Consider the following 246,191-nt stretch of genomic DNA (forward strand, 5'->3'; position numbering starts at 1 on the left):
CTTTTACGTGTCTCTCTCATCCCTCTCTTCCTTGTCTTTTCAACAGCCAGAGCCTTACTTCTTGCATGTCTTCCTGGCTCTCTGTCTTTTGCCAATTGTCTGCTGGAGAGGTCAAGGAGAACAAAACCATGCGCACGTAACATTAACCTTTTTACCAAACGTAACAGAGAACTTGCCATCCGGCATATGATATCTGACGGTTGGCGGATTGTTGGCTCAGAAGTCTCGATACTGTTGTGTGTTGTGACAAGACTAGCAGTCATTGGAGGAACAATAGAGAAAGAAGGAAATTCTTAGATTTTTGCAATGCTTAACCTACCCGCGTAACACAGAAGTGTACAAATATTTTAGCTCTCTTATTACCCAGTAACACGGGCAGCGGTCAGCCCGTTACATACCTACCTGAAATAAGCGACCACAAAGTAATACAGGTTGCCTTTGTCCTTACTCCAAACCGGCGCCGCCAATACCATAAAACCATCCATCTTTACGACAAAGGGAATTATAACGGCATAAATAATGAACTTAATGCGTTCTTTCAAGTCTTAATTCTCGTCACGTTTTCACTCCCGCAGTGTTCCACAAAACAGGTTACTGTTCAAATCCAAACTAGAAAGCCTAACGAGCAGATTCATCGCTGTAGTAGGATGGAAAGTTGGGCTGGTTGGGGTACGTTCAGCAGAGATGACGAAAGAAGACGACAGACGACGATGACTGTGGTGAAGAACATTACACGCTGCGTTACCGAGGAAGACCGTCATCGCTGTGCGGTGGAATGCGTCGACGCATTGATCAGAACTGCAGGTAGGCCATGGAACTCTATGAACCTGCGACCTTTGGCTACATTTCTCAGTTAGTATGATTTGCGCCTTATGGTGTCGGATAATTAAGGAAGGATTTTTCGTTGTGCACCTCGAGGCTTCATACTCGCAGGAAGCTAGCGCGGCAATTGATAAGGACATTAAACAGGTTAAGATGAAGTGTGAACGAGTAAGGGACCGTGCAGTCGAAATGCTAACGGTGTATAACCTCCTCTCGCTTGCTTCTAGTGTAAAAAAAGCTCCATATTCGTGTCTTGAAATGTTTTTTGCCGCAAAAACACACAAACCGAGCATCCCTTTCCACACACTTGTGTACAGACGCTACACTTTGCAACACACAGTATCCGGATATCTACAAAAGCACCTCAGCGCCTTAGCAGTAGTTGACCCCTATGCAGTTCTTGACTCACAGGCGGTCATTCAGTACCTCCAAATAGTAACCCAGGAACCTTTCTTGGATTCAGCATTGATGTTGAAGATTATGCCCTACCACATGACAAGTTCTTGACCACCGTGAAGGAATGCATCACACTGAAGTCGCATTTACTGGTCGCAGCGGTATCAGAGTAGAAGCCTTTTTAGAGCTGCTTTTTACCTGCGTTCAACTTTTCTAGAATGGCGCGGGACAATTTTCTTGCAAAATCATGGTGTGTGTATCGGTTCTCGTGTAGCCCAGATATTCAGTAGTATTTTTGTAGCAAATGTCGACGTGGCGATCAGTGAAAATCTTGGCGGTCTTGCTTTTAAAATCTGGAGGTATGTAGATCACTTTCTGGTATAGAAATAGGGGAGGGCATGCTAGGCGTGCGGTAGATGGTTTGAAAGTGTTTAAAGAAAACGCTATGGGTCTGAATTTCCCATTCGAAATGTCGGAAAAAGGTGAACTTCAGTTCCTAGATCGAAGACTAATGTTCAAGGAGGGCCACACTTGTTGGACCAATAAACCACGCTCCAAAAAAACAATATTGAACTTTTGTTCAGGGCACTCAAAACTGCCAAAAAACGGCAGAGCGTTCTCGTGCCTAAAGTCCCCACTATAAAATCTTGTGTGCACTCCATAGCAGATGGCATTTATTTGCACTTGCAGCGACCAACTACGGCAGGTTTCTCGCTGTCAGTTATACTACATTCATGCGAAAAACAAATTGCCAACTTGAGGGGTCTTCAAACCATGAACGGAGCTGAAGAAACGGGAGCCAAAAAGAAAGCAGTGGCCATTCTCTACGTGCGTCGCATGGCGCCCGATCTGACGAATTTTGCTCGCCGTTTTATTGTTGACGTGGTTTGCTTAGCACCCCTAAAGGTTGAACGCCTCTGTCCGATGCAGAGGCAGATGTCCAAAAATGGAAGAAAAAAATTCACCCCTTTACGTGTTCGGTGCGGTACAGATCAAAATTCGCGGATTATATGCATTCTTTGTGACGGAACAGCGCAAAACACCGGGACAAGAGACAAGCGCTGTGGTGTACCAGATTCCTTTCACTTGCCAAAAGGTGTACATCGGACAAACCGGGAGATACTTGATTATCCGCCTAAAAGAACACGAAAAAGCATCGTCAGATATATCTAAACATTGCGCTCAGTGCAGAGATAAAAAGAATTGTAAGGCGATATTTGAGAGAACCGAGATATTCTACCGGGACCGCGACCAGCGTACCACAGAGATTATGGAAGCGTTTTTCATAAAGAAAAAAATAAGAGCGTGCATCAGTCAACCCTCTGTCATATTATATGATGCAGAGATACGGTTCTTGGACAACACCTGATGTGCCATGGGTCATAGAAAAGGGCGCCCCACGCAATTTTTCACATTTTTGATTCTGACAGTGAAAGCGCTCAAAAAGACAAGGACGACCGGAAAGGAGCGAAATACAAAGCGCTTACTTTCAACAGATTTTATTTCAAGCGAAAAACAATTTCATACTCATGGTAATTACCTGCGCATGCTTACAAGACCATTACCAACGAGTGATAGCTGGCACGTCATTTCAGACAACCCACGTGCCCGATGTAAGATAGGACATATCTTTTTCGGACAACAAAATTGATCGAGCGCTTACGCAATCGTCGCCCGCTCGTGCTATCTCAAGAGCCTCCACAATCTCTCGCGTTATTTGACATTTACTTTTAAAAAGTTCTTTGAAACTGTGAAAAATGGGACGGCAGCCTTCCTTTCTTTTCTTGCTTTTGTCCTATCACTTCAGACAATGGATACTCAAGTGCCCCCCTCTTTTGTTTTCCACGTTGTAATTATGCTCTCCTAACCTATCATCTAGGCATATTCCTGTCTGCCCTATATAATATTAGCCACGTACATGTCAAGGTGACCTTGTACACGACGCTTATGCATCCTACAAACGGCTCTTGGTGCCTGTTGTGCCAGAGACCTTTCCCTGGTTTCCGGAAGTGCTATTCCGGCACAGGGCCTTCAACTTATTCGGGGCTGAAAACAAAGCGTTTATGTTTACCCTGTTGCCAATTTTTCACAAGTTGTGAGATAGCCTATCCTTATACGAAATAACAGCGAATTTTCTTTTCTCAGTTGTCTTATCCTGCTCTTGCTCGGTCGAAGTTTTCCTTTTTTTTTTCGTCTGACAAGTCCTTCGACCACTGATACCAGCAAGTGAAGCGGATAACCCGCGTCTTGCAACCTTTTTGACTACAGAAACGAGTTCTCCTAAGTCACATGAGGGCACGACTTTTTTAAACAGTTGAGAAACCAAAAACGAGCTATGTTTAGTTTTATGAGCTTAGAAAGCGCAGAAGGTAAAGGCAAAGGCATTTTTACTTCCCTAGGATGATAAATCCAGCATGTGTGATCTAAAAACTTTAACTTGATGTCAAGAAAACGTATCCTATTGTTTTCAGGGAGCTCATGTGTGACGACCAGTGGAGATAATCAGCCTGTAAAATGATCTAAAATTTCTGTCGTTTTTTGTCTTTTTGAGCGCTTTCACTGTCACAATGGAAAACCAACTCGCTCACTCACTTCCATTATACGTTCTTCAATTTGTTAAATGTGTTGATTGAATCATGTGATTACTGACTTCGCTGTTTTTTCGGTCGCTTTTCTATGTTTTCCTCCTGAATAAAATTTTAGTAGCGAGACAGCGCTTGTGTTGTGCGCCTCTTCTTCGGCCGTCCTCTCTGTTTGCGCTGCATCTTTCCTTTAAAATAAATGGATCCATCCCCCAAATTAGTTTTCGCTCTAATTCACAGAAGCCATGGTTTACTAAAATATTGAAACGTTTAGAGAACAAAAAGAAGCGCCTTTACCGTTCAGTCACCTCTCAGAGGACACATAGCGCATCGGTAAAATATCACGAAGCTGAAAAATCATATCTCACCGCTAATTCTAATGATAAGCATACCTTTTTTCACTCGGACTTGCCGAACATGCTCATAAGTATCCGCAGAAAGTTCCGGCAAGTTATCAATCGGCATCACGCGCCAGCAATCACCCTGACAGATGAGTCAGCGCAGTTTTCATTGACGCGCCTCCATTCGCTACTATGTGTAACTCTGCCTTCTCACCTGTATTTACGAAAGAAACTGAAATATCATCATCTTTTTTAGCACCATCCTAATGATATATCGTGCTATGCCCCTGGTTGTCTTCTTGTTATCTGGCATTTCGTCCCTAATTGAAACCATAAAACTTTCATCTTCATCCGGTATTGACAATATTAACTCAAAGCTTTTACAAAAATACCAAAGATATTTGTGCACAATTTTTATGCTTCCTTTTTTTTCACAGTCACTGTTATCAGGTCAACTACCACACGATTGGAAATGCGGTAAGGTTGTCCCAGTCTTCAAATCGGGTAAAAAAATTCACCGCTTAACTACCGTCCGATTTCCCTTACCAGTGTGCCCTGCACACTGATTGAACACGTCATCTACTCCAATGTCATGAGATTCCTTGACTGTCACATCTTTTTTCATCCTGCGCAACATGGTTTTCGAAAAGGCTTCTCAGGCGAAACACACCTGGCCATTTTTTTTCTATGATTTGCATGCTAATCTTGACTCCAACCTACAGACCAATGCTATTTTTCTATACTATTCGAAAGCGTTTAACAAGGTTCCTCACGAACGCTTACTACTGAAACTTTCATATTTGAACCTCCCATCTAATATCTTTAAATGGATAGAAGAATTCTTGACTAATCGCTCACATTACGTCACCGTTAACAGCCACCACTCCGATCCTATTCCAGTAACGTAAGATGTCCCGCAAGGGTCTGTCCCCGGTTCGCTTATGTTTTTAAATTTATATTAACGATTTACCATGTATGTAATAATATTCGAATGTTCACCGATGATTGTGTAATTTATCGCCAAGGTATTAACGCATCTGACCAAACGTATCTTCAAGACGACCTTAACCGCCTTCAGGAATGGTGTGCCAATTGATTAATGGGACTTAACCCTCATAAATGTAAAATCTTGTCGTTCGCGCGTTGCCGCAAGCCGCTTCATTTCCCATACGTAATAGCTAACGTCCCTGTACACCCGGTTCCATCATACAAGCACTTAGGCATTACCTTGTGTAGCGACCTGTCCTGGAGCACACACGTTACGAACATCATTTCAACTGCTAATAAAACACTTCGATTTTTAAGACGTCATCTCCCCCAAGCCCCTAAACATGTAAAGTTATTACCATACAAATCCCTTGTCAGACCAAAATTAAAATATGCCTCACCCGTTTGGAACCCGTACCAAGTTTACCTTATCAATGCGCTTGAATCAGTCCAAGACAGAGCAGCCAAATTCATCCATTCATCATATTCTTACGACATCACTGTATCAGCGTTTAAAGCTGAATCCAACTTATTGCCCTTATCACTTCTTCGCCGCACTGCCAGCCTTTGCTTGTTTCATAAATTTTTCTATAGTTCACTAGGCCGCGCACCCTACATCGTCCCTCCAGCCCGCATATATCATCGCACCCGTCATCCTTTTCAAGTTTGCCGACCTCGTGCCCATACTACCACCTTTGCCGTATCATTTTTTTCCTGTAATGCAGCAGACTGGAACGACCCACCCAACGACTTTGCAGCCATCATGTGCTCATCCAACTTTGCCAATAATGTTATCAGTCATGTTTCGTTGTGTTAACACTTGCTCACTAGAATATATTTACCCACCCCTTATGTAATACTCCTCGTGGGCCTTGAAGGTAATAAACTAAAATGAAATGAAATTTCCATTCACGAAAAAAATAAAAAACAAATGAAGAAATGCGTTGCATACACGAAGCCAGTTTTTAAAAAGGCTTGCGAGGACTGAACAGCGATGTTACCAAACTTTATTCATAATCACAATAGCTGCAAGGAAGCTTTCTTCTGCAGTGCGATGACAGCTCAGCATTGTGTTTGAATTTCACAACGCGCTGCATAAGCCTCCACAATTAAAATGAACACAGCATTTTTTTTTTCAGTTTTGTGCATACAAAATTAGTCATTCCAATGTGTGCCAGCACAATGTTTGTTCGGCTGCTGACCCGAAAGACGCGGGTTTGATCCCGGCCGCGGCGGCTGACTTTTGATGAGGGCGAAATTCTAGAGGCCCGTGTACTGTGCGATGTCAGTGCACGTTAAGGAACCCCAAGTGGTCGAAATTTCCGGACGCCTTCACTACGGCGCCCCTCATAGCCTGAGTCGCTTTGGAACGTTAAACCCCAAAAACCATAAACCACAATGCGTTTGTTGGTTGGAAAGCAGTGTGTGACATCGGCATAATTTAATACTAATCAAAAAGTAACTAGTGCAGTTATCCCCGTAATCATCGAGATCAGAGAAACTTCGAACCGCACCTTCATGCCCACTCTGCAGAAATAAAGCTTTTGTTTTAAATCAACTCCATGTTGATTGCTGTTCGAAATAGTCGTGCTTGCTTGTGATAAATAAAGCCTACGTGCTGTAGGACGAGTTACAAACTCTAGCTTTCTGGGTCTGTCGAGTCTTAGACAATTGGACAGACGTGAATGTAGAAAGCAGCTTGCTTCTATTGTGTCGTCTTCATTCAAAATAATCAGCTTTCAATCGAACATTTGTTTAAGCGTCTCTTTTCTTAATTCTTTTGCTCCAAAGCCTCCCCTCTCCATGAGGCTTTCCGTTCGTGCGCGTTGACCATGTAATCGCACCTTTAAATGAAACGACAGTCCTGTGTCTCGTTGGTAAAGAAGATTTATCCTTCGCTTAATCTTGGCAAACACGCATGAACAGTGCGAATGTCTTGTGTCCCAAAACGGTGCAAGCCAGCAGGACCGGTGAGCACGTGGGGTCACTTCGTTGGTACATACGCCGCCCAGGCCTCATGGATAATGGCGATTTGTTTACCTGCTAATTTGCCATTATTTGCAGAAGTAGAGTTCTGTTTACTTGGAAATGTTACTTTCTCGAGAATAACGCACAGTGGTAAAACTTAGCTCTATAGTTAAGCGACAGTAAGTGCTTATGTACCTGATCGATACAGTTTTAAGCCCCAAAAAACAAAAAAAACTCCGTCAACACCGCCTGAGGACCCGACTTAAGGGCTTAGCGACGGGAACTTCAAGTGCTTACATCGGTGTGCTCAGCAAACGTGGAGAAGACCAAATCCAAAACGCCCGGGTCGCACACTTCTCTCCACCCTTAAGCTCTCCCGCCTTATCCCCCTTCCCACCTCACTGCCGATCCCTTCCCACGTCTCCTCCCTCTTAACCGTTCAGCCCCTCCCTAAGAATATGCATCCTGAACACCAGCCCTCCTGCAGAGCAGCGAGAGCCTGCGCGCACTGGCAGGAGTACAGACGGAAACATGCCGTGGTTTTTGTGGGTGCCGCCCCGTACTGCCGCTACCCAGCCCACACCCTTGCAGTCACTGACAACTCCCTTAAACCCCTTCTTACTGCCTCAATCTACACTTCGACCTCTGTAGATGCCGAGGAGGCAGCTATTGTCCTTGCCATCACGCAGACCTCCGCGGAATGCATTTTCAGTGACTCCAAGCCTGCGGTCTACAACTACGCGGTTGGGCGGGTGCCACCCCCGGACATCGGCATCTTACGTTCAGACACCATCCCATCTCGCCCCATCAAAATCATCTGGGTGCCCGCTCACGCGGCCCATCCTGGTAACAGGGCGGCTAATTATATCGCTAGCGACTCGGCCGACCGTGGGAAAGGATACGTGCGACGCGCTCCTCACATACCATGATATTACTTTACAACCGCCTCTCTCGTCTCACTTTCACCCCTCCGCACATACCTTTCCCAGCACCACCAAAGCTTGTGGCGCCACCTTCAGCCCCACACCTTTCTCACCCCCGCACGTCTTGCCCTTTTCCATCCCGGAGCGTACTCGCCGGCCTGCCGCTTATGTGACAGCCCAAGAGCCGACCATGCTCATATCCTATCCTCCTGCTCTAGCACACTTGCCCCCTGCCTCTTGGCACCTAAACAGTGCGCAACAATGGGAGGCTGCTCTGTTCAGCACCGAGTCGAATCTCCAACTTCAGCTGGTGGCTTAGGCAGAGGACGTCGCTACTAGGCACGGCCTGGACGCCACAACCTGCAGCCTGAAGGCCGCCCACAATTCTGCTGCATAATTTTCATTTCTTTTTTGTCCTTCAAATAAATAAAAAAATTGGCAGAGGCTCAGCTTGGTTAAGCCCGGAAATTGCGAAAGCAACTTCATCCGTTTCTTCAGCCCGCATCCGCCGTGTCTACCGCCGCTCTGCGCACGAGCTGGAGCTCTGTTTATACAACTGGTATGACGTCACTCCAACCGCAGCGCTCCTAGCGGGAGAAGCGAGAGGCTCACCGCCCGCCGTGTCTACCGCCGCTCTCCGCCGACGGCACGAGTTGGGGCCCTTCTCTTCCACAGATGGTGTCACGTCACTCCTACCGCAGCGCCTCTAGTGGGAGAAGCGAGAGGCTCACCGCCCGCCGTGTCTACCGCCGCTTTACACTGACGAGCCGAGCTGGGGCCCTGGTTTTTAGCAGCTAGTATGAGTCACGTCTAAGGTCACGCTAAAGGTCAAACGTGTCCACCGCCGCGCTACGCTGAAGGGCTGAAACTGTGAGCAGTATTGCTTTCGTAATAAAAGTTTTTCACCACCACCTGCGAGCCCATGTTGCGCGGGAGTGGAAGGACCCAGAGCCATCAGCGACAGTCGCGTATACTGGTTCACGAGGTGGCCCTCTCGTAAACCCTGGTAGCAGTTGAGCGTCCCCAACGCCGACAGCTTAGCGTTGGACGCGGCCACCGGGAAGTCCAGTGCTCGCTTTGCAGCCTTCCTAATGGTGGCGCCGACTGGTGTCTCGTCTTGTTTCGTACTGCAGAGATATGGAACGGAGTAGAGGATCCTGCTGGTCACGACGGCATGGGCAAGCCGAAGCGCGTCCCTGCCTCGCATCCCGCCGCGTTTACTTGAAAGGCGATGAGTTTTATAGGGGTTTCATAGGGGGTTTAACGTCCCAAATTGACTAAGGCTATGAGGGCCACCGTAGGGCCGCTGCGTCTTTGGGTCAGCAGCCGAGATCCACAACCACTGAGCCACCGCGGCTGTCTTGGAAGGAATGTTTCCGGAAAGGAAACATCCGCGGATGTTTGGATTTGGTCTGCTCCACGTTTGCTGAGCACACTGATGTACACACTTGAAGCTCCCGTGGCTAAGGTTCTTTAGTCGGACACTGAGGCAGTGTTGGCGAGAATTTTTTTAATGTATTTCACTCTATTACTCTTTTCGGTTTAATTTATTTTTATTTCGCGCTCCACTGCCTCTCAAGGTTGTTTTGCATACCGACATGACTATGAAGAACGGGAGCAGTAGATATTTCGCTGTAAAACTTGGTGCGAGAACACACGTGAAGGAACGAGAAGACCAACGCCCTTCCGGTTTTTCTTCCCTCACCCAATGTTCACGCGCTATGCCTTTCTTTCAAGTGCATTGGAAATGAGCCCAAAGCTGCATTGCCTGCAGCCCACCTTCTTTTCTGTCGCCTACAATGCGTAAATGTGGAAAAACACTGTACTTCAGATTTGAGAAATAAATTAGCTAACCATGAGGCATTCTCAAGGCTCGATCAGTGAAGCCTTGCTCGTATTCTCTTCGACTTCGTAAGCAACAGCCCCTTTCCATCCTTTTTCCTACCGGCTTACCAGAGTATCCGTTCATTTTCTACATAAATTAGTCATTTCAAAACGCAAAAATTCTACCTCGGTGCCGGTATAAATACTGGATGTTACCGCCTTAAGAAACGTCTCTAGACAACTGTATGTTTGCGAGCGCGAATGCCACAATTGTGTCTTTTTTTCCCCCAGTTTTTTCTTTCATTTTGATCATAAAAACAAGAAGTGTTCACGCCTGGATGACAAACTGGCCACTGTTGAAATTTTGCCCTCGGGACTGTCGCAAAAGTGGGACGCGTGCGACGCAGACCGGCCGTTTCGTAGAGCAGCACGCATGCATGGAGCAGGGAAATGAGGCGCCAGCGCGGAGAAGGGCGAAGACAGCGTTGCAAAAAAAGCGGTTGAGGGGAGTGAGCGAATGACAAGCTGCATTGACGCCGAGGGACTCTTCCGGCGAAGGTGGGGCCCACAGTCCGGGCAGCAGTGGCGTAGCCAGAAATTTTGTTTGGAGGGGCTCATGTTGCAGCGCGGCCTCCTCATAGAATTTGTAAAGGGATCAAACGCAAAAATAATAACTGCGTTGCCGTTGACAATGCCATTGTGTATTAGATGACGCTACGCAGTGTCTAGACAAGTGAAATATTTATTTTTTAAATAAAAGAATGTATTAGTATGTCTTAAAAATCGTGGCAGACCGTGATACTAATGCTTCCATGTTTTTGCGTATTTAAGAAATATCACACGAAGTCTAGAACTATATCAATTCGAAACCAGCAAAGCAGTGCAAGCCGCTGATATGAAAAACGTAATGGCCATGAAATGAGCAGGTAGAGGACAAATATTTTAAGGAATCTTTGTCGTTTAAGAATCTTTACATTTTTGTACACATGCAACGGCCGGGGAAAAATCTCAATGACGCTGTCCTTCGTTCCAGTGTACTCCGCAGCAGCAGCTTTCACCGGTCATGTATTGCGAGTAATTGCACCGAAATTTTACTCGCAAAAGCGAGCGCATGTAAAAACAAGGAGTTCTGCAAAATATACATTAGAAGTGCGAAGATAAAATGTAGTATTTGAAATGCGAAGATACAACTCGATAAAGGACAAAAAAGTGTCACTGGAAACAAAGTCACTGTATGTATACACAAAACCTCACAACAAGATATTTAAATACACGCATGTCTCCATTAAACCTACGTATCTAAGCAAAAGTCACTCTGTATAATGCGTCAAACAAGGCAAATAAGCATCTTGCGCAATCACAGATAGTAAACTTTACGCACGGAAAGACAGACGATCGGGCCAAGGAGAAAACTATGATAGCAGAACTCGCGATATGTACTTGTGCCATGCTGCGGTCGGTGACAGTTCGAAAAAACTCCGGGGGGGGGGGGGGGGGGGGGGGGGGGGAGGGGGGGGAAGACCCAAACCCCTACGTAAAGTGTTCCACGTGAGTGGTCTACGAGATTCATCTGGCAACGTATTCGTCGGTCAAACTGGAGGTTTCGTCAACAAACGTGCTAGGACGATCGTTAGGAAATGCATCAGATTCGTTCGAAAACCGGCCCGCTCATTGCAGCACTTGCATCGATAAAAATGAAAAAAAAAATGGGAACCATGACTTGGGGAGATCAAAATTTTAGTTAGCAGTAGAGATAGATTACCTCGCGAACTTGCAGAATGCTTTTTTAACAAATAGAGAGGTGACACGCGCGTCAGCACCACTTCTCCCTCTCAGAAAGTGAACATAGATTGTAAATAAATACGCGATCATGAGTAGTTTTCGTCTGTGTGGTGTTTATTTTCTGTTTTTTTTTTGTTTTTTTTGGGGGGGGGAGGGGGGATATCAGACGCGCATGCGTTCACCTTCTTCGGGCTAGATGCAATATGTGGCCTTCAATAAACACAGTTGGAGTAAGCGCCCATCCTGTCCGTCTTTCTGTGTCGTTTGTGTTAAATTTAGCGCTGTTTTTACCTTTTTTAGACAATCCACGCACTGCCTGTGGGTTTTCTTCTTGAGGCTTAACTTCTTCTTTCTTATCAACAGATAAATGCTACATTATACGCCCATATCCTCTCATCCCATTGCGATCTTATGTGTTTTGTTTTTTACATTGATTTCCGACACTTTGACGCGTTAGTTTCTTCGTGCACCTCTTCTTTCCCCGTGTCATTTTCTTTTTTTCGTACTGTTTCGATGCTCGCTGTTTGCACGTGTCCTGTTAAGTTCTAGCGCCGGGCGTGATCTCGCACGTCCGATGCACAGCGGGCTTTGAGAGCGAAGCCGTGTTCTCCCTGTCGCCGTCGTCTTCCTAATTTATGGAACAGCCGTGAACCCCAGTATGTTTTGTTACGAGTGGTGCCTGCCGCTCGGGGTGCTTTAATAGACTGCGTACACACTGGAGAGAGCAGGGCGAAGCGCCGGTGCAGCCCGCGCTGATGCTTTTCCGCTGCTTTTAAAGCCGCTTTGCCGTCTCGAACGTCGTCATTCACAGGGGATCGTCGCGGGGTTCACTTTACGCGGCGGCTCGAGGCTAATCGCTCTCGCCAGCGCGCCGCATCGCACTCTCTCGCGACGTCCGATGGCGCAGCAGCACGACCCGTGGACAGCAAGCGAGCCAAGCTGCAGGCAGGCGCCCCCCTGTCCTTCTTTCGCCGCGCGTGCTCTGCTTTCACTTCCGGGCAGTACGTTTGCTTCCACAAAAACTTGGTTTAGGTCTTAGTGCCCTGCCGCTTTGAGGATCCTTTCCCAGTTCCAGTGGGGCTGTGACATCCTGCTACTGGAGGAGGTAGCGAGCTTGGTGCCGGGCATGGCTTAGGAGTTTCGCTGGAAGAGAAATAAAAGGCAGTCATGTGATGAAATTTTGATGGCAGTACCACAAGCTGTCGACATTAACCCCAAACTATCCACTGACGACACTATGCTGCGCCTCATCGTCCCCTTCCCCCTCCCCCCTTTTTGCCCTAACGGCTTTGGCACGCATGCAAAGATGCGTATTAATGAGGCCCTTGATACTTGTCGCGAACCACGAAACAGGTTGTGCGACCTTTTGTGCGAAAGCACTCCTTCACGACGTCAAGCCAGCTCAGTCACCACCCTATGTGATGATTGACCTAAAGGGTCAAGCGCACCGGAAGCTTCGAAGAAGGCTAACATCATCTTAATCAATAAGGAGGGGGAAATTACACACCGATCCGCCTACTGTCCGCTGTCTATAAAGCATTTACTATGGTAATCGCTAACAGAGTGAGGACAATCTTAGATTTCAACCAGCCAAATGATCAGGCAGGTTTTTATAAGGGGTACTCGACAATAATCATATTCACACTACACGCTGAAAGTTAGGTGCGCTGGAACTTAGGTGCGCGGATAAAATTAAGAAGTTTGCCAGCATTATGTGGCCGCAGCTGGCACTGGAAAGGGTAATTGGAGAGATACGGGAGAGGCCTTTGTCCTGAAGTGGGCTTATTCAGGCTCACTAGATGACCTCAAAGATCTTGGGCAACCCATAAGTAAATAAATATTGCGGCGACTTGAATTCGACTCGGCGGCGGCGTGAACAGATAAGCTTTGCTGGTCACTGCGCGAGAGCATTAGACTATAGCCGCAGCCTATCACGCCTCGTGTTAAACTGGAACACCCTTTAGCCCTGTGCATTGCACAACGTCTTCTTCATTAACTAATACTACTATCAAACTAATATTCGCGCTTTCAACTATGTAGCCGTAGTGACAGAAAGATATGCTGCATGCGTTGACATGGACATCGTTGTGGCAGAAATATGGCACTAGGGAAATGCGTGTTCATATTGACAACACTGCTGCAGAAGCGCAGCACTGGAGCATAGGCCGCCAGCCTTACATTGGGTAAATTGCCGTTGACGATAGAAACGTTGAAAACGCGCCTAACTTGGTCCCTGGGTCAGTGGACACTCAATCACGCTTTCAGATACGTGGCGGTGGTGGCCACCTAAAAATATTGCGCTTTCGCCCAATACTTTTGTGCTTAGCAATGCTAAATCACCAGCCATTTTTTTTTTCAACAAACAAGAGAAAAGTACTGAACGCCCGAAAACTGACCCTGGCCTTTTTACGTATCTTGGAAGAAAGCGCCGACGGCACCTCTCGATTTTACTTGCCCCACTGCCAAGTGCGGGTTTAGCAAGCGGCTCTGGAAAGGTCAGCCGCCAAATGTAATCGGAGCTCTTCAGTTTCTGATCGAAGTTTTGCGGCGCCCTCCTCTGCAGAGCGTCGGCGAGAGATCGATTTTATTTCCCGACCTACCTGCTAGGCCTCTGTCCTTGACCTCGCCGCTCTCATACTTGACTGTCCCCGCACGGCGAACACCTCTCCATTTTGACCGCGTTTTCATACACCAGCTTAACCCACAACACTATCGCTTGATGGATGCGACGCTTGGCTATAGCGAATAGGTACAGCCGGAGCTTTTTTGTGACAAAATTGTAGCGCCGGTAATTGTAGAGACCTTGGAGAAATGGCTAATTATATCTGACCTGCTTGCTTTCAATGTTAAAAATTGAAAGGTCTATGCACACGCTTTCTCAAAGCGCATATGCATTGCTGTTTAAACCGGTGGCTGTACAAGATGATGAGGAAAGAGGTGCAGAAATGCAAAGCAAAAGCACAGATGTTTGGGCCCATTGGGGTCCATCCATGTTTGAAAAGTTTACAGCGTCTCCGTTTATTTCGCACTTCGAAGTTTTCGAAGTACAAAGTGACACCTGTACACCACGACAGTCTGCTCCCTTAGCGGATGGGTGCTGTCATGAAATATTTACCGGGGCAGTGCTGGTAATGCGAAAGCAATGAGGGCTCACCCGTACTTGCGTTGAAGTTTTGTGCGGAATCTTATTACGTTGTCTATGTCTACGTTACAGCTCTACGTCGACCGCCAAGTCGGAACCTTTCGGAACACCAAGTTGCGCTCAAAGATGCGGTCCTTATGGTTGGTTCTGGTTGTGCCTAGGCACACGCTTGAAGTGTCCTTGGTGGCAAAATGTAAAGACTAGTAATCTGACCTAATTCACCCACTAATTAACCTTAATTCGAAAGAATCCCGTTTTATTCGACTTAACCTGCCTTCTATTACATCTCAATACAACTTAATCCACTTCTGTCTCAACACGACTTAATCCACCTCCAATTCGTCATAAGCATACTTAATTCACCCAGTAATTCATATAAGGTTGGGTGACGGAAGGCTTCGTGGTGAAAGAGCGATCTATTGTTCTCGCATTAATAAAAGCAGTTATTTGCGAAACTATAAAGCTTTAAAACCATTTGCATGAGACGCAAATGAAGCACAGAATATTTCACTGCAGGCTTTCCGACGCTCCGGTATACATTTTCGCTTCGCGGAGTTCTCACTACACTGGTTCTTGCATAACCACGTCGACGAGATTTTACGAGAAATGGCTTTCACCATAAATGGCCAGAACAGTCTTATATGTTGCGGTTCTACTGCCAGGGGTTACGGCATATGACCAAGAAACACATGGTAGCGCAGCAGAAGACGGGGACACAGAACAGAGACGAACGAGAGCAACGCAAACTTGCAACAAATTTTGTTCATCTAAAGACGCAGATTTATATGCCAGAACATGACATGTTATCAAAAGTGCAGACAGGATCAATGTCTGAGATATGCGTTATCAGAAAGGAGTATGGATGGAGTGGTTACACATGCGTCTCCTGGTCTACCTAACTTTCCAGCTTCGATTATTTCTTTGTTATCGCATTTTTGCTTTTTCCTATAATACCACTTATGAGAAATATGTTGTTGCTGCACTTGGCACATAATACAGGCGTTGCTGGTAATCTTGAAAAAAGGCGCAATTTCTGATATGCGGGCTGGAATAACGCGATGCCTGTGTGATTCTCTCGATGAGGCTGAACGTGTCCCGATTTGACGTGACATGAGGTGTAGGGCCGATTAATTCCATATTTTCGCGCCACTGACGCTCTACCAGGGTGTCCAGGCTAACTTTAGCCAAGGGTTAAAAAATAAGATATTTGAGGTAGGCCAGGGAAACCACTTACATACATCTGCCAGCCGGCTTGCGCATCTAGGCAATTTTTTGTATTACTATTAATTAAGGAGTAATTAAGATAATTTTTCTAAATGCGTCAATATTGCGTAATAAATGCGTAAAAACTGGGGTCCTTCCGGACTCCAGTTTTGCTCCGCCACTCACGCAATCTGCTTCTTTCTTGGCTTCGACCAGCTAGTTGCGGTCGCGTTTCTTTATGGGCTTCACGAAATTCCGTTCTTTACTCATCCGCACGTACAGCCTTTGTCAAAAGTAACCAGGCTCCATGGTTTGCTTCTCATTTGTATAACAGAGCCCTCACGGCCTCCCTAAAGATCAAAAAGTTCTTTGAAGGTGAAAACAGGGGTTCTCCTTACCATACAGATATTTAGAGCTTGAGAGCTGACATAATAACTTTAATATACGACTATCAAGAAAAACGTGCAGTCTGGTTACTTTTGACAAAGACTGTACGTCGCACGTGCTTCGCGACGGTCACCGCACCGCGCGACAGCCGGAAGAACGCGGGAACTCCTCTCGAGAATGGCCGTGGCTTGGCATGCTTGTGGCTGCGGCCCGAAAAGCCCCATGCCGCCCTTGAGAGGCATTTGCCTATGCAAGCTCTCCACCAGGCTCTACGTCGTCCTCGTGGTCAGCAAGGTGTTTCCTAGGCGACCTCGTGAAAGCAGGTAGCACTTGCGAGCCTCATTCAAGACAACGGCTCTTCGTTGTTGCACCCATCACGCCAAACCTGTTGCCACCATTTGCCCGCCCAAGACGAGCATAAACATAGGCTTCTTCATTGATAATTGTGGGCTTCTGCGTGCCCTAAACATGCCACGACCAAGGAAGCGACGTGAAGTTCATTAAAACACTGGTGGAATAACGCCCAGAAGTTTCCCAAGGTAGCGAGACGTCTCGCACGATAAACCTCCCAAGCAAGTGATTCGGGTTGTTAGACTGCACACATACTTAGTAACACTGCGGCATATCTGCCCCTTTTTATAACTGGCGCAACAGACGATGTCTATTTTTTCACATCCCTTTGTTTCATCGCTCGCTCATTTCTGATGCCATGCACCAAAGAAAGTATCCCAAACTTGCGACCTGCTATTAATGGCTAGTTAGTCGACCACGATTAACGACAAAGAGCGGCTGACCTGCCGGGTTTTCTATCTCGAAAATGAGCGTGCGCCCTTTTTGTCAAGTCACTGCGCATGAAGCTCGTAAAGAAATTCACAGGAAGAGAAAATTCTACCAGTGTTACAATTGGACACACGAAAGAAGTGCAGAACAACGACTTTCAGCGGGGTGCCCTGGTGGTTATTACTGAAACGACGGCGGCGGTGATTACGCCGCAGCGGATGTGAGTAAATGAGACGAAGTTTGCAGTAAACGGCATTTAATGGCAACCTGCGACGCATGAAAAACCCTTTGTATATGAAGGTATACAGTCGAGCCCATGTGCTTAAAACAAACCTGATGGTTACGCGGATGGCATTCATTGTATTCGAAGTTCGTAGGAATGGACTTCCGATATTATTGCAAAAAATACTATGTACGACAAAGGTGGCGTTTATTTTCATACAGAAAGTGATTTTGCCCGTCTATTTCGTCAAATCAGACCTTTCGCGGGCGCTTTCCACGCTACCGACGCATTCATATTCTCGCGCCGAGGCCTTTGCTGCCATATGTTTTAGGGACGCTATATAACTAATTACAGATGAAGCGCTAACGGCAGCTGGCGGCAAAGTCGGTCTTTTTAATCAGACTCCAAAAGGTCTTAGAGTGATTTTGCTCTTGCGTAGACTGGCTTCTTTAAAGCACTTCTGTCAGACAGCGAAGTCCACACCGACGAGGTAATCCAAGTAAAGCATTCGACCAGCCGTGCACCAACGACGCATGGCGGCAAATCAACGTGATTCTAATCACGTGGTTTTTGGACGATCATCTGTTGTTCGTGGGCCCGCGAACCGACAGCCCTGCGAACGTGCGCGCAGACCGTATTAATAACATTGCATGCGGTCTGTGCGTCGTCTGCACACGGTAGCAGCAAAAAGTGGAGAGACAAACAAAGGCATTCAAACTTCTCAAGCCACTCCTGTTTGTTGATTCCCATTCGTGCGCAGTATAGCATCACCCTCGACCCTCCCCTTTTCTCGACGCTTTGTTGACGCTTCGCCCAGTCGGCACACATGCATATAATGAGCGACGTTGAAGGCCATCGCCGCGCGCTTGGCCGGCGTCCACGTACGGTTTCAATACCGCCTTCAAGATTTTTATTGCTTTTTCGGGTCACCATGTTCTTTCTGGAGCGGTGTCAAAGGATCTGAAAGGAACTCTTTGGTCTCGGTGCTTGTTGCAAGCCGTTTTTTGAATACAGGCGTGTATTCTCGGCGCTGTCTCGTTCGCTATAACCGAATGGTTTCGGGCGAAGTTTATTTATTTATTTATTTATTTATTTATTTATTTATTTATTTATTTATTTATTTATTTATTTATTTATTTATTTATTTATTTATTTATTTATTTATTTATTTATTTATTTATTTATTTATTTATTTATTTATTTATTTATTTCAAGATACACCTACCTAAAGGCCCTCTTCACGAGGGTATTACATACGGGGTGATAAAATTCGAACATGAATATATAGAAGGAACATCTAACATGAGTAACAGAGGAAAAAAAAACAAAAGAGCAATAACTGGCACTCAGCTAGTATCCAAATGTGGCGGATCAACAAACCGCAAAATGAACAAAATGAAAAAAAAAACAAAGAAAAACAAAGATAAAACAACGTAGTAAACAAAACTCGAAAGTCGCCTTGTTCGTAACAAACGAGCGTTCATTATACCTGCCGTGATTATAAGTGGACTCGACTGTATTAAACATCCCAGTGAAAATGTGCGTATTAGATTGTTTCAAGCGCAGCTGCTCTCTCAGCAACGAGTCAAGACATATTGTTTCGGAAACTTGGTCATACCTTGTTAATAGACAACACAAAAAACTAAAGCCTCACGGGATAGCTTCCGGAGTAATCCCAAATAAGTCACTGCTCCCTTGAAGACGATAGTTTACTTACCTGGATCCTCTGTGTACAAATCATGTGCTTTGTTTGCAGTCCATTCGTTTGTTTGTTTTGTTTTTTTTTGCATCGAAAAGCCGATTGATCGTATGAGCACGTAATAGGAGCAGAGAAGATCACAATATGGAAGCGCAAATGTATGGTGCCTTCGTTCCCATTTAAAAAGAAATGGGGCCCCGAGAGAGCAGCGGCCCAAAAGGAAAAAGAAGCGAGAAAACGAAGCACAAAAAACATGATAACAGAGAAAACGCACTATTTTCGATTGAAAAAAGAGCCAGGGGAGAAATCTGGCGCTGAACTACCGCGATATAAAGTGGACGCTGAGAAACAAAGCAATGAAAAAATAAAGAAGGGGTGCCGGATCGGGCAGACATATGAGCATCGATTGCTGCCCTGGGCCTGAGCTTTTTGGCCGAGAGAAATTGGTATAAAAAAAAAAAAGAAGCTGTTCGCCTCTAGAGACACGCGTGGGCAGAAGCCAAAACCACCAACCGTACGTGTAGCCAGTCACAAAAATAGGGTTGGGTTGGGGAAATCAAAGGAGGGAAGAGAGAGCGGAGTGGACTAAATGAGAGATGCAGGAAAAAGCAGCGCTTTTCGCCAGCGTCTTCAATCACTGAAGTAACAGGTGGCGTGGCAGCGAAGGACGTATTGAGCACCTCACCGGCTCAGCACAACGCAAAACAACGCGAGGAGGACGGTGCCAGCTGCTCTTTTGTAAGTCTCTTCCGGAAGTGGGAACTTGAGCCATTTGGCGCAGGAAATAATGGCGAGCAGTATGTCCCATTAAGCTGCTGCTGGTCTGGCCCGCGGGGGATACCACAGTCCGAGGTGGACTTCTGACATACGAACACCTTTGTCGCTAAGCTTCTTGGAAGGAAGACAGATACGAAATGTCGCTAGATTTTTTCCCGCTTCCTAATGATACGCAAGACATCACAGTGTATCACCAGATGGTGTTCGCCTGCGACCAGTACATAATGTGTAATTGAACTTCTTGGATCACGCTGTTTAGATTTCAGTTTAGCCAGTCGGACGACGGCTGTTACGTCTATGTTCAGCATAGGCTTGAAAAAACTCCAATACAATCGCCGCTTCATCATTCCTTGTCATTTCGGATTACGAAACAATGCTGTGTTAAGCGTCGACGTGAAATAAAATGAAAACTGAACGATTATATCACAGTTATTTTGCACCTCAAGTGAGAACATTGGTGTAATAGATATCCTTCAGCTGTTTAGATCGAACCAAAAACAGCATGGCAGGAGAATTTCAATTAGGAATTTCTTTCTGGTAGCAAGCAACTACCGCGTGGTGATTCATGTATAATAATTTCACGTTTCTTTATAGAGGAGAAAAGACGCAACGAAAAATTTAGTATCTGCATAAATTTTCAATTTTGAATCCAATTTTCTCTCTCTCACTGAGCTCCATCATGAGCATAAAGAACGCCACAAGTCCAGGAACATAAATGTAGACTTAAGTTTATGTCTTAACGCTTTCCTCTTCTCAGAAATCATTGCGCCTTCCTTTAGGCGTAACAGTGAAAAACAGTGCCTGAAGCTTTAACCCTTTTCGTGCCTTGGGAGACAAGGCACATGTCATGCGTTAGCGGAATACTCACAGTTACTGCACCTAATAAATACTTCCATTAGATTTATCAAAAAGCTAGATGTAAAATTCATAACCTTTTCTGGCTTTTTACGTTCGGGTACAAAAGAGGAGGAATAAATATGAAATGGCGCTGTACGATGAGCCGTCAGCCATACGTTAACCGAAACATGGCCGCACGTTGTTTGGCATAGCATTGAACCCGGATGTTTTCTATCGTGTACAGTACGGACTCTCAACTGAGGAGTGTGCCTTAAGAATGTCGTAGCTCTTTCCCTTCATGCCACATAATGGTCCCATCGGAAGGTCCGACGGAGGCGCCCATTTCTTTTCATCCTATGAGGCTGCCTTTGATTCCAGCACGGATCGAGCAGCAGCTGAAGCGCACCCGGCGGAAACGACATCTTCGTCGCCGAGGAAAAGGCAGGCGCACGTCCTGCAAGAATAGCGAAAATCAGACGTCATTCTTGTTTCTAGTTTCCGCTGGTTGGCGCGCGCGTCTCTAGCTCATCTTCGAAAATCATTGGCTGCGGTCTTTTTTTTCGATTCGTGCACCTTGTCTTTTCCATGCACTTCCACGTGGCGCTGTGTATAAGCTACGCAGCTCAATCTCGTCCAATGACATATGTTCGGCGACCGTAAGCCCCGATCACTGGGGAGGAGATGGTGGAAGATGTCTCTTTTGAGGCCGACCGGTCAAAAATAGGCGGCATTGTCATCGATTTATGGCCCATGCTAGGGTCCTCTATGCCAATTCGCCTAGCTTGCTGTCTCTTGGCGTCATACGCCTCAGCGACGATGTTCAAGGAGAGAAAAAAAAATGAAAGGAACTAATGTTCACGAGTTCTTCGATTCATCGGCGGGGCTTGGACGGCACCTAACGTGCATCCGCATTTTACGTAGCGGGAAGGGAAGGAAAAGCATTGAGCAAACATTCTGATTTTCTTTTTTTTCCATTTTTGTTTTTGTAATTGTGGAAGGAGGCATAATGATAATGACAATAAAAGCTGCTTTACACTTTGCCTTCTGTAATGTCTCTTGATTGCTTGATCTCCTTCACGTTGTCGTTTCGGCACTGAATGTATGGTTCAACTGATGTACGTTTCGTTAATTACAAAAGCATGAAGCCTGCTATGACATTCTTGACCATTTCGAACATGCTCCGAACAATCAGATGCAATATAAGAATTGCCATTGGGATCGCACAACGTGACTTGTATTTAGACAACAAAGAATCAGATAGCGAGCGCAGGCTATGCTTGTATTCAGGACGATATCCACATTATCCACTCTGTATCTATAACCTATCTGCCCTTCAGTGGGGCGGGGGAGGCACGGATGCGAAAGGAATATTAGAAAAAGAGAAGAACCGGAGACACAGAGATCACATCATCATGGACACGAGCAAACACGCAGGCAGGGCAAAAAAAGTAAAACTTGCCAGAAGATTCTAATAAAGCATCGATCAACACTATAAGAGCTCCAACGTAATAGTAACTACAAAAAAGTACCGCATCAGCAAGGAAAAGGCCTACTCCGACTAGTTTGAGAAAAAAAAAGAAGAAGTTTAAATCTCCAATATATAGAGCACAGCCACAGTATTATTTAATTATTAGAATATAGCAATGGAAACTAATGTTTGATGGAACTTCAGTTAACTTTGTTGCATGGAATAGCCCAGGTCTTTAACCGCTGCGTTGCTCTAATTCCCCGTTTTTATGGTGATGTGGAAATGTAATTAAAACCTGCAGGCAGAGGAAACATAAAAGGATGCAGCTGTCCGCCGGCAATCACAGAGGCCGTCAACATGAATGACTTTGTTTTGCGTGAATAACCCTTGCGTGTGGTCACTAACAGACGGGGACATATATTAGGCAGTTTTAGTTTGCCGTACAGCAGCAGCTTCACGTACGTAAGGCTCTTATGGGCGACCAGTGCGCATGCGCAGAACGCAAATGGTCTGCTTGACTCTCACAGACGTATACGTGTGATTCGGACGTCGCGGTCTTTGCGTTGCTTGCGCACGTAGCGTTGACAACATGACGGCGCCCTGCCCTCCCGCTTCACAGCGATAACAGCTTCGTCGCTATTCCCTCGACGCTATGTCGTGTCCTTAATTCTTGTATTCCCCTTCAATTTTCCCATTCTTACCCTCGCATAAAGCTTCAAGTGACAAATAGCTTTCGCTTTTCTGACGAAAGGGTGGTGCTTCAGCTGTTAAGCATGACGGAGTGGCGTTTGTTGTCGTCATAGCAATGCTCCGACGCAGTTCGACTGGTTTGGTTTTCACTCGTCTTGTACTAGAGTGGCTACAGGAGTATCTGTATCTGTTAGTAGATGGCGCTAGGAAAAACGCGCGGCCTGATTCACGTATGTGTAAATTTAATGGCTTTAAATGGCATGCGCGTAGGATATGTAGACTTGTCACATTGGCGTAGGGGAACTTTGTAAGTGTGTGAAACTAAAATTGTATATTATCTTTACGTTGTTTAGGCGGTCCCACTATAGCACTTTTGCGTAGTCAGTATTGTCGGCGCCAAAAAGAATGCAGATTGCTTAATTGTGAATAAATAATACTCGACAAGCAAATTCTAGATGTTGTTGTGCCCATTTTAATATACCGCAGATAGCCGCATATTGAATATTGACAGATCGCAGCGTAAAGTAGCATCAATTGTCGAGGTAAAACATTGATAATTCCTTGAAGATGGTTCCATCTTACGCACACGTCGACGTGACTTTGAGGGCCTTAAAGCTCTCTAATAAAGGCTGAAAATACGTCAGCTGGCTTTTAACACTTGCCGGTGGAATAGGCGTACAGCCTTCACACTTCCTGAGTGGTGCCCATAGCAAGGATAGTGCGCTTAGCATGGAAAACTATGCTTCCTGGTGTTTCGCGAACAAAGCGACACATGGGCTGGGAGGTACGTGGGATTGACTTAGACCACCTGGCTTCTTTAACGCGCGCTTACTTCGTGCAGCACAAGGATTTTTTATGTTGATATTCGAAGTAAACCTGCCGCGGCGGTCGGGATCGAGCACGTGCTCGTGGAATATGTCAAAAATCATAAGCCTTGGAATACGTATGCCTAAAATTACTCTCACGAAGTTTTTTCTTTCGCCGGCAGTCTTTACCATTGTTTAGTTGTGACGGTTCATGCGGGTTTCACGTCCCAAAGCGACTCAGGTTATGACAGACGCCATAGTGAAGGGCTCCGGAAATTTCTATCACTTGAGGTTCTTTAACGTGCACTGACACTGCGCAGTACACGGGCCTCTAGAATTTTCCCTCCATCGAAATTCAGCCGCTTCGGTCGGGATCGAGCGCACGCCTTTCGGTGCAGCAGCCGAATACCATAATTCAATGTGGGTGGTACAGCGCGAACTAGACAAAGGACAAAAGCATGAAGACAACACTGACGAGAGCTGCGTCGCAACAAAATTTTTCATTGAAATCAAACATTTATACATGAAAACCACGTGATACGACAGAGCATCGATCAGTTCGACAAGCAATATCGAGAAAGCACAACTATCGCCACTCATCTGACGTGTGGCGAAGTCCTATCAAAAGCCTACCCCTTTCCCCCGCCCCCTCCCACCCCACCTGATTACTCATAGGCAAAAGAATTTCATGAATTATTTAGAAAACAGACCTCTTATCAACCAACAACAAGGAAGACTGGCTGACACGCTGCGACTGCTTCTTTCTGAAGAAATAATCTTCCATTATTTCCCTGGTCGCCTTATCCCGGTGGCGAAACAAAATCTTCGTTTTTGTGACCAAGGGGCGGCACTTTTTCTTTTCTTCTTTCCCGCAATCGCGACAGTGATCTTTTAGGTGAGAATGTGTGGAATCTGAGAGTGAACTGAGGTGTTCACGCAAGGAATGTTAATGCATCGACTGGTTTGACCTATGTAGACTTTATTGCATGATAGTGGAAGTTCATAAACTACTGAGCAGGCGCAGTCCACCAACCTTGACCTGCGTTAAATCAGGAATTTAAATAGACTAACTTCTATCAGCTTTTCATGGCGGTTACTAATGGCATGGCAGAGCCCACTCAACTTATTTGGCGCCAAAAAAATGGCGTCAACATCAAACTTTCCCGCCACATCCCGTCTGTATTGTCTTCTTGATTTTTTCCGTCGTCTAGTTCGCGCTGTACCATTCACAATGAATTATTACCAACTCGCCCAGCCATCCATCCTTCTTCGGGTACCATAACCGCCGAGCCACCGCGGCGGGTGTTTAGTTCTGAACCCGCCCTGGTGACTCGGTGGCTGAGTCTCGGCTGCTGATATTAGCGAAAAGTGTGCGGCGCGGGGGTCTCTCAGATTCGCCGGCGGAGGTGGATATTCTCCATTCTGACGGGAATGCCGAAAGCGTGTTGATATCTGAGCTTAAATTGCAAGACCGAGCCGCTAGCGCCGGTGCTGGCTCATAAAGCGACGAAGCGCAGTGGCGACACGAGTACGAAACACACAGGTTGAACCAAGTAGCTAAACTTGCTCGAAGAGAGGAGGAGCCAGGAATAGTGAGCCACCGTCGTTGCCGAGGGTGTCATCGTCATTGCGCCCGTGACCCGGACGTTGAGCCGCACAGTTTTACCCAATGCTCCCGTCGAAAAGGCATGCCCTGAAAGGCGACATCCCCACTGATGAAAGACAGGAGACCCTAACTGCAGCGCGTGGCGGCAATGCTTTGGGAGCTACGTTTATCTACGGTACAGGTCGAATGAAGAGGCCTGGATAAAGCTTGACTTTTTGGTTTCATGCGACAAGCGTAGAGGAAGAAGTTTCAATGGCGCGATGGGTACTGCGGACGACTTGCTCGATCAGTGGCTTGTTGAGTTCGACCATGATATGGCGAAACAAATACGAATTCCAACTCGTGCTTGATACATTTGCAAAGCACCATGTGTCGACTTTTCTGGCGTTGGTGACAACGTTATTCTCGCCACGAAATGTCGAGTGCAAGCTCCAGCCACAGGATATGGGCGTCATTCGCGCGCTCATGACGTCCTATCGTCGGTGCATCAACCAACTCACAGACCAGATGGTGATAATCCGCTTCGGATATCTTTGCTCACTGCACTGGAAATGACCTGTTAACACTATGTGGATAAGTTAATTGCGCAACAACTTAGACAGGACACAGAAAGAAACACATACAACAGTTCACGAGCGCACGAGTGCGCTCGTGAACTGTTGTATGTGTTTCTTTCTGTGTCCTGTCTAAGTTGTTGCGCAATTCACTTATCTACTATGCAGAACCATCTAGCCCGACAACACGCTCTTCTGAACACAATGTGGATGGGACTGATTGCGGAGTGCACCAGGAATTGCTTCCGCAAGGCATGCTTTATGGGCCACGGAACGACTGAGAACACTTTTGAACATCCGCGTGATTAAGCATGTGCACTTGTAGCAGCGCGTTGTTGGTGCACAAATGACCGTGCATGATTTCGCCTGAGATGACTGCGATGGTGAGGATTTTGACGCGGGCATCGCAATGTCATAGTCCTAGAAAGCCACTGCACGCCAAGTACGAGCGCCGCGCGACTGCCAAGAATCTGATGATGACGAAGACGCCGACCTCTCACTGGTTGCCATGAACGGTTTGGTTTGGTTTGATTTGTGGGGTTTAACGTCCCAAAGTGGCTTAGGCCATGAGGGACGCTGTAGTAAAGGGCTCCAGAAATTTACACCACCTGAGGTTTTTTAACGTGCACTGGCATCGCACAGTACACGGGCCTCTAGTATTTCGCCTCCATCGAAATGCGACCGCCGCGGCCGGGATCAAACCCGCGGCCTTTCGGTCAGCAGCCGAGCACCATAACCACTAAGCCACCGCAACGCTTTAACCACGATTAGTTATGTCCTCTTTTTAAAGCAGCTCAACTGTTGGTACTCACTACCTCGGAGAGGAACATTAAGTATATATGACCGCTCTTGAAGGCTAGGAAAGCGCCGTGAAGTGGTTTGCGTTGAAAAGGCCGGCGCGCTTAACGAACGTTTGTAAGAAATAAACGCCAGTTTCGTTGGACTTGGCATTTCTGGCTGTAAAATGGGAAGTCCACTTGCAACGAACCTCGGATACAACGAACGCGATCTGCGCGACCGCCAGGTTCATTAGACGTGGTCTCAACTGTATTGCTATTGCGGCTGTTTCCATCACTACTACTACCGTTCCTACACTGTTATTGTGCTACTATTACTCCTGCTGGCACTAATACTTCTGATACTACTGCTTATACTACTATTCCTTCCCCTGCTACGAGTGCCACTGTTGCTATTACTCCTCCTTCTATTCTCAAGAAGTTTTCAAAATGTCTACTTTCAGTGTTGGGCCGTTTGTGTGCAGGTGGTGCTGGGAGTTCTCCAATAATTCCAGGCATGGTCTGCGCCCTCTTCAGAACAACGGCTAAGGCACATTTCAAAACCAGAGCAGTGGCATCCTATTGGACCCACGTGAGTGCCTAGCTTACTTGGGTCGACACTTTCTATGAGCCGATGCAGAGCATCCGTCGCATGAGTAGAACGAATAATTCTGCTTGCGGACAAGATAGGATATTATTGCACTCCATCATTGGGACACACATATGAATAAAGACAACAATCACTGGAGCCGAGGAGAGCATGGGAGAATTCTTTTTCTTTCAATTCGTGGTGTTGATCAATAGGGAATCAGAAATGTATTTTTTTAAACCTGAAAAAGCATTAATTAGACAGTAGAAGAAAAACCAACCACATGCCACCGCTGAAATCCGAAACCATGACATCCGCGTGTCATACGTGCGGTCTATACCAACTTAACTACGATGGAGGCTGTCTAGTCTTCCACATTCGAGAGCATTTATGTTGTACGTAATCTTATATAGATCTAGAGTGTTCTCTAGCAACTCCCTTTAGGTTAAAAAGAGGTTACAGTGCTAATTTCCTAGTGATAACCGCAACAAATAAAAGCTTTCCTTTATGCGCTCCTCGGTTTCAGTGAATGTTGGCTTTTTTTTCATAAATAATGCTGCTGCCCGGCAGGCCCCGCTTTCGCTCTTTCATTGCGAGCATGAAGCTCTGAACTGCCCCGAAATCAGACCAGGGCAGAAGAGAAACACGCAAGACACACTCATTTTTTAACATTTCAGAAGTGGCGGTGTGCTTGACTGAGATGATTGCATTTAGGGGAGAAAAAAATGGACACCGCCAGTGCGCGCCGGTAGCCGGCTGGAGCGCGATAGCGGGGGACGCCCGACCATTAGTCTGCGAGGTTCGGCAGGCGCGTAGAAGCGGAAGCGTAAACACCCAAAACGCAAGATGATTCGAGAAGTAGTCAACATGGCTGCATATTTAATGGCAAAATCGATGCCGCTAACCGTTAAATCGTTGGCGACCATCCTTCAACGCGAACGTCGCCTTACGTCTCGAGTCCTGCCCTCTAGCGGCCCGCAACCGGTACGTGCAAAAATAAGCGCTCGTTTTTCCTGCCGGCTTACGTTTCGCGTCCTGGTCGTTCTTCTTGAGCCTTATAAATGATTATTTGCTAAGCACAGCGCCGTGATTTTCGGTGAACTTTATAGGCTAAATTTTCGCGAATATTTACCGCTAGCCTTTCGTGCTCCCGTCTATCTCGGAGGAAAAACGAAAGAGCTCATTTTTAACGTTTCGTTTTCGCACTGAGCAAAAATGCGTTCTGTGCCGCCGCCGAGAGGAGAGGCAGGCCGGAAACGCTGTTCAGCAGCGACGAAGCAACTATCGCGGGTCATAGGTGCTGCCAACCGTAATCAATCTCGGAATCGGCGACACTATGTAGCTTTTAGCGCCGCTAAGGTCTACCTTTCCTTTAATGCTAAAGCGTTACTAGTCCTATTACAAGAAAAGCCGGCGGCTAGTGTTAGCGTACTTGCTGATGGCACAAGCAAAATCCCAGGAATGGTACGAAAAATAGGGTAACGTCATCAGGCAGCCGTAGGACTTACACAGCAACACAGCACAGCCATTTCAGAAAACCATAGACATTCGTTCGTTCGTCTACGTATACTCCCCACTGTTATTTGAGACTCAAAAACAATAGCACTATAGGAAGACACACATAAGAAAGACCGACGCAGGACATACACCGACGCAAAACATGTGCATGTCTTGCATCGGTCTTTCTTGTTTGTGTCTTCTCATAGCGCTACTGTTTTTCAGTCTCATATAATATGCCCCTCCTAGCCCAAACTAACGTTCTTTTAAACTCCCCACAGGCCGTCTTTAACATGACGCCAGCATTCGCGACTACATTCGTACAAAATTTGACGCTGCCGTTTGCCAGCACGGATGATGTCGTACGATTTCTCGTTGCATGTGCTAGTCAACATGTGCTAGTCAAATTGGAGGCCAGTTTGCGACAGCTTTTCGACCGGCGACATATGCACCTTCAATTGCATGCCTTCCCAGACTTTTTACCTCTCCCCTTAAGGCGCGGTTGAGGTGTCCACTGACATATGATAGAGTTACTGCGCCAAATCCTAAACACCAATCTTCATATCAAAATTGTAACGCCAACGTTCGTGGTGGTGGTGGCGAAAAACTTTATTGCTGGCGGAGCCCTTATAGTGAAAATTTCAGAGGTGGGTGGTACCTGGGCTGGCAGCCCGTGCCTGACGGCGACCTTCTCCGTCCATTGCACCAGCCTCAGTTGCGAGGCCAGGCCGGAGATAGAGACCACGACCTCCCATCCCCCCGAGCCCGCGAGGGCCCATTGGGCTGGTGGTTGCAGTTGTTGAATGTGGCTCTCGGGGCTCCACAGAGGGAACATTCGAGGGTGAGAGTAGAAGGGAAGAAAATCACAAGTAGCGCTAAGGAGGGAAAGATGCGAGCCTGGAGTTGTCGCCAGGTCGTCTGCTATTGTTTTGTTAGCGATGTTGCTTGGTTTACTGAGGCTTAACATCCCAAAGAGACTCAGGCTATGAGAGACGCCGTAGTGAAGGGCCCCCTCAAATTTCGACTGCCTGGCGTTCTTTAACGTGCCCTGGCATCGCACAGTACACGGGCCTTTAGAATTTCGCCTCCATCGAAATTTGTCAGCCGCGGCCGGGATCGAAACCACGTCTTTCGGGTGAGCAGCCGAGCACCACAACAACTGAGCCACCGCAGCGGCGCATTTTGTGTGTGGCGGGGGATAAAGTAGACGTTTTTCGCCGTAGTGTAGCGCGATGTCGTGATATGTGATCAGCCGGTCTCTCGCGCTGCCTGCGTCTTCAGTAGGCGCTGCTCGAGCAGCGGAATGGGCCGCTTCGTTACCAGGAATGACCGAAATGGCCGGTACTCATGCTATTTAGATGGAACGAGGCTTGGACAGGGCGTGTAATGCAAAGGCAAGATAACCGGTGGTCCTTAAGGGTAACGGGGGGGATTCCAAGAGAAGTCAAACGTAGCACGGGGTGGCAGAAAGTTAGGTTGGCGGATGAGGTTAAGAAGTTTGCGGGGATACGGTGGCCGCAATTGGCGAATGACAGGGTTAATCGGAGTGACGTGGGAGAGGCATTTGTCTTGCAGTGGGCGTAGTCAGGCTAATGATGATGATTATGATGATGAGGTGGCTGGTGGTTGGAGGTGAGACTTTTATAGACGGCAGCATGTATCCGCCCACGGGAAAAATTTTGAATGGCGGTTTTGGAATCACTCAAGATAAGAGAGGCAGTGGAAGACGATACTGCAAGCGCGTAGGCTGCTTCTTTGGCTTCTATCAAGGTGTTTGCCCAGATCGAGCCTGATTTCGTGTGTTAATGGTGGTTGCAGAGTACACAGAGGGCGTAAGCTGAGGTGTGGAAGTACTCCATGGCATCTACGTAGACTACGTCAGGTTGGTATTCATGTGGTTTAGGCAAGGTGCTGGCGTGGGCTGCCCGCCGAGACTGGTGGTCGTCTGCATGCTTGTTTTTAGGTAGGGGGTGAATAGTGAGGTGGTCCCTGACGCATTGCAGAACCTTGTGGGAGTTAATGGGAGGTGGACCGATCTGTCGGAGCTGGAGTGAGGCTAGAATGCGGCGTCCAGTGGTAGCGGAAGACAGTCTGTCTATCTGGGCTATGAGGTTTGCTTCTGTCAGCTCACTCAGTGTGTCGTGGACTCCCATGCGTAAGAGCCAAAAGGTGCGGTGCGGGTGCGTTGGGGCAGACTTAAGGCCGCCTCGTAGTCTTCTCTGATTAGTGTGTATACCTTTTCTGCCTTCGTTTTTAGTGTGTACAGGTAAGGCTGAAGGTATAGCATGCGGCTTGTCACGAATGAATGTAGCAATCTTCAAATGCGATGTTCGAGCATGCCGCGGTGTTTATCAAGCGCTTTTGATCAAACGAATGATCTGGTGCGTGGTGGCAGTGAGTTTGGAGATAGTCTCTGTATTAAGCCTCTTGCCTTGCAAGAACATGTCTAGCACGCGAAGGTTGTGAACTTGTGGAACCGGCTGCCCATTTATAGTGATGAGCATGGAGGGGTTGTCCTATTTACATGGGGTTGCATGGTGCAGGAGGAGTTCGGACTTGGCAAGAGAGCAAGCGAAGCCTATGAAGGCCGAGCTTTCCGCCGCCAGGTTCGCTCCTGCCAGTAGAGTTTCTTCCATGCTTCCGAAAGTATGCAACTGCCATCCTTTCCTAGCGAAAGGAGAAGCCTGCTTTAACTGCCGCCGTGCTGGCCATCGCTGCGACGACTGCATAAAACCCAAGAGAGACCTGTTCAAGCATTGTGGCGAAGCTCATGCTCCAGCTGAACCCCCCAAGTGCTTGCACAGGTGGACCATGTGCGGTGAACCGCATTATACGGGGACCCGAAAGAACGTTTCTTTCGCCCAGGCAACAAAATGTCAACACTCCCCGCCATTGCCGCAGCCGAAGAACAAACAGCTTCCCGGCAATCCCGCAGCAAGCAACGGTCCCACTCGCACGACCGCAATCACTTCCGCCCCAGGTCACAGTCGGTGGCACCCAAGGAATCCACATCGACCAATGATATGAACCGCTCGCCATCCTTCGCGCCCCTGGCCGACCAGCCTCCGCCAGAAAATAAGGTGAGCAGTGGTCCACGATCTCCCTCCATTGCATGAAAACGGACAACTTAAATAAAGACTAGGAAGACAAGAGAAACAGATCCAACAAAAAAACGACCAAATAAGGCAACTAAACGACCAACTTAAGAAACAGCACGATAAGTAACGGAACGATCAATTCAACGAACAACTCAAGCAACAAAGGGAACACATCGCCACCTTAAGCCAGTAAATGCAGATGATCATATACAAGCTCTCCCCCACAAAGGGAAGCAAACCTCCCACCTCAAACTCTCAACACTACACATCATCCGCCTGCATCGGCACCCCCCACCACCCTAAACACACCAAACATCCTGATCTGAACACCTCCATCGACCTACTGGAGCGAAGCCGAATTCTTTCAGACTATACCGCAGAGCACGAACACATGGGCTAACAGCATGAACGTCTAGATCACGACGCTCGAGAAGGAGATGCAGCAGCAGCAGATCCAAATTAAGCTCGACAAATTAATCTCTATAACAGCACCCCAACTCTCCCCACCAGCCCCCAAACCGATGATGGCAGGACATCGCAAGGATACTAAGGTGTGGCAGTTCCACTGCCACACCTTAATGTCTAGGTCCAGATCTTGTTCTGGATCTTGTTCTTGTTCCAGATCTTGTTCGCTGCTCCTTGCGCTTCTCTCGAACGCGGATACATAGCGCCATACGATACGGGATTGTCTAGTCGACGATCTGCGGCGACCCCAGTGCAGATGCTGCGTGAGAGTTCGGTGCCGCAGCGTGTAATACGTGCGCTCTGTTAAGTGTGGCAAGGCAGAGAAGGATTGAAATTGCTGTCGACCCCGAATAAATTTTGGCGCCTTCGTGGTTTACTTGCTGCGACTTCATGGATGGGTGGAACAGCAGCGAAGACACTACCCTGCGATCCTTCCGAGCTCGTTATTCAACTGCGTTAACTGCGAAGTTTTTTTCATTCATCCGCACGAATGCTGCGAGCATAGTTTACTATACCGACTCTTAAATATAATATGTCGGCCGCAACGCGCATACTCCCACATTTGGGCCAAAGAGTCTATACGTACATTCAGACGTTGCTTGAGCAATGTATTGCGCCGACGCTGTGAGGTGATACCCGCCGTGTAGAGAATATGGTTAACTTCGGCCTACTGCGGTTCTTTAATGTGCCAAGAAACCTCAAAGGCGTTTCCGCATTTCGCCTGCAGCAGAAATATTGCCTCCGCAGCCAGGAACAGAACCCGCGCTTTTGTGCTGTGTTGCGGAACGTCTCCACAGCTATACGAACGAGCACAGGGACCGAAAAGAAACCAAGAGTGTATTTGCGACGCTTTAATGGCTAGTGCAATGAACTTTTAGCGACGCGACGCGAAAATGGTTACTGGAAATTCGCCTGGCATTCCTCGTGCCAAGCTCAGCTTTTACCACGACACCGACGATACTGAGCTGTTGTCTGCCTCAAGGAAAGAGTGGCGTCCACGCAGAGGTAAAATACTTACGCGACTCTAAGCTGGGATCGGCGGGTGTTAGTAGACAGCAATTGCAGTTGGCACGGTAAAGCGATTTGTTGACCTCAATACTGATGGGCCACGAAATTATCCATCGAGCGTTCTATGGTCCGGCAAATTATGCACCTGCATATTTGTCATAAATGTTACCGGCGTATGTCTTACTATGTTTTTTTGGCATCAAAATGTACAGCGGGTGGAAACTGGCCACGAGATCACCGACCGAAATTAATTTCTCCGCTGCCATAGCATGTGCACGGAACGCTGAGCACCTAGAATGTTAAGTACCCGGACCAGTGCACAAAAGAACTAATCTGAGCGCCATGATTTCCGATGACGATGGAGCTTGCACTTTAGTGAGGAGGCGTCTCCAAGTTTCACGGTGGAAGAAGGGCATGTTCCTTGGTCAGCTGGCACGCATAATGTACTCCAGCCGCCTGTGCGCAGTTTCTTTTGAGGCCTCCATGATGGATCGACGTCTTATCGTTTTTCACAGGTCGTCCCCGAGGGCAGTGCGGCAGCGGCGGGTGTGGACCGCTTGCTTGCCTGCTTGGCACATGTGGCTGCAGACTGTCGTTTTCTAGCAGGCTTTCTTGAGCTTGCTTGTTTTGTCAGGTATTTGGGACATCCGGGAAAAATACTGGGTACACCATTCGCCAAGAGCGCAGGTTTATTGGGTGCATTTAAAAGTGACTTGCCATTGAACTCGACGTAATACAATTTTATATCGTATGTTCAAGAAAGTGCCTCAAGAAGACGTGGTCGCTCGGTTGGAGCATCCTATCTGCTCTGGGGATTGCCTAACACCAAAGTTCTAGGCAAGCAGGCATCGACGCAGCATTAAAAAGTGACACTTGGTCTGCACAACTCCCGTAACCTGATCTTCAGTAGGGTACGAAGCATGATCGCGTGTAATTGGCTTCTGGACCCGGCTAGACCCCTGAGGTGTGCCACAGCAACAATAAACGCAGCACAGCCACTATGTACACTCGCCGTCAAAAGTAAATGGAAGGCGCCTTTGTCGAAAACAATTCAATTTTTTTATATCTACAGCATAATGGTCAATGTTTTTTGGTGCACATTGCAATTCGCACAATCACGTATTCAAGTAAAAGGGGTACTGCGCACAAAAAGACACGGACAAGAAGATAACACAACAAGCACATTTACTATGATTGACCGACTAGCCCAAGAACGTACGTATTCAAGGATTCATGAATTGGAAGGGGGAGTGGGCAGTAATTAAATTTTTTGGTTAATATTGCCTTCCGTTTACTTATTACGGCACCTGTACATAGGCCGCGACGACCGTCCAGGGTCGTCGTGGCTGTCCTTTATTTTCCATCCCTATATGATGGAAACTAAAGATAATAAAGGTTTATACAGCAAGGAGAGACAGCAGAAGGGCCATACGACCAACGTGCAAACGGCCCAGCGCCAGAACACGCACCTCGAGCTCGCAGTCGTTCACGCCAAAGGCCTTGACAATAGCCTTCGGTCGAAACATGTTACCAAATAGTGGGTGCGATTAGCACGAGAAACAGAAACATTTTTCGTTGCACGCCAAGATGTGCGACGACAATTTCACTCAGAAAGGTTAATGAGCAGGTGGTGTCTGCGATTTGATAAGGAAGGTCGCTCCAGTGAATTGCTGCTTGGAAGAAAAATGATTTGGATAAGTACTCGTGCGTACACACTGGCGTGAAACTCTCAGCGGATGACCCAAGCTGTGATGCGTGTGTAATGGAGGCGTTCAGAAGCACGGTTCACGTCTGAGCTGGGAAAAGAAGGAGGAGGAACAGGAATAAGAAGAAAGGCAGGGAGGTTAACCGAAGAATAATCGGTTTGGGAAAGAAAACTTTTGAAAAAGACACAGGCTAGAAATGCGGCGACAGTGAGAAAGACAGTATAATCGAGAGTAAAGCTTGAGAGACGAAACGCCGATATCATATAAGTATCAGCGATGCATGATAATAACGGCTGTGTTCTGCACGGCTTCGAATAAATCAAAGAGGTATGCTTGCTGTGGATTCCAAATGGCGGATTTATACTGCAGTTGTGACGTGATCAATAATTTATAAGCAAGAAACTATATATTTTGAGGGGCATCTCGAAGATAACGTTTAATAAAGCTAATTTTTTTATTGGAATATAACATCACCTAATTACATGCTTGCACCATCAGTGGCCATTGCTGATAGTGATGTCCAGGTAATCATAGGTGTGAACAGTTTCAACAGGCAAGTAACAAACTGAGTATGTAAATAGATACGACTTCCACCGGCGATGCAAAGACATGAGTTTGCTTTTAGTGGGATTAACGCTCATCAATCAGATTACACAAAACTTGAATGCAGTAAGGGTTGTCCAGGAGGAATTCTTGATAAGCACTGTTAGCAATTGGAATATATACACGCAATCGCAAGCGAACTGACAGGCACAACATGATACATTCAGTGGCAAATCATTAATACAAATTAGGAATACGAGGGGAAAAGGGCACCTCCTTGTGGAAAAGCTGATATTACCTGTAGACGGTTAGAGGAGTAGTTAACGACAGTGGACTATGAGTGATGACGATGTGTGCAGGATTTCTTTACGCAATAATGTTTGGATGCAGGTTAAGCCGGGATAGCTCGCTGTTGCTATTATTTATGAAGGCTCTCAGCAAGGCTAAGTCAGGCGTGACAGTGTGGTCCATTGGCCGACAAGGCGACCGAAAATGTTCCGTGTCAGACTGAGAGAGATGTGGCCACGACCCCAGCAGCACTGCACACAATTACAGATGGACGCATCGAATGAAACACTCCAAATGCGGTCGTTGCAACCATGCCTCGGCGCTGTCGGCGCTTCCGGGGCTGGGAAACGCAGCGAGCCGGAAACGCGCTTCATATTGGAGATCAAAGGAGAGGAAACGAGCGGAGGCTTCGGCCCGTAGGCCGGGCAACACAAAGGAGGCTGTACCCTGTTTACTCTCGCAATTCCCACCGTATGGGGCGCTGAGCTGCGAATGAGCAATACAACGGCGCCGTAACCGAGGCCTTTTCCGCTTCTTCACCCAGAGTTGGTGTTCGTCGTTAGTTGCCCTGACGTCTCTTCGTCTTGCCACTTTTCTCATTTCCCGGCCTTTTCCCGGACTCTGTATAGGTCGTCTCTGCAAAGGACGTGAATTGTGGATTTTTGCTGGCAACTGCGCAGTACCTAAGCACTGCTGGGCAATGACACAAAGTTCTCGATTACTTTTAATATACTTGGTCAGCTCAGTTTACGTTACAATCGTGCCCTTAAATATGGTGTGCATAACAACGCAGATAGAGAATTTTCCGGACAATCAGAGGCACTACGCTCACGTTCTGTGTTATCCGTGCGAGTCTATGTTTGCCTGCTTGGGTTGCCTTGTACTACACAATGCAACACAAAGTCGTCCCATATTCAGTGCTAATTAAATGCAGTACCAATTAATGTGTACTGAAAGCGACCAGTCTTGCACTCACAACCGTCCACTTGCAGCGACCGATGTTCCGTGTGCCACTGATTAAAAGGTCACACGAGCTTATTTCCTTCCTGGGACAGCGCAAGAGAACGGTGGGTACAGAAAAGTCCATTGACGCCCAGCTTTCAAAGTTTCCCCAACCCTGCTTTCAGTGCCATCCGGCGCGGATTTCAGGCGCCACTATTTTGTCGAGATGAGTAGGTGGAGGTGGAAGCCCGTGTCTTTTCACGACGCAGCAGTGGCTCCACCTGGGAAATCCCCGTTCGCTTCCTCACTCCTTTGCGGGGCCTCTATGAAACCGGTTCACGGCGATTATTTTCAAAGGCGCATGGCTTTATTGCTGGTAAACTGCGCAAGGAAAAAGGAGAGAGATGTGTATATAGTGAAGTTGCAGGGATGCCGATTTGAAAATATATGAATAATTCAGCTCGGCCGTGATACATGCAATATCTGTACCCCTAGTACTACCCTTAGCACAAGTTAAAACGCCGTTACAGCGATTGTTTCTATTTTTCATGAGGAAATGTCTGCACCATCATGTAACCCTATGACATATGTATATTAACACAGCGTATGCTTAGTGCATGATGAACAGGCATCTCGAGAATCGCAAGTATGATGGATCGATAGAACAGGAGGTTAGGTTGAAAAACAATAGTCTAAGCCAAGCGAATGAGTAAATGGCCAAAGTAAAACAAATCACGGACGTAGGAGTGTTTACCATCACTTATACAGAAATAACCGACATACGTGTCCATGCATTCAAGCGCGCGCGTCTCACCGAGAGGCTTCTTTCTTTCCGCTTTAATTCCGCAGCGTTTTTTTTCTTTCAGGTAGGGGTGGCTTCACTATGAATTAAATGGAGGCTTGCGATTGACTGAAGCTTGCTGACGCGACTCGTTAGCTGATCTCCTGCTGCTCACATCCGATCGCATCGCACCTTGAGCCTCGGGAAAGAGCTAGGCGAGGTCATGCAAACTCGCCAATGCTTTGTTAGACCAACCGAGCGAGCATATGTGCCAGCAATCGCGAAACTGTCCAAACCAGCCGGTAAGAATAGGAGGCTTTGCATGTTCACGCAGGCTGGCCTGTAGCCGCAGCTAGAGGGGAACGGGAGCGGCGGCCCCAAAAAACGCTTGCAGTCCCGTTTGCACGTACAAACTTAGTTTGATAGCTCAAACGCTTTACCTTCAGTAAAAAATGTGTAGTGCCGTTCGATGAACTGCTCCTCGAAGTGACATTCATGTCATGCAAGGCGGAGTGCTGTACCTTCTTGTTAGCCCGATGGCGGGCAACTCGCATTGCCTAAACAATTCGGGATACCGCGACACAAACGAAATGGAAATTTAGGTCTCTTCTTCGCCGTCTTTTCTTCATTTTTACCATAAAGCACACGGTCTGTTGCGAACTGCTCTGCTCTGGTGCTGACGGAAATAGACGAAAATAAAGTAGCGGCTGTCTGCTACAGTTAATCTTTCATGCCAAATAGCCAATATTTGCAAGTCAGTGATAGTCAACATAAAGAAAAGTGCAGTGAGTCAAAACTGCGGTGAGCGAAAAATCAAATGCAGCCTAGCAGCGCCAATCTCGTTGTCATAAGGCGGAGGCGTGTGAAACTACGTTCTCTACCTTGACAGTCAGCCCACCTACACATCTACCGTTGCGCCACTAGGAGTTTCAGAGCACACGCGCTCACCGGCTTTGCAGTTTAAGAGCGACACATCGCCTCACCAGGTGTAACCGGCTCACCAAGTTTGTATAAAGCTTGACCTTGAGGGTGACCTTGACTCATGCAGAAATATATATATATATATATATATATATATATATATATATATATATATATATATATATATATATATATATATATATATATATATATATATATATATATATATATATCCGCGACTGGTTTCAGAATCCGCGGCGGCGCGAAAAGATGAGCTTCGCTATCCGCTGCACGCATGAGCCAACGCATGAGCCAAGCAGGCTCAATAACTGCTTATTTAACTACGATAAAATCCTAGTACTTTTTTTTTTTTTGCTCAGTCGACAAAGTAGCCAACGAGGTGCGTCACGACGCAGTGAAGAAAGAAAGAGCGCTTAACAGCTTCCTGTCAGCGGAGATCTGACGCGGACACCAAAGGCCACGCAAGAGCATGATACCGGCTCATTAATATTGACTAACTAATACAAAACAAAAGTACGCGCACATTAGATCGTGCATGTGAAAACAAGGAATACTAACCGTCCCGCTCTAATTTCCACCTGTCAGGCGTCTTAGCACTTGTAGTCTTCGGGGCAATGAAATGATGTAGTCCGCAACCCTCTTTTGGGACGGAGGCCCGTAAAGGCCGCGCCTCATTAAGGCCTCCTTAGTTTGTTCTTTTTAAATACTCCAGCTTGAGGTTACTGTGCGCCTCCTGTCTATGCGGAGAGTCCTCAGAGCTTGCCGCCCGCGCGTCCTCCAAAAACGTACACAAAAGTGCGAAGGCATTGTCGGCTTAACAGCGTCGCTACGTCGGCCGAAGACTCGTAGCTGTGCTAATGGCATGTAGGAAAGGTAGCAGTGGACAGGAGGCGCCGCTCGTTCCGGTATGGCGTTTACTCGCCAGCGGATCCGGTCGCCTCTACCGCGGAAACATGCGGGCGGCCTGCGAAGAGTTCTGCGAAGGGCCCTTTCGTTTGCAGGCATTTATGCCAGCACCGAAGCGTCGCGGGGCTCGTTCCCTGCCTTGAGCGTTGCCATCCGACACTTCCGCGATTAGCCAGGAAATTGGTCGCCCCGTAAATTAGCGAAAAGTCATCCCTCAAGAAGTGGCACACAAGTGCGGCGGCGACATACCGGACGCGAGGATGCAAGTGCAAAGGGGAAAGAGAGAGAGAACATCCCACGAAGAAGGCAAGGACTCCCGCGTGGAGGGGGTGTCGTGAATGCTTTCTTGTTGTGTTTCTTTTACTTTTAAGACAAGCCCTGTGTTCGAGGTTATGCCCTTTTTTTAGGGGCTGTGGCTACTACGTATTAGAACATTGAAACATTTGTTAAGCGAGGTCTAGGACGCGCCACGGAACATGACCGCTCCAACTTCTTTATTTGCAGAACCCTCAAAATGGGGCGCAAAAGCATTGGGCATCAGTCTATGGAGAGGCTCCGTGTTGAGCACGTAAATTGCACAGCACCTCGGCTTTAATCAATGTGTTGAGTCGATAGTATGGTACTGGAGGGCTGTGTCTCTGTATGAGGTTGTTTTTCTTTAAGTCACAGTTTGTATTATCTGTGCGTCTTTGCTTGCGTAACTTACAGTTTGTCTTTGTATATTTCTGTAACTATATGTGTACGTTTCATCATCTGTGATGGGCGATCGTCTCCTCCTTCATCACCGCCAAATCACAACGTCCGGAAAGGTCTCAACCCCTTCGAAGAAAGGGAACGAACTTATGCGCGGACGTGGTTCAGTGTCCAGCACAATAGTTCCTCGAAGCCAATCTTGGGGTCACATGACTCACAGTTTTCCACCATCGCGCTCCGTTCTCTGTTCATTTGTTTGACATCCGCTTTTTACTGCTACAGTCTTTCGGCGAAGTGGTTGGTTTTGCCAATGTACGACGCAGAGCACTTCGAGCAGGAGATATTGTATACTTGTGTAGAGTTTGTTCTGTTTCTGTCGCTGGCTTCGCGGCATCGGAAGTTTGAACCGGAATGCTTGCCTCCACGATTGTTTCACATAAAACTAAGGTGTTCGTAAATTGGAAGCGAAGAGGAAACTGCCTCTTTTCATATTTTTCAAATGCGAAGAGTTTACAAGTAAGGACATTTCGGAACCAGCTGCCTAACAGAACGGAAAGGCAGCGCTCAGCATTGTTGCCATCTCATGTCTGTGGCCCCCAGGCATTCTCCTTGGACGCTACGGCATCACCATGTCCTATGCTATGACTACAAAGAACAAAATCGCTTGCATTGCTTGCATCACAAGGTGCCGTTCAAACAGAGGAAATGAAGCAACCGATTAGGGCAGGAGAGGTTTTATTCTAATCGCTGCTCGTAATAACGTCACAAATATTCACGAACCATAACGGCCGTGCATTTTATCCCTGCTGACTGCCTCTAGAGCTCTCCAGTATTCATAGGGCGCAAATACGGGACGGCAAATTCGGTCCCTAGGAAAACTGGCCATACTTCCAGTCGTACATATTATCGTAAAGAGCCACGACTGTACTGCCCCACACTTTTTTCAGCCGAATGCAACAATAAATTTCTCAGATACCTAGTTGTATGAGTAGGCTCTTCGGGGCAACGCTGAAGCCTTTCGTCCCAGCGCACACGGGGTTTACAGCAAGTCGTCGCCCACTGAAGCAGGAGCGGTGTTAAGTGCATGCGTGTCAGTGGCATTGAAGGAGAGTTAAATAATGCTTACCCCTGTAAACCACGATGATAATCCCGGCTTTTTTTGTCGCTGCAGGCCCACGTGAAGATAGAGAACGAACGCAGCAACGTTTTTATGCAGCGTATAGACAATGAATGGCCGGTCGTTGCTTCCGCAGGTATTGCCGGCTTGTGTGAGACAGCATGTTTCTGGCAAGGTCGATGATGCCCAGTCTCTTATATCACGGCAAGCGCGCCTAAAGGAGCGGTCGGAAAGCTGGTGGCTGCGGGGAGGCCTACGCGCCACACGCTGCCCTGTTACCTAGACTAAGCTGGGCCGGCTAGGCCCCTCGTGGACTGTCGGCGTAGGCGAAGCAACACCAAGCGTTCTGCGAACCCGCTTGGGGTTTCAGACACAGCGTCTGTAGGCTATCGATGTCTTGCATCACGACAGCGTGCGTGCAGCAGCAAAAACAGAGGCGAGGAGCGCGCAGAGACGAGGGAGCCGGCGTGGCCACAAGCAAGTGCGCCGTATACCGGCAGCTGCCACTAGGCGGCGCGCAGACGCTAAGGAGTTTTTAAAGCGCCTGAAGGAGTATTCAAGCCGACGTACTCCTGCTCCGAAAAGCAGTAAAATCATGTGAATGTTATTATTTCATGGTGGTAGTAAAAAGGTAAAAATTGGTAAATTGCTTTATAAATCGTATAGTATCTGTTTTGCATATCTCGATGGACACTTGAACCGCGCCGTAAGGCAAGGGAGGAAGGTGGGAGTGAAAGAAGAAAGAGAAAGAGATGCCATTGTGGAGGGCTGCGGAATAAATTCGACCATCTGGGGATCTTTAACGTGCACTGACATCGCACAGCACACGGGCGCCTTTTGCGTTTCGCTATAGTGTACTAGAATATTCTAGTACACTATAGTTTCGCCTCCATCGAAACGTGGCCGCCGCGGTCGGGTTCGAACCCGAGTACTGCGGCTCGGTTAAAGAGCGCCTTAACCATTGAGCCACCGCAGCAGGTGAAAAAGGGGGATTTCTTCATTTCCGCCACTTACTGCCCGTCTTTAAAAGCGGAGGGTAGCTATTTATTCTCGTGTTCGGGCTAATTTATTTGTGTATTGTAGGGACATCACTGGGCCTTTCGGACCACTGCTGCTGGACTCCGATGAACCAAATAAAGTTTTCACATTAAGGAGTCAAGCAAGAGAATGGCGGTGCATCTCCGACAGCACAAGAGGTCTGCCCATGTGCCCGTCCCAATATCTTATTTGACTCAAAAGAGGCCTATCAAAAGAGGCCTATTTATCACATCAAACCCAAAGCGCCCCGCCGCGGTGGCTCAGTGGTTATGGTGCTCGGCTGCTGACCCGAAAGACGCGGGTTCGATCCCGGCCGCGGCGGCTGAATTTCGATGAAGGCGAAATTCTGGAGGCCCGTGTACTGTGCGATGTCAGTGCACGCTAAAGAACCCCAGGTGGTCGAAATTTCCGGAGCCCTTCACTACGGCGTCCCTCATAGCCTAAGTTGCTTCGGGATGTTAAACCGCAACAAACCAATAAACCAATAAACCCAAAGGCGGAGGCCGCGTTTCGATGGAGGCGAAAAAGGCGCCTGCTGTTCATTATCAGTGCGCGTTAAATATGCCAAGGTGGTGGAAGTTATTTCATAGCCCTCCACTGCGGCATCTCTTCTTTAAATTCCACCGTCCTCCCTTCACTTACGATGGGGTTGAGGCGTTCACCGAAGAGTGAGACTGTTAATGCACCGTTTCCTTTCCTCAGAAACCACTAATTTATGACATCGGGCTCACGTACAACACAGCCAGGAATCCGAAAGCTCTCAAACATACATGAATAATTCTATCGTCGCAAGTGAAGCTCATATTATGGAGTGGCGTCAGGGCTTTTCCCACATTACGGCAAATTCTGCATCCCACTCGGAAGTCATCGCACATGAAGTAAGGCCCAAAAGCGACTAGCGCCAGCAAGTAAAAAAAAAAAAAACGCGCAGCCAGTGCAGCGCACGAAGCGCACAAGACTATTTCGGTCACACAAATCGCGGCCGGGGAGGCTGGCGTACGTCACGTACGTTTCTACGTTGGATTCTGCGCATCAGCCTTCGCCGAATTTTTCTCTCTGCGTCGCTTCCCTCGGGCGAGCAACAAACTAACAAGCACGTTCTTCTGAGCCGACGGCAACAAACGATGCAAAAACGGAAACACTGCCCAGAGGGCGCCCTGCGAAATACCGCAACGACGAGGTAAGAAGAAACAGCGGCATGAAGCGACCAAAAAGCCGAAGCGTGCGCACAAGCTCCATAGGCGGAACCAAGCGCGCAGCACTCGAGAGACCGGTTCCCTTTCGATCCTGCCAGCGTCGATACAGTTCCGCCCTCTCTCCGGATTGAGGCAGTGTAGGATATAGAAGATGGAGCAACAGGATGGTGAGCAGGATCGGCGCGGCTTTTTCGTGAGATGAGGTGACGCTGCGGCAAACGCGGCTTCCCGACACTCGCTGTCGCAAAGAGGCCCTGGCGAAGCGTAAAACACAGTCCATACACGTGCTGCATTGTCATTTAGTAGCAGACGGTGCTCAGTACTTGTTGTGAGCTCTTCCATGGGCAAAATATTTTCACGGCTGTACGCCCTGTGGTGAATTGCCGCGCCACTTATTAGTACAATTTAAAAACAAAATTCTCTAGTTGACCAAGCCCCTCCCTGCATTTTCTTTTTCGTGCAGTTGTCCAGTTTGTAGCAAACTCAGGCTCTATATACCGGTTTTTTTCAGGAAACACGACACTAATTCCTAAAAAAAGGGTGTCCAAGAGAGGCTTCGGTCGATGACAATGCCGACGAATCGTTGGTTCCGTATGTAGGGTAGCAGCTTCCCACCAAGAAGGAGCGGATATTGGTCATTTTTTTCCTGGTGAATGCCATGGTAACATGTCACGCAGCGACGTCTTAAGAAGGCATTATTAAACATCTCCACGTTCTTGGCTCACCGAGGGCTGCATCTTTCAAATACAAAAGCTGCTCCAGAAGAAGGCGTGCATTGCACAACGGCACATTGCAGCACGGATCATCATCACGGCACTCCAGTCAGCATTTGTAACCAGAATGCTAAAATTGGTCAAACTTGCATCATCAATCTCCCAACAGGCCCTGACTTCATCTTTTTGGTCTTTGTATTTCACTTGTTGTTATATCAGGCAATAAAAATGCACGTGCTCACTAAGCCCAACTGTTATGACACCAGAAATAACACCAGCAACCCCAAAGCTACACTGGCATACGTCAATGAGTGTTTCGGAAGAATCAGTCACGCTAGTAGCAGATTCAATTTTGTTCTCAAAGCCATGGCTATGTAACAGGTGAAGGAAATGTTTAGAGGTTGGTTGTTTACAAAGCACGTTTATATTTACATCTCCTACAATCACTGCATTCATATTGCTGAGTTAACGAAATGGAAAATTTTTTCAAGACATTTGCAAAGTCTGTATTCAGACCACGATGGCGGTCGATAAGCTGCTATCACAACAATGTTTCACAATATAGTACTAAAATCTTTGTAGCTTCATTATTTTCAGAAAACTCTGTCAACATGTCGCAAGATTTTCCTTTTTTATTTATGCAGTGAGACCCCCTCCTCTCCTGTTACTACGTGTTTGAGACATACTACTGTGAGATTCAAAGAAAAAAGTCTTTGATTCACTTTTCAACGAGATTTCCGAGAAAACTGCAACATCGAATTGCAAGGAATGTTCATTCAAAAACGTAACCAGTTCATCTTCTTTATGAAATAAGCTTCGAACATTTAAATGAAAAACTTATAAATAGTTCTGATCAGGTTTCCTCAGGTGTGACACTTGATTATTGAAACAGACTATGTCAATGTGGGGCACACTGCCAGGAAACGAAACCAGGTTATTGGAACTTCTCCAGATGCAGTGTAAATTTATAGTAGAATTCATAGTATAATTATGGTAGTAAATTTATAGTAGAACTCTTTTGCCTTTGTACGAGCCAGAGCAGCTTCCTAATAGAGGCTGTCAGGTTTTCATGAAATCGGAGTGCGGGGCTCTTCGTTCTCAGTCCGTGACATTTAGACTGCTAATGCTCCTTTGTTTTTCACCTCATAAAACGCATGAAAATTGGAGGCGGGTTCTCTTTGTGTTTTTTCAGCAGGAAGCCTATGTATCCCATCAATATCGGCTTCACTGACACAACCAACGGCAATCAACTCATTCACTTCTGACAGTAGATGTTCATCGTCCTCTCATTTAAGACCGTGCAGCTCAAGACATAGTCGCCACCCATACTGTTCAAATTCCTTTACCCAAGTTTTAGGCTACTAGCATTCTCAATTTCCTGACCGACAACTTCCATGCTGCCGTCTTTTTTTGAGGGCAAGAATATCAGAGTCTAGTTAGTTTGTTTGTTTGTTTGTTTTGTTTTTTTTTTTTGTGGCAAAATTTTCACCATAATTCCGAGGCATCAACTCCACCAATGCTCTAAGGCTTTGAATCGTTTTGTATATTCCCATCAGGTCATCAACTTGAAATTTCAGCTCAACCAGTGCAGCCAAATTTGACCTGACGTTGTCCAGTACGCCACTGTGATCGCAATCATGTTCATTCATCTGGTTATCTGATGATTCGTGCCCTCTCTGACGAGAAGCTTCAGAAGTTTGTCATTTCCAGGAGATGTTCCCTCCCAGCTTTCCCGAAGCCATCAGAACAGCTGCCGTAATGGCAACTGTAGGAGCATTCTACACTTGTGACCTACAGTCGCGATCGATTTGAAGGTGATCGCGCGAGCATCGACCGGCGGGCCTTTCAAGCTGCATTGCGGCCGATATCGGAACTGCGATGATAAAGATTGCGTTGCCTTCTTTCCCTCGTAGGCTCTTCCGGGCTACAACCGTCACCCCTATGACTACCGCGCCAACTTTTTTCTGCGCTTGTTCTCTTTTATGGAAATCATGTATCCGCGCCGTTGCCTCATATCGTGGCCGATAATATCATCGGAATGAATTTGAAGGTTATCTCATGAAGGGTGACGAATATTTACGACAGCGTCTTCGCGTGGCACATCTTTACCAAATAAATACAGAATTATGATAGCTTCCTTCTCCCTTTGGCTGTTCAATGAAGCGCTGAAGCACGGCAGTGAAAATGCCACGCAAGGCAGCTTTTTCTAGCGTAGGCTGACGCTCGCACGATTCACTTCCAATTGATTGCGTCCGGTCTAACAGTATACACAAGATTACGACACGTGCGTTTCTGTCTGCTGACGCGTAAAAAAGAAAAAAACAACGCAATTTGGGACTTGCTTGAAGGGAGTGACAGCAGCTCAAGGAACAGATGTTAGGTTGGGCTTATCTAAAAGGAAAGTAAAATAATAGAGCCCGGCCCGCACCGCTTAGAGCACAACGGGCTTAGCTCAAGGAACAGCGAAAAGAGAGAGGGAAGCTAATCTAATGTTCCCCTCGCCACGGAAGGTGATGGCGTAACGTGGCGCTGCTCCTTGCCTCGGTCGCCGCTCGAGCGATCACCTTCATATTGATCGCCACTGTACTGGTCATTGATCAGCGCAAGTTTTTTTAGCATCATAAACACGTTCCCGGCAAAACAGCGAGCGCGGTGAGTGTCAAAACACAAGTCAAGGTACAGGGTTGTCAGCAAATGACAATGGCAGCAGTGGCTACGGACACAATGGTAAACGAAGAGAGAAAATACGGTAGCACCAACCTGTGGATCACGAGTACGAAGGAAAAGCTGTCACAGGAGACAGCGACGAAAAAACAGTCCACTGCCGCTGCTGCCAAGCACTACAGCACTCTTCAACCCGACCTATCTGCCCGGACCCATCTTTTCATCCTCAATCGCTTTTTCCCTCTATTTTTCCTATTTATGTTCAATTTACCTTTACTTATGCCTTGCACCTCTTGCTATCATTTCTCAAGCACCCTTGGCTTCCTCATTTTTTAACCCTCTCCTATCTGTAGTGCTCTGAAGTCCCCTCATGTTCTCCTTTTCCTTCATTTTTCCTTTTCCTTCACCGCAACGTTTTACGGCATGGTGCTATGCCCTACGAAATCGCCGGTCGAGGAACGGCTTTCACAGCGCAGCTTATGCGCGAGCTATTCCAGTTGAATCACACGAGCCATCGCAAGACTACTACTGTCTACCACCCGCAGTCAAATGGGCTCACCGGGCGACTCAACGAAACTATAGCGGATATGCTCGCAATGTAAGTACGTAGACGTCAAACATAACACTTGAGACGGGATCCTTCCATACGTGACTTTCGCGTACAATACGGCCGTACAGGAAACAACTCACGTTACGCCATTTCACCTTGTTTAAGGGTGTGATGTGCACACAATGCTGGGTGCCACGTTTCCGTGACTGCCAACGACCGGGCGCTGACGCGTATACGCCGAGGAATTTGCCAAAACGCGGAGGAAGGACGCCAACTCGCCCGCATGCACATCAGGCGGCAACAGGGGACAGATGCACGCCGCTACAACCAACCACGCCGACACGCCGAGTGCCAACCCGGCGACCAAGTGTGGGTGTGGTTCCCTGTCCGTCGCCCAGGCTTGTCGGAGAAACTCCTATGCCGCTTCTTTGGCCCTATACAGAGTTTTGCGTCGCCTCATGGATGTGACTAATGAAGTTCTGCCCGACGGTTCTGTGCAGAGTGCGCTCCGTCGACCCTAGCCTGAAGCAGTGCACATACTGCGTATGAAGACCTATTTAACCCATTAAATGACGGCTTTCCAGCAGTTGTCTGTGTTTTCGCTTCTCGCACGGGGCCGTTCGCCTCCTGTCAATTTGCTCCTTCGCTTGTTGTTCCGTTACGCACCTCCACCTAGCTCGTAGCTCCCTAATGGTCTTCATTTCTCTTCGGAAGGGACGGGAGGGGGGGGGGGGGGGGATAATGCCGCCAGGTGGCCCCAGGCAGCACCAAAAGACAAGGAAGCGAAGGTTGCCGCACGTGCCCTGAGGGTATTTGTGGAAACGCTGCTGGTGAACGGTGTCTCGATCCTTGGTTCCGTGATATATAATGTCAAAATTATACTATTTTACATAAAATATCAACCTCCTCTCGAAAATTACGAAATGGCCATCTTGGTTTTTAAGATATCTATTGCCTATAAAAAAATCTTACAGCTGATGAAACTGAATATGTCGAATTGAAATGAAACACTGAAGTTGGAGAAAAGTGGACTTTGAGCTATAAACGCCAATTGGTTTCACCCTTATATGGTCCAAGTAAACACACAAACGATGGCGGGTTTAGTAGAACAGTTTATTTTCTTTAATTTCTGAACTTTTAATCGAGGTGATTTTTGTTTAAAGCGAGAAAAAACAACATTTCTTGAAGCTGAGTTCTTGGGCCGTAGCAAAGCCGGTAAAGCAGATTCATAGTCACAAAGGAAGGTACAGAAACATATTATATAGTATAAAATAACACAAACTTTTAGGGAACAAAAAACATGAACTATTCTTCTCTTTATTCTATACTCATGGTTGGTTGCTTGAGAGTGGAAAGAACAGGAGCAACAAAAAATAACAACAGTAAAAAAGGCATCGTGAATTGTTTACAGCATTCGTGTTGGGTTTTCGTGTGGCGGTTCTTTGCAGGTGGCCTTAGAAAAAAGAAGGAGTGGCATCAAGTTCCGACTCATGAAGACATTGCTGCGCCGTTGCTGTCCGGTTCTCGCGCGCGCGTGTCGTTGAAAAGCCAGAGCAGCGGACGCAGAAGTACGCAAGCTGCTCAGAATTTCAGATGGCGAGAACAATCGATGTGAGGGGACAGCGTGTGCCCAGAGATACTCAAAGCGAGAAGAAGCGGTGCTTCTTCCGAATTCATAAAGGAGCCGCGTTGGCGCTGCCCCAGGCAAATGCGCGCCCGTTTGTAGGTGAAAATTTCGTCCACTGCTTTCTTTGCTGGTATGTGGCGAAACTGCACCCGCCAGAAAGCGCCCGTGAGTGCATGGTGTCGGATCTGTCTTTAAAAAAGTAGCAACATGCGGTGCGGGTTGCACAAAAAAAAACGAGCCTGATGCCGCCGAACAGAGAACGAATAAAGAATTGCTACCCAGCTTTTACACCTGTTCCGACACCAAATGGCAAGCAAAGCTATTGCAGGGGCCAGTTGGTTCTGCACCTTGGTTTACTGCGCGCTACTACGCAATGCTAGAAACGATAAGACAAAGAAACAGACAACTACATACGAGGCGTATGTACTTGTCTGTTTCTTCGTCTCAGCGTTTGTAGCGTTGTCTAGTAGCCCATAATAAACTAAGACACCAACTGGATTCCGCTTTAGATAGGCTTCAGTTTTTTAAGCTCACTTAGGCTTGTCCAGTTGTCACCGCTACTGTCTCAACTAGGACGTCAAGCGCAAACTAATACAAGCTTCAGTACTAATTAATACCAAACTGCAGCACAGAAAACACGACGCCAACAAAGGAACACACAGAAAAGGAAGATGCTGCACAGATCACTGAATTTTGTTTAGTACGACCGCGTACTTATACCATAATTTTGTTCTCTTTCTTCAATCAATTTCATTTATCTGTCTCCATTGTCGTGAAGGAAATTCACTTCTTTCTTCGATAGGATTAGAGATGGTGTGCTGACACATTCCTCAGCAGAATCCTGGATGGTTCACGCTTCTAAGATCTCTGGAGTCAGCTTTTTTGTTTTTAAACATTTGTGTAAATTCTAACCAAAAAGCAAAGAAGTAATATATTTTCAGAATCAGAATTATAAGATCAAATTATGAAAAAAAAAACCTATACGGCGATTTCTCTATGATTTTTAGTAACTAATTTGGCAGTTAAAGGGTTTCCCGCAGCTGATACCGTACAGAAAGCAGAATTTTCGCACCTAACCTCTATCGAACTACCGCCACCACAGCCTAATCAAACACGCGAGCTTGGGATCAGCAAGTGGACGCCGGCTGCGTAGAATTAGTTATAAAGAAATCAAGAAGGAAATGATCTTCAGTTTCGGCTCTGGTCAGAGAAGTAAATAGGTTAGCAAGCCTATTGGACGTGAGTTATATTAAAATACCTGGCAGGTTGATACGCACATAGACATTACAGTCACCACTAACTGTAAATGGTTTCTGAGCATGACATCAATCAACAATGCTAGCAACAGGTCCTAAAAGGCCAAATACCACGCAGCATTCCCCCAAACACTAGGGGGCCGTAACCTTTTGGATTATTTTCGAGGTACCTTCACGCACTTAGAAAATTTGTGTGTCTGTCTCAGTCTCCGCTGATTCTGGGCAGTCGAGAAACGTAGAGTAAGAGCACCAGCAGAAGCAGAAGCCTCCCGCTCACCCCATTCGCTTGGCGGCAGCGGTGATTTGCGCTATGGCGCTAGATGCGGCGTGAGGTGCCCGTCCAGATCTCGACGGTGGCAACAAAATCGCGCGGGCTGAGATTCCCGCCTAACCGATACGAGCCCGAAGGCCTGCCGTCCAGCTTTCCTTAGATCACAGCGCGCGTCTTTTTGGCGCAATAATCTAACGACCTTTGAACCAGGGTGGCGAACCGGAATTTTTTTCGGGTACGGTTAGGGTTCAGGTTCACGCCTTTCGGGTTCAGTTCCGAGTTCGGCTCCGGAGCTACATTCCGTTCCGGTGCGAACCGGTTCGGATCGCATCGAACTGGTTCAGACCATAAAAAATTCTGAACGTAAATGGCTTTTAGTAAAAATTATTATGCTGTTTACTTTCCTGAGGGATAAAAGTATATCAAATAAAAACTGCAAAATTTGCTCCATGCAAGATGTTTTGTCATTACCCACTTTAATATACTGTCCGCTGCAGAAAGATATAAATTTACGGCAAGAGCCGCGAAATCAAATGAACTCAAAATTGTTTGTTGGTTTTTTGAGGTTTAACGTCCCAAAGCAACTCTTATGAGTGACGCCGTAGTGAAGGGCTCCGGAAATTTCGACCACGTACATCAACTATTTGCCGCTATAGAATCTATCTGATGAGGTACATAAGGATAAAAGCTGATGGATTTTGCACTTGCCAAACCCTTCTTCAGGATTTTCAGAGACCCCATCGCGCGAGTAATAAATAACTCTCTCCTGAAGCTCGTGTCAGCCGGGAATTCCTCCTGCGCAGATATTGTGCTCTTCTATAGCGCAGAGTACTTAAGCGGGCGCCGGTAGGACCGCCGCATGCGGTCACTATGACCGGAAGAGGTCCTGTATCGGCAGGCGTATACAGACAAGACATCTTTTCGTCACCCCAAACTCAACTTGCCAGTCCTTTCACCTTTCAACCTTACCCCCGCCACACCTCCAACATCTATCTCAAGAGCTTTCCAAACATATTTTTTTATATCACCTGTTCTACGTCGCCTTTGTAACTCGAGCTATATACCTCGACCGCCTATAGCTCAGTTTCTTCGAAAACACAGCATATTGTAGCTTCTCGCTAGTACAGTGCAAAATTAAGATTTTGGCCTATGCTGTGTAGTCGCCAAAGATATGATAAAAAGAAACAGGCTTGGATTGGTTGGAAGCACTTCGTGTCTCTACGAATACAAATTTGTGACATCTTCTTTGCGATGCTGCTTTGACACTGTTGCAAGTGCTGCATTGTGCGAAGAAAAAATGTAAATGAGCTACATAGAATTTCTGACTTTTCTGGGGTGCTGTCAAAGGCAGGCTATGCGTGGGAGGAATTTCTTGCTACTTTGATAGAGACTGGTTAATCTGTCGTGCACTTTGTGCCCACGGATTTTTCTGGATTCAGGATTTTTATTTTTCAAACCCGCAAACCACCTGTTCCTGGCAGCGGTGCTCATTAGACGATTAAATACTCATTTCTCTTTTCTCCGCATAGTCGCGAGATAATTTTGGGTTGATACATTTCATTTCCTCAGTCTTCGATTTTCTTTAGAATGCCTGTACGGCCTCTTCAGAAGGCAGCTGACAAAGGTTCTGATAAGCCGTTACTTCCTCTAACCGTAAACCTGCAGCCTTACCTAGCCTCTCTTGACGCCGGTGCGTTAAGGCGAGTTCAGCGGAAGTAGTTTCAATAGGCCACAAATCAAACGTGGACCTTACGTGTTAGGACGGGCCTTCGAGCCAAGGGGTTGTTTGTGCCGTGATCATTGAATTTCTACATAAGCATGCAACCAGGAACTACTGAACAACGCAGTTGTTTCTGTTCTGTTGGGACAAGCTATGTTTGTTTGTGACATAGCCTACTTGAGCAATCCCTTAAAAATGACATTTAGGTCACGCCTGACACTGCAAATTTCCGCCTGCGATAAAAAAACCTCGGAGTTCCATGTGAAATTATCCTGTTCGACGTTTTTAGCGTACTGGAGACGGGTTAGCGTAGGCGTATACCGGTTCAACCGGACGCCTGCTGAGCACTCGCAGTGATGTTGGGTGGGGCCAGGCGAGGCCACTGAGTATCGCTGCTGAAAAAGTTGTATGATGCAACAAACTCATACAGTTTGTCATACAAATATCATAGACTTCTAATACAAATCATGAAAAATTATCATACAAATGTCATTCATTTCTGCAAAATCATTCAGTCATCATAGAGATATCATAGAATATCATACAAATTGTATGATATATTATATAAATTGTATGATATTCTATGATGAAGCCTCTATGAGGTTATTGCATCATATAACTTTTTTTTCAGCAGGGAAACGCTGGAGGCGTCCGGTTGAATCGGTATACGTCTACGCTAACCCGTCTCCGGTACGCTAAAAACGTCTGATAAGGATGTGTAGCGCGCGGGTATGCCAGACGATGGATAAACACGCAAGATTGCCGTGTTCAGCGAGGACAATCTTTAGAGATCAGTGCTTTTAAGCTCAGAACGCCTATGCTGCGCAAGTTCAACCTCCTGGCTGATTGCCCTTTCTTGACGTATGTGCCTTCCAGAATTTTCATGTGCGGGTGCAGTAAGGGAGTGACGGAGGCTCCTGATATTCCATGCGACAACAATAAAAAGAATTTTCGAAAATGGCCGAGTAGGCTGTTGCCGATCTAATTAGCTTGCCCTTGCAGCATATATGTAACAACGCGTTAGTTCAAGGTATTTTTCCTGATGGTATGACAATTGCCAGAGTGGTTGTTTTACACAAAGGTGGCCCTTATGACAATATAAACAACTAAAGACCTATATCTGCACTCCCTTTGTTTTCTAAACTGCTGGAATATTTGATCAAAATCAGACTGTGTAAGTTCTTTGACCACACACAAATTTTTTGTTAACGAACAGTTCGGATTTCGTGAGAAGAAGTCAACAGAAATGGCATTGCTTAGTATAAAGGAAAAAATATTTTCTAATATGGATGACAAACAATTTACAGTTGGACTTTTTTTAGATTTTAGGAAGGCATTTGATTCAGTTAAACATGATATTTTATTTTATAAGCTACCGTTTTATGGCATTCGAGGAGTTGCCTTAAATCTGATCCGTACTTATCTTTCCGGTCGCGTGCAGTATACATGTTTGAATGGTCATCAATCACAACCTGGACAATTAATATACGGTGTTCCACAAGGGTCTATTTTGGGTACAATATTTTTCATTCTTTATATCAATGATATAATAGCCATCCCTCGAACTCCCACAATAATTTTATATGCAGATGATACCAGTGTATTTTTTTCTGGCATGCATCTTAGTAGTATTCAGGCTGAGGGAGGCAAATGCATGGTTACAAGAATTGTTTTTATGGTTGAATATAAATAAACTAGAGTTAAATGTTAATAAAACAAAGCTTATTGTATTTAAGGCACGTAACAAGCCTGATAACAGTGAAATCAAGCTTACATTCAAAAATAGCGTAATTGAGCGTGTTTCTTCCTACAAATTTTTAGGCATAATCTTTGAAGAACACTTGAGTTGGACCCTGCATATTAATAAGATTCATGCCAGCATATCAAGGTCATTATGTGTATTATATAAACTTCGAGACCTTGTTCCGAAATGGCTGAAGTGGCAATTATATTATACCCTAATTCAATCACATCTTCATTATTGTTTACTTGTTTGGGGATCTACAACGAAAACTAACCTCACGAGGCTGATAACATTACAGAAAAAAGCAATACGATATGTCGAAAACCTTGCATACAATGATCATACAGGTTTGTACTTCTCTAAGCATTCTATTCTAAAAGTCAATGAATTGTTTGAGTTGAAACTGCTTTCTTATGTGTTTAACGATTTCAAACATCATCCCACTAAATATGTTCAATTAAACTCTAGTAGTGACGCGCCTTATAAATTAAGACACGTCAGTTACAGAGTACCATTCGTAAGGACTAACTATGGAACCGAAATGCTTTCATATTTAATTCCCAGTCTTCTAAATAAACATACACAGGCCATAGAAATTATTCAGAAATCTGTTTCCCAAAAGTCTTTCAATAGAAATGCTAAAGATTACCTCCTTTCTCGCCGGAATGATTAAAGGGTTGTTCACGCAGATATTCTTGATGTCCCTGTGTTTTCGTCAACTCTGTGAATACTCGTGTTTTTCTTGTTGTGACGTGCCTTGTAATTATTTACTTTAATTATGTCATTGCAAAAGTATGCACCTTCCTCCTACTTTTACTTTGTATAATTATGTGTTGTTTTTTGTAATGTTCTTGCTTCTTGTAATGTTCTTGCTTGTAATGTAAGTTCTTGCTTCTTTTGCCGCTTGTCCTGAGCATTGTGTCGGGTGCTTGAGCCCCGTCAGGCAGAGTGCATCTGCCTTTTGCCCCTGTATCTGAGACCTTGTTGTCTGAAATAAAGATCTATATCCATATCCATCAGTCAACGAAGCTTCTCTGTTGCGCTGCCACTGGCTCGTATCCTACTCGGGGTTAGAGTATGGCAGTTGTTTTCGTTACTGCTTGCGCCTGTTCATGTGCACACGCGTGCACAGTCTGGTGGGCAAACGTCCGGTCACTTACGGTTAAATTTTAAATTAAGGGAGGCGCTGGTGAACACTCTCACGGTTCGGTTACAATACACATAAGTACCCCCCAAAGCTGAAGATTGGACACCCGTCGCCGCAGCTTAATTGGTAGAGGACGGGACGCTAAATGCGGAGGTTGTGGTTTCGGATCCCACAGGCGGTTGTTCTAATGAATTATCTTTAAAAATAGTTAGGTTTGGTTTGGTTTATGGGGTTTAACGTCCCAAAGCGACTAAGGCTATGAGAGACGCCGTATTGAAGGGCTCCGGAAATTTCGACCACCTGGGGTTCTTTAACGTGCACTGACATCGCACAGTACACGGGCCTCTAGAATTTCTCCTCCAAAGAAATTCTAGCCGCCGCGGCCGGGATCGAACCCGCGTCTTTTGGGTCAGCCGAGCACCATAGCCGCTGAGCCACCGCGGCGGCTAAAAATAGTTACCTCATTAAGCTGCCATAGATGAACACCACTTTTTTTTTAAGAATACATCCCCTAAGCTCCTTGGTTTCGATGACTGCTGGCTTCCGCCATGTGCGGCAGCGAGAGGCAGATATAAGCCGCCGGTCAGATAATTCAAAATCCAGCAGTCCGAGAACAGCGTGACGAACCAGCCCGCTAGCGAGTGGCATCTTTAATGCGAAAGCATTACTTCGCTATGTTCGAGGTTTCGTGTCAGATGAAAGTGGACGTCAAACATGTCCGCAGGCCTTACATCGCTCGATAAAGAGTTAGGGTGCAAAAGAAAGATTGTTTGAGGTACAGGATGACAAAATGTCGCTGCGCGCTGAATTTGGTTGATGTGGAGTAATTGGTTAATTGATTAGATTTAGAAAAGTTAATTAGCTGTCGAAATAGCAATGGACATTGATATAGTGGGAGTACGCCGAAACAGCGTTGAAAGTCGATATAGTAAAAACAAAAAAAAACATTAAAAAAGCGTAAACCAGGTCAAAAAGGTGTTAATTGATGTAAATGTAAAAAGAAAATGATAAAATTCACGAGGGAAGCAAGAGAGGCAGAAAGTACTAAGTGAAGTAAAGAGAAGCAAACAGTCCCAAGTGAAGCAAAAAGAGGCGACAAGTGTGGAACAGGCGTCAGTGCTTTCGCATGCCCCCAATGCCGGTCGCCGCAATGATTTCTAACGTTATATATATATAAGATGCGAAATTGAGAAACGCTTCGTTTATTGGGAGTCGACGTTTCGGACAGAGCCTGTCCTTTTTCAAGTATATATATATATATATATATACTTGATATATATATATATATATATATATATATATAAGAGCAGAACAGTTGCAGTGCATCGGCATAACACAAAATCATTTCATCGCAGTTACATTGCATTGAAGTGACATCTTTTTTGGCGTAATCGTTATCGCATGCCAGCGAGAGCATGTATTTCCGCATGGCAGCTTTGTGTAACCACTATTTATTTTCTTCTAAGTATCTCTACCGCTGCTATAAGCCAATATTCCCTTGCTTATTTCCGTCGCGTGCAACAAAGAATATTCGAATTCTTAAAAAAAAACGGTTTATACTTCCTTTACTTTGCAATAATAGTATTGAAATCTGAGGTATAATGAGTCAAAGCGACGCGGAGTCTATGAGGAAAGCTGTAGTGGAGTACTCCATATTAACGTAGACCAGCCGGGATTCCTCAAAATGCGCTCACATCGCACAGCACACGAGCATTATTGCATTTCGCCGCCATCGAAATGCGGCCTTGCCACCGCTATCGAACCCACGACCTTGGCATCAGCAGCCGAGCACCACAGCCACTGAGCTATCTTGAGGGTCTTATTCAATATATGCGGTCTAAGACAAGGAATGCTTCCGAAAGTAAATCTTGCACAGCGTTGTTGGGTCGTTGCACCTACGTTTAACATATGTATAGTACGCAACACAAGGAAAGCGAAGTCGTTCTCACGCGGTGGTTTGTGAGTTAGAGCACCGCCAGCTATTCGTATAAAGCTGTACAGGGGCGATGGAAAGAAACGCGACCAGAGCGATGCCCAGGCGCTCCGCTGTTCTCATTTCTTTTCACCACACTTTTACTTCGGTGGTAGCAAAAAGATGCTAGAGTTGTGCGTGATGCATTCTAGGACGACTCTAACGTCTTTTTCTTGGCACCCTAGTTAAAGCGCCATCAAAAGAAATTCGAACAGCGGAGCGCGTAGGCGCCGCATTGTTCGCGTTTCTTTCCATCGCGATAGCACGTAAGCATGGGAATAGGGGATACTGTTAAACCCAATATTCCCCATCAATCTGGCGCAGAATGCATTAGAATTACCGAAAGCATATTGCTGAAGCGCCAGTTAGCTTTCTTCCCAGACTCCAGACTTCCTTCAGTCAGTTTTGTTGTCGCATAAAGACTCGATGCAAGTTTCGCTCTGCCTAGCGCAGACAGCTTTCGGTCGGTAAATCTACGCGCTGGCACATGTCATTCTGTCTGAAAAAAAAATGCCATGTGGCAAAAAAGTGCGGCTAAACCGAGTGCTGAACCGGTTCGGAACGGTTCCTTTTGATCGTTCCGGTTCGGGTTCAGCCCCAAGATGGCGAAAAAATTTGGGCTCGGTTCGGTTGAGGTTCTGGGCAGAAGTTCGGGTTCGGTTCCGGTTTCAAGTTCAGGTTCAGTTCCGGTTCGACACCCTGCTTTGAACGCACTTAACAGATGGCCCTCGACAGTCGACTATTTTCTCACGCAACTATGAAAGCGGAGCAGGGCATCTTCAGTAGCCGAGAGCTCTCGATTTTCAGCTCCAGATTGCGGACAGGAAACTTTCAGTAGCGTCCCCAACATGTTTGGCGATTGATAGCTGTGCGAGCAGGGATTACTGCGCCGCTATTTGCAGTTTCCCGCTGGTCATGTTTACGTTTGGTGTCCGTCACTTTCCGCATGCATTGCCTCGCCATCCGCTCGTTATATATTCACGTGCACGTAACGCCCAGGCTTGTCGCTGGCGCTGGCGCATTTCCCTGGTGTTTGCTTGCCGCAGCGCGACGTAGAGGGCTGCTCTGCCGCGATTGATGGGCTACGCACTTACCGCGGGCGGAGCAGGGAATAAATTACGGAGTCTCGATGCCCCAGCAGAGTGCGCTGGGGCAGTGCCTACTCTCTGCGGCTTTTCGGCTTTCGCGGAAGAAGCGAACTGCACAGTGATTACTTTCGCTTCACACGCACAGACCAAAGATTATTGCACGGTTCCACAAGCGCTGCTCGCAACACCGAGCTTGCTGAAGGTCTGCAGGTCTTTCATCAATGACGAATTAGTGCAGGACAAGACGACGTCAACGAAAGTTTCTAATGATTTTAATGGTTTCTAATGGGCCAGGTTGCTGGTTTAGGTACAGCATTATGACAAACGCGGCTGTTCCTTTGCAAGGCTATTTTGCCAACAATTTCGGGAAAGGTATTCCCTTTTCCAGGTCAGGGCAGCCAGCTCTAACGAAGGAATACTATATATATATATATATATATATATATATATATATATAAGATGCGAAATTGAGAAACGCTTCGTTTATTGGGAGTCGACGTTTCGGACAGAGCCTGTCCTTGAAAAAGGACAGGCTCTGTCCGAAACGTCGACTCCCAATAAACGAAGCGTTTCTCAATTTCGCATCTTATTTTAAACTAGCAACCAAGTACGTTTACCTTATTGTGCTATATATATATATATATATATATATATATATATATATATATATATATATATATATATATATATATATATATATATATATATATATATATATATATATATATATATATATATATATATATATATAGTATTCCTTCCTCGGCTGCTGGCCCGAAAGACGCGGGTTCGATCCCGGCCGCGGCGGCTGAATTTCTTTGGAGGAGAAATTCGAGGCCCGTGTACTGTGCGATGTCAGTGCACGTTAAAGAACCCCAGGTGGTCGAAATTTCCGGAGCCCTCCACTACGGCGTCTCTCATAGCCTTAGTCGCTTTGGGACGTTAAACCCCATTAACCAACCAACCTTCGTTAGAGCTGGCTGCCCTGACCTGAAAAAGGGAATACCTTTCCCGAAATTGTTGGCAAAATAGCCTTGCAAAGGAACAGCTCAGGGCAGCCAGCTCTAACGAAGGAATACTATATATATATATATATATATATATATATATATATATATATATATATATATATATATATATATATATATATATATATATGAAAGAAGCTAACAGCCACAGAAACAAAGGAGCGCAGAGGATTTTTTAATTTATTTTTTTTGTGGTGTTGATCAAGTAAGAATATTACTGAATATGTTGTCGCTTAAAGCTAATTGATTAGAAAAGCAGAAGAAAAAACAACCACATGCCGCCGGTGGGATCCGAACCCACGACCTCCGAATTACGCGTCCGGTGCTCTACCTCTGAGCTACGGCGACGGCTGTCAAACCTTCTGCTTTCGGGGGTATTTATGTTTACAAATAACCTAACCTTGAGAGTGTTCATCAGCGCCACCCACGTTCGTAAGCGGCGGACGTGGAACGTCCTGAGTTACCGCTGGGGTGACCGCTATATATATATATATATATATATATATATATATATATATATATATATATATGAGAGAAGCCAACAGCCACAGAAACCAAGGAGCACAGGGGATTTTTATTTATTTATTTATTTATTTATTTATTTATTTATTTATTTATTTATTTATTTTGCGGTGTTGACCAAGTAAGAATATTACTGAATATGTTGTCGCTTAAAGCTAATTGATTAGAAAAGCAGAAGAAAAAACAACCACATGCCACCGGTGGGATCCGAACCAACGACCTCCGAATTACGCGTCCGGTGCTCTACCTCTGATCTACGGCGACGGCTGTCAAATCTTCTGCTTTCGGGGGTATTTATGTTTACAAGTAACCTAGCCTTGAGAGTGTTTATCAGCGCCACCCACGTTCATAAGCGGCAGACGTGGAACGTCCTGAGTTACCGCAGGTGTGACGTAGAACGTCATCGAACGAAGAGGGTGGAAGCTGTGTGAGAACCCTCTTATGCTTCCTATGGCGTCAAGGCTGCCAGAACCGAGGCCCTCGCTAAGCAGTTAAGCAAACAAGGGAAGGGGAATGAGGGGCTCGTTATAAATATGACAGAAGCCAACAGCCACAGAAACCAAAAGGCACAGGGGATTTTTTTTTAATTTATTTATTTAATTTGTGGTTTTGATCAATTTAGAATATTACTGAATATGTTATCGCTTAATGCTAATTGATTAGAAAAGCAGAAGAAAAAACAACCACATGCCGCCGGTGGGAAAGTGCAACGCCGCAAAACTTGCCGCTGCAAGGGCCATTAAAACGGCTCAGGAGGCATTCGGGGTGTTTAGGCGCATGGACGACAGCCTCTCCAATAGGCGCGCCCGGGCGGCGGCTACCGCCACTGGGGTCCCAAACTAGGGACCTCTACCTAGTGCTTGTTAGTATCGGTCCCTTACAGGCTGATCCAAACATACCACCTGTCCCTTCCTAATGTGTGTTTTCACCACAACCGTGTCCAATGGTCCTCCAGGTAGGAAGGAAAACAAAACAAGGCGACCCGATGTATTGCTAGGGTGCCGCTTAGTGACCGCGACACAGCCCGCCCTCCTGCGTCCACTTACACCCTAATTGGATGGCTTCCTCTTGGGCCAGCAGATGAACGTGTGCGTGTTTGTAACGGAAAGTGGCGATGCCAGTGAAAAAGATGACGCGCCTTATGGAAATACTAATCCTAAATTATTAACGTCAAATTAGAGTGCAGATATTAATCTGAAAATAGCTATCGCAGAACGGCCAAGGATAGCTCAGTATAAAGGAGGAGTCTTTGTAACAAAGCTCTGCATGCGATAAGCGTGAGGGTAACGCAAAGTCACGCACCAGGATTCATTAGTTACGAAGAGATAAAAACGTCTAGTGACGGTGGGCAGTCTGTGGTAGGCAAAAAAGGGCGGAGCAGAATGAGCGTTGTATGATGTAGACGCAAAAGTACAGAAAAATGCCGGAAATAGACAGCGGGCAAAAAAAGGCCACTACCGTCTGGAAGGCATTGAAGTAACGAGCGTTAGCTGTTTGGTTTACTAGAACTGATATGAATGAGATGCTAGATGTGCCCTTTTCTAGTTGCTGCCACAGATGGCGCTGTGATCTCAGGGTGGTAGCAGACCCCACGAAATCTCGACACGTGATGAGTAAGACCTCACGTTCTTAAAAACTGCAAACGCACAAGGAACGCAGGTCAAAGGTAATGTCAAAATATGCTCGCATAGGATAAAAATTAACAAACCTTTACGCTGTACTGCGTAATTCGAGAACCCTGCGCTAGCTATCACGCTGTGCTGCATAACACGCTTTCCCGCGCCCCCTCATTCCATACCGCGCTTAGGGTGCTTTGATGCCTGCACCACTGCAGTGCGCTCTTGTCTCATGATGCGGTGAGTAATTTTTTACACCCGAGATGGGTTGCAGTTGCGAATCCTGGTGCTCTGCGCCGCTCTTGTTCAATGCAACGTTTCTGTGACCAGCGGCGCGGCGCACAGGCTCCTGCTATGTGTCAAACCCGTCCCCTCCGGCCTGCCTTTCTTTCCTCCAACTTTTCTACCTTCCTCTTTGCGTGAACGTCTAGCCAGCACCGGGCATCTGAGGGTACGCGTCTTTAAAGCTATCACTTTAGAAACGTGACAGCTGCTTATGGTCAGTCCGCGGTTGAGCAGCCCTAACTAGTTGAAGAAATTGTCAGCGCAGCGGCGAAGCGTCGCACTAGTGCCGCTGTAACTGGGCTTGTTTGATATTGCCACTGAGCGGACAAATAAGCGTAGTGGCCTGTCAATGGCTGAGTGCATTCGAGGCTGAGGGGAAGGTTACTCTTCCTGCATCACGGTCCGGGTTAGGACCTCAGGTTCGAATCAGCTTGCCCAGGATAGCCTTCGGCCAAATGTAAAGTTAAAAGCAGAGTGGCCGTAGTGTGGCCATGCCTCAGCCGGTACCGTTGGATGGCGCATAAACAAGAGATCCTTGGGCGAGTTGGTATGCCATATCGGAACAGAACAGCCCGTACTTTAAACAAGGCCGAAAAGAGAGACACACGAGGACAGCGCCGCTGTTTTTGTTTTTGATTATTTTTTTTTTTGCAATGGCGCATGTAGACGTCTGTGCGTTTTGTTCTGGTTGCCGAGACGACGGCAACGCAAAACCCGGATAACGTGTGCAACGAAAATATTCCTACTGCTGGCCTTCCCTGAGGGCTGAGAAATGGTGGTTAATGGTGATTTTGACGACCTAGAGGGGGTTCCTGAATTAAGTCAACATGACGGCGTTACGGAAGGCTGCTGCCGCGTAGGCAGTATGGCTCTAGTTTTTATATTCCACGATGCCCTGACGTTTCTTTGTCGATGACGGCAGCCCCGTGCGAGCCATACAGACTCTCGTCTCGAAGGGAGGAAAATAGCACTATGGTGTTTTAAAGCGGCTGGTATGAAAACGAACTGGTTGGCGGTTGACGCGTGTGGCTTGAAGAGAATTTAAAATCTCTTACATTAATGATGAATGCTTGCACAAGTACTGAGTGACAAAACCAAAACGTCAAGAAAGCAGGTCCAAGCTACTGTAATTCGCCACACTGCTTCCCAGAAAGCAAGCTATAAAAGTTTCCCAGTCACCCTCTCCTGAGATTTAACTTGTAAAGGCGCGTCAATTTGAGCTTTTCTGCGCTCGTAAATTTTATGAACTATCTGCTCCTTTATATCTGTATATAGAATTATAATCGTCTAAGCAAGTGAAAAACCAACGACAATCCAGTGGCCTTCTTTCGCACAACGTCTTCCCGGAGGAAATAACCACGCCTAGTGTTCCGTTGTTCCTTAGAAATGGATGCAGGGCGTACAGTTATTGTTAGGCCACTACGAAACAATTCTTTGCATCTCGTCAGGGTCTATCCTGCAATGAAATCTCTCTAAAACCATTTATCGAGGAAAACTCTGACACAAACGTGTGAATATGCTGGTGAGGGAACGGAGCGAATGACGTGGATCCACGGGTGCTGAGACACTGCCGACCCTTCTTGTTCCTGACGCTGCCGCAGTGTGGTGTCGGTTTCGTGACATAACCGCTGGTTTCACCGCACTACGGCGTCCACACGTGACACTCTCTTGAGTGCTCCTGCTAATAGGCCAACATACCAGCTGAGGACAACCTGAGCGCTCTTGGTTGCAACAAACACATCGCCAATCCCGCTCGATGAACTACAGCTGTCGCTGTCGTGACAAAAAAACATCCTTCTCAAATGGCGCGAGGCCGAGCTAAGGAAGCCTGGGTGCAAACGCAGGATTTAAATACATTGCTCGCTGCACAGCCTGGCATCGTGCACGGCGCAGAAGTGAAACGTTAGGTGAGTATACAAAGCCTACGATCAACCTAAACTTGAAAAGAAAGTATGGGATGAAAAAGTTCTTAGAAACAATGGGGGTGTCATTTGGCGGATACAAAAATGTGCAACAGTTCAAATCTCATACTGAAATATAAGTTATGCGTTTCTGCACAGGCAACGCGGATAGTGCATAAGCTACCCATAAAAACATAACATTCTGAGAATCTACCATTAAAGCAATAAGTAACTACACAAAAAAAAGCTTGACACGCCATGCCATGAATCTGCTGATCATCTAAGACTAGCTACACCTGGGAGGACCAGCTGAAGTGGGTAAGGCACCCTAATTACTCTCGCGTGTAATATAAGGCTCGCAGCATCTCGCTGGCACCTTTGATCGCGTGCCACAAGGGGCAGAAACTGCGCTGGAGCGACAGGGATGGCTAGATCTGTACAGCCAGTTCAGCTGAATGGCTGAATAGCACATCCACTGCTTTGAAAATCGCTGTTTCATTAAAACACTGGAACAAGCCCGTTTCGCGGCTCGAGTGCTCTGAACAAGGGCGTTTCTTTTTCTAATCAATGGATAATTAGGGGACATCTCCAGAGGAGCGTGGATTTACAAGTATGGATTCATTAAGGAAAAAAAAAGTCTGCCTTGTACCCCATCTAACATCAGCGTGCAGCTGGTGTAACGAGTGCGACAGAAGCATCGAAAGTGCTCCCCACTTGTTCCCGAAAATGCATTTCCGCTGTAATTAGAAGCGGAATCGTCCCCGGTGCGCAGGGTAGGTGGCAAGAGCTTGACTCTAGGTGGCTGGACAGGCTTTCCATTTCAAGCAAGAACACGAACGGGACGGGAATGAATTCGAGCAAAACGATCTACTTTTGTTCTTTACCTCGACCTGTTCAGTGGCCTGAATAACGTTTGGCAGTTCCAGAAAAAAATAAAGAGAGTAAAAAAATGAAGCATGCATGGAAATGAATTGTTCCCTGTAATAAGAAATACAGACAAATAAATATGCGTCGAGAAAGCTGGCAGCATCCTTACGGAGCATACTTCGCATCCTTCAAATAAACTTATACTTGTTCCATATTGCGAAGTGATCTTACATACTCTCCCGGTGCCTCTATCCCGTTCCCCTCAGGTAGTTGTTGTTGTTGTTGTAGCCTACGACAGAATGGCACACACCCACTCTGGGGGATCGGCCAAGAATCGGGTGGAAAAGGTTGGTATTCACCTGTACGTAGTAAAGGCAAAAGGAAAGCACACGGGAGAGGAACACCGGGGGAGTCTACCACAAGAAGGGCACGGAGAGGATGAAAAAAAAATCAACAAAACTGAAAACAAATAATAATAATAATAATAACCATAATATATATATAAAGGAGATTGGATTGAAGAGAGAAAGAAAGAGAGAAAAGAGAATAATTCGAAAAAAAAGTGAAGCTTAAAAAGAAAATACTGAAAGCTTTAGCAAGGTAGTCGATGAGATTCCAGCAAGAAATTTTGAACAGCGTCACAAACAGACCTGTGGCTGAACCCAAGTGTGGTGGCACCAAATGATAGCAAGTGTGGGCTGCTCAAACTGAGGCCAAGTTGCTGTAAGGGCAACTCCAGCAGTCTTCTTCTCAAAGAGGTGAAACGACGACAATGGAGCCAAAAATGATCGATAGATTCAGGCTCACGGCAAAATGCACAGAGGGGAGATAGCGCCAAACCAGATCTGTGCAGATAGAAATTTAGAGGGGGGATGCGGCAGCGCAACCTCGTCAGAGATACTTCTAGCTGCCGAGATGGACAACTTTTCCTGCTCCATGAATATTTCAGATGCTGATATTCCACCGATGTTAAAAGTGTTGTGTCTTGCACACTTAATAACGCTCGACGCCGGAACCTAGATGCTGTGATATACGCTGTAGCCGGGATGATGGGCAACACAGGGCCGCCTAGGGAAGCCTTTGCAAGGTTATCCGCGATCTCATTGACAGTCACGCTGCTGTGGCCGGGTACCCATATCAAGTGAACAAGGCTCAAATGCGAAGGAAGAAGCGATAAAAAAGTGCTTAAAGTGGGACAGTCAACATGCGACGCGAGGGACGAACACAAAGATAAAGAATCGGTAATGACTGCCACTGCAGAAATAGAAGGATCAAGCTTGCGCAGAGCAAGAACTACTGCCAGAAACTCAGCTTGAAAAATAGGGGTGTAATCCGGAAGGCACAGCGAAAAGGACCAGTCTAAACTCGGACAGTAAATTCCCACCCCTGCCTTTTCGTTGCACTGAGAGGCATCGGTTGCTATTGCAATTTTTGTAGGTAGAGACCTTAAATGATCCTCTAATAGACCATTTAAAATACGGGGTGGTAAAAGTTTCGCGTTTTGAGGAAAAATGTTGTCGAAAACAATGTGGACAGAGGACCCACTGCTTAATGCTGGAAGGATGTTGTAAATCTGCACGTTTAAAGGCTCAAGCAGCCTTTGCACGAACACAACCTGTGGGGTATGAAAACGAGGCCAGTGGACACCAAAAAAGGAGGTCGGCTGGCAACAGAAAATGCTTTGCGAACGGTGAAAATGGGATTCAAAGATTTTGAGGAAAGTCTGCACAGTTAGAAAGTGAAATCGGGTTAACAGAGGAGGAATGCGGGCCTCAAGGTACAGCACATTGGTAGCCACGAATTTGGGGACGCCAAGGCACATCCGAAGCACCTCCCTCTCCAAAAGGATGAGAGGACGAAGTTTGTATGAAGCCGAGCCTGAAAACAACACAGAGCCAAATTCTAAAATTGGCCTAACATACAATACGTAAATCATTAGGAGCGTATCCCTGCGCATGCCGTACCTGTGACTACATAACCTCCGTAACATGCCTGCGGCACGAGTCCCTTTTACAGCAACATGGTCAATGTGAGGCCGCCAGGTGAGTTTGTCATCATAAATGACGCCCAGGTATTTTAGGGATTGAACTTGAGGAATTGGTTGAAATTTGCATGAAAGAGAGAGCACGACAGGATCCTGTAGAGGAAAAACAAGGACGGCACACTTGTTAACATTTAATGAGAGGTGTAAACTGCTCAACCAGAGCTCAAGAGAACTCAAATATGACTGCAACTGATCATAGAGGGAATGTATATCAGGCGCAGCCGCAAAAAATGCTATGTCGTCCGCATAGACGTAAGTGCGAACATGGTGGTGGAGAGGAATGGAACTCATGAGAATATTGAACAGCACAGGCGAAAGGACAGCTCCCTGCGGAACACCTCTCGTCTGTTTGTACCTCTCGGATTTTACCCCATTATGGACGCAGAAGAATTCCCTGTTATAGAGAAACGCAGATATCCAGGCAACTAGATATTCCGGAAACTGGAGGGACTGTAGCCTGTGGATTAGGATGGAATGCTCTACACTGTCCTAAGCTTTAGAGACGTCGAGCGTAACCAATGCAGCATACAGGCGTTGACGACGAGCTAGAAGAATACGACTCTCAAGATCTACACGTGCATGCCATATCGAACATCGCGGCCGGAAGCCGAGTTGACACGGGCTGAGAATAGTTCTGCGGTCCACAAAAGCAGAAACCCGCATAAGTAACACCCTTTCTATTAATTTTACCACGTTTGATGTTAGAGAAATAGGCCTAATATTTTCCAAATCATAGCCTCCGCCCTGGTTTTTAAGTAAAGGGATCACCTTGGCCAGCTTCCACTCAGAAGGGATCCAAGCGAGTTTGATAGAATAGTTGACCAGGTGTAACAAAGAGTTCGGAGACGCCTCAAATAGAATCTTGAGCATCTTTGAAGTAACACCATCAGGACCGGGAGCAGAAGCTGGTAATCTTTGAACAACTTGAGAAAGCTCCGAAAGAGTGACTTTAGTGAAATAATTATCTGGCGTCCTGAGCGCAAACAACACGGGACGCAAAGGAAATAGAGACGAGAACCGCTTATGCAAGCCCGCGGCAATTGATTCAATCACCTCGATAGCTTCCTTTGGAGACATAACTAATGACTGTAAATCACGAGAAGGCAGGACCTGTTTCCTGGACCGTAAAAAGCCAAATAATGCCCGTCGGTTGCCTGACTTTGAAAGAAAATCAAAATGGTCAGAGTCATATTTCTCTTTCGCACGAGAAACTGTGCGTTTAAAGGTGGCTGCTATGAATTTATAATCTTTCCAGTTATTTGGGCATTGGTTATAAAGAAGCTTTTTCCATGCTGCCTTCCTCCGCCTGTAATCCCTCGTACAGTCCGCGTTCCACCAATGATTAGAGGAATTCCCATTTGAGGGCCGCACCAGGAACTCCGACTTTTTCAGGCAATCCTCTAAAGCCAGGCATATGCTTGTTGTCTGGTGATCTTCGGCGATGTTAGAAACTGATGCGAGGGCAGAGCGCAACATCGTCTCAAATTTGTCATAATTTACATGCGTCCGCAACGGACGAGCCGCAGGAGTTACACGACATAAGATATCAAAACGAACAGGTATATGGTCACTTGAGGAGCCGCAATCAACAGTCGACCAATTCATTATGCCAATTCCAGGACTGGTGAATGTAAGATCTAAAACAGATTTAGACTGAGCGCAAAGGTAAGTGGCTGATCCAGAATTTGAACACGTAAGGCTGTTATCAGAAACCCAGTCCCAAAGGCGCTTCCCACATAGATTTGTGCGGTAGCCCCAGGACACATGGTGTGAATTGAAATCGCCAGCCATGATAATTGGGTTTCCACAGCTAGCGAGAAGCGAATCTAGAGGTCTAGTATCCTGGACTCCATAGGGGAAATAAAAATTTACTAAGGAAAATGGGGAGCACCCAGGAAGAAGAAAGTCTAATGCCAAAATCTCACAGTCAGGGGACATTAGCTGAAAAGATACCTTAGCCTTGTGGCAAAGTTTTGAAGAAACTAACGTAAGCAAACCCCCTCCTCGTGACTGGCGATCTAGACGAAATGAACGATAATTTTTAAAGTGAAAAAGTTTGTCGGCTGAAAGCCACGTTTCTTGAAGAATAATGATATCCGGATTAACCTGGGAAGAAATACAGTGTAAATCTGTTGAAGCTGTAAGAATAGAGCGACAGTTCCACTGTAAAACTCGCAACGACGCTATGGTTTCGAAAGCAGAGCAGCAGCAACTGCCTGCTCTAAAATGGTGTCCTTCGGCATATTGCCAAGCTGCTTCTTCTGTGATTTGGATTGTGAACGAGAAGAAGATGAAGGAGATATCGGGGACCCGCTACGCTTTAGGACCCGCACGTCAGGCTCCATCATCTCGGAATCAGAGATGACTCCAGCGTCACTGGAAGTACCCGAGGTAAGAACAATGTTGGGTGCAGAAGTTTGTTCCTGGGGCTGAGATGTTGCAGATAGAGAAGAACGTACAAGAGCAGGGGTAATTACATTCGATAGAGAAGCCAAACTGGTCTGCATAGCATTAGTGAGCTGGGAAGCGAGGACGTTGGTGAGGCATTCCGAAACACTTGCTGCAATTTTCTCTACCATTTTTGTCATGGACGCTTCCACAGCAGACGCAATTGCCTGAGTCAGCGTTGAGTCTAAAGTCATGCCCTGACGAGCGGTCACCCCTGCATACCCGTAGGCCCGTTCCTTAATTTCCTGTATAGCTTCTCGGCGCGAACATCGTTTCCGGTCTATAACCTCCAGGATCTGAATTTCCTGCGCACGAGAGGGGCAGTTGGAAGAATTAGCAGCGTGGGCGCCACCGCAAAGGCAGCACTTCTCGTTGTGCTCAGAGCAAGTGCTCGTAGCATGATCTTCTCCACAGTGACAGCAGCGCAAGGAGGATTTACAACCGCCGGCGCTATGGCCATAGCGCCAGCAGTTGGAGCACTGCAGAGGCCTAGACGACAACTGGTCAACCCGAAAAATTAGAGGCCAGGCCTTTATTTCACTGGGGCAAGACGTGCCGGCAAAGGTGGCAATTACCGACTCAGTGGGCACCCGCATGTTGCCAACATCACGGTTACAGCGGTGCACAGCAACAACACCTGCGGCGGACAGCAGATCAAGGGTCTCAACTGGAGACAGCGAAGAGTCGACGCCTCGGACAATGCCCTTCGTGCAAGCCAGATGGGGCGGAATAAAAGAGCTTACCCGGAGAGATCCGAAAGACGAGGTAGCTAGAAGATCTCTGATGCAGGCAAGGTCTGAGGACCTGCAGAGAATACCGCCGCGTCCAAACTGGCGGACCTCACTGATGGCTTCATAATGAGAAGTGGCTGACTGGAGCGCAGCCCGAACAATTCCAGGATTAGTCATCTTGATGGCGCCACCATCCTTAGGCACCAGCGCAACCGGGATGCTGCCGACGCCACTGCGCAAAAAAGCCTCCAAGGGCAAGACATCAGGGGAAAGGGATGCCGACCAGGAGGAGCTCCCCTGGCCGGGAGACTGGGTAGACATACCCCGGGCTTACGGCCTCACCGTGTGCTTGATGCCCACAAAACGACAAAGGCAAAGGCTCAGGGAGAAAAACAAAACCTCAACCAACCACCCGAAACTCAACCGATCGTTCCCCAGGCGAGGCTTCGAACGGACACTCAAACCCCTCAGGTAGGGTGCAGCCACTGTTTAAACTTCTCTTCCTTTTTTCTCTCGCTTTCCTTCCTGCACGTCAAAAACTCAGCCTATTAAAGCATACGCCACGCAGTAACTGTGATAAGAGGCGCAGAAAACCGCACAAGAGAACGTGCTGAAACCCCTGCACTGTTCTTCAAATAATAACCACTTGCCTTTTCACTAAACCTCAAAATATGTAGTCAGATAATCTTGCACTCATAGACCCAAGCACGGAATGCGATAGACAGGAATGCCAACAGTGCTGATATGAGCGGCTGAATTTCGCTCCATCATAGAAAGTTTGGAGGGGCATCAGACAGGTGGCGCTGGAATTTCGTTTTAGCAGGCTAGACGTCTGTGAGCGGCACAACCTAGTTGTCAATAGAGAAACTAAATGTCAGGGACAAATCACATGGGAATTCCGTAACAGGACGACGACCATTGCCTAACGTCGCAGGGCATCTATAGCAAGCTCGCAGTAATGAAAATAGACGAAGAGCTGGCCTAGGTAGTGATCATAAACGTATTAGTCTACAATTGGGAGCCCTGATGTAAATATTAATGCACAGAAGTCAAAAAGAGAACGTAAAATTAAACGACGAACAAATAGCGCGAATAGCAGCCTACATAGACGAAGCAATCGACAACGCCCCATGGAAAAGTGGCATTATACTGAGTTAGAACTGCTCATAAGTGCAAAATTGAAACAAGTAAAAGGAGCAAACCACTGGAGAGGAAAGAGGAAGCCATGAAGCTGGTGGAATATGGAAACTATTGAGGCCATCGAACAAAGACGGGTGGCTTCAAGAGAACACGGAGAAGCAAAGAGGGCGCAGTTATCTGAAGAGGGAATAGGCCAAAAATGGGAATCTTATCCACAAAATAAACAGCAAGTTCAAGTCCTAGTTGAGGCTGAAATAAAGCAGTCCTCTGATAACTGGCTGGCTGAAGTTCGCGATGTAAATAGAGGGGGACCAAGAAAATTCTGGAAGCATATAAGCTGGCAGGGTAAAACGAATCAAAGAAAGCAGGAACAGATTCAAGATGCCGAAGGAAAATGTTTAGAGAGAGACGACGCTGCGAACTACATTACTTCAGTTATAGCTGCGTCATTTAGGAACTAGGATAGGGTAATCTCCCCACGTGAAGGAGCAACACAGGGCATCCCAATAGAAAACAGCTTAGAACTGACGGGCCGCAAGCCAAGAACTAGGCTTAGGGTGAGATTACCTGGGCATACTCCACGGGTACTCCACAACATCGACGGTTTTTGCGTTCGGTCGTACTACGACCTCCTTCCTCGGCATCCCGCAACCTCCTTTACGGCCGTAGTCTGCCTAAGACCGCTTCTCCGAGGCGTCGGTTTAGAGCCCGGCTACTATAAACCTCCGCGCGGACCTGAGTTCTTCGGAACCAGAAACAGGCGCGTCGGCAGCCAGACGTACACGCCCCCGCGTGCGAAGGGAGGTAGCATGTATTTGAAAACCTTATGCCATTTGTACATGCCTTTCGTGCCGGATTACGTGGGTCCAGCCAGAGTATAAACCAAGGCCCGCCTCCGCTCAGGCATCGGACCTCACGGGTGCGACTGGCACTCACAGTCGCGTGGAAGTCGCTGCCACTCCCATGGGGTTCGCATCCCCAGAGGGTGGGTTCCGACCACACCCGTCCCCACCGCTGGCGTTGCACCAGAACAGTGTCTAGTAATTGCCGAAACTGGTGGCGTAAGGGGGCATGGGCAGGCACACAGTCGGATCGAAGGGTTGCCAGCACGCGCTAGAGAATGCCCAGGGGCCTTGGCCAGTGATGGACATCGCTATCTTGTCGAGAAGCCCACTAGTAAATGTAGCCGCGGTTGCCTCTGAGGCGAGCTCCAAAATTTAATATACGGATTTACTATCAGCTCTACAACTATGCCTGCGGTTACAGTTTTGGCAGTATTGACGCAGCTAACACTTCTTGCACAAATGAAAGCAGAAATGCCTATCAGCGGAAAGTTATTTTTCTTGCTTTTACTTTAATGTCTGCTTTTAACCTTCTCAATATCTTTTTTACGGAAGGTACGCTACTTGGGGGGTATAGTTCGTTCGTTCTAGCGACGTTAAGATGGTGAATATCAACGAGTAAATAAGGTTGACGCTGACGTGCGCTCAGATAGACAAAATATCAGAGGTGAAGGAGGGCTGCTTTTCTAGGAACCGTGCACCGGAGAGCTAAGCTTGCATGAGACACTCTGACAGCAACCTATTCCCGCAGTTAAGTTTTGAAGCTAAAAGCTACACTACGAGGGTCGGAGCCGAGCTTCGCGTATGCCGTATGCTGCGACTGAGTGACGTCACACGCAGCGCAGGTGGCGACGCAGCCGGGCGCTACTGCGCATGTGCGCCGCCTTCTCAGCGCCGCTACTACTGCGCGCGCTCCTCTCCTCCCTGCGTTTGACCTTTCGTTGCAGCCGCGTGTTGCCCGCGTCGCAGCCGGCAACCCTCCTCTCCACATTCCTGCGGGCAGTTTTAACCGCGCCGATTTCCGCCTCCTCCGCCTCCGTACAGGCAGTGTGTGGACGGCCGAACGCCTGTACCGTTATCGTGGTGCTCCCAGTGCATTGTGCGCGAACTGCGACAGCCACGACGTCAAACCAAGCATAACTGAAGCTTTCGCTTGTATAACCAGAGCTAAGCCAGTGCCTAATTTTTTGCCTTGTGTTTTCCAACTGATGGAGACGTTAAAAATTCAGCGGAAGGAGTTTTGGCTGTTTTAAAAAGAAAGCTATGCTGGTTTTCCCTGTGGTATTTTGTTCTGTGTCGAAAGTCGGCCATCTGCGAACATTGCAGACACTCGAAGAAAAAGCTCTTTGAAGACGTGCCTCTTGAAGTGTTATTAAAGCGTGCGCACGAGTTTTTGACAGACCCTGTGGAATTGGTCGTGCACGGCTTGTTCTGAGAGAGCTTTGCTGTTCCCCGGCTGTCCTCCAATTTTGCGTGGACCGTATCAGCATGCTTAAGCTGCTTTTTTTCGACTTCGCAATACCTAATGACATTGGGCAACACAACTTCCCGTGCGTTATTCGCGAGACGGCCATTATTAAGAGCCGAGAAAAGCGAAACTCACATGTATGCCTTTCAAAGAAGCTTCACTAAATCCCCGAACATTAATCCTTTTTTTTTTGTCTATATAAAGTGAAATAATTATTATCTACTGTCTAAAGATTCCGTAATTGGGAGCCCGACGAAGACACAGGAAGACGCAATGTAGGCAGAAACGGTCTGTTCAGCGCAGCAACAGGTCTGTTGCCGCACGCATTCCAAGGTGTGTTGGAGGAAGGTGCTGCTGAGAAAATTGTGGTTCTTCACGAAATACCATAGAACTTAGTTTACCACCCCGTAGTTGTTTTTTTAAGTCCACCATTCAGTCAACCAATTTAAAGCCATATTTGCCTCGGACTTCCGTTTGTGCTCGTCCTGTCCATTCCTATTCCTGTGTCCCAATATAATGCACTAGTCTCTTTAATCAATCACGTATAACCAACCTAGCTGTCCAGTTTTCTGTCTTGGCAGTGCAAGTAAAACTTTAGTTAGTTTCTTCTGCATGTTCGCCAATATTCGAGTGGACAGGTAAAGTGCCTCCTCGCATATGTCAGCCTTCTTTAGGCTACAACTGGCAGCTGGCTAAACGTGTCATGTTTGTCCTCAGCATAATGCCATTGCTGAGTTTCTTCGGCGTCTTTGTGGATACCAGCGCACATGTCCTGTACTGGTGTCCGCATCACTATGTGGGACACGTTCCGGCATTGCCAGCCTAAAGTCATCGAGGAATAAGTCGCGACACGAGCCTCCTTTGTGCACAGCGCCCGGACAGCGGATCAGGCAGAGGTCTGAGGGGAAGACACGCCTCTCCTTCCGGTCTCTTCTTACTGCCGTGCAGTAGCTGCTGTTACGCGCGACACCGCATCAATTAATAGACGCTTTTAGCATACCGGAGACGTATACCGGTTCAACCGGACGCCTCCTGCGCACGCGCAGAGATGTGGGGAGGGTCCAGGCGAGGCCACTGTGTATGCACTGGAGGCGTCCGGTTGAACCGGTTTACGTCTCCGCTAATACGTCTCCGGTGCGCTAAACACGTCCAATGTCTACAGCAGCACGTCGCGTATAAGACGCTGTTCGACGCTCCATTGCCAACAGTGATCTTACATATCGGCTCATATAGCCTGCTTGTTTTTCAATTCACAACACGTGCCCGCTTTGTATTCCGAGACTAATGAAAAAAAAAAAAAAAGATTAGGGGGCTGAGTCGAACTTCATGAGGCTTAACTTAACGAGGAACCTAAATTGGGCGGCCAGCACAAGGCATGCAGAGTTCCTCGTGCGTTGTGAAGAACATTCCTTAATCCTAGCGAAAGACCTCGGTCGGTATTAGGGTCTCTGCTCCTGCGGAAAAAAAGCGATTGCGCGCCAAGCACGGCTCTGAAATGGAGGAGGGAGGTGTGCTTATCAAACCGTGGCCTCGCGATCTCGTTTCATGTTCTCCCTGTGCTTTTGCCTTCGCCGTTTTTAACTTTAGCGAGCTCACCATCGCCTCTAATTGCGACAAAGGGAAGCAGAGCGTCGCGACGTTTTGATCGATGTTTGCGCTCGAAGCTTGAGCGCGTGAAAAATGAGCTTAAGGGGACAAATTGTCCCAGCTTTACTGGCGCCAACTTAATAAGCCGGTGATTGAGCATTCAGAGTTTATTTATTCTCCATTTTGTTTCTTATTCGCCAAATTTTCTTAAGAGCAGAGGTGATTTATTCACCGCTTCTTTGGCGTCATCATCGGAGCCTAGTTTCTAAATGGCTACCTGAAGTGGTGGAGTATATATACCGTGGGTTTAAGCGCAAGCTCGGAAGGAAATGGGGGGGGGGGGGGGGGGGGAGTTTATGATTAATAGATGGCTTCATGTTGTTTTTTTCATATCCAAAACATTCTTCGCCGCATCGGATATGCTCCTTCCCACCACTTCCATGCTTCATGACACACTCGCGTTTAGATCTGACTCATAATCAGCTCTTGCACGAAAACCACAAGGTAGAGCCATAGAGCTCAAAGCGATCTTTCATTTGCTGCTCTTAGTTTTGTTCCAGAAATGATTTCTGATTCTCACTCTAACGCAAAGCTCAGTTATCGTCTTGAGAAACAACCGATGAATTTCGTTCTTCAGATTAGTAAATAAGAATTCATACCTCGTAACCCGAAAATTACTTTTCAAATAAATTGCGTAATTCATTCAGGGGATAAAATACGCTACTACTTCCGGCTGCTCACTAAACGCACAGTGAGCTGGGCGGTTTGTTAGTATATTAGCGCGGCTCGCAAAAAAAAAGTAATAAATACCTCCGTGCGCCACCTCTGCGATATGCTTCAGAGCACAGTAAATCAGAGAGGACTGCCCTGTGAGAATACGTCTATACCATGTCTATACGGGCGAGGGTCCTGACGTCAAAAGACTGTGACAGGACCATCTGCAGATTAATTACGAGGGCAAATTACAAAATGTCAGCCCGCGTATAACGCACGCGTCTTAAATAAGGGCGAAACATCAGCTTGGTCTCGGGGCTAACCACATTTAAGAGCAAATTTATGAGCACAGTTTAGATTAGGCCCACAGACTTAAGACCGAGCACACGGCGAGGAACGTCTCTGAGAAAAGAGAACTGGTTTTCAAAGCCCTGTCAACATACGTATCGTTTCTTCCGTACTGTGCATCTTTGCCTTGCTGTTCGAGCCTTCACATTGGGGCTAGCGAAATAAACATTCTGATTGGTAATGCTGTTTTCCGTGTCTGCCCCAGCATTTCACTACCCTATTCTTTACTACGATTCCGGACTAAACCTATAGAGATCGATTAGACGAAACCAATCAAGCTATTGTGTTCGAGGTATTCAGGTAACGTCGATGTTTTTATTTTCTGTGTTAAAAAAGTAAAACATGCAGAAACAAATTATAACAACCAGCAGCATATGAGATTCTTTGAAAGCATATGAAAAACCAGAGTAAAAAGATGCCGTCTTGATACGGCAGATACTCATTACTCTTTCAAAGGCAGAGCGAGTAGTCCCATGACTGCAATTTCTATAGAGCGCGGAGGAAGGAGAGAGACAGAAGGGCCAAGTCAAAAGGGTTGGAAAGTGCAGGTTGCATCCTGCCGGGCAGCGAGTCCCGAGAAGGAGGGAAGCAGTATACGCTACGTGCGTCAGCCTCCGGCGTCGTCGAGTCTTCCAACGAAGCGACTTCTGTCACTTGGACGCACTGGTTCCAAACCGAAGCAATACCACAGCAGGCTGACATATGCATAGAATTTTCATATTTCAGGGATTGCGACACTTTCCTGGCACAATGCGGAGTACCGCCAGCACAAAGCAGATATATACCACTTCGCGCACTTTTACCCCAAGTTTTAAACAAATAGATACTTGTTCAAAATGTGCCGAAACTTTGAGCTAAACACTTTACAAGCCTGATCCCGAGCCAAAGTACCAGGAAACACCCTTGCAGTGCAGCAAAGTTCTGGCTCGCATTAGCCAAACCTCTAAAAGACATAAGAAGAAGCAATTTCATTACTACATTTTACTAAATTTTACTAAATTTTACTAAATTTTACGTTTTACTAAATTTCATTCATGTTTTGACTTAGCAAATTGAGAAGCAAAAAGATGCTTCCAAGGCGTTTTCGTTTTCTGAGGTTGTGTCATTGTGCCAACTAAAAAGCAACCACAGCGCTTAGTTGAATGTCTAATTAGTGACCGTTACTCTCGTTAACAGACAGTATCAGTAAATCTAACTGAACGAAGTATGGTGTACATTAGGCATTTCATTTTACAGTTTAAAACAACATAATGGAACACATTAGTGATGGCCTAGAATTAGAAGGTAATAATGGTCTTCAACAGAATCTTTAAGGAAAATTGTTGTTGTTGGTTTTTTTGTAAATCCGTGCCAAAGTTGGCGATTTTTCGCGATTTTTTAGTTTTATTACTGAACACCTAACTAAATTGACCCGTCTAGAAGCGTGAATTTTTTTCTGGCCGTAGTAGGAGGCACCCATAAATGCTGAGAAGAAATACCATACAATTCCTTTGCTTACGCGCATACTTTGTGCATGAGAACAGTTTGTCCTCAGTCTGCTTCTCTCTCCGCATTCTTCCTTCGCTCAGTTCTCTCAATCGGGAATTATTCTCGTTTATTAACGCGAAAGCCTTTAATGTCTTATACTGTCGTGACCAAGACGTGTTAACAACCAAGTGGCTGATATGTTTTAATAACAACTGCTTCGCCATGGTTGTTCCAGGATCAGCGCAATCGTGAAAGCCTCGTGCTTAATTGCACACACGTTCTCAACGGGCCAATTAATTATTCAGTAACATCTACCTTGAGACAGAGCATCTAGGATAATTGTAAGCGCTTCTTTCTGAAACGTTAATTTACATCTGCCATTTCTCACACCAGAACACTATCCTAACGTGGTCCGACTGCAAGTTGTTAGTATCGTCAAAGTGGAAAATTTGTCAAGAAATAAAAGCCATTATTGAATTGTCTAGTAATAGAAGTCGGTCTGTTAATTATGTCGATAATATAAACCAATGAAAAATAATCCTAGTTCTAAGACTTGAGACAGGCGAAAATTTCACAGGATTAAGGAGAAACTTTACGCATTTGCGTTCTTGAATTCATGACGTTTGGCTGTAAACTTATCCCCTTTATAACCTTCTGGTTAGTGTTTACACTGTTCAATATCTGTTCAAAACGAAAAGAAGAACCCAAAACTATGGTTCTTTTTAGGTTTCCAGAGAGGAAAGGAGCTTATTTTAAACAAATGAATTAGGTGACAAGATTTAATAATAAGATTCCTTTTATTACGGGCGATTCTTTTCACTTAGAACAGAAGCACGCAGCTGCTGCTTCGCTGCAATGAGGATTATCCTGCACCTGTGTTCTTTCTGGTGAGCTACACTAATGGCCCAGTAATGCGTCGCTCGTGTACTGGACGCATGGAACAGCCGTACGTGCTCGCTCCAATCGTGTTAGGCAGTCTTCTGCGCTCGAGCTGATCATTAATGCAACAGGGCTACCGAGTCCAACTCGAAAACCCATTAACCATTTGAATCCCACGAGGCGCCCCCCCTATCTGCGCAGAGTGGATTCATTAGTCGGAGCCGAGTTTGGCTGGCGTATAGCGCTGTGAAATGGGCTCAGGTCACTTTATTTGCACGCAATGCTGGCCGCATTTAAGGGAAAGCTCTCAAGCAAAAAGCACAGTTTCAACACGGAAGCAATCAATGGGACGGACGTAGTTTCCAGCCTACTTGATTTTGTCCCAATTATGTGCCTCAGTATGATGCAGAAGCCTTCGTCGAACTGGTATTTTAATGAATTCTTTACGCTATTATGCTGACATGTAAAGTATACCGTTAGGTTTAAAAGCATTACGAAGAAAAGTGATGTTAGTGGGCCAAATCTTTAGGCGAATCCCACAAGGTGTAGTAGGTTTTTAACAACGGAATAATAACGTAGCTAATAGAATACAACAGCGCAAGATAGGAAACACGAGAACACACAATAGACAGGACAGGCGCCAACTACTACCTGGCTCATATTCTCCAAAAAACCTTTTATAACCACAGTATAGTACACGTAAAAACAACGAACAGAAGAAGCGTGGAGCAGGCAGATTAAAACGCGGACAGTTCGAAAAGGTTATCTCTTAATCTGTTAGTGATACTGAGGACTTGCTCACGCCCATCGGGCCCCGTTGCATGATCAAGTAAGCCTCCTTTATTTCTTTTTCCAACCTATCATTCGGCCTGCCAATGAATCTAGCTTTTTCAAAAACAGGACAGCAATGACAACCTTTACAGTCCGTCGCCATGTGGCTACCATACCCATCCTTCACCTGCGTTTTATGTTGTCTTACCTTATCTCTAAAGCACTGGCCTTTCTACCCTATATATTTGAGGCCACAGGCAAGGGGAATGACATGAAGCACTTCAGCAGTGTACTCTGCGAACACAGTTTTGTGTTTTGAGAAACTTTCTCTGACACGTTGTTTTTTTAAGTCGCAAATCTGCAACAACTCGCAAGGTGCAGACATAACTACGCTAAGCGGTTGGCCACATTAATATTCTGCGAAAGGCGATAAATATAAGCAATTATCACGACCTCTCAATTCTCTTTGTTGCTTTTCTCCTAGTATTCTTGGACTTCGATCCAGGTTGAAGTATTTTCAGAAGTGTTTCACAGACACTCGTGGCCAAGTAACCCGGATCACCCGCTTTTTTAATTATTTTCATCAGCGCGTCAAAGCTGCGTGCTGGCTCATGCTCACATGTTTATTGATAGCCGAAGTTTCGAAGTCACAGTTATTCTGCCTTCGGCAAGCTTGGAATGAGCGCTGTCAAATGGAAGGAGCGCAGAAGTTCAGAGAATCTACAGTCTAAACGCTTCCTTCCCATGAAACCACACACACACGGTACAGCACACTAAGTGGGCGATCCGTCTGTGCTCCAAGTGCGCTTTATAGCGCCGTCCGGTGCTTGTAAATAAAGTCACGGCAGGAAAAGGGTGTCAAATCGTCGGTAAACGAGTCTGCTGCCACGCGAAAGAGGAATTCTTGAGGCAGTAAACTTCTCTTGAGCCTATTCCTCTCATTTCGAATACAGTGGTGTCCGGAGGGTTTTACGAGAGCAGCGTAGCAATGCTCGGAAGTGAACAGGTGCAGAAGTTTTGAAGAGGAGTGAAACGGGCTTGTCCTTACCGCAAAATTGATACATTGGTGTTCCTAAACAGCGCCGATGTGATGTTTAAGAAGGCACTTTGCAATCTCCAAGAAGTGTCTCATGACAACGTATAAAGATAAAGATGGAGGGCACCCTTCTGAAAACAATGACTGACGCGAAGTAAGAATTCCAGCAGAATGCCGCACCACGCTGGTTTCGCTGGCACATAACGCCAGTAGAATTGGCTTTTCTTTATTAATGCGAAAGTCATTGGCCATATGACGTCGTGAATCATTGGAATGAAAATAAGAAAAATGGTGTCTAGATGGGAATCGACCCCGAGCCGTTGGAGTGCGAGATGATGTCGCGCTTCAGCTGAGTCACAATCGTTGCCCCGACAGACGTGTGCGGGACGGACTAAACCGGTTTGAGCAACAGATACCGCAGGCGCAGACGATATCCGAGCGTGTCATCATCACCGCTTAAGCTTAATGTGGTGGCAGTATTCTCTTGACATTCATAAATATTCTAAGCAACCGTTCGTCATACAACATTCCGGATGGTGTAGCATTTCTCTTTGCATACTGCTGACATGTTTTAATCAGGTTGGAAGCTAACTTACGGCAGGGGTTCGGATTTCAATTGCACGCTTTCTGAGACTGCATTTTTCCTTAAGCTGTGGTTGAGGTGTCGACCGAGATGTCATGTGAAGTTGGAGGATAGCTTGCGACAGGGGTTCGGACCGATGGCATATGCACCTTGAGTTGCATGCTTTAAGGCGCGGTTGAGATGTCCACCGAGATGTCAAGATTTGAGAGCTACTACGCCCTTTCTTTTCCTAAAAACACATGATTCCGCCACGTAAGGTTGGTTTGGTTTATTGGGGTTTAGCGTCCCAAAGCGACTCAAGCTATGAGAGACGCCGTAGTGAAGGGCTCCGGAAATTTCGACCATCTGGGGTTCTTTAACGTGCACTGACATCGCACAGCACACGGGCCTCTATAATTTCAAGAAATTCAGCCGCCGCGGCCGGGATCGAACCCGCGTCTTTCGGGTCAGCAGCCGAGCGCCGTAATCACTGAGCCACCGTGGCGAGCGATTCCACCACGTAAGCAGACTCAAGTGCCCTCAGAATTTTTTTCTTTTTCCTGAAGCGAAATAAGCATACACCACCCCGCTTTCTCAGAAAGGCTTCGTCTCAATCGCGACGCTCGCACCATCCTCCCCATAAGTGTGGCCATTTGAAATTCAGAGCAGCGAAGCCCTAGCCCACCTGAGCGCGCGCAGCCTCTTTAGAGTGGCCTAGTGAAGGCGCCAGGGACAAAACCCTGCCCCTCCCTCCCTCTTTGGCTACTTTGTTTCTACGCGGCCCCCTGGCTTCAGAACGATGTCCACGGGCAGAATAGGAAACTCCAACAATACTTTGGGCGCTTGTTTTTACTCGACGACAAAAGCCCTCCACTCGTTCCGTGCTAGCTGGCTTAGAGGGGACACCTAGGGGATTTAGCACTTCCCGAGAGAGGATTTAGGCCGGCAGGAAGTTTCCTGGAGCACGTGAGGCTTCAGCTATTCTCCCGGGTTTTTAGAGCGACCGAAGTTGAAGTGAGAGGGGGCAAATAAACTTTATCACATTCTTTCCAGTCGGCCTCATTGGTGTTTTCAGCGCAACGCTGTCTACAACAGTGAGAGAATAATAAGTTTATTCAATGATAGCATTTGAAATTTGTTATAATTACAAACAAAAAGCATCTTTTATAGCAAAGCATTGGTTATTTTTATTGTGGTATGCCACAGTGGGGTGGTAAAACAATGAAGTAAAGTGGTCGCGTATTCATAATTTCCTAACAGAATGGAACGCGCTGGTTAATGTTGTGAGGTCCTTGGCATTATTTTGTGGAAACGTTCGTTAGCTCGTTTGGCAGTCAATGTTCCCGCATCAATTGGTGACTCGAGCGGAGACGGCAGCAAGAGCAAGTGGGGTCCTGGACTGAGGACTCCATCCGCTGCTCCAATGACAGAATTTACTTGGCAATAAACGTTTTCCGTCTCTCTCAACAAGCCACAGTTTATGCCTATCTTAGAAGTTGTTTTCATGGTTATTATGTTTTTCTCATCGTATACGCCGATTGCACAGGTTTCTTAAGTTGTTTTGATTGTATGCCTAATTGCAGGCTTCTTTCTTTACTTGACTGCATGCCTGATTGAACTGGACCGAGAATTAACTCTTCAGAATGCACACAGAGGTGCCCGACTGACTAAATGAAATCCGGTAGGTAACTGCACAGCGACCGTCCACGGAAGGTTTGGGTGGACTCAGCGACAAAATTTATGCCAATGTGTGAAGACTACCCAGCTGTGGTCCTGCCGCATGCTTCAAGGGCGCTTCTTTCATTTTGTTGCTGGCACCACATATGCAATTCATGCAGTGCGTGAGGAAACTGTTATAGCCCTTGCACAAAAGTGTAATTTTTAATGATGATTATGTGGTTTATTTTCGTTATTTATACACCAATTAAAAAGATTTTGTAAATTATTTCGATGGTGTATACCTCGTCGTACAGTCAGGCCGGAATGAAACGCGAACAGAGCATGTCAAGAAAACAAAATATTTTACCTGCCTACTTTCAGCTGAAGTGTACAACTAGCCTGATTCATGTGTCTGGGTAAAGGGCCTACTGAAATGTATAATCGAAAATAGGTTGTAAAGGAATATCTCGCTGCAAAGCAGAAATGTATGACATATGCGTGTTCGCGTTTCATTCCGGCCTGACTGTACATTAATTTCTACCCTTGGTTATACAGTTCATTCAGCCTGACTTCAATGTACACTTGTATACTTCTCGTATGACGCCGCCGTGGTGGCTCAGTGGTTATCGTGTTCGGCTGCTGACTCTGGTTCGATCCCGGATGTGGCGGCCCAATTTTCGTGCAGGCGAAATTTTGGGCGCCCGTGTACAGTGCGATGTCAGTGCACGTTAAAGAACCCCAGGTGGCCGAAATTTCCGGAGCCCTCCACTACTTCGTCTCTCATAGCCCGAGTCGCTTGGGGCGTTAAACCCCATAAACCAAACCAACCACTCCTCGTATGACAGCCCACTACGGCAACAATCCCTTGTGGGATTGACGTGATGTTCAAGCAAATAAAATAAATGAATGGATAAAATAATTGCCTGCGACTGCTAACCAAATACAGTTCATGCAATTCAGCTACCATTACCGGCCTTCCTACTGGCTCACGACGAAGGCTGCAGCCAAGCGGAAGTTGGAAAAATGGAACGACGCTACGAAAAGGGGCCGAAATGCCATCTCTTCCAAAATTTTTAGCACGATCAAGTGTTTAAAAACGAGGCGCCTCGAACAATGCACTGTGGTGTTAAACCACACTAAGGAGCAAATTAGGTGGCTTTTTATGCGATATAACGAACGTAGTAAATATTTCATGAAACAGAGACCGGGTTGCACGTTGTCCGGTATTTTTGGCCACGCACATTTTGCACCTAGCAACTAGATAATTTTTTAGGCAATTTCAAATGCAATGTGCACCTTCGAAATATAATTTATTTCACCCTCCTTCAGGTGCGTACGTGAAAAATCCCGGCTGTGCAACACTGCTATTTCCATCAATTACGAGATCTTTTATTTATTTCTTGAACCTCACAGGCGCCAACGGGCGTTGTGTAAGGGGGGTCACAATATCAAAAAGAATTTCAGTAACAAGAGGCAAACACTGGGTATATCAGCTTCAAAACGGAACAGAATTCACAAGAACTAACCAAAATCTACATTGTACCCACACAGCGCAATGCACACAGGTGCATGCATACACATACACAGAAACATAAGGCTAACATGGAAACACATGTACTATCGCGCTCAATATGAGTTGCAACGCGCGGTCATCGACAGGCGCTCGTTCCGTGGTATGCCTCCTCCAAACAGTCGCTCGGAATTCTGGGAGAAACTTTTTCCTGAGCGGGGGTGCTGTTGTTTCCTGGAACAGCAGTTTCTCCCAGAATTCCGAGCGACTGTTTGGAGGAGGCACACCACGGAACGAGCCCCGGTCGATGACCGCGCGCTGCAACTCATATTGAGCACGATAGTATACGTTGTACAAAATAACACATGTACGTTGTGCTAGCAGTACAAGTTTAACACATGTTTACGGAATGACGCAGGGTTAGATGACGATAAAATAAAATTACGATAACGATAAAATTTAGTACATCTCTGCGAAAAAATAACAGGTATTTTCAGCTGGCAAACTAGGAAGCATAAGAAGTACGCCCTCTGTCTTCTTTCTAGCCACGCCCAAAGGTTTTTCTACGTTAAGTCGACGATTGCAAGACGTGCCAAAAAAATTTGCTCAAAGCCTGAAGATCAAGCTTCTGACCTACGCCAAGTGCGCCGAGAACTCAGCGAGTGCGACTACCCTAAACATTTCGTGGAATGCGTCCTGCAACGGTCATCACGCCCTTCGCCTTCGGTTGTACTTTGAAAATACGCGCGCTCGTGCTTCGAAATCCAAGCAGCAATCCCGTGCTCACTCTGGGAACAAAGTACAGCCTACGTGTCGCTCATATCCCTTTAAGAAAACTTCGAAACAAGTTGATTAACGTGAATGATCGCTTGCCTGACGATATGTATCCTGGAGTAATTAAGAATTTCACGCGCTTACTGCAAAGATGTTCACATCGGCGAAACCAGCCAGTTTTCGCGACGCCTGCAAGAGCACAAACTCGATGTGGCGAATGCCAATCAAGCATCGAACTCTGTTGCTGAACACGCTGAAATACATCATCATAATATCGACTGGAACAATGCCACCGTCATAGCTAAAGAGAAGAACGTGCCATCAAGACTGATACTGGAATCATTGATCATTCAGGCAGCAACTAACACTATGAATAGGACAAATGGAAATCTGCCGGCAGTTTACTTGCGCTCATTACGCCACTTACTGCACACTTAAAGGACTACCGATTCTTGGCCTCCTCAGTGAACCTAGATTAAGCAGATAACTACATGGTGGAGCGATTCTCAGATGCATTTTATTGCCAATAAGACGAAGCTTATGGGCTTTACCATTAACAGTGGGTCGTTACAATATAATTACGCAATAAATAATTAGGTAGTCCAGCCTGTTTATTCATTTCGCTATTTAGTTATTCATCTTACTCCGAATCTCTTCCGGCGTTTACATACTGATTCCATTTTCGATTGCATATCCAAGGCTTCGGTTTATCAGTCATTCATTTCGTCGGGCTCACAAGAAAACTAAATGATTACCTTATAGTTTAATGTGTAGTCGAAGAAAAATGTTCATTTCTCTCATTTGCAGACCTCACCAGTCTCACCTTACTAATAAGACATAGTCGCTGCAAAAAAAGGTTGCTAGATTTATTTCAGTTAATATTTAACACATTACGGTATATTCACAATCAAGTCTGTTTCAATTGTACCCAGAAGAAAAACGGTCACCTTGCATTTTTTCATAGCATATATGATAATCCCGATTAGCTTATACTTCAACAGTGCGGTCGAGGAAAAAATATTTTATTATCTTTCATTTGCAGTCCTCAGCGGTCTTACCTTATTAACAAGACATAGTAGCTGAAAAAAAGTTTGCTAGATTTATTTCACGTAATATTTGACACATGATGCTATATTGAGACTCAAGGAAGATATCAGTATATTTCATTTCCACCGAGAAGGGAAACAGCCAACCTTCCATTTTTTAATAGCATATATCATAATGAGACTAGGGACACTTCAGCAATTATGAAAGCTGGGAGATGCATATTTCCAAGCTTCGATTGCAAAACATCCATTTGCACATACTGACTTCATACGTATTTCCTTGTTATACTTGGCCATAAAGGAATGGGGTCACCTCCTAAGTAAACGCAAATATTACTGACAATCTGAAGTAAACAAACAGGGACAAAAGAGAAGGCACAAACAGGGCTGGCGCTGATCCTGTTGTTTGTGTCCTCTCCTCTGTTCCTGTTTTTTGCGCTGCGTATAGTTTTACTGAAGATGAGCCGCCGACTAGCCCATACCAAGATTTTGATCGACTGCTGACCACACAAGCTTCATTAATGTCCTATAAAGCACCTCACTGTAAGAACTTTATTTCTTCATTCAATTGATTTTATTATAAGTAAGTTATGTTATATTTGTACTTTCTCCTGATGTTTTGATACGTTTTCGAGAAATGAGGCGGTTATCTGTGATATTAATAAAACTACTTTTCACTGTAGGCTGGTTTTGCTTGCAAGAATTTGCTGTAGCTATTTATATGAACATTATGACATTTCTCACTACATGTTTGCTGGAAAATATATTCAGTCTGATTTGTTATTCTTGCACATTTTTATGTGTTTCAATCCCCTCCCTCCATATATATTACCTTAACAAGCGCCTTTAAGAGCAAATAAAATATTGTATAAAACACCTGTTTAACGGCTCATTCTAAACTTTATTTTACCTTCTGCGGTGACGTGACACATCATAGATCAGTTCCCTTTCTTCACATTCAAACGAAAGGAATAACAGCGTGAACTAGGTACCTCCGCACCTTGTCAGCCCGAATATGTCCTGAACAAAGTTCATTCTGATTTGATGCAAAAGCTAGCAAAGATTACAAACATTAACAATGAAAATAATGGTCGTACAGATACCAAAGATCACATCAGTCTCAATGAAAGGCAAGACAAAAAATTACGAGGAACTTTAGCGGCTAAAGTGCTGAAAGGCGAAAGCCTGAGTGCTGCATTCTGCTACGCGATTGTTCACTTCACATTTTGTTGGTGCATTAATTAACTGCCAATTAATGACGCTTAAGCTTCGCCTTTAGGAGTGGAACGCGACAGCGTGTTGTAGCGCTGCCACTGAGTCCATTGAACGCCACCACCCGTTCGGCGCGACGCCTTGCCCTTTGAACGCAACGCTTTTTAAGGAAAGTAAATGGCGCAGTAATTCTCTGTCGTCTCGGTGACACCTGAGCCGCACTGTACAGGAAGGGAGGAAGTGGAGTGAAAGAAGAAAGAGGGGCCGTAGTGAAGAAAATGAAAATTGTACTTGAGGAAAGGAAATTACGCATTAACTGTCTCGCATATCTCAGTAGACACTAGTCGAAAATTGTATTTGACGAAAGAAAGTTGCGCAGTAACTGTCTCACATATTTCGGTGGACACCCGTCAAAATTCGCGCGTGGTGACGTCACGACAATTTAGACCAATCTGAAACGCGGACAAATACGCCTTGCTCGTCAGTAAATTGGTTTTTGAGGAAAGGAAATGTATCTGTCTCGCATATCTCGGTGCACTCCTGAACCTCGCCGTAACGGGAAGGGAGGAAGATGGGAGTGAACGAAGACACCGTATTCACTAGACGCACCTTTGTTCATTCGAAACCATCGAGCTGGCATGGCCGAGTGTAATAAGAAATAATAAGAAATAATAAGAAAATAAATAAATAAAATAAAATAAAATAAATAAATAAAATAAGAAATAATAAGAAATAAGTGTAATAAGAAATAATAAGACGTGTAATAAGAAAGACTTATTACACGTCCTTTTTCCCGCTCCCTTGTATCGGTCGGCATTTGGGGCTTCACCGGGACAAAATGTGTTAAAGAGGGTAAGAAGAATGTGGGTAACGCCTTCAGCAAAAACTTTCTTCTTTCAGCTGCACACAGGTACCTTACCTGTTAAAAGCTGGTTACATGAAAGAGACATGTACGTCCCGTGGGGCACCCATTGTCTTCTGTGTAGGAAGGAGGAAACAATTGACCATGTTTTTGTCGACTGTAATAATGCAATCTTCTTTTGGGACGTGTTGCAGCGAACCATAAAGAAAGATTTGCCGCTCACTCCGCACGGCATTAGGTTTCTGCCTGTCGAAGACGATGGAGCTCCATATGACACCATTTTTCTACTTGGCTTGCATGCTGTGTGGCGTAGTGCCATGGCATATCGCCATTGCGATCCTGGAGCCAGATCTGTATATCAATATTTTGTTGAGAGTGTCCTGAAAATTTACGATGTGTTAAAAGACCGAGGTTTTGAGGAAGAAATTGTATCCCTTTTCCAGAATCTATCCCAACTGAAGAAGTTGGAATGGTCGCTGGAAGGGAGGTGTGCTGTAGCCATGTAAATAGCCATGTAAATAGTCACATATGTTGTAATGCACTGTATTCCCACGCCTTTGAAGGCAATAAAGAAAAAAAAAGCTGGCATGGCCGAGTGGTAGCGTGCTCGACTCGCACTCCGGAGACCGGGGTTCGATTCCCAAGCTCGGCCAATTTCTTACTCGGTTTTATTTATTTATCTGGTCTGACTAGAAAGGTTAATTGGACTAATTGGTGAAGTAAGCAATTAACTAAACTCAAACTTACTTGGAGAATCACTATACGATCCGTTTAATTGGTTGCATGGTTAGTAGCCAAAGTACAATTGGCCCCGTTTGAAATTCGCGCACTGTGACGTTACGACCGTTTCGACCAACTGAAAAGCGTGACATTTCTTGTCGACAGCTCCTGCTTACAACGATGAGGCATTAAAGGCTTCCGCCTTAATAAGATTCTAGTACAGAGGAAAAGACAAAGCTTAACCAAGCACCATAATAACATCCCTGCTAATGAACGAGCTGAAAACAAAAACTGGCTGCAAGGCAGAAAAACTACCGCATAGAGTCAATAAAGTTATACGGTGAATATTCGCATACACACACAGAAATTGCAGAAAAAGTTGCTTTCTGTTATGCATTGCATCATTCCGCAGTGTTTATTCATACCACGTCGCAGCTTGAAACGAATGAACTCAAATCAAGCAGTTCGTGCGCCCTTTAATTTTTGGAGGGGGTCGAAATCGCTGCACTCCTACAGTCACAACTGCCCCTCCCATCCCCCCAACTCCCTCGCCTGTATTCACGAATGTAATTTTTCTCAGATCTCAAGCCTCGCTTGTGTTTCCGCGTCGTGAAAGTGCTCTGTAATTTATTTTCCTCAACACGCAAAGGTCTGTTCTGGTTAGGCTCCTGCTATGAAATTCTGCCTGCCTTGGACAGAAGATGGTATTAATCATCTTTGGGGCGTGAGCCTTATTCGCAGGATGTCTGTGTTTTCGAAACACCACTTAAACTGTTCAGCCCTGTCGCAATATCCTATTTCCCTTTCTCCAACGAGGAAATTTGCGGCAAATTCGGAAACGAGTTATACTTATTACCGTGACGACAGGTAGTGATGTCAAAGGAGGAGGCTCTATTGGAAATGTGTCCAGTTTGCCGGGCTTCGCGAATAAAAGCAGCAGAATATTACGGTTACCGCCATGCTTAACTCCTGGGCAAAGGTGGTGAAAGCCTAAAATCACACTAAAATCAAACAAATTGAACGCACGTTATCTCGTGGCCCAAGTAACCAAATGCGAGATCATGTCACCCAGTTTTTTCATCGGCTAAAGGGGAAAAAAAACGCGACTTGATTCGGTCTCGATGTTATCTTTGTGCCTTGACGTTTTTCCCGATGGAATTGTATAGAATGAACCAACCGCAAATTCGATTACGTAATCCTTCTTTAAGGGGATCGCGCTTGCGCCCAGAAGGTGAATATATCTATCTTAAATTAAAACTCCCCCGAGCTCGAAACCTTTCTCTTGGCGCCCTCTTTTGTTCTCTGACTTCCAACGATGCCGGGACAATGCACATCGCGGAAAGGCCAATTTCATTGCAGCCTGATGCATACATCTCACTTAGGCTCGCGGACAGGAAATGGAAGCGCGCTGCGGAAGGCAGAAATAAGGCCCCGTAAGAGGAGGTGGAGATCGGAGGAGCAGGACGTGACGCTCAAATAAAATTCCTCGACACGTGCCGTCGGGTCTGGAAGAGAAAGCCTCTCCACGCCTGACATATAGCTTGCAGATATTCGTACAATTAGAAATCCTTTTTCTTTGGTCTGAGGTATACTGTGAACAGAGCCCACACTGATGGGACCAGTGGTGTGGTTGCTGTTGATGACTACCTCGTTTGTTTGTTTTTTTTGGTTTTTGGTTTTTGAGGAAAGGAAATTTCGCAGTATTTGTCTCACATATCTTGGTGGACACCTGAACCACGCCGTAGGGGAAGGGAGGAAGATGGGAGTGAAAGAAAGAAAGAAAGAAAGGAAGAAGTAAAGAAGGAAAGAAAGAAAGAAAGAGAGGAAGAAAGAAAGAAAGAAAGAAAGGAAGAAAGAAAGAAAGAAAGAAAGATAAGAAAGAAAGAAAGAAAGAAAGGAAGGAAGAAAGAAAGAAAGGAAGAAGGAAGGAAAGAAGGAAAGAAAGTAAGAAGAAAAGAAAGAAAGAAAGGAAGAAGAAAAGAAAGAAAGAAAGAAGGAAGGAAGGAAAGAAGGAAAGAAAGTAAGAAGGAAAGAAAGAAAGAAATGAAGCAAGAAAGAAAGAAAGAAAGAAAGAAAGAAAGAATGAAAGGAAGAAAGAAAGAAAGGAAGAAAGAAAGAAAGAAGGAAAGAAGGAAAGAAAGGAAGAAGGAAAGAAAGAAAGAAAGGAAGAAGGAAAGAAAGAAAGAAAGGAAGGAAGAAAGAAAGAAAGAAAGAAAGAAAGAAGAAAAGGAAGAAGAAAAGAAAGGAAGAAAGAAAGAAAGAAAGAAGGAAAGGAAGAAGGAAAGAAAGAAAGAAAGGAAGGAAGAAAGAAAGAAAGAAAGAAAGAAAGAAAGAAAGAAAGAAAGAAAGAAAGAAAGAAAGAAAGAAAGAAAGAAAGAAAGAAGAAAAGGAATAAAGGAAGAAAGAAAGGAAGAAAGAAAGAAAGAAAAAGAGAAAGAAGGAAAGAAAGAAAGGAAGAAGGAAAGAAAGGAAGGAAGAAGGAAAGAAAGAAAGGAAGAAAGAGAGAAAGAAAGAGAAAGAAAGAAAGAAAGAAAGAAAGAAAGAAAGAAAGAAAGAAAGAAAGAAAGAAAGAAAGAAAGAAAGAAAGAAAGAAAGAAAGAAAGAAAGAAAGAAAGAAAGAAAGAAAGAAAGAAAGAAAGAAAGAAAGAAGGAAAGAAGGATAGTGGTGCCGTAGTGGAGGCCTCTAGAATAATTTCGACCACCTGGGGATCTTTAACGTTGCTTGACATCGCACAGCACACGGGCGCCTCTTGCGTTCCGCCTCCATCGAAGCGCGGTCGCCTCGGTCAGGTTCGGAGCCGGGTGCTCCGGCTCCGTAGACGAGCGCCTTAACCATTCAGCCACCGCGGCGGGTATCTCGTTAGGTCCCAATCTTTGATCTCACATCACCAGGGCTAATTTAAGCACTATAAAAAAGCCCGACTAACCAAGAGTTGCCTAAGTAGGTTTAATAGTGAGCTTCTGGAGAGAATTTCGAATTTTTCTGAAAGGTTTCGCAAGTGTGAAAATTTCAGGGGAAATAACCACAGTAATTTTGTGCTAGCATTTGTAATTGTGACGCAGTCGCCGATTAAAGCCGCGACAGAGCTCAGGCTTCTCTGCAGTGCATAGATAGGTGCGGTTGGGGGGTATAGTGACCGTCTCATCTTGGGCGGAATATTTCGAAAACTCGTACGCTTTTTTTTAACGAGAAAGCAAACGCCATCGAACTTAAATCTCGGCGGAACGTTGCTGGCGGCGTTCTAGGAGGCAGAGCTATTAAGAAATATTCATCTAGATGACGTCATCATCGAGCTTCTCTAATGAACAGAACGCTGTGAGGAGAAACCTGCACATCAAGGCAGAGTATTCGGCGGTTACATCGCCGCTTTATTAGGTGGTGCAAGAAAACATGCGCCGCCGCGGTGAATCAGCGGTTACAGCGCACGGCTGCTAACCCGAAAGACTCGGGTTCGATACCGGCACCTGTGGTCGCATTTTGATGGAGGCGAAATTCTGGAGGTCTGGGAACTGTGCGATGTCAGTGCACGTTAAGGAACCCCAGGTGGTTGAAATTACCTGAGCCCTTCACTACGGCGTCCCTCATAGCCTGAGTCTTCGGGTCGTTGAACCCCCATAAACCGTCAACCATAATTACCGACCTATACTTACACTTCTGGTTTTATCTAAATGTTTTGAGAAACTTTTACAGATTCGTATCAATAGCTTCATCAACAAACACAAAATTATTTCTGATTCAAAGTTTGGTATTGACAAGGGAAAGTCAACCAAAACAGCGTTATTAACCAACAAGTAAATTATTTTAGAGACCTTAAAAGAAAAAGATCTTACTGTTGGGGTGTTCATAGACTTCTAAAAAAGCTTTCAATTCCATTATTCACAAAAATTTTTTCCTAAAACTTGAGAATTCTGGTTTTTGCGGCAATTTTCTTCGGCTTATAAGAACGTATTTAGAACACCGCTGGCAACAGATTATAGTTAATAATTCTTAGTAACAATTAGAATACATGGATTATGGCGTACCCCAAGGAAGTATTCTTAGACCCATACTGTTTAACATCTACGTTAATGACTTTGTGAAGACTGATAATAATGTTAAATATGTCATGTACGCAAATGGCGTGAGCATATTTTTCACAGCTAAAACAGTACGCGAATTGACATTAAGAGCAAATGACACACTGCGCAAAATGGTCGCATAAAGTACACAATCTTCGCTTAAGATTAACGCAATAAAAACTAAAGCGGTACTTTTAAGATCAAAGAAAACTAAAGCAGTACTCTTCAGACCAACGAACCAGAAGCGAGAATGTTTACCTAATCTTACGATTGGTTCATAATGTATTGAAAGAGCTTCTTCGGTAATATGCCTGGGTGTGACAGAGTAACTTGTGATGGGAACTACATATGGATAATCTCATTAATAAACTTGCCATAAGCACAGACATGTTGCTCAAGGTTCGTTTAACCAGGCAGAAAACGTCACCCGGCGGATATCCTCCAGGGTTGCGCGGGAAACCCGCCCCCCACGAACCTTACTGTCAGCTCCCTCCGAGGAGGGATGGAACCAACTACTCCCTAGGGGCCACACTAAGCTCACTTGGCCTAAATCCCAACAGTCCATAGCAATGAAGGTGTTTCTCTCTCTCACTTTTCATTTCTTAATACCGCTTAGTGTTAGGCTTTTAATTTATAATGCACTATTTCTATTAAACTTTTCTTAGTGTCACCTGTTGTAGGGCATGACAACATGATCAAACACTGATAGGTTACAGAAAATACAAAAAAATCTCTTTTTTGTATTATTGGTATGTTGGCTCACACTCTATTGTATGTTGGCTCACACTCAATCTCTTTTCACATCACTGAAAATGACACCTGTCAATGACCTGTACAATCTACGATTAAAGAAACACTATGGAGGAAAACGGAAAGATCGCCACACATTTTTTTGAAGACCTAGCTAACTTACAGACCAAACCTAAGGATTACTCGACACGCAACAATGACATCTGGTACGTCCCATCCTTTTGCAAAAAGTACGGCCGTCAAACGCTCGGGTATATTATTCCAAACCTGCTTAATTCGCACTAGGAGTCTTGAGTTCCTGATTAGGCGAAAACAAAACAAGCAGCCTTGTTTCCGGTACCATGCTCAGAAAACGCCAGGCGTAGGAGAAAGAGCAAAGAAAGAAGCCCTCAGAGGAGTGCCGACAAGTCTTGCGCATGTATAGCATCCTTCGTCACTTGGATTCCTATTTTGTCCCCCGTCCGATGCGCAGCGCCGAAATGACGAGGCTGAACCCGAATCTCTGTCCAGAAAATTTGTGGCTCACTTAACGCTGGAGGTGAATTAGCGAGGCAAGCGGACATAGAAGAAGGTACGCGCGCATATTTTTGCGTCCGAGTGGCGACGGTACACTGTCAGCTCAGACCGGAAACAACAAGTGCTGAAGGAAGCTGAACGTAACAACAAAAACACAAATTGGTATGCAAATTTACAACACGCAGGCGAACGCTGCTTGTCGATATACGCTACGGAGATTTGCATTTCGAAAACGTTTGTGTCGCTCTTTTTTTTTTGTGGCTCCTGTTTCGAATCTTTTGAGAAAAGAAAAATTATCTTCCTCTGGCGGTTTTATTTAAAACCTCGTGGCGTGTTCGAGGGGCAGTACCCATTGCTAGAGACACTGAACTCCCTTATTTCTTGCTGTTTCTTTCTTTCACCTGCGACACGTACCTTACCAGGAAGAAAATGACAAAGTGCGGACGTCGTACCTCCGACTTATTATACCGTATTCGTGATGCCTCTTCTCGGCTCTGAGGCTGAGTGACTTCTCTTGTCATTTGTAATCTGTGGTGCAGAGGACGCTTAGTGAAAGCAAGCGAACAAATCCAATCGTGCGCGTGGCAGACATCTACCCCATCTGGGCTACCGTTATTTTATTGGTGGTTGTGGAGGTTCAGGCATCTTACCGGAAGGCCGAAGCGAAAAGCTGTGCATGACCAGCTTTCTCGAGGCCAGCGCCATAGGTAAATTCCACAGACACGCTCTGGACTACAGCGTTCACGTGCTGCAGAGTTGTATCAGAGGCTATGGTATACATTTACGGTATACATTTGGTATACATTTCTTGAAAGCAATACTTATGAAAGGTGATGAATCACAACTTGCACTGAAACGCGATCAATTATACTTCTTATCGTATTCTGCTTTTTAGAAATATATAATAACATACAGCTTTTCAGTTTTAACTGCATAGAGTCAAAGAGCTCGTGTCGCAAAAAATCCGGCGTCGTCATCGGTGCCGTTGACCGTGAGCGAGAAATCCCCGGAAAATTCCTCAGGTAAAGTAACCTTGTGATGTCATCGCAACCTATCCACCTGACTGTGAGCTAACTTCACATCGTGGCAAGTGTCTGTTAAATAAACGACTAATCGCGAAAGGTTGCTCGGGAAGAGCAACCTTGCAGTAGAGCATCGCTGAACCGCTGCACCACTGCACCAGGAGTGGTGTGAGGACTCTCAGGGATCTATGAATGTTTAGTAGAGAATGATCAATTCCGCATATAAGTGCATTAGCCATTATGCAGTCGTGTTATACCCTTAAGGCGGAGCTCAAGTGTTTCCTCCAATTTTTCAAAGCTATGCCGATCTGAAAAAGAGTGACGCATTGAGCCTGAATTCCACTTCTAACCTCCGAAAAGGTCGAGGCCAGAATCTTTGTGGGGCAAGGTACGAAAATGTGCTGCGCCTCTTCTCCTGTTTCTCTTTGCTTTCGTTTTCAGTTGCGGCTTCATTTCGGAGCTAGAAAGTATCCACCAGGAAAGTAGCCTGGCCCTTCAGGCAACAGATAGCAGAGGCAGCGGTTTTCAGTACGCGTCACCGCCAGGCTTTTCCGGCGGCCTCGTATGTGCTTTACCGTTTTTTCCTTCAGAATGCATGCGGCGAAGCGAGATAGAGATGAGTAGCCTTGGTCGCGAAATTGGCTGCTGTGGGCAGCGATAACAAGCTCATTTATTGCGTATATATAGCGTAAAGGAAAAGAAGCAGCCCACAGCAAGCAAACGCAACGTACGTGCGACGAAAATTTCATGCAAATGCATTTTTCGTGTTGCAGTTTTCACCGAAGGGCGTAAGCGCACGCTGCATAAACCTATGAATGCGTGCAGTCCTTTCTTCACTCTTTTTTACGCTCACAGATAATTTTCCCTCACGAAAGAAGTCTGGGTAACTATTTTCGCGCATGAAAGAAATAGTTGGGCGAAAAACTTGTTTCCGAAGGGAAGCAGAAAAAATTCTAGGTGCCGCCTGAACTTAAATGAAAGCACGTTGTCGAAAAGCGTAATTATCACTCCTAATTGTGGTGAAAACTTACGTGAAGGACGCGCTTTATGTTTCGGCGCGACTGCCGTCGAAGGAGCGAAACTTGCGAAGAAACGTAGACGCAAAGGGCGAGCAATGACTAAGCATGTTGCGAAATAAACTTCGTCTAGATGGCGCGGAATAACCTTTCTAAAGAAGATCATATTACTGAACGAAATAAAAAGCAGCATGATATTGCAGTTTTAAATAACCGCTAAATTTAAGGAGTTCTCGCTTTTATCCCAAAGCAATTGGTAAAGTCGCGGGCGCATCTATCTTGCGCAAAAAACAGGTACGCTTTACAGTACCTGACATGTTACCATACTGCACCAACACCTAAAACTCGCAGCACATATCTTTTTCATCGACTATTATTTTCCTTTTTTTTTTTTGGGGGGGGGGGGGGGGAGGGGATGGGGAAGCAGGGGTAGGGGCTGACAACCAAGTGTAACACTGTTCACACCCTTTAAAGGAGTCACGGGGATAGTGTGATATCGCATAGCTCTTATCACATGGATGAACAGGTTCTGATATAGGTTTGCTAGTATGGTGCCCCATACCTTCAACGCAACGTTTGCAACTCTCATATTGAATGGGCCGCCGTGGGCGCTCAGCTGCTGACCCGAAAGACGCGGGTTCGATACTAACCGCAGCGGTCGAATTTCGATGGAGGGGAAATTATACAGGCCCGTGTACTGTGCGATGTCAGTGCACGTTAAAGAACCCCGGGTGGTCGAAATTTCCGGAGCCCTTCACTATGGCCTCCCTGATAGCCTGAGTCGCTTTGGAACGTTAAATTCCAACAAACCAAACCATAATACTGAATGTTGCATTGTCTTCCTTTGGAGCAACTCTCATTTCTGTTCCCACAATGCACCGTCCGCTTTTACGCCACGGCGTCAAGAGTGTGCGAGTGGGAACACGTTACCGGACATCCCTAGAGAATAGGAGCCGTCACCTCACGAGGATTCAGCTGCGCAGCTCAGCATGTACAGTAAAGCCTTTGTCAAAAGTACACAACCCAGGGGGTATGCTTCTAAGCCGTACATTGGGGCTACCTAATGGAGTAGGTTGGACAGAAAATCTTACCTCAATAGATTGTGAAGCTACACGTTGTGGCTCCAAAGCAAAGCTCCAGGTCTCTAACTTCTGACAAAAGGGGCGGCTATCGGGCAGAGCAGGGCCAAGGACGCACCGCTTTGGCTGAAATCTACGGCTGCGTCACCAGCGTCGCATAGCGGCCCAAGAATGGCGCGTCCATTTCGCGCGCCAAGGGGTGCTGGTGTGGAAGCGTCTGCTCTGCCTTCTTCGTGCTTTGCGAGTCGACAAGCTGGCGTACTTCCCGGCGTATGCTACTTCTCTGACAGGTGCCGGCAAGAAGAATTTATTTTTAGGTTTCACCAGGAGCTTGCTGATGCCGGCTGACAAAGTATTCGCGTAAGAAGCGCAAGAAAAATTTGTTTCTTATTTTTTAAGGCGGAAGCCTTTAATGTCTCACCGTTGTAAGCAGGAGTTGTCGACAGAAATGTCACGCTTTTCAATTGGCCGAAACGGTCGTGACGTCACACAGCGCGCGAATTTCAAACGAGGCCAATTGTACTTCAGCTAGTAACCATGCAACCAATAAAAGGGATGGTATAACGATGCTCCAAGTGAGTGAGACTTAGTTCAGTTAATTACTAAATTAACCACATTGGTAAATAAAACCGAGTACGAAATTGGTCGAGTTGGGAATCGAACCAATCGCTGGGATTTTCAGTACCATCTACGAGCACACGCACTGACACATGCCGCCGGCTCTTCTCGTGACTAGTAATGCTTTCGCATTAGAAGCATATCTCCGCCAGCGATGTGCTTTTTTTTGCGCTCTCGCTCGTCCTAAGTATTTCTGTCCTCGATGGTAGATTCTATCTTGATTAAATAAAGCCAATGGCGCATTTTTATGCGGTACCGCTTTGTACCTTGTCACGTATCAAAGGTGCCACTTTCGTAAATCGTAGCCAGGCTGCCTTTACCACTTGTCGTGCTATCCGGAAATTTATCAGTGAGGTAGTTACAGCGTTGGCTCAAGCCACGCGAGTTATCTTCGCAGACGACGAGCGCTGCCGACCGCATCGTCATCGCCCTGTCGCAAGCCCACTCCCGAAGCAGCCAAGTTATTTTTGGCCGAGACGGTACATTGCTAAGGCGGCAAGACGGTACATTGCTAAGGAGCTTTGCTAAGGCGGCAAGTGCCATGAGCTGCAAGATAGGGAAGAGTTTATTGTTTTCCATTAGTTCAGACATCCCTCAATCAAATCTTACTTCTTTGACTGCACATTCCTTATTGTAGCCTAAGGCAGGCGTAGAGACGCTCTGTGGTAGCCCCCACGGAGCGTTGCAGCCTCTGCGTCTGTGGACACGAAAGGAACCCCTCATAGAAAAAATCTTTCTCTCCTTTGGTAACACCATTCAGTCAGATGCGCGATAACTAAAAGAAGAGGTGGCACCTCAAACGCATGTAGTATGAAAAAAGTTCAACATAAATAAACTGCAAACGAAAGAGATCCTACGGCTACAATGTTAGGTAATGTCACGAGGGCACCCCGTCACAAGTGCACAGCTGAGCCCCTTCACACTCTCTTCAACCAAAGTATTTTTCATCTGGAAGGAGAAGTGCCCCGTGTCGCACAAGACTTTCTTTAAGAGAATAAAGTTTAAACAAGTACCTAGCGAAAGGAGATCGAACATCTCTCTCTAAAAGTGAAGGAAGCACTGCCGTTTCCAACCTAGTCTACTTCGGAGTAAGTAAAAAATCTATCTCTTGAATATTTTTTTTCCTTTCTATTGAATCGTCACCATCATCATCAGCTTGACTACGGCCACTGCAGAGCAAACGCCTCTTCCATGTGTCTCCAATTAATCCTGTTCTTTTCCAGTTGCGGCCACCGTATCCACGCAAACTTAATCTCATCCGCCCACCTAACTTTCTGTCGCCCCATGCTACGCTTGCCGTGTCCTGGAATCCACTGCTTTACCCTTAAGGACCAGCGGTTATCTTGCCTTCGCATTACATGCCCTGCCCAAGCCTACTTCTTCCTCTTGATTTAGACTAGGATGTCATCAACCCTCGTTTGTTCCCTCACCCACTCCACCCGCTTCCGATCTCTTAACGTTGCACCTATAATTTTTCATTGCCATAGCTCGTTGTGTTGTCTTTAAGGTGAACACTTTTCGTTAGCTCCACGTTTCTGCCCCATAGCTGAGTACCGGTAAGGTACAGCTGCTCTATGCTTTTGTCTTGAAGGATATTGGTAAACTGCCGTTCATTATATGAGAGAACCTGCCATATGCGCTCCAACCCATTCTTATCCTTCTAGTTATTTCCCTCTTATGATCCGGATCAGCGGTCACTGCCTGCTCTAGGTAGGCAGATTCCCTTACTACTTCTACCTCCTCGCTACCAATTGCGAATTACTGCTTCCCTTGCTAGACTGTTGAACATTACTTTGGTTTTCTGCATGTTGACTTTTAGACCCGCCGTTCTGCTCTGCCTGTCTAACTAATTGATCATGCTTTGCATTTCATGTGCTGAATGACTTAGCAAGGCAGTGTCATCAGCGAATCGCTCATTACTTAAGTATTCTCCATTAATTCTTATCCCAAGCTGTTCCCAATTCGGACATCGGGATACCTCCTGTAAACAGGCGGTGAATAGCATAGGCGAGATCGTGTCTCCCTGCCTGACAGCCTTCCTTACTGGAATTTTATTGCTGACTTCATGGAGGACTTTAGTAGCTGTGTATTCATTGTAGATATTTTCTAATATTTGCACATAACACTGTTCTACGCCCTGATTCCGCAATGCCTGCATAACAGCTGAGGTTTACACTGTGTCAAATGCTTTCTCGTAATCAATGAAGGTCATATATAGGGGTCGGTTATATTCTGCGCATTTCTCTAACACCTTATTGATAGTGTAAGATGTGTACTGGGATGGTTAGAGTACTGTGCGCCGGCGGTAGACACAGAGACACAGGCCTCGTAGACACAGAGGTCGAGCACCACGAGCACACACACACAAAGCGATGGCAATGCCGCCCAACACAACGGTAAGAAGTTCGTCGTCGCCTTCGCTTGAACAGGAACTTCTTCGTCGTTACAACTGCCCCCCGGGGAGAAGAGGAGCCATCCTGGCGACTTACGGCGTAGGTGGGACGGCCGGGTCATAATACGGCTTGAGGCGCTGGACGTGAACAGTCTCGCGTCCGCGCCGGCGAAGATCAGGAGACGGCATCAGCGGTTCCACCACGTAATTAACAGGCGAGGTGCGTTCCACAACTCGGTAGGGGCCGTGAAACTTTGAAAGAAGTTTCGAGGAGAGGCCCGGAGTACTGGATGGAATCCAGAGCCACACGAGGCTACCAGAAGAAAAGTGCGGGGACGTGTGATGGCTGTCGTGGCGGGATTTCCGACGGTATTGGGCCTCAGTTGTGAGAGAACGGGCGATTTGGCGACACTCTTCTGCGTGTCGTGCAGCTTGCGAAATAGGAGTACACTCAGATGCGTCAGGCTGGCATGGGAGAATGGTATCGAGTGGAGCAGAAGGATGACGGCCGTAAAGAAGATAGAACGGTGAGAAGCCGGTAGTCGACTGCGTTGCGGTGTTGTAGGCGTACGTCACATACGGAAGGACGAGATCCCAATTGGAATGGTCTGATGAGACGTATATAGAGAGCATATCACCGAGGGTACGGTTAAATCTTTCTGTAAGGCCGTTAGTTTGCGGGTGATAGGCAGAGCTTGTTCGGTGAATGATGTTGCACTGGCGGAGCAAGGCTTTGACAACTTCCGATAAGAAAACGCGGCCTCTGTCACTCAGCAGTTCGCGCGGTGCGCCGTGGCGAAGAATGAACCGTCGCAAAATGAAGGAGGCTACGTCAGACGCTGAGGCGCATGGAAGGGCGGCGGTTTCTGCATACCTCGTCAAGTGGTCAACGGCGACGATAGCCCAACGGTTACCGGCTGCAGTGTAGGGAAGAGGTCCATACAAATCAATGCCTACGCGGTCGAATGGGCGCGGTGGGCAAGGTAGCGGCTGCAACTCGCCTGCAGAACGGTGAGCAGGGGGCTTGCGACGTTGGCAGGGCAGGCAGGAGCGGATGTGCTTAAGGATGAAGTTATACATTCCGCGCCAGTAGTAACGCAGCCGGATCCGATTGTATGTTTTGAAGACTCCTGCGTGTCCGCATTGTGGGTCAGCGTGGAAATAATCACAGACTTGCGAGCGGAGATGGCGAGGAACAACTAGTAACCACTTGCGACCATCTGCGCTGTAGTTGCGGCGGTAAAGGAGATTGTCACGAATGGCGAAGTGAGAAGCTTGGCGACGGAGAGCGCGTGATGGAGAAGCCGCCGTAGGGTTAGAGAGGAAATCAAGCAGAGACGCAATCCAAGGGTCCATGCGCTGCGCTGAAGGCATGTCGTCGATGTGAAGCAACGGAGGGGAGTCTTCGAGTGTTGAGAGGCCGGCGAGCTCAACCGGAAGGGGGCAGCGAGAAAGGGCGTCGGCATCTTAGTGCTTGCGTCCGGAGCGATAAACTACGCGGGCGTCGTATTCCTGCAGACGAAGAGCCCATCTTGCGAGGCGGCCGGAGAGGTCTTTCAGTGAGGATAACCAGCAAAGCCCATGGTGGTCCGTCACGACGTCAAAGGGACGACCATAGAGATAAGGGCGGAATTTGGTAAGAGCCCAAACGATAGCCAAACACTCTTTTTCCGTTACTGAGTAATTGGACTCTGCCTTCGTCAGGGTGCGGCTTGCATAGGCGACAACGTACTCAGCAAAGCCAGGTTTGCGCTGCGCGAGTACAGCCCCGAGGCCAACACCACTGGCGTCGGTGTGGACCTCGGTAGGGGCCGTCGGGTCGAAATGGCGCAGGATAGGTGGTGCGGTGAGGATGCGGCGTAAGGTATAAAACGCGTTGTCGCATGCGGGTGACCACTGTGAAAAGTCGGAGCTGCTGGATACGAGTTGTGTTAAAGGGGCAGCAATCGATGCAAAGTTGCGAATAAACCTACGAAAGTAGGAACACAGGCCAAGGAATCTGCGCAGTTCTTTGACAGATGTAGGCTTGGGAAAAGCAGCGACCGCACGAAGTTTGGCTGGGTCTGGAGAAACGCCGTCCTTGGAGACAACGTGCCCTAAGATAGTGAGTTTACGAGCGGCAAAACGGCATTTCTTCAAGTTTAGCTGCAAACCGCCCTCAGAAAGGCAGTTCAAGACGTGCCTCAGGCGATGGAGGTGGGTGTCAAAGTCCGCAGAAAAGACGACGATGCACCTTCCATTTTAATCCCCGCAAAATGGTGTCCATCATCCTCTCAAATGTTGCAGGCGCATTACAAAGGCCGAAAGGCATAACTGTAAATTCGTATAGGCCGTCGGGGGTTACAAAAGCGGTTTTGGGGCGATCGGCCACTTCCATGGGGACCTGCCAATATCTGGAACGAAGATCGAGGGAAGAAAATAGTTCGGCCCCTTGCAAACAGTCCAAAGCGTCATCGATGCGCGGAAGAGGGTAGACATCCTTCCGCGTAATCTTATTAAGGCGGCGGTAGTCGACACAAAATCGGATGGAGCCGTCTTTCTTCTTGACCAGCACAACAGGCGAAGCCCAAGGGCTACTGGAGGGCTGGATCACGCCGTCTTGGAGCATTTTATCAACTTGCTCTTCGATAGCATGGCGCTCGGTGGCAGATACACGATAGGGGCGCTGCCGCACTGGTGCGTGGTTGCCGGTGTCGGTACGATGGGTGACCGTTGAAGTTTGGCCCAAGGAACTCCGATGACAGTCGAAGGAGGAGCGGAACTGGTGAAGGAGGTTAAGAAGCTGCGTCCGTTGCGGGGAAGGAAGATCGGTGGCGATAGAGCGAAGGAAGAGGTCTGTAGCGGAGGAATCAGGCGCAGAAGATGGAGGGCTGAGCGCAGTCATGGCTAGATGAGGCGAATCGGCGGGGTCCTCACAGGTGAGAATGGACGCAATAGATTGTACACTGCCGAGACATTCGCCATGGCGCAAAGCAGTAGGGAAGGAAAACGGGTTAAAGACCCATAGCACGGAGAGGCCAGCAGAAATAGTGAGCACAGCGTAGGGCAGCGGGAGGGACTTGCGGCGCAGGAAAGTGCAGGCCGGCGTGAAGAGAACAACGTCATCACAAACAGAGTCACAAGAGATGCTTACAAGCGCAGTGGAGCTGGGAGGAAGGACGATGTCTTCGGTGACGACGGCTTTAGCGCAGGGAACAGAAGGAGCAGCCTCTGGCGAGACATTAGGCAAAGCGGAGAACCCAACTTCTGCGCGAGCGCAGTCGATGACAGCTTCGTGACGCGACAGGAAATCCCACCCTAAAATTAACGAATGTGAGCAAGAAGGCAGCACGACGAACTCGATGTAGTATAGTTTGTCCTGGATTCGAACTCGAGCGGTGCATGCTGCTAACGGCGTAATCGGCTGTGCGCTGGCCGTGCGCAGCGTTAGTCCCGAAACTGGCGTCTTAACTTTCTTTAAAGAAGTACATAACTTTTCGTCCATTACCGAAATCGCTGCACCGGTGTCTATCAGAGCCATCACAGACACGCCCTCAACAAAAAGATCAATAAGATTCGCAGGTGATCGATGAGGTCTTCGAAATTTCGACGGGGGCGCAGTTCTTGCCTCCGGAACTGCGGCGCCTAGTTAGTTTTCCTGCTGAGAAGAATCAGGGCGACGTCGCATGGGGGAGATAGAGCGGCGTCGTGGCGAAGGGGAGCGGCGGCTGGAGAGGGCTGAACGATCAGGGGAGTAAGGACGACTTGGCGTTTGGTCGACAGCCTCAGAATATTGACGGGTTGGAGGCCAGTACCCCGAAGACTGCGCGCGTGGTGCTGGCGCTTGTAGATGGCGACGGCAGTAGCGCGCGACGTGGCCAGGCACTCCGCAAGTGTAGCATACAGGACGGTTGTCACTCGTGCGCCACGGATTGCTTGCTCTTCGAGCTGGTCGCAGGGAAGGTGAAGACGCTTGCACAGGCACGTACATTGTAGGATAGGACGACGGCGGGGGCTGTACTAGAACGTCGGCGTAAGTCCGAGGACCGGCTACAGGTCTTGGGGCGACGTCGGCGCAAGGCATGGGACTGGTGACAGACCTTGGAGCAGCATCGGCGTAAATCAAGGGTGTGGTGACAGGTGGCGGAGGATGGAAGGATGGAAGCGCCTCAGTAACCTGGTGTTGTATGGCCTGTCGAAGAGCCGGGGCCAAATGAGGCGGCGCCTGTTGAGGGCTAGGCAGAAGAGAAAGTTGCCGAGCTACCTCTTCACGGACGAAATCTTTGATTTGCTGCAGCATAGAGGTGTTGTCAGCTGCAGGCGCCAGTCCAGAAAGCGATTCAACCTGGGCTTGGTGTTGCCGAGTCAGTAATCGCTGTTAGCGCAGCTCCTCGAAGCTCTGGCAGAGCGTGAATACATCCTTAACGGTGCGCAAGTCGCGGGCCAATAGCATCTGAAAGGCATCATCGTCGATACCTTTCAAGATGTGTTTTATCTTGTCGGCTTCGGACATGTTCGCATTGACACGTTTGCATAAGTCAATGACTTCTTCTATATAGCTGGTGAAGCTTTCGCCGACGTGCTGCGAGCGTTCACGCAAACGCTGTTCAGCCCGAAGTTTACGGACAGTGGGGCGACCAAAGACTCCGGCAAGCTTCGTTTTGAAGGCCGCCCATGTTCGGATGTCTCCCTCATGGTTCCGATACCAGAGGTTAGCGACCCCCGTTAGATAAAAAAATTACGTTGTTCAGCTTCGTATCGTCGTCCCATCTATTGTACAGGCTCACCCGTTCGTATGACGCGAGCCAGTCTTCCACGTCATTCTCATCGGCTCCGCTGAAGAGTGCCGGATCTCGCTGGCGAAGGGAGCCGGCGCAGAGGAGAGCTGGTCCCGTTTGCACAGATTGGGTTTGGGCGTCTTCTGGCATTTCAAGAGTGGGAAGAGTGCGGTTACGCAGCTCCACGATGGAGATTTCTACCCCGCACCTCCACCAAATGTAAGATGGGTACTGGGATGGTTAGAGTACTGTGCGCCGGCGGTAGACACAGAGACACAGGCCTCGTAGACACAGAGGTCGAGCACCACGAGCACACACACACAAAGCGATGGCAATGCCGCCCAACACAACGGTAAGAAGTTCGTCGTCGTCTTCGCTTGAACAGGAACTTCTTCGTCGTTACAATAGTATGAATATGGTCGATTGTCGAGTATCCTTAACGAAAGCCTGCCTGATTTTTCACGCAGGCTTTCTATTGATTATGTTAGGTTTTATAGCATACAGTAAGTATTTCAGCTCGGTTGGTTATGCTTAATTCCACCGACTGCACTATGCTCTCAAACAACGCGCTTGGCGGCTTGCCTTGATTATGCCATTTTGGTTTGTAGATCTCCGATGATCGACACATTCGAGCAGCCTGCACAGCGTCCCCTAGCGAAGCATCATAGTGGAGATCTCGCAGACTTGCAATTCATTGCGTAGGAATTGCATAACGCCGAACACGGTGTCCAGCAGAGAGGTCAAAAACGTTCTCTTGAGAACATGCTCGTAGTTTTCTGCGAAATTATGTTGTTTTTTTTTAGATGATATGTGTAGATAATTGCATTTTGTCAGAAAACAAAGAAGCATCAAAACATTTCAATTGTTTTGATTGTGTGTTTGTACTAAATGAACCGCGCATAATGAGCTCTGGCACCTGTTCAGAGAAACTCGTTATAGGCCCTGTGACATGGAGGCCACTCCTTTGGGGCGAAACTCCCTTGAGCTTCTTTGCGTCACTGAATTTCAAAGGTGCTCCGAGTCGGCCATGTGTTAAGGGTATAAAACTGCCTCAGTCATAGGGCACATCTCTTGCAGCAGTTGTTACAAATTAAAAAAAGAATTAAGAACATCTTAAATGACTCCTCTGCAAACGCCTGTGATACCTCCATTTGGTCCTGCCGGATTTCTAATGTTTAAAACAAAGGGACTAAAGAAAGAAGCACTTTGTTAAAGCACAACTATGAAGGTGACTAGAGAAATGTAGGGCTTTGTTGGTTCGTGACTGAGAGAAAAAACGTAGCACCAAAAGGACAACGGCTGAGAGGCGCTGTGTGTGTCTGTCTCTCTCAGGCCCTGTCTTTTCTGCGCTGTTTTTTCTCTGAATGACTACAGATTTTCACTTTTTCTCGTTTTTTTTAAGAAATGCCTAACTTTTATGTCATTTTCATATTTCTTGCGTCCACTTTTCATTTTTCCCCGCTTTGACTCAAGGCGAAATCTACGGAAGAAAGGGCGAATAGCGCAACAAAGGCGGGACACACAGAAGACAGGATATTCCATAATAAACCCCTTTTTAACCATTTAACGCGCCGCCAAGTCCATGTTATGCTAATGCTCACATTTCTTCTGGAACGAAATGATTTATTGCGAACATAAAAGTACAGGCTGCTTTGCCGCGAACACAGAAACGCACGTTCCTGCATTACACGTGCTAGTCTTTCTCCCTGCAAGAAGTCAGAGCGGCACGAGGCGCCGAAGCTGGGTTTTGCGTCGACCATACCAGCGCTCGAGGATCGTGTATAGTTTATGCTGCGAACGACGACAAAGACCAGAGACGAGGAAGAAACGCGGTGCCGCTCCGCAGATTGCTCGCGACATCCGGCTCACTCATATTTTAGCACATCGACGCGTTTGCGCTGTAAGCCGGCGCGCCAGTAAGCTTCCACAACCCCAACCGCTAGAATTCCGAGAGCTGGAAACTGCAAAGGTGCAAAATACCGAAGGGCAGATATTTAGCAAAAAGGCCGGTATTTCGACCTACGCTTCTTACTAGTGTTCCCGAGGAAGGTCATAGGATGCGACGTGCTGAGAATTCGTAAAACGAGTGCTCTTTGTTTCTTTAGTTTTAAGTGGTTTCTGTTCTGCTTGCTGCTTTTCTAATGCTGGTCATAATGTATTTCTTCCGATGTCCTTCAAGTTGTGAGTTTGTTTCGTGAGGGCGGCAGAATTTATTGGCAGAAAGTATGCCACGAAGTATCTGCGCATGGTGGGGGCAAGAAAATAGTAAGCTTACGCTGCTCAATATTCTTCACGAGGGCGCCGTTGTGTTTTTCTTCTTTGCGTCCTTCTCCTGTATGTCGCACCTGTGTCCTTCTCTACTGGTTGTTGAGTTTTCAGCGCGTGTGTCGTTCTTCTATACCTCGTCCTGTGTTTGCGCTGTTCGTTATCGTCAATACTCTTCCTAGAGCCTCTCCGTCATACCAATTATCGAAACGCAAGTACGTTTGTTTCCCTACTCCCTAGCAATCTTGCGGGGCAGTGGAAAGGTGGCAGGAGGGTGGTGCTGCTGCAAGGCAACTGGCTTTCTCACTGCGTCTTTGAATTGGATATCGCCCACTGCTGGTTTAGCATCTCGTGAGTGGAGGCTGGAGGTGGGTGGGATAAGGTTTCTTGGAGGTAGAGTTGGCTGCACGGGTAGCGGATGACGCTTGTGCAGGGTTAAGGTGGGCGGCGGTGCGGGAGGTGGATCGAGGGTGGCGTTGTATGGTGCTTCTCGAGGGTGGAGGTCGAGGAATAAGAGAGCGGCCTCCTAGCTTGGGACGGAGGCTTCACTTCGCCAGACACTATCCCGAAGGGGCTATAGTATACGTTAGCATGCCTTCGCAGTAAAACTTTGTCAACTGTTTACTCTCTGCTCGCGCTATAATCTGTGAAAGCTGTCACTCTGTAGCTGCATCTCTCATGGCAATGGCCAGGACTTTCAGTGAAGTTTAAGACCTACAGATTTTTTGGAAACCTAAACACTATGATCGCAACAGGCCCGCGGTTACGTGCCCAGGGCTAATCACGCAGGCGGCGCTGGTGACGTGAGAGACGACAGTTCACGTGACCAAGGGTGGAATTACGGCAAGATGAAATCACAAATTTGTCAAAAACAGATCAATTAGCTTTGCTACTATTCGTCGGCCGTGACCGGCGGCCATATTGCTTTTTGCGTCATGGGCGGCTGCAGATGTCCCGGATGGGGCAGAAGTGGTGACGTTGCACACCTGATTAGGCAGACCCAAATTGATTGTTTTTTTGTGGTCGCCTCGAGGCGGTCAATTTGACCGCTGTGTTTGTAAAGAAAACGGCGATGGTGCATGTGGCGATACAACTAAGGCGGCTGCGCCAGCGCGGGCAACGGCGAAGGAGGGCGCACGAAGACGTGTTTGACTTGCCGAACGAGCTGTTTCGACACCTTTTTGGACTAGAGAAGCTCACCGATTAACTGGGAGGTGTGCGTGCGAGCGCGCTGCCGCTGCGGCGGCAGGTTCTGTGTGCAGTGTTTCGTTGCCACTGGCAGCTTTCAGGCTGCGTCGGCCTCGTACAGCCGACAAGTGCTTACACCCGTGCACACATCAGAAACAAGCGCTCACACCAGCTGCCACTCCACGGGCAGGGCACGTGCCAGCTCATTTCCCAGTTCTTCGGTCACTGCACACTCTCCTTCGCGAGTCGAAACAGGTGTCCAAGGAGCTCCGGCAAGTTTCATCGTGTACCCCCCTTCGCCGCTGCTCGTGTCGACCCGCCTGTCTCTTCTCGGCCATCACCTTGTGGTGTATTCCTGGAAGTGTTGATGTGGACACCACCTGCGTGTGTGTGCGTGCGAGCGTGCGTGTGTGAGCGTGCGAGCGTGCGTGTGTGAGCGTGCGTGTGCGCGCGTGTGTGCGCGTGTGTGTGCGTGTGCGTGCGTGCGAGCGTGCGTGCGTGCGAGCGTGCGTGCGTGCGTGCGTGCGTGCGAGCGTGCGAGCGTGCGAGCGTGCGAGCGTGCGTGCGTGCGTGCGTGTGCGCGTGCGCGTGCGCGCGTGTGCGTGTGCGTGTACGTGTGCGTGTGCGTCTGTGTGTGCGTGTGCGTGTGCGTGTGTGCGTGCGTGCGTGTGTGTGTGTGTGTGTGTGTGTGTGTGTGTGTGTGTGTGTGTGTGTGTGTGTGTGTGTGTGTGTGTGTGTGTGTGTGTGTGTGAATTAAGTGGTTCAGTGCAACAAGGCAAACAAACCTCCCTCTCCACTGCCACTCCCTTGCAGCCTGGAACTGTTGCTGGTGGCCACCACCTATGTGTGTGCATGTGTGTGGCAGTACATAAATAAAGTGATGTTTTTTGAGAATGGAAGGCCACACGCATACATTGTTTAGCAACCCATCTATTCAGCATGCACATTTAATCGGTTTGGCGCAGCACGACTCACATCTGGAACAAGCAGCGCACGTTCTGCATGTAATAAAATAGCCATTGATTGAACACACTAAGACTTGCCACGTGATGCACAACTTGAAACGACAGAAAAGAACAGTTAGTCAATGTCTAGAGGCCTACACGGTGGTAAGTATCACAGGTCTGGCACTTGCTTCATAAGCAGAAAAGCTACATTCGCACATCATACACTCTAAAAAAAAAGGTAGTTGAGGTTACTACATTTTAGGGTAGTAACGACTGTCACATATATGACTACCTAGGTAGTAACTGTACGTAGTAACTGCAAGGTAGTAACGTTTACTACCTCTCAGTAACTGTACGTAGTAACTGCGAGGTTGTAACATTTACTACCTCTCGAGAGAAAACATCTTAAGAAATAATCTAATGACTTTTGACATTATAATCGTATGCATATAAGATAGTAATAGTGCAAAATAAGAGCAAAAACAACTAGAGCAAAAACAAAAAAAAGAAAAAAAGTACCTGCTTTCAGGAGGATTCGAACCGCGGACCTTTGCCTTTCTATGTTGAAGTCGTTCCTATACTCTCTATCCTACCACGCTAACCACTACGCCACGCCACCAGACGTTAACTTGTCAACTTATGTGCCGTGATATGTGCAGCCACAGTTGTTTCTTGTTCTTTTCATTGCGTGTAAATGTAGCAGCAGCATCTACATTCTCGCACGGGACAACAATGTTGTTGAGAAGGACCTTTCAGTGGCTGATGGCCAATGACATAAGGAAATCTTCTGTGTTAACGAAACAGAGTCTCTGCTGAGATTTTTTGTCGAAAGACATGAATACCTGACTTCGTGGTGACTTTCTTATGTGTCACAAGGAGTGCATGAACATGACATCAGAAACTCAACGCCCATTTTTGTGCATCTTGTAGTAAACCAGAAGGAAAAATGAGCACAAGTCAGGCACAATAGCTTGGGGTTGGTGAAAAAGTGCAATTAAGAAATCAAACTAAAGAGTGGAACACATACGCGCTGCGTATATTGTATTGAAAACAAAAAACAGCACTCGCAATTTTGTTAGATTTGCTGCCAATTAGGAAACCCTTTTCATTATATAAAAACATGGGGCATTGAGTAGCAATGTCACCGGGAATGTTAGTATACGTACATGTGCATATTCCGATCATCCATTTCCAGATCAAGGTAGTAATGGATACTACAAGGGTTATAATGAGGTAGTACAAGAGTAGTAACTGCCAAAAAAACGTAGTAACAGCAGAAGTTACTACCTTGTTACTACTTAATTTTCTTTCCAGTAGTAACAAGGTCGTAGCAACATAGTACATAGGTAGTAGGGGTTAAAAAATGGTTGTAACAGCAGCCGTTACTACGTTTTCACTACCTTTTTTTCTAAGAGTGTAGTGTTAAAACATGGTACACAACTCAAGCAAAGTTCAACTGCTGCATGGGACAGTGGCCATAATGGATTTAGCAAGGCTAGGAAAACCTGTGCATTGCACAAAGCATTTACATATCACAGATGATGAAGCATGAAGGTGTGTGACTAGTTCAGTGCAATGATTGTTGCATGGCTACATACTGGCCATGACGGGCGTGTTTGCCAATAGGCAAAACGCAGACTGCACCAGTAAGCTGTGATGTCAGTGCACCTTAGTTTTAATTAATCCGGAGCCCTGCACTACACACCATCTCTGATAGGTAGCACGTTGCTTCGGGATGTTAGAAAGCCACAAAAACAGCCAACAAATCCTTATACATATACATGTAGCTGTAAACATCACAGATGCAGGGTTACACAATAAATCTACGCCTGCCAGAAGGTAAAAATAAAAAAAAAACATGCGAACAACAGGGTTATATACAGCACATTTTCTATACACCTTGCACAATGTGGGAAAAAAAGCAAAGAACGAGAAAACATCCCGTAGCTTCTCCACCTGGAAGAAAGCAACTAAAACAAGAGGTTTGGTTTATGGTTTATGGGGTTTAACGTCCCAAAGCGACTGAGGCTATGAGAGACGCCGTAGTGGAGGGCTCCGGAAGTTTCGACCACCTGGGGTTCTTTAACGTGCACTGACATCGCACAGTACACGGGCCTCGAATTTCTCCTCCAAAGAAATTCAACCGCCGCGGCCGGGATCGAACCCACGTCTTTCGGGCCAGCAGCCGAGCACCATAGCCACTGAGCCACCGCGGCGGCTAAAACAAGAGGAATAAAGGGCAGCGCCTCGCCGAAGCTGGAAGCAAAAAAGAATATACACCTTCTGTGGCTGGCAGAAAACAATGAAAAAATAAGATATTTAAGACGATGCGTCCAGCAGCTGTATGTGGTTGCGGAACAGCAGAGTCAGACGCTGTCGCGTTCCACTCCTAGAGGCGAAGCTTATCTTAACCACACTCAGTGAGACAAGCAGCAACACTGCGCTTAAGGCTTTCGCTTCACTGCACTTTAGGTCAACAAAGTGCTCCCCTGAATTTTTATTTATTTATCTTGTCTGACTATAAAAATTAATTAGACTAATTTCTTAACTTTTATTACTTAATTAGGCATTAATTATCATGCAATTATCATAGAATGCCTTAAATCGCTTTCTGATATCGATTAAGTAATGATTTTCATATGCCCATATAATTCAAGTAACCGAAACGCGGACATATCTGCCGACACATCTGCCGACACGGCTGCTAACGACAGTATGAGGCATTAAAGGCTTTCACCTTAAAAGGTAGCATTTCATCAGCAAATACCAGTCGGGAGATTAGTCCGTGTCGCATATTTTGGGTAAGGCCTTTTATTAATCACTGAGACTACTGCGACTCTAGGTCACGGGCACCATGCAAAACGCGTCTCGTCTCCTTAAGCAGTTGCGACTGCTCGGGCTCTAAAAGAAACGGACGGGTGGTTCGTGTTTCCTGGTTTCACTACGGTGTGGTTTCGTCACTTGTTGATCGTCCTCTAATGACGCCGAAAATTACGCGCTTTGCTAAGGTCGCTCGCTTCAGGTGACAGAGGCCGCTTGGCGATGGCAATTATCAATCGGCGTGGACGCCTTACCGGTGCTTGAGGGTGGCGCAGGAGAGCGGTCCGGAGCCCGAAGTTCTGGTGTGCTCCATCCGTTCCTGCACGGCAGACAGCAGCCGAAAAACAAATATGCTTCATGGAGTCATTGAACGAAGGAGCGTTCAATTCACGGTTTCCGTCGAATTTGTGTTGCCGAAAAGAAGAGGTACACATTTAAGATCAGAAATTCTGAAAGACACAGGCGCTATAACTAATGTAGGCGTGGCTACTGAGCTCAGGTGGTCGACGAAAAGTGGAACCATAGTTCAACGATCCGCCCACAATCAATGGAAGGAACCGCAGCCTCTATCGACGATGGCGGCCTTCTGGAAGAGCCTGAATTCATCGGGAAGGCAGGCCACCTATTTACCTGCCAGCTTCAAAGCCGCACTGTGTAATTACGAAGGCCGCTGCACTTATACGCCCACATGCCGCTGCATGTGGGCGTATAAAAGGGGGCGCAGGCCGAACGGAGGCGTTGACAAGAAACGCCCATCTGCTGCGCTCGTCTGATGGAGCTGTAAGCGCGTATCTTTGCACAGCGTGAAGAAATAAAGGTGAGACCTTTCGCGGGACCGCTGCCAGCGCCCATGCGTGGCATTTCTCTTTTTGCATAGAAGCTGTTAGTAGAGTGCCTCGATGCGCCAGCGCTGCATTGAGGTTGGACACGCTGCTCTCTCTGGTTTATGTTGGGGCTATGTTGACTGCATAGACAGCAATGCGGAGGCAGACCATTTTCAAGCAAAATTTGCTCTTACTGCGCAGAATTCTGCACTTTTGGTGCGGTGGTATCATAGAATGTTGATAAAGTTAATTGCAGTAAGTTACAAAAAATGCGCTAATATTTTTGAGCCCATGGTTGGTTGGTTGGTTGGTTGGTTTATGGGGTTTAACGTCCCAAAGCGACTAAGGCTATGAGAGACGCCGTAGTGGAGGGCTCCGGAAATTTCGACCACCTGGGGTTCTTTAACGTGCACTGACATCGCACAGTACACGGGCCTCTAGAATTTCTCCTCCAAAGAAATTCTAGCCGCCGCGGCCGGGATCGAACCCGCGTCTGTTGGGTTAGCAGCCGAGCACCATAGCCACTGAGCCACCGCGGCGGCTGAGCCCATGGTTCCAGAAACTCGGTGACATGTTTAAAGTCGGTATCAACTGCAGCGAATGTAGCATTACGAGTACACTTTCAGCCTTCACGATGACTGATTTCGAGTAGCAACAAGGCTGTACCGATGCACCCCCTCCCTAATGGTTTTAAAAAAGGCGCAAGTAATATCATTGCAGTCATATCAGACATCTGAGGCGTCAATTCTGGATTTAGCCTCGATGATTACTTTGATGATTTTACTCTAAGCCAAGGCTTTAAACAAAATTTTTTTGGAGGGTGAAGGTAGGCGGAGGAGAACAGCAGCACTTTGGCGCCACGGTAACGGCGAAATTCGTCACGCGTGTTTTCAAACCCCATGTTCTGAAGTTAAATAAGCATGACATAGACGGGAAGAAAGAAAGAAATGCAGCACAGAGGGCAGTGTCACAGCAGGTAAGAGTGCCTCGCAGTGCGTGGTAACTCTTTGGCTGGTTAACGCAGAGGCATCATATTTTAAACAGCTCTTTATCGTTTTGCGCTTGCTCCCCCGCCGGATCCCTCCACGCTTGTTCAACGCTGCTTCCAGGCGCCCGCTGTGGCTTGATAACCTATAATGCTGCTTCCAAGCAGTTATAACAATCATCAAGGCTGGCATCTGCACTTGCCTATAGCCGCCTGCCCCTGAACTTCGCGGCGTTGTTGCGAGCTGCGAGCGGCAAACGCAGATTTAAGGTCTGGTGTTAAATTAATAAAACCTGTGTTGCTACTGCAAAAGAGACAAGAAGAAGCTGTACATATCCTTTCGACTTCGCACCCGCTTTCACTGCGTTCTCAGGTAAGCATTGCATGGATGGACCGGTTCAGGCAGCGGACATAAAGCGTGCCCATAAGCAAGCTTAAATAAAATACTCTGCTGTGTTCAACGTTGCACCAACGCCTATTTCGATGCAACAGACGTTTCGCCGCTCCTTTCTTTCACGCTTTATACACGACCCTTTGTGAACAGGCGGCAATATCGGCTGCTGAAAACACTCTAAAGCACCATAAACTGTCTTAAGACCTTAAAAAACGACCACTGCTAAATGATAAGGCACCTTGCTCCACTGCCCCGTGGCTACTTTCAAAGCCACCCGGCCGCGCCAGCAGCCACAAGTTACCGGGTGCCGGCGATGGTGGCGCTGCTGTGGCACCGCCTGAGCATTGCAGTCTGCTCATAACGGCGTTATTCGAAAATTTGATCAAGCAGTGTGCGTATGACGCGCAGCGTTATCGTGGCAACGTTCACTCGATGCCTCCCGACGGCGTATCTGCGCGATCTTCTATCCTCGTCGAGCGCGCTGCCGGTGGTGAGTGGTCTTTCTGCCCAGCACAGAGGTACCACGCTGGACGGCGTCGAATGCACGGTGCCGCGACGACGACTTCAAAAGACTTCAAAAAGAGAGCCTGTTCAGTCTTAGACGCCCTCACCCTTCCCCACCCGCGAACCGAAGCACTTGGGCATGCTGTATCTTTAGATACCACAGCAGAGCTAATTCATGCTTCTTCATTTCTCTCAAAGATAATCGTTAAAAACAGCTAAGAGGTCAACATCAGCCAAAATACTCCCGAAGGTATTGCAAAAGTTCCCCAAGTAATAAAACACATTTTGCTTCGCTTTTTTTATGCTAGTCCTGCATGTGTCTCGACATAAAAGAAGTAAATTCTGCTTGTTAGCTCACCGTAACGTCTCTTGCTTATTGAGCGTGTTCGACTCTTGTTAGGGCGCACCATCTGCGCCCCATACGGGCAATTAAACGCGGTTGCCCGAAGTTTAATTACGCTTCGCCTCACTGCACCGCTGGACAGGACCTGATATAAAAATGCTCGCCAGAGAGCTCAGATAGAACGAACACTAGAGAAAAAGGAGAGGTGCGGTTTCCTGATAAACTGTTAACGGGGTAAGTGAATGCAGGCCCCGCTGAAGCATATTTTTCTCTTCTCGTCTATTTTTTTACTGGCACCCAGTCTAACAGCAAGGCTTGCGCTCTTGCCCTCTCCCCTGTGAAGTAATTACGCTCACTAGCCGCTGCAGTAAGCCCACTCTTTCGACTGGGCGCTGAGCATTGGATCTTCGCTCTCCTGCCCGACGCCCAGTGCGCACGGACGAAGCCTGCAGTCGGGCATTGTTCGCGCTTCTTTGGAGCGCCAGCTGGGAACGCAGTTGCGTATCGGCTCATCCTCGGTATTATACCTGACAGCCGCGGACAGATCGATTCATGGAACATGTATTGACGCTTGCCGAGACTCAGCGACCAGCCAAAACATAAACAGCAGAAAAGCGTGGCGTCATTTGCGGTTACAGCGTAATTGAAGATATCGAATGGGAGAGGGGCTGGCAGGAGATGCGCGGAGAGGTGCCTTTCTTGGCCTTTTCTTCATTTGTTTCCCAGCACTCTCCTAGAGGGCACAAGTCTATGTCTTACTCGTGGTGCAAATAAATCTTTAATTAGTTGAGTGGCTTTCCCTCTTGGTTCCCTCCACGGTGGTTTCTGCGCTGGCAGGCTCTGGCATGGCTTACCTCTGAAGGAAATCAACCTCGAAACACTTCTCTTCCTTCCCCGTCCTCATTTCCACCGACTTAGCTTGGTTTGAGCGCGTGCTTCGTATGCGGGGGGGGTATGCCTATCCCCGTCCTCGCTTTCTCAGGGTTGGAATGATTGGGAAACGGGTCTGCGATCTCACTTTGTGTATACCAGAGGGCCTAGGATCGTGGCGAGTCTTGACCAAAGACGCCTTTGCGGCAGCACGTTCCCTGAAGTGAGTGGTAGACAGTGGTGAGGTTGAAGGCGATGCCTGTGGATGGTATAGCCGTATTCGATGAGGTGAGACAGTGCAGAAAGCACCGGCTGAGGTGAATGCGACGCACGAGCGTGCTATGACGCCTCGAGGGAAACAGGGGCCTAGGCGGATGGCATGCCTGTCACGGTGGCATAGGCGCTGGCGCCAAAGATGCAGCGAATGGCGCAGCGCGGTTCTAATGAAGCGTGCTGGGCAGTTGTGCGGTGCTGTGGCGTTACAGCATGGCTGACGACAAGTGTGGAGCTCACAAGAGAACGTCCGACGAGAGTGGCGCAGGAGGCGACGGGGCCTCTTTTAGCCATGAACCAACTGAAGATATGGACGTGCAGTGGTTGGAGGTGGCGGCGCTAGAACAGACGCGGGGTCATGCGAGCAGGGCTGAGGAGGAGCTGCTACCTGCTTGCAGCCACAGCACTGTCCGATGCCGAGAGATGTGGCACACTGCTAGCAGCGGGGTGGATGGGGAAATTCTTACTTCAAGCCATGGAATAGGCATACGTATGCTCTCTCTTAGTGTGAAGGAAACGGCGAATCTGGGAGGATACGCCGTTGGCGTGTAGCTGGGCCTCCACTAGAGCGAACAATCCAGTCGGGCAGGAATGGCCTCAGTTGTGTACCAGCTGGATGGGGGCGCAGTCGGGTGCTGCTGGTCCATGGCGAGGGCTGCGTTGCGCTGGCGCAGGCGCTTCTAAGCGGTTTGCAGGAGGAACGCAGAGTGAATAGAACTTTGCTGTGAAATAGGCTGGTAGCGTTTAAGTGCGCAAGCAGTCTGTATTTAGGGGGCATCGAACAGCTCTGCTGTATCGTGCAGGAAATGAACCACGCTTCCAAAAAATATAGTTCACATAAATACCCACTTCCGCCAACTTGCGTCTGTGTGGTTGTACACTGAATATAACAAAACTCAGGCAGGTTGACTAGATGAGTTATAAACTGACATTGTATGGACTGAGCGAGCTGATTGCAATAATACCAACACGTCATCGACCTGAAGTAAGCCAATAGGCTGGTAATAAACACCTTACCAGAAAGTTCACCCAAGCTACCTCAACGCAGCGATGGCCGCCTAATTTCAGAACTGGGCGAAGTGGGTTGTGACTAATTAAAACCTACCGGGAAAAAGCACGAATAGTCTGCTGCAGTGTCACAATGAACTGCACAGATATTTTGCGCCGATTCAGCACGTTACCCCTGACTACAAAAACGAAGAAAGAGCTAGTGTATATAATGTTGTAGCGTTAACACATGCCATAAAACCATGGCCGGAGTCTTTGAACATTTCTCCGCATTAACTCTCGCTGCCCGGCGTGACATGGCTCTTCGAAGCGACATGCGGCGTCAGACATTTGCATCAACTGATCATTTTCTAAGCATATTTTTCGATCCTACACTGACACCGAGAGCGTTTATGTCGTTTGCTTCATTTCGAACTTCTTTCCTCTGCTTCGCAAATAGATCACCTGAGCAAAGTCACTTTCTCACGTGCATAACGCGCAGATGGTGCGTTAGTTAGCGGCACTAATAACCCTTCGCTGCGCTCGCTTCCTAGTTCCAAATTGCAAGTCTTGCACATTTGAAAACATTTTTATTGTGACCCTCGCGTTCGTGGGTGTATAAATTTTAAGATGCTATTTGTAATGGCAAAGCGCTGCTCGAACTTTCAATCTAGCCATCAGCACGTGCCACCTGCTCACACATTTGTACAAAGGAATGTAGTCAGTAATTACTTTTCACTTCCTCGCCTCCTTCATGAAGGCTGTTCCAATGGCGCAAGTCTATCTGCACAAAAGCGAGATCCTGTACAATTGCTTCCTTCCACTGCTCCTTTGTCCGCTTGGAGCCGTTGTTAAAGCACTGAGTGGATTACTCTATTGTCGGGTGCCATTACCACCAAAGTGAACAAAGCCCGATGTTGCATTGAGATAACGACTCAGGTAAGACGGCGCTTAGGCCATTTTGCACCGCTCATCTCCCAGGTGCCCTGGCTCTTCGTTGCCTCACCTTACGCCATCAGAAATGTTATGGAAACTAGGGACAGCAGTCTGAATGTAGGACATGCTGCAAGAAATGAATCGTGCGATTTCTGATCGCACTCACATCAGCGGGGACGTTTATTTGCTTTTTTTCACGTTCCCACTGATTATCCAATTTCCGCTTGATATCGCAGAAAAGACCTCCGCTGGCAGAGGAAGTTCGCAGAGGGTGCTTCATCGGCTCATTACGTGCTCCGGCGGTAGTTCTCCGCGATCGCTGCTTCACTTGGACTCTGCCTTTACACTTTTTTGGTGCCTTCCGCTTGCGCCTGCGTGCGAATGCGTGCGTCTGCGGCTGCGTGCGTGACAGTGTGCGCACCGTACGCTTTTCGCCGCGTTATTTCTCTAAAAATTGTTAGAAGTTTAATTATTAGAAGTTTAAGGCGGGATTTAAGTCACTGGTGACCGTCAGATTTATTGGTTTGGCAGCTCGTAGCCTGCCGGGCCCCCACACTTCTCGCCGTCTTCTGCTTCGAGCCGTTCGGCTCAGCGTCGTCACTACAGAAGCCTCCCAGTTTCAGCCCATCCCATGCTGCCTGTGTTTAGTTCGTAGTGTGCCAGTGGGTTTTAATGACGCATAGCCCACCGGCAAAAGCCTCGTCAGGAGACACGCCGTCGCTTTTTGGCACGCCTCATGAATACACTGTACTATGCATATATGGCCGAATCAAATACTGAAATGAAGCGAAAAATAAAAATGCATCCCTCGATAACGTATTTTCTAAACAGCTTTGAAGACAAAACCATGGCGCAAGCATTAAATATTACGCTCAGCCATAGTGTACTCCTCAGCGCTTTCAAAAGCAGAAGACAGCAGTCTTGTGTGCGGGTATCGTGCTGGGATGCTTGGTGCAGCAAAACTAACCGCCAATAAAACACAAAAAAAATAAAATAAAGAAAATTAGTACAAGGCCACAGCATCGCGCGACTCACAACGTGACAATAAGTTGCTAATAAATACAAATTTCTGTTGCCTCTTCGGTACCCTGCAATATGAAGAGACTTTGCCCCCCCCCCCCCCCCCCCAGAAAAAAAAAAAAAGAAGAAGAAGAAGAAAGCAAAGCAAAGCTATTGAATCAAGCATGACAACACATATGTTGAGTGCGAGGTAAGGACAGTTTACGAAATACCGCTCTCTTGTATAAACGCTAGACCGGCCAGTTCGGAAGTTGTATTAGACAGCGCCTTCGTGAGCTTGTAAAGTGTGTTGCTTCTTTGTTTTCTTGTGTCCCGTCTTCCCGTGCTGTTTTTCGCCGTGAAAAATGCCTGGGCAACGGGACTGGGCCAAACTTGTTAGTTCACTGCAAGTACTCAAAAAAAATTACGTGTGATCGCAAGACGCACATACGCTTTAACGCGTGAGTTGATGTAGGTATTTCACATCCGTTAAAAGGGCTCGGATTCAGTCAGTGCCGATGAAACGGTGCTCCCGCGAATATGGCTTTGAAAATAGGTATATCTGAAGTATTTGTTGCTCCTGATCGCGTTGCCATTTTCACCAGTGTCTGCGGGCTATTGAGCACGTGAAAAAAATTGCATTTTTATGGAGGTTTGAGCCATCAATAAAGCCATTTCCAAGTAACGGTTGCACCGCCCGTCTGCTGTCTTTTGTCGTCTCTGTCGGGCTACATGCATTCCCAAGTTCCACCGGATTTGACCGGAATCCTCCACCTCAGCGAACCTTGGCTCTTTTTGAGTAGAACCCTACAATGAGGCTCCAAAAATTTTGGGATATTGACAAAAGTGCCATCCACAACAGAGGAACGAAAGAGGTTTCGCGCCTCTGATCGACCTCATCCTCCTTCCTCTTTTTTAATGCAAAAGCATTTCTAGACGATGTCTGCGGGGTCGTGTCACCAAAACGTGTCCGCAAAACGTGTCCGCACCTGTTGTGAGGTCTCAGAATGGGTAGCATGAAACGAGTGGTTGTACTCGAAAGAGGATGATGTGAGGATTCTGCGCAAAAAAACATGTCGATAGGGTGATTAGCTAATTAATTAGAACCAAAATGTTGAAAAAATATCGAAGTAGCCCGGTCGTCGATAAAATCAGTGGACGGGAAAACAGCCGTGGACGGTAAAATAGCGGTAGGCAAAAGAGTAAAAATAAAGTTTCAAATGTATTTGCTGAGTGGTAATTAATCGTACAAAAAAGTTTTTAGAGTTTCCTTCGAAAGGACTAATGCATATTTGCCTGCTCATTCGGTTTCGTTTTTCTTAATCCGTGTCACACGCCAGTGTGGCTTGCCGGAGACGATGGCCAAGCTGTCGGCGTTGCTGATGGATGTTGGAGCTATGCGTTGCCCGCAAATCCACTGCCCGCCCAGATTGGCCTCACCGTGGCGCTGCGAGCCGGTGTCGCGGTGCGGAAAGAAAAGGCAGGCTCCAGCTGCACCCCTTCGATTTACGCCAACGTGGGCAGCGACATGTATGTTGTAGACCAAGGGTGTAATCGTTTCAATCGACCGTTTGCAGGTTCTGACGTTGATGGAAAGGGGCACACAGCGGTCATAAAAATGGCCTCGCTGCATTTAGGGTTTCCATTGCTTATAGCGTTGTTTGGCGCCGTCCTCAAAAACGTGAATTTGTGTGCGTGCTATGCCTGTCAAAAGAGCCCCTCCTGCTAAATCAGACTCTCTCCTATCACTTTTTGCCATTTGCCAGCGCTTGCCGCTCGTGGCGCTGCAAGCTGACACTAGGGTTGACTCACAGTGGCGGCAAAGAACTATGAATCTAACCAGTAAGTATGCCGGTCACAAGGACGGAGAAAGAGAGAATTAAACGACAGGTTAAAAACGCGGAAGTTAAAAATTACATTAATTCAATGGAAAATAAGCATAGTGTATAACTATATCGATACTGGAAAAGGCATATCAGGAAAGAAATTTTCTATGATAACTCAAGAGGCAGTGCCCTACTTTTTGAAGCTAAGGGTGTCTTAGAACGCGCAGCTACAAAAAAAATATAACGAAGATGATGACACATGTGCTGTGTGTGGTAGATCTGTAGAAACAATTGAACGCCTCGTACTCAAATGCGATGGTATCCATCCGGATGTCGATACAGGCACAGTCAGTCTTCCTGAGGCTCTAGGGTTTAAAGATAACAATGATCATGTAAATAAATCTGCTGTGGAAGTTAGCAAAAAGCGATCGGAGGATTGGTGGCTGAAAAGCAGAGAGGTGACATAAGGTTAGAAGTGCAGGAAACCGTAGTGAAGGTAGATGGCCGCCATCTTGAATTCCTCGGACTGAAAATTTCACGCCGAAGGGAGGTGGCAGCAGACCCCGAGAAATCGAGAAACGTGATGAATAAGAGCTAACGCTCTCAGGTTGTAATAGACGGTTGACAGGTACAAAGATGAACTTCGCCAGCTGAAGGAGGACTGCAATGTGACTGCCTCTGCGGACCTTGTCGCCGATGCGCAAGAAAATAAACCAAAGGCTGCATTTATTGTGAACCAGGATACGAATTACGGTTGGAAGAGACCAACGTGGTCTGAAACTACCTTGAGGTACTGCGTGATTCTGGGGTATCTCTCGACCAATGCCTATGAGTATGTGCGATGTGAACGTCCACTGCGTCTACTGTGCTCAAACACAGTGGCTAGTCGGCATCAAAAAACCTGAACGAGGAAACGGAACTGCTCGCGGTGGACGCGGAAGCTGTGTCACGCAATCATATCGCTTGTGCCACTTTTGAATATTCGCGATACAAGAACTTGAGCTGTGATTCTTTAGCATACTCGACGCACTAAATAAAATATAGCTCGATATAGAACTCTACATCCGCCATGAGCAGCGCAAGTCGGGCACGGCCGATGTGTTCCAGCAGCGTTCTGAGCGACGGTGTAGTGGCAGCTAGCAGCACCGCCCTGCGAGCGGCACGTGAACCGAGCCGTCCGCGACGGTACCATTGTGTGGTGCCGGAACTGACAAGCATGGTTTAATAAGAAGGCGTGCGTGCTTGCATGCGTGTGTGTTCGAGCGTGTTTATGTGTGTGCAGCGGATCACCTTCAAGCCGCTGGTGAATTCTTGAAGCGAAAAGAAAACAGAAAGAACTTTCGAGAGTACTGTTACAATGCTCACGACATTGTATAAGTAGTTCTAATACGTAGTAGTAGCGGTAAAGGTCAATGTCTGAGGGAGTAATAGCACAAACGCGTTTTTTGGATCCTTGGCTCTGTCTCTTTCTCTAAATTTGTTCGAAGTTACGTCGTGCAGTTGCTACAGAAGGCGGCGAATTTGCAAGGATACTGACAGTAATAACACTCATGCTTTGCAACAAGAGCAAGGAAAAAAGCTTGCCCTAAGAGTGCGAACAAACAAAATTGCATATAGTCCACATTTCAGCAAGGAGTGCTTACTATCCACTTTATAGCTAAAGGCACATATGAAGCTACACACGTTCCCCGAATAAGGTCTTCAGGACAGGGCCTCAAACAGAGAACGAGGAAAGGAAGACTGCTGGCCCGGGCAGTCACCACTGTTGGAGGTATACAGAGTAGCATTGGGGGTTACCACTACTTAAGTGTTAGGCGTGACGAGGCTTTCACCACCGGTGACAGGAGGGCGGGTTCGCAGTGCAACGCAAGCGGCGGCTTTCGGCGACGAACAGACATGCTCGCAAAAAGCAGTCGCAACCGTGCATCGTTCTGAAAAGTGTTTTAGACTGGCAGCGCCAAGCAAATATTAAACGAGCAGTCTCTGACCGCTGAGTGGTGCCCTGCCTTTCGCACCGCCCAGACGTCGAGGAGTTTGCGGTGCCGGAGTGGAGGCTACGTGGCGCCTTCGCGAGGACCCTGCCTTTCATGCTGCTGAAGCTCAAGCTCGCCGCCGCCGCCGAAGCAGACAGAGCTGCGCTCAAATTTTGTAATGCCAACCAATGCGACAAGTCACCACCGCGTGTAAGGTGTTTTTGCTGTCTAACTCTGTCTGCTGTCCTCTGTTGTTAGAGTAAAATACCTATAAACGGTCGTAGTGATGGCGATTCTAATTGTGCCCGACAAGCTAGCGCATTTAAAGGTAGGGCAAGTCGGACCACTGCCATTTGTACGCGCTCTGCAGTAGCTTCACCTGAAATTATCCGAAATATAAAAATTACAGCTATTCGCAGAGGGTTTCCAAGAGATAACGAATGCTCTGCGTATGTTTGTCTCGATCGTCCGCTGTGTTTCAAATGACCTGAAGCGAAAGGGAGCATTGCATGCAGTGGCGACCAATCGAGCAAGATGTCTTCATTTTTTATATAATAATTTAATGCGGGCAATGGTAACTTCATTTCTCTCTATAAGTCGTTTTTAAGTCCGACACTTTCACTTCGCCCCACTAAAAATCGTAGAATAAAAAATAAAGAAGCTGCGTGCGTCCTCCCTGTGAAAGTGCATGCGCTGTTGCTGCATTGATTTCCCTTTCCATGCGTGACGAACGCGTTTCGTGAAGTCGCCATGGAGACTAATGCAGAAACAATTGCGTTGCCGACACGCCTGACTGCAAATCTATGCTCTTTAGTTGCCTTCTGCTGCTTGGGCCAGATAACGCAGATAGAAACTGAATATTCAGAGGGTGCGCTACTTCTAAATTTAGTGCGAATCGACTAATTCTAAGCGGCGCCCGAACGAGGTTTGAGAATAAGACGATGCTGGTAACCAGGATCACCTGTGTTATGTTCTCTCTTCTGGGCCCCCAAGAAACGGTGCTTAAAGCAGGAACGCTGCATGCAATTCGATCTTTGGCCATTTCGACACAATACATGATTGTAACGATAATTAGGCTCTTTTCACTAAAGACGAACCTTCTTGGGTTATGAAAGGCGAGAAATACGAAATAAAGTGGTCGCCATGACTGATCGATTTCGCAAGTGACCTTCGACGCATCGGCACGCAGTGATTTTTTTCGCGTATCCCAGAGGCTAGGCTACACCACTATTCACTTGCAAACGCGAATCACGGAGTCCATTTCGGCGTAGACGTTACGAGTTTGAATCGAGGACGGAGAGCGGGAAAATTTTTAATGAAATTTAATCAGCAAGTAAGGCACCTTTTGCTGCTGTACAAACGTCAACAGCACTGAAAGCGGGATGAAACCGATTGTTACTACGAGGATTAGATGGAGCTGCTAGCAGTGTCCCTTTAACAGCAAGCAGCTGAACGATTTCTGAAGAACAGAGGCCAACACGGACGCAGACATGTCGGTGCTGAAAGTTTCGCATGTGAATAAATTATACATAAAACTCGCCGAATCAAAGCGGAATGAGATCTAGAAATTACAGGAAAATTTAAGAGGATTACACAGATCGGCCAGAGCAAGAAGAGAGGCCTGTAAGGAAGAAATAAAGTGTCGCTGCTGGACGTTTTCCTGTAGCGACCTATCTGATAGTCGCACGCCTAGACAACGTGAACTGAATGTGTCATTCTGACTTGTGCGCAAATTTCTTTTTCGCACTGAGACCTCAGTACCTTGGAAACTCATCCTTTGTATTTCATCAGACTGAGATATAAAATACTGAAAACTTGAAATATTTAATCAGTTCTAGTCACAAAACTGCGATTTGAGTAGTTTGGATTGACTGTGGTACGTCCTATTTCCGGCAATAAGCATATTTTCTTTCCCGATGAACACACTGGCACCATCCATTCAACCGTTTGCACCGGTCTGCAAAAGCCCTGCTGCCTCAGCGCCTCCCCCATGTAAACACAGAGTGCCGAATGCGACGCAGCCCTCTTCGAGGAGAGCAGCGCAAAGGCAAAAAGCTCCATGGTTTCGGTGACTGTTTGCTTCCGTCATGAATATCCTAACGAGCCCCTCTTGTTAATTCCCTTCTCTGCTGATTATCCTGCACAGACTACCAATTCATATTTGGTGTGCCAAGCTGCGAAGCTAATCTTTGTTCTTAATATTTTGTCATAAATGGCAGCCCAAACTAGAACCGCATTCCCGTCTTCGTGGTGTGGTGTACATCACCGCGCCTGGCATTTTCAAGTCTGGTGTATTTGATCAAGCCAGCCGCGGTGGCCCAGTGGTTATGGCGCTCGGCTGCTGACCCAAAAGACGCGCGTTCGATCTCGGTTGCGGCGGTGGAATTTCGATGGAGGCGAAATTCTAGAGGCCCGAGTACTGTGCGATGTCAGTGCACGTTAAACAACCCCAGGTGGTCGAAATTTCCGGAGCCCTCCACTACGGCGTCTCTCATAGCCTTAGTCGCTTTGGGACGTTAAAACCGATAAATCAACCAACCTCAGTCTGGTAGCCAACGCTTAGACGAGACGAGTTCCTTTCACCTGGGCAGTGCCTTCATCACTGGCCGGGGTTAAATATGGCCCTCACTCCGTGTAGGTAGCCCCTGTGAGGGGAGGAGGGAGTGATGTGGATAGGGCGGTGGGATGTGGAGCGTGCGCTTTGTTTTCAAGACACGCAGCCTGTACCCGCAGTCCTTCAGATACACGTTCGCATCCCCTCCCCGTGTGCCGTTCAGCTGAGCAGGCGTATTTCTTTATCACAGTGTTGCAGGTAAACCGGTGTCATCTTCCTTAGCAGCCATCTTCCCGGACGCCATACCTAGCAATTCTGGAGAAAGCACTTTACAACGAAACAATAGATTATGAGCCCAATGTGTTCATATATATTGCATGCTATCACTGCAGTGATCTATATAAACGCAGATCTCTATTAAAGTTGCTGCCACCCTCTTTTCTATGGCGATCTTTACAACTCGATGCGAGCGATGCAAAATTTTTGAAAGATTTGCTACACATCCGAATAATGAACCATTGCCTTCATATAACAGTGGTAAAAAAATATTCCAATACTTAAATTTTAGTACAAAAAAGCATGCCTTTAGATTTTCACGGCGTTGTCGCGTTCAATGTGCTTCGCCATTAAGCGGCAAAAATCGGAGGGGACACAATCTGCGCCCTAAGGGGATGACGTGATGTCTGTGGTGGGTTAGCGCCCATATATGTGGAATTCGTCATTCGCAAGCTTACACTCCTAGGTCCCTGAAAGTCCTCATACCCCTCCTGGTGCAGTGGTGCAATGGTTAAGCGACGGACCTGCGATGGCAGGTGCTGCCATCAGTGGGGCTTGCGCGATTTGGGTTGCTCTTCCCGAGGAACCTATCGCGACCATTCATTAACTCCTACCTCACAACCCGGTGGGCAGGTTGTGATGACATCACAAGGTCACGTGGCCTACGTTTACCACCTAGGTTGCTTCTCCGGAGATTTTCCGCTCTCAGCGCCAGCATCAACGCCGGATTTTTCTGCACAACGGGAACCTTAACGCTACCGCTTTGATATCACATCGTGTCATACCATACCACTCCATACCATACCTACGAACTTTTGGGTTACACGAGCGCAATAATGCCGTGCGCTACGATAGAAGAGCCAACTCTGTGAGGAAGAGAAAAGTGGTCAATAAATAGCGGAGGAAGCGAAGCTCAGCTACTTTGAGGTATTGCTCGTCTTCGCCATATGCATGGATGGATGGATGCATGGATGGATGGAAGATAGGAGCGTCCCCTTTGAAACGGGGTGGTGGCAAATTTCTTTCTTCCTTACTTTCTTTCTTTCTTTCTTTCTTTCTTTCTTTCTTTCTTTCTTTCTTTCTTTCTTTCTTTCTTTCTTTCTTTCTTTCTTTCTTTCTTTCCTTCTTTCTTTCCTTCTTTCTTTCTTTCTTTCCTTCCTTCTTCCTTTCTTTCTTTCTTTCTTTCTTCCTATCTTTCTTTTTTTCCTTCTTTCTTTCCTTCTTTCTTCATTTCTTCCTTTCTCTTTATTTCTTTCTTCCTTTCTTTCCTTCTTTCTTTCTTTATTTTCACATCAGATATACAAAACGTTTGCAAAAACTGCTGGGCCAATGGCCGAAGCTATTATAGGCCCAATGTACACATTTCTTATTGCCACCATCCTTGGCTTCTTTCCTTTGTTTTTGTTTAACTGTGCGGTAAATTGCCCTTAAAATTCACCATTTTCTTTCACTAAGGTTTAATACACTTGTAGCCTTATGCCACCTCTCTGCTTTTCAGCCACCAATCTTCCAATCACTTTTTGCTAACTTCCACCGCAGATTTATTTACATGACCACTGTTATCTCTAAGCCCTGCGGCCTCAGGAAGAGTGACTGTGCCTTCATCGACATCCGGATGGATACCATCACATTTTAGTATGAGGTGTTCAATTGTTTCTGCAGATCTACCACACACAGCACATGCGTCATCATCATCGTTATATTTTTTTTTTTTTGTAGCTGCACGTTCTAAGACACCCTGGCCTAACTTCAAAGAGTAGGGCACTGCCTCTTGAGTTATCATAGAACCGTTCCTTCCTTATCTGTATTTTCCATTATCGATATAGTTGTACACTGTGCTTCTTTTCCACTGAATTAATCCAATTTTTAACTTCCGCGTTTTTAACCTGTCGGTTCCATAAACCTGGCAGGGACGCCTCCCAGCGGCCAAAGGGTGTGCCGCTTAGAGCGGATTTCCCCTCGCGCGTTTCTTAAATCGGATTACGCCTGCACCCACCGTGATACGCACGCGGCGATCTTCCTCGTCAGTAAAGCGAGAATGTTTCCTTTTTCTGCGCTTGTAATCTTTAAAGATGCCCTACTTTTCCATCATTCATCGCATGACAGCTTGAAAGAAGACGCAACCTAATTAATTCGATTCACTCGAATTATTTCACTTGTGAAATATGTATGCGTATGAGCGTATACAGAACATTCCACACGTGGCAAGATGCTTGATTCCAGAAGAGGAAGCCATGAGAAGCAATGAGCAAGAACGACTGCATCATTGCTCGTCACTGTAGATTAAGGGACCACCTGAAAATGCAAAACCTAAGATGCTGTCTCGTAAGACAGTAAAAGCCACTGCGTATTCGCGACCCATTTGTCGAAAAGAGTTTTCATGAAGTCATTCTCGTCTTCTTGCCTCTACGTTCTCCTTCTCAGATTGAAAACTTTATTTATCTCAACAGCGGCAACCCTTTGCAGCTGTTTGCGCCCGCGTCAGTAAAAATGGCTTTATAGAGCTTTAGTTATCAGCACCAACCTGAGCGTGGGAATTCCTTTTTTACCTATGCTAGTGTTTCGCTTGAATGCCATTTCTGACTTCTTTGCCAACCCACAACGACCTGAGTGGTCTTTGTGTGTGACCTGGCGTATGTGGGAGTGACCTTTCCTTTCACCTTGACATCTCACAAAGTATAGTTCGCCGGTTTGAGTGCTTTGACACTATTCTTGTGGATTTAAAATTCAAATGATTTTAGCTGTGACGACACAGAGGTCAGTTTTATTGACGTTCGGCCATCATGGAAGAAGGCTATAAGTTTTAAACACGGGCTTTCAAGGCATCGTTTTCGCGTACACTCATGTATGCTGTCCACGCAGAAACATTGTTCGCCGACTGACTGCAATCCCTCGAAGACGGTAGGAAAAGGTGTTGCCACTCAGCGAGTTTGGTTTGGTGCAATGAAGTGGTGTCGCTGTACAATTGTGGATGCATGCGCTGGCCAATCTCTTCTCTGCTTTTTTCTCTTTTTGTCTCTCGTCTAGTTTTAGCGCCGACGTCTTCACAACATCGATATATCTTGCGTGCAAGGTTTCAGTCACAGTGCTCCTGGCTTCTAAAAGGCAGGCTGTCTCACATAAACCCGCGCTTTTATAACGCAGTCCTACGGAACAAAGAAAAAAAAAAGTAGGGGGCGCAAAAATTCTTTTGAAGCCGAGAATCTCTGCAAACAAGAAAAGGAAAAAAAAAACATTTTTTTCTTTTTTACAAAAACAATACCTTCCTGAATGACAACGCCACGTCCTCTCAACCCTCACCTTTCCATATATTTTGGGGGCTTGAATAGTTCAGGTACTTGGAGATGCCACGAAGGCTAATTGATTATGATGCTCAGCTGCTGTCCCGAAAAACGCTGCTTCGGTCTTGACCGAGGCGTTCGCATTTCGATGAAGGCGAAATGTCGGAGGTCCGTTGAGTGTGCGTTGTAAGTGCACGTTAAAAGCCCCAGAGCCCTCAACTACAGAGTCCCTTATGGGCTGAGTAACTTTCGGACATTAAACCCCATAAACCCGGTTCAGGTACGCCTAACTCTTGAGTCGGGAAAGAAAGCAATAGTGTGTGGGTCTTGTGGGTCGCAAACGATATTATCGCTGACTTGTGAAACTCATTTCATGCACAGTCTTGCTTCGTCATTGACAGTCACCTGCTCCCCAGAGTGCACGTGATTAGCTAGCTTTTCACCATGAGTCAAGTTCGCTTTCCAAATAGCCGTCAAACTGGCAGCCCTCTTTGAAGGCGCACTGACGACGGTACATCGCGACGCGTGGCAGATGCCGCGCTGCAGCTCTGCACGTGCACGGAAGCGACGGAATGTGGCGGCTAAAAGAGAAGGTGCTAATTGTCTATTCTCCGTTGCTAATTTTCTGCCAGAGATGCCGCTGCCATTCAGTAGCAGTAGCGCCGCTCAGCGGTGCTTTTGAAGCCTATAGGCTGGGCAAGAGAACAGCGACAGTGGGCGTCCATTCTGAGCCAAGAGCTGATCAAACACGCTATTCCCTACAGAAGGAAGAGAAAAGTGGGCAGAAAAAATATACGGGAAAAGAAGAAGCGAATCGTAGATAATGCGGCAGCAAGCCTCAAAGATGAAAACCGATGTCCTGGATCAACAACATCCCACCGTTGTTAGATGATGAGCTTCGGTTCATCTGTTGCTCACTGCTCTCACATTTTTCGTGCTTTCTCTGTACTCATAATAACCACAGGCTAACAAGGCAGTCAGGCACCGCTCAAGTTTTAAGGAAGCAACGCCTAACGGAAATAAGTCTCCTGCAATACTCCTCTCTACAATGATCCGCGTCAAATAGCAATTAGCTGGGAACTTTTTTTTCCGCACCTAGAAATGCAGCATTTGTGCGCGAATTTCTCTGGCTGATCCTGGCGAATGGCTTTGCCTAATGAAGATGCCTTTATAATGTGTATCCGCTGAAGTGGAACCCTCACAGCGTAGCCACGCACTGGCTCGCACTGCCGCTGTAGGGACGATGCTGGCCCGAGACAGCTCCGACTGCGAGTGAGACGGCTGCTGCCAAGCGCAACAGGGCGAAACTTGCGCCTCCCGCGCAGGCAAAAGGTGCATCGGCATTCCGATCAGCGGCTGGCAGAGATTTCATTTCCGGTCCCATCGGCACTGTGTGTCGTCTTGACTCGGACGCGTCCGGCGTCCTGTGCGAAGCAGCAGCAGCAGCATGTTTGCAAGGCCAACGGGGTGGGAACTACGCATTCTCAGCACGTACTGACCCACAATCTCGGAATCCCGACTGGAACCCCGTGCGTTGTGAATCGTACCCATAATGTGGGAGAACAAGGTATACGTTGCTTCGGCCACTGAAAACAAAGACCCACTGCGGCTGAGTCAGGGAAGTCCTCGTGGGAGACAAGAAAGCCTGCCGCGGGGAAGAATCAACAAAGAAGAAAGTGTAATGCAGGAACAAGTTCGCGTGTGCAAGGCGACGAATGAAACCGACATGTTTTTCCTGTTCAGAGCACTTAAGCCCTATTAAACCTTTTCATCGATGCCGATTTGGCATGGCCATCATTGTCTTAATACCTGTATGACTTGAGCGCTGTCGGTGAACGCGCACTGTGGGCCTCTACCAAGATGCTTGGCTCGCAGTCGAAACCTTCTCACGCGACTCTTTGTTTTATGCACCTTAGGGACCACAAACAGCAGTCCTCTCATCGACTCTTACACCGAACTTGAATGACCATGGGCATTACGGGCGTTGTTCAACCAAATTTTCTGCGTCGTATGGACGCATCTGGTTCGATACGGATTTCTGGGTTGATAGAAATGTTTTTTTCTTTTTTTCATATACATGATGCTGTAATTTAGAGAGATATTTTGCAAACTGTTGGTTTTGCACGACTTCCTTTCAAGGGAAACCAAATTCACTTTTCCTTCGTACATCCAGCCTATTTGAACAAGGAGGACGCTCCATCCGCATTGTTTCTTTATTGCAATTATTTGCTAGGACGAATCTAAAAAAGAGAACAGTTTCTTCTCAGGAACAGTAACAGAGCGGAACTGCGCTTCCGGCAGCATTTTTTGTCCCCGGGTTTCTCGGATGAATTCGACCGTTTGCTTTTCCGTTCGAAGTCTTCTTGTTTCGAAGTTCTTGTTTCTGTACTGTGTTATTTTGTACCGTGGTCGAAGCCGCTCCAGCATGAGGCTACTTGGACTGCATTACGCCGAAAGTAAAGAAATCAACAAATACAGCGGATATATGTTTGCTGTTGTACAAAATTTCGTACTATGAAAGCTATTTTGCTCAATTTTATTGAATCCACCTATTGTGGAATGACTATTTTGCATGTGCTAACCTTTTACCATGTCGACTTAAAATTGTCCCGAGCCCTTAGTAATTGCTGAATTCGTTGTATACACATAACTAGATAGAATAACTAAAGATTTCTTCCTCGTTATCGTCACGAGCTCTTTGCGTTTTTCATAACCGTTCCCCTCCAAGTAAACCCATGTTCGTCAATTCCACTCTGCCCGTTTAGCCTTCAGGCACCGCGCTTTATCCTCTATCGTTTTTGTGACGCCGTTACATACTGCGCGAAGTTCACTATTTAGGGAACTGAGGCTCGCCGCCTTTACCATCACAAAGAACGGGCTGAAGACTGCAAATTGAGTTTTGTTTTCATAATCTGCACCCACGATGTTGAAGGAGGTGCACATGTTGCGACGCGTTTTATTTTCACTGGTTTCATTTTCGGTACTTGCACAGTGGCAGAAAAAATCAAGGCATCAGTATTTATAATGTCTAACGTGTTACCTTTAACTTTTATTTTTTTCCGCCCTCTATACAGTTTTTGCTCCTGCTCTGCGTCTTGCGGTTTTCAACCTTTTATACCTTCTTCATGTCATTATTAATATTTTATTCATTTAACACCGATGTTGACTTTCCAAAGCTTTACGAATTCTCCGTAGTTGCTAATGCGACCCACCTTTTATTTGCTTCTTTGGCCGAGACAAGCCCTTTTAGAGCGAGAGCTGTATACTACGCTAGTCCGAACCAAAGCTTCGCTGCGTGTTGCAGCAGCCTCGCGCGGAGTAGAAGTCGGTCAGCAACGGGGAACCTTGCAACCCGACCTGTGTCTATTTAGAAACAGGTGGTCGCTGCTCCAAGCTCCGCGCTTCACTGTGCCGTAGCCCCGCAGGATCATTTGAATGATATCATATAGGCGTGTACTAGTTAGTGTGGTTAACCATGATGACGTTCATAATATGGTAATGAGCATAATTACTAGTAAAGATACGAATGTTCATATACAATGCATCATTAGAAAGAGAAAGTTCAGCCTAATTAACACTAATACAGATTAATTGCCGTACTTAATCAGCTCATATATGTTGCTATAGCAACTGATAACTACACGTTCTAAACACGTGACGTATCCTTCAGATTTCGCTTGGAAAAGAATTTAACGAATTATAGTAATAATTGCTGAACGGATGACGTCATATACGGTGTAACGCAATGTAAGTCACTACAAGTAGCTTGACGTCAATCGGCGAGTTGAAAAGGCGCCTTCCGAGGTTGCTAGCGCCACAGTCTGCGGCATCATGGACGGCAATGAAGACGCAGTCGCTTCGACTGCGGCAGTTGTCTGGAACGCACTCAACGTTACACAAGCCAATCTGCGTCTAGTTGTCTGATACACCAGACCTTTTGATCTCTAACCAGGTTCAGCAGTAGTTAAACCACAGCTAATTTTTAAACTTTCTTGCTCTGTTACCGAGTCTTGTGCCTCATTTCACCTCACCTCTCCGGGGCTTTTGAAAACGCAGAAAGCGTGACGCCAACCTAAAAAATGTCGTGGCATCAGCGAACGGTTTGGCGAGCACTATATATGCATCAGTAGAATGGCTGCTAACATTCGCGGCCCTCTAGTGGAAGCATATATGTTTAGTGCAAACAAATTTTGTCGATAAAGAGTGCTTGACAGCCATTTTGGTCCGGCCGGTGGCCTCGAGAAGCCTGTCCGCAGACATGGCGACACCCTCTACCTTGTCCCTTTGAGGCCATCTGGTTAAGAATTCTAACTTACGGCCGCTGCAAAAGGACCACTGGGGCAATGTTCGGGCAACTCGTCACTACGTTTCCCAGACGGTTCGCGACTGTGACGCATCATGCTGGTTGTTTTGCTGCAAGTGTCCCCACGTGGCGATCTGGATCGATCCACCTTGCATAACAATGATCCCGCCGTGCGGGCGCTTTCGTTGCGTAAGCACCCTGCGGGACCTAGCTGTGTAAAACAACCTCCAACGAGACGAATCAATAACCGGGAGCAGCTTCGCTGTCGCATCGTGCCGACCTGCCATGAGGCTAAGTGGCTGTTGCGCCTTCTGCAATGCGTTCTATATAGGCTGTGGAAATAACATCATTCTATATAGGCTAATGGCGCTAAGAGCGCAAAAGAAACGACTCAAATCGGAGTACATGACTGCTGGCAAATTGCAACAACGCAATTATCGGCTGCATCTAACTTTCACCATCATCATCATTTACCGAGTTTTGCTCTGTGCTTTCAAGCGTATTTGGCATTCTATTCTCACAAAATAAGAATGCTGCGAAAATTTATGACATGAACATTAATCTCCTAGATCAGAAGAGCACTACCGCCATTTAGTGCAGTTAAGTTGTCACTGATTTGAATATGAGTCAGTCGATAATTACTCGTAAAAAGCGCAGACACCTGGGCTTGTCGGTGCATGATGTGTGCGTGTGCGTGCGTGTGCGTGCGCGTGCGTGTGCGTGTGAGTGTGTGTGTGTGTGTGTGTGTGTGTGTGTGTGTGTGTGTGTGTGTGTGTGTGTGTGTGTGTGTGCGTGTGTGTGTGTGCGCGCGTGCGCGTGCGCGTGCGCGTGCGTGTGTGTGTGTGTGTGTGCGTGTGTGCGTGTGCGCGTGTGCGCGTGTGCGTGTGTGCGCGTGTGCGCGTGTGCGCGTGTGCGTGTGCGCGTGTGCGTGTGCGCGTGTGTGTGTGTGTGTGTGTGTGTGTGTGTGTGTGTGTGTGTGTGTGTGTGTGTGTGTGTGTGTGTGTGTGTGTGTGTGTGTGTGTCATTTATCATTATTCATACGCGTAGGTAACCTAGACTGGACTCATCAGAAATTATTGGCCGACAGCTACTCTTGCTCTTGATTAATTTTCATGCGGAATAAGGCAGTGTTTGGATCAACTAACTAATATTAAGAAATGCCAGCAGATTACTTCTCTCCCCGTAATATCTGGGTTAGCACTTGGTTCTTCGCCTCGATCCGCCATACACACGGATTACCACAGATGCATAAACCAGGGACTCCCTTGCGCCCAATAGTGCATTTTAGAGTCTCCGTTGTACTCCTTGTCACAGTACCTTCATGGCATTCTGTCTCCGCTGGTGGGCAAGACAGGCACGGACATCAAAAATTTATCCGACTTAATCGACAGGATCAAAGCGGTTGCCCTAGAAGACACAGACGAGATTGTTTCTTTCGATGTCTGCTCGCTATTTACAAGCGTACCTGTTGATCTCGCAGTTGAGACATGTTAACAACGTCTCGAGAATGACACTTCGCGGCAAGACCGGACGCCGTCCGAAGCAGCGGAACTTTGCCAACTTTTGCATTTCTGTCTCGCCAACAGATATTTTACGTACAGCGACAACTTCCACTAACAGACCTTTGGCACAGCAATGGGGGCAGCCATCTCGGTCACAGCGGCTAACATCGCTATGGAAGCCATCGAAAGCAAAGCTTTCGTCCCCTTCCAGCCGCAACCAAAAGTATTTCTTAGGTATATATGTAAACGACTGCTTCTGCATCATAGACCGGAAGGACACCCACACTTTCCTCGATTACCTCAACACCGCTCAGCCCTCAATCAACTTTACTGTTGAAGAAGGGACCAACGGCTGCCCTCCGTTCCTCGACACCGTGGTAACCCGTACTCCGACCATGGCCTTAGTTTTCGCGTCTACCAGAAACCGACGCATTTTGGAAGATACCTAGATTTTAATTCAGCGCACCCAGTCAGTCATAAGCGGTCAGTGGTTGCATCTCTAATCAACCATGCCAGGGAAGTATGCAGTGAAGACGCAGCCCTGAACCACGAAATGAAGACCGTGGAAAATGACTTGAAAAGAAACGGCTACCCGCTTTCCTTCATTTGGAACACGAAAAGAAGATTGGCTCCATCGAAGAAGCCTACTTGCAGGGAAGACGAAAGTGCTAACCCACCGAAAGCGAAACAAGCCCCTATCCCGTATGTATCAGGGATCAGCGAGGCGCTGGCGCGGATGTTCCGCAAGCACGGCGTCCGTGTTGCACATGTCCCTACAAGCAAGATAAGAAATGAGCTCGTAAACGTGAAAGACCAGCTCCCTCGTGCCACGTTTCCCGGCGTGGCTTACACAATTGCCTGCTCCGACTGTTCATCAGTTTACACAGGCGAAACGAAAGAGTTCACGAGAGACCTGAAAGAACATCAGTACGATGTACGAAAAAGAAGAGTGACAACGAACGCAATCGCCGAGCATGTGCAAGAGAGACTGGCCATGAAATTAACTCGAATGAAGCAGATGTAGTGACAACGAAAAAGAATGTATCAGCCCGCCAAAATATCGAGTCACAAATCATCCATACTACGCGTAACACAATAAATAATAATGATGGCACATTGCACCCTATCTACGCGAAATGTCGAAGAACGATACTAACCGCTACAAAAAGGCCGGGATGTACAGCCGGTTGCTCATTGTGAACAAAGGAGCCGTAGCGCTCCCGAAACGTCATTTGTGTTTGACAATGGTCAGCGACCAGTGAATCTCATCAAAGAAACAGTTTCAAGAAATCTAATCAATGTCGTTGAAGTCTTTGACTTAAAATGTGCTGTACTCTTCACTGCAACGTACTGAAAAAATTGTTAGCCGCTGCTCGACCTCATGGATGCAAGGTGCACGCAGAAGAAAATCCAGCACAGAATTCAAATTTTTTCAAATCAATAGCAGAGTGGAATGAACTGTCGAAGTGTGTAGTGAACAGCCCAAATGTGGAAACCTTTGTTAATAAGTTGAGAGCCTTTTCTATGTGAAACCCATGTCTTTTTGTTTTCTTTTTTCGCATTATCGTTTGCTCTTGCATGAAGTTTCTGCATATCTTGTGTTTTTTATTTGTATCTGTGCTCATGCCCGTGCTCATGCCTGCTTGGAGTCGAGCGACTCTGCAGTATTAAATAAATAAATAAATAAATAAATAAATAAATAAATAAATAAATAAATAAATAAATAAATAAATAAATAAATAAATAAATAAATAAATAAATAAATAAATAAATAAATAAATAAATAAATCTTTCAGGCTAACCGTTGGAAGGCATTCTGTGAATCGCTGGATCCACGAAAGCCTCTCTTGCGCATTTGGAGTGTGGTGCGTGGTCTATAATGCATCTCCTCAGCAGCTCCACCCATCCATGTCCTTGACACTTTACCTAGGACGCAGTGAAGCGGAGATTGATGAAGACTTTTGCGAAAGAATAGCAGGCCCCAAGAACCCTTGCACAACTCTGAACTGCTACGAAGTGCCCAGATCTAGGGACACGCGAATGGACCACCTTTTCTCTATGGAGGAACCCGCTGCCATGGCGGGTTGCAGACGGTCATCGTAGCCTGGACCCGATGGAGTAACATACTCTGCTCTTTCAAACCTTGGTCAGGTGGCTCGACGTGCTCTTTTAGACCACTTCAAACAATCATGGTGTGCGGGTACAGTTCTGAATGTGTGCAAATCAAGTCGTCTGGTTCCAGTCCTTAAACCCGGAAAATCACCGTTTCACCTAACGTCGGATCGTCCAATTGCGTTGGCTAGTTGCGTGGGCAAACTCATGGAAAGGATGGTACTTAGACGAATTGAGTGGTATCTAGAGCGCTACCAAATATACCCAACTGTAATTCCCGGGTTTCTACATGGCGGTCGTCTATTGATAGCGTGATTGACTTGGTGTCATCAGTTCAACATCAGAGACATCTGAAGTGCTTGACCGCGGCGTTGTTTCTGGACGTTTGGAATCCACAGAGTTTAAATAATGGGCCACTAGTTGTCTACCCTTCTCAATGCATGCCCTGCCAGTGCGTACTTTGTTTTTCCTAATTTCGACCAGAACTTAATCGCAACGAAGTTCATCGCAACGAAGTTCATGGCAACGAGTGGCCCATGGGACTCATTGTGAACGCTATCGCGAGTGCGGACGGTAAGGTGCGAATGGTCGAGATCAAGACGGCGACATGGGGAGTGATCAAGACGTTTAATGATATGATATGATTTTTTAATGATATGATATGATTTATTTCCGTCAAAGCGGTAGGGGCTCGAACAAAAGTGAAAAATAGTTCACTTGACGAGGTTCAAGCCCCTCTTTACAAGGCATACAACGGTTGCGCAACGTATTTACATATAGTGATTAATTTTCCGGACACAATTTACACACAAAAAAGATAATAAATGTGCAAAGACACTGCACGAACTGAAGCAAAATAACAAAATAAGAATATTGCATTTTCATGTCGGAAGATAGCATAAGCACGATACATATATAAAGAGCAGAAAAAAAAATACATCATCATTTTACAATTCTTAGTGAAGGTACCATCTCTATTATGACGAAAAAAAAGTCTTCAACATTGACATGCTAATGTTTTCTAAATTGATATTATGACTGTGCAGATAGTTAAGTAACGATGGAAGGGAATACTCTAACATTTGACGGCTAAAATTTGTACGCAAAAAAGGAACCTTCCAAATTTCTGGAGAGCGAGACGTCAACCTGCCTTCTCTTAATTTTAAGTTTGCTATGAATGGAATAAGAGCCTCCTCGCTATGAAGATCTTGCTTGTATCTTCTGGCCAAGGTGAAATAATAAAGGCTATGTATGGAAAGTATTTGGAATTTCGTGAAAAGGCTTCTGGTGTGTGTATTTGCCTCCACACCTGCGATTAGTCGAACGGCTTTCTTTTGTAGAATTTGAATTTGATTTAAGTTTGTAAGTGTAGTGTTACCCCAAACAAGAAAACAGTAGTTCACATTAGACATAAATAACGCATTAAACAAATGAAGTTTAACAGCAGGAGGTAAGAAATTTTTGAATTTAGCTACTATACCTACGGTCCTTGAAATTCGAGAAACGAAGTTATCTACATGCACATCCCAGAGCATATGTTTATGAAAATATACACCAAGAGTTTTAACTGTATCGACAAGTTCTATTGCTGTGTTACCAATAGATAAATTGATACTTTTTGTAAATGTATACTGCCTTGGGGTGAAAATTACTGCCTTTGTTTTTTTCCCATTTAGTTGTAATGAATTTAACGTGCTCCATAAACTTACGTCCTTGAGAGTTCTGTTCATGTCTCTTTCTAGGCAATCATAACTTTGACTACGAAACAACAAGGTTGCATCATCTGCATATATGATAAACTTGGCATCCGAGGTGATATTTATGATATTAATGTAAAAATTAAATAGTAAAGGTCCTAGGATGCTTCCTTGAGGTACACCTGTCGAAACTCTTTTATAGGTCGATAAATGTTTGCCTCTTGCTACACATTGGTTTCGATTTTGCAAATATGATGTCATTAATGATAATGAGATTCCCCGTATGCCATATAACTCCAATTTCTTTAATAGTGTTAGGTGACTGAGACTGTCGAATGCCTTAGAAAAGACAATTCCCGGGTTCTCCGTCCTGTGACTGAGACAGTCCTGCTTATTCCGCGTGAGTACTGAAAACATCGCAGACGGGGAGTGTGCTGTCCCGAGTCCAGTTCGAATTTCCAGCCCGGGCGCCGGCTTCATCTGCAAACACTGAACTCGCCACCTCCCCGCTCTTCCTCTTGCTTCTCCCCAAGAGCCTTCATACTCGCCCACATGCTTCCTTCCTCTTTACACCTCCCTACCGGGTTTCGTCTTACGTTACTGGTCTCTTTCGTTCCTCCTATACCGCGCTGCACGACTGTGGCAGCACCGCGTTTTTACAAGCTGTGAATGCCTGCATCGAGTTCAATTTTCTTTCTGTTTGCGAACTATCATCTATATCAGCAGTGGCCGCAGACCCAACGTGTGCCACGGAATCAGAACCTTCTATGGACAAACCAATTAACTCAAGTAACACTTGTTGCGGGGGCTAGTCGGTGCATAGCTCTGCGTGCAACAGTTAGCGCAAAACACGAGACAATCACCAGAAAGGTGGACAGCGCACCTCTGTCCTGTCCACCCTTCTTGTGATTGTCTCGTCTTTCGCGCTAACTTTTGTACGTAAAACCAATTAACCGTCGGCCCTCAGTCCCCCGCGGCTGCGGAGCAACACAGCAAGGCGGCGGTCAGACCTGTGACACCGCGGAGGAACCGCTGGTCCTTAAGGGTAGCGGAGTGGATTCCAAGAGAAGGCAAGCGTAGCAGGGGACGGCTGAAAGTTAGGTGGGCGGATGAGATCAAGAAGTTTGCGAGGATACGGTGGCTTCAACTGGCAAAGGACAGGGTTAATTGGGGAGAGAAGGGAGAGGCCTTTGCACTGCAGCGGGAGTAGTCAGGCTGCTGATGATGATTTTTATTTCGAATTTTTCGAAAATTTGTGTTTCTTTTTATTATATTTTTATATTTATTTTATATTTTTTATTTTAGGTATAGTTTAGGGTTTCTTACTTATTTTTATTCTTTGTTAATTTCTTATTTATTTTCATTACTCTGATGTTAATTTTTATTTCATTTGTTATTTTTATTGTACGATGATTGCAATGATTTTTGGTTACGGCGTATTACACCACTGATGACGCCATCAGGATGACTGACAGCTTTAGCGTGACAGTTTTCGCTGACGGACGAACAACGATGAGCCATTAAAGGCTTTTAATAAGTTCAAATTCTTACATGAGACGCGATACCGATGATTCGAAGCTCCGGCGTACGTCCCACACAACAGAATGCTAAAGCGGCCACGCGATGAACACTTCCTCGGCGGACGTGCGGAGCGCCTGCGCCCAGCGCCGCGCCGCGACGGGCGTCGAAACGGGGCACACATCTCCATGCTCCTGGTGCTGGCTCGCTCCCCCTCGCGAGCCGACTGAAAGAATGTCAAGCCGTGAACAGAAGATGGTTGGGGAGCCGCAAGGATTGGAAGTTGCGCCTGTCCCGTCTAGCTTTCTGTGTGTTGTCTGTTTCGGCGCTGTAACCCTTTTCTGGAAACATGCACCAACTAGCCCCCCCAACAAGTATTACTCAGTTACATTCCAAGAAAACTTGGGGAAAGTAGCAGGCCAGGGCCATGTTACCACGGGCCGACTTCTCCACCTTTCCTCTCATTAAAAATCCCTTCTCTGTTTGGGATAAGAGCTTCCAGCCGCGAAGAACAGAGTCCCCGTGAGCCCCGCGGTCCTCCCATTGTTTTAAGCCGGACCCCGCTTCTTACACGCGCGCTAGCGCCCCTGCGCAGGCTCCGATATCTGAAATGCACAGATATCTGCGCCCCGCTCGCGCATGCGCACACAGGCTACAGCGCACGCCCATTCGCATAGGCGAACTCAAACGTTCTAGAAGGTGATGAGCACTATAAGGACAATGGCACAGGTTACAAACGGAGTTTTGGTGGGAAAATCGCAAGAACATTACACACTCACGGTAGACACCAAAGCAGACAATAGACACCTTTAGCATACCGTGTACCGTGTTACCGTTACCGGAGTACCGGGAGCGCGCCCACCGCCGGTAAGCACGCGCTGATTGGTCCCGATGCTGCAGGCACGCGCGTGCTGCCGGGTGACTGGCGCCATCTAGCGCCATCTAGCGCCGTGTAGACGATTTGCGCATGCGCTTTGGCTGTGGGCGGGCTCCCGGTACTCCGCTACCAGAACGGTAACACGGTACACGGTATGCTAACGGTGTCTGATCTAAATGCTATTGCATTTTCTTCTTTAATAATTGGTTTAAGTTGGCCCCCGATTTTGTTCTTCTTTTGTCTGGGATTTTTTTTTTTTTTGCAGTACCTCAATTTCTTTTCCAAGTGTGCGCCGGCGCTCTCACTGCCCCCCCCCCCCCCGCTATGCGTGCGCGTTCAATGGAGACGGATACAACGCGAAAGCTGGCTGAGGTAGCTAAAGGACGCTTCGCATTAAAAATCTGTGCTTGGTCGAATTGGTATGACGCTGAATAAACCGGCCTCCAGGCAATGAAAAAAAAATCTGCACAGGCGAGTTTTCTACGGGGCAGGAAATGCACTCACTGTCTGCTTCTGGCGAACGGGCTACTGCGATTTTAGGTGAACGCATTCGCTATTCTATCGACCACATTTGTTACGTATATACGCCGAAGTATCGAAACATGAGTCACGCTTTTTTCTCGATTCTAAAAGTCGTCCTCCGCTGTGCGTCCCCGTGCTGGCGGTTCAAAGCATGCCGACATCGGTTTCAACAGCTAAACTAATTGGCCGCAGCACAGGCCAAATGGGCCAACGGGGTGAGAAAAAAATAGGCACGAAAAGAAACTGGGAAGGAGTTGGCTCCTAGGATCTCGCTGCTAAAGCCTTATGGCGTGACGTGAGCAGCATCATCATGACTGCCGAGCGAGCTGCGTCATAATTCTATCTCACTCCATGGCGGGGCTTCAAGGTTGGCGTTCAACTTCTATTTATTTCATCTTTTCTTACGCACCACATTTTTTACGCATCTCGTTAAGCGCCCTTTCGCTTTTCGAATTACCAGCCTACGGCATGCAGGGCTCGGTGCCGATGGATGAGCGCGACGGAAACAAGATTTCGACGTTCAGGTTTCTTTTTTAGCCCAGAATGTTTAGGAAGAAGGCAGACCTCTTCAAAGGGATCCCTCGAGAGGAGTAAAAGCTCTCGGCAGAATTTTGCCATCGATTATTCACTCACCGTGCCAACCATGATGAACTTAAGAGGAAAAATTACGCGCAGAGCTCTTGGGTTGCGGGGAACAGTCGCGCTTCTAATGCGCGGCACGGGCTCCCCACCGGGCCACTCCAGCAAGATGGTACCGACTGCGCCCTCTGTGGCTTTTAGTAGGTGCAGTTTCGTGGATACCGCCGCATCCGGGCGTGAGAGTCTAAGAGTGCCCGTTTTCTTTGTGTACTTGTTAATGCACGCCCCGCGCCAAGCGTGTCAATCTGATTGCGATATTTCTATAGGATGCCCAGGAGATGTATCTGTTGGCAGTTTGTGCCATTTGCCTGAAACGTGAGGCTTCTTATTTACACAACGGGGAGTCAGCCAGTAATCGTGAGGTTGACATAATGGTGCTGAAAAAATAGAGCAGAGAAATTTGAAAGTGATTTCTGGTGCGGATGGGGCATGAAGACGAATAAATACGCTTCAATAGAACTCTTTGTTCCTAGACGAGCTTTTTGCTCGTATTCATGGCTGATGTAGAGCAGGCCCTTTGCTCGCTTCCTCTTCCAAAGGTGGCTTCAGCTTCCTTCGCTGCGAATAAACTAATAGCTACGATATAGAGGTCAAATACTTTAATTTCCGCCGCATCACAATCCGCGACAGACGCGTTTCATTCGTACTAAGATCTTGGAAAAAAACTTTGGCGACTCCATTGCTTTATTAAAGTAGTATTGAAAAGAGAACAGCCGTGCGCTCAAGTAGGACCGGCAATACGTATCTCACATTTCAGAACATCGCAAGCCTTACGCTGCTTCCCCCCTCTACTTTCGGAGAAAATGACGCTGCACTGCACAGGCCCAGCTATGGAGACGATGCGCCAACCCACCTCGGCCGCGCTGAAATAAAACACAAGACGGGGCACAGCTGCGTGCGGGAAGAAGAGCTGATAAACAAGCACACCTCAAGAAATGCATACAAAATTGCGTCGCTTGAAATAACACGCACGCTTAAGAACCGAATAAAGACGGAAAAGGCCAACGAGATGGCAAAAACAAAAAAAAAAAAACACGGGCACAGGCGCCTCCGCAAATGGCACCATCTGTTTCCGAGCGCTGTCCAAACGATATGTTCGCACGCCGGAATGGCACAGGCGTGTGACTGCGTATTGTTGTCTTTCTTTTTGTTGCGCGCTGGCGGCGCGTGGGATCACCATGTTTTTGGTTCGTATGTCTTCTTTGCACCAGTTTCGTACCCACTCATTTTCGAGTCGCCGCTCTTGCTTATCCGGGACTGTGCCTTGGCACGACCCGCGCACGCGCCACTTACGCGGTTCCTCGCTCGGAAGTATCCCTATAGCGTGACTTGAGGATAGCGGCTGTGTGGACCTCCTTTCGCGGGATTTGACTCTGACTGACGCTATGTCTCCTGAACTTCAGTCTTCTCTGATGTTTACTAAGCACGCATGAGTAGCGAACATTTACTAAACAGGTAATAAGGCTATAACAAAAGGGCCAGTTGAATTGTCATGACGGAATCAGGTCAAAACGACGCACTCCGCAGCATGTCGTCTTGCGCAGTTGTGTCTTGTCTCCTAAGCAGCGCGTACACTGAACGCGGTAGCCTTAAAGGCCCCGTTGTCATGAATATCATGTTTTCGTCGGTGTTTTCTTCATGTTTTCTTCAGCGCTAGGATCCATAAAACCGATGTACCGCTTTGAGCTATTGATCTGAAAATGCCACACGGCAGAAATCTGTGGCCATTTAGTTACAAGAAAAACTAAACGTTCTTCCCATTGAAGATCCCGTCTTTGTCCGTCCATAACTCTCAGCATGTTTTAGATTTTGTAAAGTCACATGCGGAACACGGCCTATTTGCTTTCTCTATTGACATAAAAGACCTCTACTGTTCCATTCCGCACGACGCGTTGCTATCCTGTGTTGAAGATTGTATCGATCAGTGCAGGCAGATTAGCTTTCAAATTGCATCTGGTATTTCAATGAGTGCGTTTTCAGAACTGCTAAGATTTTATCTCCCTTCCACCTTCATATATGGGATGAAAAACCATACGTTCAAAACAAGTCATTTGTATTCGGTCGTGTATAGCTCCCATCCTTAGCGATTTGTTTCTAGCCCGTTTAGACAGCTGTTTTGGTGAAAGAGTAAAGGATACCAGTGTTATCAAGATTTTTAGGTATATTGACGACTTCCTCATTGTACTTAACAGAAATTACGCCTCCTACATAGATGACTTTTAATGCCCTACCGCTACTGTGTCACGTCACGCTGGCTATGCACCGGCGCGCCGGTTGCTAAGGAGGGAGGAGGTTGCGCCGCTGCGCGGAGGAGAGGCCACAGTTGGCACGATTCCAGCGCACGGACGGACACAGCGAGTATGAGCCATAAAAGGCTTTCGCCTTAAAATGTAGTGCAAACGTTGCAGTCCGTACAATCTGCGACCCTCTTGGCTGCCGTTCTTGCTTGCAGGTCAAGCGGTGATCGCTGCCGTAGTGTCATATGCTCGCCAGTCTAAGGGGTTGGCATGGATTTACAGGATGCACCTACTCGGATCTATCCTCTACAGATAGATTCTTCTGCTTCGCGCAGACGATGAAATAATAGGTGAAACTTCGATGGCACAGAATTTATATGTTACGGGCGTTGCGTATTTGTGCGCACTCCCGCAGGCTACCGCCATGCATGAAAACTGCTTTAGTGCGATCAGTGAAAATTCGTTAGTGGCGCAATAGAAGGGTATGTGCGGATGACATCTTGCAGGAGCATTTCTTTGCTTCTCCAAAGCGCCACCAGGAAAAAGGACAAACTCCAAGAAAGGTGCGAGCGTTCTGGGTGTCCGTTCCCTCATATAATTCACGCTGGAATAGCGTCAAAGGAAATGGTTTGGTTTGGTTTGGTTTAGTTTGGTTTATGGGGTCTAACGTCCCAAAGCGACTAAGGCTATGAGAAACGCCGTAGTGGAAGGCTCCGGAAATTTCGACTACCTGGGGTTCTTTAACGTGCACTGACATCGTACAGTACACGGGCCTCTAGAATTTCTCCTCCAAAGAAATTCAACCGCCGCGTCAAAGGAAATGCCAGTAGCCACGCCCACATCCCTGAAAAGCAGCAGAAAATTTGCATTATGACTGGAGTTGTACCCCTCACTCTATAAACTACAGTGCCCACACTGTGCAGAAATAGCTACAGCTGCTCACATTTTGTGGGCATGCCAATTCAATCCTGCTATTGACAGACTTCTGAGTCCCAGTTTGGGGCAGTTGGAGGCCATTCTGCAAAGCGAGGGTCCCGACCAGCAACGAGGACCGGTTCGCAGGGCCCACGTTGCGGCGCATGCCAATGGGCTGCCGAAATAGTTGGACCACCCGAGGCTCCAATAATTGCCATTATTTAACGTTTTCAATCAATCACTTAATCAATCGATCAATCAACCAATCAATCCTCTCTTGATTGTGTTTGTCCCTTCAAGTCGAACATAAGGTGCACCTATAAGCAACGGGTTGGTTGGTTTGGTTGGTTGGTTGGTTTTATGGGGTTTAACGTCCCAAAGCGACTAAGGCTATGAGAGACGCCGTAGTGGAGGGCTCCGGAAATTTCGACCACCTGGGGTTCTTTAACGTGCACTGACATCGCACAGTACACGGGCCTCGAATTTCTCCTCCAAAGAAATTCAACCGCCGCGGCCGGGATCGAACCCGCGTCTTTCGGGACAGCAGCCGAGCACCATAGCCACTGAGCCACCGCGGCGGCGCAACGGGTACTGATAAAAAGAAAGTACATCTATATGCATTGTAAAATGAGAGCCTCATTGGCATGCAATTAATCAATGATTTGAATTGTTTACAGCATACCGCGGCGGCCGCGTTTTTATGGAGGCGAAGCGCAAAAAGGCGTCCGTGTGCTGTGCGATGTCAGTGCACGTCAAAGATCCCAATTACGCAGCCCTGCACTACGGCACCTCTTTCTCTCTTTCTTCTTTCAGTCCCACTTTCCTACCTTCCCTTACGGCGCAGTTCCGGTGTCCACCGAGATATGTGAGACAGTTACTGCGCCATTTTTTTTCCTCGAAAACCAATTTTTGCATCAAGGCTTTTTTTTTTTTTGGGGGGGGGGGGGGGGGCAGTTTTTATTCGTAAAACCGACCGTTATAATTTTCTTGCAAAATTGATGCAGAATAAAACCTGAATTAAGCTATTTAATGCGACGTAGGTTCACATATTTTTATGCTGGCACTTGTGGATAGGGTGAGCCTCTTCTTTGAAGTGCTCTCGCGTGCCTCGTGTAAGGTTTCTTCCGCCAGAAATCCTCCACACGGCCCTATGAGAATAGGCATAACCTTTACGTGCTTCAGGTTTAGGTTTTATGGGGTTTAACGTCCCAAAGCGACTGAGGCTATGAGAGACGCCGTAGTGAAGGGCTCCGGAAATTTCGACCACCTGGGGTTCTTTAACGTGCACTGACATCGCACAGTACACGGGCCTCTATAATTTCTCCTCCAAAGAAATTCCAGCCACCGCGGCCGGGATCGAACCCGCGTGCTTCATAAGGGTAAATTCTTTGGCTTGTTGGTTCATTACTTAGGGGAAAAAAGTAGCGCAAAAAAAAAAGACCAGGACATTGAAAGACAGACACACACAGCGCTACGCGTCTGTGTGTCTTACGCGCTGTGTGTGTCTGTCTTTCCATGCCCTTGTCTTTTTTGCGCTACTTTTTTTTTACCTTTTCTCTTTATGTGCGGTTGCAATTTCCATGACAGCCGGAAAGACAAAAGCCTGTACTTCTATAAAGACACCCTGCGCCCAAAGAGGACAAGCAGGAATCCTCGTCGATGTGCTAGAAGCTGACAAATGGACGTCGGCGGAAAACAAATGCGCTTAGAAGTCAGTGAGCACCAGACCGAACAGAAATTGAAAACACAAAATAAATACTGCGCCTAAACACACGTCTCACCAGACTGCTGCTCATTCATCCTTATTTATAGCGCAGAGTTCACGTCACTTTTCCATGTGACGTATCACTTCCCATTTGTAATCGTTCCACAGTCATTCTGTATATATATATATATATTCTGATGGGATCTTTTCTATAACATTAAGACCTGACTTCGGTGGTAAAAGTTTGAAAAAAATGCTACGGCAGGCCTCCATAATGGATAAAGGACAGACAGAATAATAAATGGATGCGGCTGCCAGATTTGACTCTCCTGTTGGATAGGCTGTTGTTTGAGCGTGCGTGCGCACTGATAGAATGATTTCAAGTAGAATGGTTATTCTTTTACAGCAATTCAAAACCCTGTTTACTTATTTACTACTAATAAGAAATACATGAAATAGAAGACCTGACAAAACTCTAGATTCTTTCAAAGTGGGGAGTAGCATCTTCAGGGCCTTAACTGCGACCAAGATGGCATTTTGTAGCACGCATTTATTAAAGTAATTTGTGAACGCAGGTATTTCATAACGGCGTGCAGAGCTTAAAACCTAAATAAACAGGGTGTCTTCACTGGGGTTTTATTTATGCGAAACAATTACCAGTCCCATCACATGAAAAGCCGGTGGCGTGCGTGTATGTATGTGTGTGTGTACTCGCAGATGGTAAAGAAAATATCTGCGATGGCAAGTAAAACGGGTGACATCGTCAAGCGGCCGTATGACACTCACAGCAAGCCGAGCACCACCACATCAGAGAATGCTATGCATGCCCTCGGTCTATACAGCCGATCGCCACGTGTCGGCGTTTATGTGGTGAGATTCGTACCGAAATTTTGACGTAACCGTTTGTCATACAGCGTTTCCGGTGTTTTCATACGATTTGTCGTCGCATGTAGATTTCATATGCTATTCAAGCTTCAGGCTAGCTTGCGACACAGATCCGAAACAACGACACATGAACCTTCAATCAAACTATCAAAACTATCAATCAATACTATCGTGAAGCCGCTCGTCGAACAGCATTTCGGGTGGTGCCACACCAGCTTGTGACACCACCGGTATTGCATGAGGCAAAATTTGAGGCGTATAGAGGTTGTACAAAGTATGGATATTCATGCCCAAACATAACTCAACACTTTTATGCTCTCGCATTCTCCCACGTAAGCAGTGTTGAGTGTCTGTCGAATTTTTGTCTCTCTGAACAGTGTAGCAACTTGTACTGGTGCCGAGTTCTTCATGACTGAAGACATCTAATTACGTTATAACGATTACCTTTCCACATACGAGGTATGCGGATCGACAGCAAGATCATCTTCTGCTTCCTATATGAAGAGCGGCTGGAACCCGGGAGCCTTTAGTGGGCATGAGAAGAGCACTACGCTTATTAAGCCGTTCAGGTTCTCAGTCCAGGTTAGTCCTGCTGCCTCTATGTATACGCCAAGAAATCCAATAATGTATGGCTGTTGCTACTCCCACGCCTGCGAGATTTACTCTCCGTGTTCTATGAATGCTTGAATCTTACTACCCTACCGCTTATGTTGACAAGGGATGTGGAGCTCACGCCTGGGGCTAACAAGAAACCCAAGGCACAGGGTCCTATGTCTGATTTTCAGTCCAAAAGATTTGGTGATATGTTTTTAATCGTGCAAACTGTAAACACCTGAAAAATAGAAAAGGACCAGATGAATTAATTAGGTCTGTTGATGATCTTAAAAAAAACACAGGAGCACGTTTAGAAAAAACAAAAGAATGGCGGAGGTTTAGCACAAAACTGCCACCATTAACGCAATCGCAGAGAAAGTGCAGAGTTCACGCCCGTTGATTGAACAACTAAAGGTCAGAGTTAACTGCGCTGTAAGCAGGCTGAGCTTGAAGAAAGGCAACGGCGAGGCAACCTTCAATTCTAGGTATATATGGCCAATCGGAGACACAATCAGAGCCCTGGACTGAGCTGAAAGAAACCGTGGTCAGTTCGCTCTTATCGTGCATGAAAATTTCACCGTCCGAAATTCTGATTGAGAGAGCACACAGGCTCGGAGAGTATATACGTCGAATAAATGAGGGGCCAATTATTGTCAAGCTCTATCTTGAAACACCAAACAGCATGTGCTACTCAATAGTTCGAAGCTTACGATAGAAAAAGTTATAGTTGTTGATGGCTATTCTCCCGCTACTCCTCATGCAAGAAAGAAACTGGTAGAATTTGGCATAACCACATCTTTAACCTTCAACGTTCGCTTCTTCACGTTGCACATTAAAAAAAAAAAGTGAGACAGCTACAATCCATCTGATGGTCGCGTGCATTGTATTCCTAGCGCTGTCACACCGCCCGTCAAATTACCTGATTACGTGCAGGAACCATCAAATGTGTCTGCGCCCTCCGCCGAATCCAGCACTGTATAACCCTGCACGAGGGCCGGTGGAATCAAGTTAGCAGTCTTTAACCCACTTTCGCTATTGTTCACGAATATTCGTAGCATACTTCCAGAACGCGATGATCTTTGCTATGTTACCAATGCTTGTGACGCCGATATAATGTGTCATACTGAAACCTGGCTTTCTCTGCAAAGGTGAATTGTTTGACTGCGAACAACACCACAGCATTTATGCACTGAGCTTCCTCTCAATGAGGGCTTCGCTTCCGTGCTGCAGGCGCTCGTATGGAGAGAGAAATACGGAACCGATCATACCTGCTCACATGAACCTATGTCCTTCGCGGCTCTGATAGAGTGCGGCGGGTGGCATCACTACCTGCCAAGCAGGATATCAAGAACTTACTAGAGTGGACAATGAAAGCTGTGTGTCGTGGCTCCTCTGCGCACGTGCGACCGATTCCTCACGCCGCAAGTCGCTTTGTCAGGCGAAACCTTATTGGTGCTCAGACGTACCAGTTATTTCTTTTCGAACGCGTGAGTAATTACAGTAAAGCTTGCAGGTGCATATGATGCGAAAGGCTTGAATAAGTTCGCCTCAGCTGGTTGGTAGCCATGATGTTGGATTCAGGGCACTGTGATGTTTAGTATTTTCCACATTTCCACTTTTTATTACGAAAATACGAAAAACAATTTCAGAAATCGGACCTCGTGTAGTATTGCGATAGAAGCCCTGCCCTGAGACAGTAGAAAAGCACTCAACGTGCATTGAGGGCAATAATAGTAATGAAAATAATGGGGACAGTAAAGCTGGGAAATATCTTGCTACGTTCTGTAAATTCACAAATGCTTACTATGTAAATGCGTGTCCATGTCTGCATCGGGGTTTTTTAGAAGTAGATACTTCCTGAAAAGAAAAAAAAAGGAAATACCTTTACATTCCTGCTGTACGGTTCATATGGCACCGAAATGAATGGCAGTGTTCAGTACCAGAAAATTGGCAGAGACTTCGCATTTCTCTTTCCTTTTTTACATTTCATAAAAGCAGCGTTGTATGTCAACTGCCAATAATTTACCCTCTACTGTGCAAAGCCCTTCCTGAATGTTTCAATTGTGGTAAAAATTAAGAGAAGCTGGAAAGTTCTCGAAAAAATCTCTACCTCTCCCGTAACCGAGAGTAGAGTAAGCATGAAATGTTTACGGGCATAACACATTGGTTGTAGATGGTACTAGTCAAAATCTTGAAATGAGTCTAGTGTTCAACACGCCACACCACACTCTTCTTGTTGTGTCAAAGCGATTGCTTGCTATAGTGCGGGCTTAGGTAGGCAGCCGCGAACCGTGGCGGCCTTGTCGCTTTCGGGAGCGGCCGCATAGTCATAGCGTTGTCGGCAGGGCGAGCAGTCTTCTGCTGTGGCGTATCACTCGCAGAGCGATTGCTTTCCGCAAGACGCTTCCTAACTCTCCTTTCATCGAGCTCCATTGCTCGGCTTAAGCAGCTGTGACGGTGGCGGCATTGAAATGCAGGACGATGCAGAAGCGTACGCGGACACGACGAGACGCAGGCCTGACAATAATGTATATGCAGCGCGTTCGAATACTCCGCGAGCGTGTATACATCTGCCTGCCAAAGGGGGAAATTTCATGAGCTGAAGGCCCAGCGGCCGGTCTTTTACATGCATGAGTCCGGGACCGCAGCGCCATCGTTGGGGACAGCGCGGAAGCGCGGCCCTCTCTCTTACAGAGTCTCGTTAAATCTCGTACGGTGCCCGGATGCTCTCGTTTCAGTGCCCGGATGAGTGGAATTCAGTGCCCGGATGTTGGCTCTCGGTCTCGGCGTGACGTCACCACACTGCCGACAACGGGAGCTAAAAGCATTTCATGCTTAAAAAATGTGTACTCATAGCTATGGTCTAGTTGAGGGTCAAATTAGCAGCATGTTCAATGTGGGGCATTTGCGTCGATGGTAACATGAATAGGTCTGTTTTAAGATGCACGATTAGATTCCCAACAAAATAAGCACGCTCTCGCTTTGAGCTAAAAAAGATAATAAACCTTCCTTCATCAAGCACGAAGTTTGTGGTAGCAAATAAAATATATTTAGTTTCTCAGTTACTGTTTCCTCTAACTCGAGACTCAACAAAAATGTGTGCTTTCCATTTCAGGTAAAAAGGAAGCATCCAGGCCGCAAGCACCAAACCTGCCCAGCCAGTCCCTGAAGTTGACAGCCGTCTGCGTCTTCGCCCACCAAACGATGGTGCAAGGACAAAGTCAGAATGCCTGTGAATAAGAGACAGTGCAAGTGAAGATTAAAATTATCAGCTTCCATCAAACGAAGTGAAGGCGTGCGAAATGAAAGGTTCGTCAGCCCACTGCTGTGAGTGTCAATGTACCAGGTCTCGGAGAAGACTGAGTAATCTTCAAAACTAGGCTTTCTGGGGTAAAAAATATGGCTTTTGCGTCAGTGTTGGCGGACGCCGGGAAGCTGGTCAGTTGTCTTAAGTTGCAAGCTGTTTACCTAATTTCTGATAATTAACTTTTCAAATAGCACAGCTAGGAAATGGGTTGCAATTAGAAGTTTGTAGCCGGCCGTTAGTAACAGCCATATCAGTTTTAGCATTTCGGAAACGCAGTTATCCTCGGCGCTGTGCCGAAATACATGCGCTTTCGAAAAGCAAGCATGCAGAGCAACCTTTCCATTGCACGTAACTAGTCAAAAATGTCAAACGTTCCAGAGCCACGGGGCGGGGGTAATCGCGTTTTCAAAACTATAAAAACTGATGTGGCTATTACTAACGACCGGCTACAAATCTGCAATTGCCACTAGGCGCCTATCTCTAATAGTTTCAGGGGTTTTTTTTATTATTTCAGACATGTATATCGCATGGCTGAGGAGAAGGGGAAAAAAGCCGCAGTGTAGTGGCTTGAAACTGCTCTCTTCCTCAGATCTACATCGGTGGAAGAAATAACAAAGAGCTGCTAGATTCAAGAAAACCTTTTCATGATTCACCATTCAAACCAATAACAACTGAGTAATATCACAGAAAACTGTTATAATGAAAAGAATGCATACACCTTCATAGACACAGAAGATTACATACACTGTCATACATTATCATACAAACATTACATAAACTCTCATAATCACTACGCTTCAGACTTTGGTTGGTTTATTGGTTTATCGGGGTTTAACGTCCCAAAGCAACTCAGGCTATGAGGGACGCCGTAGTGAAGGGCTCCGGAAATTTCGACCACCTGTGGTTCTTTAACGTGCACTGACAACGTACAGCACACGGGCCACAAGAATTTCGCCTTCATCGAAATTCAGCCGCCGCGGCCGGGATCGAACCCGCTTCTTTCGGGTCAGCAGTCGAGCGCCGTAACCACTGAGCCACCGCGGCGGGGTGCTTCAGACTTGGCTTTCGAAAAACTGGCGTTTGGTGACATAACCCAAAGGCGCTATGCCGGTGTCGTCCCATCACCTCCTGAAACCTGCACTCGGTAGCCTGCATTCGGGGCTATCTACGCGAAGGCCATCTGACAGCCCTCGTGTCTGGACGAGGAACGAGCGGAAGAGCGATTTAGCTTCGGGAAAGTGAGATGCGAGTGAAGCATCAATATTATGAGAGGGCCTCAGCCCCCTATTGGGAACCAGACATAAAAAGCGCGCATAAACAAAAATGGTGCTGGTCAGTGCTCGAGCCTCCGCAAACATTACTGTCGCCACGTCAAATGTGTCGCGCCCTTTCTGCTCGATGCCTTCCTAGGCGTTATTTCCAACGATATCTGCCGTAGGTAGCCGTCGCGCATAACTAATTCAACAGACTTGCTCCGAGCTCGAAGAGGGGAGGAACCAAGACGGTCGGTGGAGGAAGCTTACGTGACTCCTCGGTGAGCTAATTAATTCTGAGCTTTCCGGCTGCATTTTTGTTTTGCCGCTCTGTAAAGAGCAGCGTTAGCCGTGACATGATTCATGCAAGAGACAGCTGGGAAACGACATTTCTGCGCCATCAAAGACAAGAGCAAAGTTGACGGACAAATACCCCCATGGGGCTCTCGGTATGGGTAGCAGTGACTGCGAGGAATTGCTTTTACTGCAGGGCGCAATAGAGCGTATACTTCATGTACTTCTCGTGAAAAATAAGAGTTACTAGTATAACGTGTACTTATTATACCACCCCTTACTTAATGAAATGTAGGAGCAGTCATTGGTAGAACTGAAGCCTGGGCGAGTTCGTATGTGATTTCAAAAAGGAACAGCGTGACTTTTGACAGTCGCGCGTAGCATGCATAGCATGCATGCATAGCACCCTGACTTGTTATTAGTGTAAAAAGATGGGGGGCTCCGACGACATTTCGAGGGGTCAGAGGTTTTGCAGTGTGTTCGCTACGTTGGCGATTTTCTTGTCATGGTAAACACCAACGCGAGTGACTTTGACGCAGTCTTGCCGCACATCAAAGAATTTGTTCAGGGCTTTCATACGCTCACACTAAGTAGACCAGTGCATGAAAATGATGTCATTAAATTTCTCGACATATCACCCAGGTTGCTGCCAAATCACATTTGCTGGTCCTATGAGCAGCGAAGCAATAAGCCGTTTTTTGCGTTTGCGTCGTTGCATTCAAAGCTTGTTAAACGCTACAACATGCCATGCTTCAACAGTGCGCTAAGTAAATCCTGTATCCACTCTATAAAAGCAAGTTTGGATCACCAAGCCAGTCCGCTTCTGAAGGCGGGATATCCCAAGCAGCTGCTCGTCTCCGTATCAGAAGAAATCCTAAATCGGTCAAGCAGTAGCAAGGAAACTGGGCAGAATCCATGCACACAAAAGAAAAGACTACTGTTGTTCCGTATACATGATCATTTTTCACACAGTCTGAAAAAGATAGCCGATCGAACCAACGCCAGAGTGTTTTTTTTTTTTTCGTAATACAACATTTTGGGCGAGTTGGTTACGAAGTAGTGCCGTCGTTGCGCTGTAATAATGAAAGTTTTTTTCGGCTGCCGAAAAGCTTGCAAAAGATGTACAAAAAGTTGACACCGGATTAGTCCCACAAGGCTGTACCACAAAGCACGAGAATTATTTCGTCGCATGTCAAGAAGGTGTCGTCTATGCCATACTATTATCCTGCGGCAAGCAATACGTGGGCCAAACGGGAAGATGTATTAATGAGCGCCTAAAAGAGCACAATAACATTGTCTACCACCCTGAAAAAGGCCATCTCAGCATACATTGCAGAGATTGCAAAACTAAACCTTGACACCCACGCTTCACACAAAGATATTAAGCAGGCACAGTAACAAGGTAACGCATGACATTACTGAAGCCGCTCGCATCGCATGGCCCAAGAACACAGGCATTAGCAGCCCCTTCTAGCATTCCTAGCACTGTCAGCAAAATAATTGTGGTTTCTGGCGGCAGGGAAGCGATGATGGTGTATTGGACTCTTTTTCCAGTGTTCGTGTGTTCGAATGAGAGTGATTTGTCACTGTGTTGTTTGTTGTTGTTTGGAGCGCCGTATATATCTCCTCGTTCCAAGCAGGAACACTTTTTTTGCAAGTCAGCGCCTGTCCTCGTGTGTTTTTTTCTTTCGCCTCTGTCAAAAGTCGCACTCTTGCTTTTTGGAAGAAGCGGTCACTGACCATAGTCAAAAAAAAGAAAGAAGTTTCGAAGCCCGTACAGGTTACCTGCTCATAGTGAGCTGAACAGAAGCGATGGCATATACAGATTGTGTCACCTATGATGTTTTCCAATTTTTGAAAATTGGTTTTATGATTGGGAAGAATGCTTTCTTCAGCATAAAATTTTCAGTGGTGTTGCGCACAAGAATGCTGTTAAAGCGTGTTAACCAGTATTCTGGTTAACTAATACTGAGTAGTTAACTTTTTGCTTCTTACTGTTAGTTCCATAACTTGTAGAGAGGCGTGTAGCTGAAGTAATATCCAACTCACCTTTAAGAATTTCGCAAAAGCGTCTTCCGGACGGGTGCAAAAGCCGGCCAACAGCTTCAGCTGCCCCATCGAGGATGTGGTAGACTTCTTACGTCAACTCATCAATGCCCGAAAGTGATAAGATCAAGTGCATCCTTAAGCGAGTGGTGTTTTCCGGATGCTGCTCATCAAAGATTATCGCACCGTTGCTAACATCGTGTTATCTTGCGTTAGAGCTTTCTTCGACGGGAACGTCTGCACTTGGCCACCGGAGGTAACAGCTTCCACCGGTAAACCTATGCTGTTCCAGTAAATCACAGACGTTTTGTGTTAAGAGGTTCCTCGGCAGCTCTGGCTTCTTCCCGGCGTTCATGGCTCTTCCTCTAAATTAGCGTCACAGCAAAGCCTTGCTATTCACGAATAAATCGCTGAAGCATTCCCGCCTGCCAGAGGTTGGTGCCAGCGATGGTTGCTCCATCGAGTCATGCGGAAGTGTATGGCTTGCTCTTCTGGTGCTGCTTTGCCCTTTCCTTTTCTGGACACGTGTAGAAGGGGCAAACTGGGTGAGGTTGAAACGAACGTTTGAAAGAATGCCAAACGGTTCGAGAAAGGCCTTTGTGTCGCTCACCTCTACCGTCACTCAACTGGCGAGACAGACGCGCGGTAGGCCTTACATATTCACCCACACACACACGAAAAAAAAGACGCTAATTATAAGCTTGAAAGCTGGCCCTCTGTGGTTCTGCGTGATGGAACCCCACCTCGCCCGAATGCGGATGCTCAAACCACTACATCTCCGCTTCGGTACACTCTAGAAGCAAACAATGATCTGCTGATTTGGTGGAGGACAGCCATTTCACCGTATGTATTTTTACCTTTTTCAATGTTTTTTTCATCCGTTAATTCACTTCAGATAACCGCCGCACTTTCTTGTTTTCAGTTTGCCGTTCGACGAAAAATGCTTTTGCCGCGAAGCCGTCCCGAATCAAAGTATCTGGAACGCCGTGCACTCTGCGACGAGGTTTCTGACTTTATGCCACCTTTGTTTTGAAGAACCTCCGTCGACGGCCTCTTCCGGATTCCGAAGTAATTTTCCACCACAAGCATTTCAAGAAGAAAAGCGGAAAGAACCCGAAGATCAGAGGGAATCATGGAAAAGCAGCAAGACTTTTGGAGGCGTGTCGGGGACCTGCAACAAATTGCTTTCTGCTTCCTGCAATCAATACACCAGAAGGGGGGCCCTTTTTTATTTTGAGTGAAGGGAAAGGCGGGGGGGGGGGGCGGAGGGGGGGGGGGGGACAGAAGGGTTGGGCAGGACCTTGGATCGATGCGCAGTGCGCCTTAGAAAAGTCCTTACACTTGCTTAAATCTATTCGCGGTCGTCTATTCTTTTCACTTTGGTAAACCTCCTAGAGTGCTTTAGGAGCTTAAACGATTGAAGGATGGCATATTGGTGCTCACTTTCTGCAACGACAGTTGTTTTCTCAGGCGTGGAAAATTAAACAAATTGCATTGTTTTTGAGCTTGTTTCTTCCCTTTTCCAGCTTTCCAGCTCCAGAGTTTGACATTCTCTTGTATTCTTTTTCTTTTGACTCTCTAGCCAGGTCCGCGTCACTATTGGGGTTGTCCGCTTGTCTTCAGAGCTCTGCAGCGTTCGCAGGTCCTTAAATTTGCGTTCAGGTGGGCGGATGAGATTAAGTAGTTTGTGAGATACAGTGGCCGCAAGTGGCAAAGGACAGGGTTAGCTTGTGACAAAGGCGGTGAGGAATGAGGCGCCTGTTCATGAGACAGCAGAAAAATAAAAGGACCTATAAAACCTAATTCTTCGTAATAACGGTTAAGCGTGTTTTCCATATCATGAATTATTAAATTAACTGCAAAGGAGCTAATGCTTCAAGCTAAATTAAATGACCTCAAGTTCGATTCTCCTGTGCGGGCTCGTCTTTTTTTTTTTTTTTTTGCAGACGACTGCGTAATTTACCACACAATTCTCTCCGAAAGCGACCAGGAGCTAATTATAGATAACTATTTAGGTGCTCTTAGTAACTGGTGCAACAACTGGAAAATGTCGTTAAATATTAATAAGTGCAAACAAATGACCATAACCAGGAAAAAAGTTCCATTGCTGTACTCTTACAAAATTAACAGCGTCTCTCTTGAACGGGTAGATGAATTTAAGTACCGTGGCGTAACGATCAGTTCGAATCTAAGTTGGAGCCCGCATATTAATAACATAACCTCAGTGGCATCTAAAAGACTATGGCTAATAAGATGGATAATAATATGGCTAATAAGAGCTTATGGCTAATAAGGAGGCTGCATAAATTTTTTTTAATTTTAACGGCGCCACTGCAATGACTGCTTTTCTGTTTCAGCGTTGCCGTAGGGTATCCACGTCTCGTCGCCCCTAAGAATGTGGGAAAACAAGTAATCTCTGCGTTCTCAATAGCGATCAAAGAACGCTCATCCACTTGACATTCTGTGCTGTTTGTGTTCGTCTCTGACCATTTTCGGCGCCCACCTTGCACGCAAATTTTCGTATCTGGGCGTTGCAGTAACAATCATGTAAATACTGGAGCGTCCAACACGAGTAAATTTATCATCCACAGTACTAACCGCCCATCGTAGATCCAACTGAATTCTTGGTCCGCTTGTTGACCAATTTCATCGGTCTGGATACTCGGGCCGCCACTCTGGTCTTCACCATGCACCCTTCTGCGGCCATTTTTGAAGTCTCGACTCTTTGGCTAAACTTCCTTTCATTAATTTCTGCGGGTCTATAAACTGTGCGCAACTTCAGATGAATTTGGGCCGCCCATAAGTTTCTGTGCGAAAGAATCGAATCACAGCACCCACTTCGCAACCGACGGGAGAAACGATTTTTGCGGATATTGTTGTCTGCGTTCACCAACAGTCAGAAGACTACTGAATCAAAACAACCATTTCTATGGCTTCTAATGCAATCAATAGGTGGCACAGCATGCGTACAACATTGTTCTTACTCGCCAGTATACCAGGTGTTTCAGGGAAGACTGAGTAACTTTTCAAAAATAGGTTTTTGGCGTAAAAATATGGCTTCTGCGGCATAGTATTACCAGTGTTGGCGGACACCGGAAAGCCGGTGAATTGTCTTAAGTAATAAGATGGTTGACTAATTTCTGATAAACACCTTTGTGATGGTAATTTTCTTATGGCGCAAGGGAATCTGTGGCCAAAGAACGCAATGGCAAAACTTTTTTTTTTTCAAAGACCCATTTCCCAAGCATTTCAGTCTAAAGAAGCGTGCACCAGGCAAGGGAAAGCTTTACCCAATGCATCACCAGTGGGTACCCGGCGGCACTGGGGATCGAACCCTGAACCTGCCGCATGCGAGGTAGATGTTCAAACGACAAGGCAACCGCTACGGTTATAACTAACTTTTGAACTATCACAGCTAGATCACGTTGCAATTAGTGGTTTGTAGGCGGTCGTTAGAAATAGCCGTACTAGCTTTTACAATTTTATTGACGCGATTATCTTCGGCGCTATGGCTCGAAAAAATTTGGTTGCATCGTGCCAAAATACATACGCTTTCAAAAAGCACGCAGGCAAATCAATCGTTGTAGCGCACGTAGTAAAAGAAGCCAAGTTTTTCGAACCACAGAGACAATAAGGGTATACTTAATCACGTTTGCGAAACTCAGAAAACTGCCATGGCTATTATTACCGGTAGGCTACGAATCTCTAATTGCAACTAGGCGCCTATCTCTAATAGCTAAACAGTTAATTATTAAATTTAGTTCACAGCGTACTACATAAAACGATTCACCAGTTTTCAGGTGCCCGCCAACACTAGTAATACTATGCCCAAAAAGCTACATTTTTGCCGCAAAATACATATTCTTGAGAATTAGTTAAAGACTTCCCGAAAACGCCTGTTATAAATATAAGCAAATGGCCATTATATTTCGCCTATTCACTGTAAGCTCGTATTTAAAAGAAGAAGAAAAAAGATTTCTTGCAATAATTAACTTTCGCATAACCATGTCTAACGGATGACCACCATGCACCTAAATGCTTTGGGCCTGCTTGTACGAGGCGCAGGAAGGGCCGGACGGCTCTTTCCGCAGAAGTCTTTAAATCCTTGTCTGACGTTAGCTCATTTGCGTTTGAATTAATTTGAATGTAGATTGCCCGCGTGCTGTTGAAATGCCTCTTGTTTACGCTTTGCTCCCCATTAGGAGCAGGGAATTGTCTTTAATATACCCGCTGCCATTTCCGTTGCCGCCGTCCGGTCATTACTCAGTCTTGAGCAAAAGGAGTCCCGAAACGGCTGCGGGACTGAAAAGTCGGAGGGAACTTACGGCCCAGCTGCCGCTTGCCCACATCCGGTAAAGTCAGGACTTAACGGTGTCCATCCTTATCGACCTAGAATGGAAGCGCGCTGAATCCTGGAAAAGTACCATTGTGGAGCCCGGACCGTGTTAGACATACCCGGCGCCAGACGCTCAATATTTTTTTTGCGTGTGTGTGAGGAGAGCGGGAATCCATATGAAAGATGAAGTAAACCTCATGTACGGGAAGAGGGAGCGTTTCTCGAGATACAGCTTTCTTAGTCGGTCCGTACCGGCGCCGATGTCCGACAGCTGGTCCCAGACACAGACACAGCTCCTCGTGTTGTAACTCGTAGCCTAAGTACCGTAGAAACAGGCCTCGGCCAACGGTGGCAGCACGCCATCGCCCGGGGTCGAGGCGCTGTGAATAGAAAGAAAGCGAAAGGGGGGGATTATATTTCTATGGTAATGTACGTACAAGCGCCTTACGTAGACGATGGCGGTCGCTGTGAAACCAACGACTGCCCGATAGCAGGCTTAGTCAGAAGGGCGTGCTCTTTTTTTTTTTTTGGCTTTGGCCCTCCATTACGTGCAGTAACAAAAATGTTTCCACCGAGTGAGCTAAGAAAATGACGCGGACATTTTTACACGAGAACCAGGGGACTTTCTTGCCTCTCGTGCACGACACAAAGACGAAGAAAGCAAGACCATTAAACGACAAGTTAAAAACACGAAAGGTAAAAACTGGATTAATTCAATGAAAAAGAAGCAGAGTGTAGAAATACATCGATATTAGAAAAAGCAGATCAGGAAGGAATCTTTTTATGATAGCTCAAGAGGCAGTGCCCTACTCTTTGAAGTTAGATCAGGCTGTCTTAGAACGTGGAGCTACAAAAAGAAATTTAAAGAAGATGACACATGTGCCGTGTATGCTAAATGTGTAGAAAGAATTGAACACCTCATACTCCAATGTGGTGGCGATTTCAATGCAAGCCCATTCAGTCTCCTTGAGGCCCTAGGGTTTAGATATAACAATGGTCATCTAAATAAATCTGCGGTGGCAGTTAGCAAAAAGCAATTGGAAGATTGGTAGCTCAAAACCAGAGAGGTCACATCAGGTTAGAACTGTAGGACTGAAAGCGTATTTAAAGAAAATAGCGAATTTTAAGGCCAATTTATAAGACAGTTAAATAAAAATAAAAAAAGATGAGCGTGGGGGCAACTGCCACCACGCCATTTCAAAGAGCACACTCCCACCTTCCATTCATCCACCGCCGGCGCCCTACCTTGTTATTTAAAGGGTCAGTCTACTGAATTTTATCGACCATATTTTCTTTGCGGCAACCGTTAGCTCTTTACTCAAATTACCGTTTAACCAGCTGTGATGCCAAGGAGTGCGGTAGAACATTTTAAAATAGAATTTATTAATGTGGGAACACATCTGTATGAGATGGTAGTCTCATCTGGCAACCATCTGGATTTCCGCCGCGCGGCGATAAACATGGCGGCGCCCGTCGAAGCCGGACCTCTCGCTTCGGACTGAATTCTCGTTGTTGCTGCCTTTTTCAGTGCGTTCACTGGCCATAAATGGGGCGCCTGTCTTTCGCTTCGCCCCATCTCGCCTATAAGAAAACATATAAGAGATAAATTTGCTTTATTTTAATAATTAGAGTGACGATTCTGCCGCTCCTAGGCCTAAGTGGAGAGTCGGTTTGTTTACAGCAATGGTTCCCGTCCTGACGACCAGATGGCGCCACTATAGGCTGAGTTTATTTTTGTGTCTCTGCTAGCATACGCTGAACTAAAAGTGGGAATATGCCTGCGTTTTGCGTACGTGTAACTATAAATATTCATGTGATTTACAGAAAAAGCGAGCGGTACGCCTTCTACAGTTTACTAGAGCAAAACGTGCGTTTCTCTGACATTGGGGCATACAAATGGTACGTAGTATATTCACTTATGCTTCTACAAAAAAAGACTACCACTTTCTTGAACAAAATGAACGTTTGGGGTCGCCACCATGCTTTTTTACGCGACTTTTAACGCCGAAATAAAATATAAATTCCTGCCTAAACCGGGCGCAGACCCTCCGTTATTGATGTTATAGGGTGCCACCTACCAGAATATGCCATTATTTATACACTCATCTCGGTGAGTAGACTGACCCTTTAAGGTAACTGTGGAGCACGGGGAAGCAAACTCTAAAGGGGACGAAGTGGGGCAGTCCCCCCACGTGTGCATTTATCGCAGCTTTCGCTGTGGTGCAAGGAGCTAATGAGATGGAGTCCAGGGCACGTCTTAATAAAACCGCAGCTTGTGACACAGCGCCACCCACTGAACGCAGATGCAGCACCGGAAAGCCAACGATGCGATCCTCGTGACAGTCCGATGCATTAGTTCATCACCTTGTGACCACCCGATTGCTGCTCGGCGGCTCTCCGAGAGAGAAGGTGCTTCGCCTCTAAGCGCGTCGTGCTGCCTCTTGGGCGTTCATAAACTGCAGATGAGCAGTGCATGTTGAACATTGAGTCTCCTCTTATTTATCTTCAAATACTCAACACGGCAAGCTGCTGGAGGGCCTTCTCGAGGATGGTGTCGCAACAAAGCAACCGTGAGATCAAAGGAGTTTACTGCAGCGCCTAGCATTGGAAAGCACACGACTAATACTTAACTCACGGCACGCATAGTTTGGGCGCAGTGGCAAGCGCGTCCCACTCGAGTTCGTGAGGCTGTCCGCATAGAAGAATTGATCGGCCGCCATTTGCGACGCCGCGGTCCTGAAAAGCTCTAGAGAAGTCGGAGCTCACTTCTACTCTGCTTCACGACAGCCCAAGCAGGTGACATGTCTCTCCCCTTTGTGTGTTGAATTCTGTGTAGTGAAATGCCGCCGCTCTGCCCCCGCTCAGGGGTCGAACCACGATTGCGAGCACAGAAGCAGGAGGACGCCATTGAAATCTGGTGCACGGAGCTCATCCAGAGTCGATTCCTGGGAGCCGAGACAAAGGCTCCCCAAGTGCGTGGGCCGAAGGTGATCAATCTTTCCTCGTAGCACTTTTGTAGAGGCCCAATTAAGGCTGTGCGCTTCTCTATCTCTCGCTTCGCCTATGGTTTCACCCTCCGTGCTACGCTCCAGCATCCACTGCCGCATTGAGCGAAGTGGTACTTGGGAAAAAAAAGAGAACGGTATGAGCAAGCATCGAACACACCGAGTGTAAGAAGTGGTGTTTAAGGTCTGGAAGCGACCCGTGGAAAATGGTGGACGCTGCAGGGAAGGCCTCGAAATCGATTTGGACCACTTGAGGCCTCTGTCGTATGCTAAAACGGCCCGGCCAACGATTGTTTTTCGGATTTAGTCACCACCGATATGCAGCCACTGCGGCCGGGGTTCGATCTTGGGATCAGCTACAGAACCCCAAAGCAACTGAGCCACTGCAGCAGAGACGAGGTATATGCGAACGCACGCGCATGAAAAAGGAAGAAAACGTATATGTGGCTGCATAGAAATCAGGCGCGAAAGCTGCAACAATGGCCCGATTTTTGAACAATCAGCGTAACTTTTTTTTAAAGATGTAGGCCAATGTACACAATTTGTATCGGGGTATCCAACAAAGTGGCCATCCTCTCGCTTTGGGATAGGTATATGAATTTTGCTCTTCATTTCTTTTCGCCGAGTGTTTTCTTTTTTTCTTTCACTCCCCTTATTCCCGTCTCCCCGTGTAGGGTATAACCAACCGGGCATAACCTCCGTGCGTTTTTTTTTTTTGTTCAGTGGATCTGTCTCTCTCCACTGATCTCTTACGTCAGCGGTGTATTCCCTGCCAAGTTAATCATTGCTACTGTTGGCCACAAAAAGCGGGCAGATAAGATGACGGGTAGTCATTTCATCTATGCGCAGCCTCTAAAACCTGCTGAAAAAGATAAAGCGCAGCCCCATGCAATACCTTTTTTTTTTTCAGCGCACATAGTACTTACCGCATTTGTTAGACTGAAATCCGAGGTAAAGCACGTGGGCATATTTGTTTAATTCGAGTAGCGTGTTATCCACAAAGCTCCTTTATATTGTTGAAGGCAAACTTGACGTTGCGTGTAGCGCGAGGCGAGGAGAGCAACTGTACAATAATAGAGTGATTTTTTTCATCACCATTATAAAATGATGAAGGGGGTGAAAATAAAAGCGCTTACCGTTTGACAAAGTTTTCACTTGCTGTATAGCAAGCAGTGGCATGCTACGGCACCCCTATCCCTTTGGTGCATACAGATTTAGCAAATTTTCATAATTAAGTGTGCATTGGGGGAAAAACAACAAGTAAAACTCCAGACAAAACGCGTAAGCACGACAGCAACGCATGGATACTAGAAACACGTGCCCGAGGAAATAAAAAGAAAGCACGCTTATAAATGGCTGCTTGTCATGAACAGGTTTATGGGAGCGTAATAGCCAGTTACTAGAAAAGGGGTGTCTCATGGAGAAAGCAGTTCAGGAGCTTCGGGTAGCTAATCCTCTCTATTTCAATACTTGCGTCACCTTATTTATCAATGAATGACGGTAGTTGATACGGTGATACCACGGAGGTTGAGATAATGAGGACTTGAAAGAAATATTTATGTCTAACTGAGAAAATGGCGCGTGGCAGCTGCAGTTTTGCAATACAGTAATTGCTCTGGCAGCGTCTTGTAACAATGGCTTGAGAGAAATGTGATTACCAAAAGGAGTGAAATTTATCTAATCGCCGAGTCGTGCTTCTCGCCACGCGCCATCTTAGACAACACTTCTTGATAGGCTTGCGTATTCAACCAATATACGTACAGCCTTTTTGTTTCTTACAAATAAACCCGACATTTTGCGTTTCGACTTAGTTATTATTCATATTTATCATTAATTATGTCACTCATTCTTTCAGAGCCAAATTGGTCTAGGATCTAAGGGCTCAACGCAAATGCTCGACGCTGCTAGCACAATAAATATAGGCAACAGAAAATATCATTTCACGAAAGCCAATCCGAAAACAGCGATCGACACCTACTACAAAATGTGAACTAAAGTTTTGGAAGCTTGCATAAAAGCGGAAATAGCAAATACGCATTGCACTGACTGCGACCGCAGGTAATCGTTGAAGGCAGATTGCAGGAGACCTGCTACTTAGTGCGCAAGGGTGCGTATGGATGCCAACGTTCCTCATCTACGTCCTCGTGCACGAAACAGCGCGGAAGAAAAACTAAACACCATTGCTTCGCACAAGATGCCATCGGTAGCCGACAACACAAGGCACCGAAGCCGTCCCACTTCTGACGTCTATGAAAAAGAATGACTCGCAGCAGTCGACAAACGACCTGGTAAGAACAACGTTTGGAGCTAAGAGTGGGTGAGGCGATAAAAACGGGTTCATGTATATTTTTCTCTTGCATGATAAGCCAATCACACGTAAGTCGGTGCACCGGCAAATCCAGTCATAAGTGGGAACGAGTTTAATGCTATAAATATGACTCGGGTGAGTTTCTCCAGCAGGCCTCACAAGGACTTGTGAGCTGTGAGTTTACATTCTTTAGCACCACCTTCAGAGTTTTTTTTTTTTTTAGACAGCTGATTCCTTCAAATAGTTGATTCCGCTCAAGCAAGAGCTGATTCCGCTCAAGCACAGCTGAATGTTGGTGTGATATTGTGCTAAGACGTTAAACGAGCATTTCATTTCACAAATGCTTTCCGCGTTGCTTTATCTGAATTTTCTCTTTCAGCAGCGGAAGTAGCTTTCATTGCTTTCTTTAAGTTACTTTACACCCAAGTATTGGCCCATGGGTAAAAACAAAGCGCGTAAATGAATTCACGCCGACTAAAACCAGACAGCATTGGATGGTTGGTTGGTTTATGGGGTTCAACGTCCCAAAGCGACTCAGGCTATCAGAGACGCCGTAGAGGAGGCCTCCGGAAATTTTGACCACTCGGGGTTCCTTAACGTACACTGACATCGCACAGTACACAGGCCTCTAGAATTTGGCCTCAAAAGAAGTTCAACCGCCGCGGCCGGGATCGAACCTGCGTTTTACTGGTCAGCAGCCGAGCACCATAACCACTGAGCCACCGTGGCGGCTTAGGCAGTATTGGAGTTCAAAATGGAGTCATCAGTGTACAAACGATGATTGCGGTATGAGGCCAGAGGGAACTGGGTATTTGTCGAAAAATAAGTATTTTCAACCTTTATCATTTTTAAGCTTTCGCAAGCATTCAGCAATGGCACACCTTGCATCCAAATCTCGACCTAGAAACGGCTTCCAAAATGTGACGCACGTAGATAACACCACACACATGGAGCACCTTCCCTAACCTAACTGAATTGTTCTTCCAAAGTATATTTCATGCCAGGTACAAAAAGGCTGTTCATGAATATTTCTCTAATTGATAAGTTTCTTCGACCTAATCAATTTCTTTTTCTCTGCTGTTCTATATTTCTAACAGCGTCATGTAGAATTGATCTCGCATTTTTTTTTGTGATCATTTCACTGTAATGTGCGTATTCTGTGTTACTTTTGCGAATTTTGTAAGATTGCCAATTGCTACCGTATTTCTTTTGTAGCGATAGCTCCATTACGCCTAGTTTTCGCCCCTCCGCCGTCGCTGCACCTTGATCCGTGACCGCACTGTGACGTCACACCACGGCCCTCGATTCTCCGGCATCTCGGCTCGTCGCGGTCGCCTCTGAAATCTCTATTTCCCTAATTTTTTTTAACCACTAAATAACAAGCTTGACGACAACAGTTTTATCCTTAACATTAAAGCCTTGTATACAGCCTTTAGTTGCTTTCTGAATTTTTCTGCACATATACAATGGCAGCACGAAGATTATCGACGTATTATCTTAATTTCAGTCCATGTCTTCTGCTGTAACTTAAATTTATAAATATAAGAAACGAATTTTCTGAAAGGTACAACAGTTGGCACTTAGACCCAGAGGCAAAGCCTTCTAGTTATCGCGGTTCGCGAGCGTTAGTTCCGCCCGACGAGACACACATCAGCAAGAGTAACGAAATACAGGTTTATTCAGGGCCCGCAAAAGAGCAGTCAGAGGAACCACCTAAAATGTAGCGGTGGTGCTGAGCACACAGTCGTAAGCTCTCACGAGATTATGTCTCTATGCTGTCTCTGCCCGGTCGGAGCTTTTCGCGGCCGCAGCCGCTGATGGAGCGCAAAGCCACTGTCACCGGCTACCGCCTCCCTTTCCGTTTTCATCCTCGCGCTTTCACCAAATATCTCCTACTCCGCTTTCCTCCTCGGGCTTCCATCTCCTTCGTATCCTCCTCGCGTTCCGTCATCTGTGCTCCTCGTTTGCAATGCCGGTCACGAGGCCGGCGCCGCTGCTCAACGCAGGAGCGGGCGCTTAAAGGGCTGCGCTCTAAAAGAAGCAGTAGAGCTAGTTTTTATTGAACGTCAATTTTTATTACTCCAGAACCACAACCCACAACTAAGGTTTAGAACAGCGACGCAACAAGACATTACTGAACTATCCCACGAGAAAAGTTCTGAAATCTACACGTTCAGGGTATGTAAGCTTAAATGACAGCAGTGCTGTAAATACTACCGTCCTCTCCCAGTGCAATCAAGCTTCCTTTTAGAACAAATAGATTTGGTTTATTGGTTTATTGGGGTTTAACGTGCCAAAGCAACTCAGGCTATGAGGGACGCCGTAGTGAAGGGCTCCGAAAATTTCGACCACCTGGGTTTCTTAACGTGCACTGACATCGCACAGCACACGGGCCTCTAGAATTTCGCCTCCATCGAAATTCAGCCACCGCGGCCGGGATCGAACCCGCGTCTTTCGGGTCAGCAGCCGAGCGCCCTAACCACTGAGCCACCGCGGCGGGGCTTAGAACGAATAGAGGGAAGACACTTTGATTAACAGGACCAAAAGCTACCCACGTCCAATGAAATTATAATCAAGCGCTCACACAATTAGAAAGAAATAGAAGGTACGGACAAATAAGCAAATACGAATAGTGAGCTTGTTTTCTGAGGAAACGTTCAAGCAAGCACTTATTCCAAGAGATTGCCGAGTAAAATTTGATGAAACTGTTCTCACTAAAGACTGCTCTGTGTCTATTGCATAAATAGAAATTGCATCTAAATATCGAGGTTGAGCAGGCCGTGACACGTGGCATACAACACTATCTTCTGTGATATGCGATAATAACACAATATCAAAGGACGGTACATCATGAACAGAGTGTCTATAAAACTCACTGCCAACACGACTGTTTTACCAAGTTACACGGCACGGAAGACATGTGCATAATATTTCAGGTTTTAAAGCACTAGTAAGTCTACATTATGAGGCTAAAGGACAAGGACGAGGGAAGATGAGAAGACAGAGCGCTGACTTACAACTGAAGAGATAGCGGCGTTGTGTTACCATGAACACAAATATCCTCATGGGCTATTTCATTCCATACTGTAAGCACGTTATTCAGTCCTACTGCAGTTGCCAAGAAATTAACAGAATTCAAAAAGGTGCACGCACTTTTCTATAAAATAACAAATGATCATCAGAAAGCCGCACCTGACATCGCGCACGCAGACGGTATAGGACCCCTTTTTGGCTGCTCGGTAGCCAGTGACAACTGCATAGCACAGTACTACCAAGCTGCGGTGTGATACCAGCGGAGTAGTTCTCGACACTTTCCTCTGGAGCACCGGCTCTACGCGTGCTGTGCGACTTGAACCCCGTCGTTTTCCCGAAGGCAAGCAGCAGCACAACCGTGCGTGGCTGCTGTGGCAAAAAGCAAGCGTGCACCCTTAGCCTTCGAAGCGTAGCACCAGGGCAAAAGATCACCAAGCTCTGGAAATTACGCTGATGAGTGGCAAGTAGCCGCCCCTTACGAAGTCACAAGATGACCACTTCCTACACACACCGGCCAATGCGGGTAGCTAGCGGCAAAATTTTGGCAGTCAAGGTGTAGGGAATAACAGCCACTGCTATAAGAGAGCGCCAACATTATATATATATATTGTCACGTTGTAGTGACGGCAGTCCAGCGGTCAGGAAGACACCAACCAGTCTTGGAAACGAAGCTCTTTATTTGGGCTGACTTGCGCCCGCAAAATAACTGAATCACTCGGCGGCGGCGCAAGCAACAAGCGTGCTCGTCGGTCGTCGAACTACGAATGCCCTCTGCTCGCGGCATCGTTCAATTTAAAGCCGGCAAGGAAACTTCGAGATAACAGGTCGAGATCGTCTAGAGTAATCTAGAAACAGGTAGATGCAGCTGTTCATGGCAGTGAACAATCGAGATAAGTCCGGTCGCTTCTCACGTCACAAACAAAAATGATAACACCCCTTTTCTGCGGCCTGGCACGAACGAACGGACGCTACAATGATACGTGGCATTACCCCCCTTCCAAAGAAGCATCGTCTCGATGCTTTAAAATGAAATTAAACACGGAGAATGCTTCGAGAACTTAGAGTCCTTTAGTGTTCCTAACAAGGTGTAAGGGCAGCGGTAAAAGCTTCAAGTCTGGCCGTGTCGTCGTCGTCGTTGTCGTCGTATTTGTCGTCGTATTTGTCGTCGTATTTGTCGTCGTATTTGTCGTCGTCGTCGTCGTAGGGATCGTTGTCGTCGTAGGGGTCGTCGTTGTCGTAGGGGTCGTCGTTGTCGTAGGGGTCGTCGTTGTCGTAGGGGTCGTCGTTGTCGTAGGGGTCGTCGTTGTCGTAGGGGTCGTCGTTGTCGTAGGGGTCGTCGTTGTCGTAGGGGTCGTCGTTGTCGTAAGGGTCGTCGTTGTCGTAAGGGTCGTCGTTGTCGTAAGGGTCGTCGTTGTCGTAAGGGTCGTCGTTGTCGTAGGGGGCATGGTCTTCTGTTTTCGTCGATGGAGGATCTTAGTTCTTGCGCTCAGAAGCAACCTCACCTCCAGAGGCTGCTTTATTCAGTTTAACCTTCGGGGGCTGGGGAAGCGTCCACGCACTGCGTAGCCTCGGCTAGGAGATACTTAGCGCGGTGACGATGGCGACGGAGAACGCGATAGGCGGCTCGGCGATGAGTATCCTTCCCGACGCAAAAAATCCTCGATTTCGGCTGGTCGCTTGCCGGGTCGGGGTCGTGGGGCGTCGTAAGGGAACCCTCGGAAGCCCATTCTCCTGTATGGGCAGTACCGGAGAATGTGACCGGCTTCTCCGCAGTGGAAGCATTGTGGGCGGCGCTGGTCGGGTGTTCTCCACTCGACGCATTTCCTCGGCCGTGTACGACGCTCGTAGGACGGGCGAGTTGGGGCGAGAGGGCGGCGCTCCAGCGCAGCTGGCTAAGGGCGATAGGGGCTTGGGTCCCGTCGTCGAGGTACAGGACGGCGCACTGCTGCGGCGTAAGTCATGGTTGTTGGCTCCAGAGGCTGCGTGGTAGACTGGAGTCAGGTCTTCCGGCGAATAACTCAAAGAGCTGGCGTCACGACTTGCAGGGGTTGTCCGGTACCTGGAAGGCTACCCAGCACCTCCACCAGATGTCACGTTGTAGTGACGGCAGTCCAGCGGTCAGGAAGACACCAACCAGTCTTGGAAACGAAGCTCTTTATTTGGGCCGACTTGCGCCCGCAAAATAACTGAATCACTCGGCGGCGGCGTAAGCAACAAGCGTGCTCGTCGGTCGTCGAACTACGAATGCCCTCTGCTCGCGGCATCGTTCAATTTAAAGCCGGCAAGGAAACTTCGAGATAACAGGTCGAGATCATCTAGAGTAATCTAGAAACAGGTAGATGCAGCTGTTCATGGCAGTGAACAATCGAGATAAGTCCGGTCGCTTCTCGCGTCACAAACAAAAATGATAACACCCCTTTTCTGCGGCCTGGCACGAACGAACGGACGCTACAATGATACGTGGCAATATATATATATATATATATATATATATATATATATATATATATATATATATATATATATATAGTCACAGATGGGTACTTAATCAGAAGGCTTGGCACAGGCCGCAAACAGAGAAGCAGAGTCCCAGCTCCGACAGCACGCGAGTCCCTCACTTCTTCGTCCTCTAGGCACCGCCCGGGGACACCTGGCGGTATTATTCCCCCTCCCCGAAAAAAAGAAAGCAAAAACGTGGGCGCACTTTGAGCGAACGGGAGGAAGTAAGCAAGTGAACAAACGGTCACGTGCCGCTCAACAGCTGCAGCACAAATAAAAAGAAAACGCGGAAGAGGCGACGCCCGTTACTGCGTAAAGTAGGGCTTCATGCGTAGTACGTGCACGACCTCAGGCTGAGGTCGACGGCGGGAGCTCGGCAAAGTGCCATCGGGGAGGACCTCATACGTCACATCCGTGATGCGGCGCAGCACTGTGTATGGTCCAAAGTAGCGGCTCAGGAGCTTCTCCGACAGCCCTGGGCGACGTACTGGGGTCCATACCCACACTTTGTCGTCGGGGTGGTACTCTACGTGTCGATGTCGTTGGTTGTAGCGTTGTGCATCCGTGGCCTGCTGCCGTCGGATGTGCATACGGGCCAGTTGCCGGGCTTCCTCTGCGGGCTGGGTAAACTCCTCGGCGTCTGACGTCAGTGCTTGGTCGGCAGGGGTGCACGGAAGTATGGCGTCGAGCATTGTTTGCACGTCACGCCCGTAGACGAGGCGAAATGGCGTAAACCGAGTCGTTTCCTGAATCGCCGTGTTACAGGCGAACGTCACGTATGGGAGGATCTCGTCCCAGGTCCTGTGCTTCACGTCGACGTACATTGCGAGCATGTCCGCTAAAGTTTTGTTGAGGCGCTCCGTGAGCCCGTTTGACTGCGGGTGGTATCCAGTAGTCTTGCGGTGGGTCGTGTGACTCAGCTGGAACACCTCGTGCAGGAGCTGCGCTGTAAACGCAGTGCCCCTATCGCTGATTACGGAGGACGGGGCGCCGCGTCGTAAAACGATGTGGTGCATGAAGAAATGCGCGATTTCAGAGGATATACTGCGCGGTACCGCCTTGGTTTCCGCATAGCGCGTCAAATAATGAGTCGCCACTATGATCCACTTATTGCCAGAAGATGATACAGGGAACGGGCCCAGGAGATCAATGCCGACTTGGTCAAAAGGTGCGCGAGGTGGATCAATTAGATGGAGCAAACCTGCGGGCTTTAGCGGTGGCGACTTACGACACTGACTGGCACTGACGGCAACCTCTGACGTAGCGGTGGATGGTCGCTGCAAGTTAAGGCCAATAATAGGCCTGACGCACTCCAGCGAGCGTGCGTGCAAATCCCAAGTGGCCAGAGGTGGGCTCATCATGACACGCGGAAAGGATGTCGTCGCGGACGTCTGATGGCACGACTAGGATGTAGGTCCGGTCACCGTTGCTTGAGTTTTTCTTGTAGAGTACGCCATTGCGAATGCAAAAAGAGACCAATTGGCGGGAAAAGGGTCGAGGTACGTTGGAAGCATGGCCCTCGAGGTGATCCATGACAGACCGCAGGTCAGCGTCAGCACGCTGCTTTGCCACCAAGTCCGAACTGCTGATCAAGCCTAGAAAATTTTTGTCATCCTCTGTGCTGTCATCATCTTGCTCGACGGGTGCGCGCGAGAGTGTATCTGCATCGTCGTGTTTACGTCCGGACTTATAGACAATTGTACAATCAAATTCCTGAAGGCGAAGGCTCCAACGTGCTAGGCGGCCTGATGGGTCCCGGAGACTGGTCAGCCAGCACAAGGAATGGTGTTCTGTGACAACTTTGAAATGGCGACCGTAGATATAAGGCCGAAATTTCATCGTGGCCCAGATGACAGCGAGGCACTCCTTCTCTGAGGTGGAGTAGTTGATTTCGGTGCGCGAGAGTGTGCGACTCGCATACGGAATCCCATGTTCCACGCCTTCTTGATGTTGAACGAGGACGGCACCAAGCCCAATATTGCTAGCGTCGGTGTGTAGCTCGGTAGCAGCCTCCTCATCAAAGTGAGCAAGCACAGGGGTAGTGTGCAGCCGTCGTCGCAGCTCTGTGAAAGCAGCCTGTTGCGCGGCAGTCTAGACGAACGGTGTATCTTCACGCGTTAAACGGGTCAGTGGTTCAGCGATGTTGGAGAAGTCTGCGATGAAACGGCGGTAGTAGGCGCACAAACCCAAGAAGCGCTTGAGCGCTTTCTTTGTAGTAGGACGGGGAAACTCGGCTACGGCGGCAGTTTTCTCGGGATCGGGTCTTACACCGTCGGCGCTCACAACATGGCCGAGAAACTTGATGTCTTTGTAGCCAAAGTGGCACTTCTCGGGTTTAAGGGTCAAATCGGCCGATCGCAGGGCATCCAGCACGGTCCGAAGGCGTTCAAGGTGTTGGTCGAAGGTTTCTGAAAACACCACCACGTCATCTAAGTAAACTAGACAGGTTTGCCATTTGAGGCCAGCCAGGACAGTGTTCATCATGCGCTGAAATGTCGCCGGCGCTGAGCAAAGGCCGAAGGACAACACCTTAAATTCATATAGGCCGTCGGGTGTGATGAATGCAGTTTTTTCACGGTCTCGTTCATCAACCTCAATCTGCCAATATCCGCTCTTTAGGTCGATCGACGAAAAATACTTGGCGCGGCGAAGTCTGTCGAGTGAGTCGTCGATGCGAGGCAGCGGGTAGACGTCCTTTTTCGTTACGGCGTTCTGCTTACGGTAATCAACGCAAAAGCGCAATGTCCCATCCTCCTTCTTTACCAGAACAACAGGCGATGACCACGGGCACTTAGAAGGCTGAATAATGCCGTCTGTAAGAATCTCCTTTACCTGCGTTTGGATGGCGTCGCGTTCCTTGAGGGAAATGCGGTACGGCTGCTGTCATATGGGGCGAGCATCATCGGAAGTGATGATTCGATGCTTCGTGACCGCCGTCTGACGCACTTTCGAGGAGGATGCGAAGCAGGTTTTGTATTGGAGCAGGAGGGCACGTAGGTCGCGCTGTTGAGTCGCTGAGAGCCCGGAGCTAATATCGATGCGATCCAGGGACGTGTCCGGATGTACCATGGCCTCGGACGCAAAGCACTCAGTAACATCGGCCAATTGGACAGCCCACGCGATGGTAGTAGCTCGGAAAAGGCGACGTGGTTCGTTCGTAAAATTGGTAATTAGGAGCTCCGACCGACCGCTATGGATGTGGACAAGGCTTCGGGCCGAGCAAATGCCGTGTGTCAACAGCAGGGAAAGGGTGCCCTCGGCGACAGCAGGTCCATCACGTAGCCCATCATCGCATTCGACGCTTGTAAAAACACTGGCGCGCGGCGGGATCAAAACAGTCTCAGTGGAAATACGAACGCCGGAGGCGTCGTCAGCTTTCGCTGTAGAAAACGCAACCGTTCTGTTCCGCAGGTCGATAATGGCACCATTCTCACGGAGAAAATCTACGCCCAAAATCAGGTCACGAGAACAGTTGCGGAGCACCAGGCAGCTAACTATGAACGTCGAGTCGGTGATCTTAGCCGTGCACTGTCCAAGCGGAGTAATGATATGCCCCCCCCCCCCCCCCCCCCTCCCGTCCGGATCTGCACGCCAGAGCAGGGAGTTGTAACTTTCTTCAGAAGCGCTGCCAATTTGCCGCTAATAATTGAAAACTCAGCTCCTGTGTCCACCAACGCGCTAATGCTGTGACCGTCGAGAAGCACGGGTATGTCGAGTGAGAATTGCTCCTTTAGTTCACCTGCTGTCGTCGACGTCGACAAAGCTCTATCTTCGGATTTCGGCGTCGTCAGGGGGTCCTTACAGCACCGATATCCAGCGACCACGCCCCCGGAGGTCGCTGTCTTCAGTTTTCCCGGCGACGACTGGGCAAAGCGGTCCGCTGTCGCTCGCGAAAAGTTCTGCGGATTCGGTGAAAATGATGACCGGAGAGGGGACGGTGATCGGGACTGACGGCGCGCCATGGACCACAGGGGTTGCTGCGTCACGTACTCTAAAATCGCAGGGGGCCGTTGGCCAAATCGGGGTCTTGGCGCATCGGAGGAAAAACCCTGCAGACCAAGTTCACGATATGGGCACCGCCGGAACAGGTGACCGGGCTCCCCACAATGGAAACACAAACGTCGTCGGTCAGGGCCACGCCAGACATCCGCTCTGCGCAGGGATCGTCGGTCACTCGGGATGTGCTGCACTGGCTGCACGGAGGGTAGCGGGACGTCATGATGGGTTTGAACAAACGCCGTTGGATTTGGGGCAGGGCGTCGTAAAGCGTCAGCATACGTCGGGCGGCAGTAGTCCGTCTGGATAGGTTGTGTAAATGCCGCTGGATTCGGGGCAGGGCGTCGCAGAGCTTCAGCGTACGTCGGGCGGTAGTAATCTAGCTATACTGGCTGTGGTTCGCCGCGTAGTAACTGATGCCTGATAGCCTGCTGCACCTAGTCGCGGATAACGCCCATAAGGGAGCTGGCCGTGGGCTGCGACGTACCACAGATCTTCAGCAGCTCCTCACGGACGACAGTGCGGATCATGTCACGGAGGAAGTCGGTATTGGTGTTGAACGCCGGGAGAGACTCCGTAACAGAAGCAGCAAGGACTGGCCGGTCGTACGCGGTGGAACGCTGCCGGAGGACCTGCTCCATCGTAACAGCCTCTGCTAGAAACTCAGCAACAGTGCTTGGGGGGCTGCGCACGAGGCCGGCGAAAAGCTGTTCTTTCACACCACGCATTAGGTGGCGCAGCTTTTTGGCTTCCGACATGGCTGGGTCAGCCCGTCGGAAGAGACGCGTCATGTCTCCGACGTACATGGTAACCGTTTCGTTGGGCATCTGCATGCGGGACTGCACAGCGCGTTCAGCTCGCTCCCGACGATCAGCGCTGACATACGCGGCGAGCAACTGACGTCGGAACTCATGCCATGACAAAAGAGCGTGCTCACGGTTTTCGTACCATGTACGAGCACTGTCCTCCAAGCTGAAGAAAACATTCCTCAGTTTGGCGGCGTCATCCCACTGGTTAAATGCGGCGGCACGTTCAAACTGGAGGAGCCAATCTTCCACATCCTCCAGCTGAGTCCCGTGAAAGGATTTTGGTAGCCGTGGGTTGTGGAGGGTGTTGTACGCGGCGCCTTGCATGACTGGTTGAGGGGCAGGCGCCGAGGTAGTGTCAAATGGCCTGAGCTCAGGAGGCAGCCGGCCACGTTCCGAGGTAGTCTCCAACAGCCCATGCTCAGGGGACAGTCCTAGATTGCCGCGACTGACCCGATGCACTGTCCTGTCGATAGGGAGAGGTCTGGGGTCCTCGGTGTTAGGAGGGGTGTGCGACATATTCCAGGGCGATTTACCCAGCGCACTCCACCACAAATGTCACAGATGGGTCCTTAATCAAAAAAGTTCGGCGCAGGCCGCAAAAAGAGAAGCAGAGTCCCAGCTCCGAGAGATGATGATGATGATGATGTCCTTAGGCTGAAGCACGCGAGTCCCTCACTTCTTCGTCCTCTAGGCGCCGCCCGGGGACACCTGTCGGCAATATATATATATATATATATATATATATATATATTGCCGACAGGTGTCCCCGGGCGGCGCCTAGAGGACGAAGAAGTGAGGGACTCGCGTGCTTCAGCCTAAGGACATCATCATCATCATCATCTCTCGGAGCTGGGACTCTGCTTCTCTTTTTGCGGCCTGTGCCGGACTCGCGTGCTTCAGCCTAAGGACATCATCATCATCATCATCTCTCGGAGCTGGGACTCTGCTTCTCTTTTTGCGGCCTGTGCCGAACTTTTTTGATTAAGGACCCATCTGTGACATTTGTGGTGGAGTGCACTGGGTAAATCGCCCTGGAATATGTCGCACACCCCTCCTAACACCGAGGAGCCCAGACCTCTCCCTATCGACAGGACAGTGCATATATATATATATATATATATATATATATATATATATATCATCAGTCGTCTCATTCTTCTGCTGGCCGCCACGTAACATTTCGTGGAGGTGAAGGGGTCTCATCGCCACCTTGGTCCCGGAGCTTCGGCGTCCTGCGCCTGCCGCGGTCATCAGCCGTGTGTACCTGGTCCGCACCGCCCGGCTGTGCCCCAGCCCGCCAGACCTGAACAGACCACATCCCAGCCCCGTCCCCCGCCCCGACAACAAGACACGACGAACTGACGACGCTACCGCGACCAGAACCTATGACCCCATCGACCAGAGACGCCGCTCACAAGTAAATACACTGTCCCCTTGCCCATGTTGATCTGTGCGTCCAAGGGCCTCGGCCGTCGGCTCCTGACAACATGCGGCCCGGATGCTTCGTGGACCGGGACTCATTTGCTCATATCTCTTATCGTGGCGACCAGCACTTCACCACCTTGCCCTTTCTGTTCTGCCCTGGAAGCCCATCACCGTATCGCGCGTCCCTTCGTCGATGTATTCTTCTATTTACGATCGGGACGATCGCTCGCTGGCCCCGGGTAATGTGACGAAGACGACGAAGCTGGCAGTGGTGCGGGACGGAGCGCTCACGCTAGGCCAACAGCCATTAAATCGTCTCATTTCCATCAGTCGTCTCGTCTCATTCTTCTGCTGGCCGCCACGTAAGAATACATAGGGGGCGGAGAGAGATAAATGTAAAAAGTGTCCTTATGAAAACCTAGTGCTGTACAACAAAATTTCAGCAACTAAGACGCTTTTAAAACCGGCATTAGAATGGTGCTTTAAATGACTTGTAACTAGAAATATATACTGCACTATTTCTTTTTTCATTTTTCGCGCGTGTTCACTTAATTTTAGAGCTTCAGTTCCACTGCATCTAGCTGACGTCGCAGCAAATTTTTGCTAGAACGCATTCTAGGCCCGTCTTGGCAACCCATGTCGAGTGACATTGGAAGACCTCAAGCATAAAATTGCCAAAACGTAGAGGATCTGAGGACGGTAATAAGACAGAAGTAATGCTTCGCACAAGAAAAGCACTGCGCCCTCCCGTGGCTGATCTGCCCTAGTCTCACAAAAGATTGTCAGAGTGACAAACTTATGAACGCCGCCGCCATAACAGCGCCAGCCAGGCGATCAGTTTTATCGGCTTCTGTTGTCACGTAACCCTTTTCAATCTTGTCGCCGATGCTGTCCGCCGTTGTCTTCTTGCTCCTACCGGAGTAACAGCAGTTTGCGCAAGGACGAGGGAGTGAGTCCGCCGTTAGGCCTACGGCTCATGCTTTCAGAGGCAGAGAGATGGCGTGTATTGCCGATCATTTTGAAACATAGCGGATGTTACAGTATTTATGCTCACTGGTATTCGATTTTAGCAACAACCGTCCCAGCTTGTCCTGCGTGTAAGGCTGATTAGAGAGAGAGAGAGAAATGAACGGAAAGGCAGGGAGGTTAACCAGGCGATGCCCAGTAGGCTACCCTACACTTGGGGAGGGGAAAAAAGGGGAAACAAGGAAAAAGAGCGGCAATGAAATGAGTTTTCCAAGTTTCCAGCGACCACTATGGCACGGGGACAGAGGGCGCGCACTCAAAACTTAAAGATTATAGATGGGAATACAACCCCGAGTCCCTTAAGAATCTCAGGAATGCTTTCACCGCTTTCCTTTGTGAGGAAGGTTGTGTCCAAGGCCCCAGAACGTTGGACTCTGTTAGAGGACGCGAGTACAAGCGGTACAGAGTAGCAATCAAGAAAACACCAGGAGTGTGCTGCTGAAGCGCAGCATGAAATAGTGAAGACGTCTTGGTTTGTGCCGACTGCGGTGATTTACAAGCCACAGGCAATACCCTAACTTTCTGCGCTGTCTGGCACCGCGCTACCGCTCTACGCCTCTTGTGGCCTTCACTTCGGCCAGACTGGTTGATTTGCTGCTTCCCGCTGAACGAGTTTTCCTGCGAAACAACGCTCTATCTTCCCTCGTTCTTTGATGTAGATATGCTCTCTCGGTTAAATTTAACTTTGCTAAATTAGGCGGGTGATCCTATTTAGAAGGCATTATTGAGCTATTTTAGGTCTTGGTCAGATGGGAAGGGGAATCCCCCAAGGGCTTCGCATTTAGCTGTAAAAAAATTGGGGTCATCTTAACAGCATGCTTAAAGAAGAAATTTCGACAGCATTTAGGCTACCTTCTATGGTGTCTGCAGTTAGAGTCTGACGTTGTTGCGATTTTCTACCAGACCTCCACCTGGAACCAGTTCCATTGCCCCTATATGTTACGGTCATCATATTTTCAAGTTTTGGACGGTGCCCTATGAATACATGTACAAGGTGCCGCGCTAATTGTAAATGCATAGCTAGATGAACAGCAGTAGCTTGGTTTGGGCTAGTTGGTAACAGTTTGTTGAAATAGTAGCGCAAAAAAGACACAGACGACACGAATGTCGGCAGGTCCGGCGCCTGTCCCGTCTACATCTGGGTTTTCAAGTACCTAGAAGAATGGCGCTAGGATCAGGATGACGGACGAAGGGAAGGAGGAAGAAAGGACGGTCCCTGTGTTTGTTCTTGCCTTCGTCCTGTTAATAGCGCTGATTTTCTAGGCCCTGTGATCAGCCCGCTGGTGGTCACGTGGTGCTGAGGACGTCGCTACCCTCTCAATTGCACTCATAGATCGTGGGGTGTCCTCATACCACTAATGGCGCTGTGGTTAAGCGATGCGCCTCTGCCGCGGCAGGTGGCTGCTTCATACACAGTCACCGGTGGGTTTATGAGACCCAGGTTGCTTTTAACAGCTCCAGTAAGGCTCATGCACAGTGTCATGGTGGGCACGTGGAAATTGCATTGAATTTGACAACAGTGGACAATTTTCTCGGAATCTCGTGGACAGGTTGCTACCTGCAATGATCTAAAAACGTTGCCTGCAATGGTGCGCAGGTTCTGATGACGTCACAAGGTCACGTGATTTCTCTCGACCAATCAAAGACTTCTGTGTGGAATTCCAAATTTTGCAGCTCTCTGGATTGGTCAGTTGAGGCTACACGACCCTGATGACATCATCGGTAAACTGACCAGCCAGGTAATTTCGTTACTGAGAAGAAGGGAATTTTTTTTTGTGAGACGACAGCCAATATGATATCGCATTAAAATATTTTGAGGGGACACTTAACCATCGCCTTAAGGATATGATGCGATATCAATAATGAGTTAATGCCAATATATGCGGGTTTGGTCATTTTTGACTTTAAGCACGACGAAACAGCATGCGTCAAAAAAGCGCACAAAAAACGGCACAGCGACAAAACAGCACGACGAAAGAAGAGCACAGGGAAAAACAGCACGACGACAGAATATCACAACGTAGTACGGTGCAGCGCTGCTGGAGGCGTGAACTATCATAGCCATAACCGCAAACGGTAAATCACAACACATACGGCAGCGGTTTTTGGAGTTAGCGAGTGCTCGTTTCACAGACTCAATAAGGAACAGGATAGGGTAGTATTCGCGATGTCAAATATCCACTTTTTCCTGGCTGGTAATGGAATGAATAACGCTGAAGTTGTTCTGGAGGCACCGGTTCTGCGGGTTGACCATCATGATGCTGAATTCTGGCAAATACGCCCGACGTAGGGCTCCGGGTGTACCAAAAGTTCTTATCTTAAAAACTCTCGCTGTCGGCAATTCAATCTTCAACAATTTTCAAATTATCTTTCATCTTGAATGTTGTGAAAACATGTTTGAATAATATATTGTGTATGAGTTTTATTGGGTACTTTTTACACCACCCACGGGTACAGAGGTATCATTAATGATGCAATAATTTTCGTACATCCCCATCCTCCCAAACGCAATGCCTCTGGCACTAAGATAAGTAAATTCTAAATTAGTTTCCAGGCCCGCACATTATTATTATTAATGCGATAAGACAAACACGTACAACACACTGTCTACTAATTAATTTGTCAGCAGGATGCAATAGACAGAAGTCTAAATTTAATCGTCGTCAAGGACGGCTATGCAGACGATCCTGAGGCCTCGAATAACGAAACAAACTTTCGTCAGAAAAAAGTAGCAAAGCAAAGCGCAGGTACAGTAATCACCCGTCCCTTTAACTGTTGCCGAGGCGCGACGGGAAGCGTGCCGCCGTTTACATGCGGCGGTTAACGATCCGGAGCCTGAACGATGAATCATCTCTCGATCTCCGGACCAGAAACAGCGTTTCCGACTCGATGCGTGTTCTCCGCGCCGGATGCGTGGCCGGGGAGCCATGCGGGTCGCTTGTATTCATTGCAGCGCCGGGCGCCAAGAGAGTGAAATGGCACCCCGTTCGCTGCGATTGCTGCTCCGTGCGGTGGTGGCTGGCGAAAAGGCTTCGGATTGTGCTCCGTAGAAAGAGCGAGGCCGCCGGAGCTCGTGAGAGTGACACCAATTCCAGCTGCACTGAATGATATGCTCGTATTCATCTGAAGAGCGAATATAATTCCTGGAAAGCATTGTCAAAGGGCGTTTACCCTTACCGGGTGCTTTTCGCGGCTGTCGCACACTGGGCCTAAGGAATCTTCCTGCACTTTACAGGCTAGCCTTGTTTTTCAAACTTTCGAACTTGCCTATTGCCTGTATTCTTTAACCGCTGCTACCCTCTAAGGTTTTTGTGTCTTGTGAGTGCTCCTGATTTCTTTACACAGCTTCATTTTGTCCCCAAAAGAATTTCAAAGCTTTTCTAGGAGTTGCGGGACGACATTATAAGACCAAAATCAAAGAGGAGGAAAGACATGATGGTAAACCAAAAGAATAAATGAGAGGAAAGGGATGAGGGGATATAAAGATGAAGGAGAAAAGAGAGTAGCAGGAAAATAGTCAGTATGCAAAGTCAGCACGCGTTCGGTAAAGTCGCAGCCTGTCGTGCAGGCCAGAAGTTCTCAAGAAGCGGAGCAGTGCCTGGAAGCCCTTCGTCGCTGACGATAGCCGCGGCCGGTGGCCGAGAATCTTCATTTCCGTCAGTGGGCGTGGATAAAGACGCTCCAGCGCACGGCAGAGATACTGCCTTTGGGCGCTGTAGGTAGGGCAGTCACAAAGAATGTGGGCCGTATACTATAGTCTCGTCACACCCGCCAATGGCACATGCTGCAGGGCTATCAGCCATACCGATTGAAAAGGACTAATTGTTGGTGAAAGCTACAGCAAGCCACACGCGACACAGCCAAGTTTGCTTCACATCGTGGTAGGCCGGATGGAAGCCGGAGCTTCAGATCTGGGCCCAAGGATTTTAAACCAGGATTCGAAAATCAGCCGCAGTTCCACGCGTCAAGCGTCATCTCAAGGCTTTCATGCAGTCAGTAGAGTCAAGCTGTCCTACGGAGGACAGACGTGTTCGTACGGACTTTTGAGGAAATGAAGAAAAGTATGGATTTCGTTAGCGAGAGCCTGCACGAGGCCAGCCAGCGACGTGAAGCCGCTGCTAGTGAAAATAAGCCACTGAAGAAGGAAAATGAAGCCATCAGGCTGCTAGCGCGCTAATTTGAAGACTTTGAAAAGTAAAGAAGAACAGCAACAGAAGAGCCATAAAAAGAACTCGAAAACTACAGAAGAGAATAAGTATGGGTACGCTAATTGTATATGTTTGAAAAGAAATAATGGCGCACAAGAGAAGACAGGACGAACGAGACGACACGGATAAGTGCTACAGAGCTATAGCGCTTGTCCGTGCTTTTCCGTTCGTCCTGACTTATTTTGTGCTCTATTATTTATTTCCAAGGACCAAACTAATCTATTCAGATCAGAACAATGCATCCGAAACGGGAATGCCAAAATTAAGGACGTCTTTCAGGAGCAGGATGAAAACCTACCTGACATCTTTGATAAGATAGTCACAGCTCTCGTGAGCCGATAGAAGGCAACGATATAGGCGTCTGTCACCGAGTGCCAACGAAAAACAAACACGAGAAAAACATTGTCGTACAATTCCAGAGGCGTGAAAAGCGTGATAAATTTCTCGCGAATGCTCACACGAAAAAAAAAAATCACGAACGACGACATTGGATTGCTCACAAATTCATCAGTTGAGATATCAGTAGAACAGCCAAACTATTTCAACGAACACCTCTGCCCTCCGGTCAAGAAACGATTAGGGATTGCTGTCGCTCGAAAGCGCCCACACAAATGGAAGTTTGTGTGCTATGACACAGTCCTTGCACGCCGCACAGAAATATCGGTCGCGTTACAGCTACTCTGTGAAAGTGATATCGGTAGGATTACTTCTGGCGATAAAAGACTCAAACCCGCTGGGCTATACAGTGGTCCAGTAACTGAGTGCTGCGTCTGTTGGTGACGGCCAGGAACCTTGTCCTTCAAAGAATATCTAGCTGACGTTCCGGTAGTAAACCATGCCGAGAAATTGTCTAAACTTTTTCATGTTAATGCAATATCAGTGACGTCGAAATACATACCTTTGATACTTGAATCCTGCAGGGTGAAATTTTACGTAACCAGGTTCACCGTAATCATGTAGTCATGGTAAGGCAAGGCATGTACTAGTTTCACCGTTCTTCGCCAAAAAGCAAGGCGGTTTCGTGGCTTATAGGTTGCGGGCTCGCCTCGCAATCTGAATCTGCTAGCTTCAGTTCCCGGCACATTTTTCTTCAGTACCACGATGACGCCATCTGGCAATTTTCATGACTGCTTTTGCGGTCAACAACGGTGGGTTTCGTTGCAGATGTATGTACTTACAGTTCTCTCGCATTAATAAGACAAGCACTATTCACTAGTGATATCTGTGTTAATGTGCTGTAGACAGAAACGTAGATCAGATTTTAATCGAGGACCACTCTGATATGAACGATTCGTCAGACGAGAATAACGAAACAAACTTACGGTATTTTCCGGTGTATAAGACGCACCCTTCTATAAGACGCACCCACCACATATGCAGGCTGTCATTGAAAAAGTTGATATATAAGACGCATCACAATATACCCAGTTAGGCCAGTGAGGCTTAATTAAACACGCTCGCACGACCATTGCGAAATGCACCGTAGCTGTGAGAAGTTCTTAAGCAACGCTAAGTGATCGAGAACGGCAACACTCATGCCATACCCGCCTATGTTTAAAAAGAGAAAGAAAAAGGGAAAGAACAAAGAACTGTCCAATATGTCCCTAAAAACATTTTATTTCTACTTAAAACCTTCGAAGTCTTCATCTTCGGATGCACTATCAAAAAGTTCGCCCATTTCTGAGGCAACACGGCTGAAACATTCTCTTCACCCTACGTACACGGAGCAAACAAAGTTGCAAAGGGTGGCTAAAAAAGAACGCCGGCTTGTTTTGGCTTGTCTTGACAATGGCGAGAAGCGCGATTGTCGCTATGTTTTGGCATTTCACATTACTTTTGCTTGGGGCCTCCGAAACGGTCACGTGTTTGTGATCCCGGAAGTCGTCATCCCCGCCGTTTCATGATTAAGTTCACCTAAAAAAAAGTTGCGCGCGGCGGTCCCCGTATTGAAGTTTTAGCCGTGTTACAACCGCGTCATTGGTAGCGATATTTTTTTCGGTGAAAAAAGCTTGAACATGAACCTGAGTAATTTCTGAACTCGCAAAAAAAAACGAAAAAATGGCGTATAAGACGCATCCTAGTATAGGACGCACCAGCAAGATTTATGAAAAAAAGCCGCGTTTTATACACCGAAAAATACAATGAAACATAGGCCGACAGGTACATAAAACACCCCTCATTCTCTTTTTTCCCAAAAGAATGCTGCGGCCACTCTGCTCTGCGAGGCGCATGGAGGGAGGGTGGAGAGACGTTCCGCCGCCCACACGCGGTTACCGATCCGGAGCCCGAAGCGTTGGCTTTTCACCGGATATGAGACCGGAAGCGGTGTTTCCTACACGATGCGTGTTTTCCTCGCCGGAAGCGTCGGTGGAATAGCGAGCGGACCGCTTGCCTGCATTCGCAGAGACAAAAGACATTGCCCCACGCAATCCTATCGGTGTGCAATGACTTCGCTCCGTTAGCCGCTGTGGCCGTGATGTGGCTGACAAGAAGGCGTTGGATATGTTGTGCTCTGTGGAAATAGAGGCCGCCGGAGCTCCTCAAAGCAATTCAGATTTCACCTTTACTAAATCATATGCTCGTCTTGAACAGCAAATATGTTTGATGGAAAAAGATATGGTCGCGAACTATTGCAGCAAGTGATTTTCTTTAACAGGCGCCATTTTGCGAGTGTACTTTCAAAAAAGGGCCCCTTTGACTCGGAAACTATGGATAATTACTTTAGACCTAAGGCGAAAAAATGCTAAACCAGGCATTCCCGTCAACTACCTTCTCACACAAGGCGGACAGGGCATTTTCCCAACCAAAGATTGACGTTAAGAATGAAGCAGGTGAAGGTGAGCAATGATGTACAAGTCAGATATAGCACACTTAAAAAATGATTACCACAACTAGACTTTAATAAATCTCACGCAGTTACACTCGAAGTAGTCGTAATAAGCCACATAAATCGGCCAAGGCATGCCTAGAACATCAACGAATGATCAGTTTACACAAATGAACCAGAAGTGTACTGCAAACGAGCTTATTTTATTACACAAAGAAAACTGGCCTAAGCGCCTCCTAACATTTAAAGAGGGGGAAAAAATTAGAATATCTGTAGGCTACGCGTTGCAAAATACCAAACGTCACGACACAAAGCATGTCTGCTAAGGACCACGTGCTTAGCAGACACCTGTACCGACGATTATACAGCCTGTAAATAACACCTGTACCAACGAGTATACAGCCAGAAAAATCGCAAACAGACGAAGGCAATAGAGCCCTTCACTACGATAAGCATATCAATGCACTTCGAGAATAACATTACTTGTTCCTTGACGGCAGTCTCAATGACGACAAGTGTGGCGTGGCAACAGTACGCAAGGCAAACACACCAGTCACGAAAAAGGCGACTGACAGAAAGGAGATGCAAGCGAAAAATGGAGGTAAAATAATAGCCGTAGCAGAAACTGTTATTAAAAACAGTGGTCTTCGCTAGACAAATATGCTCCACTATCAGCCCTATGCTCGTGTTCACAATAAATCCGTAAAAAGGTCACTGATAACAATGAATCCTGCTGAATGCAACCGATAACCTCAACGAGGACAAACCGTCGCGGTGGCTCAGTGGTTATGGTGCTCGGCTGCTGACCCGAAAGACGCGGGTTCGCTCCCGGCCGCGGCGGTTGAATTTCTTTGGAGGAGAAATTCCAGAGGCCCGTGTACTGTGCGATGTCAGTGCACGTTAAAGAACCCCAGGTGGTCGAAATTTCCGGAGCCCTCCACTACGGCGTCTCTCATAGCCTTAGTCTATTTGGGACGTTAAACCCCATAAACCAAACCAATCAACGAGGACAGGGCTGGCAGTACGTAGAAATTTAGTTCTCCGGTCATGTGGATGTGTTCGCAAATGATGCAGGAGACTCACTAAGAGTGCCAACCAGGCATATGCATAGCACGAGACGCCTGCAGTTCACTTAGTACGCTGTGCCATCACAAATGAACATTCGCCTTTCCGCACCACGAGAAAGAGCGAAATCATGCACACGCCACTCAGGCGCCGCTCAGCGTATTGCTCCCCCAGGACCTATACAGATGAGTGAATTTTGCATGCCCTCCTCTCGAAAGCTTTCATGAAATTTCCTTGGTTCAGTGGAGTTTATTGCCAAAACCAGAAACATAAAATGATACCCTGGATTCATTATTCCGCCAAATCACTGCACAAGAGGTGAAAAGGAAAAAAACTGACGTCTATTCGCGGTCGGATGTGCTCCCCCAAGAAAAGATAAATTCTTCATGCGTGCAGCGAGTAGGCGCAAGAGTGCATCCATCGACCATCGCTATTTCCCTCCCTGCACTGACAACTCTCCTTCACAACCGTTCGCGAACTGTGGTCGGAGCAAAGTGACGTCCACGGGAGACTCCTCCTCTGCGCCTTGCTCGCGCCGTTTGAGTTGCAACGAACACCTGTGTTGCGCATGCAGCAACGGAAGCAACGTAAAAGGCCGCGAGAGCCTTACCGTCAGCATGACCGTGGAGCTCAAGCCCACCCATGTCCAACACTCTTGGATAAAAGTTTTGAATATTGGAAGGCACTGTTATAGAAGACCCACCGCGGTGGCTCAGTGGTTATGGTGCTCGGCTGCTGACCCGAAAGACGCGGGTTCGATCCCGGCCGCGGCGGTCGAATTTCTACGGAGGCGAAATTCTAGAGGCCCGTGTACTGTGCGATGTCAGTGCACGCTAAAGAACCCCAGGTGGTCGAAATTTACGGAGCCTTCCCCTACGGCGTCTCTCATAGCCTTAGTCGCTTTGGGACGTTAAACCACATAAAACCAAACCATAAACCAAAACCAAACCAGAAGCGCTGAAGGAAGTGGTATCAAGGTTCTTGCGATGTGGAGCAAAATATTTCTTTTAAAGTTTTTCCATCGCCCGCACCGAGCAACTAAGGCTGCCGTAGAAAACCCATGGGGAACGCTTTTGGCGACAGCAAAAACATTAGTAGTAAAAAAATACAAAGCCTGCCGGCGGCAGATCTGAGGATAAATTGATCGTTATGATGAAATTTTCAAATGTACGAAAAGATTGCATTCATATTCTCTTTCCCGTCGAAAGATGCTTACGTCCAGAATTGTTGGGTATGTGGCGCGCGCACTTTTAAAACTGGCAATGTTACTTTTTAGCGAAATCGCTAAACAATCTCGTCGTTTGTCTTTTGTTCCGGCAGGCTAAGGGCCGGAATATTTCGTGATGACGAGGGAGAGGTTTCATGTGCAGGGGACATATCTGCACATAACGATAGTTGGGCCGAGGTAGTGGTGGTGGTAGAGCAGTTTATGTTTACGCCATCTTCCCCAAAGGACACACATGCATGGTTTCGCTTTTTCTCACGTCGGTTCAGCCATACTAGGCTCACGGCACGAGTTTTAATTAAGACTCAGACGTCGTCGGTAGCCTTTGATCTGGAACTATAACTTGCTGCAGCAGGCTCGTGCACGCCTTCGTGCAAACCACGAGGAACAATAACAATTTTCACAAAAATATTTCAGCATTAAAGAAAGGTGTTTACACGTATAACATACGTCACCCAGATGTGCGGTATATACAATCCCCCACGGTAATGCCCTTCAATCATTATTTACAGTTTTCCAGTTCTCAGTAATAGTGCCCGCATTTCTGTTGATATTACTGAATCGCCTAAAGGATACCTAAAACATGTGTTCGTATGATGTCATTACCGAAACTATGTGGATGTAGTAAGTCGTCATCTTGGAGCCAGCGTGATGCATTTCTTTCAGTTGATGTGAAGCTTTCACGCTATTATGATGTGAAGCTTTCAGTACTATTTTTCTTGAGGCACAAATCTCGACTATTGTCTGCTATTTTCCGACTCAGTCTTTTCATTTGATTTGATTTGATTTGATTTGTAGGGGTTTAACGTCCCAAAGCGACTCAGGCTATGAGAGACGCCGTAGTGGAGGGCTCCGGAAACTTCGACCACCTGGAGTTCTTTAACGCGCACTGACATCGCACAGTACACGGGCCTCTAGAATTTCGCCTCCAACGAAATTCAGCCGGCGCGGTCGGGATCGAACCCGCGTCTTTCGGGTCAGCTGCCGAGCGCCCTAACCACTAAGCCACCGCGGCGGGGCAGTCTTTTCCCAATAGGCCTCTGATGGATCTGTCCTTGTACGTCGTATAAAAAATTATTTGATTTCAGTTCAGTGTATAGTCATACAATAGTTTAAAGGTATCCTGTAGGGTAACTTGTAAGGTCAGCCTTTATGAGACAAACAGTAGCGAAACTGGAGACCTGTAGAGACAGCTCGGCGAGCGCCTAGCTTTGACAGGGGAACGCAGCGCCCTCCCTCGACCTTACCTTCCCTTTTCCTATTCCAATCGCCGCTTCCAAAGCTCTTCGCTGTCCTACAAATGCAGTGAACATGGACAGGCTTTGAATTCCAAAGCAGCTTCCTCACACCGTCTTTTAGACGGCGCAGCAAAAAAAGCAGTCGGCCCTGTGGCTTGAGCCAAACACAGCCGGAAAGACCCACGGGTGAACAGAGATTTTTTTCGGGCTCTTTTGGCAGCACCTTTTTCTTTTCAGCGTCCCGTTCTTCCTTGCTTTCGAAAAGAGAATAAAAAACAGCTCATGTTGGCCTCTTTCTTACGAGTTGGAAATGTAACATCGTCTCCGAGAATTTGAGAAATGAGATCCCCAACAAAAGGACAGGCTGGCGCCGTCCCTGCGACGTCGCCTTGGCGACGGTCGGAAATTCTTTTTTTTTTTTTCATGCGGGGACTTGTCTAGACTAGAAATAAAACTGCTGCGCTGCTAAAAAAACACATCTCCTCGCTTGGAAGGTCACTGCTTCTGGGTGGCGCGAGAAAAAGAAAAGAAGATGAGGAAGTGGGAACGCGAGACGAACTCTAGGCGCGCGCGTTCCCCATGGATGGACGATGGTCCATTGTGTTATGGGCTTGTTGCATGGAAGAGTTCTACCCTATGGATCTTTTGACCAGACCCCAATCTGTCATTTAAAAAAAAAAACAGGAACGCGAGACCACAACACAGTCATTTCGAAATAAGGGCATTTCCTTCAAAGCAGGCGCCAGAGATGGAGGTTTTGCGCAGTTCCGCCTTGAGCAGACGCCTGGAAACATTCAGCATGCCTAACGTTTAGAGATTGTTTTTTGTAGATTGCACACGTAGTACACGGTTTTACAACTGTTGGATCAGGCAGGTTACTCCGAAAAAGAAGCAAATTTTACAATCCTGGTGGCACTCCTCAGGCCGCCGCGGCTTTCTTTTCGATGTGTGATATCACTGAAACCGTCTAAAAAACAAGCGAATCTGTATAGGGGGATATGGGTTGGGCATCCTTGAAGCACGGGAAGAACTGAGCAAAATATATCTAAAGGAGAAGTGCGCCTCCAAGCACCTCAGGTGTTTTTAAGTAAAAACGCGGACAGGGGATGCAGAAAAAGGACTATAAATCTTTTTGCAGGCAGCGCAGGCAGCAATAGGGGTAAGGAAGTTATGACGATCATCAATAAGAAAGTCTACAAAACCGAAGCGGTCAATTTAAGACAAAAAATAAAGAGAAATGATTGCTTGAATAAAGGGCTGGAAAAAGCTAAATCCGGGTGGAAACGCGGTGCGAAAATTCTAGTCAGTGCACCCCTCTATATGCGGCTAGATCAGGTCGCCTTAGAAACAGGCAATATATAAGTAATTATGAACAGCGTCATAATATTCCTGCAGCGTGTGCAAGCAGTGTAGAAACGGTTAAACATGTTCTAGTAGACTGTATAGCTATGCATTCAGACATATCAAAAAGGATATGGTGAGCCTTCCAGTGGTTGTGGGCATGGTGTTACCAAAATTAACTCATCACACGCAGAAGCGAGCAAGCGAAGAATCAAGTCCAGGTTTTTCGCAATTACTTTTATTTTTGAGGCAACTGTAGAATAGGCTATGAATATATTGGTAGGAACGATTTAATCTTCCTGTGCCTAGTGAACCCTTGCATTCAAAGCTCGCCCTGAGCTTGCACCCAGTTGTTAAAACTGCCATAGAAAACCAAAGAGCTCCGTTTTTCACAACAATTAATAAAAACTAGAAGCGTGCCGAGGAGGGATATGCGGTTATATTTGTCGTTATGGTGCAATATTAGGATCTGCAGAAAATTTGCATTCGTAAACAACTTCCCAACTAAAAATGCGCTCTTCTATGTATGGGAGTACTGGTGGCGGTAAAGCAAAGTGGAGAAAATCCTTGAAACATCAAAGAAATCAAAGATAATGCGAGAGCCAGTTAGAGCGGGACATAAAGCTCGAAACTCCCCAGAAAAGTTAAAAACAGCTTTGATTGCTACATGCAAGCACTGGGGCACCAAGCTGAATGTTTTCAGGAAAGGTATTTACGGCGCTTGGCGCATAAACCAAAGTAAGTTACAATTCCAATTCCAGTTGGTATAAAGCAAAGAAATATACGCGTAGCATAGCAGACTCTGCAAGAGCAGAATCTTTGCCATGGTCACAACTGTGTACGTAGCGTCTGAAAGAGAGAATATGAGAGCAAAGGAATCGGCAAAACTTAGAATAGCACACCCTTTGTTTCACTGCCTTTTTTATTGTTTCCGGTCGGTCGCCGTATTCTGGTCTTCCAAACTAGATTTTTTTATTTAACATACGTTAAGCTTGCTCATACTTCGCTACTTTCATTCAACTTTGCTCTTCCACCAAGTTTTAGCAGGCGTAGTTTTACATGGCGCGCCACACTTCATGGACGAGTGGACGCAAATAGTTGAATTCCCAAGATTTTCCGGACAAGGAAGACCGGCTGGTTTTCCGAGCGGTTGCCCTCTGTACGAGGTGGATTGTGAAATGAAAGCGCTAAATAAGTAAGAGCGGAGAATTCGATTCCCCGGCGAAGTGCTATTGGATCTCGAGGGGAAGAGAAAGCTGGGCGCGCTGTTAGGAGCCCCCTTAATCCCAGCTGCAGCGCTCGGTGCGGATTAGGGTCTCTGCCTGGCGAAAAACGATAGTGCTCTGCCTCGTCGGTGTAGCGAGTCTGAGCCGATGTCAGGTCGGGAGACCAGAGTCCGGCGGCTGCCATCAGCATTTAATCCTAACCATATGCGAAAGCCTGCTTCAGCAGCTCAAAACCAGAGAAAGAAAATTCCAATGCTCAGTTCAAGCACCACCGTTTGTCACGCTATATTTTCGTTGCCTTTGACAGAGCATTACGATGGTGGCAGGTAGATATTGGATTCTTGTCGTTTTCTTGGCGCCCTGAACGCTGAAAATGTGCGCCCTCCTCTAGTCACAAAATGAAAAGTGGAATCCTGCACGTTTAAGAAGCACTTTCAGACAAAGTTGATCAAATGAGTCTTCGAATTTGTCTGTCAGATATCTCTACATTGCGGGTGGCTGTACAGTCTTTGTCAAAAATATGCAGGCCAAGGTGTTTGCTTCGACGTCGTGTAGCGGGGCTCCTGAGCATATTTAGACAGTCCTAAGCTTGGAAGGGTTGAGTACTTACTTAAGTTCCAGCCACCTTCGTGAGATTAGGGTCCCTGAGTATGCAAGAGGAGCAGCGCTGCAGCGCTCAGCAGGGCTCAGCAGCAAACCCCTTGGGCTGTATGCTTTTGACAAAGGCTGCGTACAGGCTAAACTGGCCGGTGCTTCATAGAGTAGGCCCTGGGAAACAAACGATCCTTTCGCACCGCTATGGCAATAATCTGCCTCGGCACTGTAAAAGGTGCGAAAGCCGTAGCAGGTTATCGGATCTAGGAAATACTCAGTTCTCTAAAGGAAGACCAAGACGGAACGAGAAGTGATCGAAGCCTACTAAATTCCAAAGGGGGTGACAACTGTGCCAGCTGACTCTCATTACCATCTTCAAGGAAAGAACTTGAATGTCTTTCGTCACGTTTTCATCGAGCGGCTTCACCTTCAGCTTAGCTGCAACAAATGCTGCGCGGGCACCCTCTTCTACTACGTGTTTATCTCGAGCGATGCAGGCAGGGATGGGAGCAGATACTAGCTGTTCGGCGAAAACTTCAGCATCCTCCAAAGCGAACGTAATTCGCCAAAATTTATTGGTTCCTTAGCCTTCATGATTATGGTCACATCTTTTTTTTAATGGATGCAGACCAACTCGGTTGGTCCAGTGTATCAGCTCACCGTCCCAACTGTCCAGAAATCAGAGAAGGTGCAGGATACATTCTATAATCCTGTAATGAAGCCATCACCCCCGCCTCTTCCTTCACTCGGGTTCGGGGGCTTCACTCGGATTCAGCATATGAACATTCGGCCCCAGCGGAGGAACACGGCGCTTTAGTGCTGGTCTCAAATAAAGTTTCCTACTCTTCTCCCAGGCCGGAACCAGCTGGCGGCCGACTGCGCTGAACGTGAATCGAGCCGCGTCCTCAGCAGCGGGCCGCACTGCGCATATCACTTACTAACTTCCCAGTGGCACCCATGCTGGCAATGTCTTTCTCTTAGAGCAAAATACGAAGAAAAAGGACACGCTGATGCTTGGAGACGCTCTGACGAGGCGCACAGTATGTATGCTCTCGTTCTGAGCGATGATTCCGCGCGGAGCGGACGAACACCTCGGAAATCGTTGTGGCGGCAGCTGGCCCATCACATTCCATCGTCCCTTTGAAAGGCTCCGCTCAGGGCGCTTAGCGCCGGAAGAGGAAGTAATCGCAATGGCTGCATTGTACAAATTACTCCTTCTTGTTTTGCTCTTTTCCGGCTGATTAAAGCGCAAATTTCGCCGCCATCTTTCGATCGAGGAATTCGGAGGAGCTATTTGAAATATGCCTCATAGTAAATTGTGATTAGTTTTTTTTTTTTTTTTGCGGAGTGTACCGTGGTAGAAGGCTACGCTTGCGACACCGAAGGATGGAGCCGCAAAGGAACATATGCACCACGACCGCTGACTATCAACTGACAGCTTTATTAGGGAGGCAAAAAAAAAATACTATAGAGGCTCTTTTAGTGATAGGGACCAAGGGTTAATGAAAACAGGTTTTGGAGTTGTAGAGGACACTTTTCCGGGCACCGTTGATCCCCTGGCTCAAGCCCTCAGAGGACGGTGGGAGACTCACCCTTCGCCGCACCATAAAAGAGGTCTACCTCATGTATGAGAAGCTTGCAGTACAATAATGTGAGTGCTTTACTTTGTGCGTTTTTTTTTTACTTTCTCGGCCTACTATATTAACTACTTTGCATTACATGCATACATGTTTGTCATTTCCTCGCCTCCATGTATAACACCTTCGGATGCTCCTTGATTATGATCAAAAACATAGGAGACACTTAAGCTTTAAAGGTACGCCGAGATAGTGTTAATGGGTCTTGTCAGCGACTCGACCTGATGTCATTATGGTTGTAGCCGATTACTTGCTCTACCAATGTGATCAGATCACGTAATACACCAATCTCACGTGACGCAAGCATACAACAGAATGAGGACTTTTGGCTGGGCTAGTCGGTGCATATCTAAGTGACGGAAGCGAAGGAAGACACAGGACAAGACGGGCATGTAGTCATTCGCGTACACTCACTCCTCGCCGTACACTCCCTAATAAATCAAATCAAATCTTCTCCCGTCCGGTACAGCTGTCTTCAACACCGTACTTTTGCACGGTGACTAAAATGGCCAGCCGCGACGAGGCCCTGACTTTATGAATTTCGTTGCCGTGTAATGGACCTTCGTGATATCGTTTGCATAGGACTATTTCAAATCAGCCATGTTTGGATGGTGACTTGTCTGTATAGTGTATCAAAACAAAAGCTCGTTGCATTGGTAGAGCTTCGCATGAAAGGGCTGAAGTAAATGGTTGATGGTTTATGACGGTTCAACATCCCAAAGCGACTCAGGCTATGAGGGACGCCGTAGTGAAGGGCTCCGGAAATTTCGACCACCCGAGGTTCTTTAACGTGCACAGACATCGTACAGTAACGGGCCTCTAGAATTTCGTTACAATGAAATTCGACCATCGCGGCAAGGATCGAACCAGCGTCTTTCGGGTCAGCAGCCAAGCGCCACAACCACTGAGCCACCGCTGCGGCTGAAATAAATTATATTTAATCCGGAAAGCAGGAACATAAAGCTACTCTGGCTCCCGCGCCACATGGATCATCGCCAGATTGTAGAAACTTTGTAACTGTACGGCACTGTCCAATCAGTGTAGCGCAAAAAGTGGCGCTGCCTGGGGATGGGAACAGCAAACCGTGAACTTTTCATCATGGTGAAAGATGTGGTTTCATCTGCAAACGTTGCCCATACATTGGATGTCAGGTCTTGTTGGTTATACCAGGATTGCATTCACAATGTCTTCTGTGCCGAGCGCCTCGGTGCAGAAGGGTTCGATGAAATCAGGTACGTCGCTTCGGTCAAACAATGTATCTCATTACCTATGCGGATAGGTTGCGTCAAGGCCACTGGTTCAACGAACATGGTGTAGTGTCAGAGCACATCATGGATACTTCGGACGTTGTGGACGCTTGGCGCACCTCGTCTTCAGCTGGCTGGACAGCTGCTTGGAGGGAGTGCCACTGCAGATGCTGCCGAGGATTCAGTAAATGTTCGTTCGAGCTGTTCCTTGGGTGATCCGTCGCTGGAGTGCAGTGAACCCCGTCTGTAAACAGCAACTGACGTCTGCAAACAGCTGCCAGCTGACTGTCGAGCCGCAAGTGATGTGTTGCTTCAAACCTTATCGTCGGAAGTCTTAGCTAGCTCGAAGGTCTCTATGGGCAGCAGCGTACCTCTGTACAGTCCCGCTGATTAGGAGCCAGGTGTAAGTAAGTGGACATCTGTCGAGGCTTCCGACGCGGAGAACAGAGGAAGGCCGGTTCCCGAAAAGAGGGCAATAACTGCTCTAAAGGCCCACAACTCAGAGGCGCGTCTCCCGGCGGATGGAGTTAAATAAGGCACTTACACAAAATGGCGGGGCACACATTTTTGAAGTCGCTACCTGCAACGTTAAAGGCTTAAAGAATTGTTGACGGCCATGCCAGTTAAAATACGTGCTCGAAAGCTGTATCGTGAATGTAGCTGCCATTCAAGAAAAACTACACTAGGTACTGATGAAGCAAAACCTGCTCGGGATCTGTCTGCGCCAGAGTATAATATTATCAACAGCCATTTGAAAGGCTTTGTCTGGGTACACGCTGTTTTAAAAAGCAGCTCTTAGGCGCCCGATCTTTGTTTCCGCGTAGCAGTCGTGGCTGTCGGAGTATGCATCGGTGTAGCCGGCGTAACGCGCCACATGGCAGCCGCCACATGGCAGGGCGAAACGGCATCTGCCATGGCGAAGAATGCACAACCGGAAGGTGGCTGCCACGGGAAGGTCCCGGAGGGTGGCCAGCACACGCCACCTGCTAGCGATGGTAGGTGGCGTGTGAAGAGCTGCGCTCAAATTTCGGATTAGCGACCATCCTAATCGTCAGTCAATTTTTTTTCACTCACTGGATCACACTGTACATGATTGACGTGTCGTACTGCGTTGATGATGAAGAGCGACTCACATGCTTCGACTTCGCGATCTCGCGTCAGCTGTGGCGAGTTATTTGTGCGTATGCACCTGCAAAGTGGCGAGATAGAAAAATGTCTATCGGTACATTTTATTGCTGGGAGATTTCAATTGTGTCTGTAACAATGAAGATCGATGAGCGTACCACGGACCTTAACATACCACTTCAGCTGTTCTCGCTGGCTTAGTTTGTGAACACATCCTAGCTGCCTTTGGCCTACTAAAAAGCGGCAGCATACATATTATGCATTTGCAATCCCCTTCGAATGCTCGACGTGACTAAATCTACATTTCTGCTGGCACGTGAACATGGCTGTTGGGCGAGGCCAATTTTTTCATCCACCACTGCATGCTGTCTGCTCAGATACGAAGGTACACGGCGTCTGCTCCTATACCACGCTGGGAGCTAAATAATTCGCTTCTCTCAGATGTAAATTTTCAACGCGCTGTGGCTGCTTCCTTCAAAGAAACGTGGGCACGTCCAGATCTCTCAGTCTCTGAAAGGTGGGACCTATTTAAGCAGGAAGTTAAGAATTTGGAAACTGAAGCATCATTACGAATCTCATTTCTGAAGCTTCTTGAGCTCCGTGAAAAGTAAACGGCATGAGCTGGAAAGGAATGCCCCGAGGTCGTATATTGATTTCATCGAGAGTATTAGAGCACAGTTGCTAGAGTTTAGCGCAGATTAATATCAGGGTGCCTTGATTAGGTCGCGGAACGGAGGTTTGTTAATGAACAGCCATCTCGTCGCGTCTTAATGATGAAAGGCAGGCTGCTCTTTCACAGGAGGTTTTAGAAATTTGATACGGAAGCGATGCATACACCGACACGCCAGATATTCTTGGGGATTTTTTTTTTAATATTATATACGGCTCTTCAGATGTAGTAGTAACCAGATTAGTGGCTCAGATTTCAGCCACTTCAAGGAAGCCTTTTCTCGACTTGTGAGCAGCACTGAGGGGCCTGTTACTTCAGTCGAGAAAAAATTGGACATTTACATACTGAGTCAGAAGACCCCTGGTCCAGATGGGCTATGCCTTGAGTTCTATAAAACGTTAATGCCTTGCCTAGCACCTGACTTGTTGGCAGGTGCTTGTGATGAACTTGCCGCACAGTGCTTAACCCGAAAAACACAGATGCAGATCGTTTGAAAACTTTTTATGGGTGTCGTCCGACATCTTGGATTACAAGATATTTGCGAAGGTTCTTTCTTCTCGTCTGCAGCTTGTGGCATTAGATTTGTAAGGGCCACACCAAGTATGCGGAATGAAAGTTTGTGGTTTCTAAAACCATATCCATATCGCACATTCGGTTGGGGAGACAGTATCAGATGAGATAAGCTATTATTCACAGTGATCCGCCAAAGGCTTTTGACAAGGTAAGCGTTATTTTTTTGTTTGCAATCTTGGAGAATGCAAACGTTGTTGATGTCTTACTGAAAGGCATAGTGGCATAGAAAGGCATAGATCTGTGGGCAGGATGCTACATGTCATGGTGACCAGGTTGTGATGAAAGCCATGTGACCACTCTCGTCCAATCATTAATTTAACTACCACCTGCCACGGTGGCCACTTTCCTCACAGTCCGATGGGCAGGTTGTTGTGACGTTACAAGGGCACGTGATCTTTCTCGACCAATCAGGGAATTTTGTGACAGAGAAGCAGGAATTTTTTGTGAGACGACAACCTAAATGTTATCGCATTAATAAATAAATATTTATTATAAGCATTCAAAACTGTTCGAAAAAGATGGTCGAGATGACACTATGCCCTGACAATTATTGAATTTTTCGTGAAGAACATTAAGCATCCAAGTAAAAAGAGTGCTACTTGAAGGATGCACGCTTTATTAAACACTCCCTAAAACCACCCCCCAAAAGCAATTTTGCTCTACATTGGCTTTCTTGTAAATGCACTCCTTTTTCAGCCGTACTACAATACTGTATAAACATAAGGACCAACGTACGCGGGAAATCGTTGAAGCTCTTTTAATTCACCGGGGACTTGACAATTGCGTCAGCAAACCTTCAGTCGCGCTGACACAAAAAGAAATGGACTATCTCAGCAGTTAAGTTCGCTAAGAGTAGGGTGCGATTGTGTGCGTTTGTTTGTTGTGTTGTTTGCCAATCTTCACTGATGCTGTTCTATCTGTTGAGTGTGCTCCTTTCAGCCTATTTATTGCGTGCGAGCAATAAAGCCTTTTAGTCGCAAGTCAGCGCTGTGTTTGTCCCTGTCTTAGTCCCGTCTTTCGTGCGCTGTGCCTTCAGTTTGAACAATGTACCGACTAGCCCAGACAAATACCTTGCGCTTTATTAGTAACCCACAATTGTAAATGACCAAAAAGTTCTCTTTCGCCATAGCAAGCTCATCAGGTCTAAGAAAGAATGGCGCAGCACATAACAAGCAATTTAATGTGAGCCTGCGGTTCTCTACACCCTTGTGACAACAGTTAGAAGGGATGGAAATGTGCTGGTGCTTTCTTGAGGCACCGTGCACTACGGCCTTTTCTTTTATCCCTAACAAGAAAACGAGGTTGGCGCGACAAATCAGCACAGACGCAGAAACAGCCTGAGTTGAGAGTGAGGCATTTTGTTCGGCGTCTGTTTATTTCTCTTCGGGTGGTTCTTCTTTGGACTGTTTGATCACATTTGCGGTCCTGCTGCCACAGCAAAGCTCTCTTAAAGGAGTATAGACACCTAACTTTTGGGTGCGCATTTTCTTCTTTGTAGTGATTCGTAAGGGATTACCGCGTGGTATTCTCTTTCGACCGGTAAATTATTTATAATCCAATTTCTTTCTCTGCTGTTTCGGTTTCAACAGCCGAACGATGTCTGTGACGTCAAAGTGTGGTTATAGGTTACGTGAGTCATGAAAACAAAACTGCAATATAATCGCTGCTTCTGCATTCGTTGTTATTCGGGCTCTTGAGGAAGGCTAACTCAAGCACTCTAGTGAATTCAAACGTTGAAGCAGCGATTATATTGTCACGTTGTAGTGACGGCAATCCAGCAGTCAGGAAAACAGCAACAAGCCTTGCAAACGAAGCTCTTTATTTGGGCTGACTTGCGCCCGCAAAAGAACTGAATCACTCGGCGGCGGCGTAAGCAACAAACGTGCTCGTCAGTCGTCGAACTACGAATGCCCGCTGCTCGCGGCATCGTTCAATTTAAAGCCGGCAAGGAAACTTCGAGATAACAGGTCGAGATCATCTAGAGTAATCTAGAAACACGTAGATACAGCTGTTCATGGCTGTGAACAATCGAGATTAGTCCGGTCGCTTCTCGCGTCACGAACAAAAATGATAACACCCCTTTTCTGCGGCCTTGCGCGGACGAACGGACGCTACAATGATACGTGGCATTACCCCCCTCCCAAAGAAGGTTTAAGGGCAGTGCTAAAAGCTTCAAGTCTGGCCTTGTCGTCGTCGTCGTAGTTGTCGTCGTCGTAGTTGTCGTCGTCGTAGTTGTCGTCGTCGTAGTTGTCGTCGTCGTAGTTGTCGTCGTCGTAGTTGTCGTCGTCGTAGTTGTCGTCGTCGTAGTTGTCGTCGTCGTAGTTGTCGTCGTCGTAGTTGTCGTCGTCGTAGTTGTCGTCGTCGTAGTTGTCGTCGTCGTAGTTCTCGTCGTCGTAGTTCTCGTCGTCGTAGTTCTCGTCATCGTAGTTCTCGTCGTCGTAGTTCTCGTCGTAGTTGAGGCATAGTCTTGTGTTTTCGTCGATGGAGGGTCTTAGTTATTACGCTTAGAAGCAACCTCACCTCCAGAGGCAGCTTTATTCAGTTTAACCTTCGGGTGCTGAGGGAGCGTCCACGCACGGCGTAACCTCGGCTAGAAGATACAAAGCGCGGGGACGATGGCGACGGAGAACGCGATAGGCGGCTCGGCGATGAGTATTCTTTCCGACTCAAAAACTCCTCGATTTCGGCTGGTCGCTGGCCGGGTCGGGGTCGTGGGGCGTCGTAAGAAAACCCTCGGATGCCCATTCTCCTGTATGGGCAGTACCGGAGAATGACCTGCTTCGCCGCTGTGGAAGCATAGTGGGCGGCGCTGGTCGGGTGTTCTCCACTCGTCGCATTTCTTCGGCCCTGTGCGATGCTCGTAGGATGGGCGGGTTGGGGCGAGAGGGCGGTCGTCTAGCGCAGCTGGCTGAGGGCGATAGGGGCTTGGGTCCCGTCGTCGAGGTGCAGGACGGCGCACTGCTGCGGCGTAAGTCATGGCTGGGGGCTCCATAGGCTGCGTGGTGGTCGGTGTCACACCCAAGGCCTGTTGCACCTCGTCCCGGATGACGTCGGTGAGCGAAGTGAGCTGCGGCTGCGTTCCTGTTGGCAGCAATCGTCGGAGCTCTTCTCGCACAATTTCACGCATAACCTCCCGCAGGTTATCAATGTTAGCGGTATCCATGCAGCTTGCTGGCAAAAAGCGCTGCTGGCGGTCATACTGGCGGGCTCTGGCATCAAGTGTTTTAAGCATGAAATGCTTTTAGCTCCCGTTGTCGGCAGTGTGGTGACGTCACGCCGAGACTGAGAGCCATCATCCGGGCACTGAAATCCACTCATCCGGGCACTGAATTCCAGTCATCCGGGCACTGAAACGAGAACATCCGGGCACCGTACGAGACTTAACGAGATTTGTTGTTGTTGTGACTGAGAGAAGGATGAAAAGAAAATTGCACGGGCCTGCTACTGGCTCTAGCCAAGCCACCACCGCTGCCAACGTGCAGATAGAGGAGAGGTAAGAGATCAGAGGAAAGAGAAAAAGGCAAGAAAAGACGCGCGTCGCAGCAACAACTGCGTCCGCCGGAGCGGACGCTGCTCAAAAAATCAGATAAGCGGCCGAAGCCGCGCTCGCCGAAGCTGTTGTTGTGACTGAGAGAAGGATGAAGAGGAAATTGCACGGGCCTGCTACTGGCTCTAGCCAAGCCACCACCGCTGCCAACGTGCAGATAGAGGAGAGTTAAAAGATCAGAGGAAAGAAAAAAAGGAAAGAAAAGACGCGCGTCGCAGCAACAACTGCGTCCGCCGGAGCGGACGCTGCTCAAAAAGAAGCGGCCGAAGCCGCGCTCGCCGAAGCGAGGACAGATCCTGCCCTCGCCGAAGCGAGAGACTCTCTAAGCCCTCCTACGCGACCGGCATGCAAGCGCCGGTTGGTCTCCAAACGAGAAAAAAAACTGCTGTCAGTGCCTTCTCAATGTTTATCAAGATATCAGTGGAGCTGTGGGTTTGATAATGCACGGAATTATAATTTCCGATTTCTAATAACGCGTGCAAAAAGCACATAAATGCCACGTTACACTTCGTTGTCATACGTGATCTCTTAGGGGCTTCGCGCATCGAAGCAAAGCCGCGCAGGCGCACAGGGGCCCGGGGGAGAAGCGCTGCTTTCAAAGGGCAAGGCATCGCGCCGAACGGGTGGTGGCGTTCCTCCTTCCATTACGGTGTGGTTCGGGTGTCCACCGAGATGGCAGAGAATTACTGCGCCATTTCCTTTCTTCAAAAAACCTTGCGTTCAAATGGCAAGGCATCGCAAGTTTGGCAGCAGTGCACATCTTGACACAGTCACTAACGTTTCCTGCACTTTGCAGCTACAAATCCGGCATTTCATCGACCCAAGTTCCCGGGATCAGCTGTTCGCCGTAACCGGACACGCGCCAGATCTGAGTCACCGCCCTGAAGGATCGAGGACCTATCGGTGGTTCCTGCGCCTGCGCCAACTGCTGACCCGCCACCTGGATCACCGTTAAATAGCTGCAGCACGTCGTACGGCACCCTAGTTTGGCAGCAGTGCACATCTTGACACAGTCACTAACGTTTCCTGCACTTTGCAGCTACAAATCCGGCATTTCATCGACCCAAGTTACCGGGATCAGCTGTTCGCCGTAACCGGACACGCGCCAGATCTGAGTCACCGCCCTGAAGGATCGAGGACCTATCGGTGGCTCCTGCGCCTGCGCCAACTGCTGACCCGCCACCTGGATCACCGTTAAATAGCTGCAGCACGTCGTACGGCACCCTAGTTTGGCAGCAGTGCACATCTTGACACAGTCACTAACGTTTCCTGCACTTTGCAGGTAAGCTGAATCTTTCTAGGCACTCTGTCCGTGGTTTTTGTATGTTTGCACTGCTGCCAAATAGTTTCATGCTCTGCACGTATTTCTTTGTACAATCGTAAACCCTCTTAGCGCGAGAGTAGTGTATTTTTCATTGGTGCTTCCAAGTGTGCATCGTTTCTTTTTTCTTTTTTTTTCGTCATCTGCTGTGAACCATGCCTAGCGAACTTGAGAAATTACGGGATGAATTAAGAAAAGAACTTGCGAAAGACATTGCGGCATTGCGAAGCGTTCTTGAACGTGACTTGAGGAAGGAGCTGCGAGAAGTTTCACAGAGTATAGATTACTGTAGCAAGCAATACGATGACATGGTCACTGAGTGTGCTGCGCTGAAGGCAGAAAACAAATCCTTAAGGGCTGAAAATGCCGCGTTGACCTCTGACCGTGATGCGCTACAAAGACAAGTGTCGGACTATGAACTAAGGCTCAACAGCTTGGAACAATATTCCAGGAACCGAAACGTAGAGATCACTGGCCTGCCGGTAACCGAGAAGGAAAACCTTCCTGAGGTTATTGAGAGGATCGGGGAAGTTTTGAATGTACCCGTGACATCCGACGACATTGAAGTGTGCCACCGTGTGCCTACTAAAAACTCTTCGTGCCAGAACATAGTGCTACAGTTTCAGAAACGCTCAAAACGCGACGCCTTCCTTGAAAAAGCCAGAAAACAAAGAATTACCGCAAGCGATCTTGGGCACCCTGATGGAGATGCAAATCCTGTCTATATAAATGAGCACCTGTGCCCTTCACTCAAGAAGCTGATGGGACTCACTGTTGCTCGTAAGAAAGATAAGCAATGGAAGTTTGCGTGGACGAGGAATGGCCGCATCTTTGCTAAGAAGGATGTAGCTTTGTCAGTGGTCCGGATCGACTGCGTCAATGACCTGGAAAAGATAGCCTGAAGATTTCGTGCGCCTACTGAGATTTCCCTTTTGATTAGGCATGGCTTCCCAGTTCTTTCTACCTGCAGATATCAATAGCCTTTTTGCAAAAAACAAAAAAGTAACGTCATTCTTTCATCTTAACGCACAATCTCTGCGCAGTAAAGAAGATGAAATAATCGCATTTCTTGGCTTGTTTGATTTCGAGTTTGACATAATATTTTTCACTGAGACCTGGTACCGAACTGATCATGAAGCCCTTATCATGCCGCATTATAACTCATACGTGCTAAACCGCCCAAATAAAAAAGGCGGTGGAGTAATGATAGCTGCAAAGGAATCCGTTCGGTGTTCAGTTCTTCCTGACTTTACTAAATCCTGTGAAGATTTTGAAATACTTTCTCTAAAGGCTGGGCAGAACATTTTTTCTGTTTTGTACAGACCTCCATGTGGTAGCATCCCAAACTTTCTTTCATTTCTTGACACTTTTTTAACATGGATAACAGAAAACAGATTTTACTTAGTCCTTGGCGGCGACATCAACATAGACTTTTCTACACCCTCAACTCAGCAGCGTCAAATAAATAACCTGTTAGACTGTAACGGTTTCATTAATGCCATCATTGATCCAACGCGCCTGTCCACATCGACCGCAACTTCAATAGATGCTTTCATTACAAATTTGCATGACAAGTCAATCGTGTCTGGCGTTATCTCTGGTCAAGTTAGTGATAACCTACCAATTTTTTACTTCACAGATAGTCGTATAACAAAGTCCAATAAAACTACTCAACAACAGCGACAGTTAGTGAATAATGATACCTTGACACACTTTCGGTCTAGACTTGAGCAAATAGACTGGAGTCCAGTTTATGAGGTTACAGATCCTGACAAAGCATATGATATATTTATAAGCATCATAAAACCGGTATATATTGAATGCTTCCCATATCGAAGCACCAGAAAACCAAAGAGTGCTCGCAAGCCATGGATAAGCAAAGAATGTTTAAAGATGATAAAACACAAAAACTACCTTTATAATTGTTTCATTAAGAATAGAAGCACTGATGACTTTCTTATATTTAAGGCGTACAGAAACAAGGTGACATCATTTCTGCGTCAGGCAAAGAAAGAGTACTTCCATAGTCTATTCAACAAGGATGTTCTGAAGCGAAGTGATAAAGTATGGAAACAACTTAATACCATTATTAACCCATCCAAGAGCATTAATGAACTGGAAGTCATGATAGATGATGAGACGTTATCAGGAAAAAAGCTGGCTGATTCTTTTAACTATTTCTTTGTGTCTGTTGCGCATACTATTCATGACCCTACTTGCATGAGATATCTTGGTCAATCGAACTCGTTTACCGCTTTCCTCGCTCCAACAGACCAAAACGAGATTATGCGATGCTTTAATAGCCTCAAAAATAGCAAGTCGAAGGACGTGGATGGGTTCCAGATCCAACCGTTCAAACATGTAATTGATGTCCTTTGTCCTATGTTAGACCATGTCTTTAACTGCTGTTTCGCCCAGGGCGCCTTTCCTAGTAGAATGCAAACTGCGAGGGTCATCGTAATTCATAAAGGAGGGGATACTAACAATTTATCCAATTACCGTCCGATATCTATACTCCCGTTATTTTCCAAATGTTTAGAAAAGCTGTTACATAGCAGGATTCTAGGTTTTTGCGAAAAGCATAAGTTGATCACACCCAGTCAGCATGGATTTAGGAAATTACACTCCACTGAGACCGCTCTTCTTACACAGAAGGAGCTGATTTTAGAATCTTTCGAACACAAAGAACTAACACTAGGCATTTTTATAGATTTTTCTAAGGCATTCGATCGCGTTAATCACGAAACCTTATTACTAAAACTAGACAGATATGGCTTCCGAGGTTGTTTTTATAGTATCATTAAATCATATTTAGAGGCCCGATTTCAGCAGGTTGTGATTGATAACACACTATCTGACCCCAAGCATATTGCTGCCGGCGTACCCCAGGGTAGCATACTCGGACCGCTACTTTTTAATCTCTACATTAATGATATTGTAAACATTGACCCTAACACAACTTTTGTTATCTACGCTGATGACACCAGCCTATTTTTCAGGGCACCATGTGTATCGAGTCTGGAAGTAAATGCTACGAGGTGCCTACGTTCGCTACACCACTGGTCACTTTCCAATTCGCTGAATATCAATATAAGCAAAACAAAAGCTGTGCTTTTTAGACCCCGTAATAAGTCTGTTTCTGAGTTAACGTTATCACTCGGTTCATCAAAAATACACGTCTCCTCTTCCGTTAAAAGCCTTGGTGTCACATTCCACGAGAACTTATCTTGGGATGTTCATGTTGATAATACAGCTGCCAAAATTTCAAGAGTAGTAGGTATCCTCTCCAAGTTTCGGTACTACTTTCCACAATGCATAAAAAAACTTTTGTACGACTCTTTGTTCACCAGTGTTATAACTTATTGTTTCTTAGTCTGGGGTACAACCACTGTCTCCAATTTTACAAAACTCCATGTACTACAGAAAAAAGCAGTTCGTGCAATTAACAACATTCCAAATGATGCACACACCAAACCTGTCTTTGAGGCATTACACATTGTACCTATTGTGCAATTGTACTCTGTCCTGCTGCGCAAAAAGTACACATCAAATATTAATCAAGGAACTGCATTCCTCGCTGATTTGTCTAGACTAACATGCAGAGAACGCCCCTACAATACGCGCATCGGAGACAACTGGTATTTACCGCGAACGCGAACTAACTACGGCAGACAAATGCTGTCCTACAATATCCCGTCCATTTTAAACAATTTGTGAAAAACTGTCATTAGTGAAGAGTAACAGCATATAGTTTCTTTCTTTAGTGTACTAACTCAGCCTGCTTTTATGCCTTCCCTCTTTACGTGATATGTTTGATGGTTATGTGTTTTTTGATGCCCTGAACGTGTTCATTTTCGATACAATGTGCTTTTGTTTTAAATATGTCACAGGCATAACATATAATGTACCGTTGTGTGATTGTGAGTTTTTGTGCACAATGTAGTTGCTGTAGGGGGCGGGGACCTCCGTCAAGCCTCTATAGGCTTTTTGTCCCCGCTCCCCACATCCTTGATGTGAAAATAAACCTGATTGATTGATTGATTGATTGATTGATTGATTGATTGATTGATTGATTGATTGATTGATTGATTGATTGATTGGTGGCGTTCCTCCCTTCCTGTACGGTGCGGTTCGGGTGTCCACCGAGATGACATTAGGCCCGTAAACATTTCATGCTTACTCTACTCTCGGTTACGGGAGATGCAGAGATTTTTTAGAGCGCAGCTCTTTGGCGTCCGTTCCTGGGTTTCGCGTCGTCGTCGGCGTCGGCCTCGTAACCAGCTCCGCCCCCCTTTCATCCCCCCAGCGCTATCGGCGTCAGCGGCATCAGTCAGTCGCTGCTATCTCTTCCCTCCTCCCTTTATCGTGTTGTCCGCTTGCTGCGCGCGCTTCTGCCCCCATCGTTTGCCGCTGGGTGTACACGCCGCCCCCCTCCTCCCTCTTCCTGCGAGTCTCCGGTTGTCAAAGCGCCGGCTCGAACTTAATTCCTTTCTTCGCTCCTCCTCCAATGCAACCCCTGTGCGGTGGCAATCAGAGAGCCAGATCGGTGGCGGCGGATCTGTATATGTGCACCGCCCGAGCCGAAATTGCGAATACGTGTGAAAAATAAAAAAAAAATTCTGTGATAGCGCATACATGTGTTGCTCGATTTCTTTGCCTCAATCTATCGAAAAGGTGAAACAACTTATTTGCTGCGCTCAAATTTCGCATTAGGAAGTAACGTAATCGTCGGTAATTTTTTTCCATGGTGGATGCCTCTTCGACAAATTCCGCCACGGTTTTGGGTAGGTTCCGTATGAGGCCCGCAAAGAGTTGTTCTTTAACTCCTCGCATAAGCAACTTCACCTTCTCTTCTTCCTTAATGTTTGCGTCGGCCCGCCGGAAGAGACGCTTCATCTCCTCAGTGTAGACTACAACGGTCTCGTTCGGGTGTTGTATGCGAGACTGAAGGAGCTGCTGGGCTCTCTCCTTTCGCACGACGTTTGTGAAGGTCTTGAGAAGCTGCTCCTTGAAGGTTTCCCAGTTCGTCAGGCTAGCTTCCTCATTCTCAAACCAGATTCTTGCTGGTCCCTCCAAGGCGAAGAAGACGTACCTAAGTTTAGTGGCATCGTCCCAGTTGTTGAAGATAGGCACACGGTCGAACTCTTCCAGCCATTCTTCCGGGTCGGTACCAGGCGTAGGGTCGAAGGTTGGTGGCACCCTGAGCTGGTGAAAAATGATTGGAGTCGTCGTCTGGGGCAAGCTCATGGTGGACGTTGCGACTGGCTTTCGCTTCCGGGTAGGGTCCGGCAGAGTCCCGAACTCAGGTGTGTCACCTAGCAGACGTCGGCTTGCGCGGTGGACTGGACTCAGGTCCTGCGGTGAATTGCTCAGAGGGCTGGCGTCACGACTTGTAGGGGGTGTCCGGAACATGGAAGGTTACCCCGCACCAGATGTCACGTTGTAGTGACGGCAATCCAGCAGTCAGGAAAACAGCAACAAGCCTTGCAAACGAAGCTCTTTATTTGGGCTGACTTGCGCCCGCAAAAGAACTGAATCACTCGGCGGCGGCGTAAGCAACAAACGTGCTCGTCAGTCGTCGAACTACGAATGCCCGCTGCTCGCGGCATCGTTCAATTTAAAGCCGGCAAGGAAACTTCGAGATAACAGGTCGAGATCACCTAGAGTAATCTAGAAACACGTAGATGCAGCTGTTCATGGCTGTGAACAATCGTGATTAGTCCGGTCGCTTCTCGCGTCACGAACAAAAATAACACCCCTTTTCTGCGGCCTTGCGCGAACGAACGGACGCTACAATGATACGTGGCAATATTGCAGTTTTTCATGCCTCACGCGACGTACAACCACACTCTGATATCACAGCCACCGTTCGGCTGTTGAAACGGAAATAGCATGAGGAAAAAAAATGCGATTATAAACTGTTTAGCAGCCGTATGCATTGCAGTGTCGTCCGCATCATTGCACGAAAGAAAACACGCCGCCAAAATTAGATGTCTACGCTCCTTTAGTTTTCGTTCGGTCCCTGCGGTGATTACCATGCATCGACTTGCCCTCCTCTGAAAATGTGCAGTCAATTTCCTGAAACCTACCGCCCACTCTTGCCGCTGCTGCTTTACCTACTTCAACAACTACTACTCTTTTCTCTAAGCTGTGTCTCTCACTCACGTAGAAAGCGTGTCCTCGTTGTTGACCCAGTAGCGAATGGGCGAAGAAGCCTCCAAGAAAGGCTGAACACCACGTGCGTCAGGCAAGAGAGGAAGCGAATCGCGGAGGGACCAGAGCGCGTTTTTTTCTTTCCTCCAACCTTTGTATCTGCAGACAATGCTCCCTTCTAATTGCTTTTCCCCCTGTAACCTAACAGAGCCAAACCTTTCGGATGCAGAGGTCTGTGCATCGTCGTCCACGTCTTCTCCCTAATCAGCGCTGGCTGCTCACTTTGTGACTGCCTTTCGGGGCGCGCTGTGCATCGTAGTCTGCTGTCCCCATATCATGACAAGCACAGCCAAGAGAGTGCCACCACCAACGTGGGGGGTTGAGTCATGGATCGGGACAACTAACTGAATCGCCATGCTCCACCGGTAGACACAGCGAGCGCAGGAGGCCGACACTCAGCGACTGAAACAAAACGGCATGCAGTTCTGAAACTCGTAACAAAAATCGTGTGAGTCGTGACGAAACATGGAATTAGGTTTTCGCAATATATTGTTTCCCTCATGCCAAAATGCATCGCAATATTTCCCATCGCTGAAAAGGCTAACATTCGCCCACTTCACGTCCACACCTCAGAAAAACACGGGCTGCCAGAGAAAGGAGCAGCAAAAGGCGGACCGCTGTTGCGGAGTGTTTTCTCCTGATCAATTCGCGCTACAAGGGACATACACACGGAAACACAAACGGACGAAGCGCAGTGTTTTCTCACCAGCTTTGGCGTGGAAGCCACCGTCGGCCTCTCCCCGGCATGTTCCTTCCGGGACTTTCGTTATGTTCCGCTCTCTACACGCCGCCACCGGTTCTTCTCGAGCAGTAAACCTGTGGTGTCGCGAAGCGTTATCAAAGCCGCGTGACTACGTCGCCTCGGTCACGCTCTCTCCGCTTGCCCTTGCCCACTGTGATAAGGTGGATTAAAAAAGCGCGTTGCTCCAGGCGCCGGGGCCTTCCTTCGATTCCGTTGTCACGGAATAAAGTCGTTCCGCTTGAGTCATGCTGCCTCCGTTGTCCTGCTTCAAACACGACAAAATCCTTCGCGGAAGGTTACAGCGTTAGCTGCTACTGCAGCTCTTGCTCCGATTAGATGCTACGCGCACTCAGTGACGTGACACATGACGTCACGACGTCACCTAGACGAGCCATGGGATCGCGCAGAAGACGAGAAGTTCTGCCAGCAAAAGCTGAAAAATACTCGTCCGCAGCCGTCCTGTGGTCTTTCTGGGGTGGTTACCACGTGCTTAGGGCGAGTATACCGGCACAGAGAGGAGCACTACTCAGCACAGAAAGCACAAGACGAGCGTCAACAGCAGCTGCACTTGGCTCGTCGCAAAACTGCAAAGCAAAGGACGCGCCCCCACTACGAGCACCGGTGTTTTATGCAATCACCTAAGGTAATCGGGCGCCGACCAATTAGTGAGGTGCCCTTACGCGCAGCAAAGGGACAGGCGGCGTTGCGGACGCATCATTCACTATTGTCGGCGGTAGATATTTACCTCCAAAATTTCATCTTCGCTAAGGTAATAATGTCGTGAAAGCGTGGCTACCGAAAGCTGGAAATGCGCTATAGAAGGAAGTGTGTGCCTTAGCGCTCCACGCATGCTCCCGAGCCAAGCTTATGTGTCCAGCAGGTTGGTCACCATAACAGTTGTGATATATAAATATCCTCGCTCACTATGAAACATGTCTGCTCGGTGGGGACCATTTGCTGTGTCCTTAGAAGCAGCAGGAGGAATGTCCTCAGAAAAGACTCTCTGGGATGTCCAATACTGAGTAAGCGCCGTATTGTTCGGTAGCAAAATTTCTTCATGGTATGCATCAGTTTTAAACTGCCATAACCGTGATTTGTATATATTCAGCTATCGAGCAAAGCCACACCATGGCGAGCTCACTCAGGGAAAGTGGAAGAAATTACTTCATATGTTCGTAAGATTTCTTCCTCAGTCATATTGGAGTAGGCCACGAGTTTCGGCTCTGCTACGTCACAGTAATATATACGCCAGGTATTTCACCTAAGACTTCCATCAATTTTTAAGAAAAGGGTTTTGGAGTTAGAAGAGCGGTATCAGTGATGTAGTAGATCAGAATACAGCCAAGACATGATAACTAGAAGGCTGATTAGTTAATATTGAGTAGATAACTATTTAGTAATTACTGCTAGGCTCCTTATTTACTAAGAGACGTGTAGCCCATCGTAAGTAATATCCATATCAGTTTTCAAATTTTGAGAACGCGGTTACTCTCGGAGCTGCGGATCAGCAAATTTTGGCTATTTCCACGAGTTGCGTGCACTGGAGGGATTGCCTTGCCGGCAAGTTTCTCGACAGCGAATGTGTTTTGGCGCGGTGCAGCCAAAATTTGTAGGCCACACCGCCGAGGGTAACAGAGTTTTAGAAATTATAACTACTGATATGGGTATTACTTACGGTGGATTACAGGATCTTTCAATAATTTAGGAGCCTAGTAGTAATAATTAAAAACTTAACCATTCAGTATTAGTTAACCAGCCTGCTTGTTAAAACGCGTCTTAGCTGTATTCTGACGTACTACACCGCTGAGAATGCTATGCCGAGAAAAGCGCTCTTCTGACTCCGAAAGCCTATTTTTAAAAGGTGTCGAAAGTGTTAGGTGAAACCCCCTGCATACCGGCGATATCAGAAAGCCCACGTGCCAGCGGTCCTCCTCTTCGAGCTGCGATATTTGGGCGATATTCTGTGTTCACCTGCACATGTGAGCAAAGTTTGGTTAAGTTTACTGGGGTTTAACGTCCCAAAGCAACTCAGGCTATGAGGGACGCCGTAGTGAAGGGCTCAGGAAATTTCGACCACCTGGGGTTCTTTAACGTGCATTGACATCGCGCAGCTCACGGGCCTCTAGAATTTCGCCTCCATCGAAATTCGGCCGCCGCGGCCGGGATCGAACCCGCGTCTTTCGAGCCTACAGCCGAGCGCCGTAACCACTGAGCCACCGCGGCGGGTGTGTGTGAGCAAAGTGTTGGTGCGTGTTCCTAAAAAACAGAATTCGAGGAGTCATTCCCAGTTCCGCACATTCGTTGCCAGTGTTGCGTTGTGCCACCGCTCTCATGGCGCGCTGCTTCGTTCCATTGACGCACCAGGCCGAGCAAGCGGCCGCCGTTCGCAGCACGTGACTCGCCGCTTCGCTCCTCTAAACACTTGGCCGTCAGGGTACATCGGGTTCCCTCGTCGATATCATCGCCTGTCGAATCGAAGAAAAACTGCACCCCCATCATCGACCACGGAAAGCAAGCGGCGAAAGCGCCACTTGTCACAACGGTTTCTTCCGCGGGACCGAGTACTCCTTTTGAGCCTTTGCCAGGCTCTTATGTCCACGTCGATTCTGTCCGTGTGCCCTCCATATAGGTTTCCTTCTAACCGGGAGATCACTTCCCCATCCTCCTGCTTTGTCCGCTCGGCTATGTTTTGAGCGAGAATAGTCGTACACTGCCGTACATGAAGCTTAAGGGAAGAAAAATAATTATAAAACAACGCTTACGTTCTCTTCGAGGAAGAACAATTTGGTCAAACATCGCGTCGCTAGTGCGCAGCGCAGATTCGGAGACGGAAGACTTTCCTAGCGAGAATGCCGCTTGAAGCGTCGATATCAGGCCGGCCAAGCGACACTCGTCCGTTTTAATCGATCGCCTGCTTTTCGTGGCTGTACCGCTGAGGGTCGTTCATTTTTGCAGCGCGATCTGGAGCTTAGACAAGACATTAAAAGACGAAGATTCGAAGCTAACGAGGCACACTGGGACCGAGGCCTTCGCCATTCTCGCACACGTCAACTGCGAACGCACAAGTAAACTGCTCCGTCCACAACAGGATGTTACCGAGGTTCAAAGGCATGAGTGCATATTGACGCATGCAAGTATGCAAGCTTTCGCTTCAGAAGAAGTGCGCTATAGCTTCCATCCTTTGCCCTCGGGCAAATCGAATGTAACGCTTTGCTTTTCTTTTCATCGATGTATTACATTATGGTTTTTTAATACCCCTGTGTATAGGCTTAATTTGAGTTTTGTTTTCTCAGTCGAAGAATTACAACTTGACTAGACTTTCCAGCCTACCATGAATAAAAATTCACATCATTTACATTCCTTCGTCCTCAAAAAACCAGAGAGGTACTTGATCGATGAATAAGTTACTAACCGAAAGTGTAAATGGTCTACGGCTTTTTATTCACGGTAAATTAATTAAAATCAATGCGCGCAGATATTCAGGAACAGCAGCGAAAAACTAAATATTTGCACTTCGCTCGATCGCAAGCTATGTAGTGCCTGAGACAACGAACGTAAACGTGCTGTTTTTTTGTACATCCCAAGGAAGGAAACACAGGCAAAAAAATTAAAGAAAGAGGTGACGAGCAAGATTATAAACATTGTTTATTAAAAAAAGGAAATTCAAAAAGTCCGCAGAGATACCTAAGACGGCTCAAATGCCCGACTACTCACGTAGTCAACGCAGTCGCCGCGCAGTGTGATGTAACCAGATGCCACGCACCTGGAAATCTACCTCTCCGGACGCGCGTAAGGGTATGGCGCGATAACTTTCATAGAACTTTGGGAATCCTCATACTACTCCTGGCGCAGTGGTGAAGAGGTTAAGCGGTGTGCCACTAACCAAGGATGACACCGGTGGAACTTGTGCAGTCGAGGTTGCTCTTCCAGAGCAACTAGGAGCAACCGAGCAACCAGTATAGACTCCCTCTCTTATGGTCACCATCGAGTGCTGTGTCTCTCAAACACACACACACACACACGCACACGCACACGCACACGCACACGCACACGCACACGCACACGCACGCGCACGCGCACGCGCACGCGCACGCGCACGCGCACACGCACACGCACACGCACACGCGCACGCGCACGCGCACACGCACACGCACGCGCACACGCACACGCACACGCACACGCACACGCACACGCACACACGCACACACGCACACGCACACGCACACGCACACGCACACGCACACACGCACACGCACACGCGCACACGCACACGCACACGCACACGCACACGCACACGCACACGCGCACACGCACACGCACACGCACACGCACACGCACACGCACACACACACACACACACACACACACACACACACAGAGGTGGTTTCGCTCAACGGGGAAAGGAAGGACCCGCCACGCTGGCTCAGTGGTTAGCGCGTTCAGCTGCTGAGCCGGAGTACCCGGGTTCGAAGCCGACCGCGACGGCTGCGTTTCGATGCTCTGCGATGTCAGTGCACGCTAAAGATCCCCAGGTGGTCGAAACTATTCTGGAGCCCTCCACTACGGCACCTCTTCTTTTCTTCTCTCAGTCCCTCCTTTATCCACCGAGATATGTAAGACAGTTAATGCGTCATTTCCTTTCCTCAGAAAAAAAAAAAGAAATTTCAATTTAAAGGTTAGGCTTCCGCCTTAAAAACTGCTCCTGTTTGGCACAATTATTATGCACTAGCAGGGACGTCAATAGAACTGAGAGTATCTACATTTATAAAATGTTGAGGCAGAGATGAATAGCGTGAATTACCCCGGTGTTAGCTGATCACGAAGCTACCAGTCGCATTATGCCAGTAATTTACTAAAGCGTGTAGCAAGAATTACTAGCGCTGGGAAAGCAGCAAGAACAGCCTGCGGCGCCATAGTTTTGACTAAGCGTTTTACTTTTCTGTTTAAAAACAGCGATAAAGTAAAGCAGAGTACAAATTCCACAATTTGGTTTTAAGCAAAAGAGGTCGGTATCATGGTCGAACGGATCTCGGCTAGCTGGCATCGAGTAAGGATTGGTGGCAAATATTGGTGGTAGACCAGGCGTTAATGTAACAGCCCCAAAGAAACTAAAAAGCATCTGCTGACGTGTGAGAGATCAGCCAAAGAAGCAGCAAGGGTGCACAATAAACCGCCAGAATCGCTTCGTGGAATGCGCGGAAGCCGTTGTGTATTCAATACCTTTAAAAGGTGGTAAAGAGTATGTTGGACAGACGGGCAGGTGGGCCAACGAGAGACTGAAGGAGCACAAAATTAACGTTAATCAAGCCTGCACGCATTTAGGTATTCATGTAAGGGATTGCCTTTCCAAAACATGTGCCGCGGAATTCAAGCAATGTAAAGTGTTGAATAAACACAATGACCAGTTGGTCCGCGAGATTATTGAAGCCGCCGAGATAGCCAAACCAACGGGCCAATGCTTAAGCAAGCCGTCCATATTGCTGACAAAAAAAGGAACTACAGCTGTTGTGTGCGCAGTAATCTTGCTTTGAGTGTGCAGGACGAAGTGTGTATCATGGTGCAAAATGACGTGTCTGTGACACGTGTGCTGTCCGTGCGAATATATTATGTGTCCTTTCCAATTAAACGTTGTTGAAAGTCAGCACTGGTTGTGTGTAATTCTCTTCTCGTGTCCCGTCTACGTTCTTAGCTGTTATCAGGATGGAAAACCAGCAAGCCCAAGCTGCTTTCCTGGGAAACTATTCCATAGTATCTATTACTCACACACAGGTATAATAAGGGAGCAATTACTCATTGACATCCACCCAAGCGCAGCCATACGGCTACAAAGGAAAGCTATACAGCTTTCGCAGAAACTTCGCAGTTAAAGAAAAATTCATCCTGGTCCGGGGTTCGAACCCGGGACCACCGCTTCACCGGAACAGTCACTCTACCAACTGAGCTAACCGGGACTTTTTTTTTTTTCCTTTCTTTCATGAGACGACAAGCTTATGGTAGGGCGAGAGCGAATTGATCAATAACTCGAAGTGGGAAGTGTTGGTCAAATGTTTAGGGGAATCCCCCAAGGTGGAGTAGATTTGTAATAAGGGAGCAATTACTCGTTGAGTAACTGCTCCCTTATTACAAATCTACTCCACCTTGGGGGATCCCCCTAAACATTTGACCAACACAGGTATAGAGCGCGAAAAATACATGCAACCTTATTCCTATGTTCCTTGAAGAAGGGACCACGAAGAAAAAAATGACAGCAACCCATTTCATTATTCCTTTCTTTTTTTGTACGGACGGCCTGCAAATCGAACACACTGCCGCTCGAAATGGTTGCTATTAACAACAGTGATACTTTTTCTCACTATAACAACCTTTGCGAACTTGATGCCTTTGTTTATGTGCGTTGTTTTCAATTTCTCATCACGTTTTGTAACCCCCCCCCCCCCCACCTTCTTATCTTCTGCCCTAAGTCGATGCAGGTATCTAATAAATAAATAAAAAGAAATAAACATTCATCACGCTGCCTGTTGTCGTGTGCGCGTCAGGAGAACTCCCATGTACTTTTGCCCCTAAACGGAGATATGTGGCTGTGTTGTATGCATCTGTAGTTCATCTGGCTGGTTTGAAGGCCCGCGTAACTGCGTCCATCTCGAAAATTAGCCTTTTTCACGCATACAAAAATGCTTGCCTGCGGCACTGCTCTTTTCATATGGCCACCACTGCATGCATGGCTGAGAAGAAAAGGGTAGCTTTACGTGCACTCCAACATGGTGGTATGTGCAGTGCAGGGTCCTCTACCGATGACCACTGGATCAACGTGTGGCCTCGCATTGGAAAGAGAGGTGTCAGGAGTCGGGTGCACTTCGCGTCGAATGTCAGCCGCTTCAGCATGAATTTTGTGTGCCCTGATAAAACCTGAACTCCGAATCTCCACTGGCGTGACGTGCGCAGCCGCTATCGGTGGGCCGAGAGCTGCCCGCTGTGCTTTTTTCTCTCGATATTATGCCGTTTTGTGCGCTATTTTAGGCGCAGGCGCTTATTTTGCGCCAGACATCCAGCGTTAGCAATGAGAGCATCGCTGCGTGGAATGCACTTACCCCTCGCAGGGAGGATTGCGCGACGAATTCGCGGCAGTGCGCCGCGCAAGATATTTCGCTGCGAGAATTTCTCAGCGAAAGTTTGCTCCGTGGAGCTGTTGTCGGCCTTATCGCTAGTGGCAGCCATCTGCTGCGGAGGCTCTCTGCGCGTTCGCCGATTTTTCTGCGTGCTCAAAAACTGAGAGCTCTCCGTTCAGCGGCACTGCGCGTGACAGCTAAAGCTCACTTATGGCCAGCACGCCGCAAGAAGCATCGCGCAAGAAAGATCTTCCCTAAGCCGAAATTTCAGGTAGGCTGTATCTTTACTTTCTCTTTTCATTTCATTTCATTTATTTTCCCTTAAAGGCCCGAGGGCATTACATAAGGGGGGAGAAAACTCAAGATTTATACCAACGAAGACAAGAACGCTAAAGATAAAGAAAAAATAACAGTAAAAAGGAATAAGAATGTACAGCAGGTAAGTGGCGTCGAAAAGGTTATACAATATGTAAGAAGTAAAAAAAATGAACACATGAGTAAACAAAGGCTAAGGAATGAAAAAAAGCAAGGACAATTGCCTGTATCAAGCACAACATATAATTGAAAAGGTTGCTCTCACGAAAAATGGTCCTTTAATATTTCACGGAATGATTTGCGATTAGTGCGTGATACAATGGTGTTTGGCAGGGCATTCCATAGTGCTATTGCGTGCGTCCATAGTGCTATTGCGTCTTCTCCGTTTTCTTATGCTGAGTTTGCCTTGTCTCTCGTGCACAATGCACGCCAGCCGTGGACGACCGCAGCGCGTCGAGAGTATCCGTCCATAACACTTTTTAGGTTTTCACTGCCACGGCGCAGCCATCTGCAGGCCAAAGCATTATGCGGGAGAGTAACGGGAGCAGAAAATTCGGAAAGAAATGCCGTTGCCACAACTGGCACTTTCCTGTTCGCACCTGCAATTCGCCTCGTTTTCCAAGCCACTCGTTGGAGCCTGCGACTTTTATCGGCGCACAGGCTGTCCCTCCTGGGCGCCTGCTTCGTCCGCACACCGACGCGCTTTTTACGACTGCTCCCGAGGCGCCGCGTTGCTCCGCGCTGTCGCTGTGGCCCCTTCGGGCTGCAGAAACAGTGACTCGTGGTTACTTGGAAGAAATGCGCAGCAGGCAAGCTCAAATCCCGCCAACTGCTCGGAATACACGATCTTCGTCACTGCTCGACAAAAGGCACAAGAGAAAGCAGGAACGCCGCGAGCATGGGGGCGCCACCTTTACTACGCGCGTCCGCACGGCAAGGCAGTGTTTTTAGCACCCATGTGTGCGTCGAGAAGGTATGTTTGCTTTTCTCTGGTGGAAAAAAGCGTATGAGTGACTTTTCTTCAAATAATAAAACCGGTTATGAGTTAATTCATGAGTGTTCATCTCCTTTCCCTTACAAAAAAAGTTTTAGACAGTCTATACAGTGTCTATAGACTTCTTTCTATAAAGACTATAGACTGTCTATAGACAAAAGCCTATAGGCAATACAAATGTCATAGGCAGTCTATAGATAAGTTATAGACTTATGGTCATACGCTTTTAGCAGACTTTTGTCTATAGACAGTCTATAGACTATGAATAGACAAAAAGCATTATCTATAGGAAGTCAATAGAGTCAATAAGAAGTCTATAGACTGTCTATAGACCATTCTTATAAGGGTTTTATGTCTCTCCAATCTTTTATATTATATTATGAATTCTTTGCTGATACGATGGTAACCGCAAGCCAACCATTTCGCCCTCGTTCCTTCCCGCTATGCGGCTCATAAAGAGGAAAAATCTAAGATCAGGCTAAGCAGAAGACAGAATTTCTCCCTATTCATAGACTGCTGATTTTACTCGCGTGTTTATTAGCGGGAAGTGGCGTTACGTATTTACCGTACCTTGAAGGGGTCCGTTGCGTACTCACGTCCCTCGACTCATTCTGCGAGCAAACCACCTTCGGACATCGATCGCATCGGATCCGCCGGCTGGCACGGCTGGTGCTGAAGCGAGGGAATGCACAAGAAAAAAGGACGTGGACGAGAAGGGCACAAGGACGGGCCATACTTGCGACTGAGTTTATTCAGAAATACCACATATTTATACCTTTATGCCTGCCAAATCATTGCCTAATCCACACGTGCCAGCAACCGTTTTTCTCTTTTATACAATTTGATTGACACATCGCTTACGCAGTTATCACTTGAACCCTCGATGAAACAAGCCTCTCCCAGCTCACGTGCCGCCTGGCCGTGACTGCGCCGCAAGATTTCGGCTGCAGCCAGCAAAGGCCGGCATGGCTTACCAGGCGTAGACAAAGAGCATGCGCCGCAATGTAAGGGCAGACTGCACCCTTTCCCGTTCTTCATCACAAAGATCACAAAGAGATCAACTTCCGCGGTGCCGAAAAAAACCACCGGCACACCGTAGCGATTGGCTACATTCTTCAGGTTGTGGGACACCCTATAAATATACGGGACAACCGCCGGTCTGATCTTTCCTTGACTGCCACCTTCGTGGGATGTTCCAGCGTTCCATCTTTGCAGAAGGTTCTCTGCCATGACTTTTGCAAGGCTTGCTTCAGGCAAAATATGCCAATGACGCATATTACCGTCTCAGAATGTGCAGGTTCAAACAGCAACAGTTCTTTTCGGGCTCGTGGCGAGTGCATCCAACATGTGTGATCTAGTGTTAAGGTGAGCTTATTATCTAAAAGCTGCAATCTGTTATGAACAGGTAGTTCGTAGGTGAAGGTTAGACCCATCCTGAGTCGCTTAAAGACCGATAAAGTCTCTTGCACAGAGTGCATGTGTTTCAAACCAGATTGCTCTTGAAGAAAAATCAACTAGTCATCAACGTCATCACATAGTAATCATTTCTCCTTTCCAAGCTCCGGCTCCATTGCCTTCGCAGCTTAAAAGGTGACCACTGCTGGTTACAACGGACAACGGCGACGCCGCGAAACGCAGAAACGGGCGCTTAAGAGCTGCGCTCTAAAAATGGGAATAGGTCACACGCAGCACTGACATTCGTTTTCTGCAGCACACAAGAGCAGCAGAAATTCTTGACTTCGTGCTTAGATGCTTCCAATGAGGCACCTATTATGCGCCCCACAATACTAGACTTTTTCATGCCGTTTCGCTTTGCATGCTCCTTTCAGAAAATGACAGAAACCGGACAGTGATCGCTCACATCAGAAGCAATTGTGTCACAAAAGAGTGCAGTCGTTTCGATGTTCGTCACAATTAAGTCAAGTGCCGTCATAGTACTGCATGTGACACGTTTTGCGGTTTCCATTAAGTCAACAAGTGCACTCGAAAGATGTTTCCTTTTAATATCACGCGCAGTAGCGTTATCGTCAACAGTACCGACATTAAAAGCACTAGATGGCGCACTATATCAGTATAAAGTGCGCGTCGTCTTCGTATCACTTATCAGGGCGCAACCTGCTTCCAAAAGAACAGTGTCTGCGAATTGGTATGCAAAGAGGCAGGGACTCATTGACGCTTCATCTTGATGCAGTGTACCCCGAATGTTTATTGCTACAGCGCTGCTTTAGGCGAACGGACGAACCTCAGCAGCAGAAGGACGCTCGTTCCTCGATCTAGGCTGTGACACCTTCGGTCGCTAGGCTCTGTGTTAGAGCGCTTCACTGACGGGAAGCACTGACGTTTCGCTGCCACAAGTTGCCATGTGCGGGTGAAGCTCGCGTCTGTCGCACGGAGGAACAACGGCGTGCGCGGGTGTATGCTCGCAAGCGGAAAGAGGAACAGGCGGGGCAAGGGCAGCCGCGTCCGTTCATGCGTTCCGAAACAGGCCGAGGCCGAACGTAGGACGCGTGCGGTTCCCGAGGTGCGAGCACGGGAACTACGCTCATACAGCACACTCGGACCCTTCAAGTACGCTGTATTCGAAAATAAAGTTAAGAAAATTTTACGAACCCATTTTTGAGCTTTATCCAATACTGATGCACTTCTCGCTCAGAGCAAAGGAACAAATTCGCAAATTACTGGCACCAACTCGTACCTTATACGTGGCTTTTTCAACTAGTGTCAGCTTAACATGACTGTCGAAATTACAACCATTTTCCCCGACCCGTCGTAGAGACCCACGCTCCAACTCTGAAAACCGTAAGAAACAAAGCTGAAGTTACAATTTATAGGTCGCTCAACGAAAGCTTGCGCCACGAATATGCGGCTGAGGCGACAGGCATACATTATGGTTTATCGCTATAAAGCGGCGCCTGAGCAGCGCGTTCCCAGAGGGAGCGCTTTATATGCGGTGACCTGTCATTCTCTTGATTTCCTGCGCTGATATGCCGTCTTTCCACCTGGCCCTGGCAGGCGCTTTTATATTTAGGTGAAAAAATTTCCCCCGTTTCTCTACTGATCACTATAATTCGACAAACACTCGTCAACAATCCCGTACCCATTTTAGCCTATTTAGGAGTGAATTCACCAAATAGAACACCACCTAAAACGGGGAAAGACATTTTGGATCACTCTGCCACTGTCCACAGTCTCCCCGTTGACCTGATGCGCTGCGCCAGTTTTCCTCGCTTTTTCAATTCCATAGACTCCATCGCCACCACCTCCTGAGAACGGCGACGCGAATCGGCAACAGAGGGCGATAGGCGATTTGACGCCCTCCGCTGGGAAGGATATCCAGTCGCGAGGAAACCTGTTGGCGAAGAGCCATCTATTTCAATAACGGTCGGTTGGCTGAGCTGAAAGAGGGGCCCGACAACGGACGTCTCGGAGGTGTTCTTGTCAGTCTTTCTACGTCTCGTTGTGGATGGCTGGATTGAAAAGAGCTCTCAAAGCGTGAAAACCGTGCAATCGCTTCGCTTTCTCGCTTCCGCCTTCGAGCTGTCTAATTTTGTAAGAGGGCAGTTTGGGACGCTGTATGTTACTAGTAAGGCTAAGAGATAAATGAGGAATATTTTCGCCCATTCGAGTTCTGGGTTGGTTTGTGGTCTACCGTATACCGAAACGAAAAAATTATGAGGTGCACTTAAATAATAATAATATAATAATGTCACTTAACTTAACCGGTCAACGTGGCGTGTTGTCATGGTGGGCATGCTTGAGGTCAGTTCATACGAATAATTAGCTTGGCGCATTTTCATGACGACAAGCCTGATGTAAGCTCATTCTGGCCAATCACTGTGACGCTCTCCGCCGCGTATGGTACACTGTCAACAACTCGTCAGCAACTGTATACGTGTTCTTAGCCGCTATTGCAATAAAATGTGCACTGCATACATGACCACGTGTTGTGTCTCAAAGCATTCATGGCCGCGATGGCAGGAGGCGAAATTTTCCGCATCACGTGTCATCCCAGTGAGCTTTGAGGGATGTGAACAAGAGGAAGAAGAAGAAGCAGACGGAGTAGGCAGTCTTGAAGGATGAATCGAGGGAGCGTCTCTAATAGAGGCACAACGAAGTATTTGCCCACTGCGTTAAGGAATGTAGTACGGATTAGCCTGCGAGCACTTTTGGCTCAGCTTCAGTAAAGTAAGGAATTTTAAGACTGGTCTGTCTGACCAAGTTAGCGTATTTCGCTTTTCGACGTACAGACATTTTTAAAGGCGGTAATTGGGAGGATGATGGAGTGTTGGTGAAATTTCAGTGTTAGTGGCCTGCTACGCGGTAAGCCTCGTTGGCCGTACATGTTCAGCCCGGAGCTTCCATTTCGGAAATATGAACGCCAAGGTGCTTGCAGGAACGAAAGCAGTCCACCAGGACAGTCTTATAGTGGACACTTTCGACGGCTGTAAGATATGACGACTCCAAATCTATAACCTTACATAAGATTACAGCGCAGTAGCAACACGGACAAGAGAAGAAAAGGACGCACACCAGCACAGCGTCAGCCGATGGACGCAAGGAAGCATGGGGACAGTCGATGTGGGTATCTGCAGGCTTGTCGCTTGGCTCGTCGGTGCCACTTTAATCGAGCGCGAAAGCGAACACAGAAGGGAGGCTTGTACTAGGTCCAGCTGAGAGGTTGCGCCGAAGTAATAACCGTACCACTAATCTTCGTTCGTCGCCTGCATCGTTCTAAATAATAACAGCGTTCGCGCGGGCGACCATTTTATTGCATCATGCTGAGGCTCTCAAGTCATATGTCGAGTGCGAAATAAAAAAAAAAGACCTGACAGCGTTTTAACGTAGCTAAACCAAGCAGACATGCGAAATCATGTGTTGAGCCTGATAGGCTAATGGTTTTCCTTTGCTGGGCCGCCAGCACGTCTGGCGACGATATTAGCCTCAGATCGATGTTAAGCTGATCTGATCTGTTCGCGCTGCCGATGGAAGTTGATGAAGACGAAAAGTGCTCTAGCGCAGTGGCCAGCGATTCTAATCCGTTCGCGCCATAGCGGGTTCAATACGCAATCACGGCTATATTTATTTTATTTCTGCATGGGCCAATGTCAACCTCAAGGTCAAACTTCACAGAAAGTCGATGAGCGAGCTATACCTCATGAAGTAGTGCTCTCGCACTAAAAGAGAGAAGTTTTTAACGTAGTTGAAGCGAGTGTACATGCGCAAGCATGTCTCTTGTTCGCCTCTTCGTTCTGGCAACTGAATGTCCACGCAACCGCGTTTCTCGCTCTTCGGCATCGCACCCTCCCTCCACTCGGCTGCAGAGCTGGTGCGATGCCCCCCCCCCCCCCCCATTGGCTACAGATGGAGCGACGCTCCTCCGAAATAACCCTCAACTCACCTATGCAGCAGAAACGTGGAGCCTAACGAAACAACGCAGCGAGCTATGGGAAGAGAAATGATAGGTGTAATGTTAAGAGATCGGAAGAGGGCAGAGTGGGTGAGAGAGCAAACACGCGTTAATGACATTCTAGCAGAAATCAAGAGAAAGAAGTGGGCTTGGGTAGGGCCACGGTGGGCAGGGCATGTAATGCGAAGGCAAAATAACCGCTGGTCCTTAAGGGTAACGGAGTGGATTTCAAGAGAAGGCAAGCGTAGCAGGGGGCGGCAGAAAGTTATGTGGGCAGATGAGATTAAGAAGTTTGCGGGGGTACGGTGGCCGCAACTGGCAAAGGACAGGATTATTTGGAGAGACATGGGAGAAGCCTTTCCCCTGCAGTGGGGGTAATCAGGCTGACGACGACGATCATGATGATGATGATGATGATGATGATGAGGACTCTACGTAGCTTTCGTCGCGACGCCGCCGCACCCCTTCTGATCTGCGCGCTAACTTCTTGAAGGCATTCGCCTCCGTGCCACGGCCCCCGCTCCGCTTTCATGTACGACGCGATAGCTAACGGGTCAATGCCCACACGTGCAGAATTGCTCCTTTTCTGCCTAACATTCATAGATCCCCCGTCCCCATACCGATCCTGGCGCAACGGTTGCGCGGTGCGCCAGCGGATGGCACGTGTAGCCACCGGTGGGACTTCTGCGATCCAGGTTGTCCCGAGCAACCTCACGGGACCAGTCGTTAATTTAACCGCCACCAGCCAGTGCCTTGGGATGGTGTTAGCTACCCTGCTGGCTCGAAGAAACAAGGCGTTCGCGAACACAAGAAGCTAATTATTGGTATTGGACTCGAGCGGTGCGCGCAGGCGGCCGCTCGTCGGCACAGTCCAAAGTCATCTCTGCTCTCTGGGCGGCGTGTAGTGGAAAGGGGTGAGGAAAGGTGAAAAGCGGCCAGTCGAGGAAGCCACTGTTCTTGCGTTCACACGCTCACAACCGCAACCCTTTCAACACAACACCTGAAGCGGTACGGCGCAGTGGTAAGCGCAGCGCACACCCGCACAACACAACAGATGACAGGTGCTGCCACTGGTGGAGAGTAAGCGATCGCGCGACCAATCAATTTAATCGTCACCACCTGCCAGGTTGCAGTGCATGAGGACGCCACCCTTCGTGGTTACCATCGAGTGTCAACACACGCGCACACACACACAGGATGGTGACACCTGTACTTCATTTTTGGTGTTTTCGAGCTGATACAGGCTCCGTTTTCAGTGGAGGTGAAGTTTTTATGATTGGAATGCAGTGATCCATCGAATAACTCGAGTTTGTCCTCAGTGTCCAAGTCTCAAGTCCGCAGAGAGACCGCGAGGAAAAGCAACAACGCATGACATTTCCAAAGCTGGCACGCAAGCATGTAACGGGGTAGACTAGAATGGAAAGCGGCAAATTTGCGTCTTTAATGCGAGAAAGAGCACGAGAAGGTGCTGTGCGCCACCGAGTCGTCCGCTACACTTCTTGTTCCATGTTTGAGCAAATGAGCGCCACGCACGCCGCAGCCCGAGTGTGGGCTGCGCGCATCCTTCCGCTCGGCGGCGAAGGCCGAGAGGGGACGGCCTGCGGCCCGTAATGAAGGCCAAGGCGGTAAACGGGCGGAGGTCGTTAGGCGCACGGCCACGAACTCAAACGAGACGAGCGTCATTAACCTGACAGCGCTGCTTAAACGTCGGCGAGCACCGGTACGTGACAGGAGCGCCCACCGCGTGATCTTGCTTTCTCCGCACAAACTTTATGCCAGGTTGGTATAAGAGATCACCGCTATTTCCCTTCACAGCGCAGATCAAATTTGTCTTTCCAGCCAGCGACACACACAGTACGACAGAGAGCGAGAAAGAGACAAGGAAGGAAGAAAACGCGAAAAGGTCAACCAGGCAGTGCCTGGTTGTCTGCCCTACACCTGAGGACTTGGATAAAGGTGGCAAAAATTTTGAGGTCGCTGAAGCTTCGCCTTTAAGTGCACAACGTGGCAACGTTATCGGGCCGCCGCCGCTTATCGGCAGCCTCTATTTTAAGCCGCGCGCGGTGATGCGGTGCCGGTTGGTCCCTTAATCGGCAGCTGCGCGTCGGGAGAGGGGGGGGGGGGGGTCTGCACGTGGAAGGAGCAGCTGCGCAAGGCCTCCGCTGTTGGTGCTCCTGTTATTTTGTTGCGAAAACAACACTACGCTAGTCGCTGAGCCATTTCGCGGAGCTCTGGAAAGGCCAAGCTGTGCATGCGCGAGGATCGGGTGACGTCACACGGTGCACAGCTGGTGGTGGTGGTGAAAAACATTTATCGTCTATTAAATTTTTACAGAAAGGTGTATCGGGGTAGGGCCCTATTCGCCCTTTTCCTTCACAATACTAGGTGAAGCCCCTATTCCGGGGCCCTATTGGCAAGCAACGCCGCCCTGTAGGTTGCGCTGTAGTTCTTTTGGGCCTTTAGGTATTGACAGCCGAGCAGGGCCGCCTCCCAGTCCTCTCTGGTGGTGTGGGGAAGGCGGGTATGGATGGGTTTGATTGACACGCCCAAACCATGTGGAAGGTGCCAGCCACCTCTCCACAGAATTGGCACGCGCCATCAAAGGATGTGTTGAAATGTTTAAGTACCGCCGGGCACAGTACAGTGTTAGTGAGAATTTTGATGAGGAGGCTCTCGTAAGCGCGATCCAGTCCCTTACAAGGGGCCGGGTAGCGCCTTTGCTCCTCCTAGTAGTAATCGGTGATATGTTTGAATGTAAGGGCCATATTGTCTGATTGGGAGTAGGCTTACAAGGACAGGGAGATAGCCCGGGGAGAGAGTACGCGGGCGGCCTGATCGGCCTGTTCGTTTCCCTGGTGACCGGGGGACCAAATCAGGTTGCGTGGATTTGGATCTTCGAATCGGCAGCTATATTGCAGTATGCGTCAGGCAAGCGGGGAAGTCCAGCTCATAGTTCCGACAGGCCCCTCGCGAGTCGGTGATGATGTGTTTCGACTTGGGATTAGTGAGAGCCAGAGCAATGGCAATCTCCTCCGCGTGTGTTGCGCTGGCTTTGAAAGGTAGCCCGTTAACTGGTTCAATAGTGCTGGTAACGTATCTAGCATCATTTGTTGGCCATAATTTGTACGGCATTTCTTAACATTCCAAGGCTCTGCTTTGCGGATGACATACACTGATTTTTTTTTTTTTTTTGCTCTAACTGAGCAAGTGTAATCAAGGTCTCATCGTTTTTCATTATTGCAAGCTTATATTTATGACACAGCCTATAGTTATGCATGTATTTCATTTTCATAATGTTGTTGTTGGAAAAGTCTCGCGGTGTGGAACAAATATGGTACTTTACATACAATGCGTGCAGTTCGTTTGTGTAAAATACTAGGTTTGTTAAAATTTTCGCCTTTTGTTGTTGCCCATAGAAGGCGTCCGTACTTAACTACAGACAATAAAGTGTTGTAGAGAAGCATGTTAACCGGCGTAGGAAAATAAAGCAACTTCCGCGCATGATACCAACTTTTCTGGAGAGTTCACCTACGTAATTAATGAGCTCATTCCATGATATATCGCCTGCAAAGTAAACGCCCGATGTTTTTACATATTGCACCAATTCTATTCTACTATTGTTCAGTTCTATTAGAGAAAACATTAGTTGTTTATTGCCCGCCGCGGTGGCTAAGTGGTTATGGTGCTCGGCTACTGACCCGAAAGATGAGGGTTCGATCCCGGCCGCGGCGGTCGAATTTCTATGGAGGCGAAATTCTAGAGGCCCGTGTACTGTGCGATGTCAGTGCACGTTAAAGAACACCAGGTTGTCGAAATTTCCGGAGCCCTTCACTACGGCGTCTCTCCATAGCCTGAGTTGCTTCGGGACGTTAAACCCCAATAAATCAAATCAAATCTTCTTCCGTCCGGTACAGCTGTCTTCCACACCGTACTTTTGCACGGTGACTCAAATGGCCGGCCGTGCCGAGGTCCTGACTTCATGAATTTCCTTGCCGTGTAATGGGCCTTCGTGATATCGTTTGCATAGGACAATCTCAAATCAGCCATGTTTGTATAGTGACTTATCTGTATAGATAGTGTATCAAAACAGAAGCTCGTTGCCTTGATAGAGTTTCGCGTGAAAGGGCTGAAGTAAATGGTTTATGGTTTATGAGGGTTCAACATCCCAAAGCAACTCAGGCTATGAGGGACGCCGTAGTGAAGAGCTCCGGAATTTCGACCGCCTGGGGTTCTTTAACGTGCACAGATATCGTACAGTAACGGGCCTCTAGAATTTCGTTCCAACGAAATTCGACTACCGCGGCAAGGACCGAACCAGCGTCTTTCGGGTCAGCAGCCAAGCGCCACAATCACTGAGCCACCGCGGATGCTGAAATAAATTATATTCAATCCGGAAACCGGGAACATAAAGCTACTGTGGCTCCTGCCCCACATGGATCATCACCATATTGTAGAAACTTTGTAACTGTACGGAACTGTCCAATCAGTGTAGCGCGAAAAGTGGCGCTGTCCGGGGATGGGAACAGCAAACCGTGAACTTTTCATCATGGTGAAAGATGCGGTTTCTTCTGCAAACGTTGCCCGTACATTGGATGTCAGGTCTTGTTGGTTATACCAGGATTACATTCACAATGTCTTCGGTGCCGAGCGCCTCGGTGCCGAAGGGCTCGATGAAATCAGAGTCGTCGCTTTGGTCGCGGATAGCTTGCGTCAAGGCCACTGGTTCAACGAACACGATGTAATGTCAGAGCACATCATGGATATTTCTGAAGCCCCCCCGCCCTTGAAAGGTTAAACGTTTTTTTAAAAATCTAAATACAATGCAAGTACCACGTTTCTTGACTCAAAATTTTGTAGTATGAATTCTTTCTGAGCGAGGAGAGCTAATTCGGTCGATTTGTCTTTACGAAAACCATAGTGAGCAGTAGTGACAAGGTTATGCTGATCAGTGAAACAAGAGAGTCGCTTCAAGGTGGAATAGCTGTTCCGTGCGAGTGGCTGCATGCTATACGCGAGCAGCCAGGTTCCGTCGTCGTTGCCGCTTCGTCCCATTCAAGATCCCCTTTACTGCCCTCTATTCTCTGTATTTTTGTTCTGCTGCTCTCAGATGTGTTTCCTCGTAGCGTATTAGCCTTGCGCTATGGAAAGCTCCGGCCGCATGCCTGGCTCCGCCGCTGTGTTCTATGATGTACCCGTCTGGAAGCGTTGTTTTGAACCGTAATACACCGGTATCTTCAATGCTGAGTGTGGGTGTGTCACTCGTCGGGCGAGACCATGGCTCGAGGACCCCGTTCCCCCCGAAAGGCGAGGACCTCAGCATATGACGCGGGAAAATGTCGTACAGCAAAAAAACATTGAAGATATGGAAGAGGCAAGGTGTAACAATCTCGATCACAAATTTCATAGGGTGTATCTGCAAACCTGACGCACCTGTAGCCTTTCTGCAACGCCATTCGAGGACGCGCATTGTCATTCACAGGGATTTAACCTCATCAGTGTCGAAAGTAACCTCAAGTGCATTGCCAGCAGATTTATTCACGCTGCATATTTCATTGCTATATTTTACGTGTTGCTCGAGTACTTCATCGCATTTTTTTGGCGTTAATTCGGACTCCATCCGCAGGCAGGCCAGCGAGAGCGTCAAGCCTTTGACATATGTCGACTAAACAGCTGGCAAGGTCAGGTTTCGTAATGAACTTATCGGAGATATCTGCTTTTGTTTTACGACAATCTGGGCACTGCCACGCCTTCCAACCTTATAAGTTTACTCAGAAATTCCTCGGTAATCTGCGAGATGGAAGGTGAACTCACATTCGGCCCGCTTGATTGCCAGTCCTTCCTTAGGTAGGCATTCTTTGCAGGAAGGGTATTTCTCTGACATGATGGACATTAGGATATCTTCTGCAACATACGCGTTTAAAAACAGAAAAAAACTTTCGCGAAACACCGGAACCGAGAGCATGGCAAAATACATTGTAATAGCGAGCAACACAGCAGCAGCGGTGGTTGTAAATGACAAAAACGTTGAGCAAAGAAGTTTCTTCACCAACCTGGAAAATAGAACGGACGGTGGGCGTCGTTTCACCGCCGTCGCTGCCGCTCGTGTGACCAGTTTACAGCTCGGCCAATGGAAGCGTGGAGGCGCAAAAAGTCTGTGACGCCACGCTTTGAGTTGTTTCAAGCCAGGGCTGTGGAGTGCGAGCGTCGAAATTTGCAGAGCTAAAAAATTCACGGAAACTGAAAGTCGACTGACAAAATGCAATGGACCGGGCAAGGCACAGCACCGTGTGAGCAGGCGTGAGGAAATTGGACGATAGCAAGTGTGCGGTTAAGGCTTGTGCGGGTAGAGCGTTGACTCACAGTTGCGGACTGGAAAACTAATAAGTGTGCAGGAAGCCAGGACAGAGAATTAAAGAGCTTTAAACGACCGGTGAGAATCGCAGAGGGTATGAACTAGATTAATTTAATGGAATAAAAGCACGCTCTATACCTGTTTAGGTAATGGTTAAAGGCCATCTAGGAAGCAATCAATCTGTGATAACTCGACAGACTGCGCCCAACTCTTTGAAGCGACATGAGGCGCTCTGCTATCGCATCACACGTAATGGACATAAGTCTCCCATAAATTTTTTGCATTAATTTTATTTAACATTAGTTTACCTCTTACGAAAACGGATTCTCTCTTTATTGTGAAACCTTCTTAGGGCTGCGTTCTGGACATTTTCTGCTGTATACCTCGCAGGTGCTACTAGTTTAAAATATAAAATATGCTGTAACTGCTCTGCTCAAATAAATAAATCTATTTAATGTCAGTTGTTCTTTTTAAGTGTCAATCAAGTTTTGTTTTTTGTTGTTGTTGTTTTTTGGTTTGGTTTATGGGGTTTAACGTCCCAAAGCGACTAAGGCTATGAGAGACGCCGTAGTGGAGGGCTCCGGAAATTTCGACCACCTGGGGTTCTTTAACGTGCACTGACATCGCACAGTACACGGGCCTCTAGAATTTCTCCTCCAAAGAAATTCCAGCCGCCGCGGCCGGGATCGAACCCGCGTCTTTCGGGTCAGCAGCCGAGCACCATAGCCGCTGAGCCACCGCGGCGGCCATTGTTTTTTCAGTAAGCGCAGAAAAGCACAAGGCCATGCCCGTATTGTAAGTCGGCTTGTTCGCTGGAGCGCGACCTTGTCGCAAACCAGATTTCAGCACACATTGCTTAGCAGTGGTCGGGGCTGTCGTCTTTTTGGCACAGCAGGTGGCTTCGTCTTGAAAAGTCCTTTCCTTCCTTTTGTGCGCTCCTGAATCTTTGAATTCCCGAGAAAAATAGTGGCGACATCATGAACAGTAAAAACAGCTACGGACATAAGTATCCTTCCTGCGACCTTAATTCTACGGAAAATAATATGCGTCAAATGGCTGCTTGGATTGCAGCTATGCAACGAAGGCAGAATGCGTTCAAAAGCATTGCGAGCTGCTGCTGCTCTCTGTATACTCAAAGTTTCATGGAGTCTGAAACTAACTGCCGTAATTTCCGGTATACAGTCGACGGGTTACAGATGTTTACAAGTTTCAGTTTTCCTCTTTGTGGACTACCTATACTTGCAGACTGCAGTTTTTTTTTTGTTTCCTGGTGGCCTACAATTCCCAATGGCTATTCAGTCTCCGAAGTTTGTGATATTTGCGTCGTCCGTGCACGTACAGGCGCGGACAAAAGTAAACGGAGCACGCAACCGCCTTCCAATATTTTTCACGCGTCACCTAATTGAAATTTCCAGCAGTGGTACGCACATGCTGGTATCGGAGGCTGGTGGGCTTTCTGGTAGACAAACAACGCTTCTTCACTACCAATGGAGAAAGTGTGATTGCACTTGGAGCGGAATAGCGTGCTCCGTTTACTTATGTCTGCGCCTGTACACATATTTTTATGCGTCGTTTCTACACCTGGCTCTTGTAGGCTATTTACCACGTGCAGGCATACAATACACGGTATACACGGTATACAATAGAAATGCAGTGGAAATTACGAAATTCTGACGTTAAGCCAGCACACTTTTGGTTCAGGACGCAACAGTGCCAGCAGCAGCGCAGGCCATGCTGCTCGTTTATTTCGACAAGTCGGCCCAACTGCGTCCTCACCCACTCGCCTCCAACCAACTCAGCCTACTGCGGCAAGCTCAAAAATCTCATCCGCCCACTCGTCTCTCTGCCGCCCCCTCTCTTGGAGTCCGCCCTGCAGACGAAGTGTGTTTTCGGGGCCCCCTGATGCCTTGAAAGCGGCTTCTGCTCATTGGTGCGCACTTCTCCATGGATGGCCGCAGTTCGTAGAAGTCATAGGCAACATAAGAAGGTTGTCGCACAGCTTCGGCCATCACCGCCCGAGCACGTTCCTGCGTGGCACCCGCGGTAATACAGGACGTACTACGTCCGCCGCTATGGACGAGGGTGGCGCTAGTGGACACTCTCAAGGCTCGCTTACACGGCACATCAATGCCTCCGAAAGCAGAAGACTGGAAAGACTCCAACGTCGCTCAGTTCGTAGAGCAGCGGACGCGAAATTCGGAGGTCGTGGTTTAGGTTCCCACCGGTGGCATGTGGTTGTTTATTCTTCTGCTTTCTTATCAATTATCTTTAAGATCTAAAATACACACACTGCTAATTTCCAATAATCAGCACCACAAACTGAAAAAAAATCCCCTATGCTCCTTGGTTTCGGTGACTGTTCGCTTCCGTCATGCATATCATTGGATGCCACTTATCTCACCTAGTCCTGTCTTTCCTCCCAAGAAATGTAACTGGTGGAAGACTTCGGGGTAGAATTCTTTATTCCTTTCCCCATTTGAGTAACGAATAAAAAAAATCCTTCAACAGCGGATTCGAACGGCTGTGATGGAGGCCTTATGTCCCGATAATTATATTCTTTATAATTTCTAGGTGTATTCCATGACTACAGCGCGACGAACGTCACATAGAAGACAGGAACACGCAGAGACAGAATACAGCGCTGGCTAACAGCTGTTGTACCCCTGGGTGTTCCTTTCTTCGGTGTCCCCTTCGGCGCGCTGTAGTCACGGGATACAGTCACCAACTCGCCCAATAACTTACCTTACCAAGACTAGTCGTTAGCAGAGAAGATGGTATGTCTACGATGTTTATCGTGCTTTCCAGTCCAGTCATTTGGCTGGTTTGCGTGTCAGCCGAAACCAGGTTTGCGTTGACATTTTACGCAACGTACGTGCAAGAACGCACAAACGACCGTAACGGTTTCCAGGGGACTACGGGATACCTTTCTTTTTTTTATATATTCCATGCGATTAATGGTAAAATCGAAGGGAAAAAGGGAAAATAGAGTCACGTCTGTATGGCGCGAAATGATTGGAGGCAACGCGCTATAAGGCGGTCGTAAAATGTATAGCTCACTCTCCTCCTCTCTGCCATAAAGCGTAGCCTCTCAATCAAAGGCAAAAACGGCGCTCCGTCTGCGAAGGCCTACAAGATATATAAAAGGCGTGTGAAAAAGCGGCCCCAAGAAGCCTCTCTAACTTCGATTAAGAAGAAACACATAAACATTTAGGAAGAATGAACTGAGTAAACGATCATCCTGCCGTGCCCTGAGCGCTTGCATAAATTGCGGAGGGCGTTCATAATTTCTCGCCTTTTTGCGACCTCGTCTTTCAGGAGCAGATGAAAGATTACTGAGGCCGAAGTCACGCTTTCTATTTAAGCAGCGCTCCTTTGCGTCATTTTCGCTCTTCACGCCCTTAGGCCATCGAACACTCGCCATTTGTCTTACTTGAAACAGTCTGCTCTAACTTCATGAGCAGCGAAGCGCCTCAGAGACACTTCCCAGCAGTACATCATTCCCAGATTTTTTTAAAGGGGCACAACATCTGCCACGTGCCACACACGCCAACGTCCACGCGAGTGAATTTATCCAAAATCAGGAGAGAAATTACGTTTTTTCATCGGCATGGACGCGTAAGCACAGGTACGCCTTAAAGTAGCGCGGGCTAATCCTTCTCGCACAGGCGCAGAAACCACACTGGAAATGACATTAAAGAAACGGATCTACAACGCAATATACGCAATACAGAGTGCACGACGCACACGCCAGAACTGATAACGGTTAGTGGAAAATAAATCATACGCAAAGACCAGTAGAACAAATTACAAATGATCAACAAGCGCTGAAAAATAAGGCGGGACATAGGGGCGTAACATTAAAGTCATGATCACCGACGCGTGAAGGTAATACGCGAGCTTTAATGAGAGTCAGTGCTTTCAGTCGTGAACTAGGGATGCAAGTGAAGCTAAGCAAACACCGTAGAGACGCTAAGGCAGTGAAACTAAAGAAGTAATTCTAAAGGATGCCGCTGCTCTCGAGCAAAGATTGTCAGCGCAGTACAAGGCGCCGAGAAAGTAGGCGAGTTAGTGGACTAGCGCTAGCTGATTGTCCCGCTGGGTCAGCGCCAGCCAAGGAGGCCAGCCGAGTGCGGAGGGTGGGGAAAATATTGAAAAGTGATGGAGGGATCAGGAAGAAGAACAAGAAGCGCAAAGGCAAAACGAGAATTGGACGTATGGGTATGTGCTATTAAGCCTGAGGACATCATCATCATCATCAACTGGACGTGCCTCTGTCGAAAATTCTTAGTCAGCTCTGATATATGAGTCTTAGAACTACGAAGACGACGGATATAGGTAAGGGGAGTTAAGTCTCAGGGAATATCAAGAAGGAAAAAAATATGCGCAGAAGCGCAACGGCCAAACGTTGCACCGCCTGCAGCATGCACGGAAGAACGCCATTAGGTACTTCAAGGAGGAAGGGAAAGAGAAGAAAAAAGTATTTCGCAAGTGTCCCGCATTGCAAAGCTTGTTTGGCTGTGCTTCAGCGCTGCCCGCTTAGAAAGCACCATCGACGAGAGTCAACCGAATAGTGCAAATTGAGTAAGCGGAAGTGTAATTGACTGGGAGGTGGGGCTTAGGGGCCACTCTGTCACGGCTTCGACCGTGTTCTTTCCACCTCCTTTTTTGCTTTCCGATAACGAAGAGCACCAGTAAGAAAGAAAACAATCTCGCGAGTCAAGATCCTTGCGGTGAGCTCTGAGGGAGGGAAGGCCACCGCGCTGCACGACGGCAGGACTCCAGAGAGCTCAGTCGCGAAACCAAAAGCTAACGAAAAGTTCTCCACCCTTGATCTCGGGGACCGAGACACAAGTTTCCCCAGGTCTTTTGTCGATACTGCGAAGAGAGCTCAATCTCCCGAGATTTAAGCCCCGTCTCCGGACCGCTCCGTCTGCACTGCAAAGTGCAGCTGCGTTGTTGCTTTCGCACCCGTCTTCGTTACCAGCTCTCTTCGCCACAAATGGAGGGAAATTCCTGGTGCAGGTGCAGCGAATCCTTGAAGAGAAATGGCGTGAAAAGACGGGAGGGTGGAGGCGACAAGACACGAATGTCTACCGGACGGGTCAACAGAAAGTGGACACGACACCCACTGAATCGCATCGCTCTTGTGCCACCGTGCGTATCTCCTCTTGTCGCTGTGTCCGTTCCTGTTGTCGCTCGCTTTCTTTCACTTTTTCACTTGTTGCGCAGATAGTAAGAATTAAAGAAAGCATACAAGACTTACGCACCCTGTACAGGCACTTCTCTCTTGACTGAGTTCTTCTGCAGCCTTTTTCAGTTGCACACGCGCGTCAATTGTGCTTTGTTTGTTTGTTTGTTTGTTTGTTTGTTTGTTTGTTTGTTTGTTTGTTTGTTTGTTTGTTTGTTTGTTTGTTTGTTTGATCATTTTATTTTGACAGAACTGGTTACAATACAAGACCGAATAACACACATTGGTATAAAGCACTGCCAAGGTAGACGAGGCAAAAGGCGTCTAATGCACGCCTGACGAGGCCTCGTCTCCGGAATATTGCATCAGGATAGACAAGTGGCCGGTCGGGCCAAGAATAAGAAAGAGTAAGGAGGCAGCAAAACTGTGCAGTTACAAAACAATCAGAAATATGCGGTACAAGACGCCATTATTAGAAACATCAATCACTGAGCAGGTAGAATACAAATCAAAGGCACAAATCAAGATACAATACAATACCATATAAAAAAAAACAATTGAGAAAAAACAAATCAAACAAATCAAAACAGCATACATCAAAACAGGGTAGTTATGTTTTATCTAGTAAAAAAGTTTTCACTTGTCTCTTAAAACTATTTACTGAGTTGGAGTTACAGACTATTGTTACAGACTATTGGAGTCTATTGGAGACTATTGGAGACTGTTGGAGTTACAGACTATTGTAATTGATAAATACAACGACACAATCCCGCCAATAAGAAAGGATTCAAGGCTCCCGGCATTGCGTGTGCAACACGGCTGAAGGCCGACGTATCTATATGACCAAATTTGCTTTCGAAATGATCGCACTGCATTTTTTTTTTCATTAGTAAGGAAATCCAAGTCGATAAAACGCGGCGCAAAGATAGTTTTTACGCGTTTATGAGTCAGCCTTTTTGGCTGTGGGGCTGAAAACTGCTTCATTCTGGTCGGAAACTCAGTAATGTAGGCAACCATCAAGATTTCTCTGTTTAGCGCGTGCGCTTCCAAAAGCACGAAAAGTACCAGCAAAAAGCTGCCAGGTGAACTAGGACTTCAGTCTATTAAGGGATGGAGGATAACTAACTTAGTTTAATAACGCCCTACCCCGCCGCGGTGGCTTAGTGGTTACGGCGCTCAGCTGCTGGCCCGAAAGACGCGGGTTCGATCCTGGCCGCGGCGGCTGAATTTCGATGGAGGCGAAATTCTAGAGGTCCGTGTACTGTGCGATGTCAGTGCACGTTAAAGAACCCCAGGTGGTCGCAATTTCCGGAGTCCTTCACTACGGCATCCCTCATAGCCTGAGTCGCTTTGGGACGTTAAACTCCAATAAATCAAATCAAATTAATAACACCCTAAAGAAGCCTCTTGAATAATTTTCGGACCGAGCAGAGATAGAATTTTAACGTAAACTTTTTTTCATTGGAACACAACCGTAGCTGTGCGCCGATTTGCGACTCGACCCTTGAATCATGCCCCTCGTGAAAAATGTTCTTTTCTGGCTACTGCTGCTTAACGTGAGGAGGAGATTTTGCTCTTTTGCACCTGAACTAAAGTGTTTTAGGGCACAATTTTAAAGGATTGGGTGTTGCTTGAACGTACGAGAGATTCATTTTCACCCTTAAAGGTGTAACACTGATGGCAGCACTTTTTTAGTTTAGTGCTGCGAATGATTCAGAGCAACGATGTCTCTCAACGGGACGGAACATGATCGAAGTCTGCATTTGGACATGAGGACTGAAGCCGGCTCGGCCTCTTTTTAAAAGTGTGGGTCACTCGCGAGCAGCGTCTTTGTGCACCGAGTGGTAGCTCAGAGTGTTTACACACAAACAACGGGTACGTTCATCCCACACGTGGGCACCTCCCATGTTGCGGTTGGGAAAAATTACGGACAATGTTGCCGGACAACATCCTGCATAAATTCCTTTATTCCAAAAACATCGTCGGAGTGGAACCACCTACCACCACATATTGTAGCTGCAAAGGACGTTGATGAGTTTAGGACACTGTTGTCATTACAATATGGTTTACCATCGCCTCAGTTGGTTCACTTCGTTTTGAATACTGTGTATTTAGCTCTGTTCCTTTTTTTTCGCATGCACTTTGTTTTATTAATAGTCTTCTGCCATTGTACCTGTTCAATGTTTCTACGAATGGTGATGTTCTAGTTCATATCTTTGTGTTTACTTGCAAAGTTTTTCGACTGTTTTTGTGAATTTATTCGTTTTGGTGTTGATATTCCTAATTATTGTATTGTTTCGCTTTTTTTTAATCATGTATTTTCTTGCAGCTAGTTTTCTTTTTGCGATCATGCGTATCATTTTTTGTAAGCATGCCTATGTATGCGTAACCCCCCTTTTTGTAAGTTTCATTTTATATCTATGTACCACTCCCCTCAATAATGCCCTGTGGGCCACGAGGGTATCAGAAATAAAAATAAACAAATAAATAAACTCCAGAGCTTCGACAGTTACTACAAACCACATGTGCCCTTCCTCCCGAACTGCCTTTCGAAGGTCGGGAGGTGCATTTCTACCGGTGGGTGCCCAGAAAGCGAAGGCTTTGCACAGACTTTCGTGGCTTTCGCCGGAACATGCACTCCTACCGCAGAGAAAAGCTTAGAAAATGCAGGAATGCTGCTACTTTTGTGACTGATTCGGAATGTTGCTTCGCAGGGGAGCTCACGATGGTGAAGAAACAGCGCAGAGGCACGTCAATTTTAGCGACAAATTTAGGGAGGCCAAGGCACGACCGTAGGGCTTCCCGCTCTAAAAGAACTTAAGGGAAGAAACAGCGCGACGAAACACGGACACACGTAGAAATGACACACACACGAGCGCTGACTCACAACTGAAAGTTTATTCTTGTGGAAAGACCCTTAAATAGAAAACATGAGGGGGTGGGTAACAGGGCTGCTCAGCGATAACCAGCAATCAGTGTGGTCGCGTCACAAGATGACACAAAAACAAAACAGGGAACAAAAGAAAGTTATAAGCGATAAAAAGACGGCGTAAAGGGCCTCGTAACGGTGGTCAGGTAGGTAACATTAACAAAAACTATGAAAAAGTACCCAAAAGGGCTTTTAGTTCCACACCCCCTTTTGGGCACGTTTTTTTAAAACTTTTACCTTCTTCACGTTTTTACATTTTTTTATATTTTTATGTTTTCACCTGTATAATTCTCATCTGTGTCCTTCATAGTTTTTACCTTTCCCCGCCCTTTTGGGTAGTTTTTCATAGTTTTTGTTAATGTTACCCCGACCACCGTTACGAGGCCCTTTACACCGTCTTTTTATCGCTTATAACTTTTTTTTGTTCCCTGTTTTGTTTTTGTCATCTTGCGACGCGACCACACTGATTGCCGGTTATCGCTGAGCAGCCCTGTTACCCACCCCCTCATGTTTTCTATTTAAGGGTCTTTCCACAAGAATAAACTTTCAGTTGTGAGTCAGCGCTCGTGTGTGTGTCATTTCTACGTGTGTCCGTGTTTCGTCGCTCTGTTTCTTCCCTTAAATGCATTACCAACTAGCCCGGAACCTTGCTCCTCTAAAAGAACGATCGGGCGAGTTTTGTAAGCAGCTGAACCAGAATACAGCACTGATCCAAATTCTAACATTGGTCGGACGTACATAACATCAATCATTAAAAGTGCATCTCTCCGCATCCCAGACTGGGGATTACTTAATCTACGCAGCATGCCCACAGCATGAGCGCCCTTCGCTGCAACATGGTCAATGTGAAAGCGCCATGTGAGCTTGTCGTCATAAATGACACCAAGATATTTTAAAGACTGAACTTGGGGAACAATTTGTCGCTGGTAAGTTAGGGACACAGGAACAGTATCTCGGAATCGAAAAACAAGGATAGCACATTTGTTAACATTCAAGGGGAGTCGTAGGCCACACAACCAACTCTCAAGCAAGTTCGGGTACGATTGCAGACGCACGTAAATAGATTGAATGTCAGGAGCAGCCGAGAAAAATGCAATGTCGTCCGCATAGACGTACGTGAGAATTTGGTGACGGCTCAGTAAAATAGGGCTTAGGCAAAAATTGTCATTTTTTTTTTGTCCATGTGTTGCAACTGCGACGTGTTGCCATGGAGCGTCGCAGTAGTGGCGCCATGCATGCCGTGAGAAATGAGCGTGATGCGTCGCGGTGGCTGCGACCGCTGACCCATCATTGTGTTACGCCAACGCCGCTGGTCGGGAAACATTAACAGCTGTCCCGTTACGATGAAAGATTCTGCGAATGAATCACTGCCAACGGCAAATTGTTACTATCCCCTGCGCGAAGAACTGGAAGCGCCAGCATTGCCTCATCATGTGCAGGCCACTTGCATGATTCCGCCTTTGGAAGTTCTCACTTATTATAGTATACACCGTTCATGCGGCTTTTATTGAAGGCTGCTAAGCCGGTCACAAACTTGACTGATGGGCACCACACCCGTTTCCCCGGTGAGGAAAAATGGCCAGCCGAGAAAAAATACGACGCGCACTTTCACTTGAGCGGTGATACTTCTATGCACAGAAGGTTGTCCGCGGACTGACCAACTAAAGAGATGGGGATGGACGAGGTTACGTTGGTTCGGTCCCTGGGAGAGTCGCCGCACATAACCGACATAGTTTGTCGGACTCTCCTTTTCACTTGGCCCGTTTCCTTCATATGATCCACGGTATTCTTTTCCTTTTCCAGAATGGCCGCTCAGAAAGCGTTAGTGACGCTCCGTTTTTCTTCTTGACTGCTTCTTTTATCGAGCTGTCTTTTCCCGTGGTGGCGCCTCATTTCCTCGCGCTCCCTGAATGCGTTCTGCTGTGCGAAACGGCGCAGCGTGGGTCCTACTTTTGCCAGAATCATCCCGAAGGCAGCATTTCAACGCAGATATTGCGCCAGTTTGTCATCCAGACGTGTCGAAAAGAACCCTTCTTCTCTCGCTGCTTAAAGAAAAGAAGACAATAAAATGACACAAAACTGCGCTACTGACAGTCACAAAAGTAGAATTCTCTGATAACGTTTGCGAAGGCCGTGACATGGAGAATGTTCTGACACTATTTCGATAGAAATGGTTTGCTTGAAATGAATAAACTGTTCAACAAATGCACGAATATTCTCATAAGCCGAGAGTAAAAACAGTATCGCTGGAAAAGGGCTGTCGCTTATGGAGTTTGTTAAAATTATACGAACAGTATTTCTCAGATGGAATCTTTCGAATGTCTCATTTTGAGCTAGTTTGTGTCTCAAGTCTAAAGAACTTTCTTTTCCCACATTTACACTTTGAAGGCGGCAGAAAAGATAGTGAATTGCAGACAATGAAGCTTTGGGCTTGTTGCCAATGCACTTTGGGCGAGGGAAGAAGAACGGGACGAGCGTTGGTGCTCTCCTTGTTCCTTCATGTGTGTTCCCGCGCCCAGTTTTTCTACCACGTGCGTTGCAGGCTGCACAATTCATTCAAAACCTCTTCTGCTACACAAAGAGCAGACAGGGAAGGGAAGGGAGAAGCGCGTTATGGCATACGTGACGGAAGCCAACAGTCTCCGAAACCAAAAACCATAGAAGATGTATTTTTTTTAATTTGTAGTGTCCATCGATGATAGATTGATAAGGCTATTATGAATATTTTGAAGACAACTGATTATAAAGCACAAGAACAAAGAACTGCATGCCACCGGTGGGATCCGAACCCACAACCTCCGAATTTCGCCTCCGGTGCTCTACCAACTGAGCTACAGAGCCGGCTGTCCAATCTTCTGCTTTCGGGGGCATTTATGTTGCGGGATACACTGGTATCCCTCCTCGTCCCAACCGCGCCAGCGGCGAACGCGCCGGAGTCACGAGACCACGCGCGATCGCCACTGGGAATGTGGAGAGAAGGCATTCCTCTCCCCATTCACAACAATAACGTGACGCCACGAGCTTGTGAGTAACCTATTGTTAGAGGGGTTAAAAGAGGAGCTCGCGGCGGGAAGACTCTCTCTTGCCGCTGGCCTCCTGCTGGCCTGCCCCGAGGGACCCCTTCCTGCCCGCCGACCCCCCACCCAACGCCGGTCGACAACGACGGCTTGGTGAGCTACTGAACTTCTCTTTTATCGGATAGAACATTCTTCCCCAGTGTGTTTTACCTCGCATTAGGACAACAAACTATTTTCCAGCGGGCTCTGCCGTTGCCTATTTCGTGCGAACCTGTCGTGGCTGCTACTCTGCGCCACGGGTTGGGGGAACGTGTCGCCTCGCCGGCTGGCTGGACGCATAGCGACTCTATATCTGGCAGCTCCTTTTGCTTATTAAAAAGTTTTCACCACCACCCAACGTGAGGCCTGCTCTTGGAACATTGGACGACTGTCTGTTCGGTTCGAAGAACGCTCTTTGTCCGGACTGACTTGGCAAGTGCTAGGCCTAGCGTGAATTTTGATCGCTAGGATCTGCGGCGCGCTTTCTCGATTGCGAGGTGTATTGCCTTGCAGCATGTTTGAATTTTTCGACATGATCAACACATTTTTTTCTTCAAGTTTTTCTTCCCCGGAGTTTCTTTAGCACGAGAGCCACTTGGTCCGCATCGAGGAAGCGCGATGCCGAGCGCCCGCAGAGTTGCCGAGCCGAAGCGAGTGAGTACGGAAGCCGCGTGGGTGGTCCGAGTTTTCTGTACATATTTTCTCTGCTGTCTCTGTTCCGACTCTGGGAGTCGCGGCTCCGGAAGCCAGGTGACCTGGGGCCACAGGTGCCGCTACGAGCTCGCTGCTATTGCAGCTCGGCACCGTGCGCTCCGACACCGTCCGATGGGGTGGGCGCCGACCGCTCAGAAGTTGCTTCGTGCAGTGAGCGGGGTAGAGCCACTCAGCATAGCTGATGTCACCTAGCGGCTGCGCGCACGGAACCCGTTTCGGGTCTTTCTTTTGTTGAGGGTCGTTGCCACAATGGTAGTGAGGCCTACGGCTTTTCAGAGCTACCTGCACCATGTCAGAACAGACACGACCATCGGATCATGGTGCTTAAAGGGGGCGCACGTTGCTGCCCACCCGTTTTTGTAACCTCGCACGAACTGAGCAGCCTCGTCGACTCAAGAAAAGGCTTTGTTCACTCGAACTTTGCGTTTGCACAGCCGCCCGACTCGTTTTGCTAGCGAGTTGAGCATTGAGCCACGAGGCCCTTACGGACGCCGTTTCCCCTCCCGTGATCTACGTTAAAAGCATGGGTAGTGTGTTTCGGAAATCTTGCAGATCCTGTGGATCCCCACAGGCTTGCTGTCCTGTGCACATCGTCTCGCTGCCGCCTGTTGCGACAGAGCTGCCTGTATCCTGTTTGGTGCATCCATCTGGGGCAGCCGTGGCGAGTCCAGTCAACAGACACTTCCGGCTGCTGTCACCCTGGCGACTACTGCAGAATCCTGACCTGCAGTTTTCAACCGGCCTCCTTTTCACGGGCGCGTAGTCCACGGGCCATGCGAGTCGTCCAAGCGAAGACCTTCACGCCACCTTCGGAATACCGCGGAAGTCTTGCGTGGACGCTGTCGGCTTGACCTCCGCTGCAAGACCTGCCTCTAGTGCAGGAGACTGCTACATAGCATGTACTTTCAGGCGCGCACGTCTATATAAGGTTGAGGGGATGTGGGGACTTTTCCCCGCGTCTTCCCCTTTGGTTTGCTTTCCCGCGATGCACCCTCCCACGCCCCTCCCGCGAGGAGCGGGAAAAGCGAAAGGTTCGGTTTGGCTTTATGGGGTTTAACGTCCCATAGCGACTCAGGTTACGAGGGACGCCGTGGCGGAGGGACGTGCACTCGCATCGCACAGAACGCGGACCGCTAGCACTTCGCCTCCATCTAAATGCGGCCGGGATCGAACCCGCGTATTTCGACCGGGTCAGCAGCCGAGCACACTGCAGCTACAACCACAGCCACCGCGGCGGCGAAAGTGAAGGGAAGCACGAAAAAAAAAAAACGTATAATAAAGCAAGTGGTCATTCATTAAGCAGGAAAAAGAAGACAATAAATAAAATTATGGGAAGCGACGAACACATTAAAGACGCATACGTCCGACGACAGTCGGTTCGCGGAAAGAAACGATCCGTTTCTGTGAGAATGAGAATTTAGTCTCTGGCAGAAGTAATTTGAACGGTTTCAGTCTCTGGTGAGGCGGCCACTATTCGTGATCGCTGTGCAGTTTTCAAAGAATGGCAGGCAGCCGCAATCCCTGCTGTGCATCCGCCCTTCCAATCACTCTTTCCATCGCGCGACCGGTACGAAGTGGGAACGGAGGAAAGTTTTCTGCATATGTATCATGTAAACATAAGAGCTGTTATTTTATTACAGTGAATATGTCTCATCTGAGAACGTACGTCGAAGCCATGAAGGAATTAACTGCATCAAAGTTAGCGTTTTAGAATTGTAAACTGCAATTCTTTCGCTAGGGAGTACGTTAACATAAAACTGAAATTTTGAAAAACAGCGATCGCCAAGACCAGGCAAGAGCGACATGGAACTCAATTATAAGGTCCGAATTAGTAGTAAAAAAAAAGCTAGCCGTTAGAAGCGAGTTATATTAGAAGAACCAGGAGCAATATTGGTTGGGGCATTTTATTTAACTCCCCCATTTCAGACAAATTGAACAAACAACAACTGCTGACACTGGGTAGCAAATGCCGCACATTGAGGCGATTTGCATGAATGACCTTCATTTGGAGTATGTTGGGCGTCGTATTCACCCACCTGATGGTATACCCGCCCGCTCCACCAGTCATATGCGATGTCCAATTAATGGAAGGGTAGCTAAAATCTCCTTATAGCTTTGAAGAACAATTTAAGCACGTGATATTTTAATAGCATTGTTCACTTATCGTTAATAAAACTAGAATCAGAATGCTGGTGAATTAATATAGCAGAGAAAAAAATCAAGGATCTGATGTCTTATGCTGTGAACCTTTACGGGCGTAGCGAAACAATAGGCTGCATCTGCGGACCCATAGTTCAAGCCCTACCCTATTTCGTCCGGAAGATATTCCCCCTGACCTTCCTGAAAAAAAGTAAACCCCCGGAAAAACCAAGATTGGCAGTTGTCTCTTTGTTTCATCACACGAAAACAGCGCAAACTTCACGAGGACGCAGAAAGGGGAGACGAGACACAGGCGCTGACTAACAACTGAAATTTTATTGCTCTGACACATCGGTAAATATACACAAGGCATCAAAAACAACAAGAAGGGTAAGACATGAAATAGACAATCGCAACAGGAAACGAGCAGGGAATCATGAATGCTGAGCTGCCGCAAGGAAACGAAATTCCTTATCCAGAAGGGCTACGGATGGGGTGCTGACACAGCGGTTTTTTAGGCTTGCGATTTTTTTCGCTTCAATTATCTCTCGCGTGATTTGGTCACTGCACCTGCTCAGCATGCTCGTTTCACTCCAGTGAGGAGTACATTTACAATCGCGGGAATGAACGCCCAGATGGCCTGAGATGCGTGTGTATTTGTGTTCTGACAGTCTTTTGTTAAGGCATCTGCCGGTTTGTCCTAGGTAAGCATGACCACAAGACAAGGGAACTGAGTAGATTACGCCTTGAGCACAGGAAACAAACCGATCACGATGATTCGTGGTGCAGCCAACGTACAGCCTTTGTCAAAAGTTTAGAGCCCAGGGGGTTTGCTTCTGGGCCACATTGCTTTGCTCGTAATGCGTCCACAGCGTCCCAAATCTCCTGAAGGTAAGAAGATTTTTGGTCCTGCTCCCTCCGATGCGTAGGACTTCCATTAGTGCTACAGGAGCGCCACTCTAGTGCTTAGAAGCAAACCCCCTGGGCTCTAAACTTTTGACAAAGGCTGTACCTGCGATCCATCTGGTTTACACGCTTGCATAGGCTTGACAGACGATCTGGGGCTGAAAATACTACATCTACTCCTACTTTTTTCCCGATCTTTTTCAAGGAATGTGAAATCCCGTGTAAGTAAGGAATCACGGCGATCTTCTTATCCCTGTCCCTTTGACGTGGTTCTTTTTTTGTCAACATGGCCTCGGCAACCGATTACAAGAGCTGCGTCCTCTGTGAAGTTTGCGCTGTTTTCGTGTGATGGAAAACCAACTAGCTCGTGATGTGTTCTTCAAGTTCTTTGTTTCAAATGGAACAAACTTGCAGCCAAAAGCTGGAGGTTATTGTTTTTTATACCAAGGGCTGCCCCAAGATATTCTGACGGGGGTGGCGTACGTCGAAGGGGGAGTCAATTTTTGTGCATTGTTCCTCTTCAAGACAAAATAAAAAGAGCAAACTGCGGCAAAGGGCAGCGATATATTCACTTGTCATAACTGAACGCAAAGATTTCAAGGTTTTTGTGAGCTAACAAAATCAAGTCCTCCAGGGACAGAAAGGAGCGCTCGCCAAATTTTCCGGGTAGCGGCCGCCGTCCCTAGCCTCCCGTTGACGCCCTCACTTAGACTGGCAGCCATTGATTTCCAATTGAATGGTTGAAAATAATTATCCATTCGTTTTGCGCACCTTCATTGGCAGCCAAGCGGTGATGCATTAAGAAAACGCGATACTTACGCGATAACGCCAGAAAAACGTTAGAGATCACTGCGGCAACCCGCATTGGGGGAATGCGAAAGCACTGACGCCTCCATGGCACTCTCTCTTTGCTTCTCTTTGACCCTCTTTGCTTCTCTAAGCTCTTACTTAGCATCGCTTTTGCCTTCATTAGCACATTCATTGCCTATTTAATTGACATTAATTGTTATCGATTAATCATCCTCATTGATTACGGTTATCGATTGCAATCACTTTGTTTTACATTTTTTCTCAATCAGTCACCTTAATTAAACACATTCACTCTGTTTACACCCCTTTTCACCTCAATTATGTATTTTCGTTTTTCAAATTTGGCGCCATTGCTGCTCCCCATCCAGCCTATTCGACTATCCAACGACTTTTGCTTCTAATTAATTACCAAATTAATCGGTCAATCAAACTTTCTTGCTCAATTAATTATCACTTACCAGACATATTTCAATCTATTTCACTTTATTTTCATTCCTTTGCCTATTTCCCCCCCTATTTTAACTAGTTTCACAGCTTCCAATCTCGGCTAGCGGCGGAAGACGACCCCAGCGGCGGTCACGAGAACTAACAGCGCTGCAGTCGAGTCTTGCTTTCGGTTGAGCGCTGTCGTCTGCTACTACCGTAGCAAAGCACAGGAATAAGAGGCGGAGTAACCATGTTCGCGGGACGTTTTCTAGTTTTTCTTTTAGCTCACCTCTATTCAACATTGAAATGAAGTCCTTAAATCGTAAGTATTTGCTGTGAGCTCTGGCTGTGAGCCTAATGTCCGTTTTCATCGTTTATCATTCACGGTCAAAGGCGTGTTCTTCGGGCTGTTTGAAACAGGTGCAAGAATCTGCGGTGGTCGTACGTGAGTGCTTAAAAGAAATTTTATTGTGAATTGCATATATATAAGCTGGAACTGCTGAGACCAACCGCGAAACAATCACACAGAGGATAGCGCTAGTCGGTTCCTCGGCCGCCCGGATTATAATGCGCGCTGTGACCACAGTGAAAATTTCAAACATGTGTACAGCTGCCGTTCGGGTAAGTGGAACGTGTAAATGAGAAAACTGCCGCAGTGGTGGTTTTAATACGCGCGGTATCGAGTGTCCCGTAGGACTTGCGCGCCTGACTGTAGCTTTCGCTTGCGTACTTCGGGACTCCCACTTGGCTACATCTACCTCTTTCGCCAACTTTGAAACCGTTCCGGCATAAGACAGAAGCTACTCTGATACCTTCCGTTTCTCTAAATGCGTGAAATGAGCTGTAGTAACGCATTTTTTTCTTTCCACGTGTAAAACTGTATCGTAAATTCGCGCTACATAATTTGGTTCTCTCTCATCTCACCCAGGCAGCCGAAATCGGTTTCCATGCATGCTCAAAAGTTGAAAGGGTGAAGCTGTTACGGCTGCTCAAAATCTGAACAAGTAGCCACCATCGCTAGCTCCTACCTGTTCTACGTTCTTCACAACACTCTTACTTTCAAAGTCTTCTTTTAATGGGCTAGCTGCTGAGCGACAATCCCGGTTAGAGATAGCGCGAACTGAAACTGCATGGTACGTCAACAATTAAGCATCTATTTTGCCTTCACTGTGCCAGGTCTCAGTTAATTGTTTGCGAACGAAAATGAAGTTATGACTGGTGATAAAGGGGGGCAGTCGTCGGGCGCCAAGCACGGAAACGCGTCTTTAAGCGCTGACAATTTTTTATACAAAATTAAACGCTCGTCTACGAAACTATAGGCGTTGGTTTTGCGAATAAACATGTATTGGCTAGCACTATCGAAAAGGCACGCTAGCAGTACAGTAGTAGGAGGTATACGTGCGAAGACGACACAAACAGTGGAGAATTGGCGTGATAGCACTTGGAGCGGAATAGCGTGCTCCGTTTACGTATATTATGTCCGCACCTGTAGACAACCTACCAGTAAAATTAAGCTAACCTGCTAATGTGTCGCCACAGTGCTTTCAAGAGAAAATCCAAACGTTTCCGGTAAATCAACC

At 47.2% G+C, this 246,191-nt stretch overlaps 2 protein-coding genes and 1 long non-coding RNA gene across 3 annotated transcripts; 1 reads left to right on the plus strand and 2 right to left on the minus strand.

The window, feature by feature from the left end:
- Positions 1-12,653: 12,653 nt before the first annotated feature.
- On the minus strand, positions 12,654-208,333 carry LOC149359229 (uncharacterized). The gene is made up of 5 exons (XM_089567620.1): positions 208,234-208,333; positions 207,684-207,929; positions 159,622-159,749; positions 111,857-111,921; positions 12,654-12,768 (listed from the first exon to the last, which is right to left on the minus strand). The coding sequence occupies exons 2-5, from the start codon at positions 207,706-207,708 to the stop codon at positions 12,654-12,656; spliced, it is 333 nt and encodes a 110-aa protein (XP_089423746.1). The 5' UTR covers positions 207,709-207,929; positions 208,234-208,333.
- LOC149359230 (uncharacterized) lies at positions 142,914-151,420 on the plus strand. The gene is made up of 3 exons (XR_016288264.1): positions 142,914-142,984; positions 147,917-148,121; positions 151,249-151,420. It is a non-coding gene; the product is annotated as an uncharacterized LOC149359230 (long non-coding RNA).
- On the minus strand, positions 203,343-206,732 carry LOC149359231 (uncharacterized; the record flags this gene model as incomplete). Its single annotated transcript, XM_089575282.1, has 2 exons — positions 203,343-203,360; positions 206,160-206,732. Coding segments are annotated over 2 exons (591 nt in total), but the record flags the coding sequence as incomplete, so codon positions are not given.
- Positions 208,334-246,191: the final 37,858 nt, after the last annotated feature.

This window comes from Amblyomma mixtum, chromosome 2 (assembly GCF_055824585.1).
Source record: "Amblyomma mixtum isolate Tamu chromosome 2, ASM5582458v1, whole genome shotgun sequence".
In the NCBI taxonomy this organism is placed as follows: Eukaryota; Metazoa; Arthropoda; class Arachnida; order Ixodida; family Ixodidae; genus Amblyomma; species Amblyomma mixtum.

Bases quoted from the DNA above. Each gene is read 5' to 3' on its own strand.
- LOC149359229 (XM_089567620.1), bottom strand. From the start codon at position 207,708: ATGCACAGACCTCTGCATCCGAAAG. The intron at 159,750-207,683 runs GTTTGGCTCTGT...TTCTATTCACAG, and splicing joins CAGACCTCTGCATCCGAAAG to CGCCTCGACCCCGGGCGATG. The intron at 111,922-159,621 runs GTACGGACCGAC...TCTGCCGTGCAG, and splicing joins GCTGTCGGACATCGGCGCCG to GAACGGATGGAGCACACCAG.